The sequence below is a fragment of the Antedon bifida genome, chromosome 4 (assembly GCF_963402885.1).
Source record: "Antedon bifida chromosome 4, ecAntBifi1.1, whole genome shotgun sequence".
In the NCBI taxonomy this organism is placed as follows: Eukaryota; Metazoa; Echinodermata; class Crinoidea; order Comatulida; family Antedonidae; genus Antedon; species Antedon bifida.
Window position 1 is genome coordinate 4137174 of NC_136229.1, and position 265863 is coordinate 4403036.

The 265863-nt window shown below is 33.7% G+C and overlaps 28 protein-coding genes, 1 long non-coding RNA gene and 1 other non-coding gene across 40 annotated transcripts; 10 read left to right on the forward strand and 20 right to left on the reverse strand.

Moving 5' to 3' along the window:
* Positions 1-562: 562 nt before the first annotated feature.
* On the reverse strand, positions 563-19104 carry LOC144839953 (CMP-N-acetylneuraminate-beta-galactosamide-alpha-2,3-sialyltransferase 1-like). Of its 3 annotated transcripts, none has more exons than XM_078695547.1 (8): positions 19048-19104; positions 17916-18475; positions 16432-16603; positions 15274-15433; positions 14253-14361; positions 8157-8263; positions 6961-7076; positions 563-2926 (listed from the first exon to the last, which is right to left on the reverse strand). In XM_078695547.1, exons 2-8 carry the CDS (start codon positions 18405-18407, stop codon positions 2712-2714), a joined length of 1371 nt encoding a protein of 456 aa, XP_078551673.1. In that variant the 5' UTR covers positions 18408-18475; positions 19048-19104; the 3' UTR covers positions 563-2711. The 3 variants fall into 3 exon arrangements, with proteins under 3 accessions (XP_078551673.1, XP_078551672.1, XP_078551674.1); XM_078695546.1 differs by having other exon boundaries at positions 2787-4752; XM_078695548.1 differs by lacking the exons at positions 563-2926; positions 6961-7076; positions 8157-8263 and adding an exon at positions 12645-13115.
* A 1765-nt stretch (positions 19105-20869) lies between these two features.
* LOC144839946 (alpha-N-acetylgalactosaminide alpha-2,6-sialyltransferase 1-like) lies at positions 20870-36457 on the reverse strand. 3 transcript variants are annotated; one of them, XM_078695537.1, is made up of 10 exons: positions 36370-36457; positions 32743-32884; positions 31418-31880; positions 30319-30490; positions 29709-29868; positions 29392-29503; positions 25777-25883; positions 23053-23165; positions 22710-22919; positions 20870-22645 (listed from the first exon to the last, which is right to left on the reverse strand). In XM_078695537.1, the coding sequence occupies exons 2-10, from the start codon at positions 32853-32855 to the stop codon at positions 22500-22502; spliced, it is 1596 nt and encodes a 531-aa protein (XP_078551663.1). In that variant the 5' UTR covers positions 32856-32884; positions 36370-36457; the 3' UTR covers positions 20870-22499. The 3 variants fall into 3 exon arrangements, with proteins under 3 accessions (XP_078551663.1, XP_078551662.1, XP_078551664.1); XM_078695536.1 differs by lacking the exon at positions 25777-25883 and adding an exon at positions 26790-26899; XM_078695538.1 differs by lacking the exons at positions 20870-22645; positions 25777-25883 and adding an exon at positions 26790-26899 and having other exon boundaries at positions 22663-22919.
* A 312-nt stretch (positions 36458-36769) lies between these two features.
* On the forward strand, positions 36770-36843 carry Trnat-agu (transfer RNA threonine (anticodon AGU)). Its single transcript has one exon. It is a non-coding gene; the product is annotated as a tRNA-Thr (tRNA).
* Positions 36844-37128: 285 nt separating this feature from the next.
* On the reverse strand, positions 37129-52938 carry LOC144839931 (116 kDa U5 small nuclear ribonucleoprotein component-like). Its single transcript, XM_078695515.1, has 24 exons — positions 52844-52938; positions 52046-52227; positions 51506-51659; positions 51036-51114; positions 50471-50546; positions 49732-49797; positions 49310-49345; positions 48859-48949; positions 48004-48253; positions 47129-47326; positions 46716-46806; positions 46314-46449; positions 45648-45775; positions 44959-45152; positions 44520-44631; positions 43775-44009; positions 43377-43467; positions 43028-43114; positions 42478-42604; positions 40690-40777; positions 39714-39832; positions 39408-39502; positions 38944-39097; positions 37129-38196 (listed from the first exon to the last, which is right to left on the reverse strand). Exons 2-24 carry the CDS (start codon positions 52157-52159, stop codon positions 37993-37995), a joined length of 2925 nt encoding a protein of 974 aa, XP_078551641.1. The 5' UTR covers positions 52160-52227; positions 52844-52938; the 3' UTR covers positions 37129-37992.
* Positions 52939-53010: 72 nt separating this feature from the next.
* On the forward strand, positions 53011-54767 carry LOC144839963 (uncharacterized). The gene is made up of 2 exons (XM_078695562.1): positions 53011-53107; positions 53548-54767. Exon 2 carries the CDS (start codon positions 53635-53637, stop codon positions 54679-54681), a length of 1047 nt encoding a protein of 348 aa, XP_078551688.1. The 5' UTR covers positions 53011-53107; positions 53548-53634; the 3' UTR covers positions 54682-54767.
* A 786-nt stretch (positions 54768-55553) lies between these two features.
* Positions 55554-61668, forward strand: LOC144839933 (uncharacterized). Its single transcript, XM_078695519.1, has 2 exons — positions 55554-55634; positions 57262-61668. The coding sequence occupies exons 1-2, from the start codon at positions 55608-55610 to the stop codon at positions 59449-59451; spliced, it is 2217 nt and encodes a 738-aa protein (XP_078551645.1). The 5' UTR covers positions 55554-55607; the 3' UTR covers positions 59452-61668.
* On the reverse strand, positions 61642-67603 carry LOC144841430 (uncharacterized). Its single transcript, XM_078697758.1, has 7 exons — positions 67519-67603; positions 66812-66925; positions 65269-65340; positions 64419-64631; positions 64049-64285; positions 63001-63618; positions 61642-62500 (listed from the first exon to the last, which is right to left on the reverse strand). The coding sequence occupies exons 1-7, from the start codon at positions 67601-67603 to the stop codon at positions 62259-62261; spliced, it is 1581 nt and encodes a 526-aa protein (XP_078553884.1). The 3' UTR covers positions 61642-62258.
* A 1695-nt stretch (positions 67604-69298) lies between these two features.
* Positions 69299-81781, forward strand: LOC144839944 (nicotinate phosphoribosyltransferase-like). The gene is made up of 13 exons (XM_078695534.1): positions 69299-69566; positions 69825-70035; positions 70215-70345; positions 70745-70860; positions 71354-71550; positions 71888-72028; positions 72724-72808; positions 76261-76341; positions 77277-77379; positions 79293-79381; positions 80007-80078; positions 80489-80596; positions 80757-81781. Exons 1-13 carry the CDS (start codon positions 69326-69328, stop codon positions 80832-80834), a joined length of 1653 nt encoding a protein of 550 aa, XP_078551660.1. The 5' UTR covers positions 69299-69325; the 3' UTR covers positions 80835-81781.
* A 609-nt stretch (positions 81782-82390) lies between these two features.
* Positions 82391-85294, reverse strand: LOC144839968 (sperm microtubule associated protein 2-like). Its single transcript, XM_078695570.1, has 5 exons — positions 85000-85294; positions 84649-84709; positions 84164-84228; positions 83574-83640; positions 82391-83484 (listed from the first exon to the last, which is right to left on the reverse strand). Exons 1-5 carry the CDS (start codon positions 85016-85018, stop codon positions 82932-82934), a joined length of 765 nt encoding a protein of 254 aa, XP_078551696.1. The 5' UTR covers positions 85019-85294; the 3' UTR covers positions 82391-82931.
* Positions 85295-85409: 115 nt separating this feature from the next.
* On the forward strand, positions 85410-86396 carry LOC144841431 (bombesin receptor subtype-3-like). The gene has a single exon (XM_078697759.1). The coding sequence runs from the start codon at positions 85410-85412 to the stop codon at positions 86394-86396; it is 987 nt and encodes a 328-aa protein (XP_078553885.1).
* A 1911-nt stretch (positions 86397-88307) lies between these two features.
* LOC144839957 (uncharacterized) lies at positions 88308-99129 on the reverse strand. The gene is made up of 14 exons (XM_078695555.1): positions 99071-99129; positions 97939-98085; positions 96198-96324; positions 95598-95705; positions 94852-94924; positions 94094-94165; positions 93554-93684; positions 92981-93106; positions 92279-92352; positions 91720-91882; positions 91393-91466; positions 90967-91026; positions 90153-90206; positions 88308-89661 (listed from the first exon to the last, which is right to left on the reverse strand). The coding sequence occupies exons 2-14, from the start codon at positions 98071-98073 to the stop codon at positions 89605-89607; spliced, it is 1254 nt and encodes a 417-aa protein (XP_078551681.1). The 5' UTR covers positions 98074-98085; positions 99071-99129; the 3' UTR covers positions 88308-89604.
* A 246-nt stretch (positions 99130-99375) lies between these two features.
* Positions 99376-114271, reverse strand: LOC144839938 (integrator complex subunit 9-like). The gene is made up of 19 exons (XM_078695524.1): positions 114132-114271; positions 113496-113623; positions 112394-112451; positions 111344-111406; positions 110456-110539; positions 110244-110299; positions 109278-109485; positions 105744-105833; positions 105036-105192; positions 103984-104164; positions 103634-103737; positions 103001-103129; positions 102779-102903; positions 102277-102357; positions 102043-102129; positions 101541-101639; positions 100885-101022; positions 100372-100428; positions 99376-100028 (listed from the first exon to the last, which is right to left on the reverse strand). The coding sequence occupies exons 1-19, from the start codon at positions 114138-114140 to the stop codon at positions 99909-99911; spliced, it is 1974 nt and encodes a 657-aa protein (XP_078551650.1). The 5' UTR covers positions 114141-114271; the 3' UTR covers positions 99376-99908.
* A 300-nt stretch (positions 114272-114571) lies between these two features.
* Positions 114572-118887, forward strand: LOC144839966 (26S proteasome non-ATPase regulatory subunit 14). Its single transcript, XM_078695567.1, has 8 exons — positions 114572-114615; positions 115172-115296; positions 115585-115704; positions 115834-115904; positions 116093-116243; positions 117368-117550; positions 117971-118096; positions 118640-118887. The coding sequence occupies exons 2-8, from the start codon at positions 115174-115176 to the stop codon at positions 118799-118801; spliced, it is 936 nt and encodes a 311-aa protein (XP_078551693.1). The 5' UTR covers positions 114572-114615; positions 115172-115173; the 3' UTR covers positions 118802-118887.
* Positions 118888-122036: 3149 nt separating this feature from the next.
* LOC144839979 (C-type lectin domain family 4 member E-like) lies at positions 122037-125320 on the reverse strand. The gene is made up of 3 exons (XM_078695587.1): positions 125166-125320; positions 124201-124385; positions 122037-122753 (listed from the first exon to the last, which is right to left on the reverse strand). Exons 2-3 carry the CDS (start codon positions 124362-124364, stop codon positions 122423-122425), a joined length of 495 nt encoding a protein of 164 aa, XP_078551713.1. The 5' UTR covers positions 124365-124385; positions 125166-125320; the 3' UTR covers positions 122037-122422.
* Positions 125321-133475: 8155 nt separating this feature from the next.
* Positions 133476-151915, reverse strand: LOC144839978 (echinoidin-like). Its single transcript, XM_078695586.1, has 3 exons — positions 151882-151915; positions 135629-135813; positions 133476-134206 (listed from the first exon to the last, which is right to left on the reverse strand). Exons 2-3 carry the CDS (start codon positions 135790-135792, stop codon positions 133876-133878), a joined length of 495 nt encoding a protein of 164 aa, XP_078551712.1. The 5' UTR covers positions 135793-135813; positions 151882-151915; the 3' UTR covers positions 133476-133875.
* On the reverse strand, positions 139546-140444 carry LOC144840918 (alpha-N-acetylgalactosamine-specific lectin-like). The gene is made up of 2 exons (XM_078697008.1): positions 140278-140444; positions 139546-139882 (listed from the first exon to the last, which is right to left on the reverse strand). Exons 1-2 carry the CDS (start codon positions 140442-140444, stop codon positions 139546-139548), a joined length of 504 nt encoding a protein of 167 aa, XP_078553134.1.
* Positions 151916-157799: 5884 nt separating the features above from the next.
* On the reverse strand, positions 157800-159928 carry LOC144839976 (C-type lectin BjL-like). The gene is made up of 3 exons (XM_078695583.1): positions 159888-159928; positions 158633-158828; positions 157800-158222 (listed from the first exon to the last, which is right to left on the reverse strand). Exons 2-3 carry the CDS (start codon positions 158806-158808, stop codon positions 157883-157885), a joined length of 516 nt encoding a protein of 171 aa, XP_078551709.1. The 5' UTR covers positions 158809-158828; positions 159888-159928; the 3' UTR covers positions 157800-157882.
* A 3607-nt stretch (positions 159929-163535) lies between these two features.
* On the reverse strand, positions 163536-166177 carry LOC144839974 (perlucin-like protein). Of its 2 annotated transcripts, none has more exons than XM_078695579.1 (3): positions 166137-166177; positions 164572-164767; positions 163536-164110 (listed from the first exon to the last, which is right to left on the reverse strand). In XM_078695579.1, exons 2-3 carry the CDS (start codon positions 164745-164747, stop codon positions 163768-163770), a joined length of 519 nt encoding a protein of 172 aa, XP_078551705.1. In that variant the 5' UTR covers positions 164748-164767; positions 166137-166177; the 3' UTR covers positions 163536-163767. The 2 variants fall into 2 exon arrangements, with proteins under 2 accessions (XP_078551705.1, XP_078551706.1); XM_078695580.1 differs by having other exon boundaries at positions 164572-164764; positions 166137-166155.
* A 3142-nt stretch (positions 166178-169319) lies between these two features.
* On the reverse strand, positions 169320-174910 carry LOC144839975 (echinoidin-like). 2 transcript variants are annotated; one of them, XM_078695582.1, is made up of 3 exons: positions 174788-174910; positions 170565-170757; positions 169320-169763 (listed from the first exon to the last, which is right to left on the reverse strand). In XM_078695582.1, the coding sequence occupies exons 2-3, from the start codon at positions 170738-170740 to the stop codon at positions 169424-169426; spliced, it is 516 nt and encodes a 171-aa protein (XP_078551708.1). In that variant the 5' UTR covers positions 170741-170757; positions 174788-174910; the 3' UTR covers positions 169320-169423. The 2 variants fall into 2 exon arrangements, with proteins under 2 accessions (XP_078551708.1, XP_078551707.1); XM_078695581.1 differs by lacking the exon at positions 174788-174910 and adding an exon at positions 172724-172764.
* A 1118-nt stretch (positions 174911-176028) lies between these two features.
* On the reverse strand, positions 176029-178356 carry LOC144839980 (echinoidin-like). The gene is made up of 2 exons (XM_078695588.1): positions 178178-178356; positions 176029-176759 (listed from the first exon to the last, which is right to left on the reverse strand). The coding sequence occupies exons 1-2, from the start codon at positions 178339-178341 to the stop codon at positions 176429-176431; spliced, it is 495 nt and encodes a 164-aa protein (XP_078551714.1). The 5' UTR covers positions 178342-178356; the 3' UTR covers positions 176029-176428.
* Positions 178357-180230: 1874 nt separating this feature from the next.
* LOC144839973 (C-type lectin lectoxin-Thr1-like) lies at positions 180231-181566 on the reverse strand. Of its 2 annotated transcripts, none has more exons than XM_078695578.1 (3): positions 181536-181566; positions 180976-181177; positions 180231-180616 (listed from the first exon to the last, which is right to left on the reverse strand). In XM_078695578.1, the coding sequence occupies exons 2-3, from the start codon at positions 181137-181139 to the stop codon at positions 180268-180270; spliced, it is 513 nt and encodes a 170-aa protein (XP_078551704.1). In that variant the 5' UTR covers positions 181140-181177; positions 181536-181566; the 3' UTR covers positions 180231-180267. The 2 variants fall into 2 exon arrangements, with proteins under 2 accessions (XP_078551704.1, XP_078551703.1); XM_078695577.1 differs by having other exon boundaries at positions 180976-181149; positions 181536-181544.
* Positions 181567-183038: 1472 nt separating this feature from the next.
* Positions 183039-184212, reverse strand: LOC144839987 (uncharacterized). Its single transcript, XR_013611820.1, has 3 exons — positions 184180-184212; positions 183913-184083; positions 183039-183546 (listed from the first exon to the last, which is right to left on the reverse strand). It is a non-coding gene; the product is annotated as an uncharacterized LOC144839987 (long non-coding RNA).
* Positions 184213-186810: 2598 nt separating this feature from the next.
* Positions 186811-188233, reverse strand: LOC144841432 (C-type lectin lectoxin-Thr1-like). The gene is made up of 2 exons (XM_078697760.1): positions 188058-188233; positions 186811-187807 (listed from the first exon to the last, which is right to left on the reverse strand). Exons 1-2 carry the CDS (start codon positions 188231-188233, stop codon positions 187468-187470), a joined length of 516 nt encoding a protein of 171 aa, XP_078553886.1. The 3' UTR covers positions 186811-187467.
* A 1310-nt stretch (positions 188234-189543) lies between these two features.
* On the reverse strand, positions 189544-191337 carry LOC144839977 (echinoidin-like). Its single transcript, XM_078695585.1, has 3 exons — positions 191189-191337; positions 190727-190903; positions 189544-190141 (listed from the first exon to the last, which is right to left on the reverse strand). Exons 2-3 carry the CDS (start codon positions 190891-190893, stop codon positions 189805-189807), a joined length of 504 nt encoding a protein of 167 aa, XP_078551711.1. The 5' UTR covers positions 190894-190903; positions 191189-191337; the 3' UTR covers positions 189544-189804.
* A 4212-nt stretch (positions 191338-195549) lies between these two features.
* Positions 195550-201327, forward strand: LOC144839986 (echinoidin-like). The gene is made up of 3 exons (XM_078695598.1): positions 195550-195880; positions 197401-197580; positions 199745-201327. Exons 2-3 carry the CDS (start codon positions 197411-197413, stop codon positions 200238-200240), a joined length of 666 nt encoding a protein of 221 aa, XP_078551724.1. The 5' UTR covers positions 195550-195880; positions 197401-197410; the 3' UTR covers positions 200241-201327.
* A 379-nt stretch (positions 201328-201706) lies between these two features.
* Positions 201707-208830, reverse strand: LOC144839959 (chitinase domain-containing protein 1-like). 2 transcript variants are annotated; one of them, XM_078695557.1, is made up of 11 exons: positions 208541-208830; positions 208147-208302; positions 207711-207840; positions 207553-207597; positions 207081-207187; positions 206892-206953; positions 206379-206567; positions 204577-204732; positions 204097-204168; positions 202931-202973; positions 201716-202400 (listed from the first exon to the last, which is right to left on the reverse strand). In XM_078695557.1, the coding sequence occupies exons 1-11, from the start codon at positions 208694-208696 to the stop codon at positions 202302-202304; spliced, it is 1215 nt and encodes a 404-aa protein (XP_078551683.1). In that variant the 5' UTR covers positions 208697-208830; the 3' UTR covers positions 201716-202301. The 2 variants fall into 2 exon arrangements, with proteins under 2 accessions (XP_078551684.1, XP_078551683.1); XM_078695558.1 differs by lacking the exon at positions 207553-207597 and having other exon boundaries at positions 201707-202400.
* Positions 208831-209835: 1005 nt separating this feature from the next.
* On the forward strand, positions 209836-221585 carry LOC144839925 (uncharacterized). 2 transcript variants are annotated; one of them, XM_078695505.1, is made up of 18 exons: positions 209836-209903; positions 210508-210596; positions 211024-211198; positions 211335-211376; positions 211689-211856; positions 212538-212873; positions 212991-213341; positions 213800-213943; positions 214629-214964; positions 215541-215879; positions 216168-216272; positions 216395-216772; positions 218121-218225; positions 218631-218805; positions 219228-219502; positions 220087-220235; positions 220901-221060; positions 221174-221585. In XM_078695505.1, the coding sequence occupies exons 2-18, from the start codon at positions 210516-210518 to the stop codon at positions 221188-221190; spliced, it is 3336 nt and encodes a 1111-aa protein (XP_078551631.1). In that variant the 5' UTR covers positions 209836-209903; positions 210508-210515; the 3' UTR covers positions 221191-221585. The 2 variants fall into 2 exon arrangements, with proteins under 2 accessions (XP_078551631.1, XP_078551632.1); XM_078695506.1 differs by having other exon boundaries at positions 211692-211856.
* Positions 221586-223805: 2220 nt separating this feature from the next.
* Positions 223806-234958, forward strand: LOC144839926 (uncharacterized). 2 transcript variants are annotated; one of them, XM_078695508.1, is made up of 17 exons: positions 223806-223924; positions 224196-224310; positions 224876-225086; positions 226154-226183; positions 227232-227348; positions 227538-227743; positions 228184-228319; positions 228767-229135; positions 229410-229508; positions 229976-230311; positions 230681-231034; positions 231323-231697; positions 231885-231989; positions 232472-232661; positions 233455-233750; positions 233930-234081; positions 234620-234958. In XM_078695508.1, the coding sequence occupies exons 2-17, from the start codon at positions 224254-224256 to the stop codon at positions 234785-234787; spliced, it is 3201 nt and encodes a 1066-aa protein (XP_078551634.1). In that variant the 5' UTR covers positions 223806-223924; positions 224196-224253; the 3' UTR covers positions 234788-234958. The 2 variants fall into 2 exon arrangements, with proteins under 2 accessions (XP_078551634.1, XP_078551633.1); XM_078695507.1 differs by having other exon boundaries at positions 223818-223924; positions 224223-224310.
* Positions 234959-238190: 3232 nt separating this feature from the next.
* LOC144839920 (transmembrane protease serine 9-like) lies at positions 238191-255777 on the forward strand. Its single transcript, XM_078695501.1, has 26 exons — positions 238191-238243; positions 238608-238809; positions 238982-239017; positions 239430-239624; positions 240315-240659; positions 241345-241680; positions 241879-242250; positions 242544-242936; positions 243112-243213; positions 243386-243563; positions 243778-244052; positions 244380-244522; positions 244805-244964; positions 245161-245307; positions 246038-246142; positions 246393-246506; positions 246936-247064; positions 247429-247734; positions 248294-248422; positions 248665-248791; positions 248908-249045; positions 249313-249383; positions 250336-250495; positions 250662-250930; positions 251566-251705; positions 252329-255777. Exons 1-26 carry the CDS (start codon positions 238193-238195, stop codon positions 252512-252514), a joined length of 4809 nt encoding a protein of 1602 aa, XP_078551627.1. The 5' UTR covers positions 238191-238192; the 3' UTR covers positions 252515-255777.
* Positions 255778-260614: 4837 nt separating this feature from the next.
* LOC144841439 (E3 ubiquitin-protein ligase TRIM71-like) lies at positions 260615-262960 on the reverse strand. Its single transcript, XM_078697768.1, has one exon. It carries the CDS (start codon positions 262958-262960, stop codon positions 260699-260701), a length of 2262 nt encoding a protein of 753 aa, XP_078553894.1. The 3' UTR covers positions 260615-260698.
* Between the last annotated feature and the right edge of the window lie 2903 nt (positions 262961-265863).

Genomic DNA, 265863 nt, shown 5'->3' on the forward strand with positions numbered 1-265863 from the left:
TTACTGCTGTCCCGGAAACTATAGAGTTGAATTTGGTAAAATTTATATGACATCGTATTTCAGTATTTTTTTTTATTTCCTTCTCTGCGCAATGTTTTATAATTTAAAATAAAAATAAATGTATTTTTCGTGTGTTTTATTTATTTAGAGTTGAATTTGGTTAAATTTATATGACATCGTATTTAGTAGTATTATGTTTTATATAATTTCCTTCTCTGCGCAATGTTTTGTGATATAAAATATTTAAAAAAATATTTTTTGTGTGTTTTATTTATTTCGTTAAAAAAAAATATAATATGTATATGGCGCTTAACTTCTTAGGCTTTGTTTCCACTAGAGGACGCAATGCCAAGTACATTAGGCGACACAAGTAGTTTGTCCAATCACAAGCGACGGATCATCCGAACTGTCGGTTGTGATTGGTCAAATTACTTGCGTTGGGCGCACATCCTTGCGTTGCATCATAGTTTGTTTTCGATTGTAATTTTTTATATATATATATAGGCCTAATGGTGAAGCGAATTGAAGATTTAACACGTAATAATTAAAACTAAAATTTATTTACATACTTTTTATTAAAAATATTCGTATACAGTGTAGTACTTTGGATTTTTAGTTAAACTTGAGAAAAATAACATTTAAAGTTAGAAAACCTATCGACTTATTTACTAATTCTGTGTTTTACCTAATGCTGAATAATAATATATTAATATTAGCCTTTATCTTACATTCTCCTGCACGTTATAACATTTTTTAAAGCTCTGTCTACACTATCAAACTTTATGTGAAAAAAAATGTGATGTGCCCATATATGGACATGATGATGTCATATCATTACCATATTTATGCATATCACTACCATATTTGGGTACATCACACTTTTTGTCTAGTTGGATAGTGTAGACAGAACATATAAAGAACATCCTTGTGGTGACCAACTGGTTAAAAAGTATAAATGGAATTTCAGTAACTTATTTAATTACAATTTTGTACAATGTATGTTATACTGTATAGGGAGGTTGGTTACAAAAAAAATATTTTAGAATTTTTCTTATATAACCACCACTGAAGTTAATGTTATACCAAACAGTTTCAACTCAGAACAATGTCTTAAAACAACCACAAGTCCTCACTTTAGGCATGGTACTAAAACTTGACTTAATAAAACATAAAATTATACCATTCAATACCATTCAAAAAACATTAGAATAAATCACTTCTCCTGAGTATATATTTCAAATACTTATCTATTGAAAATTATTCTCAGAATATAAAGAATGGGTTAAAAATAGAAAAGGGGTGTTAGATTACAAAAGTGCAAAAGTACGCCTATAACCATGATAGTAGAATTCTATAGAAGAATTTGAGAGGAAAAAAAATCATTTTTTAATTCTATTTTATCTATTGATTATTTTAATTTGTTATGGCTGTATCAAAACGCTAAATGAAGTAATACCAGCATATAAGCATAGTAAGCATTATTTTTCTTCTTTGGTCTTTTTTTCAAGGAGTTTAAAACATAATGCAACATTTCATAGTTGAGGGTGTTTTTGTCAATTCTTTCAGATCAGAAATTCAAACAAATTAATAATTGGTTATGTCAACGTTGCAGTTGGTCACTCTATGCTTACTCTTGCCTTTGTCATGAAATATTTCTTGTCCTCTCAAGTTGTTCTGTATATAAAATGATGCATAGCAAGCTAGCAAAGATTGAAGTGCAATTCCTACCACCAACACTGTGCAAAAGTCAACAAGCAAGGAGGATGACTTACACTGCACCTACACCTATTTCTACACCAAGCCAAATACCCAAAGAGAATGATCATAACATGATGATGACCACCACATTTAAACAAGGCAATCTAACAACAGGATGCTGAGCTCGCCTCGCAAATTTAGGAACTTGTAAAAGTACATATTCTCAGAAGTGTGGTGTCTGTTAGGGGTGTGGAACTGTTCGTGTAGCAGCCACATATAAACCTTTTAATCTACGGAGCTCAGCATCCCGTTGTTAGATTGTCTTGATGTAATGATCACGTCGCCAACACCTTCAGCATCCTGTTCCGTCAGTCATTATACAATCTTCCAATTTAGACCACGATAGAGTTAATTTGAATTATCTTTGTGTATTTGACCTATCCTTTGCAATTGTTTCAGAATGTATTGTACAAAATAAAAATTTCTAATGCAATTGTTTCAGAATGTATTGTACAAAATACAAATTTCTAATGCAATTGTTTCAAAATGTATTGTACAAAATACAAATTTCTAATGCAATTGTTTCAGAATGTATTGTACAAAATACAAATTTCTATATATAATTTCAGGGTTAGTCAACTAATTTCTAATTTAATATATTTTTTGGACAATAAATGCTGTGCAAGCAGTGCATTCATTAATTCATGAAATCAATTATCAATCGAACCTTGCCTCAGAAAACAAAGCATTCACAAAGAACACAAGTATGCTTTTCTCCTATTGTATAATATATTTACTTTAGGTAATACGTAATTGATAGGCAATGGAAAATATTAGTGTTTATTTGGAGAATTATGTGCTTTTAGCAAAATTTGCAAAATGTTTAAACCATTAGCGATATATTATAAAGTATGTTCAAATTGTTTTTGTGTGCAGCATTATTATTCGGATAACAATCCAGATATTATTGACTATTTTTATTATTGGCTATATTTTCTCTCTATCTATCAAATCTAAATGTCCCTCTTAAAGAATCTAATTATGCCTTCGTCGTGTAGCTTCTTCCATAACTCTCGTTCGTTATCCACGTCGTGTAACGCTGTGGATTTGTCAGTGTGGCCAACAAATTGCGTATCGTAATAATGCATGGTGAACCGTGTGTCGTATCCGAAGCCGTATATGTTAACCTCGTCGCAGACTTGGAGAGCAAGGATGACGACAAGTGCGCCTATTGCGAAAGCAGGGGCAAAAAAAGGTGAAGCTTTAAGATAAAGATAACACACACAACAATGGTTGTTAGTAATATTATGTACATTCTGATTAAAGATGTATTGTCCCCCAAAAACATGAAAAATAAAGATTAATAAAATCAGACTTTGAATATATTATTTTGTAGTTTTAACCAAGTTAATCACTTACGTAGGAAAAAAAACCAAAAAAAAAATGTTTTCTCATATAAAATGACAAAATAAATGGTTAAATTCAAACAAAAACCCATTGGCTGGGAGCCAATTTGACTATTTTTTGCTTTAAATTACAGTTTTTTAGGTAAATGCATTTTTGATCAAAGTGGATAACTATGAGGTGACCTTAAAATGGCATATTCAACAAAAAAATAACAAGAATTATTTGTTCAGGTTGACAATACATCTTTAAAGGATAGGTAGAGCATGAACTTCCTGACTGCATTCTTTGCGGTCTATACAAATATAATGGGTGTGCCAATGGTTTGGCAAAAGAACTTCTCACCTAAAAATGTGTTAATCTTTGTATTGCATAGTGCTAAAATGCTAAATGTGAATCTCGCATTACATTACCTAATACTAGGCAGGTGAAATTGAAAACCTCATGATTGCAAAAAATGAGTGGAGACCCAGCTCATTCATAGGTTGTTGTTGGTGGTGAAAGGTGGGGTGGGGGAGGGGGTGTGATATAAGCTCAAGTATGAAGGTTAGGAATCACAGAATCAAACATAAATAAAATGGTAAAAAAATAACATACAAAAATTAACTTTATTTGCATCTACAACTACTGATACAAAATAAATAAAATACATATAAACAGGAGAAGCTAAAAAAAATATTTACAGTATTGCGGAAAGACAAACAGGAAAAGATAAAGTATTAAGGTTAAAGGTTAAAGGAAAATGTCAATTTTAAAATTCAATTTCATTTCATTATTGTTATTTTGTAAAAATGATTAGACAGTGAATCTCTACAATACCAACACAGAAACTATAATGAAGTGTGGTGATGTATGAATAAATACTAAAAATTAAAATTCTAAAGCAAATATTAAAATCAAGTTGTAAGGTGGGGTAAAATGATACAGTCAACAACCCTCCAAAAACTGACAAAAAAATATTTTTAATTGCAGTGTTATCACATTGAAGCCAGGTTTATCAGCAAATATTTCAGAAGCAATTGCTTGTAACAAGGTATTGTTGCAATAAATAATATAACATAAGGTAAATACTTGTATAGTAGTGGGGTGGGGGTGGGGGAAGCTAGGCTTTGTCAAATGGGTTAAGAAATACAACTATTTGACATTTTTGTATTTAGATTTGATACAATCGTACACTTAAGATTTGGTACCTGGCTTATCAACTTTTAGTTGAGGTTTTTATCTTATCAGTAGATTTAAAATAAATAAATTGTCCAGAATTGATTTCCATATTTGGAGAACACTGCATTTGTCTTTTCCATAATGTATTCTGGAAAGTCCAGGTTTTCAAAATAAAAATAAATAGTGTCTGGTTTCTAAGGTGACCAGTTTTGGGAGAGCTGACTGTATGATCTTACATTGAAATGATATTGATTAGTTTTGTTAAAATTCTATTTTACATATCTCGTTTAAAAAATCTAAGAACACCCTCTTCATGCAGTTTCTTCCAAAGAACGCGTTCATTGTCTATGTCATGTGAGGCCGTGGATCTATCGGTGTGAACAACAAATTTCGAGTCGTAGTAATGCATGGTGAATCTAGGGTCATACCCATATCCGTATATATCAACTTCATCGCATAACTGAAGGGCTAAAATCACGATAAGAGCACCTACCGTGATGTAAATGATAAAAATGATATTATTTGTTAAGATAATCAAATAAGTATGTAATGTAAAATATCAAAAATTATGTCAGAGCCTCTGAAGTAATAATTAAATGATAAAAAGGACCAAATATTGGTAATAAAGTAAGTAAAACAATAATTACTAAGAACTTGTTGACATCGACTAACTCGATAAGGAATTAATATCATGAATACTTTACTGTAAGTAAGTCGTTTATTATATAAATGACGTAAATCTGTGTGTATATATGAATTTTGATGGATTATTCGACAGTAAAATTAAATATTGGCACTCGAACAATTTTGTAAAAAATTACTAAAATCACGATGACTGACTGCAGGTGGTGAATGGGATGCTAACAAAATGAATACATATCATACAGTGTAATGGAAGCTTTGTATTGAAATGGGGTGAACATGTGCATACAGTCGTACAGGAATTCATGATGGATTATTTGCTGAAAAGACATATAAGCCTTCAACAGCTGGAATTCTAATCCAGTCTAGCATTACTAATACAGTAGTGTGAATGTTTCTGTATATCATATACTCTTTTTGTTATTTCTGTGAATTGGGTATTAACATGCTATAGTTAATATAAATAACTGTTCTACTTGAGTAAGCAATTTTTGTTATAGTCTATGTTAGTTCCTTTATGAGTACTGTATGTTGTATGTACAGTACCTTGTTGAACCCACAAATGTGAAAACGTATCACCCACAAATGTGAAAACAACCACAAATGTGAAAACGTATCACCCACAAATGTGAAAACAACCACAAATGTGAAAACGCATCACCCACAAATGTGAAAACAGCGCCCACAAATGTGAAAATGACCATCGCCCACAAATGTAAAAAAAAAATCAAATTTAGTGCTAGACTCAAACAATTTTGATCGAGTCAATAATATCATGATTGTATTGAGTTGTTTCAATAATTGTGTATTTACAATACGTCTGTTGTTAGGGTCGTCGTTAACGCATTTGCTGCTCGTGCGCACGATATTTGCATGTTAAGCGTGGTTCCCACTAGGACGCATAGCAAGGACGTAGACGCGACGCAAGCGAGTTGAACAAAGACAAGCCACTGTTCGAATAATCCATGGCTTGTGATTGGTCAAATCACTTACGTTGCGTTACGTCCTTGCGTTGCGTCGACCACGCTTAACTCGTTGGTTTAATGTACGTAATAGTTCAAGACGATATTTGTTATTTGTTAACTACACACTACAAGTAACAATGATATAACATGACCTTCACCTTGAAGTATCGTGCATGCGCAAAAAACAAATATCGTCTTGAACTATACGTACATTAAACCAACGAGTCAACATGCAAATATCGCGCGCACAAGCGGCAAATGGTAATAATCCAACGCGTTAACGACGACCATAACAGACGTATCGTGAACACACAATATTATTGAAACAACTCAATACAATGTACATAAATACATTAACATTAACTCGATCAAAATTGTTTGGGCCTAGCACTAAATTTGATTGGGATTTTTTTTACATTTGTGGGTGAAAAGGTTTTTTTTTTTTTTTACATTTGTGGGCGCTGTTTTCACATTTGTGGGTGATGCGTTTTTACATTTGTGGTTGTTTTCACATTTGTGGGTGATGCGTTTTCACATTTGTGGTTGTTTTCACATTTGTGGGCGTTTTCACATTTGTGGGTTCAACAAGGTACCATACACTTCTATTAAACTTGCTACAGTAGTAATGTTAGTAATAAATGCAAGTGCAGATATTGCCCAACTTAGAAAACTGAAAAACTGGGAGTGTGGCCAAACCATAGAGGAGGGTGGTTTCATTTTTGAAAACACTCCCTACCCCATCTATGCTATTTAAACATTCGTATGCCCGGTGCTTTTGCTGATATTTGCCTATGTTTGTAGTTAACAAAAAGGGCACTATAATTAATAATGTCTGTTCATTTAATGTCTGTTCAAACACAATTATTGGAAGGGCGTTTTCTTACATTGCGTCGCTAGTGGGAACCAAACTTAGAACAGGTCAAAATTGAGAATATACAGTAAAAATATAATCTGCAGTTAACTACAATAATAGAATACAGTACTCTTTGTTGTTAATAAAATATGTTTGTTATTAAAACTGTGTTTTGGTACAGCAACCATAGCTTTTGCAGAAACTACAAATTACTGCAGTATTGATAGATTGTCTTACCTGTAGTTGGTCGGTGTGATTTTTCGTCTAGGTATCGTGTGAAAGTGTAACGAAAGAAGTCAGGATGTATCAATTTCAGCCTGTCATTACTGATGCCAACTGGCCGTCTTATCTTGCTGAAATGAAATAAATTGATCGCAGAATTAACTTACATTAATTCACCAAACTTGTTTGTTAGAAAAATGGCAATTGGGCTACTAAAATGGCAATCGGGATATTAAAATGGCAATCGGGATATTAAAATGGCAATCGGGATATTAAAATGGCAATTGGGATATTAAAATGGTAGTTGCACTACAGAAATTATAACTGGGCTACTAAAATGGCATTTGGGCTACTAAAATGGCATTTAGGCTACGAAAATGGCATTTGGGCTACTAAAATGGTATTTGGGCTACGAAAATGGCATTTGGGCTACTAAAATGGTATTTGGGCTACGAAAATGGCATTTGGGCTACTAAAATGGCAATTTGGTTACTAAATTGGTATTTTATCTACTTAAATAAAATCAGGCTTCTAAAATAACATGTGGTCTAGTAAAAGACACAATAACAAATTTTGCGAGGTAGTCCTGTTGGGCTACTAAAAAACAAGAGATTCGAGAGTGAGTGACGAATGTAGAGTTTTAGATTGCAAACAAGATCAAATATCAATCTTGTTACAGTAGATGGATAATTTATTGGCAAATTGTGAATAATTGACACAGTCTCACCTTCCTTCAACACCTAATGTACGCTGGGAATAGAAAGATAATCAGGCTAACATATCTACAAGTTCTACTAGGCTACGGACTATTTCTTATGCAATACTTGCTTTAGAGCATTTTAGAGTAAAATGTACTGTATTCTCTAATAGAGTTTTCAGTGTACAATCCCTTCCCATCTAATCTTTAAAGCTCTGTCTACACTATCAAACTAGTTTGACAAAAATTGTGTCCAAATACGATAGTGATATGCCCAAATATGGTAGTGATATGACATCATCATGTCCATTTATGGGCAAATCACATTTTTAGTTGTGTGCAAACGCGACTCTACAGCTCAATATGTCGGTCAATTGGTCGGTAACCACTACAGTAACTTAAATTTGAGCACGCAACTGCAGCCATGTATATGGCCTTGTTTTTTGTCAAATAAACTTTGATAGTGTAGACCGAGCTTTAAGCAAAATATGTGTACTTATATTATAACACTTACTATGTCTTCCCCTTTGATACAAAAGGAGGCGGAGCTTCACTATTGATGATGTTTGCGATGTAATTAAAATCATAAGATTTGAAAGTAGCATACATTATTGATACATCCTATAGAAAAGAAAAACATTGTTATTTTAAGGTATAACACAATAACACATGTAATTACAGTAGTATACAAATAGGACAAATGCTAACAATGTCCGAGTCATTTTCTCAGCGAGTCTTTTTACAATTAAAACCTTTTCAAATCAACTCAACTCGAGTGGAGTTGTAGCTTGGTGGTTATGATGCTTGGCTACCACTCCAAGGGTCCTGGAGTCAAGTCCTGTCACATTTCAGGATTTTTTCTAAGGACAAAATTACAACTGCACTCTCAAAGACTTGTAATAAGACTTGTATATATTTGTCTTGTAAACCTCTGAGGGTCCCTAATGATCAGCAATTGCTAGATGGATCACCCTCATTAAATATGGTACCCAAAAAAAAATGTTCCCTTCACACACTAGCCTACTGTAATCACATGTCGTTAACTTGTTAACTACACTAAATTGCAACAACAAGCCTTAAGGTGAAAGGTCATCTTAAAGACCACACCCTCTGCACATTACAACATACTTTAACACTACTCAAAATGGTTGCAAATTAAACCAGTTCAGTTTCTGACTTAGTGCTGTATCATAGGCGAATTCCGTAATACAGCATCTCATGTGTATCACATGTGATGCCTGTATCATGGAAGGTTAAAGAAACTCTCCCAATACCAGACTTTTCTCTAGTTCCAAACCATCTCAAATTTCTTTTATACCTTTAAAATCACATTCCGAATACCAGACTTTAAGAGAAACTATAGACATATTTGGCTAGCCTAAAGGTGTCCGGTATTGGGAGAGTTGACTGTATAGCAAAAATGTGAAAGGAGAGGGTCAGTTGCATGTTAAATTCAACCCCTACTTCCACCTTCTCCCTGTCTACACGCTACAGACAAATTATGTCATCAGTACACGCCATAACGAGAATAACATAAATCGTTGCTATCTACAAGCCACAGATCATTAATCTTTTATCAGATCAATTTATAACATAATATTCACTTTAAAACGACAATGCGTGTACGTATAATTGATTTTTTACATGACAGCAATCGTAACATTTTGTAATCAATACTAAAATATAACAGGTGGCATTAACATAATGGAAAATGATGAAAGAAAGATAAAACTGTGATGAATAAAAGAAAATAATTTGAAAATAGACATGGTACAGGAATGAAAGAGAAAGAAAATATATAATTAATACATGGCCGACAATTTTCTGTTATTTTATTTTCGTTTTGCAAATAAACAGGAAAGAATATCTATTTTTATTTTTTATTAAAAATGCAGTAACTTTGCTAGAAATGTATACTCATGACTACCAGGAAATTTCAATGTGGAATTACAGTAATTTCAACAAAAGACAAAAGTCTCATAATAATATATTACTGAACACACCTGAGTAAAGTAATAGAAGTCAATATAAAAGTATTTAAATGTAACTAAAAATTAAATAGAGTTTTTGTAAAATTTACAAAATTCCACTATTTAAAAACAAATATAAAAATCAATGTAATTGTAAGTAATTGCATGCCATTCATTAGTATTAATATTCAATCTTTCAATTCATAGACATTCTCTCCATCATTCATTATTTGTATAAATCTGATTATAAAAATCAGTTTATTCAAGGCGGTCCAAAAAACAAAACTTGTAATATATACAGTAGTCAGGACACTGTCACACTATATTGATGTGCCTAAATATGGTAGTGATATGCCCAAATATGGTGATATAACATCATCATGTCCATATATGGCCACATAACATTTTTTTTTCACATCAAGTTTGATAGTGTGTAGACAGAGCTTTAGATTCCATTGGAGTATTTAATAAAAGAGGACAATAAAGAAAACAAAATCTTAAATATGCCCAAATATGGTGGTAATATGCCCAAATATGGTAGTGATACGACATCATCATGTCCATATATATGGGCACATAACATTTTTTTTTTGTCAAGTATCAAGTTTGATAGTGTAGACAAGGCTTTAGATTCCATTGGAATACTTTAGAGGACAATGGGCATTCTTTAATTTACTTGTACTGATCTACTGTTTTTTAGAAGAGGAAACTAGTTTGATGTGCCTAAATATGATAGTGCTATGCCCAAATATGGTAATGATATGCCCAAATATGGTAATGATATGCCCAAATATGGTAGTGATATGACATCATCATGTCCATATATGGGCACATCACATTTTTCATATAAATTTTGATAGTGTAGACAGAGCTTTAGATTCCATTAGAGTACTTAATATAGACGACAATAGGCATTCTTTAATTCTACTTGTTGTATTGTACATCTATTGTTGTAGGAGAGAAAAGAATTTGTAACCAGACTACTAGTATTTTTACTACTATAGAAATGCGATACAGTCTTAGCAACCAGTATTTGCAATTATTTTCTTATAGTTATAAATCAACATAATAATTTAAACAGTTTTTTCAGATGGTATTTCAAGACTTGGCAAACTGAGCAATTAAATTTGAAATAGATCTACAATCTCGCCAATTAATTTGATTGAATTCTGACAGTTATTACTCTTGCGAAAGTGACGAATATAACACCATGTTGAAATTAATCAGTTCACTGATACCGACTGCCTCGCTCTGAAATACTTTATTCGTTAAAAGCAGTGTCACTAGTAGTCGCATTGTAAACGAAACAAGCTCTAAAATCGGATATTGCCTGTACATGTTGTGGTTATTATACAAACAATACATTAATAAGTACTGTACTATTACTATAGTAACAATTATTAAAATCTAAACTCAGTGTTTTGATTATCAAAATATGTAATCATTATTCTTTTAATCTCATTTTTTTTTGGTTTATTAATAACAGCCTTGATTGCCAACTAATAATCAATGACGTCAAACATAGATAAACGAATGCATAGTGCAGTTGCAACTTGCCATTTAAAACAAATTTTTTTTAAATTTATTTATTTTTTCATTAAGCTCTGTCTACACTATCAAACTAGTATAATATGCCCAAATATGGTAGTGATGCTTAAATATGGTAGTGATATGATATCATCATGTCCATATATGGGCACATCACATGTTTTGTCACATAATATTTGATAGTGTAGACAGAGCTTTACACTGGCAGTATAACTCTGGATACTCGGGACATTAATGCATAATTTTAGGCTAGTATTGTAATACAAAAGTGTAAATAAACGCAACCGTGTCATTCCTAGGTTATTGGATTAATCAGATGTGCAAAGAAAGTTTATCAAGCCACAAAATGGATTTGTTTTTTTCGCGCCGCTCCTTTAGACAGTTAAATTCAAGAGAATGGAATCATTAGAGCTACCATGCGGTAGCTTATTGTTTACTATGGCTAAAAAAATGGGTATTTCGAAACTCAGACTGGGCATGCTCAAATCACAAATCCAATCATAATCTCCATCCTGAAAACAATTATATATTTAATACCAGATAGTCCCTGCTTTATAATAATGTCATACTATATTTTATGTTACACCTGGGAGTTGTAAACCTATTTGATGAATTAATATTGGATTTTGAAAGATAATATTGTAATATGGATATGATGATGTCATATCACTACCATATTTGGGCATATCAATACTATATTTCACACTTTTTGTGTCAGACTTTGATAGTGTATACAGAGCTTTACACAAGTTCAACAACGAATATCTACTTAATTTTGGTTTTTGAAACCATCAATCACAATAACAAATTCTCATGAGCATTGAATACTGTATATTCTGTAGTAAACAATTTATGCAGTGCATGGTATATCATGCATGTAAATGCATTATTATAGCATGATCACAGCAGTAACCCATTACTGCTTTAACAAAGGTAATTGTTAAACCTATACACTGGTTAACAATATACATTGGATCCATGAAGCGTAGGTCACAATGGATAGTCCCATTACTGATAGGCATGCTATAAAATGCTTGCCACCTGAAATGCCAGAGAGAGTTATATAAATTATTAGACCACATACAGTACCTGTGGGCTTCTAAAGTTCAAATAGGATACATTCATAATTTAGTAAACCACTGCTGCAGTCTTTAAGCTCTGTCTACACTATCAATCTTTATGCGACAAACAAAATACGATGCGCCCATATATGGACATGATGATGTCATATCACTTCTATATTTAAGCATATCACTACCATATTTGGGCACACCACACTTCTTTGTCAAACTAGTTTGGTAGTGTAGACAGAGTACTGCAGGAAATGTTAATACAGTTCTAGAAACCATGTCATATAATTATATAGAATACAACCTATATTCTATACAACAAATGCAATAACTTAAAACTCATGCTATTAAACTCAAAATCACATCACTAATGCATTTCAATTCCAATCAGAACAAAAATAAACCAGTTAATAATTAATAATCGCATGCTTTAATTCACTTTAGATGCCATAGATACAACTTAAGGCATGTCAATGTACAGTAAGTGATAGGCCACCAGCATCACAATATTCAGCATACATGCATTGTTGAGTAAATATACCTTTTAAATAATATGTACTAGTGAAGCACACGTCGATATCCTTTAGATTTATTGCGTTGATTTCTCGTTATTAAGTGCAACTACTATACAGATACTAGATGGCAACAAAATAAATGTACAGTACTTTTATGATGAGACAATCATATTAGTTTGAATTAACAATAAAATTTAGAGGGAATCTCATCTCTGTGCAGTGGCATAATGCAGGAGGCAAGGGCCCTCCAATGCTGGGTAGATGCATTGGGGCAGCTCATACCCTGGGCCCCCCTTAAGCTCTGTAGCCCCTTAAGCTCTGAGGCCCTGGGTTTAGCCAGTGAGCGCTCATAGCTGTTACGCCACTGTCTCTGTGGAAGAGGAAATAAGAACAAATTTAGAAGACGGAAAGTGAGGTAGTGTTGATTATCACATCATGATAAAGCTTCATGCATGTAATCAGTATACTCATACAAAAAATAAATAAAAAAAACAAATAAGAAAAAAAAATTAGTATACTGCTAAAGAAGATCTAAAAAGTCTACATTTTAAAATTCAATATATGGCTATAGGTTACACTTAACAGCGGCACCAAAGATGCCAGTAATTATTATACTCAATTATCACTAACTACAAAATGGAAGCCTTTTTTGCACATTCACAGTGAGGGTCTGAGCGGCTACGACAATGAACGATAATACAATAGCCATGATATAGGCAATAGTTTGATAATCACTGGCTATATTAGAACAAGTCTTGTTTGATGAGGGCTAGTGTTTTTAAAGAACCTAGTTAATCTTACTCCGATATAGTTCACACAGTAAAATTCGATCAAATAAAAAAAATAAAAATTAACAATAAAATTTGAGTAGCGTAATATTAATTTGTAATTTCAGGATTTGCCACCAAATAAAAATTCACAACCCAAGATTTATTAATTTCTGTGATTTAATCAATCTTGTGAATGACCCATCAGTCGAGAGAGCACATAAATGAAAGACAATGAATTAAAGTTTAATGAAAGTACAAACCAATATTAATTGATTGATTCAAAATCATGCATAGATGAAATTTCACATTAAACTAATGAAGAAATTAACTAATGGAGCATGACAAGAATCTGTCCATGCTTTTATATCATTCAGATTTCAGTCGTTTCGTAATAATGGACAAATTGTAACATTGAGGTACCGGTACTTCCGGTATCAGATTGTGTAAGGGCCAACTCAGACAGCGTAGTACAATGAGGCCTGATGTACGAGTCATCTCGTCGGGAGAAAACTAAACATTTTTAAAGTTCTTCCAGCAACCTAAAAACTAAGGCCAATGATATTTCAAAACGACTCGTCAGGATTCAACTCAGACAGCACGGACGAGTCAAGACATTTTGTCGGGCCTCCTCGTACAACGCTGTCTGAGTTGGCCTGGAGGATTTCGCTGAAGATTATTACCCTCTTGTTTTTGTCGGGAACGAAACAAATTGCAATTTAAATAATTTTGTTAAGTACCTTATCCTCAACATCGGCTACATGTTGAGATTCTGGAAAGAAGGTGTAAAAAGTGGTTTTTCTGCCGACATCCTCAGCGAAACGTCCACTTGATTTTGCTCGATTAAGTCTAAAATCAAAGATAAATTATAACATGTGATCTCTGTTGCTTGTTGTATGTCAATAAAAAAACATAGATCTGCATATATTAAGCAAAATATTCAGAATTTCAATCTTTTCAATTACGAATCCAGACTCTCTTTTTCAATTACATTGCATTTGTTTTTCAATTTGCATTTCAATAAGGATAAGCAACAAAAAATAAAATTATTATTAATATAATAAAATTCTGTCATTAAATATCATCTATTTGTTGTGAAGAGTAATAAAATCCTGTTTGTTTTTGTGAAGTGAATGCTTAAACATAAATTATCATATCCAATTTTGAATTAAAACTGTATGAATTATTATTGAATTATTAAGCTCACTGGAAATTGTTTTTGGTTTGATTTATGCGGGTTAAAGAATTTGGAATTATAATTCCTGACTTCAGAGAGGATTTGGACCCACGACTCTGGGTCGTCAGCATATTAATGAATCTCCTGTTTAGGTGTATTCACTTCTTCACCAACTGGAGCCAGGCCTTGACTTTTGAAAATGGTAAGGGTGCTGGTGTGCTGTTTGTATCTTAGTGTGTAGTTTACCAAATTTAAGTGTTGTAAATCACACACCTCAAGGTCATTTTACGAGTGTTAAGTGAGTGATCACACTCAAATGTAGTACATTTTCGAGACGAGTAGGGGGTTACCCTGGTGTACTAGTATACACAGAGCCACTGATCATAACTGGGCCCTTTGGAGACCAGTCTTTGACTGAAGAGGTTATTCAGTAAAAATTAACAAAAAATAACACACCTCCAAAGAAAAAGCATGCACACATATCAAGTGTTTTTACAGTCATGTTAAAAGAATATAAGGAAAAAAATTGGAATTTTGTCGTTTTCAGTGAGTGTAAAGTTTTATTAATCACTACACTTTTTTACCTGAACACCACATCATGACTGTCGATCTCCGCACCTGCCTTCGAGCCATTTAGTATGCCACCACACCCGACGACGGCACATCTTACACACTTCTGTGTGTTGTCTCGTAGTTGTAACAATGGATTGGTGAAATTTGGATTGTTTAGAATATTTCCGAGAACTGCAAGAGATAATTATTATTAAATTCATTCATTTATTCTTTATTTCGTAATCAAATGTACATGTACAGATACAAAGCTCTTTAACTAATATACATAATAAAACAATACAATAAAAATACAAAAGCCCATGGACCTAAATGAAATCTCTCGGAGTAAAAATCCCCAGTTTGCATCCATTTCTGAGCCGTAAAAGGCATTTCTCATAATGCACATAACCAGGATATTATTAAATGAAACAGTCCTGACATAAATACAATCAACAAGTTTATTAGATTACAAACAAAAGTGTGATAATTTGTTTTCTCTACAACAACAACTGGTATGTATGGATGAGCTTGTACAGGGATTATTACACTAGTGAGTAATGTTTTCGGAATTATAGCACAACCTAATATATTAATGTAATTACTCTCATGTCATACTTGTTATGGGTTCAACTTGAATAATTATCTGTACATGATAACACAAGTACAAAGATTAACATTGTTATTAGTACGCTAATTGATAATTTTGATACCAAAAAATCAATTTTGATTTACAAAGTATAAAACGTGTTTAATTGGCGTGAGGGATTACATTGATTATGATGTTTTTTAGTAATTGAAATTATAGTTAAAAACACAATAACCTCTCGCAATCACTGGCTAAACCCTGGGATCCAAGAGCTTAAGGGGTGCTAGATTAGCAGCCCAATGCAATTACCTAGCGTTGGACAGGCCTTGTCTTTTAAAGCGAGTGAGTACGATCACTCACCTAACACACTCCTAAACTGCCCTTGAGGTGTGCGATTAAATTTGGTAAACTTCTACACATCAAATTACAAACAGCACACCTTTCTACAGCATCCCTGAATGTATTGAGGAGTGCAATTTGTAGCACACCTATAATTTTCAAAAGACAAGGCCTGGTTGGAGCGCCCCTTAGAAGAGCTAAACCAGGGACTTTGCTTGCTGTGTTACATCCTGTCTGCCGGAGGTAAAGATTGAAAAATACAAACCTTCTCTCGTAACAGAGCGAAATCCAAATGGAGAACGATAATGCGCCAACTTGTAAAAATTTGTGAAGTCGTTCACATCCTCTGCATCCATAAACAGTTTTATGTCGGGAATAAACCGATCCCGAAACCAACTGGAATATTTTGTAATTTGTAAGACTGTTTTGGGACAAGTCTAAGCAAATAAAAAAAAAACAACATATTAATTATTTTGAAAGTTGTCCCTCTGAAAAAATAATTGCTATATTGATGTCACATATTTATACTTCACTGACCAAAAATTGGATGGGAAAACAAATTATTTACCTGAAAAGAACTACAATTTAAAGCAAAAAATGTTCATATTGTCTGTCAGAGTTTTTGGTTTAAATTTAACTGTTTATTTTGCGATGGAATATTGAAAATGAAATCATATTTTTTTTTTGTTTTTTTTCTATGGAAGTGATTAACTTCATTAAAATTGCAAAATAATCTATTTAAAGTCTGATTTATAAATACTTATTTTTCATGATTTTAGGGGATCTTTAAAATAAATTAATTATAAAAATAAATATAAATAATTGATGTGTATCACAAAATAATAATAACATGTAGTCACAGTTATGCCTATTATTAGTGATTATCCAATATTTGAAAATCAATTCATTTATAATTTGTGTATGTTTGCCTACTTTATACAGTACATAAACAACTGAATGTTTTAATGTATAAATTAAGAATGATAAAAAGAACGGTAAGGATTACGGAAGGACGACAACTGCTTTCTTATGAAAGATTCTGAAAGCAAAAATCTTGTGTCAACAACGAACAATAATATTGGCTGGAAATTGCATTACAAGAAGACAGCAACTTAAAAGAAAATCAATATCAAACAATAATTTGAGATACTGAAAGGAAACTGCAGCAGGCGATATTGATTTTAGCTAATTCATTGCGTCTTCAAACCTATGTTATAAGCAGTAAACACATTTAATTGTAATGTACTGTAATTAAAGGATGGTTGACACAGATATAACATAATTTTGCTATGTGAATTTAGCTAATTAATTCATTGCGTCTTCAAACCTATGTTATAATATAAGCAGTAAACACATTTAATTGTAATGATACTCTACTGTAAGTAAGTACAGTTGGTACAGAATATAATATAATTTTGATATCTTGGGAGAAAAGAATAGTTGCGCGCTATTTTATTACTATGATTGGTCAGTTAATACCAGGGCAATACATGCGCGTGCAGCAAGAACTCGGAACAAAAACACTGGCCTCTTGTTTTTGTGTTTTTCTTCCGAGATTTCACATGGGACTCGGGAGATTTTCCACAAAATTGTCTTCACACTATGCAAACCTGGTTACAACTTGTTACAAGTAGAGTGAAAATATTTCTTTTAACACTACGGCCAACCTAACCAGTAAGGGACATTTTATTGGGTTTCAAAAGTGTCGCTTCTACTGTATTCAATTATGATAAACAAAATGTTACTTACCGACGGAATATAGTTTTTATCTTTTAAAAATGGAAGGAACGAAGCATTCACTTTTGGAAACGGTGGTGGTTGCTCCTTTGGCTCTTCTAAAAGTGCTTTGAGATCAGGTGGCAATTTTTGAATTTCTTTAACTTTATTTGATGCGAAAATGTTAAATTTCTTTACAGTCTTAACAGCTGTATTATTATTATAATTATCCTTAATTGGACTATTATTAGATATTTGCGATTGATTATAAAGATCTTGTATATTTAATCTTTCGTTAATTTTTGCTAAAAGTATGGAGATCTCATTCAGCTGCCCGTCTTGATTCTGACTATTTTTTCTGTATAAAATGTTGGCTTTTTCTGCTTTGTTTGAATGATGTCCAATGGGGAACATGGCAGTCCAATTATTACTTATTAAATTTACAAAAACATACAGAATTATAAAAAATAAAATAATCGCTGGTATCCGTGTCCGAGATCTTGTCAGCATTCGAGAAAACATCATTAAAAAATAGTTTGTCTTCAATTCTTGGAAAACTCATCAACAAAAACTGGAATTCATTATTGCAACTTCTGAAATGACAACAATAACAAAATGGATCACTTTCTATGTCATAACTAAACTGATTACAAAAGTCGATCTCTTGCACCACATATTGATTGCACAGACAGAGGTTTCATACACTTTTAAAGTTGTTTTGTAGAGTAATTTTCTAAAAATATATTATAATCAATTTATTAAACAGATCAATAATTATCAATCAAGAAATTCAAATCCGTTTATTCCAGAAGTAACTACTAGGCTACTAACTACTTAGTTAGGATTCTAGCCCCTGCTAGGGTCAAGCCTTCGCCATGACTAGGCCTAGTCCCTTCCCTCTGTAGGCCTATCCTAGCCTAGATAGTGCACGGGCGGGTACAGTAGTGGTGGAATATAGGCCTAGAGCTGCTACCTAAAGTTAGTAAGTAGGCTAGGCCTAGGCCTAGGCCTGGCTGGGCATGTGGATGAGTCGTGAAAGGTTTAACACAAGAAGTGGTAAAACATTTCCACATACAATAAACAGGAAATAAAGAGAACAATATTATTCTATTAATCAATATATTTTATAAATAAACAACCATATTAAAAAAACAAGAAAACTTACAACAAAACAACAAAATCTTCGAGTTGTTGTTTTGCGACGTGTATGCCATAGAAAAAGTGTATTAATAATTTTACGAATGGCTCCCTCTACCGTCAAAACTATGCAAAAAAGTTTTATTACAGAGTTAGAGTCGAGTAGATACGTATTTATTCGAATAAACGCCCGGGCGTTTATTATATTGTACGTGGAGCAGGGTGTTTAGGGAGGGGGTGGGGGGTGTTTATTCGAGGGAGGCGTTTTTTTTGTGTGTATATGGTAACATGTATAATCAAATAAATACGCCTAGGTATGAAAAAAATACACTAACAATGTTATCACAATTCTTGGTTGTAGTAGAAATCATGTCAATCAATGAATTCTACTACAAATAGAAATGTTGTAGGCCTAATTAATACAATATTCCAATTGGGGCGCGTTTATTCATAGCGGGGCGTTTATTCGAATAAATACGGTAATCTAAAATACTGTACGAGGTTTTACCACGGCGCTACAATCTTTGTTCTTACCGTATTACTGTACCTCCTGTATATTACGTAAACTAAAAATTATAATATCTATGAAAAACCATAAGTATTATAATATAATTACCAATTCCAACTTTTTTATACCACACAACGTGATATTTTGTATTCATAAAAATTGAATTATCAATTTTGTCGATACATTTTTTAATAGTTTCGAACGACAGTTGGATGATCAGCTGTTGTCATCCTATCATCATCAATGTCATCATTTTATAAGCAAACACTTATTTATTAACGCGACGAGTGTGAAATTATTGTGTTGATCATGTGTTGATAATTTACACCGTAAAACAAAATGTTATCGATTAATCGTTATTGTGTTTGATAGTTTGCACCGTAAAACAGAATATTAACATTATCGATTGATAACGGGTTTCACTACAGTAATTTTTCTATAAACCGTACTACCACAAGCAAGTTGGATTATCCGCGAGATGTCGCTTCTTCACAAACTGTGATTAGGCCTAATTATAATACAACTGAAAAAGGATAATGCCGCCCAGCCAGGATGATGCCAATAACCGGCCTTCATCCCGGCATTATGAGCCAATACTATCAATCGGCAAGGGTGGATCTATCCGTGCTTAGGTCAATTACAAATTTTGTTTATTCCTTTTTATGTATTTTCAATTCTTTTATCGTAAATGTACATCGAAGAACGTTTTCCTTGTACAGCGTTTATCTCCGTACCATCGTATCCCCAAACAATAAGTCCCCGGATGTCAATTATAAACCCCCTGCCCTTATATATGAATCCATCAATTTATGCTATCAATTGATAATTAATTAAAGGGAGAGGACAGTTTTGTACACCGTTTATCTCCGTCCCCGACCCCCAATGGCCGTTCCGCCGCGAAAGGTTAAACGATAACAAACAACGGATACTATGAAGATTTCATAATTTCTGCATCGCATACGTACCTACGACGTCGGCAAAAAACACGCCGCGCGATTTTGACGATCAACGTTCCCCAGTGGCGTAACGTAGAGGCATGAGGCCCCTGGTTTAGGAACCCTAAGTGGCCCTCCAACGATGGAGGCCTCGGGCGTTTTTAGTCCTTTTCGACATATTATAATGTCTTTTTCCTCTGGGCACAGCACTATAAGCTCCGGGCACCTGGGTTTAGCCAGTGAGCGCTCATCCATAGCCGTTACGCCACTGCGTTACCCAATTTGAGAATGTATTACAATTATACTGACACACCTTTAAACTATTCGTTATAAAATTTATTTTAAATAAAGAAATTAATTATTTATTAATATAATTCTATTACAATTTTGGAATGTAAAATCGAAAAACTTGTTATAATTAAGGTACTGTTAATCAAGTTTTGCTTAAGTCAAAATAATTAAGTGCTTAAGTTAACAAAAATGACTTTGACTAAAAAGTCTTTTGATCATATTGAATATAGACTTCGTCATCTAAGATCGAAGAAAAATAAGTAAAAAAGGTTATTTTAAAAACTGACTTAAGTAAAAACATTGACTTAACACAAAGATTTTTATTCTTAAGTATGTTTGATAAATCTGACCTGTTTCAATAATTTAAAAAAAAGGTTTAGTAAATCTGAAATTTAACAATGGCTGTGGAATAACATGTTAACTCCGTACATTTAATTGCACATGATATGATTAAAAATTTCCCTAGCAATCTTCACAATATATTGTACATACACTTATTGCACTATTTAACTGATTGATTAATTTTTTCATGTTACCCAAATTCTAAAATATTTAGTCATAACTAAATACCTGGCAAACAAGTAACAATAATTCTATAAAAAAGATAAATAAAACTCTTTGCTGCTTGCATTATCTATTGAAGCAGAAATCATGAATAATTGATGAGATAAATTAGAGCATTATTTAGGACATTTTCTGCAAGGCAATTGTTTCCCAGTGGTATAATATTTAAAGATGTATTTTCCCCCCCCCCCCCCCCAAAAAAAACATGAAAAATGAAGATTAATTAAATCAGATTTTGAACAGGTTATTTTGTAGTTTTAATAAAGGTAATCACTTCCATTGAAGAAAAAACGAAAAAAAAAAAAATTATTTCACTTATAAAATAACATAATAAATGGTTAAATTCAACCAAAAATCCATTGTCTGGCGGCCAATTTGACCTTTTTTTGCTTTAATTAACAGTTTTTTCTGGTAAATACATTTTGTTTAGATCCAAATTTTTGTCAAAGTGGATAACAATTATGTGACAATAAAATGGCATATTCAACAACAACAAAAATTCAAAAATTATTTTTCAGAGGGACAATACATCTTTAAGGTTGTGGATTTGAAGGGTGGGTTGTTCAATTTCTGTTATAATAAGAGATTATTTAGAGGGGTAGGTTTAATTATATCTAAACAATAGTTTGGTTCTCTTATAATTCTTTAACATAGAAAATATTTAGGCTCATATTCATGATTTCTACCTTAATCAGATACAAAAAAATATGTGCTACTTATACACTGAATATTTGTTATAAATCAATAAAATGGTAATATAAATTAGTAATATCAAAATTAAATTAATTGATCAGAAATCTGCATGGCCTTTTTTAAGATTTGAACCTGTGATTCATTTACAGGACGAGCATCTTAACCACTGGACCATAAAGAACCTTGATGAAAGTCAAAAACAGATTTAATACAAGATTGAAATGTGTCCATAGAAGTGTACATGTGTTTATATAGACGTGTACATGTGTTTTTATAGACGTGTACATGAGTTTATATAGACGTGTACATGAGTTTATATAGACCAGTACATTTGTCTATACAGACGTGTTTATGTGTCTATATAGACCAGTACATCTGTCTATACAGACGTGTTTATGTGTCTATATAGACGTGTACATGTGTCTATATAGACGTGTACATGTGTCTATATAAACGTGTACATGTGTCTATATAAACGTGTACATGTGTCTATATAAACGTGTACATGTGTCTATATAGACGTGTACATGTGTCTATATAGACGTGTACATGTGTCCATATAGACGTGTACATGTGTCTATATAGACATGTACATGTGTTTATAGAGACATGTCTGTGTTTAAATAAATGTAAAGGTTAATCATGTGTTCACATAGACATGTCTAGTCTATGTGTTCATATATGTATGTGTTTATACAGATGTTCTATTGAAAAGAGTAATTAAGCCTTCCTCATGTAGTTTCCTCCAAAGAACGCGTTCATTGTCGACATCGTGGGCACTCATCATAGCATCTGTGTGTTCAACGAAACCTGTGTCGTAGTAATGCAATGTGAATCGTTTATCGTAGCCAAAACCATAGATATTGACTTCATCACATAAATGCATCGCAAGGAAGACAACTAGAGCACCTAAAATAACAAAAGAAATTCATTTTTAGGAGTAATTGACTATAACGTTCCAATTATGTATTATAGGATAATAATATATAAAAAATCAAAGCATACAGCGAGTCTCTATAATATCCCATAAAACGCATCTTACCTGTTGTAGGCCTAGCAGATTTTGCATCCAGGTAATGTGTGAATGCGTACCGCAAAAAGTCTGGATGTAGAATACGAAGCTGTTCAACTTTGACCTTTGGCATAGGTGGTTGCCTAGTAGAAGAGCATAAATAACATTATAGAAAGACATTATTCTTTTTACCAAAAATATTGCAATGTGAAAAACAAATGTATATATATTATGCTTTTGACCCACAGGACGAAATGTACTCTATCATAACATATAGTATAAATGAATTATAAAAGACTGATTAAGGCCTTCCTAATAAAAAGAATTGTTATATTTCCAAACACAGGGACAGTCTAGATTATTAAAACAATAAAAAATTCTTCTTTTAGCAGTTTTTGATATCTATTTTTGACATTAATTATTAGCAATCCCACTGTTAAAAAAATCCTGAAAATAAATGTTCAATTGGTCCACCCAAACAGTGATCTTTGGTCTATAATTAGAGAGAGTCTCTAATTGGAGGGATCAGCTAATTATACAAGATAGGCAGCAGCCTTTAACTGGAGGGAAGCCTTTAATTTAAGGGGTTTTTAATTGGAGGGTGACTTTCATTTGCTATGGTACCCATTTTATGATAATAATCAGAATGAATGTTAAGCTCTGTCTACACTATATCAAGCTATAGTTTGACAAAAAAAATGTGATGTGCCCAAGTAGTGATATGACATCATCATGTCCATATATAGCACATCACATTTTTTGACATGAAGTTTGATAGTGTAGACAGACCTTTTAGTGTATCTAAGCAACAGATAAGTTAATTTATGAATGGTCATAAAAGACAATAAGAGTGGATTGAGAATTGTAATGAAACAGATGGCAAAAACTGGACACAACAATAAACCATTGAAACATTTCAATCTGTCTCTTAGCAAAGAAAATTATCAGGTCAAAATTAATCTACTTCAGTTACTGCAGACGTACTTGTATTCTTTTACTGAATTAACGTATGATTTTTGTTCCAATGTAGAAGTTTATGAGTCAGTCAGTGAAACCAACCGTATGTAAGATAACCCAACAACCGCTTGCTAAATAGAACGCAACGCAGCGACGTATTGACGCAAAGTGCTGTATTGCATAATCACAAATGGGAACCGAAGATGCAATAGTGCTGCAAACATCGCAGGTTTGATTTCACGCAGGCGGGGGCAAACACAATGATTGGAACGGCATTTTCTTACGTTGCATAGATTGCGTTACGTTGCGTCGCTAGTGGGAACCAAGCTTTAGTAAAATATAGTTACTGCAGTAACTGCAGTAGATTAATTTAGACATGATCCCTTTACTATTCTACAGTAATTCAAATATTGAAAAAATAGTTAAATATATATATACAGTAAACACAGCAAGAATCATAATATGGATAAAATGGTGTCGGTGTAGAAAATGATGCAAATGCGGTGCTGTAATGTGTACTCATGCAAAAACCATGAAAAAAAAAGAATTAAAAATATTCTTTCCTTTTTTGGAAATAGTTTACAATTATCTAATTACAAATTAATAGATACGTTTCGGAACCATCATGGAACCATTTTCAAGATCAAGTGATCATATTATAAAAAACAACAAACACCAATGGGTGACAGGAAATACTAATTGATTGATGGTTCCGAAACCTCGATCTTCTTGTCTTTTGTCATTAAATTTTATTGTAAAATTATCTAATTATTCAGTAATAATAATAGAAAGTGTATTAATTAATAATAAAAACGTGATTTGAATAACTACTGTAATGCTAAATAGAGTTATTGAAGATTTGTAAAATGTTTTGCCCTACTCGGACATAAATTGTACTTAATAATAAGTACATATTATGAGAAATTGTTAAAAAGTAATTCTCTGGTGGACTTGAAACCACAACCTCCGGATCACTAGCATAAATATGTGGTGATAACCATGTTCTTTAATTCTCCATATTAAATATCACTCAACAATGCATAATTGACTTCACATAGTCTACAGACAGTTAGTGTAAATCAATAGATAGCACAGCTGTTGTATAAGTGCCTGTAAACATACATTACAATACCTTAGTAGCATTACAACATGAACTAGGAAAAATAATAAATAAATAATAAATATTAATAATAATAATATTCGTTTTCTAATAGCGCTTATTGCACAATGCTTCTAAGCGCTTCACATTTTTCCCCCAGTCTTTTTTTTGGACCAAACACGATGGAAACATATACTGTACTCCCATAATGCAGCTAGTAATCAGCGCAAAGTTGTGTCTTGATCTAACCGGGTGGTATGTAGTACGTCCTCGACCCAGTCTCATGGTTGGAGTGGTTATATGGAGAATTAAAGTGTTTTATTTTGATTGATAAACATTAAATTCATGAAAGAGATGTATCTGTCTACACTATTAGACTAGTTTGACAAAAAAAAGTGTGATGTGCACAAATTTGGTAGTGATATGCCCAAATATGGTTGTGATATGACATCATCATGTCCATATATGGGCACATCACATGGAGTTTGATAATGTAGACAGAGCTTTAGCTATGTTTAAATTTTAGGAAACCCTCACCAACATTTAAATACCTGATTTAAAAGACGGGGCACAAAACCGCTTTCTCCGTTATAAAAATAGGTTATTCAACCGTTTACCGTATCACCCTTATGAATATGATAAATTCCCGAAGCAGTGAAGCGTGAAATATGCGCCAATTTATTGGTAAGTATACAAACCAGTATGACGTTCGTGTCTTCATTCTAGGTGGTTTCTGTAAACCTAACATTGCTTTAGCATACTCAACGTCAAACTTCTTAAACATAGAAAATGTGTACCACAAATTCTAGATCATCACAGTGAACCAAAATAAAAAGAATTATTATGATGGAAACAGTACCTTTAATTTTGGAAATAATATACCTGTTTTAATGCTAAAATGTGGGACCTTTTAAAGGGTAGATTTGGGTTTAAAATTTGCAATTGTTTATTTTAAATGATAAAACTTTATAAACAACATTGAACCCCACTTATTTTTGACAGCGGAGAAAACTTTGCAATTTGCTACATTTTCCATGGAGTTTTATGGTTTTCGGAAATACTTTTGTGGACTTTCAGAAGATGCTTTTGAGAGCATCTATTATTGTGCACTTGTATGTAATTCTGTACAGAGTGTGATACTGGTTTAGGTTTTGAAGATTTTTTGGGAGAATTTCATGTAAAATGCTACTACCAAATTGTATGTAATAGTTCTTGAACATGGTGACAGAAATTGTTAATTAAAAGAAATATATAATATCAGATATAGAAAAACAAGATGTCTTAAATAAATTTTTCTTCCTTCCACACCAAACCACCCCCCACCCACCCTCTTCTGCAAAAGGAATCTTAAAAAGTGCTAGAAAACTTGTGATGCAGATATAATGTATGATTAAGTTTATATCGTAAATTCATTTTACAGTTTAAAATGGTATTTTGATCACAAATATGTCATATAAATTTGGCATGTAATGTTTTAAAATTCCTATTATTTTAGTAGAAATTCACAAAAGCCCATCTTGCAAAGAAGACATTTCGAAAAAAAAGCCTATTTCGACAAAAAAGCTTATCTTGAAAAGAAGCTCACACAAGAGTACTAAAAAAGAATGGCCACGGAGCCATAACAGTCATGTTTCATGCCGGATGACAAAATAAACATTGAAGAAGAAAAAAACATGCAATTAAAGTAATTTTGCGGATTTTAAATACTGACCAAGGGTCTCGGTGTGATGATTTATAGAGGGGCGGTGGAATTTCATTCAGAATGTTTCTGCTAAACGCTGTATCATAACTCTTAAACATTGCGTAAAAAAAATCTACAGTCTTTAGGAGAAAAATTGTACATTATTCAAAATAGTTTTCAGTTTCAAAATATACAATGATTATATAATAGAATTCTTTCATTATAATTTAGCTTATTTTATTTGTATTGCCCCCTCCCACCCGTACTAAACTTCAAAGAACACAAAATAAAGTAATTAGATTCACAAAATAAAGTAATTAGATTCATCTTAGGGAAACATAATAGATACCATATCACCAAAGACGATTATACTTTTCTTGGTTTATTAGATGTTAAAACCAGGGCCGAACAAATGACACTACAACACGTACAGACAATATATACAAAAAGTTGTCCAGACTTTATGTTAAATAATTTTAATAGGATAAACCATAACCATGGTACTAGAGGTAAAGATTGTAATTTTATTGTTCCAATGAATAACTATACTGTTAGTAAGACCTTTTTTTTTAATGCAATTAACTGTGGAACAAATTACCAATAGAAATAAAAAATATTTTTACACACAATAGTTTTAAAAGGACTCTTAAGAAATTTTTATTAACAAATATGCAAATTATATAGACCTAAATTATGATTGACTTTTCTTGTAAATAATAGTAGATATTTTTATAATAATAATGATTATCAGAATTCGGCATAAATCAAACATGTAATTAAATTAATTTGTAATACTGTATAAAATAATAATAGATCTATATTTTTGTATAATTATTGTAATATTGTTTTATTATGTTGGGGACCCCTTTGAAAACAAGCCTCTGGACTTAAGGGGCCATCCCCTGCTTTCCATGCTTATTTTTTTGTCTAGTCTTGTATTTTTATATTTAATGTTTCTCTTTTTATTTCATTTACATTATACTGTCTTATATATTTGTACTGTATTTGGAAAGCAATAAATATTACTTACTTACACCCGGTACTGTAATTTGCCTTTGAATTTATATTAATAAATAATTAATTTGAAACTGTCTTTCCTTATAATTTTGATTTTAGCTTTTTGCTTATTTTATTTGTATCTCCATTGAAATGCAGTCACATCATTGTAATTTTTCCTCAGTGATTTACCTTTGAATTTATATCAATAAATAATTTTAATTATTATTTTCAATAACCTATTGTGTTAATGAATATAGACCATGACAAATTAGAGCAATGCTGAGTGAGTCTAGCCGCCCTAACTGATTCTTATTACTAGCCCAACACAGGAAGAAAGATTGGCTTGCCCGAAGTGGATTTGGATACATAGGTTATGAAAACACAATTTTTTTTTGGTTAGCATAAATAAAACATAAATTAAATACCATATATCCTCAGGTATAATTCCACTTTAGGTCTAATCCCACCCCATGCTTTATGTCTGATTTCACAAACAGGCATATCCCCGGGTATAGTCCCAGTATTGACTTTCAATCTGGATGTAGTCCTCATCTAAATTCAGTTCAGATGAGTTTTTACAAGAAATGCCTACCAATAACTTTTCCTGAATCAGGCTTTCTCTGGGTATAGCCCCACCTCCCAAAGTCAGCCAAATTTTGTGTTCTAGGGGGGGGGGGGGGGGGGGGGGTTATACCAGAGGAGATACGGTAAAACATTCATTTCAACACTTATATGCAACACAAACAGTATTACTGTATAATCACATGCTCATATATAATCCCAGTGGGCTTAAAAAAACATGCTTAATTGATGATTATAATTTCTCAGTACATTTTTTGTTCATTTTAGTCTCATGCAAATATTTTATTTTCCTTAAATCATTTAAAAAAAATTAAAACAATATAGGAATTTTTTTATAATATCCCTACTTACTTTTTAAAATTTCTTTAAAAAAAATGTTTTAAATAAATGCATTCATATATATATATATTCAATTCAATTCAATGGTTAGCATATAATATATATAGTCGAGAGACTACAAAAGGCCCGATGGGCCTGTCGCTGTATATATACTCTTGCACTGATGAAGGGCTAGTGTTGCCCGAAAGCTCTGCTAACTTTTCTGGCTGTTTACTTTATCGTTTTGATTTAGCTTTTCGCTTTTTTTTTTTTGTATCTCCATTGAGATCCAGCCACTGATACCCACAGCATTGTCATTTTTTTCAGTAATTTGCCTTTGGATTTATATATATTTTTAATGAAATGTTATTACTATTTTCCATTTTTAACATTGGACACAATAAATTTAATCTTAAATATTGTTTAAATATGAAAAGAAATTTGGCTAAGTAGAAATTTATCATCTATTAACCAGCTTTGACCCTTAAATAATTCACTTTCAGTTATTAGATGATGAGAAACAAAATATATATTTTTAATGAAAAATGTAATTATGTTATTACTATTTTCCATCAAGTAACATTAGAAAAAATAAATTTAATCTTGAATACTGTTAAAAATCAACGGAGAAATTTGGCTAAGTAGAAATTTATCAGATATTAACCGATTTTGACCCTTAAATAATTCACTTTCAGTTATTAGATGAATGACGAAAAACAATTAAATACAATACCTCAGTATCTTCTATCTCTCGTGAGTAATCAGACTCGGGAAAGAACGTGTAAAAACTTGTTCTTTTTCCAACATCATTTGCAAGATGTCCCTTCGTGAGTGCTCTATTTACTCTATATTATAAATGAAAGTTTGAAACGTGGTACGCTAGGCACTTAAATTGTCTGTCAGACAATGGTTTTTGGTTAAAATTAATCGTCTTTTTCTAAGTGAAATAATATTTATAATGTTTTTCGAGGAAGGGGTATATTCAAAGCGTGACGTTTATTTGATAAAAACGGTATACCATTAAAACATAATCTGAAAAATCAATGTTACCTGAAAACGTGGTCATGTGCATCAATTTCAGGGCCCTTTCCAGACCCTTTTAACACACCTCCGCAGCCAATCACAGCACAGCGAGTACATTGCTTATTTGACAAGGTCCCATATGCTGATGTGGATTTGTAGTTTGGGTGGTTTAACACTTCAGCAATTACTACAAACCAAATATAATATATATATTGTTTTTCTTCAAAATCAATAAATACTAATAATATTTACCAGTAGGCTTATATACATTGGACAATGGGTCATAATAGGATGCAAAGTTTAAAGGATGGAGAGAAACATTTGATATGTATCTAGAAGTTTATCTAGGTAGGGTCTTTGGGAACGTTTATTCCTAATGAGCTTTCGATTTCCGACTGCCGAGGAACAAGTTAGGCTGATGTTAATTCCTTGTGCGTATATGATGGGATGAGTTGAGATATGCTTCTCAACTTCTTGCTCTGTTTTGGTGGTTTATATGTGACGATCGACGACACACCAATGCATAGGTCCTACAAACTACTGTAGACCTCAATGCCTCAACTCCCAGCTAGTTAAAGGGGAAATTGCCACTTACACGGTGGGCTAGGGGTAGAATTAAACCAAGCCCTATACTTACATGTTCTGTTTTCTCTTGCAAATCCAAACGGCAAACCATAATGTGACAGCTTGTGGTAGGTGCTGAACACATTTACATCTTCTTTGGAGAGAAACATTTTGACATTTGGAATGTAGCGTTCTCTCAACCATGACGAATGCGCTGCTTTCTGGGTGTATGAATTCGGACATTGCTGAATGAAGAGGCAGAAGAACTAACATAAGTGCTAGGCATGAAATTGGCAAGAAATGCACACTACTGTACTCGCATCAAAAAATTGCAATACTTTGGACATACTGTATAGCCAACAAGATGGAGACAGACAGTCTGGAGAAAATTATTATGTTTGGAAAAGAGGCTACAAATGAACATGTGGACATTTAATCAGAATGAAATGACTAGAACAACATTAGTAAGAGAGAATGTAGTGAGTAAATTTAACATATTTTAATGTGTTGTAGTGAGGCTTAGTATTAGATAGCTTACATGCGCATACATGCCAAATGGAAATGTAAGATACTGTAATCAGATACAGCTTTGTATGGGTTAATCATTAATACAGTGGAGTATGGCTATGAGCTCTCACTGGCTAAACCCAAAGCTTATGAGCAGTGCCCAGAAGATAAAACATTCATTAAACTTTTAAAAGCATGTCGAAAAGGGTTAAAAACGTCCAAAGCATCCAATGTTGGAGGGCCATTTAGGGGGTTCCTAGACCAGGGGCATCAGGCTGGTTAAACATTAATTAAATCTCTGACACTCTCTCTCATGATAATAGTTTTGCTGGTTGTGAGCTCTGAGTCATCCAACTCAAATAAACATTTTTTTTTCAAACGTTCTCAAACATAAGGAGTTGATTAGTCGAGTGGTTAAGACACTTGACTATTATACAGAGAGACCTGGGTTCAATTCCTGACAACTTCCAGTCTACTCAGCTGTAAATGAGTACCTGGTTGAAAATACTACTACTAGGGAGGATAAGGCGGCATGGAAAGGAACTGGCCACCCTACCACATAATGCTGAGGCTCCTAACAGCCCATTACCGTACTGTATGTTCAGAATTTCCTATTCAAAAAAACAAAGATACAGTACATGAATTGAATGAACTAATGAACTCACAGAAGGTTTGTAACTATCATCTCTTATGTATGGTAAATCGTTTGGTTTCACACGTTGAATCTTCGGTGGGTTAGGTGGCGGACGTTCCAGTAGTTTGTTAATACTAAGCACCCGTATCTCAGCAGAATGTTCTTGAATCTTTTGCGTTGTCAAATTGCTGGATGGCTCAACTACACGCGAGTTATTTATGAATAAAAGTTTCATAATATTATTTAATGTCTTTTCTGCAGGAATGTCATTAGTTCCTAAATAATCGTTTATTATCTCTTGAATTCCTTCGAGTTGTTTTCCAGGCAGTTGGTTGGCATGGTGAATAAAGTTGCTCGGTAAGCCTAATATTGATTGGATTTTTTTTATTTTGTCTTTTTCATCCAATTGCAAGTTGCTTTGTTTATTAGATGATTCTGTTAGTATATTGTTTTGCCTATTCACATTGTCAATTTCAGCTTTTCTTTCTATATATCTGAGAAAAAATATGAGAAAAAAGTTTAATGTTGATCTCTCTCTGTCTACACTATCTAACTACAGTAGCTTGACAAAAACAAGTGTGATGTGCCCAAATATGGTAGTGATATGGTCAAATATGGTAGTGATATGACATCATCATATCCATTTTTGGGCACATAATATTGATAGCATAAAGCTTGATAGTGTAGACAAAGCTATTAATTGTATCATCCTATTCATCTTCTGTATTATACATTATATCTTGACTGTTATTGTTACTTACAAAAGAAGATAATCTTACAAAGACTACAGTTCCTTGTTAAAAATAGAACCTTCAAATTTCATTCTTTTAATTCATTTTCATACCAACATTAGATGATAATTTATATTATAATTTTTGTACATTTATTAAAATAAAAAAATATTTCAAAGTCTTCGTCTAGAGTTTACGTAGGGAATTTGATGGATGTAGAAACTGCATTTGAATACTTGTAATGTTTTAGTGGTGCTTCAAACCAAGAAAAAAGGTTAGAAAATGAACTGAAAAATAACCATAAGCGAATTCATTCACTATTCTTAAAGGTGGCAATCCCATTCAAAGACAAACATATACACAAGATGCTCGACAAACAAAGTCTTATTACAAGTCTTTGGAAGTGGAGTTGTAATTTGTCAATTAGAAAAATGCTGACATGTGACGGGACTTGAACCCAGGACGCTTGGATTGGTAGCCGAGCATCTTAACACCAAGCCACAACTCCCTATACAGAAATGGTTCCGAGAGATTTTACTACCCGTAAACATGTTTTTGTATCATACATTTCCACTATTTCATGGAAGAAATTTACAAATAAAACGATAATAAAGACATTTCTTACAAAAATCTTGGTGAGTTGGTACTTCCGAATAATTTTACAGACAAAATGATCATAAAAAAGCAGACAAATATCATTAAAAATGAAACAAGACGGTTGACGCTAACACGAAACATGGTGGCAAATTGGCAAACGTCTTATTAACCTGCAAAAAAGAAAATTTATTATATAAACACTGTTAAAGATGTATTTTCCCTCAAAAACATGAAAAATGAAGATTAATACAATCAGACTATATAATTAAACAGGCCATTTTGCAGTTTTAATAAAGTTATTCACTTCTGCAAAAAAAAACCACAAATAATTATTTCACTTACAAAAAGACAAATAAAAAGGTTAATTTTAACCAAAAACCATTGTCTAACAGACAATTTAAGTATTTGTTGCTTTATATTAAATTGTTTTTAGGTAAATCATTTTTTTCTATCCAGTTTTTGGTCAAAATCAAAGTAAATAACTATTTATTGTAGGCCTACATGACATTAAAATAGCATACAGTATTCAAAAACAAATTTGAAAAAAAAATATTTTTTTAGGGGGACAATACATCTTTAAGGAAATGTATTGCAAAATATAATAGCTATCCAAAGGGCAATAAACATGTTGAAGGGCAGAATGTTGGACTTATTAAAATCCTGCCATCTGTTTCAAATTGACAGATTGCCAGAGACTACATTAACAATTTGGAAATGAAACACCATCAATACAACACATATTGGTAATTGTTCTCTTTGGTAACATATGGTGACTTATAATAAACATAAAGAACTTCTAATATTTGCCTTCTAGAATGACAAATTATATTAATCAATAATAAATAATACTGTTCAAACTAAAACTACCAAAGGGTTAGTAATCTCATGGTCCATGATTTTTCCACATGGCATTATGACATGTACAATTTTAACACATTGACTGCCAAGGCATTTTCCGTAATTTCTGTCCCAGTGCCAAGTCCCGTTTACATATTAAATTACAGTTTGAAAGTGTAACATCTGGTCACAGACTATCATGATGTCATTCAAAATACGATGGCGGGAAAAACCGTTGAGACGTATAAATACGTCACTGGCAATGGTCCAACAATTTTATTGACTTTGCCAGGAACGTAAATATACGTCAGGGATTTTCCGCGCTAAAATCGGTCAAACTGTTCATATACGTCATTGTCCACGCTCATACGTCATTGTCCACGTGCATTATTATTTTTATTTACTATTAGCGCAATTTATGACATGTTTGAGATGATTATATTGAGTGTGAGGGTGCCATCGTATCAACCATATTCAATGCATGAGGGAATAAACACAAACAAACATATGACATTTATTTTTAGATTATCGTTTACGTACATCATTCATAAACTGCCATGCGATAATTCCTGTTCCAATCACCACTGCCAGCGATTCTACATACAATACAAAAGTGCTACGATTTTGACGTAGTATTACGTCTTGGCAAGTAGCGACACGCAATTTTTGACGTATAAATACGCCGTGGCAGTGAACGTGTTAATGAAATCCTTGTGCAATTTGAAATTGCATCCGCATTGCTCATTATTTGTATACAATAATACAAATAATTTACATGAATAATTATTAACATAAGTATACACAAACTAAAATGCCCATATTGTTTTAGCTTTACATATCAATTAGGAATTATTGCTAATAGCAGCAGAGTTGACACGCAAATCAACTCATTCATTTTGATTCGCTTCAACTGTTTTTTTTGTGTCTTTTATGTGTAAACTGACTTTGGGGTTGGGTGTTCACTAGTATGTTGACCCTGGTCTCCCCAATTTCATATTTTTTTGCTATGTATATATTGAAATAGACCGAATAAATAATGAAATGATATGAAAGCAGTTTTTGTGTGGCTGTCTCAGTGGCTCGGAGTGCTTATGATGTCGACTAGGCACAACAGGCTTAAGGCTACTGTGTACGTAATAATATAACCTATGCTATTTCGACTAATTTAAAATTTAGTATAAAATTGTAAGTACCGCGTACCTAAGTACTATCAGCCCACAAGCCCAGTATAGTAATATTTATGCAACCAATTTGATCTAGGTAATTAGGACATATAGTAAATTATTCTTTATTTACTTCATGATTAGGATCTGGATTCTGGTTTATATTAAAAGTTAAACATTTATACTAAAATACTAGGACTAATATATAAATCAGACACCCTTAATTAACAAAACAATATATTTATTTGAAGTGGATCCGGTACGCCTTTGCCAAAGTGGGTACGAGTCGACCTAATATTAAGGTAGGGATGATCAGCACCTAGAGAGGGCAAGGGGCGGATACCTTTAGCTGATTTCGATCCAAGTCGGCCCTAAACCGTCTCGGCCAAAGTCAAGTCGGCCCCAAGTCAAGTCGGCCCCAAGTCAACTCGGCCTCAAGTCAACTCGGCCTCAAGTCAACTCGGCCAAAAAATAATCGGTCAACTCGGCCCCGTTAAAGTATGGAACGCAAAAAGTGTAAAGGAAGGGGATTAATAAAATAATATTTCTTCACATTTTTTTACCTATGAATAATTCTGACTTTTAATGAATATTAATATTTAGACAATACGTTTAGCAAAAAAAAAAATAAGAATGATTTCACTAACTTTCCTTTATTTACGTTTAATAAAATTTCAAATTGGGCATAACAAACAATTGATTAATAAGCATTCATACTATTATTAATGATTACAATGAACATTTGGATAATAAATAGGAACAAATTGTAGGCCCAATAATGATGATGCACGTACGTGGGCGCGTATGTTCGTTCGTGCGTCAAAATTCAATAAACCTGTCCGATATGCGAGGACATTCATTAGGTGTAATAAGATTGTTTGGTTGAATCATTTGAGGTATAAAATAATGTTGACTCCATGGTTGAATCACGCGTAGATTTCTTCAGTGTATGCATTTGATTAGGCGACAATATCTGAAACCAATTCGTAGCTGCGCCTCCCTGCGCCTTTGGCAGCTATTTCGATATCTACAACTGCTACATGTTTTCGCTGACCGGGGAATTCCCCTTTTTTTTAAACGCAAATCATGGACAAAAACGATATGTACGATCATTTTTTCTATGGTCAAATGGTGGAACGTAGACCTACTACTTGCACGTGTTTTTGTAACACGCGGGTACTTCTATTCATATCGGCAATGAGATCATTTTTTATATGAGTATTTTTCTTATTTCTTCATTTTTTTTAAAGCGTGGATAGTAATTTAATCATAAGAATATTAAGCACTTTTTGCGTTCCATACTTTATTGTGGCCGAGTTGACCGATTATTTTTTGGCCGAGTTGACGTGAGGCCGAGTTGACTTGAGGCCGAGTTGACTTGAGGCCGAGTTGACTTGGGGCCGACTTGACGTGGGGCCGACTTGACTTTGGCCGAGACGGTTTGGGGCCGACTTGACCTGCACCCCCTTTAGCTATCTAGACTAGGCCTAATTGAAGTTAAGTTAGTAGTAGTTAGCCTTCCTTATAGCCTAACTAAGGCTTAGGCTATCGACCGTATACGTACTTAACTAAATGTAATTGACGACGAGGCGGTAAACCCACACAGTAATCAAAATAACTTTTCTTAGATAAAATAATAAACATACATCACCTACATCATGAAATAAAAACACTTCTTTTATCTTTGTTTTGTCCAAATATATTTTATCGTGACTGCCGCGTTGTCAGCTAGCTAACTTTTAGTACGTCCACGCACCACAAGATTCAACAAGACTTTTAGCTTCTAGTATAGGTTAGACCTATTTACTAAGGGGGATATTAGTTCACCAACAATAGTTTTGTCCACAAAATTTGCATTTCAAACCTATTTTTTCTATATTTTAACCATTATGTACTAATTATAACCGTGCTAATTATATACTTATTTTCAATTACACAAGTAAATCATTGAATTAAAATTTAATAATTATAGTAAAACATCCTATTTAGAAAATGGAATATTCCAGCTCTTATCAAATTAATATATAACAAAAAATCCACACCGACAAATAACTCGGCGCTGTGGCTTAGTTGGTTAAAGCGCCTGTCTAGTAAACAGGAGATCCCCGGTTCAAATCCGGGCAGTGCCTCTTTTTTTTTTCTTTTATTTCTTTATGTGCTTTTTTTGCTGCCATTTTAGTTTAAAATAAAATGTGTGTTGTTCTCTACTTTTGGGTAAATTCGGATAAGCAACATTATTTTAGAATTGTTCATATTCGGTTTTCAGAAATGCAAAATAATTATACAATGCCTAAACTTAGGTATGATATTGAAGAACCTTTACAGTAAAGGAGTAACTAAAATGAAAAGATGTATCTTGTTGGCGGAGGGGACGGGGTGAGGCAGTGGAGGAGACAAATTCAAACACAACAATATACAAATGATTTGTTTTATTCTCTTAATAAAAAATGTACACAAAATTATTGTTGTTGACCAGTGCAATAAGAATATCATTTCAATGGAATGTCACTTAATTCTAAATTAAAGACAAAACATGATCACATATTAACACTCACATTTTTTGATAAACAGAAGGTATTGTAGCGTTCCCCATTTAAAAATTCCTAGATTGACCCCTGACCATGACGGACCATTGTTTTTATTTATTTCAACTTCTGCCCAGAGAACAATTCCATAAATACAATTGGCCAATTGATCAATTTGGAGTAGTAAACACTGTGTGTTGTATACTGCATTTATGGCTATACTATTTTGATAAATACGTACTGTAGAAGTAAGGTTTGGCTATGCTACGCTGGCACAAAAGTTCCTTTACATTTTAACACCCCTATTCAGACTGTACAGTACTTGTATTAGAACTAACATGTGCTGATTTCCCATAGTTCCAACATTGTATGTGATGTGATAATATTGATTTTTTTTAACATGTAATACAGTATATGGATGATAAAAATGTTATGCCATCATTACATAATTATGGTGATTATTACATTTATTGCTGTTTTTCTCTTGCACTCAATACATAATGAACTGATTCTCTACATGAGCAATTTTAAAGATATACAGTATTGTACTATATCAAAATCATTATTGACACCTGGCCTTTATGAGTGTGTTTATTTAAGCAGAACAAACTATTAATTGGTGAAATTTCACACATACTGAGCATTGTAAACTGGTGATGGTGTTAGAACTGTCTGAACAGGATTTCATTTGGATTGCTCTGTCTGGCACTAATGAATAATGATGTATCACGAAAAGTTGATGATAACTAGTTTTTACATTGGATAATTGAGACCAACATCTTGTCGCGCCAACTCCAACAACATAGGGTCGTCGAAGAACTTGTTGATGCTGACGTCCTCGCTCAAACCCTTTCTTCGTCTCGTTTTGATCATGAATTCGCGGGCTAAATGGGTCGCAGGTTGGGGTTCAAGAGGTCGGATGATAATATTCTTGTCCAATGGATCGCCAGGAACAATCTTAAAAAGTAAAAAATCAAATTAGTTATAAACTATTATTTAGTTTGTAACAAATGTTTTATAGTTTCTTTTAAGTTAAAGTTCTAAAGCTCGGTCTACACGATCAAACTTTATGTGACAAAAAAATGTGATGTGCTCATATATGGGCATGATGATGTCATATCACTACCATATTTGGGCACAACACCAACATATTTGGGCACATCACACTTTTTTTTTTGACAGACTAGTTTGATAGTGTAGACATAGCTTTTTGTTGTACAGTAGTATATAACAGACTTCCTGTCCTGTAGATTTATACTCTTTTAAAAACAATACCTCATTTTTTATCTAAGAAATGATATTTATTGTTGTTACTTATGAAAGAAAGAATAGAAAATGTAATTTTGATTGATTGATACCTTAATCTTAGCACCCCAAGCATATACCTAGTACAGTTACACCATTGGAGATGGAAGGATTATCAAATAAACTTTAAAAATCCATAAAAGTTCATTTTTTTGGTGTCTCCATATCAAACGAAGGATTGTTTGTTTGGTTTCTCCACACTTAATTTAAACATAATAAATAGAGAGTAATGTTGATTGAAAGAAATGTGGAGGGAGATCAAAATAAGCTATAAGCTTGAAGATTTGACCACCCATAAAACAGCACGAGTTATGGTACAAAAGAACAGCAATGCATTAGACCACAATTTAAAAATGAGGAAGAAAAAAAATATATATAAAAATGTAGAAAGAAATGTACCTGCCAATGATGGAAGACTGTTAAACAGAATGCCTGTCCTTGTGTGTGCGTCCTTAAGTCAGTCTCAAAGCCAAATGAATCAATCGCAGGAATGAACGCTTTGATGGTGTACAGTGGAGAACCAGGTACAGGTGCATCTTGGGTAACATGACCTCTGTGAAACACAACAATAAGAATAAACAATTGTAATATAACTCCTTTTAAGGGGGTGAAATTGAGTCACTGAGCTACTGATCTTAGCCAAAAATATATATTATTGTTTGTTTGTTATTATTTATTTATACTGAGCGAGCTTTTCAGTCAAAACTGGTCTCCCAGAGGTCCCAGTTATGATCAGTGGCTGTGATGTACTAGTACACCGGGGTAACAACCTACTTGTCTCAAAAGATGTACTAGGTTCTTTAATGAGCTAGATACACTGGACCTACGGAGACTGTCATATATATATATTGTTGTTGGCCTACCTTCTCCTTGCAAGTACAGTGTACACTGCCGAGACACAATCAGCTGGGGCCTGTACCTCTACAAAGTTGTACGGCTCCATCAGCCTTGGGGTGGCCTAAAAAATAAACATATTTTTGTTGATGCTTTAACTTAGAAACAGTTAGAAACTGTAAAATGTATTGATTACTTCTATTATTTCTATGTTCAAAAAAGCAATATAATATGTCAAAAGATATAAATATTGCCACACAGTTGATGACATGTAGTATTGTAGGAAATGGTGACCCTTGAACCTAAAATTTGCATATTTCAATTTGTATATTTACCATAAGAAAAGCCGAGTAAGCTACACGCCTTGCTGTTGGAATAATTTGTCCTCCTCCTCTGCTGATTGGCTCCGAGGCTATAACAGCATCAAGGATCTTGAACTTTACATTACGAATTGCTATTTAAAGATAGAAATTAATGAGTAAATAGGTCTTCCCACTTAAATTCTACACTATCAATCTTTATGTGACAAAAAAAATGTGATGCGCCCATATATGGACACGATGACATCTTATTACCATATTTATGCACATCACACTTTTTTTCTCAAACTAGTTTAATACTGTAGACAGAGCTTAAAGATATATTGTCCCCCTAAAAAATAATTTAAAAAAATTTTTTTTTTTACTATGCCATTTTATTATCACACAATAGTTATTCACTATGACCAAAAACTTGAACAAAAAAAAAACATTTTCCACCAAAAAAATGTAATTTAAAGCAAAATATACCTAAATTGTCTGGAAGACAATGGTTTTTGGTTGAAATTAACCATTTCTTTTGTCTTTTTATAGGTGAAATAATTATTTTTGATGATTTTTTTTCTACAGAAGTGAATAACTTTATTAAAACTGTGAAATTGCCTATTCAAAATCTGATTTTATTAATCTTTATTTTTTCATGTTTTTGGGGGACAATACATCTTTAAGAAAAAAAAAAAAAATAGACTGCCAATATATACCTCATGAAAAGGTAAAAAATTGAAAAGGTCCAGAATCTATAGCTTGTTTTAATGTGTCATTTGACAGGGGTTTCTTATTTTGGTTGATCAGTATAGAAAAGTATTTTTACCTTGTATATTATTTAAAGAAGGTTAAATAACTGAGTACGTGAACATTAAAAAATAAACTGTTTTGATAAGTAAAAATGGTGCATGATCATTTAAACCATTTAATGTTCCTTCTTGCTTTTCAGTAAGTTTACAATAGAAAAAATTGTGAAGGTGTTAAACAGAAAATGAAAAGGAATATTTACGTTCATCACAGAGTGGTCCTTCTCTGGTCCCCCATTGAAAACCTTGCACGATGCTGTCTTTCACGGAATTCAAAAGCCCTTTATCAACCTAAACAAAAGAGTAAATATATCATACAAATATGTTATATAGCAATTAACAATACATATTTTTTAAATTTTAATTTAGTATAGTATATAGTTTACATTCAATGTTATTACATTTTCAATTATTTTTCTTTATTTAATGAATCTTTCGATTTCTTTATGGGTTTATATACAGTACATGCACTTTTCTCATTTTATTTGCAATAACAAAATATATAATTTTAGTATTAAATGTATTTTAATTGCATTTATTATTTATATAAATCAATAAAAGAAAGCCAATACAATTATTATAATATTCAATAAAACCATGTGTTACATTCTAACCTACATCTGTTTCCATAAAAAATTGTAAAAACATGTAATAAATATGGTAAATTATTGATTTCATGTTTTCAAAAACTAAATCTGTATGTAAAATACCAAAAACATATGTATAATAAAAATTTTACAGCCATATGATATTTCAAAATGATATACTGAAAATTAAATATCGAATCAATATTTATTTTCCCAGAATTGTGGGATTTACAATTTGGACACGCACGCTCGTCCTACGGCCGTTGCTGTCATGCATGGTAAATATATCATACAAATATGTTATATAGCAATTAACAATACATATTTTTTAAATTTTAATTTAGTATAGTATATAGTTTACATTCAATGTTATTACATTTTCAATTATTTTTCTTTATTTAATGAATCTTTCGATTTCTTTATGGGTTTATATACAGTACATGCACTTTTCTCATTTTATTTGCAATAACAAAATATATAATTTTAGTATTAAATGTATTTTAATTGCATTTATTATTTACATAAATCAATAAAAGAAAGCCAATACAATTATTATAATATTTAATAAAACCATGTGTTACATTCTAACCTACACCTGTTTCCATAAAAAATTGTAAAAACATGTAATAAATATGGTAAATTATTTATTTCATGTTTTCAAAAACTAAATCTGTATGTAAAATACCAAAAACATATGTATAATAAAAATTTTACAGCCATATGATATTTCAAAATGATATACTGAAAATTAAATATCGAATCAATATTTATTTTCCCAGAATTGTGGGATTTACAATTTGGACACGCACGCTCGTCCTACGGCCGTTGCTGTCATGCATGGTATGCATAGCAAAATCTACCTCAGAGATAGGTACCGTCACTTCAGTTGCTAATTTGACCTGTATAGGCTTTGCCAAAATATTTAGTCTGTTATTTAAAAAAACCCTTCAATATCCAGATAAGAAAAAGAAACAATAAAAAGTCAACATTTCTATTTTTTACGATTTATTTAAAAAGTATGTTTAATCGTAAATCTCGCAATTGTTATGAAAATAATAAATATGGTTCGATAGATTAAAATATTATTTGATGTTTAGGAAAGGATTTATTTAATTTGCCTTATATACAGTATTTGTATAAAGAAAATAAATTAAAATAATTTTCAGTATATCGTTTTGAAATTTATCACATGCCTGTCAAATTTTTATGTTATATACATATGTTTTTGATATTTTAAAAATAGATTTAGTTACTTTCGAAAACATGAAATCAATAAATTACCGTATTTGAGAAACAGGACACCATTTATTACATGATTTAATACAATAATTTAAGCAAACAGGTGTAGGGTAATTACCATATTCAAAATATGGTCCTTTAATAATAAACACAAACTCATATTACCTCTGATGGCAGAGTATCATCTACTAGAATGTTTGGTCCGGTGGTGTCTGGTCCAAATGCCCAAATGGAACGAGCAGCCAACAAATCCCAGTCGTACTTAGTCTGGAAGAACTCTCCTAACCTCTTCCTGAAGGAATTGAAAACAAATAAAGTTGCTTTTTAAGAAATATTCTATTGTTACAAAATCCTTCAATTCAGTGACCTGCTGATTTTAATATAATAATAATATTATGCGATCTTATATAGCGCTTATTGAACAGCGCTTCACATCATTAGTACCGCGGTCATTGAATCAAACACGCATGGAAACATACTCCCATAATACAGTTAGTAATCAGCGCAGTTGTGTTTTGATCTAATACCAGGTACCCATTTTAAACCTCGGTGGAGGCAAACAAAGTAAAGTGTATTGTCTAAGGGTACAAGCAATGTGGCGAGCATTGGATTTGAACTCCTGATCAATTGATCAGTAGTTCAATGTCCAACACACTGTGCCACATGACCAGTAGTACGAACCTTAGACATTTTAAAGGAGAGTTAAATAGCATACCTATTCCATCCAATCTGAACTACTTCACTCTCAATATCCTCCGCAAGACCTTTCTCCAGGGGCTCTGCTATCATCGTAAGTTTGTTCCTAAAACAAAGTATATTAGGTTTAATAAAAGCCAACTCAGAAAGCGTCGTACAATGAGGTCCAACACACATGTCGTGTCGTCGGGAGAAAATTAAAGTTTAAATTTCTCCAGACGACCTAAAAACTACGTCCGACGCTATTTCAAGACGAATTGTCTTATAGGAATTCAAGTCACTCAGCACCGATGAGTCAAGAAGTTTCGTCGGGTCTCGTCATACGTGGGAATTCAAGAAAAGAAACCAAGTTATTTTAACATTCTTACTTCTTATTTGGTGTTTCAGCAAAACATTTGAGTGACGATGTTTCGACAACAGTCTCACAAAATGACACCACAGGATCTGCTACTTTGATATCTACAATTTAAAAAATTGATTATATTATATGTATTGTTATTTTGCAATTGTTCTTTTTATGAAAATTAAATCAGCATTTGGGTTTTGAGAAAGCGAAGTGTGCAATCACAAAAATTAATTTTACACTCAAATACAGCACTACAAGATGAATTACACAAGTTAATATATATATGAAAATGAACAACAAAAACACAAAAAAGGCAAAATATATAATCTTGCAAAAATTACAAATATAAAAAAAAAATTACAAAAAAGTGATTGATTGAAAAATCATTAAAAAACAACAAAAATACAGAAAATAGTTTACCTATCTCCGAGTACATCTTGCGGAGATCATGCATGACACAGTCCAAGTAAAGCTCACCAGTACCCATGACCACATGCTCACCAGACTCTTCCACTTTAGTTGTGATCAAGGGGTAGCTCTTGTTGATCTTGCGCAGTCCATCCAACATCTTGGGCAACTCTGAAGGATTGACTGGCTCCACTGCAATCTTGATTACCGAGCTGGTGTTGAATTTTAACGGTCGGAAAATATGAGCCTGCAATTGTTAAAAACAAAAGGTTGTTTTTAATTGTTTGTACAGCAGAGTTTATGCGTCAAGGTGTTAAGTAATAGATGTTTGCCTTACTGTGACGTAATTTGTACTTTATACCAAGTACATTGAGAATACTTTCATTTGCATTCGCAAGTAATTTTCGGGTGGGACTCGAATCCACAACCTCCACATCACTAGCCTGGCGTTCATACCTCTAGACCACCGAGTTTGCGCTGATGGCTAGGAGTTATATTCAAGCCCAAGTAAGCATCAGGTACTGCACCAACAGGATTTAATTGTTTATAACTACTGTAGAGTATGTTTGTCAGGGACCTTTTCATGGTACATGGTATATATTAGAGGTAACTGGGTAAAAGGTCCTCAACTTAGCTTTATCATGGGTGAAATTTACCTCACACACTTTTACACCACACAATTAAATCAAATTCATAGAAAATTTATAAGTTTGTAATTTCACTTCATTTTATAAATCAAATATTCAAAATGTCTCACCTCTTCCACACCTTTACATTCAGTAATTGTCGAGGTTTTCACGATCGGTTCATCCACGCCCTCTATTAATACCCAATTACCAGCAGGTACACGATTCACTTCGATTTTATACCTAAAAACGACATGAAACTTAAATGTTTACACTGTAACTAATTGTGGATTTTAGAAGCAAATTAACATAGGCCACACAGGTTTTTGATCCCCAAAGCTCTGTCTCCACTATCAAACTAGTTTGACAAAAAAAGTGTAATGTGCCCAAATATAGTAGTGATATGCCCAGACATGGTAGTGATATGACATCATCATGTCCATATATGGGCACATCACATTTTTTTGTCATTAGGTTCGATAGTGTAGACAAGGCTTAAGAATCTGTAACAAGTTTATACAATTAACCCCCCCTCATCCACCCTTCCTTAAAAATAATTCAATTAAATACCTCGCTTCTGCTATCCAGAGACGTCCCACCAACGTAATACGCGAATCTTCCTCGTCATCCAATGAGTAATTTTCGCCAAGTACTTTTACCTCCTGGTTAGAATGGACTGTTCCGCTCATCACTCGTCCAAACGTATGAAAGCTAACGCCATCTTCGGTACTGTACATCTTGGTTGTGTGCAACATTAATGGTCCCTTTGAAAACAAAAATATTTTGCTTCATTTTTAGAGAAGGCAGTCTCCGGTAAATATTTTTTTTTAGTTTAAAATCCATAATATAAAAACTAATTTGCCTGTTTTTGATTGAAACTATAGGGTTTCGGTGCCTCCAAAATTGTACTACTGCACCTCTTGGTGAATACTACTATTTTAGAGACACCTCTGCCATAATTTCTCACAGAAAAGTATATATTAAATGTTATCCATGGCTGATAATGATGATATCTGGCTTCATTTGTGGGTCGAAAGCTTTTATTTGTAGAGAAATTCTGTCTTATGAAGGCAGTCTTCAGTAAAGATTTTTTTTAGTTTAAATCCACAATATAAAAACTAATTGTTTTTGGTTGAAACTATAGGGTTTCAGTGCCTTCAAAATAGTACTACTGCACTCGTTTTTCAGAGGCACCTCTGCCATAAAATCTCACATAAAAGTGTATTTGTAATTTTATCCATGGCTGATAAGATACTAACCTCTGCGTCACAATCTATCATGGCCTCTGCTAAATCAGAATCAGTTGGTCCTGTATACACATGTTCTACCTTGCTTTTAGCTGCCTCTACTGGGGATGGGATATGCTCAACACACATGTCAACGAATCCTGTAAGAAATAGGTACAGGGGAAATAATTGAAAGAAAGGCTACATAGATAAAAATTGGTTTGAGTTAGATTTCCATCAGCAATCAAGTAATAACTTGGTCGCAAAATTGTGTTGTTCACTAACGCATATCACTGACTGTAGGTATACCTGTGGTTAGCATTTTCCCTATAAGAAACAAGGAATTGTTGATTCTGCTATCGACAACCATTTAAGGTTTATGTATGTGTTTATTCATAATTTTTTTTATATTTTATTCATTCAGGCTGAATAATTTGAATTGGGAGATCTGGTTTTCTAAATGGTTTATAAAATTTGAATTAAAAAAAAGTCAGGTTTCATGAGCAGTCATTGGAACTTCCACTATACTTACATAAAAATGTTTGTAAGTTTATCGTTCTTCCACCACTATTGAGTAACATTAATCAACGCATTTTTTAAAACAGTGCAGAATAAAGTGGGGTTTGGGGAGGCAAAAATCAACCTGTTTTTACATAAAATTGCTTAGCTATGTCTGTAATTAGATTGTTTGCTAGTTACCTGTAAAATCACCAAAGAATTTTGAGCAGATGAGTTTTAAGATAGGTCTGATGTTAAGTTTCATCTCATCCTTGGTCAGATGGATACCGAGTTCATCTAACACACTTGGTAATGTAGTGTCAACATCACCAACCACCTGTGGTAACATGCAAATAATCAGGTCAAAGGTTGATATGTATAACAGTATTAAAAAAATATCTTAATTATTTTCAGAAACTACTCTAACAATATTCTGTTCTTGAAAGGAAAAACATTGATTGAAAATAGAAACAGGAAAACCATATTCTGTAAAAGGATCTTTATGTGTAAGCATTTTTAATCAATTACAGTGTCACTGTCAGAGACTTTAGTACGCAAATGTTATTCTAAATAGTTAGAAACTACACATCTGCTAATACTAACCTGGGCAAATAGTTTGTACATTGGTTCCAAGATAAACTCAACGAAGCTCCGTTGAGATGTACTCGCTGCTGGACGTTTAGTAAACTTGCGTCTAAAGTTGGAAAAAAAAAAACAAACAATAAATATGAGTTTTTTTAAGGTTGGCCAATACTACACCTATTCATTTTCTGACGGACACAACCATTTGACTACAGCGTAAAGCTCTGTCAACACTATCAAACTTTATATGACAAAAAAATGTGATGTGCCCATATATGGACACGATGATGTCATACTGTATTTGGGAATATCACTACTGTATTTGAATACATCAAACTTTTTTTTGTCAAACTACTTCGATAGTGTAGGCAGGGCTTAGAATATTTGCAATTTTTAGAATTGAAAATAGAACCCAATATTAAAAAATTACTTACGTTTTTGGGTTAAAATACATATCTCCCCATAGATGGCGAGCAAATGGTTTGTAATCTATTTCATCGCCGTAACTTTCCGAGTAGATTTTCGCAAAAGACGCCAACGTGAAGCAGATTCCGTACTTGGCACTGGCAAAGCAAACATTCCCGAGTAACGGAGAAACTCGCAAGTCTTTCTCCGAGTCATCTGAATACATACTGATAAAACAACAAAAAAAATATTAAAAAACAATAAGATTTGAGAATGAATTTTTGTTGTTTTTAAACAAAGCAAACACTGTTTCCTTAACTGCTCTTTAAGATAAACAAATATAATATAGTTCATTCTTATATAAGCAAGCTCTCAATGCGCTGCACATTATTGCCCCGGTCATTTTTTGGATCAAATATGTACGGAAACATATTCCCATAACAATGCAGCTAGTAATCAGCGCAATGGTTTGTCTTGATGTAACCGGTACTCATTTATACAACTGGGTGGAGAGAGGCAAATGTAAGTAGTGTGTCTTGCCTAAGGATACAAGCAATGCAGCAAGAGTTGGATTAGAACCACAATCAGTAATCCAACGTCCAACACACTGCGCCACACGCCCTCACACACGACATTATTATTACATTGTTATCTTTCGCGACTGTCTTGACTAGTAAAACAAATAATTTACTATTAAATTATTAGGGAGCTTTCCATTTTCTACAACCAAAGTATGTCATGATAATTCTTTGTGTGCATCCAAGGATATTGTGTCATGTGTCTTCACTCCCCACCTCAACATACTTTTGATGGTTTCTAGGTTCAGGTGACAATCAACAACATTTGACCTGACCTAATCAGGTCATCGCAACTCAAAAGCTGTCTATAATAAACAACAACCCACCTTAATATTCCATTAACTTCATCTATGATATTTCTCAGCTTGTAATACCCATCTGTAGGGGGTAATTTCAATTCAAGGATCAGTCTGTCAATTTTATTGATACAAATTGTAAGTGCCAGATTTTCTTGTATAGCATGCTTGATGAGTCTTTCAGTATTTAACATCACCCCCTCTGCAGCATCAACGAATATGACAACACCATCGGATACCCTGTAGGCGGCTGTTACTTCATCAGAGAAATTCACATGCCCTTAAAACGATTGAACCATAAATAAACATTTTGATAACTGAATTGGAAAATATATTTACAAAAAAAATTCCTTTACTAAAAAAAAAGAGTTAATATACTTTAAGCATGCGTTGTGGTAAAACCACATAATTAATAAAATAAATGTTTTCGGTCAAAGTACAAACACAGTCAAAGCATTTAACTATACACACTCAATAATAAGAACAAAAATTGTTACAAGGTGTACTATATGATAAAGTATTTATATTTGATATTGGTGTTGTAAAAGTATAATATCATTATCAGAATAGGCTTGTACTTGTAGAAGAAATAGAATTACTGAAATATTTTCATTACATATTGTTACAGTGATATATCCAGGAGTTTGTTTCTCTACTCTCAACTTAATCTCTGTCTACACTATCAAAGTGCATGTGACAAAAAAGTGTGATGTGCCCAAATATGGTAGCAATATGACATCATCATGTCCATATATATGCACATCACATTGTTTTGTCACATAAAGTTTGATAGACAGAGCTTTAAAAGTACATTTGTGTCCCCATCAAAAGGATATTTACTCCCCAGAGAGTGAAGCATATAAATATCTGTAAAAGTTAATCTACCTGGCGTATCCATAATGTTCATTAAATAATTCTTTCCCTTTATGTCTGGGGTCAACAAGGTCACTGGTTGACATTTGATGCTCACACCACGCTGTAACAATAGACAACAAATATCAATATTTTATATGATATTACAATATTGTCACATAATTACTGGATTGGATCGAAAAAAAAAATGATTTACCTGTAATCTAAAGCAAAAAATAGTTAAATTGGCTGCCAGCTAATGTGTTTTTGGTTAAAATCAATCATTTATTTTGTCTATTTATAAGTGAAATGATTTTTTTTTCTACAGAAGTGAATAATTTTATTAAAACAGCAAAATGGCCTATTAAAAGTCTTATTTTATTAATCTTCATTTTTCATGTTTTTGGGGGACAATACATCTTTAAGAAGAAATGATGGGAGTTGTTATCGTTTTTCTAATACTAAAATAATTTAACAATTTTACCTCTAGTTCAGTCAACAATGTATCTGTATACCTCAACTGCAAAATAAATAAGAAATAAAGAAAAATAATTTTGAACACAGCAATGCGTTACTTAATTTATCACAGACTCATCATCATCAGTTATTCCTCTCGTCTTGCGACATGACTCTTTCCACTATTTTATGCTATTTTACTGTTATATGGTAGTGGTATGCCCACATATGGTAGTGGTATGCCCAAATTTAGTATTGATATAACACCATCATGTCCATATATAGGCACATCACATATTTTTTGTCACATAAAGTTTGATAGTGTAGAAAAGGCTTAAGAACACAGTATACCTAACAGTAAAATACAATTTATTTTTGCTCAAGGCAGTTTTGCTATTTAAACTTATAAAATTAAATATGGTAAAAGAACTCAGATCGGCCTAAACTTACATCTTTATCTTCATATGATAGCAAATCAGGATGAGTTTGTTCCATCATACAATCAACAAATGTTGTCTATAAAAAAAAAGGTCAATCAAATCAAACTGATGTTTTTTTCAAGGGTTGGGGTTAGGGGTGGATTAATGACCAAAAATCACACATGTATGTTTTGTAAGGAAACTTGAATGAGCCCGTGTTCTATTTTTATAATTTTGTATGCATCCAACAGCGAGCAAATCGCCAATTATAGGATGGACAAACTTTTATATAATTTATCATGCTTATAAACGAGTCTCATTTGAGGCTATAGAAAGTGGAGTTGAAAGTCGTAAGTTACAACCCTGGTACTAGGTCAGGATTGAAACTTTGAACTAGGTCAGGATTGAACACTGGAACTAGGTCAGGATTGAACACTGGAACTAGGTCAGGATTGAACCATGGAATTAGGTCAAGATTGAACCCTGGATCCTGGGATTGGAAGGCAAGTATGTTAAGCACCAAGCTACAGCTCCACTATAGTAACCTCTGTCTTTCATCCTCAACCACTGAACCGAAATCATTGTAAATATTTCTTTACTCCACATTATAAGGTAGTGCCTATATCCAACAAGTAGCATTTGGGAGATACAGTATATATAAATAAAGCCTACACGGTGCATACACGTTAATTATGTATTAAGTTCATGCAATCATCTGAACATTTGAAATGTAGCCTTCTGTTGAGTAAACTGTTTTATGACCTACGAACCTTGCCATGATGAAGATGACCTGCTAAGGTCACATTCCTAATCAATTCAGGGTTATCCATCATATCTGCTAAATATCTAAAAACAAAATAATAATAATCATAAATAACAAAACTGGATTGCATCTAGTTCTACACTGGAGAGAGTTTGCCAAGATTGCTAGTGTAGACCAGTTGAAAAACTGCAGAAAACTACTGTAGTTTGGAGAAGTCTTCACTGACAAACAAGAATAAATTGTGTGCTTTTTTGTTTTGTTATATATACTTAGGCAAATTGACAATGATAACCAAAAGCAAATTCATTAACTATCCTTCTGAAAGGTGACAATCCTCTTCCCATGACAAACATATACACAAGATGCTCTACATAAACAAAATCTTATTACAAGTCTTTGGGAGTGGAGTTTTAATTTGTCATTAGAAAAAATCCTGACATGGCATGAGAACCCAGGACCTTTTGTGCCAAGCATCATAAACACCAAGCCACAATTCAACTCTCTTAGTATAGACTAGGCTTTATATTTATGCTTTAAAGAAAATTCAATTCTAGATTGTATATTTTACTTACTCCATATTGTAAACAGTGGAAGGAAGTTCCTGTTCAGTCATTGTGAACTTTTTCTTCAACACTGGAGCGACAATTGGTTCTGTATACAAACAACAATATAATTACAATAAGCTATAGAATTTATCTATTTTTAAAGATATTTAATACTGTTTGTATGGAAGAAACTTGGTAAAACTAGAGTACAGATGTAGCTATAAAAAGTTTAATTAGTGTGTCCCGAATTTAAGGCTCTGTCTACACTATCAAAACTAGTTTGACAAAAAAAAGTTTGATGTACCCACATATGGTAGTGATGTGCACAAATATGGTAGTGATATGCCCAAATATGGTAGTGATATGACATCATCGTGTTTGATAGTGTAGACAAGGCTTTAAAGATACACAGAAAAATATACAGAACACCTCTGGGACCCAACAAAGTGTCCCCTTAATAGAGGTGTCCGAAAGGAGGGGTTTTACTGTATTTTTACCAGTGAGAGGTTGGGCATCTTCCTCATGTATGAGTGTCTCCACATCAGGTCCGTAAACCTCTTCTGCCGTAGGGTAATACTTCTTGTCCTCGTGTAAAACTACTGCCTGTGTTGGCGCTATTGGCCCTTGGTCCATTTGATCTGCATCATCATCCTACAAAAAAAATATTACAATAAATGCTACTCCAAAAACTAACAACTCATTTATGTGATTTTAGTGAGTGGAGGTAGGCTTGTAAACTTACTGTAGCATTACCCAGCCTAATTTACAGTTTAACAAAACCTTAAGAAGTTCAATTCAATTCATCAATAGTATGAAGTCTTTAGGGCACAAACTTGTTGAGAACTACTGTAAGCACTATAGTATAAGGGTTTTGCTACATAATTAATTATATATAGTAATCTCATATCTAAGTGAATACAATTTAAGGGAACTTTTATTTAATACTTAATATTTAAGGCAAATATCTGATTGGTGAATACAGCTACTGCAAATAAAATTAATTTATATGTAATTAATCCAAATAAATAACTTCTTACTTCATCCATATCATGGTCTGGGAAGGCTTGTTCAATTTCATCATCCTCTTCTGAATCACTTTCAAGTTCAGGCCCAATATAGTTACCAAATTCATCATACAGATCGGCGTCCATCTTTACTGTTTATTTTTTTCTTGTTTGGTGAAAGTTCAGGTTTTTAGCAATGCATGATCTATGTAGACCTATAAATAATAAAAAAAAAGTAGCATACAAATTTAGAATATAGTCTACTAGATCCATCAAAACCAATATCGGTTCTACTCAACTTGTTTAGCTCATCTATGTTATGTCAAGCAAATGAACAACCACATCTCTCTTCTGAGCCATAATCTGACAACAGAACAGGGTACCTCAGCAGCGAGTTACTCTTTCTGGTACCGGGAATTGGCTTTCTCACGCAGTCACTGACCGAGTCTTATTTTATCGTTAGACTTGAGAGTAGTGAGTAAAAACTGTGCATGTTTTATTGTCTAAATTTTAAATTATATGCACAGTACAGTTGACAGTCAGTGCCAATACAAGAAGTAACTGTAATAACAGAGTAATAGAAGTACGTGGACTGTTATTACCTACTGTGCTAATATAGCCTAGGCCGAGAGAGGGCGGTCTAGGTCCTAGCCGGGAGAGCTAAGGCGGCCTACTCATCCTCCTCTAGCTAGGCTAGCTACCTACCGGCCTAGCTTCTACCTAGCCGTCTTTCTCTAATTTATAGCCTAGCCATATATCTATATTTTAATACTGTTTATCGTTGGAAATAAATTGTGTCTAGAAATATTGAGATTTATTGCGCATTCTTACACAGAGTTGAATTATTTCTCTTTCTATCGATTCTCTAGGCCTCCTTCACACGTCTCCACACGGTTAAAAACAACAAGCGCAAAAATCGTTTCACATGCGTTTTTTTGTTCTAGAGTATCAACAGAGGGTGCTTGTCACTTTTTTCGCTCGAGTTACGATGCATGATTGACGCATGCGTCGCGCCTCATAAATACAAAATTGCGAATGCTAAATTTAGCGATCGTTCGTGTTTTTTCGTTGGTTTGATTCTCTATTGTTACGAACGTACGTTATGCAAACTTTTTGTTTACTTAATCAGTATATACTAATAGGCTAGGCCTAACCCTCTAGCTATTTAGTTTGCAATTATGGGATCTGCAATTATAATAATAACCATTTTTGTATAGACCAGGCCTAGCCTAGCTAGGCTAGGCCTATTCAGAATCTCCATCCAGACCACCAGGCAGGCCTAGCCTAAATAAAGGAGGGAGGCGGGTGCTTTGCCCTCTAGAGAGCTAGCTAGGCTAGTGTCACCCTAGGCCTAACTAGCTAAATATAAAGCAAGACAAGACAGGCTACTCAGGTAGTCTACTGTGTGAAGGGAATGTGTATTGTCTTACTACAGCTCTTATTTTTATGAACTACAGCTAATCTAAAACATTTTTGTTAGCACTAAAATCATAAAATGAATAAAAGTAAACACTTTAAAAAAATTTATATTTCAGGCTAATGTGTGTGATGCTGTTCAATTTTCAACAAGTTATCTTCATTATCAAATGAAAGTCCTGAATTTACTTTAATAAAAGAAACAAATGATGGAAAATATAGTAACGGAAGACAATGTCAAACAAACAGACAGCAGAAAGACTTTTCATTGTGAAAAATGTGATAAATCATTTAAACAACCATACCTTCTAAAACGTCACGCAGTCGTACACACTGGTGAAAGGAAGTTTGCTTGTTCAGTCTGTAATAAAACATTCAAATTGCAAAGCACTCTGAATCACCACCACGCCACTCACAAAGAAGAAAAACTGTTTGCTTGCAGTCTTTGCCGGCAACAGTTCTCACGCGCATCGTCGTTGAGAACCCACATGGCGATCCATGCAAAAACTAAGAACTTCAAATGTAAGATATGCAGTAGAGATTTTGTTCAAAAAGGAAACCTGACGAGCCATATGAACGTTCATTCAAACACACGGCCATATAAATGTAATGTTTGCGGCTATGGCTTCAATCAAGGATCTAATTTAAAAATACACATGTTAAAATGTCACTCGGAAAAAACTGATTCTGATACGAAAAAATCATCGAATAGAAGAACAATTAATAAGCACTACTATAATGGTGAGAAATATTCGGCCCTGGAAACGTCAAGTTCGAAAATTGATTCACAGATTATAGGTGGTACTAATCCGTCAGCGGAGATTAAACAAATGATTGAAGATCCTGAAAATGATCTGCAAGATAAGGATCAAAACACAGCAGATGGAGCATCAGCTTTACGAACTTTAAACAACCCTACATTACCGGTTTTAAACGAGGATACACCGCAGTCTGGTTCACTGAGGCTAATTCAGTCTAACACCACATCTGGCTTACTGTTCCTTGTTGATGATGTCACCGGTGAAATCACTTTACCTGTCATTCAACGCGGTCAATTTTTACAGTTGATGGTCAACACAGGTGATCTGGATGCTTTACCAGATCCAACAAATGATAGTAGTTCTACAATTTCTAATCTTTCATTGGATGAAATTTTTGATCCAAGAACTATACAGAGCGGCGAGCCATCTTTAATGTTTAATGAAAGCTTAGAAGAGACTCTTAAATGGTATAACAATATTTGTACTGATTGAATGGACAAACAATAATTAAAAATAAATTATTTTTTTAGACTTTAATAACTAACAATTCCAAATAAATACATGATTGTGTTTCTCAATACTCTGTCTTTGTTTCTGTAAAAATCATTACTGTGTAGGACAAATCTGTCTACACTATCAAACTATTTTGACAAAAAATGTGTGATGTGCCTAAATATGGTACTGATATGACATCACCATGTCCATAGGCGGGCACATTTTTTGTCACATCAAGTTTGATAGTGTAGACAGAGCTTAAGATACTGTAAGAAGTATACAGTTATGAAATCATACTATAATGCACATTTGTCAAAAGCTTTGTGGCCAAAAGTCTTTAAAGAACGTGTCGCAAAAAGTATGCAGATAAACTACTCTTAATGACGTTACGGTCGGGTACTTTTCGCTCATGTACGGTAGCAGTCTATTCACAGCTAATTCAGAATCAAGATTGTGAAGATGAGAAAAAAAGACGCACACACGTACGTGGTGAATTCCCAATTACTGTACTCGAGATTTATGTGGTGCATGGTTATTTCCGTTTAATAATTAATTGGCTTCCTCTAATGTTCCAGCAAAATAGGAGAAATTGATAACTTTATAACCTGAAAAATAAAAAATGTGTAGAAAATTAAGAATTGGTCTTAATAAAATAATCGAGATTTATAATTGTTTAAAATAGCAATGATTATTTTTTAAAACGTTTATTATATTAGGCCTATAGATATTGTAAAGTGACGGTTTGATTTGGTCCATAAACCTCATAAGATAAGCATCGTTTGAAAACTGTTTACAGGCCTATTTTAATCTCCCATGACGTATTGTGTTTGAACTATGATTAGTCGACCGAAAACCACTGTGCGTCCGTATCTGCGTTTAGTCATAAGTCGACGCATAATGGAGATGATGACGTGACGGTGCCCATGGATTGCATGACAGAGAACCTGAAGGTAGGTTTGCTAACAAAATCTGTGACCAAAAAAATAAATAAAAATTGACCAGTAATCACATAGTTTCATGCCAGCAAGTATGATAATTTAAAAATATATACTTCATGCCGGAAACTGCCATCTTAGGCTTGTATTTACAGCTCACATCCATTTGGTTAGGTCTACCCACTATAATTGTACACAATTATTTTTGGATGAAATTGTAAGTAAATTATTGACCTCAACCCTGGACTAAACCCAGGGTAAGCTTTGAGAATAACTTTCTGTAAAAACCCACTTAGGCCTAGGTTTTTAGGTGTGACTCATTATAAAATCATTTTTTTTTAAAGCTATACCGTAATATAGTTTATATTATGTTCCATGAATTACTCAATATTTCAAATTACATATGCCTATTTATAATCATGGTGTACTTTCCAAGTTATTTTCGAACGCTAAAATTTTACTAAATCGTATATAGATCTGTGACGTCATGGGGAAAATCCCCGATAGGACTCGTCCATTAATTTCTAGCTGCTTACGTTTTTGTGGCAACTTATGTTTTCAGTACAGTTAATGCTTATTAGAAAAATTATATTAATAAAAATAAACAACAATAATAATCGTAACCTTCCTTACATTCTATTTATTTTGCCCTGACGATCATAATCTTAATCAGCTTTAAGATGTACATTGTCCCCCCAAAAACAAGAAAATCAGACTTTGAAATAGGTTATTTTGTAGTTTTAATAAAGTTAATCACTTCCGTAAAAAAAACCACGGAAAACGAATTAACAAAAATAAAATGAAAAAATAATTTTTTTTTATTCAACTTGCATAATTTTTGATAAAGTATAGTTTCTTCAGGTAAATCGATTCAATTTTTGGTCAAAAAGAAGCATATTCAACAACAAAAATTGAATTTTTCAGGTGGACAATTATTATATTTACCCAGATAGTACTAAGAATTGCTCAAAATTATCATGTTGGTGACTGTTATAGTCGGACCCTGAAAACAGGATCAGGGCTGCAGGCATGGCATTATCAACATAATATGTTAAAAAAGATAGGAGAAAATTGAATCTACAAAGAACACAAATGATGGGGTTTTAAAAAGGCTTTAATAACCCTTACATAATAAACTAAATAGCATAATAACAAGAATAGTTAATAGATAAGTTTGTATAATGAGTAGGTTTATGCCTTGGGTCTGATATGAGGATTTCGCCATCCGTGATATCGATTTAAGCACAGAACATCTTCTGTCTCGTTTGGAGTCCACAGATAAAAGCAAAGCAACGTAATTTAACGTGGTACAGCGCATAGTTTGGTAATCCATCGTTTTGTGAGTCAAATCTACGTGCCCTTCATCCCGCGAGTTGTATGGAGCAAAGAAAAAACAAACTTTAGCGACTATTACTATCTTGGTTCCCACTCGGACGCAACAATACGTTGCGCACTATACTAGAGTACAGGTTGTCACGTGTGTGCCAATCACGACTCGATGGGGATCAACCGAACTGTCGCTTGTGATCAACTCACTACCTGCGTTGCGCCTCGTAAGTTACGTTGCGCCCAAGCGCTAAACAAAGAAGAAATAAACTTGTTTTCTAAGCGACTTGCTTACTCAATTTTTTTATTTTTGTAGACTTATCTTCAACCAGCATTTGCTATGATAGTCGTTGATTTGTTAATTGCGTACATCGGGTTGATGTGGTTAAAGTTATACTATCAAGGTTACAACATATTGACCATTAGAGTTATGACGTCTGCAGAAGAAAATGTTGAAGCTTCCATTCGAGTCACACTACTACTACTTCTAGATTGTTCCTCCTGCCAATCATATCAACGCGTACAACGCACGTTACCATGTCAACACACAGTGTGCAACAAATGCATCGAGAGGAGTCGGCGTACTGGGGTTCTCACTTGCGCCGATTGTGGTACGCTGCATAAGATACCAAAAGAATGGACTCGTCTGTTTCCGGTTAATCTGCAACTTAAGCAAATTGCTGTATGTGCGGATACGTATTACAGCCCCCAGTCGGCAAGTCCGAAAGAGGACGAGACGGCAGTCTTTTATGGTGGTAGGCCTACAAGTGCTGATGGTGACAATGAAGTTATTAATGAAGATACTGTTATGGCAATGCTCGTTGAACAGCTTAACATTCTTGAAACCTCCGAAGAAATATACCATAATATTCTGAGTAGGATCGAGGGGGATATTAACAATTTAGTTAAAAGTGGTAGAAGGGTAAAATTGGTTATCACGGAAAGAATGGAAGAGTTGCTTTCCTTAGTTAGAAGTAGGCAGGAAAATCTGTTTGAGCAAATAGATACGTTAGAACGTAGCGAGATAGACATTCTAAACACACAGTTTCGCGAGAGTCAGAAAGAAATTAAACAAATCAAAGCGTTTTGTATAGAGGCTAGAAATGTTCTTTCTGAAAGAAAAACAGAAGAAAATATTTCAAAAATGGAAAGATTCATTTCTACGTCGTCTGATTTCATGGAAATGTTTCGAAGAGCGAAAACGTCAAGATCAAGGGTTCCAAAAGTTATTGTGTTTATTGATAGATCCGCTCCTAAGAAAAGGTTAAAAGCTAATATAAATACGTATGGTAAAATAATTGTAGAGCCCGCTAGTACGACAAGTACAGATATTGCGGAAGAGGTCTTATCTGAAGATGTCATACCGTCAGTACCAGAAGTTATTGTGACGTCAGAACCGGCAGAGCAAATAGTAAAGATTCGTACGAATAGAATATTATCACATGTTCCTGCTAATATACACTTACATAATATTCCTAATCTAAGAGTAGAGGGAATTAACTACTTACGACGTCACCCGTCAAGTGATAGTGCTTTGAGTGACAGTGGGGCTAGTGATAGTGGCATATCCTGGACTTCACTCGACAGTCCAGTGGATTCAAAGGAGCCTGCTCAATCTGGTGCTATTAGGAAAACTAGATCACCAATTCATAGAGACCACCTTATACAATCGTCCTTGGCTTATTCTAATGCAGACCTAAAATTGAGAATTGGGACGTTAGGAAAAGGACGGGATGATTTCAACGTACCAAAAGGTGTTACAGCCGTGAAAGACGACATATTTGCAGTAGCAGACTGTGGTAACAACGCAGTTAAATTATTTCAATCGTTCGATGGCAGTGCTTTGGAATGCATAGACTGTGACAGATATATGAAGTTCCCCCTGCCCTCTGTCGTTGACGTGTGCACCTTTGGAGGTACTAGTCTGTTGGTCAGCATTTCTAGAAAGGGTCAACTGATGCACTATACAACCAGAGGAAAATATTTAGGCGTACTTGATGTAACCGGGAAGCAGACATTCTCCGATATCTGGGGAATAACCACAGATTTTAAGAAGAATATTTACATATGTGATCGTGCTAATGGATGTGTTTTGATGTTCGATAAAACAATAACTAAGAAACAGGAATTCCGTTCTGACAATAAAAATTCACGTCCGTTCTACGTAACTATAGGGCCTAGTAATTGCATTTATACCACTGATAGTATGTCAAATACTGTACTTGTTTATACACCTGAAGGTAAAAAAATACAAGAGGTAAAGGGAGAGAATCCGGCTAAGCGATTTGAGGAAGTTGCAGGGCTAACGTTTGATTCTACTGGAAATCTTCTGGTTGTCGATAGAGGTCAGAGAAAAATTATAGTGATGGAACCCAGAATGGAACACAGATACATATTTGGCAATGATGTTGAAGCTAGTATCGGTACTCCAGAAGATATCGCAGTGCTCGCAAATGGAAATGTTGTCGTTTCAGATACTCTGCATCACCAGACGTTAATTTTCTAAAACGTACAAGATTCGATTGCCAACATATTCGCGTCAGTTTTCTTTAACGTACAGAAGATTGCCAACATATTCGCGTCAATTTTCTTTAACGTACAGAAGATTGCCGACATATTCGCGTCAGTTTTCTTTAACGTTCAAAAGATTGCCAACATATTCGCGTCAGTTTTATAAAACGTGCAAAAGATTGCCGACATAATTGGGTTTGAACAAATAATATCCTTATCTTCTAAAAACACTATATATCTAAATAATTCACATAACATTGTGTTAAGTGAATATTGTTATTATACAGAACTGTCAAGTTGAAATGTTTAATTTCCATAAGATCGGCTTTTTTTGGGAGACTGTACGTACGATGTGTAGCTTACAGAAGATCGAGACTTTTGGAAATTTTACATGAGACTTGACAGCTGAATGATTTAATATCACTTATAAGCTGGTGAATTTAATTGATTAACTTAGTGTTTATTAATCGCCTATGTGTAATGATTGAATTTATTGTTTTATAACTGCATGGAATTTACTTTTAAAAACTTTAGAGCTAGATGTTTGATCTATAGACAGGTGGAATTTCTCCTTTACTTCCGCTAAATCGCAAGTGTAGATTTTTAAATATAGATAAGGTGTGTCCTGCTTTTTTTATATAAATAGATTAATAATTGTTCACATTTTTTCTTATCTTTTATTGAGTAGTTGCGTAGTTACCGTATCGATTAAAAAACCAGTGATGGTCAACAAATTGATTAGATTCCTTACTCGCACTTGTCCTAATTATAATGTTTCTCTTATTTCTCTTGAAAATTAATCGGGGAGTTGTTTTTGATATGGTATTTTTAAACAACTCTTTCAATTTTTAAAGTTTACACTTTCTGGGGTTCGCCTCTCTTATTTAAAATTGTTTTTTCACAAACACTGTTAATAGAAAAGAAAAGAGAAATAAATGTTCTGAAATGAAAAAAAAAAATGAAAAAATTCTGTTTTTGATTGTCCTCTTGTTGCTTTGTTTAAGTATACCAATTGGTACTCGTAGCAAGTGTTTGCTTCACGTTCCTTGTGGTCGTGTTGAATGCACAAAACGAGGTATTTTTCAGCAGGTTACATAACACATAATAGTGATCTTGTTACTTGTTTGGATATTGATTTATTTTATAATAGTTCAAATGTATTTAAGGGAAAACTTTTAAATCTCTGTAATGTTCCAATCTAAGTTCATGTTATTGTTGCTAATATGAATATATTATTATAGTTTATTATGTTTAGATTCAACCTGTTAATGACGGTTTCATCGCTGTTGGTTGTGAACTGAATAAAAAATATAAAAAAAATAAAATAACCGAGATCAAAGTTTTTAATATTGGATTAAACACCGGATATAATAAAACATGTCATTAAGTATAATTGGCTTATCTTATTAGCTACAGATAATAAAGACATACAATTATACTTAATGTACTATTGATTTACCTTCAGTATACCATTTATTAGGGTTTTACTGTTGGAAATTGTTATCTACTAATTATATGTATGTATCTTTAATTCGTTAGGCTAACCTTTTCAACCTATCTTGTTCACTTTACTTTTGATTGTATTGCCGTAATATGTATTAAAAGATATTACCGGTTGGCCTAATGTTTGTTAAACCATGGTTAAACATTGTTAGTGTTTGGTGGGGTTTTTTTTGCTTATAGTATTTGATTAAACTAAGCCGATCGCCAAAAAGCACATAGTTAAGTTTGACACAGTTCTAAAACCATGACACATCTGCAACTAAATTAATTTTAAATTTTCAGTTTCTTTTTGTATGCTACTGTACTTTTACAGTAAATTTATGTTTATATTTTTCTAAATCATTAAAATCAATCAATTAGCTGCACAGTAAATTAAAAATATAAAATATGTATAATGTATATTTAAATAATTATTTTATTAACGGTTCTTCTATAGCTTCATCATCTGTATAGATGCTTATCTTTACGTCTTAAGAACATTATAGTATACATCGGGTTAAATTGATTGTAATGTAAAACTTTCATAAATATCTAGTTATGTCATGTTAATGAAAATGAGAAGAAATTACAATAAAGGTGGCTGATTCCCACGAAAGATAAAAAAAAATATTAATAAAAATAAATTATTAACTATAAATAAATATAGAGTCCTATAAAAAAAATGTAATATACCATAAAAAATCACCTTTGTTTGAATAGGATGTCATGAAGTTACACATAGATTCACATTATTTTTATTATGATTGAAATTTGCTATTATAGCTTGCAAAATGTAGAAAGAAATAAAATAATGAAAAATGTATTATTGGTAATATTTTGTTAAAAATATGGATTGAGGAAATTGAAGATACGTTAATGAATATTTGATGTACGCATTTTACGAATTAATATTGAAATTCAATAGTTATATCAGTATTATAAATCTACAACGTCGAGTTCATTACATTGCACAATACGGATTACTAACAAAAATTTGTCTATTGCGTTTTTAGCAAATAACGTCACTTCGACGCGTCAGATCGAAAACTACTGTCTTTTAAGCTCTGTCAAACTTTGTGTGACAAAAACAAAATGATGTGCCCATGGACATGATCATGTCACATCACTACCATATTTAAGCATATCACTACCATATTTGGGTACATCACACTTTTTTGTCACATAAAGTTTGATAGTGTAGACAGAGTTTTACACCACTAGTCTCGTCCACGAGTGCTTTACGATATACAGTATAATATTTTACAATATTTATATTTAAAATTTACTCAATCAATTAAAACAGATCAGTTATTGAAACATTCAAATTCTCTGTTTCCACTGATAAACCTTTCCAGTGATCGACGGATCAACTATTGCACTTTGATAGTGTGAACATGTCCATGTGCTTCTGTTGTGGTGAAAAACAAAACAACTTAGATTGTGGCGACATCTGATGGCACACATTGTGACGGTTGGACTTGAAGAGATGTGTATAAGACGGTCTTTAACATTTTCAGTTTGTGGTGCGACTTCTTGGAATAAACCATCGCATTTTTCAATCTCTGAAAAATAAAATACCGTATCTCTGCTAATAAAACATAAGATTCATAAGCCATTTTTAGGTTCCCACTGAGACAAGGAGGTGCGCGTCGACATAAATAATTTTACCAATCACAAGCGACGAAATTGTATAACTGTCGTATCACTCAAAGCTTGGTCTCCACTTGGACTTAACGCAGTTGACCTCTATCGACAATTGGTTTGTCAAATTACCGCAATGAAGTAGGGTTGTTAGGAACCAAGCTTTATGCGTAACGCATACGTCTTTGCGCTGCGTGTCCGCCTTTAGCTTGGTTCCCACTAGGACGCAACGCAAGCGAGTCGACCAATCACAAGCGAAAATTCAGATAATCCATCGCTTGTGATTGGTTAAATTGCTTACGTCGCGCTTACGTCGTTGCGTTAAAGGGGAAGAACCATGAAGCTTTATGTGTAGCGCATACGTCTTGCGTTCCGTGTGCGCCTTTGGAAACCAAGATTTATATATTATAATTTTACGTACGTTTGTTTTTCGCTGCCTTTACCTCCGCCTCATTTAAAACTCGATCGTACATTTGAAACCACCTTATGTGCGCTACTACTCCATCAAAACTGTTGTCGAACAATCCAAATTGAACGTCGTCAAAGTCCATATCTATACTTGTAAACGCGGTGTTTGCAATTCTTGCAATTTCACCGTCTCGCCAAACCGTCAGAAGCTTATGCTGACCATCAAACGTTATAGCCAGAAACGTCCAAGTCTCTGGAAGCAGCACGTTCGTTCGAAGAACGTCAGAGTTCCCGTATGTAACTATTATATCTGAATTATACAGGTTATATGCACTGTTCGGAACAACCTGCACAATGGTGAACCTTGTATTGGCTGTGTTACCAAATGTTACTATTGGTCCGTTTGAGTGTCTGTAAGGGAACATGTAAAAGGCCAGTGTGAAACTATTCGAACAGGTATGGAACCGTCTGTCGTTCGGTATGCAGGCTATGATGTTCGATGGTACGTTAATTTTGATTGGCTGTTCAGAAGCGCCATAAACTCCTGAAGCAAACTTTGAATCGTCATGCATCAACCAATGAGAAACCCCGTTGCAAGTGTTCAAAGGTTGTAAATTATCTTCATATTTGTCTAAAAAAATGGAATTTAAAAAAAAAAATCTAATTTAAGGGAAAAACACACAACATAATAAATTGTAAATGCATCAATATAATAATAATTGTATTTGGAGAATGGTATTTGTGTAGCATCAATATAACATTAATTTCAACTTTATTTAAATTATAAAATAATGGTTTTTCTTGAAACAGAAGTATCAACAATTGGGCAATATTATAAAAAATAAGCAAAGTTACATAAGTTATGGTAGGTTATGCCTGCATAGTGCTCTGTCTACACTATCAAACTTTATGTGCCAAAAAAATGTGATGTGCCCATACATGGACACGATGATGTCATATCACTACCAAATTGGGGAATATCACTACCATATTTGGGCAAATCACACTTTTATTGTCAAACTAGTTTGATAGTGTAGACAGAGCTTTAGTCTCAGTCTTACCACGCGGACACGTGCTACCGGTTTCTGGGACGTCACACATTCGATACCTGACCGCTGGATCTATTGTATAACACCAAGCCGTATCCCAATCTGAATTACGGCAAAGATTATAATCTCCAAACCGGTACCAGGAGATATGAGGCCAAACTGCGGTCCATTTTTGGCAGATTATACCACTGCTTGTAACATCGACAATTCCATTATAATCACGAGCATAGGGATCCGAAGTGCATTCACCTGCCATTTAACAAAAACCAACATTTGTTATTTTTTATTCACACTCACATCAAACAATTCTATATTATATTAAAAATGTAACCATGCCTCACTCAATGATGTTTTAATAAAAATACAATATTTAGTCACTAACTCTTTTCAATTTCATCACTGTAGACGCGGATTTCACAAATGTGAACGAACTGAAGAAATCCTCCAAATCGTATCCTCACATGCTGACCAGTTACAGGCGGGTTACAGATGACGTCAACGATGGCACTTTCGTTGACCATGCTTTCATTTATAACAGGACCACAAAGATTATTCGATATTTCAACTTGACTACCGATCAAACCTCTTCTGTATTCTATGACAAATCAGAACACCATTGTTAGGATTATAGAAATAGTACAATTATTACACATAATGCACAATCAGAGTGTACCAAGGCAATCTAACAACAGGATACTGAACTCGCCTCGCCAAGATACATAGAAACTCATAACAGTCCTTTGATCTTATGTCTGGCTGCGACAATGCCAACAGTAGGCCTACTGTAGCGATGTACGGCGCGCGGTGTCTGGTTGTGTCGCAGGCAGAAACAGATAAATCTTTTGAATATCCGGAGCTCAGCATCATGTTATTAGATTGCTAACTGACCGATCCTCAAGGCATGCTGTATCTCCATCTATGACAATAATTGTCAAATATCACAGGCATATTCCGTAATAGGCCTACAGCCTCTCATAAGTCTAAATGTGATGCCTGTATCATGGAAGGTTACGTTAAGGTTAATGTATGTGTTTCACATGTGATGGTGTATCACAGAATATGTCTATGATACAGACACATTAAACAGCTCTAACAATACACATGTGACAACAGGAGCAAACCCGACGCTAACCAGTTAACATTTTTAAAGTAGCTTAATTACTTCATGTACGATCGACGCTTGCCCAAATGGCAATAATGTTCATTGAAAAAATTAATAAAAATATATTTACCACCAATATGATTGATAATTGTCACCAATGAAACGCTGTATGACCTTTCCATATCAATTTGCAGTGATAAATCTTATGTATAGAAATAGAAAAAAATGTTTAGATAGATGGATAATGATGCAGTAGTAGCCTTGTAATTCTAAACGTAATGGAGTTGGTCGGAACTGAAAACACAATAAATCGAGTGTACACTGTAAAAAATAATTTGCGTTTAACGCCGCCAGGCCATTGGTTTGAAAATAACGTCACCTAAACTCCAGTTCTGTCTATCTGTCTACATTATCAAACTTTATGTGGCAAAAAAAAAATTCATGTGCCAATATGGACATGATGTCACATCATACCATATTTGAGTATCACTACCATATTTGGGCACACACACACTTTTTTTTGTCAAACTAGTTTGATAGTGTAGACAGAGCTTCACATTGTCATGGATAAGAGTGATGTCACAGCAATTATTATACTTTTACTATAAAACGGCGAAAAAAGAGCAAAAGAAAAAAACCTCCATTATTGCTCATGGATAAAACTTCTATCCAACGCATCGTGAAGAAATGAATTATAAATTCGCTGAAGGAAATATGTCTTTATTTTTTATTTATTCATTTATTTATTCAATTTCCAGGTATACAAACAGAAAGAAACCAACATTAACAAACGAAGTGTGGATGGAGTGTACCCTGAGGATTGCCAACAGTGCAAGCACTATCAAAGTGGCTCTCCAATACTCCAAACCACATACATAAATCACATAAAAATTGAAAACACACATAAACTTTAAAAAATATAAAATACAGATCAAAAGATCATAAATATGAAAACTACAATATGACATAAATTGTAAAAATTCAAAACAAAAAAGGCAAAAACAAATTGAGCAATCAACAATCATCAAAAAAAATAATTGTAATTACACAGAGATAATGTACAATTTAAAGTTCAGTTATAGTTGAATGAAGAGAATTTTTAAATTGTCATAAATGTATTAAATCTAAAACCGCTAATAATATTCAGAAAGACGCAAAACACCCGTTATATAGTAATTATCATAAAATGCGCTCCGAGAGAAATGATCTGATCTATTAGATGTAGAACCGAGAGATATAAAAGATCCTTTGTTCCTTACTCGATCAGGTTGTATAACGCTGAATAATCTAAATTGAATCAATTAGGCCTAAGCATAGTAATATTTTTTATGTTCTTATATGTTGCTTTTAAACATTTGTATCCCTCTGGTTATTCATGTCTTTTTTAAAAATATATTGATTGTTTTAAATAGTATAAATGTTGTATATAGTAATAATTTTATTAATATAGGCCTACATTTTACAATTTTGAAAATGTACTCATATCATCCATTTTATTTTTAATTGGCAAGATAAAATTGAATCTTGAATGGATTGATAATGTTCTTGTGTAATATTCTTGAAAAATATAAGGATACATATATATAAAGACCTATCATTTTAAGGATACGAATTAACATAACTTATCCATATGGGAAAAAAGAACCTCCAAAACACAATACTTCTAGGCCTACCGGTTTGTAAACACACGTCATCACTGCCGTCTGTAACTGCATCAGCACTTGGTGTGAAGAAGAGCAATTTGGAACTTGTTAAAAGTTCAGCTTCCTTCTTGTACGAAACATAGGCTATCACAAATGAAAATATATGAAATGAGTTGTTAAAAAAACAGGGGGTATATAGAGGCTACTTTTGAAATTTAAATACAAGTTTGTGTTCGTTTTTTTCCTAGTTTACCTTTTCCCAAGGCAATCTAACAAGTGGATGCTAAACTCCGGAGATCAAAGGGTTTATCTGTGGCTGTGTAACGCTCCTTATGAGACACCACGCGCCACGGAGATTATGATGTTCATAGTACAGTACTGTTAGCATTTGTCGCAGCCAGACATAAAATCAAAAGACTGTTAAGAGTTCCTATCTTGACAAGGCGAGCTTAGTGTCATGTAGCAACCGAGCACCTGCAAGTCTATGGCCGGCGTGAAACTTTGTTTTACCTATACATTCTTTTTTATTAAAGCCTTGTTTACACTATCACACTTTATGTGTTGTGCCCATATATGGACATGATGATGTCATATAACTACCATATTTAGGAATATCATTACCATATTTGGCACATCACACTTTTGTTTGTCTAACTTGTTTGATAGTGTAGACAGAGCTTAAGCCGGGCAGCAGTCATACGAGATTTTTCCATTTAATTTTTTTTTTTGTTACTTACAACAACTACACGGCTGAAACAGCATACTCAATAATAGAAATATCTTCAGAAATATCCGTTGATGTGAATTATTCAAAAGCGGCATGATGTACAAGTGATCTGCTGTTGAAAAACTATAATGAATACTATAAATTACTTTATACTGTATATGCTTGCATTAATGATTGGGAGAAAAATGGGAGATTACCTATAAAAGAAAACAAGACCAAAGCGCTGTACATTAATCAGAGCAGTATACAAGGACAAATAGAACATCAAAATTATTCCTTATAGGGAAAAGAAAACTTGTTAACAATTGTATAAAACATTGTACACTTGGAGCTATACGCACATTAAGGTAAATTATTCCATAATTTAGGTCCAATGACAGAAAATTATTTATCACCAAATAATAGTCTACTAGTTTTAGGGACAGCAAGACGAGTAATATCTCGTGTAGATCTGGGTCCCTGGCGACCACAGGGTTATACTTCTGAATAATATAGACGGGTGCTGAACCATTGATGCAGAACATCTTGTACCAAGATATTAAATTCAATCCTTTGCTGGATAAAATATTTATAAAATATATTGCACATACCTTGTATAGTGGAGTTTGCTAAGTAAACCATCTAACAAAAGTGACGGCGTTTGGTTCAACCAAGAATTTAAACAGAGATGGCAACTAGATCAAGTAACCATAACAACATTAATAAAAATGTATTTGATTGGTTAATAACACTGTTATATTGCTGAAAGTAAAATTTGTACCCGACAATTAATAATTATAGCCATGTTTACTCATTTTTTACACGCGAGTATAATGGTAATGAATGATGATGAATGACAACGAGTAATTGCACTCTTCAAGAAGTGATTATTATATATTATCAATAAAATACAATTATTTTATTTTCATTATGATTAAAATGGTCAAAATGTCATTTAAATTGTAACTTGTTCGTTTTACAGCAAATGTATTTTGAACTTTATCTGCCTTCAACAATTATGCACAATAAAACGGCTTTGTGTAGTAATAAGTGATGATAAGAAACAATTCTAAAAAGATTATGAACATTATTGTTATCTGTAGCTTTTCATAGTGGGCAGGACAATTGCTATGACTCCTTGGTGGACCCATTGGTCATAGGTCACCTGGAATTTAAATTTAAACATAAAAAAAATACTGGTAAATTTAGGGTGGAAGGACTACTACGGAGATGCGCTGATTCGTGGAGGTCCTATAAACTAACAAATTACGATAGGAATCTCACCAGATACGTCGACAGAAATGGTGGAATTGTCATTACACTGAACAACATTTTCGAGTTACAGATTTAGGTCTAGCCTGCACAGAAGTTTAGTGTTAGTAGCATCTAGACTTATTTTTTCTTGATCCTCACCATACAAATTAGTCTAGGCCTATAAATACTCCAACCCCTTACTATTTTTTTAAATATGCAAATTAGTTCTTAGAGAAGTAATTAGAGACCACAGTTGAAATAAATCCTGATTGGACAATGGGACAAGTCATGAATATTTATTATTATTTTTTACCCTTAGATTAAGTGTTTTCCTTAGGTAAGTTTAAACTTTCTTACTTTTTGTTATTTTAGATTTATGCTTATAACTTTTAATTTTTGTTATTCCCGCCAAGACATAAGTATCCCATTTTGATCATCGATCAGTTTGCAATATTTATTATTTTGAGACAAGTTTTTAATTAAGGTGGATTGCGCCCTCTATTCATTCATGCGTGCGGCAAACACCAACAAAACACTTGAAAATAGGATCAGAGAGAAACCTGTTTGCAACAAAACAAGGGAAAATGGAAACTTCGACTGAATTTTTATCTTCATCAGAAGTTCCAAATGGTGTCGTACAGCCATTATTGACAGACCTTTATCAAATAACAATGGCATACGCGTACTGGAAGTGTGAGAAACGCACTTCCAACGCAGTCTTTGATCTGTATTTTCGAAGAAGTCCATTCGGTGGGGAATTTACCATTTTCGCTGGCCTGGGAGATTGCCTGAAATTCCTCAAGAAATTTAAGTTCTCCGATTCAGGTAGGCTTAGCCTAGGGCCTATATACATTTAGGCCTAGGTATATACCGTTATACTTTTTAGTGTGCACCATTTGTTTTTGTTAGTGCATCCAGTCAAGAAAACTAGGCTATATGTATATATAGACACAAACAATGTTAAATATATTATATACAGTATAATTTAATTATAATATATTACATTTTTTTAAATATTTTTTCTCGATCAATGACCTCCTCTAGCTAGTGCTTACATATGTTCTTAATATTATTTGCTTCCAGACATTACATACCTAAAATCAGTGTTGCCTGCAACGACCGAACCAGAGTTCTTTGATTACCTCCACAACTTGGATGCCTCGAAGATCACACTGTATGCTATCCCAGAAGGCACTGTTGTGTTCCCAAGAATACCGTTATTGCGTGTCGAAGGACCTTTACCCGTGGCTCAGCTCCTAGAGACCACGCTGTTAACGCTGATCAACTATGCCAGGTTAGAGGAACATTGTGACTTATTATTTCGTAGATTCGAACAAAACATTTTAATGAAGTTAACATTCAAAGGATAGAGGAAAGACGGATTGAAATTTAAAATCAGAAGAGATCCAGCTGCAACAACCCCTTGAAAACTAAGCATCTTGTAATATAAATCATACTTTCATTTATTTTCAGTCTTGTAGCTACAAATGCAGCTCGATTCAAGCTGGCTGCAGGGGAAAAGAAGTCCCTTCTTGAGTTTGGGTTGCGAAGAGCACAGGGACCAGATGGGGGTTTGACTGCTTCTAAGTATTGTTACATGGGAGGTAAACACAAACATTGATTAATTGATAGATTGATTGATAAATCACTGCAAAATACGTGATGACAAAGCATTTTTGTTCACATTGAGACCATTGTACCAGCAACAATGCATGCAGTCAAAACCTGTTTTTTTCTTCCAATCAATTATTGAATTTAAACAAAATATTGATTATAAAAGCCTTACTAAAACTCTGTCTACACTATCAAACTAGTTTGACAAAAAAAGTGTGGTGTGCCCAAATATGGTAGTGATATGCCCAAATATGGTAGTGATATGACATCATCATGTCCATATATGGGCACATCACATTTTTTTGTCACATAACGTTTAATAGTGTAGACAGAGCTTTATTGTGATTTTCATGTATTTTAGGTACCTTCTCTGTCTTTTTACATTGTAGGTTTTGATGGATCCAGTAATGTATTGGCTGGCAAACTTTATGGTATACCAGTTCGTGGGACTCACGCTCATGCATTTGTTTCGTCATTTACAAGCTTCGAAGAACTTTCAGGCATTGTATGTTAAATATAGATTTAGAATTTAAAACAATACACTAAAGCTCTGTATACACTATTAAACTAGTTTGACAAAAAAGTGTGATGAGCCCAAATATGGTAGTGATATGCCCAAATGTGGTAGTGATATGACATCATGTCCATATATGGCTACATCACATTTTTTGTCACATAAAGTTTGATAGTGTAGACAGAGCTTTAGTGTATTGTTTTAAATCTGTGTTACCTATATACATCTATTAAGAGCCACAGAAAGCTGTAACACTGTTATAATTTCAAATTATGATGCAAAATCAACATACAATGTTTTCTACTTCAATTTTTCATCACTACTCGTACTCTAGTCACTCTAGAAATAACCCATTTACCCCTGTTAGTGTTGTCCGACTGTAGTATCTAAACCCTACCTGGGCCCCCGCCCCTCCCGTCGGAGAAGATTAACCCTGTCTGGCTTATGGAAATTGTTGAAATAAACTAAAAAATGTATTTTTTAGGATATAAAACCAGCGAATGGTAGCACAGAAAAGAAGAATTTTAAAGAGCTATGCAAACAGTGGTTGTCAAAAGTTTCCAAACATCTTGAGATTGTTGAAGAGCAAACCAAATCCAGTGAACTGGCAGCGTTTATATCATATGCATCGGCATTCCCAACTGGTTTTTTAGCTTTAGTCGATACCTATGATGTATTCAAGTTAGTACCATTTTTTTCTTTAAAAAAACAATGCATTCGAAGAGCAATGTGAATCGAAAAAAGGCCCAGTTAATAATTTTGAATTAAGTACCTTTCCAAACAAACATGTACATAATACCCCTTTCACACCAAGGGTTTGTGACCATTCGAAACGTCGAGAAACTCCGGCGATACCCCATTCACACAAACCTACAGTAGCAACACTGGGGTTTTGAAAATAAAATCGTAAATACCACCCTCTATTTTGTTTGTTTACATAGCAACGATCATTAGAATCATTTTAATTGATAATGTAATACAATATAAAATCTTTGAATTGAATATTCTTTTGTTCTAGGAGTGGTATTCCTAATTTTTGTACAGTCGCCCTCGCATTGAATGACCTTGGCTACCGTTCAATCGGTATACGTTTAGATAGTGGGGATTTAGCCTACCAATCAAAACGTATTCGATCCATATTTCAAAGCATTGGTAAAACGTAAGTAGAGTAATATTTTACTAGATTTTGAATTTGCACTTTAAACCACAAAAATGGAAGTTGTGAGATCTGTGTATTCTTATCTCCTAATATTTATATTTCCTAATATTTATACTGTATATGCAAAGTTCATACAGCCAGTGATTAGATACTAATTGATGGTAATGATAAACTACGAACTGCCCCGCTTCTTTTTAATTTAATTTGTTTAACTATGGAATAATTTACCATATGATTTAAGAATGATCTCATTAAAAAAAATGTTTACAATTAAAGTTAAACATTATTTACTATCCAAATATTGTTCTTTTTTAAATATATATTTATTGAAATGAATTATTTTAAATTCGTATTTATGTATCTTATTAATTTGTATTATTGTAATAGTTTAGAAAGAAAGAAAATAAATGTTTAAGTTGAACTTGAACTTGAAAGTTATTTTTACTATTGATCAGTTCTACTGCTATTCAATGACATTTATTTTATATTTTATGTGTTTTAATTATTATTATTATTTGTATTTATTTATAACTATCTAGTGTCTGTTACTTTGTATTTCATTTACAAGGCCAAATCCAAACAAGCGATAGCTTTTTATTTGGTCTTTTTGTCAAATAAGTTGAGCAATGTTATTATTATTATTATTTTACATTTTGACAATAAAGAGATATGTAATGTAAATTTATTTTTTATAGATTCAACGTGCCATGGTTTGAACAATTAACTATAGTAGCTAGTAATGATATCAATGAAGACACTTTACATTCCCTCAATGAACAGGTATATATCATTGTTTACTACTGAATAAAAAATATAATTATTATTTCTATCATCAAACAATACCATTGTTATGAATATTAACTCTATTGTCACAAATGCTCGATCTCTAAATAATAAAATGGATGAACTGGCTACACGCGTTAGGAAATCTAAACCTGTCGTGATTGCAATTACTGAGACTCACTTAAATCCCGCGTTTCCTGACAAGTTGATAGAGTTAGAGGGATACTCGATGGTGCGACGTGATAGGCAAAATCGCAGCGGTGGAGGTATCATCATGTATGTTCGTGAAGACCTATCTTATCGAGTTTGGTCTGAACTTAATAACGAATCACTGGAAAGTGTGTGGATAACAACCCGGCCAAAACGTTTGCCGCGACAATATTCGAACATCTCCTACGGCCTTATCTATCACCCGGAGAGTTCTGTAAATAATGATTGGGAAATGGCGTCTCACATTACACAGAGTTTAGATTATATTTGTAGTAAACATCCGGAATCAGGAATAATCGTCACAGGAGACTTCAACCGAATGAGAGACAACCTTATTGTTAAGTATCCCTTAAAACAGATAAAGTTTCAACTAGAGATCGCGCATCACTTGATTTAATATATACTAATATGAGCGATGTTTTTAATGCACCTACTAAAGAATCACCTTTAGGACTGTCTGACCACAACGTCATCGTATGCACCCCAATCGTAGGAACATTTAAATCGCCTAACGTCTTCGCTTACCATACAAAGCGTAGCTGTAAACCGGGTGCCAAGGAAAACTTCGAACGCGACATTAATAACATTAGATGGCAAGATTTATATCGAATGGATGGATGCTGTAACCAGTTTGAACTGTATCATAAGAACATTTCTGAACTCTTAAATTTACACTTCCCCCAAGTAACGATTAAAAGACTTCTTAAAGATAAGCCATGGGTAAATAATGCGTTTAAAGGTATCGTTTCTAGACGGCAAGCAGCTTTTGCAATTGACCCCATGTCTGCCGAATATAAGAAACTTAGAAACTTATCTAACCGAATGGCTAAATCTTTGAGAGGTGATTTTTATCGTAATAGTATTGCCCAGTTATTCTCGTCCGATTCTAAATCTTGGTGGAGGGGTATTAAACAATTTCTTAATCTCGGAAAGGGTACTAAGTACTTTAAAACTATGGCTAATGAATTATGTAACGGGAACGTATACGATCTTACCACGAAAATTAGTGGTTTTTTCCAGTCCCTGACTTCTGAGTTCAAACCTCTTGAACCAAAAACCAATGATTGTAACACTGTAGTACCACCCCATTTAATTATCACGCCAGAGACAATTGAGTCTAAGCTTAAACTTGTGAAATGTAATAAAGCCCCAGGCCCGGACGGAATCCCTCCGTGGGTACTACGTGATTTTGCCAATGTCCTTTCCAAGCCAATAAGTGCAATAGTTAACTCCAGTTTAAGGGAAGGGGTTCTCCCCATGCTTTGGAAGTCAGCCGATATAATCCCCATTCCAAAGGTTAACCCACCTAAGGTTCTTGAGAATGACTTGCGTCCTATTTCGCTGACTTCCACCACCATGAAAGTTATTGAAGGGATCGTAGGGGAAATGATTTGGGTCCAAATTAAAGATAAAATCAAGTTGAACCAATTTGGTTGCTCTAAGGGTGTGTCTACCACTGACGCTCTTATACTTTTGTTAAACGAATGCTTTAATGCTACTGACCAAGGAGATGAAATGAGATTATTATTGCTTGATTTCAAAAAGGCTTATGATTTAATTGACCATAATATATTAATTGATAAGTTGTATAATTTAGGGGTCGAAGACCATCTAATCTCTTGGATCTATGCTTTTCTATGTGATAGAAAACAACGTGTTAAACTAGGCGATGAATTGTCCCCTTGGACAGTCGTTAAGGGTGGTATCCCCCAAGGATCCTGGTTGGGGCCCATGTTGTTTATCATCTTTGTCGACGATCTTCTGGATGGGGTGCCGTGCATGAAATACATGGACGACACCTCCATCCATGAACGCGTCGGCAACGATGGGGCAACTGTACTCCAAACCACTCTTGACGAAACTGTCCAGTGGGCTAAGGATAACAATATGTACCTTAATATTAAGAAAACGAAAGAGATGAGAATTAGTTGTAAAAGGTCAAAGACTGCTTTTGAGCCACTCCATGTTGGAGATTGTAATCTGGAACGTGTTGACGAATTTAAACTTCTTGGTGTAATTATTTCTCATAATTTGTCATGGCAACCTCATATTGATCAAATGATTAGTAAATGTAATTCTAGAATGTACTTTCTCAAACAGGTGCGGAGGGCAGGCCTGGATGCCCCCGCACTTGTCCAATTTTATACTAGTATCATTAGACCAATATTAGAATATGCGGCCCCAGTTTGGGGATCAAATATTACGAAGCAACAGAATCAACAACTTGAACAAATTCAGAGAAGGGCCTTTAAATGTATTTTTCCGCATGCTACTTATTCCGATGCCCGCAGCTTCCTTGGTTTTTCTACCTTAGAAGACCGCCGTGTTCGACTGTGCAAGGATTTTTTTGTTAAAATCAAAGACCCCAGTCACAGATTGAATCATTTGTTACCGGAGGCTCCTTCTGCTGCTTATAATCTTAGAAGACTCCGTGAGTTCTGTATCCCTAGAGTTAAAACTAACCGTTCAAAAACGTTTATTATTAATCACGGATTATTCCAAAAATGGTAAACATTTTGTGTTATGTTTCCGCGACCTTCCGTACCTTTGTGTGTAAATATTATTGAAAATTTTTGAAGTTTTTAACATTTTTTAAATTTGTAAACATTTTTAATACTTTTAAATTTTTATCCTGCAGGCCTATGTCTTTAACTATTTGAATTTTATATTTATTGTTTTTATAATAAGTGATTTTTTATTGTAATTTTGTTTTAATTTTTTGATTGTATGTTCTACATTTCTGAATGTCTTTTATATTTGTATATTGCATTTTATTTTTCTGAGTGAAACGCTTTTGTTAAACTTCAATCTTTCGTTTGATTGCAATAAAGTTCTATTCGTATTCGTAAAAGATGTATTGACCCCCTGAAAAAATAATTTTGTAAATTTTTGTTGTTGAATATACAATTTTATTTTTACATAATAGTTATTTACTTTTACTAAATATTGGATAAAAAAAATGTAATTTAAAGCACAAAATGGTCAGCCAATTGGTTTTTGGTTGAAGGCAATTATTTATTTTGTCTTTTTATTAATGAAAACAAATTGTTTTTCCTGTTTTTTTCTACAAAAGTGATTAACTTTAAGCTGCAAAATGGCCTATTCAAAGTCCGATTTTATAATTCTTTCATTTTCCTTGTTTTTGGGAGACAATACATCTTTAATATTTGTTATACAAAAAAAAATATCATTGTTATGATTATTAACTTTATTGTTATTAATATTTTGTATATAATTAGGTTCATCAAATTGACAGTTTTGGTATTGGTACTCACCTAGTAACTTGTCAAAAACAGCCTGCACTTGGATGCGTTTATAAGGTAATATTGGTTCATTATTACTGCAGTTACTCCAGTAATACTAAGAAACATCTCCAATCTCCTTGTAGTGCAAGTGTTGTCTACATCTATAGATATTATAGTACTTTTAATACACAACTATGCGGTAGTATACAAATAATATCAGAGTGCGTTAGTGGGGATGCGGCGCACGCGAGGGTATTTACAATCGACATGAATACCCGATAGTGTATTCTATTAATTCAATTGTAATGTTAATTAAAATGTTATTGAACTTTCATTATTAAAAAAAAACAAATATTTTACCATTACTATTCAAACTATTATATCATAAAATATTATAATACCATATTCAAATACTATATTGTTAATTGTGTTTTGTTAATAATTTAGCTTGTAAATACTGTAGGTAATAATTATTTCTAAATACACTTAAATTCAATTGTAATGTTAAATACATTTTTTATGGGATTTTAATTATTTAAAAAAAACTATTATACAATGTTCAAATTTCTATATTTGTTTAGTGTATTTCAATTCAGTCTTTGATAGTGGATACAATAAATATTAATATAATAGATCAATTATTAATGCAGTAATACCAAGACTGCAGTAACCCAAACATTATTATTACTGCACTAAAATGTTATTATTTTTGATCTCTTATACGTTTAGGAAAATTGCCAATGATAACCATAAGATAATTCATTCACTATCCCTAAAGGTGGCAATGCCACAAGACAAACGTATACACAAGATGCTCTAAATAAACAACATCTTAATACAAGTCTTTGGGAATGGAGTTGTAAATTGTCATTCTGACATATGAACAGGACTGACAGGACTTGAACCCAAGACCCTTGGATTGGTAGCCAAGCATCTTAACCACCAAGCCACAACCCCACTCTGCAGTAAATGTTATATCTTACCTGTTATGATTTGTGTTTTTTTTAAAGCTTGTGGAGGTGGATGGGAAACCCAGGATTAAGCTGAGTCATGAGGTGGAAAAGGTGACAATACCAGGAAGGAAACAGGTCTTTCGGCTCTACAGTCACGATGGTAGGTATTACACAAGAAATGGAAATAATTTAATGTATACTTAATTTAAAGACCCATTGCCTACAATAGTTGATGTTTTGTAAAAACAATGCATATATTACTTTAAAAACATTAAACCAGGTCATTCCTTGTCTTAAATGTACATTTTATGGTAAATTATGATACTAAAAGAGGGAAACAATGCACTACCTAAGTAGGCTTACTGTAGATTTTATGATTTCGATCCAAGTCGGCCCTAAACTGTCTCGGCCAAAGTCAAGTCGGCCCCAGGTCAACTCGGCCCCAAGTCAACTCGGCCCCACGTCAACTCGGCCCCAAGTCAACCCGGCCTCACGTCAACTCGGCCAAAAAATAATCGGTCAACTCGGCCCCATTAAAGTATGGAACGCAAAAAGTGCAAAGGAAGGGGATTGATATTTCTTCACATTTTTTTACCTATGAATCATGAATAATTCTGACTTTTAATGAATATTAATATTTAGACAATGATACATTTAGCAACAAAAATAAGAATGATAAGCAATCATTATTACTTATTACAATGAACATTTGGATAATATTAATAAATAGGAACACATTGTAGGCCCAATAATGATGATGTAGTTGATATGGGGTTTAAAAAGGCATAGCCTAAACTTTCCCATTATAACTAAACTAAACTATGTTCGTTCGTGCGTCAAAATTCATGTCCGATATGCGAGGACATAAACTATTATAGGTGTAGTAATTAGATTGTTTGGTTGAATCATTGAGGTATAAAATATTAATGTTAACTATATGGTTGAATCACGCGTAGATTTTTTTCAGTGTATGCATATCCATTTGATTAGGCGACAACATCTGAAACCAATTCGTAGCTGCGCCTCCCTGTGCCTTTGTTTGGTAGCTATTTCGATATCTACAACTGCTACGTGTTTTCGCTGACCGGGGGATTCCCTTTTTTTAAAAACGCAAATCATGGACAAAAACGAGGCACGCCAAAACGATGTACGATCATGTTTTCTATGGCCAAATGGTGGAACGTAGGCCTACGTCTTCGATTTACTAAAATGCTGTACCTGCACGTGTTTTTGTAACACGCGGGTACTTCTATTCATATCGGCAATGAGATCATTTTTTATATGAGTATTTTTCTTATTTCTTCATTTTTTTTAAAGCGTGGATAGTAATAATCATAATAATATTAAGCACTTTTTGCGTTCCATACTTTATTGTGGCCGAGTTGACCGATTAGTTTTTGGCCGAGTTGATGTGAGGCCGAGTTGACTTGAGGCCGAGTTGACTTGAGGCCGAGTTGACTTGGGGCCGACTTGACGTGGGGCCGATTTGACTTTGGCCGAGACGGTTTGGGGCCGACTTGACCTGCACCCGATTTTATAGGCCAAGCTAAAGAGTGGTAACGTACAAACATCGTACGCTAGCTATAGGCTTAATCTGACATTGTCTAGTTGCTGCATTAATTGTCTTTCTGTTCTTTCACAAAAAGATACCCGCCACAGGATCGGAGACCCATTTTGGATTCCATATTGAATCCAAGATGGAAGATAATTTTTGTAGTGTAGAACATTTCCAGTACAATTCCGGTCATTTTACACCCCATGTGTATGGAATAGCAAACAATTTGTACACACAAATTACAAACACTCTCTAGAGCTCTGTCTACACTATCAAACAAGTTCGACAAAACAAGTGTGATGTGCTCAAATATGGTAGCGATATGCCCAAATATGGTAGTGATATGACATCATCATGTCCATATTATGGGCACATCACAAAAGATTAGAATTATGCTATTTTTACCACCTTTAAATTGATAGCGAGAGCAGGAGAATTGAACCAGTAACTCTTAAACAAGAGGCAGGTTATACACCAGTGCCACTGTTTGGATATAATAGTTGATTTTTCTTTTATAGGAAAAGCCCTGATTGACCTCTTGCAACATGTAACTGCTGAGGCAGAACCAGAGCCGAACAAAAGGGTACTGTGCAGACATCCCTTTAGTGTAAGTTACAGTTACTGTAATTAATATATCAAAGTTCTAAAATAACTTACCTAAAGCTCCGTCCACACTATCAAACTTGATGTGACAGAAAATGTGATGTGCCCATATATGGACATGATGATGTCATATCACTACCATATTTGGGCACATCACACTTTTTTTGTCACATATAGTTTGATAGTGTAGACAGAACTTTAAAATAGGTAAATCCTAAACATATGTATATTATAATATGAGGTGCTGTAAGTAGGATCAAAATCTAGTTGAATATGAACAGACACAACCTAAAGTAAGTGATATCCTAAGGCAACAACAGCCAACTCTGCAGAGTAGCAAAGAACACAGTTGAAAAAAAAGAGGTTACTAACCAAGCTACTGTACATACTGTACTGTATATGTCTGCAACGAAAAGAGAAATGAAAAGAACATTCTCTAGTCTCTAAGGCTCTGTCTACATTATCAAACTAGTTTGACAAAATAGTGTGATGTGCACAAATATGGTAGAGATATACCCAAATATGGTAGTGGTATCATCATGTCCATATATGGGCACATCACACTTTGATTGTAGGCAAACAGATGTGAAATAAAAGTAATTGAATGGAATGATATTTTGGTTTTTCAGGAATCAAAACGAGCTTATGTCAATCCATCAAGAGTAGAAAAATTACATGTCATATTTTGGAAAGATGGTAAGGTAAGTAAACCACTCATAGCACCATGTAGTGATGTCACTCTCTTGAATGAGTTATTTATACTGGGTAACCTCTTCAGTCAAGAGGGCCCAGTTATGATCAGTGTGTGTACTAGTACACCGGGGTAACACCCTACTCGTCTCGAAAGATGTACTAGGTTCTAAGTGCACATGAGCTAGATGTGTACCTACAGTTTATAGTGCTTATCTGAGAAGACTTGTTCTATCACCAGAACCATGGAGCGAGTGAGCCTCAGACCCGATGTTATGGATACATAGTTACGGTTCCACTGTCTTGACCGCTCAACCAACCACTCACTCACTCTCCATGGTCGGTCCATTTCTGTTTGGCCCAAGGCTGTACTGAGTAGCTATTGACCAGAATAAATGTCCAGTTAAACCCTTATTTTCAGATCGTCAGACCTTTGAGGTCACTGCAAGAAGTGCGTGCAGACACCATTGCATCGATCAAGTCCCTGCGAGATGATCACAAGAGAGCACTGAACCCAACACCATATAAAGTAAGTGCTTGGCAACAATTCTGAACGTTTAATTAACCCTGGATGACCCTGCAGAAAGAAAACCTTGTGTCAAAGGTTAACAGAAACATCTACTACTCTACAATAAAACAACTAATTGAAATTGTACAATTTTAAGTTACCACCAAAACATTTTTTACAGGTATCTGTGACAGATGATTTATATCGCTTCCTGCACAAGCTATGGTTGGAAAGCGCCCCCATTGGAGAACTCTCTTAAAAACGCAGAAGAACAAATGAAAGATTAGTACGTAAAAAAATGTTCATTAATTATTTTTATCAAGTACGCTAGGGAGTCATTTTAGATAAAAATAATTTACATACCCCTCCCCCACCCCTCCTCTATTTTCTATTTGACCATGTATACTGTATTTGTTTTGTTTCTTTGTTTTCTAACTTTGAATCCGCCCTAGTAAATTATGAATGCCAAAAGCATGTTGTTGCTGAAAACATAATGATTGTCCATTAAATAAAATTGTTGTAATTTAATCTGTATTCAATGGTTTGTAAAGTCCGTAGAAATTTTATTAGAATATTATAATTATTTTTGTGAAAACAACACAGTGCCTTTAAGTGTTTCATTCTGAAATATTTTATATAATTTAATTTATAATTATAGTTATAAATTCTATGAAGATAAATATGAACCAAACGTATTTCATTATAATTTAATATCAACTGTGCAATATTATTGATTTTAAATCGAAATGAACGGTGCGTTTTGTGTTAAAATTTTGGTTAGGATATTTTACCGTTACTTGAATCAAGTTCTCTGTAACTAACTGTATAAATAATAATTACTGGTAGACTGTGTTTGAATAATCAAACCATGAGAAAATATTATACAAAGTAATTTTTATTTTTTTATTTTCATTCTCTGTCTACAATATCAAACTAGATTGTCACAACAAAAAATGCGATCTGCCCAAATGTGGTAGTGATATGACATCATCATGTCCATATATGGGCACATCACAATTTTTGTTTGTTTGATAGTGTACACAGGTCTTTAAACTATAGCAATATTGATGATGCATAATGATATGCCATATGCATATTCTAAAAATAAATATAATAAATATAAGGGTAGATATAAGTAATAATTTCTTGTATGCAACAGTAACAGTTTGTGATGTAATTATTAAAGTATTAGATTGAATAAATATTTGCGCATCATAAAGATAATAGAATATTTTGATTCATAATTTTTTGATTGTGTATTGAATTGGACACACACCAGTCATTCGAGAAAAAGAAAAACGTTTTGTAGGTTTAATGTCCGAAAAAAGGCAAGTAGGCAAATCGATGCGGGATCTCTTCCTGAATTTCGCAATAATGAAAAAGAGAGATTTGGTTCAGTTCAGCGCCCACTATTTCAAAATGTTCAGTCCGCAACACATGCAATGGCATACTAAGCAAGAATACAGAGCATTTGTGCACATACAAAAACTGATAGTGGCTGTACTCGCTGCGCTGTATATATTAGACTTGCTCTAACTCAAATTTGAGCACGCGACTGCAGCCATGTATATGGCCTTATTTATGTTAGTCCACCAGTCGATGTTTCGTTTTTTGTCTGGAGTTTCAGCTCAAATTGTATACGTATGAAACGCCATATGTGCAAAAATATTTATCCTTTTACTAATATTAAGTCAAAACTCTGCCTGGAACCCCAGACTATGTATATAATCTTTGCCCTCGATAGATAAATGTTTTGAATTGCAAAATAAAATTTTGATTAATAACTTTAAAAAAAACACATTTAAAACAATCGCGTACATATCAAACACATTAGTTTATTCGATCATTAAAAGTTCAATAATAAAATAAGTAATGAAATACTGGATTTTTACAAGTGCATAGATAGTTCTTGCATTCAAGTACATAAGGGAAGCAGAAAATAAAGTGATGATCAAACCTTTGGTTAAATTGGTGTAAAATATGAAATTAAAAATGCATAAAAAAAAGCACCAAATATGTATCTTTGGAATGGAGTATGATTAAGAATGATAATTTATTCTACCTACAGAAATGAATACAAAATTTATTTTTGATAGATCGCCATTACTTATACAGTACAATAAAATAACTACCTACCTAGAATATTGTATACTTTGTGCGTAAATGTTCTACAACTACAGTGCTTTAATTCCTATAATAAATAGTGCTACACTGAATGTATACTAGTCTTTATTTGAATTTTTAAACCATAATGTTACAGCGTTTGATCCCGTTTTTGGATTGGATAGTTTTAAAATAAATGTTTCATTCGTTAAATTATTGCGCATAGTTCCTATGTACAGCACGTTTTTCTAAATTAAAACTTCTTCTGCCGAACCTTTCGTGGAATGGGCATGCAAAGTTCAGCTATACGTGGCGTTGCACGTGCGTTTCGTGCTGAAGGAGAAACTCTATAAGGATCAAAATTATCTAGTTTTCCTCGACTTTTTGGTCGTGCTAGCTGTTGTAATCGTAGAGTCGCGATTGCCTTGAGAGCGGGATCTTCCACGTGCCATTCAACGGAACGAGCATACTGGTACGAAGGGTGCGTTTGCCGTGACTCTGCGAGCCGTTCAACCCAAGGACTGGCTTGCGCTTTCTTAGCTCCTTTAGAGATTTCTGGATCCCATTGATAACAATCAAACTCCCAACTTTCTTTTATCTTCAGAGGTAAATAACTTTTTTCTCGTGCAAGTTGTTCTATCCGTGCACTAGGCTCCGCCTTCTGTGCAGCTGATGTCACTCGTGTCATTACTGCTCGCTCTGGTACGTAATCTCGGTGAACTGATTTTGGAAAACTTAGTTTTTCAATTCTACCGGTCGCTTCATATTGCTTAGCAGATTCCTTTACTGGCCATATTGGATAAGACCTAAAAAAAAACATTTATTAACATCAGTACAATAATTGTTTTAAAAATAATTTAGTGAATGATAGTGAATATAAAAAAGCATACCCTACCTATCAAACTGGTAGCCTGGGTTTGCCACTTTATGTCCACACAGTTGCTCTTGTCTAGGAGTAAGTACTGTGTAGAAAAAAAAAGTAGTAAAATCTAAATAATTTAAAAAAAAATCTTTTTCTTTATTGTCGAGCAAATAGAGACATCGTTTAGTTGCGCTATATAAATCTATCTATTATTATTATTATTGCTGTAATACAGTTAGGGGAAAATGGCAAAATCAGCACTGTGGTCATGTTACAATAGTTATCTAAACAATATAGATTATCTGATAAAACTCCTAGAAAGTAGGAAGCCCCTTGTCATTTTTCCCGTCACTGTATAAAACTAAACGAGTGAGTGGGTGGACCGCATGATAGTGCAGCGCGACCTTTGTGACCTTAATGCAGTTTTTCCTGATCATTATCATTATTAATGTTATGCATCGTTGAAAGATCATGACAGTTTTAATGCTGACTATTATAAGAATTTATTTGTAACTTTTACAAATAAACTCTTGTCTGAGTTTAAACGACTGCAATTGTTTGTGTTTTACTGTTTTTTTTGCAGAATTTTTTAGAGAATATTGTTTAAGAAAAATGGAAATTACCAAAAACTGTAGTTCCATCAGGTCCAGGCTTTAGTGGCAAACTATCACGCCAGTAAACAGAGCGTCTGTAAAAAAACAAATAAATAATGAATTGCTCAATGTAAACAGTAGACCTTATGTCAATTCAATGCCAGCCAGCTTTATCTCAGTGTTAAAAATGTGTGGTTTGTGCGACCAATGACTGAGAAAAAACATATTTATGCACTAGTCCTATATCAAGAGTATTTATTATATACCGGTAGGCGTGCATTAACACTGAACAAATGTACACTAGAGCTTCCTCCTGTTTGTCTGTCTGACCATGTCTGACGACTTATTTATATAGAATAAAATGGGCTTCTACTTTTTTTTTTCAGAATAATTTAGGACTAAAATGGCATAAAATAAAAATCAAATAAAATACAGAACAATAGGCCCAACAAGGCAGTATAAAAAAAGATAAATAAAATCGAAAAGTTATTAATTAATGTCTTTGTTAATATTACCTGTCTTCTTGATAAGTTACTGGCAGCTGCTTTGGTCTGGAAAGAACATCAGTTCTTCTTTCTGTGTGAGTGATAACAAAAAATGTTACACAGTAGCCAGGTCTAGACTAGGCCTAGTCTACCTCTAGGCTAAAAGTAAACAACTTTTTCACCCACCAACAACTCATAGGTCTCGTCATACTTAACCATACTTTCAGGACTCAGCTCAGTGCATGAATGGGGATGGGCTTGTTTTTATTTCGGATTCTCATCATGTCTTACTGATTTCTAAATTATTATCTGTTTATTTTATTAATTTTATTCTCCAGTATGCTTAACATATTTTAGCAAAAACAAACAAATTATACAAACCTCTGGCTACTGTCGCCATGTATCCTTTTCTTAAATCTTTGTATTTGCACAATTCATTATCCACATGCAACAGCAGCAGCTGGCCATTCAATGTTTACACTCGTCGCACGTTGCGATGCACTTGAATGAATGGTTGCTAAGAACGCGCAATACCTACTTCCGCATTATTTTAGTCTTGTTGTGAACAGCGCCCTCAATATTTGATTAATCTTGAACTTTGAGTTTGGTCTCGTGTGTGTGCGTCGTGCACAAGATTAATATTCAAAAGATATTTTTATTGTCATTTATATTTCCTTATTTAATTAACTTTCCGGATGTCAATATTGCGATCTGCCTTATTGACAACAAGTCATCATTAGAGTTTCTAACGTCGGAAAGAGAACAACATATTTCAAAGCTAAAATTAAGCAATGACTCTGCAATGGGCTTGGGACAGCCCAGAGAGAACAGAAGACGCTCATATCTGGTTTTGTATTTACATTGTGATTGGTATTAGCGGCATCTTAGCAAACATTTTAGTTCTTATTGTCTTCTATCATGTTAAAACTAATACAAACGATCGAAATAATGTCACAACTTCTCTGATAATACACCAGTCAGTCATAGACCTAACGTCCAGCGTTTTGTTCATGTTTTTTTACGCCATTCCCGAAGGATGGCTTATCACCACAGGCGGTACAATATTTTGCAAAATTCGTTGCACTTTTTGGATACTTGCCGGAGCTTCAACCGTGAACATTGTTTTCATTGCCCTTGAGCGGTACATCGCCATTGTACATCCGATTAAATACCACGTACGTTTTAAAGGGAAACGAACTGTTTACCTCGTTTTGCCTTTGGCTTACATCTACGGAATCGTGAACCTCGGACACATCGGATTCATTGCCGATATCAATGAACACTACTATTGCGATTACTACTGGAACAATGACGTCATACAGATGATTTGTGGGATACAAGTGTTTCTGACGTTCATGGTAATACCGACAATAATCATTATATTTACTTATGGTAGTATTATTCATACATTTTACAGAAGAAAAGAGAGGTTTCCCAGGTGTTACAACAATCACCGGTATGCTGTCCAGAAAAACATTATAGTAACATTTGTCATCGTTTCCATCGCATACTTCATCTGCTGGTTCCCGGATTTAACCGTGTACCTGATTCACAATGTGACTGGTGGTGAAAAGCCCAGTATGACAAATGGTAATTTACATAGGGTCACTGTGCTCCTATGCGCTAGTAACATGCTCATTAATCCGTTCATATACGCGGCAAAATGCAGGCAATTTAGGAAAGGTTTCGTGCGTATTTATAAAAAACACATGGCAAAAAGTAGGCCTAGGTCTGCAAACGGAACCATTGAATCAGGAATAATCTCAACTAAGATGTGAAGGGAAGCAGCGTTCATAGGGGACACGACCAGCAGACGTAAAAATACTAGTAACTGCCAGCAGACGTAAACATAGTACTGACAACAGCCGTAAAAATACGAACCAATATTTTGCATCATCATCAAAAGCAAAAATACCGGGCGTTTTGAATGGTGTGCGCCCCAGCGATGGTTTCTGCAAACAAAGTTTTGCTACTACTAATTAACGACGTGAAAGTGGTAGATTAATAGAATACGCCTATCAATGTGTTGCTGTTATAAGTGGATTGGCCTATTATAATATAATTATCATGGACTTTAATCAGCGAGTTGTTGGTATTTGGCATTTCAATCTCCATCTTTCTTCGATTACGTGTACACAACAACTGATGAGTAGCAAAAATAAAGTGTGAAAATGAGTTAATAAAAATGTGAATGCATGTGCGATTTTCAATTGACCAATCAAATTGCGTTCATTCTGCCGAAACAATTATACACGGCGATAAAGTTTCTATACGCATAGTCTTGTTAAAATGGAAGTAGATTTTATAATATTGTAAGGTATAGTTTGGAAATAAAACATAAAACTAACACTAGTGGTCAAGAGATATTCAAGTAGAATTTAGTAAATGAAGTCTTACCGTGGTATAGCATGATCATAGTGAATCCTGTACCCCATAACCGGCGTAAATATCAACCGGCCTTACTAACTTCAATTTAACACAAATAAATGTGTGAAAAGGAAATGCATAATTATGCACACCTGCATAATTATGCAAATTACCTAAAGTGAGACACGGTTTACTCGAATCCTAACCATAGTACCATGGAATGCGTGTAAAACGCAAAATTATACTATTTTCTGTGTTGGTAATTTCAGTAGATCTGAGAGTGAGATTCCTTCCGGTCTCGACATTAAAGATGTATTGTCCTCTTCAAAATAATTTTTACAATTATTTGTTGTTGAATATGCCATTTTAATGAAAACAAAATTTATTTTTTAAAATTTAAAACAAAAATGGTCAAATTGGCCGCCAGCCAATGGATTTTTGGTTGAATTTAACTATTTATTATGTTATTTTATAAGTGAAAAACATAATTTTGTTTGGTTTTTTTTTACCGAAAGTGATCTTTATTAAACTACAAAATAACCTATTCAAAGTCTGATTTAATTAATCTTCATATTGCATGTTATTTGGGGACAACACGTCATCTTTAATTAATACCTACCGATTAGCAGCAATCTCCGTGTTGTTAACCGATATTGAATAAACATTGTTAGTTATCAAATCAATAATTTACACCGAATACATAACTTCTGAAGTACAAACGAAAATCCAATTATCTCTTACAAGGCAGCAGGCCTCTTTCCGTACCATTTTGCTTTTATATATTACAGTATATATACTTTTTCTCTTCTTACTAAATTTTAAAATCATGTTTGTTTATAAAATAAAAGTTTCTACATTAATAATTAATAAAGACAAAAAAAACACATGCGTTATCACTAAATTATCTTTCACTATACTACATGGGATGATGGTTTCTGTTCTGCCTACACGGTTTGCTCCCACATGGAATTGCGTCGAGATTCACGTCACAAGCTGTGATCGTGTCACAAGCTATGATCGCGACGAGTTTCGCATCACAAGCTGTGATCGTGTCGAGATTCGCGTCACAAGCTGTGATTGCGTCGAGATTCGCATCACAAGCTGTGATCGTGTCGAGATTCGCGTCACAAGTTGTGATCGCGTTGAGATTCGCGTCACAAGCTGTGATTGCGTTTAACTACGATACGATGGTAAATCTAGAAAACCACCAATCAGTGTACATTAATAATGATACCATTATCTTCTTTCAATACTCTCTTAAAAGAGATTTGATATCTATTTTCAATTACATAAAAATCAGGAACAATAAAATCCAAAACATATTTAAAATGACATACACTGTTTAATCACAATTATATATAAGTACGAAATTTTGGCAAAAACGTAAAATGTAAGAATGAAAAAAGTACTATTCAAATGTTAAATCTTTTTAAATAATATAATATAACATAATATACATGCTACGGTAGGTATAACTTAACTAGGCCTACTTACTATATCATGAAATAACAAGGTCTAAAAATTGATTTGTTAGCCAAGCATGATCAAATTTTTTAGAAATATTTTTTTTTATATACACCCACCCGAAATGGTACAGTAGATAGATACCAGGACGTATGGCTGCATGCTGTAACTTTTCTAAAAAATCGAAAATGACACTAATTGCTTGGGTAACTTATCATTGGCCTAAAAAACATCAAAGTTCTTTAATATTAATATACTTCCCTGATTAGAACAATTTTGTTTGTTTTTTTCGCCATTTTTTTACACCTTTTAAACAACAACATTATAAATCAACATATTTTATCTTTAAAGGCAAGAAAAAGATTCATTTATTTGTACATGGTATAAAATTAAAACATTTTCTCTCCATTCATTGATTTTATTATCATAAAATAAAGGCTAAACGATCAAAAAACTTCTTTTTAACATGAAACTAAGCTATTTAAATAAGGTACAGACAAAACAGTTGAAGATTGAATATTGGTGCTTTAGCAAGTGCGAACATGGCCAGCTTTCTTTGGCACCTGCAATACCTCTTCACATCATATGACATAAGGCTAGTTGAATTGAAATAACATCACAATGCAGATATAATACTGTATACATTATAGAGTTATAGAACATGAGAAACAATTTAAAATGAAACATGTAAATTACTCTTATAAAATGTGTATGTATTATTTGTAATAAAATATGTGTAAGTCTTAAAGATGTATTGTCCCCCTGAAAAAATAATGTTTAAAATTTTTTTTGTTGAATATGCCATTTTAATGTCACATAATAGTTATTCACTTTGACCAAAAATTGGGCAAACAATTTTTTTATTTACCTGAAAAAAACTGTAATTTAAAAAAAATTAGTCAAATTGGCTGCCAGCCAATGGGTTTTTGGTTAAATTTAATCGTTTATTTTGTCATTTTATAAGTGAAAACATTATTAAAAGTTCTGATTTTATTAATGTTCATTTTTCATGTTTTTGGGGGACAATACATCTTTAAGCTTGTTGACTTAATTATCAATCGTCATCAACATAATCATGAACAATTTCACTTAAAACCGACAACACAGATGAGATGTTGTTGCTTTCATATATTGCCACTACGTTCAACCGTGTCCTTACGTCAGCTGGTTGAGTAGATTCACTACTTCGGATTTCTTCCCAATTTTCACTTCCTGTAAAAAAGATGAGAGGGTGTATTTGTCAACAGACGAATAGCTGACGAGAAAGTTGACAACAATTTTGCGAGTGAGTTAAGACAGTGGAACGCGAGCATTACGTAGCCATAACATCGGTATCAGTAGCGCTCAGAAATTGCAGTAATTAAATGCAATGAGAATTAGCTAATGAATAAGCATATGAAGCAGTAAACGGGCTAGAAGTACAGTACATCGAAACAAAGTCTCTAAATAATAATTTATCTCTCACTATTTGAAATGGGTTTATACCATGTATATTTTATCTATTTGATTTCTTTCAGCAAAACTATGAAGCTCTACACTATCAAACTTCATGTGACAAAAAACATGGACATGATGATGTCATCACTACCATATTTAAGCATATCACCACCATATTTAAGCATATCACCACCATATTTGGCCACATCACTTTTTTGTCAAACTAGTTTGATAGTGTAGACAGAGCTTAAATGTTAAGATTTTACCTCCTCCTCCGTGAGTTCTTTGCCATCTTCTTTTTTCTTTTCAAGATTTTGTATCTAAAATACACACATAATAAAATTATAAATCATTATACCAGGATTATACAATGAAATATAATTGCAATTTACTATAGTATAGTGTTCTTTATGATGCAGCATATAGGAAAACACAATCAGAATTCTTTGTTGGTTTGCTTGTTTTTTTTTCATATTCAACAGCGAGTATACTCGCCATTTATAGAATGGATAAACTATTTTATAATTTATCTTGCTTATAAACTAAGTCTCATTTTAGGCTTAGGGAGTGCAGTTGAAAAAGTTCCAACCCTGACACCAAGTCAGGATTGAACACTGGGATTGGAAGGCAAGCATGTTAACCACCAAGCTACAGCTCTAGTACTTGGCCTTGACTGGTCCTAGTACAAAGTCTAATAGATAGGCCTACTACATATTCGTTTCGTCTCTACATCCTGGTTCATTAAAATGACTGGTGCATTCTTCAGTTAATACTTTGAATCAACAAAACAAAGATAGAAACAGCAAATATTCTCCATCTGTACGCATGCTTTATTCAGGTGATTTTAATGCCATAAAAGCTCAAAAAGAAGCCCATGGGCTTCTTTTTAAGGATTCTTGGGTGGTACTTTATGATGATTTTGACAAAATAGCTTGGCCATACTCTAATGTAATTCTACAATACATAACAATGACTTGGTGCAGTACACAATGCATACTACGGCCCAGTGTTCTAGATGTACGAATGCCAGACTGGAGGTCATAGGTTGGAGTCCTACTCAAATTTTAATACTTTACTTACCCCATTAAGTTTCTTTGTTAGCTTCCTTATCAACTTTTTCCTTATGACATCTTCTGATTCCTGTATAAAAAATAATTTGCTATGTTAAAAAGGTATATAATTTCTCAGAATTATTATTATATTATTTACACTATGCCCAGCCCCTACTAAGAAACCATTGGTGCAATCGACATAATCAGCAGACCCTCAAAATCCTCACTCTTTTTAAATGAAAGAGAGAGTAGGTCACTGGGAGGTGTTTGAGAATGACCAGTTGTATACGCTTATAGATTGAAAACAAGTATCTTTATTTGGAGTAATCGGTTTATAATTAATTTTGCATTTTTGTTTATTCCTATTTAATGAAAAGAGAACTGCACTGTATTCATGTTACAAGAATATAGATTATCTGATAAAAATCCTGACTGTAATAGTAAATTAACTCACATCTTGAGAGGAGTCGTCGATGGACAATGGTGGGCTGACCTTTTCTTCTTTTTCTGTTTTAATATCTTTATTTTCTGTTTTAATAAAAAAAAAAACTAAATTAAATTGGTGTGGCATAATGCAATGAATAACATCATATACATGGTAGTGATATGTTTAAATATGGTAATGATATGACATCATCATGTCCATATATGACATCACATTTTTTTGTCACAATGCATACTGTATGTACGTATATCTATCCAATGAATATTTTACATGCCAATTACGTTTACAATGTGACAGTCCAACACACAATACAGTATAATTCAAAAGCACACTTACCAATAACCTTTTTACTTTTGTTTGTCGCTTCAGGAATACAAGCGTCATCACCATTTTGTGCATGTTGTTCAGCTAGGCCTCCAACAGATGGAACGGCTTTCTTATTTCGCAACTGAGGTGTGCCTCCTCGCCCTCGGCCAACCATTCTAATATACATTTTGGCCTAGAAAAATAAAATTGTCAAAACATTTTTTTGTTTTCTTATTTCCAAGATCTTGATAGGAATAGGGTAAATCTCGTCACATTTCTCCGAAACCTTGAAATACCGGAATGGTGTCCGACGGGGCTTAGTTTTTTACCAACCCTGAAACCAGTTCTAGAAATACCGGGATGGTGTCCGGCGGGGGATAGTTTCACCATGTAGTTTAAGTTCTTTTTATTTGTTGTTAGCCGAAACCGTTCAAATTCATTTCAATGTAAATGTTTTTTATATGTTTACAAAATAATGACAATAAATTTACTTGACTTGATTTATATGACCTGTGGAATTTCAAACTCTTTTCCAAAGATGACCTCAACTTGATTTACTCTCAAATTTATATTTAAATAGATAACCTACCTCTGAAGCATCTGTTTGGCCATTTGTCTGATTTGATGCGTTGCCAAAATTTGCTGCCATGCCACGACCAAAACCTAAAAACAGTTTAGAAAGCATTTCAGTGTTGCAATAAAACTAGGAAAAATACAATAAATGAAGATTATTGCGACAAAACTGTAGAAAAAACATGCAAATAAAATAAGAAATTTCTGATAGAAACAAACAAGTGACCAAACACAAGAAGCTCTAGTTCCTTAAGATACATTATACAAGAAAGTTTATTGTCTTCGTAAAAAACAAAGAAATGTCGGTTATCAGCAAATCCGATTAAAAATACATATACATAAAACGGACAAAAAAATGACAAGAAATGTAAAAATATAAAACAGAAAATTAAGAATCTTTAAAAGGTTAAAATCGTATAGTTACAAATTACATTCTAGAGACACCAGTGTAATATGAATAGCGTTTGGCACAACATAATTTCTAAAACGACATCGCACATTACGTGGTGGACAAAGTCTACTACCAAACCTATTTATTTAATTTATTTTTTTTTTTATTTATTCAATTTCCTGACATATACAATACAAAGAGGACAAAACAAATATAAAAGGCAAGGAAATACCAATGCTAGTAGGTTATAACAACAATGTAATAGCTGCATCAGGTCGTTCATTAATTTTACTTGCTTGATAGATTGTGTATGTGGATTGTTTTTACCTTGAGGCGATGGTGAACGTTTGCCAGCCTTCTTTGCTTCCTCAGCTTGAATCTGGCTTACCATCTTTATCTGTTTGTTCATTAGCATTCCTCTACCAAGACCAATTAGACCAAGTTGCTGGCCACCTACAAAAGACAAAAATAACTGTTTAAATAATCACTATGTTCACATTGATACGAAATGATGAACCCTTGTGACCTCAGTGTGAAGTGATTCCTGTGATCTCTCATGTGAACAGGACTGTTTTGCATGGTAAATCATTCAGAGCTTAATAACTTAATAAAACTAAAGATGTGGACAAATTTCTTAACTCTGTCCACATTAATACAATATGATGAACCCTCAAGAGTGGTGACCTCACTGTACAGTGATTCTTGTGATCTCTTGTGTGAACAGGACTGTTTGGCATGGTAAATTTGGTATTACATCATTCAGAGCTTAATAACTTAATAAAACTAAAGAGGTGGACACATTTCTTATGATGAATCCTCAAGAGTAGTGATTCTTGTGATCTCTCGTGGGAACAGGACTGTTTGGCAAGGTAAATTTTAAGAGGCGGACACATTTCTTACCAATAGCAGTTTGACTAACTTGTTGGTATGTCTTTGGGGGTTCTCGAGGCAACCTCAAAGGACCTTGCTTTGAGGCCGGTATTAATGCTGGTGGTCTGGAGTCACTGCTAAACCTCTCTGGCTCTGGTGGTCTTAAGGAATATAAAATAATATACATAATAAATATACTATAATCATAAAGCAATACAACAACATAATTCAGTTGAAAATGAAAGCAAAAAATGTCATGACAGGCACAAAAATTGGAATGCATATAAAAAATAATAGTATGAAGGGCTAGTGTTACCCAAAAGCTCTGATAATTTTTCTGACTGTTTTAATTATCGTTTTGATTTAGCTGTTTGCTTATTTTATTTTGTATCTCCACTGAGATACAGCCAGTTATACCCACAGCATTGTCATTTTTCAGTAATTTGCCATGGATTTAAAAATATAGTACATGTATACAGTAGTAATCAATCACAGTTTTTTTCAGAATCAAGCATCATACTGTAGTACTATTTAAAGTGAATTATTATTATTATAAATTCATTGACTTACAATCCCGCTTTTCTTCGTTCTTCTTGTCGTATCAGGTATTCTCTGTGGGCACGCTTTTCAGAAGGAGTCATTCTATTGGCACGTAGAAAAATCACGAACCAATGAATATGAATTTATTGAACTGTTTTACATGACCGGTTAAAACCACTACTACTCAGGGGAAACCTCTATTAATGGGACACTTTACCATGAAATGAACAAGAGAATATTCTATATGTTACTGTAACACTAAAAAACCCTGCTACTAAATGGACACCACTATTAGGATCAGTGGCGTAACGCAGAGGCCCGAGGCCCCTGGTTTAGGAAACCTAAGTGGTTCTGCAAGTTCCAACGCTAAAGGCCTCGGGCCTTTTTTTTTAGCCTTTTCGGCATATTTTAATGCCTGTTTTTTCCTCCGGGCACTGCTCATGGGCCCCTATAAGCTACGGGGCTCCTGAGTTTAGCCAGTGAGCGCTCATAGTCGTTATGCCACTGATTAGGAGACACTTGTGTTAAGTTCTTTACTGTATTACACCGAATAACACAGCTAACAAAGTAGAGTAAAATAAAAGAACCACTAAACCTTTATCAAGTCATTGTATTTAGGCTCTGTCTACATTATCAAACTAGTTTGACAAAAAAGTGTGATGTGCCCAAATATGGTAGTGATATGCTTAAATATGGTAGTGATATAACATCATCATGTCCAAATATGGGCACATTTTTTTCTCACAAAAAGTTTGATAGTGTAGACAAAGCTATAAGCTCTAACTTACCCACTAGTGTTGCGATAGATCTGTGACAAACGTTCAGGAGGATCGTAATCAAATGTGCGTTCGTTTTGTACATCTTTAAAGAAAAGAAACGTTAATTAGATGGAGCAAGGAATTGAAACTGTTTTAGTTTATGAATTATGCATAGAGATATTGTACTGGATTTGGGCTGTGTTTCTCCTGCAACAGTTTAATATACCATATACAGTCTGGTGACCTATTCTGCTGAAATGTACTATTATTAGGATGGTGCTTGTAAAATTGTATTACCTAAAAAATATATATTTTTTTTTTAAAGTTATGACGAATAGAGTTCTACACTTCATGATTTAGAATGACCCAATTAACCTCAAACTGTATTATTGGTAAAAAAATATGCAGATACTTGCATTAAATATGAAATATACAGTATTACATAACATATACTGAAGAAGAGCTAGTGTTGCCCAAAAGCTCTGCAATTGTTTCTGGCTGTTTCACTTTATTGTTTTGTAATAGCTTTTTGCTTATTTTGTATCTCCATTGAGATCCAGCCACTGATACACACAGCATTGTCATTTTTTCAGTGCTTATTTAATTTTGTATCTCCATTGAGATCCAGCCACTGATACACACAGCGTTGTCATTTTTTCAGTGCTTATTTTATTTTGTATCTCCATTGAGATCCAGTCACTGATACCCACAGCATTGTCAATATTTCAGTAATTTGCCTTTGGATTTATATAATAAATAATATACACTATAGTTACCTTCTTCCCAGTTCTCGGAGCATGGCGGTGGTTGGTAAGTATTGGTATAGGACGGTACATCTGTACACCCTTTATAATTGGATGCATCACCCTTTTGTTTCAGGGAGTCTTAACAAAAAATACAAATAAACATCCAATAAAACAAACGCTTTGTTATACGAATTTCAATTTATATTTCTGGATTATTAGAACCCATCTATTAAGGTCGCTCACGATCGGCATAGTGCTTCTGGGGGACAAACAGGGTTCATCCTGTTTTTTTTGTCCTTTTATACCTCACCTGTGGTGGTCACTTTGAATAGTGGTGGTCACTATTAAAGTAGAGGGTAATCTTCCCTTCCCGACCGGTCGTGGGCGACCAATGCTTTTTTTTACTTTTTTTGTACATAATTTTTGTTTGTAATAATTGAAATTGTATATTGTAATTGTGAATAATTCAATTCAAGTTATAGTAAAAAGGTGACACCAAAAAATATGTCTGACTCTTAGTCTTAATAGGGTGTCTCCTGAACGGGGTTGGAATAATATTGTTTTTACATATTTGGGTCTTGGAAATGTCTCCTTATACTGTCAATATATAATGTATACACACAACATTACCATACAAAATGTCTTGTTCAATAACTCGCCTATCAGGGCAAATTGTTACATGGTAATTTAATTTCGGTCGGGGAAATAAATGTCGTTCGTTAAATGGACATGTAGCCATATCTACCGTTGGGTGATTCTGAAATGAAATAAGAAACAATACTTTTTAAAATAGTTAAAAGCTGCTAGTTATAACGTGAGCATTTTAAAGATCCATTTCCTACATTTTTTAGATCTAATTTAAGGTCACAAACTAAAAAAAAATAAAAATAAATAGTACATTGTCCTATTGCGATAAATTGGTAAAATGTGAAAATTAAGTTGATTCTAATAATATAAGCAGCCCGATATAAATGCCAACATGCATTGCGCGCGGATTGATATTTTCGTTTTTCCTCTGTGATTCATCCACTTTCGATCAAATCGTGAAAGCCAAAACAAATGGAAGTAACATAACTTTTCAGCGAAGTGAAAATACCAGGTTTCCCCCATTTTGTATTAACGGATTCTGGCAAAAACAGAAAGACAACTAATGCAGCAACTAGACAATGTCAGGCAAGGCTTATAGCTTGAGTACTGTACAATGTTTATATGTTACTACTGTTTACCAGCTAGGCCTACAAACTAAGCCTGCTAGGTATTGCGTTGTTTCTCTCTTCTTATCAATTGACCATAAAACATACATTTAAGACAAGGAATGACCTAGTTTAATATTTTTAAAGTATTATATATGGATTATTTATTTTAAAAAAAGGCAACAATTGAAGGGAATGAGTCTTTAAAACACTAATAAAGCATTATATTACATAGCCTATGTAAATATGTGAACGTGATTGGTTGAAACTGCATCACATGGCTACCGCTGCGAGGATCGTAAATCGTATATATCCTCGAGTACGATGATATTGACTGAGTAATTTTCGCGTAATTATCGTGTCTCTGTCATTAAACACATAAAATCCAGCCAATTTTCGAGTACAATGATATCGACTGTGTAATTTTTGTGTGGCAACACTCGTGTTTGGCGATAAATAAACAAAAGTCATCTACTACTGCCATGGGTCTTGAACTCGCGATGAAATTGTCACTCCATCACAAGACAACGCTGCACCACGGAACTTTGTTGAAGAAATTAATCAACTAAACTATTTAAACTATGCATACATAGCGCCCTCATTTGTTATTAGTCCTCTCTAGATGTGACGAAAGACCGTTTGTGATTGGTTAATACTCACAGTAGTAACCGGTACGCGCGCGACGCACTGCACATCCGGTGATTCGGCTCGAAGAAGGCGATTTATTATTTATTCGGCCTACCTGATAATATTATTATTATTAATGTAGGCTTATTGGTGGAAATTCTTCTGTTATAATTTAAATGACCTACTGTAGGCTAGTGAATATTTTATTGCCAAGGAATCATTAATTAGTAATTATCTGTATATTATTCTTCGCAAGGTAAGGTGTCTAGGCAGCTTGTTTACATACAATACAAAAAGGAGGCCTAGCCTAGCTACCCGACCCAGCAGATATTCTGCTTGTTGTTGGCTATGTAATATAACAGATATCGCCTTTTATATCGGTAAAATATAAGATTTAACATCCCCTCGGGATATTATGTTCTCGAGGAATTATATATTTCCCTCAGCTGCGCTTCGGGAAATATATATTCCCTCGAGCATAATATCATTCCCTTGGGAATGTCAAATCTTATATTTCACCTCTAAGCAGGCAATATCTGTATAATATTTACCTTGCGACAGATACTGATATGATATGGGTAGCGCATCGCTGATATTTTGTGGTTTTTATCATACGGACAGGTCAGTAGTGCTTTTGAATCATCGTTTGTTGAGCTTGGGGTTCTGTATGCATTTGGTTTACTCATGTTGCTACTTTACTGAAAAAAAAAAAATTGTTATGCACAATTGGAATGATTTGCGCAATAAAAAAAGAAAATCCTTGCCGTCTAATTTATCGTCTTCCTTATAAAAACATATGCCTACAGTAGGTAGGCCTAAATCGTTTATTTTATATTTATAATAATTTATTCTCTTAAGTTATTAATAAATAATTATTATTCTTGCATTATTCATCAATATTGGCCTAGGATATTAAGATTATTGATCTTTGGTTTTATCAAATAATAATACTGAAAAATATTATGTAATTGTAATTACGTATTTTCATTCAAATTGTGCCTAGCCTAGGCCCTAGTAGATAAATTTCTAAAAATAAAATATAGTTGAGTTATATAATTATGATATTGAATTGTTATTAATAACAATGTCAACGATTATTGTGGTACATTTAATTTAAATTAATTTATTATATAGGCCTTATGTATATAATATCAATTTAATTGTGACATTGTCCAATAAAAACGCGTTACATATCACAGTTGACGCAAATTTGAAATATCTTCTTTTGTCATTGAGGCGCAACATCCAATTTCGACCTAGCCTAGGCCTACTATAATAGTTACCCATATTCTGGGCTTTTAGTCTTCCTAGACAACAAGGAAGGCCTCTAATAATAATAATATACTGTATACTATATATATGCCTCTTCCGGCCTCTATATATAGCAGTCCCTCTCTCTCCTCTCGGTTAGGCCATGGAGGTAGAATATACGTACCTCCATGGTAAGGCCTACCACCATTCCGTCGTGCGCGTGGAAAATGTACTAGCATCTAGGGCCAGGCCTAGCTAGGCGGCTAGAGTAGGCCTAGCTAGGCCCTAACTAGGTCGGACGGAACAGGCCTAGCTTAGATATATTTCTATTATAAAAACAAGTATTTGATTAAATGCATCTTCATCGGCGCTACTGTAAATTTCTTAACAATAAAGCTGTCAGAAAGTTACATTTAGTACACATTTACTTACTGTTTTCAATTCGGACGAAGCTGTATGTCCCTCCTCATGGATGGATGCGTAATTTGAGAGATGTTGTGACGTATGCGCCTCCCACTAACTACTGAGCATGCTCAAACAACAACGCGTGACAAAGACCACCACAGATCTTTACTTATTTTACTTAGATAATAGAAACAATACAAAACAAGTATTTACACAAAAAATATACTGTTCAAAGTACAGTTATTAGAAATTTTATTATACAAAGCTACAAACGTTTTTAACATTTAAAGTTCACTGATTATAATGACCATCTACAAAAAGGGATTTTGTTATATTGTATAAATGGGAAAAAATGTACTTTTACAATTGTTACAATCACTTATTGTTTGTTCAGCCTAATTTTTATTATTTTAAGGCACACTAAATCAAATTCCTGGATCCTCCACCACTGTTATCCTTCTTCAGTAGCTTTACATAATATGATGCAAATCATGTCTTGAAGTTTGCTTAAAATTAAGTTCTATACTATTCTTGGTAGGGGGACGATTTGGCCCGGGACGAATGCACGAAATAAACAAAGTTTTCGAAGTAATAAATTGAATATAAAATTACGTTTATTTAGTAATTTATTTTATATATTATATCAACATTGTCAATATCAATAAGATACGGATTTTGAAACACCTTTAAAAACTTGATAAATACCAAAAAAAATGAATGTGAATTTGGTCTAAAGTGAGACGTTTCGGCTCACAAAATGGGATGTTTCCACCAAAAGTGGGCCGAATCATCCCACCAAAAGTGGGCCGAATCATCCTGGGCCTGATCGTCTCAGGGCGGAATCATCCCGGATTCACATTCTTCATCAGAAGCTTGGCAGTGATTTTATTAAAATATCTCTTAGTTTCCGCCTCAGTGCTTCATTGCCTTCACTTACAATGTGCGTAGAACTTTCTTCTAATTGAATAATAGTATCTTCTTCTTGCTAAAAAAAAGTTTATAATTGTATTGTATTAATACGCTGTATCATGAACAGCTGGTACTGTAAGTATGGTAAGCATGCTGTATAAATTTAATTAATTCCTACGCATCCAACAGCGAGCACAAACTCGCCAATTACAGGATGGATGAACTATTTTATATTTTATCGTGCTTATAAACCTATCAGTCTCATTTGAGGCTTAGGGAATGGAGTTGAAAGAGTCGTGAGTTACAACCCTGGTACTAAGTCAGGATTGAACCCTGGTACTAAGTCAGGATTGAACCCTGGACCTTGGGATTGGAAGGCAAGCATGTTAACCACTAAGCTATAGCTCCACAATATTTACCAAATGAATTATATGACCTCTTGGCGATTCTTCAACTTTGACATCGGAAATACCAGCCTATTAATAAGAAATATTACAGAGCTGTACATAAAAATAAAATTTCATCAACTTGATGAGCATTCCCTCATTTATTTATTTATACTGTGTAACCTCTTCAGTCAAAGACTGGTCTCCCAGAGGGCCCAGTTATGATCAGTAGCTGTGTGTGTACTAGTACACAAGGGTAACTAGGTTCTTTAAAGTGCACATGTGCTAGATGTGTACACTGGACCTAGACGGTTTATTTGAGAAGCCTTGTTCTACCACTAGAACCATGGAATGATGCTTGCCGATGTTATGGCTACATAATTACACTGTCTTTAAATTGCATTTTTTTTAGGTAAATCATTTTTTTATCAAGTTTTTAGTCAAAGTGAATAACGTGACATTAAAATGGCATACTCAACAAAAAAATAAAAAAAAATTTTAGGGGGAACAATATATCTTGTTTCAGATGCAATTTTTATCCCATACCTTATCCAAACTTTGGACAAATTCATCAACATTGATGCATCCATAAATATAATGTTTTGGTTTTTTCGGTACTTCTTCTTCTCTTCTCCTTTTTCTTGATACTTGTATATCAACTGGAGGGTTTGAAGGTGGCACATTCTGAAAAAAAAAATCCTTTTAATTGCTTTATTAGTGAAGCCTTTAATAATTTGAAAGAAATTGTACTCATCAACAATGGATAGCAGTTAATTTAGAATAGTCTGAGCAAGTTGCAGACCTCCCAAGTTTCCAGATATTTAAAGTGATCTCCCGGGGGCGTTTATTCGGGGGAGGCATTTATTTTGTTTGGGTGTGAAATGGTAACATGTATAATCAAATAAATACGGATATGGAAAAATATACAAGACAAATATCGAAAGTGATAAAATACAGTAAAAATCAAAATGCTTGGTAAATTGTGGATCATGTCAATCAATGAATTCTACTACAAATAGAAATTGTGTATATATGCATGTGTTTATTCGAGGAAATAAATAAAGGCCTTGGGGCGTTTATTCGAGAGGGTGGGGGAGGGCGTTTACTCAAAATGATGTTCTATGGGGTCGTTCATTTGAGGTTGGCGTTTATTCAAAGCAGGGCGTTTATTCAAATAAATACGGTATAAAGTATGTTCTCACTTGTAATACGTATTGATTGTCTTTCACCACCAGAACACCTGTAACAGCAGACACCAGCACACCTGGCCGCACTTCAGTTGGAGTAAGATCATCTGAAATCTAAAACAAGTACCATTTATACATCAGTCACTTATACGCTGCATTTTGACTAAATGATATATTTAGCTTAAAAAACAATGGAAGTAACATATACATCAACACTTTTAAAACACGACTAAAAACCCATTTTTACACAGAGGCATTTCCTGCTTAACTTTGTCAAGCGCCTTTGAACATTATTATGGATACTGGCGCTATATAAATCTGATTGATTGATTGATTGATTGATACTGATGAACTAAAGTGTCCATATAAAGCTCAACAACAAAAATAAAATTATAATTATTAAAAACTTTAAAAAGTTATGTTACTTGTTGTACAAAGTCATAAGAAATCTTAAGCATTATATTAATTCTTTTTTAAAGGAGATGGTGTGTTGGGGAGAGTATTAATATTGTCTCACTTGTTCAGATATTTCAATCTTCTCAAATTTTCTTTTGACAGGAACGTCTAGAACTTCTCCTCGTGTAAAAGTTACAGGCGATGGGTCCTACATGTTTAAAGAAACGTATTGAAAATAGACGATAGCTTCAATCAATGGTACACTAAACAAAACATGAAACATTTGACAATAGTAGGTAGCTTTCATTATAATGATATACATTTATGTAGATTTTAACTTAATAACATACTGTACCGATTCAATCTGGAGATCTGTCTTGTGCGGTAAGGATGCCGGTGGACCAGAGTAGCCTGCAGGTATGACCAAATGACCAGGCTAAGAATACAAAACAATGAGTGTTAAAGATCTATCTACACCATCAAACTAGATTGACAAAAGAAGTGTGATGTGATCAAATTTGGTAGTGATATGCCCAAATATGGCATTTCATTTCATTTCATTTCAAAAGACATTTATTTTCCTCCATAGCAATACAGTACAAAATAATAAACAAAAATGGTAAGGAATATAAAAAATGAAATAGATGTTTGTTGGATAAAACAACAGAAAAGTGAATTTAAGAAAATTGGCTATGGAGGAAGGCATAATCCCGAGAAGATGAGGAAATCTTGTGCTGGGTATGCCTATGCAAATAAAATGGATAATTGAATAAGAGTGGTATGGTCCATAAATTATATGGGCACATCACATTTGTTTTTCACATAAACTTTGATAGTGTAGACAGAGCTTTAGATACCTTGAGGTCTTTAATCATTTTGTTGGCCTGGGAAAAACCCATAGCGGGATCAATGGGACAATAGCATGCCTTCATTGATAGAGGTTGAAAAGGTGCTAGGGCGTCCAAGTATGGAAAATCCGGCTCTGCAAAAAAAAAATTGAAAAAAGGTAGTTACATTAATACAATCTGAAGATAAACAGCAAGAAAATAATTTTTTGATTAATTGAACGAAAAATTCACCTGTAAATAGAACAGTGTTTAGACTTGATTTCCCCCACATCTCCATAAAATGTACAGCATCGCCAAACCTCAATGATGGATGACCGGTGAAAACCACACAAGGTGTCTTGAACTGATTGCTAAATTCACCTAAAAATTACCATAATAAAAAAAATGTAAAGCTCTGTCTACACTATCAAACTAATTTGACAGAAATAGTGTGATGTACCCAAATATGGTAGTGATATTCCTAAATAATAATGGTAGCTGACAGTACAAGTACAAAGAAAATATCAAAATCATTATCACTGAAAAAGCTTATTTGATACTGTAGTAACATACATTTAAATTTTTTTATGACTTTTTAATGAATTTTAACATTTTGTAAATTTTTTGAATTTTAACATTTTTAATCTGTTTGAGAATTTTAAATTTATGAATTCTCTTGTATCTCTATGTTTGAATGTCGTCTGTATATTTTTTTATTGTTTTTAAGATGGCCTCTTCAAGTCAGCTGTACTGCTGTAGTACAGCTGTTAGAGCTACCCTAGTAAAAAAAGTTGAATAAATAAATAATAAATGAGAGTGTAAAGCCTTCTACTACTGTTACCGCAGTACAGTAGGTTAATACTGCAGTAAAGAATGGTTGCTTACCATGAATTGATGAGTAATGTTTAAGCCTATTGTTCTTGATAAGATCAGCATGTGGAAAAGGTGGTTCAGGAAGGTATACCTTTGAATGTTTAGCGCTACAAAGCCTGTAAAACAAAGAAAATCCTCAAGTACTCACATTCTAGAGACTTCATACAATTTATTTTTTATTTTTTTGTTTTTATATTTAATACTTATTTGTTCTCAAATTAGATTCTCCTTTCCAAAACATAGTGCTATTATTTTTATTCTGTTTACAAACTAAAAGTAAACAAGATCTGTATTAAGAACATATTTCATAAGTTTTGTATCATTCGCGAAATAATTCAATTAAACATTTTTGACAGACTTACCATTCTGAAAATATTTGTGAGTATGCAAGGGAACAGTCCGCAACTGGAGAGATGAAGTAAATAGGAACCTGGGATAATCCCATATTATCCATGTAGCCCCATAAGCATTCAAACAGATCGAATAGGACACCAGACGGATAACATGGCACCAAAACATTGCCACCATTCTTGACTGTAACAGCTGAAATCAGAAATTCTTTAAAATGTCAGTATATGTCATCCAAACTTTCAAATTCAACAAACATTTATTTGTTTCAATTATAAATTATTTATAATTATGGTAAACAACAACAATACATTATAACCTTGAATAGCCATAATGCCCTGACACTTGTGTTGGTAGCACCGTTACACCGTTTTTTTTTGTGTGAAAATCTGATATTGTGGTAGATTCATAGAGCTACACAACTAGGGTCAACTCCAACACAATCACAGCTCAAAAAGCTGAACGCATCAACTTGAGCATATTCTTATAAAAAAAATCCTTGTATGTAAAAATATATGACCAAAAGGTTATTCAATTCAATAACATTAACAACAGTATAATTAATTTATAAAAACTCTGTGGTTCTTCATAATATTTTTAGTAAATATTTTTATATACGTCAGCCATTTTGAAGACTCCCTGTCAACGCATCACTTCACACCTAGATTTTAATTTGTGTAATAGCTCTATAGAATATTTAAAGCCATGGCCCTCTGGGATTAGTGGTTAATTAACAGCACACTACACAAAAAGTTGGAATGGCAGTGATAATATTATTTTAATAATTATTTAAACATTATTGATGGGGTGGGGGTTACACATATTAGCATTGTATGGTACTGCATGGATGGTAAAGGAGATTTGAAGCTCTGTCTACACTATCAAAGTTTATGTGACAAAAAAATGTGATGTGCCCATATACTGTATGGTCATGATCACTACCATATTTGGGCATATCACCACCATATTTGGGCACATCACACTTTTTGTCAAACTAGTTTGATAGTGTAGACATAGCTTTAAGAGGTTTCTGTGAGGTAATAGAAAATGATTAGTGAGTACTGACCTAGATTACTGCAAAACTCGCCCAACATGGTGTCTGGGTTGTGTCCAGGAGTTTGCGTTACCCCTGTAATGATCATGACATCACTATCTTTCATTGGCTGTTGGTTGATAGGCGCAGCATGAGTGGTGAGGAAGGATGAGCCAGCAACGTAAGATACCTGTACAAATAATAATATCTCCAAGTCAAGACAAAGGTAAATATAGTATAGCAGAAACAGATTACTGGTTTCATGTGACTTCTCATAACATGTACAAAACACTATTAATCCCATCATGTCCTACCAAAACTAGCATAATATTATACCACTAACACTTCCAACACCACTAACACTACCAATTAGTGCTACCAATAACACTACCAAAAACCTGGAGCTGTAGCTTGATGGTTAACTTGCTTGCCTTCCAATCCCAAGCTCCGTGGTTCAATCCTGACCTAGTGTCAGGGTTGTAACTCTTTCAACTCCACTTACTGTGCCTCAAATGAGACTTATAAGCAGGGTAAATTATAAAAAATTTATCCATCCTGTAATTGGCGAGTTTGTGCTCACTGTTGGATGCGTAGGATAAAAAAAATAAATGCAAACCCAAATAAAATTTCACCACTAACGTCACCGCCAAAACTACAAATACTGGTACCACAAGCACACTCAGAGCTACCAATACCAAAACCACAGCATCACAACCACATAATTGTACATATACATATTACCTTTTCAAAATCAGATTGAATCATCCAATTGCACCCACCAAGACAGTAACCCGAACTCAGTGGCACAACGGTTACAGCACCAAATAGATTCTACATTAAGATGAAAATATATTGTATAAACTGTAATAAAGGTTAAAATGCATTCGTAAATTTAATAAATAAACAAACAATATACAGTAATTTGTAATGTATAATAGGTAACACATTTTTTTTTTTTTTTTTTTTTTTTTATTTATTAAGGTATAAAAACATCAAATTCCAACCAGCAGCAAGAGCTGAAAAGGTTGGATTACAATCATAAACCGAGAAATAAAATACATCAAAGAAGATCTAAACTAAACATTAAACTGAAAGGATTCGTGCTAAGTGTGGAATAGTAGACCGCCTATATCTTTCAGTGCGACATCTGCAAGAATCCAACTTTGAACTAGTATTGCTCCTTAACGATCTTGAATGCCTATCAGATTTATATGCTGGTAACATATTTCTAAATTTGGTAGATTCTAAAAGACTCTTGCCAAAACTGAGAAGAATCTGCTCTCTACGGGACTTTAAAGAAGGCAAACCTACTTGCTCTAAGGCTAATTCATAGCTAACATAATGTGGGCTCAAAATTATGCGCAAAGCCCGTTTTTGAATTTTTTCTATTAAATTAGATTGCTGAACAGTTAATGATGAATGCCAAACCTGGCAGGCATATTCCAGCACAGGTCTGATATATGATGTAAATACTGTAACCAGGTCACTGACTGGTGCACTAGACCTTTTCAGGATACATAGTGAAAATAGTCTACGTGAGGCCCTTGATGTTATATCATTAACATTTGAACCCCATTTGAGGTCATTTTGGATTATTACACCAAGCAGTTTTAACTTACTAACTATTGGAAGATTAAAGTTATCAATAGTGTAAACTAAATTAAGCTGCCGTTGCTTTAAAAAGTTAAATTCAATTACTTGGCATTTAGCTGGTTTTGGTAGAACATCATTAGATGCACACCACTCACTGACACTATTAAGGACACTTTGTAAGTTAGAGGAAGCACCACATTTGGTTACTTCCCCTAGAGTCAGGTCATCCACAAATTTCCAACGTCTACAACTTTCAATGGCAGCATCATTTACTAGAACCAAAAAAAGTATAGGTCCCAGTTTGGTTCCCTGTGGTACTCCACAAGAGATTGATTTGGTGGAAGAAATGTGCGTGCCAAGTTTGGTAGTATGAGTTCTTTCACACAGAAAGCTGCAGACGATGGAAACAATGGATGACCTAACTCCAAGTTTAATTAATTTATCTATAATAATTGTATGATTGACTCTATCAAATGCCTTAGTAAAATCAATTGTACAGAGTTCAACTGATTGTTTGGGCTTGTCAAGACTTTGATAAACATAATTTAACATATCCACAAGATAATGTATAGTAGATGAACCTTTTGTATTACCATACTGCTTAGTGTCTAATTTATTATCAATATCCTCAATAATCCATTTGGCAATAAATGCCTCAAAAATCTTAGCAAAGACCGGCGTCAATGATATTGGACGAAGATCATCAAAAGAGCGGATCTTGTTTTGTTTTGGAACTGGAACTATAGAAGCAGTTTTCCACTGACGTGGAAAGTGTCCCTCATTGAGACACGTATTAAATAATTTAGTTAGCGGGTTAGCAAGTTCAATAGCAAATTCCTTAATTATTTTAATTGGTAAGTCTGATGGGTGGCTTGATTTATTACAGTTCACTTTAGTCAAAGCCTTACGAACTTCCCATTCATGTATAACTGGTGGTTCACTTGCTGGGAGGAAGGCTGGTAGCTTGTTGATATTCAAAGCCGGAAGCTGATTACATACAAGTGCAAAATGGCTATTGATGCATTCAACGGTGTTTATAGGGTCAACATCAGAGCCAGGAATACGACTTGATTTCTTCCTCATATTACAGAGCTTCTGGACACTGCGGTGCCATTTTCCAGGTTGGTTCCCTTTCAAGGTAGCAATAGACTTTTCATAGAATGAAGCCTTCGCTCGTTTGACTTCCTGCTGTACCTTACAACGTAAGATTTTCCACTGGATATCCTGTCCATTTCGGTAAGCCACCTGGCGTTTCAAAATTAATTTTCTTAATTTAGTTGTAAACCAGGGCTTGTCATTCAATCTCTTGTTAGTGAAAATTTGAGGAAAATGCTCTTCAAAAGCACTGTTGAGCTCCTGATTAAAAATTTCCAAAAAATCTGAAGAGTTTTCATAAGCACTAAGATGATTCCAATCATGCAAAGTCATCCATTGTCCAAATGATCTGATCGAGGAGTCTCTTAGTGGACGAAACAGCAAATGTGCTGGCTTGTGATTTACATCTGCAAGATTGGTTGATGGTTCCAACAAAATACAACAATGGTCACTTCGACCAACTGGTGGTAGTTCCATAGGTTCAGTAAAGATATTAGGAATGTTAACAAATATCTTATCGAGGTGCGCATTTTGTCTAGTAGGAAAGTTAACCACCTGTTTCAAAAACAACTTAGACTCTAATTCTGAAGTATTGAGATCATTGAAATCACCACATACCATAATTCCTGCTGAAAAATCACTAGTTCTAATGCTATCAACGGTACTCGTAATGTGACTGAGAAGCTCAGTGGCATTAGCCGAATTGGGAGGGTAATAAATGACGCCAACGCACATAGTTTTAATTGCTACACCAACACTACGAAAGTCAAATTTTTTCCACAAACATTCAAATTCACAATTATCATGGATATCCATAGAGACATCACTTACTTTAATATTAACTTCATTATGTGTATAAAAGGCTACACCACCACCTCGCCGTCCATTATCAGATCTGCATTTGGCGTGCATGGTGTAATCAGATAAATTCGCACCTTGAAGGCTATTAGGATTCAGCCAAGTTTCAGTTACAGCAGCTATGCTAATTTTGTTGGTGCTCAATACAGCATGGAACTCATCCATTTTGTTATTTAGTGACCTCGCATTAGTTAATAATATTCTGGGTAAAGCATGAGAGATGGACTTACAAGGAATATTTATTAGGTTCTTTTCTCTAAGTTTTTGTTTACATTGTTTAAATCTACCAGATATGATTGAAATTATTTTCCTTTTAATGCGGCTACCCGCTCGGCGGCTACGATTTGGTTTCCATATTTTAAGGGTTTTTAATAAAGATACTAACAAAGAACTAACATCTCCATTGGCCCGCTTGTTCCGTAACTGAAATAATATATGTCTATTATACACTAATTTGTTCATCTAAAGGTCTAGGCCTAAAAATATTTTGAATAAAATTTATTTACAATTGAACACTGAATGTGACTATACTTATAGTAGAGAGTATTATAATTACTTGTGTTGGACTGGGAGATGGAACTTGGAGATGGGACTGGGAGATGGGACAGTTTCATACACTTGGGATAATAAATGAATGAAAAAAGAATAAATTTTTTCAATAACCAGTCACTTTTCAGTCAGGAGTCCACCCTCCAGCCAATCTTTAATACATCAATGGTAAAAACTTACCGTTTTTTCAGCAAATGACACTAGTTTGACCTTTGCCAATGAGCTGTTCACATCTTGCTGCGTATAACAATTTCTCCATGATGGTATGTTGAGGGCAGATTTTAATGGTGCTGGTAATTTCTTTAAAATATCAGGCTGCTTCCAACGACTGGCTACGATCCGTTTACCAACTCGTCCCATAAATTCCACTAATTCATCCATATACAATCTGGGTGTAAATGTTACTGTAATAATGAATTACCTTTATACTGCAGTAATATGATTATACTGCAGTATTATGATTATACTGTAGTAATATGTTTATGATCCAAAAAAATGATCGGGGTAACAATGTGCAGCGCATGTATTATACTGCAGTATTATGATTATACTACAGTAATAAATTTATGATCCAAAAAATGACCGGGGTAATAATGTGCAGCGCATTGAGAGCTTGGTTATAGAATGAACTATTATTATTATCATTATATTTTTGTAACTTTATCTTTAAACCTTGGTTCCCACTAGCGATGTAACAAAACACAACCTACGCAACGTAAGAAAATGCCCTTCCAATAATTGTGTCTGCGTGAAATCAAACCTGCTATGTTTGCAGCACTGTTGCGTCGTCAGTTCCCACTTGTGATTACACAATACAGCACTTTCGTCAATGCGTCGCTGCATTGCGTTCTAGTGGGAACCATGCTTTAGAGGCCTTTGAAACATCACAATTGCATAACCAATTCTCAGTCACTAAACAGATTGACTTATAGTAATAGTCTTTGGCTGGAGCATAGAGATATTATATAAATATCTCTATGGTTGGAGGTACACACCTAATTGGTGACAGTGGCTTACTGCTTTTGTGCTTTCCTGGCGACTACTGACTATTATATATTATCTCCTTACGTCGTATTTGTTTAATTTGTATCATATTTTGTAAAATGTATCTTTTGCCTGAATAAATAATAATACAAAATGACTTACTTTCCAAATTGCACTGTGGGTTCTGTGGCATATATTGTTCCCTTGAAACCAGTATACTAAAATTTAAAAAATAATTAGGTAAAACAGAGGAGAATCTACCTCCCTCTCTGCATTTTTTGCTATACCATCCCATCCATCATACTTTTTCTGTACTGCACTGGCGAAAATGTGCCCTGTATATGTATAACAGAAAAAAAATAAACATGACTCACCTCGGTTATAAATGGAAGTGCCAACATGCAGTGATAATTTGAGATTAGAATGGCATCAATGTTAGATATATTAAACATATCAAACTACAAAAGAAAATAGTTACAGTACTATTAACATGTTATATAAATTTTTCAACAAATGAATCATGTGGGTATTAGGCCCCGTTTCTGCTGCCAAGAATATACCGTATATACGGGATTGGGGGGATTATTGTGCCTAGCTATCCCTCCCCCAATCCATACCTCGAAATGCATTTTGGGTAATGAAAGCTGTTTAACAGCCTCCCACAAAGTAGTTTGTGGGAGGCAGCAGAAGCGGGTCATCGAATTATATATATTGATATTATTACAGAATTTTTATACCGTATATTGATGATATGCAGCAGAAAAAAGGGCCTTAGTTGGCCTACCCAGAACATTTTGGTTGAAAAAAAAGTGCCTACAAATGTTAGGCTACTACAGGCTACTACATATGTATCCAAGAAGAATTTGCATTATGTTCCTAACAAAAAATGTTTCTAAAAAAAAACATGTATAAAAAAGTAACCAGGATTGATGTAATTACTGAACTTCCAACTACTGCAATTATTGCAGTAATAATTGTCATTTTCAGCAGAAACTTTGTAAATAAATTAGATTTTATTTTATTTTTAAATTAGATTCAGTAAATTACTGCAGAAATTACAGCTCATTATATGTTTACAGAAAAGTCCTTAAGCTCTGTCTACACTATCAAACTTTACAGTATGCGACAAAAGAATGTGATGGACATGATATCATATCACTACTATATTTGGGCATATCACTACCATACAGTATTTGGACACATCACACTTTTTTTGTCAAACTAGTTTGATAGTGAATCAGAGCTTTAAAATATCAACTGACCTCTGGTAGGCAGACTTCAGGACAACTATCAATAAGGACTCTTCCACCACATTCTTTCAGCTCCTGTGCAAAATAAAAGAACCAGAAAAATGATTTTTATACGTTGAACGTATCTAGACTTCTGGATAGTTGTCAGTCCAGAAAGCAATCCAACGTCCATGGTTAGTTTTCGTAGAACCATAAATGTATAATGTATTGAATAGTAATTGAGCGGTACTGTAGCTTGGTGGTTAACATGCTTGCCTTCCAATCACAAGGTCCAGGGTTCAATCCTGACCTAGTGCCAGGGGTGTAACTTACAACTCTTTCAACTCCCTAAGCCTCAAATGAGACTTAGTTTGCATGATAAATTATAAAATAGTTTATCCATCCTGTAATTATTGGCAAGTTTGAGTATGAAATAAAAAAGTAAATGAATCTATTTTGTCAATGTCAATGTTTGTAAATAATCCATATTTTTTTATTAAAGATGTATTGTCCCTTGAAACACAAAAAAATGAAGGTCAAAATATTCTAAATTTAAATTGGCCATATCAAAGTAATATTAAAGTTATTCACTTTAAGTCGAAAATTCGAGCCAAAAACAACAAGTATACGTAATTAACAGGTAAATTAGTTTGATTACATTTCGTCTGGAAAATCGTCGCGAGCGAAAGTAAACAAAGATTTCAAACCATGAGTACACATTATGCATATGCTAATTAGGATTGTTTACAACTCGTCACGGTTGAGAAGGTATTTTCACACAGATCGTGAGGAAGTTTTATGATTATGCATACAGAGTAGCCAAACAAGCGCGTTTCATTATGGGATATGTTTTGATCGAAAACTTTGACTGGAAGTCAAAGTTATTTTTTAAACAAAAAAACGTCTGTATTTCAGTTAAATGATTTTTTTTTTCGACAAATTTTTGGTGATAGTTAATAACTATTATGATACTTCAAAATGACCCACCTTTTTTCGAAATCTTTTATTTTTTATTTTTTTGGAATTAGTCAAAGGGACAATACATCTTTAAAGAAATGGTATTGTCTTGATAAATCAACTTACATTACACAGATCTTTTTCTCCATTACATTTCCATGTTGATAGTTTGTCAAGTCGTGTGCTGAATGATTGAACAATTTCAAAATTAAAATATACAAATACGCACAAAAGACACCTTCCCTACGTTTTTTAGATCTAATTTAAGATCACAAACTATATTTAATGTAAAAATATTACTATATGGTCCTATTGTGATAACTTTTTTCGTCTTTAAATGGTTAAAAATGTGAAAAATAAGTCGATTCTAATAATTATAGCGCCCCGCTATAAATCCCAAAATGTATTGCGCGCGGATTGATATTTTTGTTTTTCTTCTGTAATTCACCCACTTTTCGATCAATCGTGAGGCCAAAACAAATGGAAGACTCCTAACTTTTCAGCGAAAATACCGGGTTTTCCCCATTTTGTATCAACGGAGTCTGGCAAAAATAGAAAGACAATTAATGCAGCAACTATACAACGTCAGGCTAGGTATATAGCTAGCGTACGATGTTCGTACGTTACCGATGTTTACCAGCTAGGCCTACAAAACTAAGCCTAGCTGGGCTAGGCCTAAAGACCGTCCACGAGAGGTCATTCGACGCGAGCTACTTAGGTAGTGCATTGTTTCTCTCACTTTTTATCATAACTTACCATAAAACGTACATTTAAGACAAGGAATGACCTGGTTTAATGTTTTTAAAGTAATATATATGTATTATTTTTACAAAACGTCACAAATTGTAGGGAAGGTGTCACTTAACATAGAAACATATTCAATTATGTAAAAGCATTAATTTCATACAATATGGCATTTCATTTATATATTAGATACAGTACAAAATTGAGTTGATGTTAGATGTAACCATAATATTTCCTCCATGGATATACTGTACAAATTTGAAATTAAATTTTATAACCCATCAGGTGTTTTTATTTATGATCAAGATAGATGCAGAAATGCAGAAAGAGATGGATTAAAAAAGTTTCTATTCTACGCCCTAAAAATAGGAAGCCAATAGTCTTTAAAAAAAAAATCCAGTTCATTCTTTGAAATATTTGTCGGTTTTTAAATTGGTTGGAATGTATTTAAGTCAAGGAAGATGTATGCAATGTATAAACTCACCTGGGAACTAGCGTGAGTGGTATGAAATGCTGTAGTGACTGGAGATCAAGACTGCAGTCCAACATCAGGGTTGTACCCTTGAATGTTACAACTATGCAGGGGGCATTTGGCTTTTCAGACAGGCAATACTGAGAAAAATACAGTAGTACAAATGCATTATTGCTTGCATTTGCATAGAAATTATTATCAAATAAAGATTCCCACTAAATGGAAATGCTTAATTAACAGTTGACTGTGTATAAGGTTTTCTATCAACGACCAAGGTTGCTGTGTTGACAGAATTTTTTATTCACTTTAATTATGGAGGTATAAACCTCCATGCTTTAATTAAGTTAACTTTGGGTTGTCGCAATTGATAATTATTTGATTTGAATTGTGCAAGGAAATTCTTTCGGATTTTCTATTGTGTGCAAATTGCTAGTTACTAGTAGTAGTAGTATCACCCACAAAATAGAATACTATAGGGGCTGGGCCTATACATATTATAGGGCTACACATTAGAAATTACTCTAGAGCATATATTATAGAGAGGCCCACCCTACCCCCCTCTCTCTCTCTGTCCTGGTGGACTAGCTAAAAAGGAGGAGTGAGTAGCCTAGTAGGCCTAGTAAGTAAGTTAAAATTTTAGACACATACAAGTTTCATTGTTATAAATTACAATTCAGAAGCAAACAGGAAACGTTCAGAAAATACTAGTGATTCTCATAACATATGATTAATATACATATTATGAAAACAAATATAAAGTAGGCCTAGCCTAGGCCACGATCCTACAATTCGTCGATCAACAACAACATCGCACAACTGACTATCCATGTGTTTTCATTTGATGGACGAGTTCATTTATAATTTGGGGTTTAAAATCTATCTATGCTGCTATTATAGTGAAATAAAGATATGTCCATGTACTCTTGTTGAATACGTTTATAATTTAATCAAATATCATAACAAAATTAAATCTATATTTTATATACATGGCTATTTAAAATTGTAAAGTTATAAATATAGAATTAAATGAGTTGTTTCCTTAATAAATGGAACAAACTACATTTACTGGAAACTTAAATTTCAAACAAACACATCCGAAAAATCTGAAAAGTCATCTCAGCAGAAAAATAAAGTAAGTTAAGATTAAAAATTAAAAGTTTATATTATAGTTTTAAATGGACTATTCGTGGTATTTAGTTTATACCACAAAGTAATTACTTAATTAAGTCCTAGTCCTAATTGTAAGATCATCAAGTGATAGCCTAATTAACCAGAAAAGTAAGCTAAAAGGGTAGGCCTAGGCTAGGCATACTACTACTCTACTAGGGCCAGGCTACTAGGCTTAGCTAGGCCTAGGCTAGGCTACTACTACTACTAGGCTAGAGGCCGGTCGGTGTGCTGCATGATCAGTGATGGCGGGACTGACCACCGGTGCATGGCGGGGTGAGTAGTGTAGGCCTAGGCTATATAGAAGTAATAATATTAATTATTGTTCACTAGCCTAGGCCTAGCTAGTTAGGCCTAGACTTTGTTTGCCATAACTAGCCTACTCAACCTCAAATTGTTTAATTACACAGTCAAGTGTATGGAATACAAAATAGATTTCACACACACACAGTCACACAATTGTCATTGAGTGAAATATTTGAGCATAGGATAGTTACTTATCCTAGTATTTTAATTTGCAGATATGGATCGTTTACTTCGTCTTGGTGGAGGAATGTCTGGCCTAGGAGGTGGTGCCACAACAAGTGATGCTCCAATGGTGGATACTGCGGAGCAGGTATACATATCATCACTGGCCCTCTTAAAGGTACGCAGTTAATTACAAAGTTATTGTAGTCACCTAAAGAAAGTGAATCATACGTAAACCTACATACAGTGAATAATGTAAATTTTTTATTTTTTTATTTCTTGCACAAAATATAATAATAATAATTAATAATTTACAGTATCTGTCGTACATAATACATAGACTTACCCTAGTCTTAAAAAACACTATAAATAGTGATTGATTGTACATAACAGCATGATGAAAAATCTGCTCTCCTTAGCCCAAACCATTACAACCTATATAATTGTAGTATTTTCATTTGTATAGATGTTGAAACATGGCCGTGCAGGTGTTCCAATGGAAGTCATGGGCTTGATGCTGGGTGAATTTGTTGATGACTACACTGTTCGTGTTATTGATGTTTTTGCTATGCCGCAATCAGGAACAGTAAGTTTGAAATATTAATGGTTTAGTACAGTATATAATGAATGCAGTTACTGCAGAATATTAAAATAGTCTCTTTGCCAGTACTAACATTGATCTCCATTTTCTGATATGTTTTTTGCATCAACTTAGGGTGTGAGTGTTGAGGCCGTGGATCCCGTTTTTCAAGCCAAGATGTTGGATATGTTAAGACAAACTGGACGGTAAGGAACAGCAGAGGAAAATATCACTGATTCTAAATTGTAGCAATGCTATTTGGCATAAACTGTTGATGAAAGAACTATGTATGGAAAAACTCAGCCAATAGAGAATAGCCTAATAGCCAGTTTCATTTTTGTTTGTTGTTACTAAATTTCCATTGCAATAATTTGTTTTTTTCTCTTTATCCTAGGCCTGAAATGGTGGTGGGATGGTACCATTCCCATCCTGGCTTTGGCTGTTGGCTGTCAGGTGTGGACATTAACACGCAGCAAAGTTTCGAAGCACTGTCAGATAGGGCAGTAGCCGTAGTCGTCGACCCTATTCAAAGTGTTAAAGGAAAAGTAAGATTTGAATTTTTATTTTCATTAATTTTACCAAAAATGTTACTGTACCTTACTAATTTGGTTGTAAATCTTCCAATCTGTGATGAGTTTAAATTACGAGCAAATATACCCATTTGAGATTTGACCTAATGAACGCAAACTCGTTCTTTCTTATACCCACCCAAGTTTGAAGGCACGCAGAGATTTGTTGAACTATTGGTCATGTTTCCACAGTCAAAAATCAGTCAAAAAAAAAACCAATATAAATTAACAGATAAAACCGGTATAAATTAACCGATAAAAATTAACCGATAAACTTCCTGAGGAAACGAGGTTTAACCCATTCCACTCAAGAAAAATTAACCAATAATTATCTCATTCAAATCAGATAATTATCGGATAAATGTGATAATTATTAACCTTTGACCTGAAGGACAATTTGTTGCAATGTGATTGGACATCTGGTTGTTTGGAAATGACTGATCATTATTATATATTATACACCTGGGTGGAGAGAGGCAAACGTAAGTAAAGTATCTTGCCTAAGGATACAAGCAATGCAGCGAGAGTTGGATTCGAACTTCGATCTCACGATCAGTAGTCCAACACACTGCTCCACACGCCCTCACGATATACTCCCTATTGTTTGTAGTATTGTGGTGTGAGAAATTTTCACCCACAGCATGTAAAACTGTATTATTTATACATACCATTTTGTTGTATAATATAGGTGTCCATTACATCACTTTAACTTTAAGCAAAGAACTTATAACACAAGAATCTCCTGTTCTTCAATTTGCATTCAAAACACAGTATCGGAAATACAGGGTTAAAAGGTCAAACTGGGCGACGCCATTTCACAGCATGGAGCAGCGCCCTCTCCAAACTAGGAAGTCAAAACTATTAATTCCTATAGAGGGCTCAGTCAATTACTCTATCCTCCTATAGTATAGCAGATCCCCTCTATAGATTTTGACTTTCTAATTTGATGAGGGTGCGCTACTCCATGGCTCACAATGGCGCCACCCATTAGCTCTATTCTATCCTACAATGCCTTTCGAAATCGTTACACGTTTTGAACGAACAGGAGATTCTTGTGTTATAAGTTATTTGCTTTACGTTGTTTATTGTTTATTTGACAGGTAGTGATTGATGCCTTCAGGCTAATCAATCCTAACATGATGGTGCTAGGACAGGAACCACGACAGACCACTTCTAACTTGGGTCATCTTCACAAACCATCAATACAAGCCCTTATTCATGGACTCAATAGACATTATTATTCTATAGCAATCAATTACAGGAAAAATGAGCTTGAACAAAAGGTATGGACCGGGTTCTAACAGTTGTGCCGGGGGGTGGGGGATGTTATGGATGAAGGGCGATATGGTAATTTGTGAAAAACGCAAAGGATAAGTACTTAATTTTAATTTTAGATCTGGCACTGCGTTGGATGTATAACTCTAAACTTGGTCAAATCACAATGGATCTTATATATATCATGCAGCGCTTGCCTGATATATCTATCTATCTTGTCTAAGTACCTTCACTTGCGCTGATGAAGGGCTAGTGTTGCCCGAAAGCTCTGCTAACTTTTCTGGCTGTTTTACTTTATCGTTTTGATTTAACTTTTCTCTTTTTTTTTTGCTATTTCCATTGAGATCCAGCCACTGATACCCACAGCATTGTCATTTTTTCAGTATTTTGCCTTTGGATTTATATATATATTTCATGTTATGTTTCAGATGTTGTTAAATTTACATAAAAAGAGTTGGACTGATGGCTTGATGCTGACAGATTACAGTGAGCATTGTAGTGTTAATGAGAAAACAGTCAAGGAAATGCTGGAACTCGCCAAAAACTATAATAAGGTATGAATCATCATGTATAATAATAAGGGAGTACTTTTTTTAAATCATACATATAATATACCCTGCCTTATAAGGAAATAATTCTTTTTTAAAACAATATGTACAATATATCCTGCCATATAAGGAAATAATTCCTTATTTAAAACATCATGTACAATATATCCTGCCTTATAGGGAAATTACCTTTTTTTAAATCATAATGTACAATATATCATGCCTTATAAGGAAATAATCCCTTTTAAAAACAATTAGACTACAATAAAGACTCATTTGCCAAACATGGTATGGAGAGCTACAGTACAGTGTTCTGTTTGGTAAAATTTATGTATATCAATGCTTTGCTGTGATATTAAAGGCAAAACCATTAGATCTTAAAATGATAAATTCATTTATTTATTTGCCCTTCCATTGCACTGCATTTTACTACATGTTCGAAAGCAGCCATTGTACCATGTATTTTTAATAAGCAAAACACATTGAATATCTAATATTGAATTATGAATTGAATTATGTAAAGTTTATGCATTTCTTTTTGTGTATTAGTCCGTTGAAGAAGAAGATACGATGACAGCAGAACAATTGGCAGTGAAAAACGTTGGCAAACTGGATCCAAAGCGACATTTAGAAGAGCACGTTGAAGTACTGATGACCGCAAATATTGTACAATGCTTAGGGTCTATGTTAAATACTGTAGTCTTCAAATAAACCATTAAATGTAGCTATTAACATTCAATAACTTATAATTAAACTATATGGAACTAACTGTACAAATGAGCACACAATTCAACTAAGCTTCACGTTTTCATGTCGTTTTGTTTTTATGGTAGAAATAAAGCATCATGTTTCTAAAAACTTCGTTTTGATAGAGTATAACTCGGCTTTTGGGAAACCTCTATTCATGTGACACCCATTAAGGGGACACTTTTATCATGTAACAAACGAGGGTTAATATAATAAGATTAACCAAGCCCTATTCAGCTGTCGTTTTGTTTTTATGGTAGAAATAAAGCATCATGTCTCCAAAAACTTCGTTTTGATAGAGTATAACTCGGCTTTTGGGAAACCTCTATTCATGTGACACCCATTAAGGGGACACTTTTATCATGTAACAAACGAGGGTTAATATAATAAGATTAACCAAGCCCTATTCAGCTGTCGTTTTGTTTTTATGGTAGAAATAAAGCATCATGTCTCCAAAAACTTCGTTTTGATAGAGTATAACTCGGCTTTTGGGAAACCTCTATTCATGTGACACCCATTATACACTTTATCATGTAACAAACGAGGGTTAATATAATAAGATTAACCAAGCCCTATTCAGCTGCTTTCTTGTAATCGGTCGCGTGTGTTTGTTAGCAGGATTACTCAAAAAGTAATTACAAGATCTTTCCCAAAATGAAAATACAGATAGATATGTGGTCAAGGACCACTCCATTAAATTTTGGAGGCTATCCGAACCACGGTCCCAATTCTGGACCAATTTGTGATTTGTAATTTTAAAACATAATTAGATTTAATGTACAAGTTTTTTCATGCGAGTAGTTTAAAAACCCTATTTCTTTTCAAATTCACTCGTTTGTTTTTCGCGTTCATTCTGTTCTATATTGTTAGTCGGCTGAAACTATTGTTAGTTGAAAGGCGGGTTACATAACTTTTACACCAAACTCGCATAGACATGCTTTTAGTGAAATTAGCCTAAATCACACACAGCATTAAGACACACACTTTCCGGTGACTAAATCTGATGTAGAAGAATTTTACAGTAGGCGGAGGTATGCACTCTCGGAGTGGCTTTCTAGTTTTATATCTAATTGATGGAGATAACAAACAGCAATCATGAAATATGTCATGCTGTTGAACAATGTGTTCTGTAACGCGTGGTTCCCACTAGAACGTAACGCATAGACGTTTGGACACAAAGTGTTGTATTACGTAATCACAAGGGGTAACCGACGATACAATAGTGCTGCAAACATCGCTGGTTTGATTCCACGCAGGCGGGGGCAAACACAACTATTGGAAGGGCATTTTCTTACGTTGCGTTGAACCAATCTTAAAGCTTGGTTCCCACTAGAACGTAACGCAAGGACGTAAACGCAACGCAAGCATTTTAACCAATGACAAGCGAAGTTATAGACTGTTAGCAATCACAAGCGAATAAGCCATCGCTTGTGATTGGTCAATTCACTTGCGTTGCGTTACGTCCTTGCGTTGCGTCGCTAGTGGGAACCACGCTTAAACAACACAATGTACCAATGTATGAGTGGGACCATTCATTTATTGTTTAGACCAACATAGGCTATTTTACAGTATCAAAGGTTTATAAATGTAAATCTATTTGAGTTTATAAAACAAAACCCAAATATATGATTTTATGACTATCATTTGAAAATTAATTTTCTTCAAAAACAGTTTCCATAACGTAAGCGTGGTTCCCACTGACGACGTAACGCAAGACAATGACGTATTGACGCAAAGTGCTGTATTTCGTGACGTAATCACAAGTGATCACGACGCAACAGTGCTGCAAACATCTCAGGTTTGATTTCACGCAGGTGGGGGCAAACACAATTATTGGAAGGGCATTTTCTTGCGTTACGTCGCCAGTGGGAACCAAGCTTTAATTTAAAGATGATTGATCAAAAAACGCCGCGCACAAAGGTGAATTTGAAAACTAAGCGTCGCTATCGAATACATGTGACGACTAGGCTCCTGAATTAGGAACCCAAAGTAGTTCTGACATAGGCGAGCACAATGGAAAAACTTCGGGAAAGATCTCCGCCTTGGATACCTACCTCATCTAACTCAGATGTACTGCGAAACGTAGATTTGATAACATTAGTTCTCACTATTACGATATTGTTCCATATTTCTCTATAAATAGGGAGATATGGAGGGTTTTAAAGCGAAATGTTGGGTTTCATCGGTAGATTTTTAAGCGTCGGCGGTAAAGTTAGTTCCGGGTTCACGGTGAGTCATCACCTTGGAACTTCCTGGTTTTAACTAAGTTGTCCGTTGGTGGCGATAGCCAATTTAGTTTTTTGTTTATTTTCGTACCGCGCGTGTGAAGGTACAGTTTGCAAAATAAAAATTATGCTGCAAATTAATGAAGATCAAAATAAAAATATTCATAAAGAGTTGTTGAGTAAGCTGGCAGGACTGTATAACTGTGCGGCGCTATCTGTATCCCGTTAGGACCCAGACATACTTCCTGCCAATGTTGTAGGCCTAAGCCGTCTAAAAGTTTCCTTCTTAGGCCGAAACGGCCCATTGTGTCGCGGAAGTCAGTTTCAAAATAATGTATTAATTATACCAATTAGGATGGTATTTATTTGAATAAACACCACCCCAATAAAACATCACATAGAATAAGTCTATTAAACACCCATCCATATTTATACACACAATATTGTTTTATATTTATAACACAATTATACTATTTGTAGAAGTAGAATTCATCGAACTGTTATCTACAATTTACCAAGCTTTTGTTATTCTTTTTTACAACTTTCCATATCTACTAGAGGATTTTATTTGATTATAAATGATACCATAATTATTATCAAAACTAAAAAATAAAACCCTCGAATAAGCACCATGCTCCCTCAAATGAACTCCACCCTATAAGGGCCCCTAAACAATATACTTTAAAACGTTATTAATCATTTAAGACACTGTGAAACAGAGTAGGGTTAGTTTTACGAGTATCAAGCGACCGAAAATGTCCAGACCAGAACGTCTTTCTAAAGCCTTTTTACCCGAGTCATTATTTAACATTCCGAGAACCGTAGACACGATGTCTACTGACTATTTTGTTTAGGCTTTAGTTTTCTTTGACAATCCTAGTGCCATCACTGAAACAAACTTTTAGACTCAAGAAATGTCGAGGTTCCAATGCCGTCCCTCCTATCCTACTGACAAGGACTACAAAACACACACATGCTATGCATATTTATTTATTAGGCTACTTCGTTAGTAAATCATAGAGAATGTATAGGTGATAATGTAGCATTAAATATTGTCTAGTTAGAGTTGTGTAACTGTGGGTCTACACGTTTTAAAAGTATCAATCAATTAATAATATTCACAAAAAACCATAAATGATCCATATACCTGCATTTTGTTAGTAGGCCAAAGGCAATCTTGCTAGATTACCTTGGTAGGCCTAAGCCTAATTTTAAAATAAATAAATTAGGCTTGCATGAATAATCTGCACGCACACGTTAATTGTAAAAGTATTATAAATTTATGAAAAAGAAAACCATCTTTAATTCCTATAATTTTTCAAATGTTCTAAAATCTATGATGTTAAGCCTATTTTATATTTTACTGTGAAACTTCGCAAATATAACCATGGCGATGCGAACATGGAATATCGTTCCACCTCTCCTGGGAATTATTGTTGTCCCATACTGTTGCACAGTCTTCTCTGCCTCCTCCGTTGTTTGGTTCACCTCTATCCCAGTTTACATAAATTGGGAAACTGTTGCTGTCACTCCATAGCCATCTACCCTCGTGTCTTGCGTCGGTTAAACCGATCCAGTAGCTGGTACGTGAATCGGTGGTTGTCAATCCATGAGTTGCTGTATTCCAAAGTCTTGAAACAAAATGGTTTTCATCCGTGTTCCGGATGGACACGAGATGTGCGTTACGAGCCCTTTGATTAATAAAAAAAAAAAAGTATATTTTTAAGTTTTGGGATTTGTATCCAGAGGCCTAGAAATGAGTACAAATGTAGACGGTTTCTATTATGCCCCTACCATTATTATAAATGTTGAGACCTAATGATTGTTGAAGTTAAAAACACTAAATTGAGAGTGCAGAAATGACACGGTGCAATTCCAAACCTCTTTTCTTCGTAAAAAGTTATTTTATATTAATTTCCCAACCAACAGTAAACTCAAGGTTCACTACTTATAGACAAAAATCTTACATAAAACAAATAAATATTCTACTACAGTAGAATTTGTAATGTTACAAAATGTACGAACATTATTGAAAAACTCCAGATTTTGTAAAGGATTAGTTTCAATTGGTTTTCACAGGCGCCTTGAGCACTTTGGTGGATAAGCGTCTAACAAATCTTATTATTGGTTATCACTTTTTTTTTTATCCCCATTGCAATCAGAACTAAGTCGTTCAACTAGTATCAAGAATATGTACATACCAACCCAGTGAAGAGATATTAATCTGGAACCCATGCCTATGATTTTCTAAACACTAGCATGTGCACCAAAACGGCATAGTCATTGCTATCATTAAATACATTCTAAATTAATGAGATTTCTCTTCCAGACATTATTTTGTGAAGATGTTGTCATTGCCTAGTTCTACAAAAGAATTGTGGTCTGTCTGTGTAGTGAGTTTTGGGTTCCAGTTTTTATTAGCCAAATGTAAAAACCTAAAGCATTATTGACTAAGATTATAGATCTAAGTCAATTTGTCGTCAACTAGGGAAACACCATTCTCTTAAGCATGGTTCACACTAGAACGCAACGCAGCGACGTATCGACGCAAAGTGCTGTATTGCGTAATCACAAGTGAGAACCGACGACGCAATAGTGCTGCAAGCATCGCAGGTTTGATTTCACGCAGGCGGGGGCAAACACAATGATTGGAAGGGCATTTTCTTACGTTGCGTAGATTGCGTTACGTTGCGTTCCTAGTGAGAACCAAGCTATTTTCAAAAGGGAAAGCAATCCTGGTGATCCCTTATGAAAGGTAATCAAAACATACAGTATTTGCAGAATTTTACAACGAAAAAACATTGCTTTTTTCCTCTCTACGATTTTTTTATAAGGTGATATTTATAATACATTGTTATAATGGATGGAAATTTGAGTGGTGATTCCCCCCCCCCCCCCCACTCCTACCACCGGACTATAAGTGTGATTGTCATTCGTTTAATAAATTTATTTTAACCTTTCTTGCATCATCGGCAAATATTAAAGCATCTGCAGTGGGTAAAAATGATGGGAACAGAATATCATTAACAAAGATTGTGTCGACCAAATTTCAAACACCGTTGTTTTACTTGTGCATCCTCTCTACTCTACTTATATAGAATTCAGAGTTCTAATAGTAACAAACAAATAAATACCCACCAGTTTTGGCATTTTCTCTCGGCTTCACCCCAGGTTACTTTTTCAGCAAAGATTCGGTAGCAACTGTTTATGTAAGGAACCCAGTATTTAGGACAACCACAAGTCGCCTGCATAGTAGGCACTATTAGTGCTGCGATAAACACAATATACAGCATCATCTTCATTATGAGTGTCGGTATGTATGCCTATAAAATTCACAATATTTACGATAAACTATATAAAAAAAACTCTATAAATGAGGATATCCGTACTCACTTTTAACTGCAGATACATCACCGTGTATGTAAATTTAGATTTTTCTCATCCCATCCGCAAGGGAAACGAAAACAGATAACTCGAAATAAGGGACCTCAACTGTAAATGGTGAAAGTGGTGTATATGCTTATAGGGGTTTGAGAGACCCCATCACAAATTCTGAACAGCACGTTATAAGTTATATAAGTTCTACGTTTTAGCGGAAGTCTCTGTTTCGGGTTTCGAAAACAGAAAACGTATATTAAGAACCTGAAAAACTTAAATTGGGTTAAAAACCATTAACTTATCCAGTGTTTTTATTTTAAAAAAAGGATTCAGGGTTGATTAAAATCTATGACATAATCAACTTTAGCAAATTGAAAACTTCTAATAACGGTGTGCAAAAACTCTTTGATACTATATTTATTATTGACAAGCATTGACGAGAATTGAAGGCATAGCAATGGATTAAAACAATACGATGAAGATGTTAGATTAAATTGTAATTTACTAGTGGTTCTGTATACGAAGCCCGTTCGGGTCACTTGTGAACTACAATTTAAAGGTAGTAAGTGGCAAAACTATAGAAAATCATAAAATAATTGAACCATGGACTTTCGAATTTATAGGTCCATGATGAAAACAGTACGGTAAAAGTAAAATAATAAATGTTTAAAATAATCGGTAAAATTAAAAACAATAAAAAATGATTGCAATTATAGAATACTCACTGCTTCTTCAAAGAAAATGTTGCTGATGAGTTTAAATGTTTCTAATGAAATTAATCATTAATGAATTACTTATATATCTTCTCATTACAATAGGGGCATTGTTATTCTCTTTAAGGGTGAGGTGTGCAAATATTCCTGTTTGGATTAATGTATTAGCCGCATGCCCTCCCTGTGCAGATTACATTAATAATGGATCACTGTATTGCATGTAATAATTTAGTGTTGTGTACTTATAACCATGGAGAAATAAGTTATCTTATAACTTATTTCTCCATGTTATAACCTAGCCCCGGAAAAGGCAAGGTAGGTCTATGACTTACGGTACCAAGAAATCGAATTTAGCATGAATAAGCTCTTAACATTACTGTAGACATTTTTCACTCTTTTTTTTATTTGATTTTATTGAAGAAGAAGAAGAACAACAATTAGCGGTGAAAAACGATACAAAACGGTGTGCAAAAACTCTTTGATACTATTTATACGTCACTTATTATTGACAATTTAGCATTTAAGGCATAGCAATGGATTAAACAAATACGATGAAGATGTTATATTACATTAAATTATAATTTACTAGTGGCCCTGTATACGAAGCACGTTCGGGTCACTTGTGAACTACAATTTAAAGGTAAATATATATATAAACACATTAGGCAAAGAACATTAATTCTAAACCGCCCGGTGATATACTGAAATTTAATTAATTAATTTGAAACGATAAAGATGAGGAAATCTGTGAGAATGAGAAAAAGTCGCCCAAACCGAGACTCGAACACGGACCGCCTGCTTGATATGCAGATGTCCTAAGATTACTGGGGCTTTCATGGTATTGTTAAAACTCGATTGGATAGCGACTCTTTAACATTCTCGGCGTGGTACGGCGGAACAGCACTAGTCCCTCAGTTGTACGCACGCGCACCAGAGATCAAATTGATACGCCCTCATCTTTCAGTATTTTTATTCACGAAGCGGGATCTCCGAAGAGATACTTTTATATATATAAACACATTAGGCAAAGAACAAGAATATATGGCTGCAGTCGCGTTCTCAAATTTAAGTATGCAAATGTATAGGTCCATGATTATGTTACGTCAGGACAAAACAGTAGGGTAAAAGTAAAAGAAATGTTTTAAATAATCGGTAAAATTAAAAACAATAAAAAATGATTGCAATTATAAAATATACTCACTGCTTCTTCAAAGAAAATGTTGCTGATGAGTTTAAATGTTTCTAATGAAATTAATCAATAATGAATTACTTATGTATCTTATCATTGGAGGTCATTGTTATTCTCTTTAGGGGTGAGGTGTGCATAATATTCCTATTTGGATTCATGTATTAGCCGCAAGTCCGGGTGCACTTTACATTCATAATGAATTAGCACTGCATGCAATAATTGAGTTCAAATGCTGTGTACTGATAAAATAACCTAGCCCCGGAAAAGGCATGGTAGGTCTATGACTTATGACTAAGGCATTCGATACCATTGATCACACTATTTTTACTGTCAAAACTCTTTAACTATGGTATCCGTGGCATTACTCTTGACCTTTTTAAAGATTATCTGTCCAATCGACTTCAATGCACCTATATCAACAATGTTTTTTCCGATTTCAAACCTATTGTTTGTGGTGTTCCTCAAGGGTCTTTATTAGGCCCTCTTCTTTTTTATTGTATATCAATGATTTACCAAATGCATCTGACATTCTTTCGTTTTATCTTTATGCTGATGACACAACCATTTTTTATTCACACACTAATTTTGATTTCATTTTCAATACTTTTAATAGGGAATTGAAGAACGTGAACGATTATTTCAATGCAAACAAACTTTCAAAAATATTAACAAATGCCATTTTATGCCTTTTTTTAAAGATTTGATTAACGACACTCATAATGTTTACCTTGCTGCCCACAAAATTCCTCTTGTTAAGCATACCAAATTTCTTGGAGAAGAAATAGACAAAGAACTAAACTTCAAACACCACATTAATGAAATCGAAACTAAAATTTCGAAAAATATTGGAATTTTATATCGTTTTCTGAAGAAGAACAATTGGCGGTGAAAAACGTTTACAAACTGGATCCAAAGCGACATTTAGAAGAGCATGTTGAAGTACATACGACCGAAAATAATATTGTACAATGCGTGGTGTCTATGTTAAATAAACCGTTACATGTAGATAACATGCAATAACTTATAATTAAACTATATGGAACTAATTGTACAATTTAAAGCTTCACATTTCATATTTGGTTTTATGGTAGAATAAAATCATCTAAACTATCTATCAAAACTTTGTTTTACTACAGTTTATAACACCTACAACTCAACTGTTGGAAAGAAAGGGGAACAAATTTTAATATATGTCATTAATTGATGCTATTCAAAAAAGCTGCAAAGCTATTAGTAGGCCTAGTTGAGAAACCCAATTGTTTTATGTATTTTTTATTTTATTTTTTTTTTTTGTATTTAAAAAAGGTAGGATTTTTAAATTTCAACATGCTGCATGAAATTATACCCACTAAATGTTCATCAAATTTGAGTTTTTAATAAACATTGAAACAAAAGTAAAAAAAATTGAAGTTGGAGATATGGACCTTTTACAAATTTGGCAAAGTATAGAATTGATGTTGGTGATATTTAGTTTAAATGTAATGCAACCAACCACTGTTAAAAGATTGAATAATTTCTTTGGGTAAAAGGAAGGCATGCTAGAAAAATGATGATTTACTACAGGTGAACTGTAACTTCTCTTTGTCATTTTTCAATTAGTTCATTTAAATTATTTATATCTACTCGAAGGAGACAGTAATTATAAAGTATGTTATACTGTAGAACACTACGTTATGTAAATACCCAACGCATCAGTATGAATATTTTTTTTTCATACTTTACATTATCAAAGGTTACTTACTAAAAACAAATGTAACATTTATTTACTTCAATCATCGAGAATAAAGTTTATAAACAAAACTAAAAATCTGAAATATGATTTTATGTCTGTCATTTAAAATATTATTTCTTCAAAACTACGTAAGTTGTCATAATGTTGCCTGGTCAATGCTGTTATGAACGTAACACAGGAATTATGCCTCAACATTTGTCATTGCCTAAAGAATAAAAAATACACACACAAATAAGCACCAATCAAATAGGTGATGTGCTGTACTCGAGTTTGCGCACTTTGCTTTTGAGTGGAAAATATAAAATTGCAAAAGGCTTTCCCACATTGTTTGTTAAATTCAGTTTATTCAGGATTGCACTCACAAGTGAAGAGTACAAACAACGGAACAACGAGATAATAACAGATAATAATCTTGCCTAAGGATACAAGCAATGCGGCGAGAGTTGGATTCGAGTATAAACGCTTACTTCAAAGTCGCTCAAATCAAATTGAAGTTTTTTTTTTATAAGTTTATGGAAAATTAAATTAAGTACAGTACACACATATCCTGGATAGCATGGTAAATCTGATCGTATTATATAAAATAATTATAGTTATAGATCTTTGATGTAATTATCTGAGTTTCTATGTGTTTTTGATTCAAATCGTAATTCATTCATTCATTCAATCTTCAATTTAATTAAAAACTGTTCTAATTACTACTCCTCATCTCAGGATGGCATGGCACCTGGAGAGCATCTTTGACTTATATAAGACGTTGCCTATAATCGTCAAGACTTAAACATTTGCACTTGAATTGAGTCTACACATCAGGCCATATCGATTTTCTTAAAAAATTCATAAAAAGAATGAATTCTACATTCCGTAAACATGAGGCTGGTACTACAATGTCGAGGCCTTTGCAACAGCTTTATTTACCAATTATTGTTACTGGAGAGATTATAGTTGCACCATAGTGTAGCACAATACATATTATATTATATTTTAAATAAAACACATTTCACATCTAAAGAACACATACTACAATTTCTGACCAATGAGTTGGCTCTGATACACAAAGATGTGTATTGTCGTTTCATATCTAAATAATCACCTAGATCCAAAGAGATAACATGACCAGATATATTGGTTGAGTCAACATATATTCTAAGCTGTTGCCATTGGATGGTAATAATAGGTTTAAATTAATTCCTACGTGACTTAGGGCAGACTATCATACAAGATGATTTCTTAGCATTGTAGACTATCTCATTTTTGGCTTCAAAGCATTCAGAAATATCAATGTTGCAAACATAAAGCTGAAAATGTTGTATACGAAAGGTTGTTAATAATATTGACATTTGTAATATATTATTTTTATTATACAAACATTGATTTAACCTATAACCAAGGACAAAAACACAAAAAACAGTTATCATTCTATCGTATCCATTTATTGTGAAATATAGGCCTATAAATAGGTGAAATGCACTAACTATTTTTAGTAAGTATCTTTTATTTATAATAAATCAACATTTTAGTAATTATTCTGTGGAAGTTTGCACACATATCCTTCTGCGCCCTGGCAATTGCTATCGTCCCATTTCGTCTGTAAACCATTTCGATTCCATACTGTAGCACAGTCTTGGTTGCCTTTTTGATTGTCAGGTTGACTTTTATCCCAGTTTGTATAAGTTGCCAACTGATTGGTGTCGCTCCATCTCCATTTACCCTCGTCTTTTGCATCGGTCAAACCGATCCAGTAGGTAGCCGATCCACGAGTTACCAATCCGTCAGTAGCTGAATTCCAAAGTCTTGAAACAAATTCGTTTTCTTCCTCACTCCGGATGGACACCAGATGTCCTTTTGCAATCCTTTGATTAAAAAGGTACTTTGCTGCAGTTTTATACATTAATAAACATTAACTAATAGATGTACTCATTTTGTATATAAAACTAAACTTAAGATTTATAATATCGAAACGTTGATGACTACAATCTCTTTATTGAGTAAGTTTTAGAGTAATTATTATTCATAAGTTGCCTTTCTCCCCATTCGAATTTAAGGAAAGAAGTAATTAAGTTAAGTAACCATGTCTTCACATACGATCTAATGATAGCGATATCGTGTATTAAAAGTACTTAATACGGTCAGATAGGTCTCTGGTAGACTGTCGACAGTCTTCCACACTGAGTTTACTAACAGCTACAGAATCGGGTGGGCGAGGCATAATTGTAGCCCTGATTTTACCGATAATAAATAAATTATTTATACAAACCAGGTTGTGTAGCTTTGGCATTTGTTCTCAGCTCCTGACCAAGTTAATGTTTCCGCAAATATTCGGTAACAATTGCCTTGGTATGGAACCCAAAATATAGGACATGGTTGACACGATTCTACAGTAGACAGTGCAGCGATGAGCACGAACAAAACAATCACTTTCATTTTGCGTTTGTAGAAGTCTATATAGAAAAACCCCACAAAAGGATTTTAAGAAATTCAATATAATATTGTGTTTACTAAAACAAAGCGTAAAACATATATAATAGCAATTTATTTGTGGTTTTTTTTGTGGATAACCCAGGGATTCGATATTCAAAAATCTGTATAAATCTATAACATCATTGTGCCTTATTGTGTGACCTACGGATCATGAGAAGACTTTTGACTTTAAACGTGGGATATCTTGGTCACAAAGCTAACTGTACCAAGAAAGAGCCAACATTGTAATATCAATAATGATAATGTTAATAATAAATATAGCATGCAAATACTCACTTTGTTTGGCTTCAGAAAATGTTTTCAATAAAATTGAATGAATGATAGATTGCGTTGTTTCACACGTACTTTTATACTGTTCTTTGTACAACGTTCGTTGACATTCTCTTTAGGTGTAAACAGTTTAAAATAATCTTTTTCCTGTAATGTGTACATAACGACTTACATTTTCCTTCGGTTGACACTTAATCTTCACATGAAGTACAGCAAAGTGGCGACAATATTATTTACACAGTAATTTAGTTCTGTCATGTAAGTCTGTAGTCTAAATAAACCTGATCATCTAACGACAAACACATTTGCTATAACAAAAACCACGGTTTACTTTACGGATTAAAAGTTTGTTAGGTCTACACGAATCATTCAATTGTAAAGTAACTTATGTGATTGTGTATGTCATGTCATGTCATCTTTGTTATAATTTCTTTTGTTTTCTGTATTAATTATGCCACTTTACACAAAAGATTTACACAGATTTTGTCATGTAATTCTGCAGTCCAATTAAACCTAATGACAAACACGGTTTACTTTAAGGATTAAAATTATGTTTGCCCTACACGAATCATTCAATTGTAAAGTAACTTACGTAATTGTGTATGTCAATTACAAATGAAATAATAGGTGTAAGTCATCAAATTGTTTTTTTTATTGAAATCTATTTTTGCTACATCACTAATAGAAAGTGATAATGTTTGTCACATTTTTTATCATATTTAACATAATAAAAATTTACGTATCAACGCTTTGCTGTGAAAAAGGCAAAACCATTATTTGATCTTAAAATGATAATTTAATTTATTTATTTGCATTTTCTTTGCACTGCATTTTACTACATGTTCGAAAGCAGCCACTGTGCCATGTATTTTTAATAAGCAAAACATATCATTGAATATCTAACGTCAATGACGTATTGACGCAAAGTGCTGTATTTCGTAATCACAAGTGATCACGACGCAACAGTGCTGCAAATATCTCAGGTTTGATTTCACGCAGGTGGGGGCAAACACAATTATTGGAAGGGCATTTTCTTGCGTTACGCGACCAGTGGGAACCAAGCTTTAATTTAAAGATGATTGATCAAAAAACGCCGTGCACCAAGGTGAATTTGAAAACTAAGCGTCGCTATCGAATACATGTGACGACTAGGCCCCTGAATTAGGAACCCTAAGTAGTTCTGACATAGGCGAGCACAATGGAAAAACTTCGGGAAAGATCTCCGCCTTGGATACCTACCTAATCTAACTCAGATGTACTGCGAAACGTAGATTTGATAACATTAGTTCTCACAGGATTGTAATTGTAGTTTTGCGTCAGGGAGTTGAGTAATTAGATGTTTTGTCCTACCCTGACGTTCAGAGCGCAAGCTCGGTGGTCTAGAGGTATGAACGCCAGGCTAGTGATCTGGAGGTCGTGGGTTTGAGTCCCACCCGAGAACTATTCTCAAATGTACTTAGTATAAACGCCAGAGTAGGGCACAACATCTAATTAAGTATTAGTTCTCACTATTACGATATTGTTTCATATTTCTCTATAGGAAGATATTATGGAGGGTTTTAAAGCGAAAAGGTGGGTTTCATCGGTAAAGTTGTTGTAAAGTAGTTCCGGGTTCACGGTGAGTCATCACCTTGCAACTTCCTGGTTTCAACTAAGTTGGCCGTTGGTGGCGATAGCCAATTTACTCTTTTTTATTTTCGTACCGCGCGTGTGAATAAAAATTATACTGCAAATTAATAAAGATCAAAATAAAAATATTCATTGTTGTTGTTGAGTAAGCTGGTAGGACTGTATAACTGTGCGCTATCTATGTCCCGTTAGGACCCAGGCATACTTATGTTGTAGGCCTAGCCGCCTAAGTCTTCCTTCTTAGGCCGAAACGGCCCATTGTGTCGCGTAAGTTAGTTTCAAAAGAAGTTTAAACTACATAATGTATTAATTATACCAATTAGGATGGTATTTATTTGAATAAATACCACCTAAATAGAACATCACTTAGAATAAGTCTATTAAACGCCCATCCACATTATACACACAATTGTATTATATTAATTTATAACACAATTATACTATTTGTAGTAGAATTCATCGGACTGTTATCTACAATTTACCAAGCATTTGTTATTCTTTTTTACCACTTTGCATATACTACTAGAGAATTGTATTTGATTATAAATGTTACCATATTATCAAAACTAAAAAAATAAAACCCTCGAAGCACCTCCCTGAAATGAACTCCGCCTCCCCACACCTCCACCCTATAAGGGCCCTACCAAACACTATACTTTACCACTTTTTTAATAATCTAAGACACTGTGAAACAGAGTAGGGTTAGTTTTACAAATATCAAGCATTTCAATAATGTTAACCGACCGAAAATGTCCAGGCCAGAACGTCTTGCTTTCTAAAGCCTTTTTACCCGAGTCATTTTAACATTCTGAGAACCATCGTCTACACTTCCTAGAGAGGGGAGCGAGCGAAGCGAGCTCACCCTAGTGAATATAATTTATGACGTTGACTATCTTGTTTAGGCTTTAGTTTTCTTTGACGCGTATATCGGGACAATCCTAGTGCCATCACTGAAACAAACTTTCAGACTTAAGAAATGTTGACGTTCCAACCTACTGACAAGGACTACAAAACACACACATGCTATGCATATTTATTTATTAGGCTACTTCGTTAGTAAATCAAAGAGAATGTATTAATAGGTGATATATAGCATGAACTATTGTCTTGTTAGAATTGTGTAACTGTGGGTCTACACGTTTTCAAAGTATCAATCAATTAATAATACTCACAAAATCTTGAACCATATTATGATTCATATACCTCCATTTTGTTAGTAGGCCAAAGGCAATGATGTTAGATTGCCTTGGTGTAGGCCTAAGCCTAATTTTAAATTAAATAAATTAGGCTTACGTGAATAATCTGCACGCACACGTTAATTGTGAAAGTGATATAAATTTATGAAAAGGAAAACAATCTTTAACCTATAAATTGTCAAAATCAAAAGTTCTAAAATCTATGATGTTAAGCCTATTTTATATTTACTGTGAAACTTTGCAAACATAACCATGGCGGTGTGAACATGGGATATCGTTCCACTTCTCCTGGGAATTATTTTTGTCCCATACTGATGCACAGTCTTCTCGGCCTTTGTAGTTGTTTGGTTCACCTCTATCCCAGTTTGTATAAGTTGGAGACCTGTTGCCGTCACTCCATAAAAATCTACCCTCGTGTGTTGAGTCGGTCAAACCGATCCAGTAGCTGGTAACTGAATCGGTGGTTGTCAATCCATGAGTTGCTGTATTCCAAAGTCTTGAAACAAAATGGTTTTCATCCGTGTTCCGGATGCACACGAGATGTGCGTTACGAGCCCTTTGATTAATAAAAAAAGAGTATATTTTTAAGTTTTGGGATTTGTATCCAGAGGCCTAGAAATGAGTACAAATGTAGACGGTTTCTATTATGCCCCTACCATTATTTTAAATGTTGAGACCTAATGATTGTTGAAGTTAAAAACACTAAATTGAGAGTGCAGAAATGACACGGTGCAATTCCAAACCTCTTTTCTTCGTAAAAAGTTATTTTATTTTAATTTCCCAACCAACAGTAAACACAAGGTACACTACTTATAGACAAAAATCTTACATAAAACAAATAAATATTCTACTACAGTAATGTTAGGAAATGTACGAACATTATCGAAAAACTCCAGATTTTGTAAAGGATTAGTTTCAATTGGTTTTCACAGGCGTCTTGAGCACTTTGGTGGATAAGCGTCTAACAAATCTTATTATTGGTTATCACTTTTTTTTTTTATCCCCATTGCAATCAGAACTTAGCAGTTCAACTAGTATCAAGAATATGTACATACCAACCCAGTGAAGAGATATTAATCTGGAACCCATGCCTATGATTTTCTAGACACTAGCATGTGCACCAAAACGGCATATTCATTGCTATCATTAAATACATTCTAAGTTAATGAGATTTCTCTTCCAGACATTATTTTGTGAAGATATTTGTCATTGCCTAGTTCTACAAAAGAATTGTGGTCTGTCTGTGTAGTGAGTTTTGGGTTCCAGTTTTTATTAGCCAAATATAAAAACCTAAAGCATTATTGACTAAGATTATAGATCTAAGTCAATTTGTCGTCAACTAGGGAAACAGGCAATTTTCTCTTAAGCATGGTTCACACTAGAACGGAACGCAGCGACGTATCGAGGCAAAGTTCTGTATTGCGTAATCACAAGTGAGAACCGACGACGCAATAATAGTGCTGCAAGCATCGCAGGTTTGATTTCACGCAGGCGGGGGCAAACACAATGATTGGAAGGGCATTTTCTTACGTTGCGTAGATTGCGTTACGTTGCGTCCCTAGTGAGAACCAAGCTATTTTCAAAAGGGAAAGCAATCCTGGTGGTCCCTTATGAAAGGTAATCAAAACATACAGTATTTGCAGAATTTTACAACGAAAAAAACGAAAAGGTGATATTTATAATACATTGTTATAATGGATGGAAATTTGAGTGGTGATTCCCCTCCCCCCACCCCCCCCCCCCCTCCTACCACCGGAATATAAGTGTGATTGTCATTCGTTTAATAAATTTATTTTAACCTTTCTTGCATCATCGACAAACATTAAAGCATCTGCTGTGGGTAAAAATGATGGGAACAGAATATCATTAACAAAGAATGTGTCGACCAAATTTCAAACACCGTTGTTTTACTTGTGCATCCTCTCTACTCTACTATAGAATTCAGAGTTCTAATAGTAACAAACACATAAATACCCACCAGTTTTGGCATTTTCTCTCGGCTTCACCCCAGGTTACTTTTTCAGCAAAGATTCGGTAGCAACTGTTTATGTAAGGAACCCAGTATTTAGGACAACCACAAGTCGCCTGCATAGTAGGCACTATTAGTGCTGCGATAAACACAATATACAGCATCATCTTCATTATGAGTGTCGATATGTATGCCTATAAAATTCACAATATTTACGATAAACTATATAAAAAAACTCTATAAATGAGGATATCCCATTCGCAAGGGAAACGAAAACAGATAACTCGAAATAAGGGACCTCAACTGAAAATGGTGAAAGCGGTGTATATGCCTATAGCAGTAGCAATGGATTAAAACAATACGATGAAGATGTTAGATTAAATTATAATTTACTAGTGGTTCTGTATACGAAGCCCGTTCGGGTCACCTGTGAACTACAATTTAAAGGTAGTAAGTGGCAGAACTATAGAAAATCATAAAATAATTGAACCATGGACTTTCGAATTTATAGGTCCATAATGATGTTACGTCAGGACAAAACAGTACGGTAAAAGTAAAATAATAAATGTTTAAAATAATCGGTAAAATTAAAATCAATAAAAAATGATTGCAATTATAGAATACTCACTGCTTCTTCAAAGAAAATGTTGCTGATGAGTTGAGAAAAATGTTTCTAATGAAATTAATCATTAATGAATTACTTATGTATCTTATCATTGGAGGTCATTGTTATTCTCTTTAGGGGTGAGGTGTGCATAATATTCCTGTTTGGATTTATGTATTAGCCGCATGTCCGGGTTCACCTTACATTAACAATGGATTAGCACTGTATTGTATGTAATAATTGAGTTCAAGTGTTGTGTACTTATAACATAACCTAGTACCGGAAAAAGGCAAAGTAGGTCTATAACTTACGGTACAAAGAAATCGAATTGAGCAAGAATACGTTCTTAACATTACTGTAGACATTTGGCCTCTTTTATTTTATTTGAGTTTGTTGAAGAAGAAGAAGAACAATTGGCGGTGAAAAACGTTTACAAACTGGATCCCAAGCGACATTTAGATGAGCATGTTGAAGTACATACGACCGAAAATAATACCCCTTTTACACCGCCGAGCTTATAACAAACCCGGGTCGTGTCCGGATAAATTTCCATTTCACACCTGATTCATTAACCCGGGAATGACACGGGTTTCGTGTATTTACACTGCAAAATACCAACCCGTGTAAATGTTCTAGATCATTCGAAATATCGCCCTCTCACGCACGAAGAGAGACCCTAGTAACGGTCTGCTCATTATACCTCCTACAATTTTGTTTTATGGCAATACACACAAAAATTGAGTCTACTCGTGAAGAATAATATCTTGAAATAAAAATGAATAACAAATAATCATAAGTTTAATTTATTGAATAAGCGAATAAACAAAATCAATCTTATCCTAATTTTATGTAAATTAAATACTATAGTGAGCGAGGATAGTAAACAAACGGGTAAAGATACGCTGAGCGTTTTACACCGCAAACACGGGTTCATCCCGGGTGCGTCCCGGGTTGACTTGACGCTGAATACATTCCGCATCATACCCCTTTTACACCGCCGAGCTTATAACAAACCCGGGTCGTGGTGTCTATGTTAAATAAACCGTTACATGTAGATAACACGCAATAACTAATAATTAAACTATATGGAACTAACTGTACAATTCAAGTAAGCTTCACATTTCATATTTGGTTTTATGGTAGAATAAAATCATCTAAACTATCTATCAAAACTTTGTTTTACTACAGTTTATAACACCTACAACTCAACTGTTGGAAAGAATAGGGAACAAATTTTAATATATGTCATTAATTGATGCTATTCAAAAAAGCTGCAAAGCTATTAGTAGGCCTAGTTGAGAAACCCAATTGTTTTATGTATTTTTTATTTTTTTATTTTTTTTTGTATTTAAAAAAGTGGGATTCTTAAATTTCAACCTGCCGCATGAAATTATACCCACTAAATGTTCATCAAATTTGAGTTTTTAATAAACATTGAAACAAAAGTCAAAAAAATTGAAGTTGGAGATATGGACCTTTTACAAATTTGGCAAAGTATAGAATTGATGTTGGTGATATTTAGTTTAAATGTAGGCCTAATGCAACCAACCATTGTTAAAAGATTGAATAATTTCTTTGGGTAAAAGGAAGGCATGCTAGAAAAACTGTTTTACTACAGACGAACTGTAACTTCTCTGTTTCATTTTTCAATTAGTTCATTTAAATTATTTATATCTACTCGATGGAGACAGTAATCATAAAGTATGTTATACTGTAGAACACTACGTTATGTAAATACCCAACGCATCAGTATGAATATTTCTTTTTCATACTTCACATTATCAAAGGTTACTTACTAACAACAAATGTAACATTTATTTACTTCAATCATCGAGAATAAAGTTTATAAACAAAACTAAAAATCTGAAATATGATTTTATGTCTGTCTTTTCAAATAATATTTCTTTAAAACTACGTAAGTTGTCATAATGTTGCCTGGTCAATGCTGTTATGAACGTAACACAGGAATTATGCCTGAACATTAATTTGTCATTGCCTAAAGAATAAAAAATACACACACAAATAAGCACCAATCAAATAGGTGCTGTGCTGAACTTGAGTTTGCGCACTTTGCTTTTGAGTGGAAAATATAAAAAAAGGCTTTCCCACATTGTTTGTTAAATTCAGTTCATTCGGGATTGCACTCACAAGTGAAGAGTACAAACAACGGAACAACGAGATAATAACAGATAATAATCTTGCCTAAGGATACAAGCAATGCGGCGAGAGTTGGATTCGAACCTCGATCTCACGATAATTAGTAGAAACGCTTACTTCAAAGTCACTCAAATCAAATTGAAGTTTTTTTTAATAAGTTTATGGAAAATTAAATTAAGTAAAGTACACACATATCCTGGATAGCATGGTGAATCTGATCGTATTATATAAAATAATTGTAGTTATAGATCTTTGATGTAATTATCTGAGTTTCTATGTGTTTTTGATTCAAATCGTAATTCATTCATTTATTCAATCTTCAATTTAATTTAAAACTGTTCTAATTACTACTACTCATCTCAAGATGGCATTCCACCTGGAGAGCAGCTTTGACGTATATAAGACGTTGCCTATAATCGTCGAGACTTAAACATTTGCACTTGAATTGAGTCTACACATCAGGCCATATCGATTTTCTTAAAAAATTCATAAAAAGAATGAATTCTACATTCCGTAAACATGAGGCTGGTACTACAATGTCGAGGCTTTTGCAACAGCTTTATTTACCCATTATTGTTACTGGAGAGATTATAGTTGCACCATAGTGTAGCACAATACATATTATATTATATTTTAAATAAAACACATTTTACATCGAAAGAACACATACTACAATTTCTGACCAATGAGTTGGCTCTGATACACAAAGATGTGTATTGTCGTTTCATATCTAAATAATCACCTAGATCCAAAGAGATAACATGACCAGATATATTGGTTGAGTCAACATATATTCTAAGCTGTTGCCATTGGATGGTAATAATAGGTTTAAATTAATTCCTACGTGACTTAGTGCAGACTATCATACAAGATGATTTCTTAGCATTGTAGACTATCTCATTTTTGGCTTCAAAGCATTCAGAAATATCAATGTTGCAAACCTGATGCTGAAAATGCTGTATACGAAAGGTTGTTAATAATATTGACATTTGTAATATATTATTTTTATTATACAAACATTGATTTAACCTATAACCAAGGACAAAAACACAAAAAACAGTTATCATTCTATCGTATCCATTTATTGTGAAATATAGGCCTATAAATAGGTGAAATGCACTAACTATTTTTAGTAAGTATCTTTTATTTATAATAAATCAACATTTTAGTAATTATTCTGTGGAAGTTTGCACACATATCCTTGCTTAACGGTGCAAGCTACATCGTCCCATTTCGTCTGTAAACCATTTCGATTCCATACTGTAGCACAGTCTTGGTTACCACTTCCATTGTCAGGTTGATTTTTATCCCAGTTTGTATAAGTTGCCAACTGATTAGTGTCGCTCCATCTCCATTTACCCTCGTCGTTTGCATCGGTTAAACCGATCCAGTAGGTAGCCGATCCACGAGTTACCAATCCGTCAGTAGCTGAATTCCAAAGTCTTGAAACAAATTCGTTTTCTTCCTCACTCCGGATGGACACCAGATGTCCTTTTGCAATCCTTTGATTAAAAAGGTACTTTGCTGTAGTTTTATACATTAATACACATTAACTAATAGATGTTTTTGTATATAAAACTAAACTTAAGATTTATAATATCGAAACGTTTCTGACTACAATCTCTTTATTGAGTAAGTTTTAGAGTAATTATTATTCATAAGTTGCCTTTCTCCCCATTCGAATTTAAGGAAAGAAGTAATTAAGTTAAGTAACCATGTCTTCACATACGATCTAATGATAGCGATATCGTGTATTAAAAGTACTTAATACAGTCAGATAGGTCTCTGGTAGACTGTCGACAGTCTTCCACACTGTACTAACAGCTACAGAATCGGGTGGGCGAGGCATAATTGTAGCCCTAATTTTACCGATAATAAATAAATTATTTATACAAACCAGGTTGTGTAGCTTTGACAGTTGTTCTCAGCTTCTGACCAAGTTATTGTTTCCGCAAATATTCGGTAACAATTGCCTTGGTATTGAACCCAAAATATAGGACATGGTTGACACGATTCTACAGTAGACAGTGCAGCGATGAGCACGAACAAAACAATCATTTCCATTATACTTATGTTACATATCAAAGTTACCCAATGAGGTCATTGTAGATGATTTTAAGGTTGTGAAAGTGAAATAAGTGTTACATTTGCATCTTGATGCAGAATATCTGAATATAGAATGTGATTTGGTCATAGATTATCAGGTAGCCTAGGAGAGTGGCGCCTGCGGCCTGCGGCCTAGCTGTGTATTTTTTGGTAACATACCGCTACTTCTCAAAATGATTGTTTATAAGTTATAGTTTTGTTAATGTTTGTAATCGATGTTAATGATTACATAGGCCCAAGGTTGAAATTAAACTAGGCACAGTTCGTTAATGGTTAAATCAGTTGCTAGATTTATTGTGAAATAATAATCATATTAAAGATGATGATGATACATGTGCGAGTTGATAGTCGCCGGTGCTCGTTCCGCTTGAGCGAGTTTGGGTATATAGACGATGCGTTCCATTTACGTACACGGAAATCGTCTTTAATGTGTATGGTGTTTTACAAACACGATGAACAATCATTTTCAATTGAAGTTAATTATGGATGTTATTTTGTTCTTATATGACAGGGATACAGTATATCTCGATATTAAGATGTCTATGAGTTTTGTGAGGGCAGATGTCCACTAGTCTGTAAGTTGGCTGTCTGCTGAGGAATATTGTTACTGTACTTTATTGTATGATTTATCAGACTTAAAATTATAATGCCGTATGACGTCATATTGATAATATGCATTGAGTTAATGAAGTATAATAGTTGTTTTTTCTCTTGTTATGATTTGCAGTTTCACTCGTTGGTATGGTAATTGGAATAATAAATTGATGTAGACGTATAGTTCGCTTGTTGTTCATTTGTTTGCCTGCCACGAGTTTACCTAATGAATAGAGGGCGCCGTTTGTACCCTTGAGACCAGTACAATACCTTTGTTTCACAACAAACAAACTTGACGGTTTGTTTGTTGATATATATTTACTCCATTGCGTTGGTTTCAGGAGTGTTTCCCTTTCGCACCTGCATTGTATTTTGACTCCAAATTAATTCAACAAACTTTATAATATCCTGAATACCACACCTTAGAATTAGGCCTCAAAAGTACTTTTATGAAAGAGATTCACATAAAAAGTAACAAATAAATACTTGGTATTATTTATAAATAAAAATTGGTGATTTTACAGACGTGTTTCTTGCACACTCTTTCGCATACTCAACTTCCAATATTTTGTTTCTATGGAGCGCCAAAAGAGCAACAGTAATAGAGGGCTAAAAACTAGATGGAATGAGTCTACATTTAATGTATTTATTTGTGAAATACACGTTTAATTAAAATATATTTTGTAAATTTGTCAATAAAAATGCTGTAATATGTTACTGATACTTTTCTATTTTCAAAGAATATAAATCGATCTTAAAATCAGCATCACTACCTTACCCTAGGCCTAGTCATAAGGGCGACCTAAGGGGATATGATGAATTTGTCGATTATATTCTAATATAAGTTGACGAAACCGTATCAAATAAGTATCAACAGTAACATTTTATTTGTATTGAAAGTGACACAATATATTAAATTGAACAAAAAAAAAAGAGTAAAATAGATGGATTCCACATAGTTTTTAGTCCTCTATTAATGTTGCTCTTTTGGCGTTCCATAGAAAACCAAATATTGAACATAGAGTATGCGAAATTCCAGGGGTGGATTAAGTGGGGATGGGTGGGCCAGTGTGTGTTGGTTATTTTGGTTCTGTATTCTTTATTGTTGGAAAGACAATTTGTTTTGTGTTTTTGTTCAGTACCGGTAAAGATTCCAGGAAATGGCAACCAACATATAATTACTACTGTATAAACAATAAACACAAAATAAAGACAAAATAATCCACATTGTATGTAGGCCGCGCCTATTTCAGTATCGAATATCATACGTGAAGTCTGGCGAGCGCTTGAATCACCATACCTAAACATGCCACGCAATGAAAATGATTGGAGAACAATTGCAATAGATTTTGAACAGCAGTGGAATTTTCCAAACTGTGTTGGATGGTTGAACGGAAAACACATCATGATTGAAAAAACCCAACGTAGCTTTTTCAACTACAAAGGCTATTGTAGTACGGTTCTGATGGCATTATGTGATTCGAATTATGCATTCATTTGGGTAAGTTTGGGGGCTAAAGGCCATGAGAATGATGCCTCCATATTCAACAGGTCAGTTTTGAGTAGGCGAATGGATGATGGCACAATGAAAATTCCACCGCCTTCAGAGGTGAATGGATTTTTATTGCCGCACACATTTGTTGGAGATGCCATCTTCCCCCTAAAGACATGGCTGATGAAGCCCTATGGTAAAAGTAACCTGACCTATAAAAAGAAAATCCATGACTATCAAGACGGTGCATCGAAAACGCATTTGGGGTGATGAGTGCTAAGTGGCGGATTCTAAGAACTGTCATAAAAGCAGGTATGGAAACAGTTTAATCGTTGATGCAATTGTGAAAGCATGCGTGATCCTGCACAACTACATGATACAGACCGAAAATGCACATTACATACCAGCAGGATTTGTGGATTCTGAATGCAATGGTGATTTTAGGAGTGGAGAGTGGCGTAGCATCACCATGGATGATGATGGCATGAGCAGGTTCCAGCGCCAAGGATCGCCCAACTATTCACTTAACGCAAAGGAAACAATAGATCACTTCTGTGATTTCTTCAATTCAGATGAAGGATCAATTCCATGGCAAGATAAGATGGTTCAGGATCGTAAGTAAGTTCGTAATGTTGTTCATTAAATTGACACTGTAATGTTAAATTTAAGCCAAGAAAACTTAATTAAATTACAAATTCATATATATGAGTCATTCCTTGCCAACAAAACAGATGTCACCAATAGTCATAGTCAGGTGGCTTAACAACAAAAAATGAGGAAATCGTCACACGGTGGACAAAAGCGCCAAATTTGGCATGGAGCTTCGTTGGGAACTACTAATTGATTTTTGCCTAGGAGCCACTCTGGTCGTAATTTATTTTTCAAGATGGCCAAAATCCAAAATGGTCGCCAATAAATTGGAAAATCACATTTCATTTGTTGCAGAAGTCACATATAGGCAAATGAACTATCAAAACATAAGTATTCATGTTCATTGAAACATATTTTAGACATGTTGCATGACATGGGTCATTCGTTGTTAAGATGGTGGCAAAAATCCAACATGGCTGCCAGTAGCCTAAATTGGAATATCATTCTGGTTGCAGAAATCGCATATAGGTATCAAACGAAGTTGGAAAACATGGAGTAGGCCTAATCATGGTCATTGAAACATACTTTAGACATGGTACATAATATAGGTCACGCGTTGCAAAGATGGTGGAAAAATCCAAAATGACTGCCAGTAAACTAAGAAATCACATACAGTATCTGTGGACGGCAGAAGTAATATGTAATGAAGTAGCTGTAGTAAATGGTAGAGGTGGTATGTAAATTGCAAGTAACTGTAAAAAAAATCTATAAAAAAAAGTTATAACCAGTTCAGTCTCTGAAACCACATAAAATGTGGTATTTTTGGGAAAATAAAGATTGAGGGCGCTGTTCACATAAGTAAAAGTACACTTTTTTACCTGTAACTAAGTTTTTGTCAGAATATTTTTTAAATGGTCTTATTTGATAGATAATTACATTTTCTTTATATTAAAAAAAAACAAATTTTACATTAAATATTCATAGTTCAGATAAATTTACGTTAAGAGCCTAAAATCAGCAAATATAGCACATTTTAATACATAACAAATACTATTGGATGTTAACAAATTACAAATTTAGTTATCATAAATAGGATTCTTTTACATTTTCATAGAAACTGTTTTATTATAAAACATATAAATATATATTTTTCTAACAATTTCTCATAAAAAAACTTTTACGACCACTAGTTTTCGAGATATAGAAATGTGTACTTCCAGTACAAGTCAAAGGTCAATAACAAGAATCTGGGTCATTTTCTTGGAAAAGTTTGTATTAGACTGAATAGAAACATCCATCTTCTGATTAATTTGAGACCTATTTAAAATTTGTCCAATTGTTAGTTACCAAGTTATATGACATGTAGGTCAAAGGTCAATAATACAAAAAATCATACTTCGGGCCATTTTTTGACAAATGTTTCCAGTAGGACGAATATTAATATGCATCTTCCAAATAATTTGACTTAAAAATTATTTTATTTAATGTAAGCATTGCGGAGATATGGTTATTTTGTTTTCAATTGGATTAAAATATTCAAATTGAGGTCAAAGGTCAAGGAAAAACTTTAGAAATTTGATAACATGGGTTTTCACGCTGCTGCTCTAGCCCGCTACGTCACGTACAAGAGATAAATCATTCAGATATAAAGCATAGCAGCAGTTATAGTACTAGACACTGACATTTTTGCGAAAAATGATTCTCGACTATAATTTATAGGTACCACCTGTTGAATCCAAAAAACGTCTGGGAAAAGAGTCTAACGACAAATCCCAAAGCATTTCTGGTATTTATGAGTCCCATGATATTACTATAATTCGCTGTCAGATAATCATTGAATTATTATCAAAACAGTCCATTGAAGTTTTTGTTTGTAATAGGATACTTGAAGTATCTAGGCGTGATGAAGTGACCCCCAGACTTGACCTTAGCAATAACAATAAGCGAGCAGCGTTTTTTGTAAGAAATATTCTTGTTATGACTAGCATGGTTAAAAAATTCATAAAATGCAATGCTTGCACTTTTCTTCTGATTTGCAGATTAAAATACATTAGGAATGGACTATTTGTGACTTTGTATACGATTATATGTATTTTAATTTCAATGGCTACCATTTTTATTTTTGGGCGCCATCTTGGAACTCACTTTATATAATATTTCCTGAATCGGTTTTACCGACCTCAGAAATTCGTGATTCAGTACATTATTTGTCTATTTGTAACTTTTACAGCCAGAGATATAATTATGATATACCAATTTACTGGCAGACATTTTGGATTTTGGCCGCCATCTTGGAAAATCGGAAGCTGATCGGGTGGCTCCTAGGCAAAAATCAATTAGTACGTCTAAAAGAAGCCTCATGCCAAATTTGGTGCTTTTGTCCACCGTGTAACATTTTAGTCGCTAAGCCACCTGACTATCATGAATATTTGAGGGCCTATTTCCAAACCATATTTATTATTATTAAATTATTGTTAATTAAGACAAATTGCTCTTTTATGGTGAAATTGATCATCAGTAATTATAAATCATAGCATGCACATTATTGTTTATTTGCAAAATATTCATAACCATTGGTGACATGTAATTGTTTTGTAGGCATGGAATGACTCTTTTTCAAAAAAGTTATTCCTCAAAAATTAACGCAGTAATGTCCTTCATCACAGTTTTTTGTCGTGCTTCTTCCTTTTCTCTTAATTCCTCTTCCAGCCACCTACAGAATTTGGCAATTCTGTTTGGCTCTGGCTCTTTAACAAAGTCAAGAATGGCTTGCTCAATATGCTGTCAAAGCTCTTCAGGATCAAAGGTGACCCCCAATTTTTTTAACTTATTATGTAAGAAGATAAATTTTAGATATGAATTCATGCAGAATTTTTACCTCTCGGATATTATGACGTCATCGTATGGCCACACGAATGTAAAGTATAGGATTTTTGTCTCTTTTGTTATTGCTCATCATATTCAACAGAGCGCATCTCGCTTATACGTATTCCATTTCCCCCCAGATGTTAATATTGTCTACGTTAATCAGCTATCTTTCGCATGAGTTAAAAATATTTAAATTTGTATGACGTCATCATGTCTAAAAATGTGAATAACGTGGGCCACATATTTTCATCTTTACAGTAAATTTCAATCTGTTATAGCTCATCAGAATAAAAAGTGATAATCATGATTAAAATGTTTTCTGGAAGCTATTGGATTGTAGATACGAATTCATGTGAATATTTTGCCAATCAGATATTGTGACGTCATCATATGGCCGGTTGAATAAAAAAAAAGGTGTATTTTCATTTTTTGCGTCATAGTTCATCACATTTAAAAGAGCGCGCATCTATATTTTACGTATTCAAATGTCTTCTACACGTTAATATGTTGTTGCTGAGATCATTTCCTTCCGAAATTACTATCTTAGTATTTCATTTTGATACCTTCGCCATGTTAAAAATTGGAATAAATGGCGAGTCCCGTAATTTCACATATTTCACTATATGTAATATGTATACACATTATACTCTGTATACTGTATATACTATATGACACATAGACAGAACTAACAACACATATTCTTCATTCCAGGTCATAATGCCATAATCTTGTCTGTGTGCAACATTCCTTCCTGTTCATTCAATATTAAAGTGAATTGCACTGGTTGCAATGATTTCTTTCAGTAAAACCAGACAAGAGTCCATTTATTAACTTATTAAGGTTATTATTTACATTCCACAAAAGCAACTTTTAGCTTTTTTTATACATTTGTTTAAAAACCTCAAGTTTTGATCAATAGTATCAAAGACCAGACAGTTCTGAATAATATACAAAGATGTAGAGATTAGGTGAGATTTTAATGGAAATTGGAGTGATATTTATCACTTTGTTGTTGTTACTGCAGCCGACGTTTTTACTTAGTAAAAACATTTTTCTCTAGTTTCTTCGATTTATTCAGATATAGTTCATTAATTGTAAACCATTAATTCATTAATTTAGTTTACGTGTCAAGATAGTTTCGTCAAGCTTTCAGCTAGACTTTGTCAGTTGTGTGTTGTTACGATGCCATGTTACAATTGCTAATGTAGAAAACGCCAGTTAATGTCGAAACAGCAACCGTTATTGTAGAACAATCCACCGCTAATGTAGAAACACCAACGGCTTATGTAGTAAATAAAAACACCAGTTTGTTTGTTTTTACATAGGGTTTTATTTTTGTTGTTAACAAATATACCTAGAAAGGTTACAATAGTCTTGAACATTCAACAATCGGGTGCATGTAATTATACCTTAATTTCTTTATTATTCAGGTTGGAAGAAAGTATAAGCCTACCAGGTAGATTTCAATAAAATAGCCAATTTAATTTATAGAGTCGTATAAAATAAAAGAAACCATTTTAAATAGTGTATTCATTACCATTGAGAATGCACATAATTATATATTTGTGCTGAACTGAAAGTGTGATCATTTGTCTACAATTTTTTTTTTGTGGAGATGCTGAAAATTAGTGGTAGAAGTAGAACTTAATAAAGTGAACACCTTCGGGACCCTAATACAAGTATACCAAAATGAACATTAATTTACTGAAAACTGTCAAGCCAGAGATAACCATTATGGTATTCATGTTTGTATTAATAACGATAAATGAATATTTATAATTATTTGGTTGTTTTTGTGAAGGGAAAACAAATATTATCTCTTTATATAGGGGTAAAGTCAACCAATTGGCACACTCCAACCCGATTAGGGAGGGGTTCCACTGTAACTACAACACATCTCAAACTATTATATAATACTATAATAAGGCATCTAATCGGAGATCTGAAAGCTTGTCTACGTGACACATTGGTTGTGTTAGGATCAGATACGATTTTCCGGTCTCAACAAAATCCTGTAAGAAAAATAAATTATGCCAATTAAACGAATTTTTAAAACTTTAAACTGTAAATTATACAACATAGGATATATTTAGAGTATTAGAATTGCATTTTAGAGCGACTTTGTCACTTTGTAGTAAAATCTAAGTTTCAATATTCGCGTCAACATTGTATTTTCATTTGTCATATGTCAACGCAAACATACTTGTTGACGCAATACAGACAGGTAATCAATCATCAGTTATATTATGAATATGTAATTAGTTTATTTTTAACATTTATTGTTTGTGAAAGATATTTTTGTATAGTTAACAATGAAGTTTTTAGACAATTCTGTACTCATTAATATGACACTCATTCAATGCATACAGTTGTGAACTACTTAAACTACATCATACCAATATATCGCCCTCATGGGCTCCAGCATTGTCTTGCTAATGAAACTTGTTTATTTTTTATTGATAGAAGAACACACTTTGCATGTGTTTTTACAATATTCAGCCCATGGGGCACAGGAGCACGTGTTAAGCGCAATGGCATAAGCGCAGACGTATGGGTCTATATAGTCAGCACATGCTAAGAGAACAAAAAGTATATTATTAATCTCATGATAGTGGATGATATAGTTTCTTAAATACATTTGCTTATTGATTAGGTCCTAATTTGAAAATTCAGCTCACAGATCAAATTTCCTTTATTAAAACAACCTACAGTGTAAAAATAGTGTTTAGATTTCCACACATCTAGCTTTTAAACACGTAGTTACATGTTTAGCATGTTTAAAAAAATGTTGTTTTCTTCCGCTCGTTTAGCAGTCAACATGACACTATTATGTTCAGTTAACGTGTTTAGCGACGTGTTAAGCATTGCGTGCATATGATTTTACTTTGCCGGAAAAAAGCTCCACACATAAGCTCCACACAAGGCAAATTAAACACGTTTAAACCTAAACGTGTCTTTATTATTGCTCCACATGTTTAACCATCAACACGTCACTGATGTGTTGAGTTGAAACAGACTACATGTTTAGAATGTATTTAGAACCTAAACATGTTCATATCTAAACATGTTTAAGGCTAAATGTGTGGAATAGTGGGTACAAAATAGATGTTTAAGATCTAAACACTATTTTTACAGTGTATAAGGACATATACTAGGGGTTTTTAGCACGAAAAACAGGTCGATCGTTCACTTTTTGATAAAGGCACCAAATTAGGTAGACATGTCCTATGACATGAACTAAATGAAATAAGAAGCAGTCCCTTTCTTTAAACATGTTCATATCTAAACATGTTTAAGGCTAAATATGTGAAAAAAAGTGGGTACAAAATAGATGTTTAAGATCTAAACACTATTTTTACAGTGTATAAGGGTATATACTAGGTGTTCTTAGCACGAAAAACAGGTCGATCGTTCACTTTTTGATAAAGGCACCAAATTTGGTAGACATGTCCTATGACATGAAATAAAAGAAATAACCACATTTCACTCTAACTGGCCGCCATAAGTATCAGGTTATTGTAAATTTTAAAGTGTTAATACTTAGCTGGATTTGTAATATTTTACACCTGTAGAATAATTGATATTTTCAAATTGGCAGCCAATATAAAAAAGTATTTATTGATTGTAGAGTATATTATTATTAATTAGCATTTTAGCCAAGGGTCCTAACATTGCTACAATGATAGTGTATACAGAGCTTTATTGATTCACTTCTTTGTGGTATCTTATCTTCGTGTGTCCCAGCGTAGGTTGGCTTACTGAACGCTACTCCAATGCAGATAGCGACACAAAACAATACCAGACTAGTTCGAACCATTTTACCGTTGATCTTGAAAAATAAAACCAGGTAAAAGGTTATAGAATCTATTTTTGTGGAATTTCTGGAGATTTTAATGATAGTTATGTTATTTTTTGTTGGATTGGTGCTAGCTGGTTCATGGAATCTACATGTTTGAAGCGAAAGCTTAATGATAACTTTGTTTAAATATTCATTCGCCGTTTTTATTTATTAGAGAGTGGTGGAATAAAAACATTGACACACTAAATAGTGCAAATCCAAAAATAAATCAATTAAAAGAACAATAAATGTAGGCCTACTTTTACATACGGTACTACTTTAAATATATATTTTTCGCTGGTTAACAATTACAAGTTTTTAAAACTAGAAAAAAAGAATTAAAGATGGTAAAAAAAGAGTATTGTGCTCTTTCTGACAATCAGGAAGCTAGATGCATTATTATAAATACTAGATTTGAACTCGTCACGGTGACGAGTTAGGCTATCGCCCAACGCATCCGATTGTAACAGCTGGAATAGATCAAAATCGTTCAATAAGCGTCAACAGTTGACGGTATCTGAACTGTAAACGGTTTAGTTGACGGTTAGTTTTGATTTTATACCACGCATGTTTATTTGATTGTTTGAATATGATGACCTATTCAAATTTTAAATAAAAGTTCATAAGTCTAAAGTGGAATTTTTTAGTAATAGAATATTAGAAAATTGATAACGTTTACGCGGTATGCGCTCTATTGAATGTGACGAACTGTGTCGAAAGAAACAAAATTCCTATATTTTACATTTGTGTGGCCATACGATGACGCCAACAATTCTGCATGAATTCATATCTACAACATAATTATCTGCTTACATATTAATTAAAAAAAATCGGGGGTCACCAGCCATCGCGGAGAGCTATAATCGATTAAAAAAGGGCATATTTTTACACAAATTTGCAAAAAATTACCAATTTTCAAGCGCACGCATTTTAAAGTTTGACGTGCACGTGTGTCATTACTTTGCATACATAATTCATCAAATATGAAAGAAATATATCATAAAACTAAAAAAAAAAACAATAATCAAGCGCAAAAACGGGCTTTCTAGGCTATGTGCGCAAAAGCGCGCGCGCAACGCACATTTTTTTGAAAAATGTGAAATGCCTAAAATTTCCTGAAACGTAGAAAGTTGATTAGAAATCGATTTTGAGCATTTTTAACTTTCAAAGCGCGCGTACTCGAAAAAGCCTAATCTTCAAAATGTTGCTGATGATACAGGATGATGACCCTTTTGAAAGTGCATACTTTTAAGTTTTATATATTAACATGTGAAGAAAAAAGATAAACGTTATGTTTATTGTTTTGATCTTTGAAAATGTTATTATATTTAATATGCAAATAATGTAGCCTTCAAACACGTTTTAACATTTAACACTATAATAAATCAGACCTATGATTCATACATTGCAAGAAAATAGAATAAAAAATGGGGGTAACCTTGCATTCTGATGAACTGTTTCATTTTAAAAAGTAGACATATTTTGCAACATTTTCAAAATTGTTAACGTTTTACGTGCGCAACCAGTCATGTTTAACGTGCTCGTAGAACGCCATTTCAAGTTGAATAGTGAATAAAGTAAGATAAAATTGTTAACCGAAGTTTGGAAAACACAAACCGTGCAAAAGAAATCCTCATACGTGTTGCCTGCGCCGTGCGCGCGTAAAAATGTGCGCACCAGTGGGAATTTTTTAAACGCTTAAAATGACCTGAAACGTGCTCTAATCAGAAATTGATTTGAAGCATTTTAAAATTTCAAACGCCATTTACGCGCGCACTTCCAATGTTACAAAATTCGGTAGTGTTCGGGTCACTTCGGTGAACTACAATTTAAAGGTAATGAGTGACAAAACTATAGAAAATCATAAAAGAATTGAACCATGGACTTTCGAATGTATAGGTCCATGATTATGTTACGTCAGGACAAAACAGTACGGTAAAAGTAAAATAAATGTTTAAAATAATCGGTAAAATTAAAAACAATAAAAATGATTGCAATTAAAGAATACTCACTGCTTCTTCAAAGAAAATGTTGCTGATGAGTTGAGCAAAATGTTTCTACTGAAATGAATTATTGATGAATTACTTATATATCTTATCATTGGAGGTCATTGTTAATCTCTTTAGGGGTGAGGTGTATAATATAATATTCCTGTTTGGATTAATGTATTAGCCATATGTATTAGTTATATTAATAATGGATTAGCACTGTATTGCATGTAATAATTGAGTTCAAGTGTTGTGTACTTATAAAATAACCTAGCCCCGGAAAATGCAAGGTAGGTCTATGACCAAGAAATCGAATTCAGCATTTTTCACTATTTTTTTATTTGAATTTGTTGAAGAAGAAGAACAATTGGCGGTGAAAAACGTTGAAAAATTGGATCCAAAGCCATATTTAGAAGAGCATGTTGAAGTACATACGACCGAAAATAATATTGTACAATGCGTAGTGTCGATGTTAAATAAACTGTTACATGTAGATAACACTCAATAACTTATAATTAAACTATATGGAACTAACTGTACAATTCAAGTAAGCTTCACATTTCATGTTGTTTTGGTTTTATGGTAGAATAAAATCATGTCTCCCGAAACTTTGTTTTACTACAGTTTAAACACCTACAACTCAACTGTTGGAAAAAAGGGGAACGCATTTTAATATATATGTTATTAATTGATGCTATTCCAAAAAGCTGCAAAGCTATTAGTAGTTGAGAAACTCGATTGTTTTATATATATTTTTTTTGTATTTAAAAAAAGTGGCATTTTTAAATTTCAACCTGCTACATGAAATTATACCCACTAAAATGTTCATAAAATTTGAGTTTTTAATAAACAAACAAAAGGCCAAAAAATTAGGTCAGATATGGACTTTACAAATTTGGCAAAGTATAGAATTGATGTTGGTGATATTTAGTTTAAGGTAATGCAACCAACCATTGTTAAAAGATTGAATCATTTCTTTCTTGGCTGTCTGAGTTGGCCTATAGAGACGCAGCGCAATGATGTAAGCGAAACGTAGTAAAAGTAGTAGTAAAAAGAGACTGTGTAATGTGCCCAAATATGGTAGTTATATGACATCATCATGTCCATATAATATGGGCACATCACTTTTTTTATCATATAAAGTTTGATAATGTAGACAAAGTTTTATACAAGTTACATTTATTTCACAGATTACTGTTTTAAGTTTAACGGAAGATGTTTTAATCAAGTATGTCCTGGACTGACGGGATTATGTCCCAGACCCGGGGAAATGAATCTGATAAAAGTACTATGAAAGAAAGCATTTTAGTTCCAAATCGTTGGTGTATGTATTCCATACGAGTACACACGTTTCGATTCAAATGGATACTGTGTAAACACACCTTTATATAAACCTATAACCAATATTAGGTTCATATTCAAACGTATTTCATCCCACCTACTGAAAAGGACAAACACAAACAAAACAAAGTATGATAGCACAGTTATCATGCAATCGTATCCATTTATTACTTATTTTTAACAGGTGAAATGAACTAAATATTTGTCAATACCATGAACTAAAATATAATTTTATATTCATATATTAATAATTAAAACGCAACACCATTCCAAACTGTTATCATGCAATCGTAATCATTTATTACTTTATATTTGTAACAGGAAAAATTCACGCAATATATGTCAATATCATGAACTAATTTCTAATTTTATATTCATATTTTAATAATTATTCTGTCGAAGTTTGCACACATATCCTTGCTTAACGGTGCAAGCTACATCATTCCATGTCGTCTTCAAACCACCTCGATTCCATACTGTAGCACAGTCTTCGTTACCATGGTTGTTTGGTTCATTTTTATACCAGTTTGTATAAGCTGCCAACCTATTGTTGTTGTTCCATCTCCATTTACCCTCTTGGTATTTACCCTTATCGGTCATAGTAAGTGGCATACTGTCCACGAGTTACCAAACTGTCAGTAGCTGAATTCCAAAGTATTGAAACAAATTTGTTTTCTCTCCTACTCCGGATGGACACCAGGTGTCCCCTTGCAAACCTGATGGAAATTTTTATTTTGCTTTAGTTGTAGACATTTATACACATTTTGATGTCATCATTTTGTATATAAAACTTACTCAAATAGGTAAGTCACGAATCAACGTTTCAATGACTTCAATCATAATCCTGATAATGATCCAATAAAGATCAATTCGTTGAATTTTGAATAATTTTTATATTATTAAATATTAATATTTCCTTGTTTAAAATGAGTAAAGCGTGATATGCCTCCTTCGCCTCATTTATAATAAGATCGAATTTTAAGGAAAATTAAGTAATTGTTAGGAAGAAAAAAAAATGACACTAGTATTTTGTTTTTACAAATATTAAATTATGTATTATTAGTGTATTTGCATCTAAAATTACGTCCAAGATATCAAAATGTGAAAAACAATTATTTAAGAACCTTTGTTGGGCAAGGCCTGATTTCATGGGAAAAAGAATTATACTAACCAGGTTCCGAAGCGTTGGCATTTGTTCTCAGCTTCTTGCCAATTTACTTTTTCCGCAAAGATTCGGTAACAATTGCCTTGGTAAGGAACCCAAAAGATAGGACATGGTTGACACGACTCTGAAGTAGGCAGTGCTGCAGCGATGAGCACGAACATAACGACAAGCGTGACCTTCATTTTGAGATTGTAAAAGTCTACTGTATACATAAAAAAAAACAAAAAAATATAAAAAAAACTGAAATATAAGGATTTGTAGAAAAAGCGAAATCAATATAATGTTGTTCACATTTACTAAACGATTTACTAAAAATAATATTTATTTCCACAAATAATAAAGCAAAATACAGAGTAGCATAATACTGTAAATATACAACTGATAATGAACATAAATAATATAGATTCAGAGTTGATTAAAATCTATGACATAATAAATTTTAACACATTTAAAACTTCTTATGAAATCCAAAAAACTGTAAGTAAAAACTTATAGATTGTACTTCTGTAAGCTAAACAAGGCCATATACATGGCTGGCCCAGTCGCGTGCGCAAATTTGAGTTAGTGTTTTTACTGACCGACCGACTAACCGACATAGTGAACTATAGAGTCGCGTTTGCATGCGACTAAAAACAAAGCATATGGCCTACATACTATACTCTTTTTTTTTATTAAACCAAAATGTATTTTAGACAAAATGGAATATTGAAAACATAAATTGGAGTGATGTTTGAATAAAGAAGGTGAACAATTGGGAAAAAAACCTAAAACTGTTTTTACTAATTACAGCTTTATAAGTGGAAGGTAAAAAATAATAATGAATGTGATATATTGTACAACTGTCTGAGGTGTTTTTGAAAACGAATTTAATATTAAACCGGTGTGCAAAAACTCTTGTATACTATATACCTCAATTATTGTTGACACTTTAACATTTAGGGCATATCAATGAATTAAACAAATAAAAATGAAGATGTTAGATTAAATTATAACTTATTCGTGGCCCGGGTACTGTATACGAAGCCAGTTCGGTAAATTGTGAATTATAAACTAAAGGTGGTAAAACTATAGAAAATGATAAAATAATTTAACCATGAACTTTTTACATTTATAGGTCCATGATTATGATAGTGCTGTCTTCCGTTACGTCAAGACAAAACAAAAGTTACGGCAAAGGTAAAAGAAAATGTTTAAAATAATCTATAAAATTAAAAACAATAACAAATTATTGCAATTATAGAAAATACTCACTGCTTCTTCAAAGAAAATGTTGCTGATGAGTTGAGCAAAATGTTGCTACTGAAATAATTCATTAATAATGAATTACTTATATATCTTCTCAGTACAATGAGGGCATTGTTATTTTCTTTAGGAGACAGGTGTGCAACAAAAATTACTGTTTGGATTAATTTTGTAGAAAATTACATGAATAATGGAATAGCAGAATATTGCATGTAATAATTTATTTCAGGTGTCGTGTACTGATACAATAACATAATCACGAAAAAGTGCCATCCACGTGGCGGTTTGTCAAGATAATATTATCTTGTCAAGTTGACATAGTATTTATATTTTTGTCGACAGAGTAACCATTTATGTCGACATGACGAGATAGATTATCTTGCCAAAGTTAAAAGAGTGTATGTTGACATAACGAGATCGATTCTCTTGCCAGAAATAAACCCCCAAAAATAATGTTTTCACTATAAATGGTTAAATTCAACCAACAACCCATTGGCTGGCAGCCAATTTGACTATTTAAACAAATTTAAATTACAGTTTTTAGGTAAAATATATATATTTATTCCATCCAATTTTTGATCGATGTGGATAACTATTATGTCTATGGTGTACTTGCTACCCGAAATATAATATGAAACAAGAGAATATATTTTTCGATTTTCTGATGATGATATTGGTGAGGTAAAACGTAACTTCTGCGGTGAACCTCCCAACAAGTACGGATCGGCTCTCCGGTGTTTGCTGCTGGACTTGCTGAACTCATTGGAAATGATATTGATAATTAATATTACCATGCTAAATTCTTTTGAAGAAAGTACACAACTGTTAGTTCAATTTGGACGTGGATTTTATATGGTATATTTTTGTTTTCATTGCGGTACAAAATCAGAATATTTTTTTTAAAATTAAATAATTATTTAACAGACGCTAGATAGTTATTAAATGAATATAGCATAAATAAATAAATACAAATCATAATAAATAAATAGAAATAAAAGATGTCATTGAAAAGCAATTGAACTTTTTTTCCACACCTGGCTTTTAAAATTAAATTCAATGAAACACATGCTAATGTCCTACGGAAACTGCTAATTTGGAATAGAAAAAGATGGATGTATTTTTAGTAAAGTGAACTTGGCAAAATAATCTATCTCTTCATGTCGACATGCAAGAAATCGAACTTAACAACAAAACGTTCTTAAAACTAGTGTAGAAATTCTCTGTTTTTTCTTTACAGTATGTTGAAGAGGTACGGTGACAGCAGAACAATTGGCGATGGAAAACGTTGGCAAAATGGATCCAAGGCGACATTTAGAAAAGCAAGTACTGATGACCGCAAATATTGTACAATGCTAATAGTCTATGTTAAATACTGTAGTCTCTAAATAACCGTTAAAAGTAACTATATAGAACAACTGTACAAAATAGCTTCAAATTTCATTATGGTAGAATCAATTATCATCGTGTCTCCCAAAAAAGAAGGCAGTCATATAGTTCCCTTCACACTGATCTGATGCGTTGGGTATTTACATAACGCAGTGTTCTACAGTATAATATACTTCATGATTACTGTCTCCATCGAGTAGATATAAATAGTTTAAATAAACTAATTGAAAAATGAAACAGAGAAGTTACAGTTCACCTGAAGTAACTCATCGTTCTTCTGCATGCATTCCTTTTACATATAGTAGCATTTTAAAGCTCTGTCTACACTATCAAACTAGTTTGACAAAAATTGTGCGATGTGCCCAAATATGGTAGTGATATATCTAAATATGGTAGTAACATGACATCATCGTCACCATATGAGAACATCACATTTGTTGTCAAATAAAATGTGATAGTGTAGACAGAGCTTTGTATAAGTTAAATTTTTTTTCACAGATTACTTTTTTAAGTTTAACGGAAATATTTTCAATAAGTATGGCTTGGACACACAGGAATAATTCCGAGACCCTGGAGAATCTTTTAAACGTACTTCAAAAGAAAGCATTAGTTTTAGATCTTTGGTCTATGAATTCCATACGAGTACACGAGTTTTAGTTCAAATGAGTTTAATGTGCAAACAGACCTTTAGGCCTATTAAACCTATGACTAGGTTCATATTCACACAATTCCATCTGAAACCCACTGAAAAGAATACAAACACGAACAAAAATATATGATAGTACAGTTATCATGCAATCGTATCCATTTATTACTTTTTATTTCTAACAGGTGAAATTCACTAAATATTTGTAAAAATCATGAACTACAATCTAATTTTATATTCATGTTCTAATAATTATTCTGTGGAAGTTTGCAAACATAACCTTGTACAGCGTTGCATTGTTTATCATCCCATATCGTCTGTAAACCACCTCGGTTCCATACTGTAACGCAGTCTTGGTTACCACTATGATTGTCAGGTTGATTTCGATCCCAGTTTGTATAAGTTGCCAACTGATTAGTGTCACTCCATCTCCATGTACCCTCGTATCTTGCATCGGTCAAACCAATCCAGTAGGTAGCATACGGTTTACGGGTTACCAATCCGTCAGTAGCTGAATTCCAAAGTATTGAAACAAATTTGTTTTCTCCTCTACTCCGGATGGACACCAGGTGTCCCCTTGTAAACCTGATGGAAATGGTTATTTTGCTTTATTTGTAGACATTTATACACATTTTGTATATAAAACTTACTCCAAATAGGTAATTCACGAATCAACGTTTCAATGACTTCGATCATAATCCTGATAATGATCCAATAAAGATCAATTCATTGAATAAGTATTTAAAATAGGTTTTATTAAACATTAATATTCACTACTTATAAATGTGTGAAGCTTGCTATGCCTCCTTCGCCTCATTTATAATAAAATCGAATTTAAGGAAAATTACGTAATTAAGAAGTAAAAAAAAATGACACTAGTATTTGCATCTAAAATTACGTCCAAGATATCAAAATGTGAAACACAATTATTTACGAACCTTTGTTGGGCGAGGCATAGACCTGATTTCATTGAAAAATAAATTAGTTATACTAACCAGTTTCTGTAGCGTTGGCATTTGTTCTCAGCTTGTTTCCAAGTTAACTTTTCCGCAAAGATTCGGTAACAATTGCCTTGGTAAGGAACCCAAAAGATAGGACATGGTTGACACGACTCTGAAGTAGGCAGTGCTGCAGCGATGAGCACGAACATAACGACAAGCGTGACCTTCATTTTGAGATTGTAAAAGTCTACTGTATACATTAAAAAAAACAAAAAAATATAAAAAAAACTGAAATATAAGGATTTGTAGAAAAAGCGAAATCAATATAATGTTGTTCACATTTACTAAACGAAAGCGTAAACATATAATAATAATTTTTTTTGATAACTCAGTGACTAGATATTTGAAAATCTATGAAATCATGTGTACTTTGAACGGAACGTTGTCCTCATCATGAGAAGACTTTTGTTCTAAACTGCAGCTGAGACTTTAAAAAATCATAGTTGTTTTCAGATGAGATATGTTGTTCACACAGCTACCATGAAAAAGTCAACTTTGTTAAAGAGGCAGCCAACTGCAAGCTAAAAACAAATCATATGGCCTATAATACTACTCATTCTATATATATATATTTTGATTACTTCTAAGGTTTCAGGCAATTTTAATGATAATAATAATAATAATATTTATTTCCACAAATAATAAAGCAAAATACAGAGTAGCATAATACTGTAAATATACAACTGATAATGAACATAAATAATATAGATTCAGAGTTGATTAAAATCTATGACATAATAAATGTTAACACATTTAAAACTTCTTATGAAATCCAAAAAACTGTAAGTAAAAACTTTATAAGTGGAAGGTCAAAAATAATAATGAATGTAATATATTGTACAACTGTCTGTGGTGTTTTTGAAAACGAATTTAATATTAAACCGGTGTGCAAAAACTCTTGTATACTATATACCTCAATTATTGTTGACACTTTAACATTTAGGGCATATCAATGAATTAAACAAATAAAAATGAAGATGTTAGATTAAATTATAACTTATTCGTGGCCCGAGTACTGTATACGAAGCCAGTTCGGTAAATTGTAAATTATAAATTAAAGGCGGTAAAACTATAGAAAGTGATAAAATAATTATTTTAACCATGGACTTTTTACATTTATAGGTCCATGATTATGATAGTGCTGTCTTCCGTTACGTCAAGACAAAACACAAGTTACGGTAAAGATAAAAGAATAATGTTTAAAATAATCTATAGAATGATAAAAACAACAATTATAGAAAATACTCACTGCTTCTTCAAAGAAAATGTTGCTGATGAGTTGAGCAAAATGTTGCTACTGAAATAATTCATTAATAATGAATTACTTATATATCTTCTGAGTACAATGAGGGCATTGTTATTTTCTTTAGGGGACAGGTGTGCAACAAAAATTACTGTTTGGATTAATTTTGTAGCAAATTACATGAATAATGGAATAGCAGAATATTGCATGTAATAATTTATTTCAGGTGTCGTGTACTGATACAATAACCTAATCACGAAAAAGTGCCATCCACGTGGCGGTTTGTCAAGATAATATATCTTGTCAAGTCAGCATAGTATTCATATTTTTGTCGACAGAGTAACCATTTATGTCGACATGACGAGATAGATCATCTTGCCAAAGTTAAAAGAGTGTATGTTGACATAACGAGATCGATTCTCTTGCCAGAAATAAACCCCTAAAAATAATGTTTTCACTATAAATGGTTAAATTCAACCAACAACCCATTGGCTGGCAGCCAATTTGACTATTTAAAAAAATTTAAATTACAGTTTTAGGTAAAATATATATATTTATTCCATCCAATTTTTTATCGATGTGGATAACTATTATGTGTTTGTCTATGGTGTACTTGCTACCCGAAATATAATATGAAACAAGAGAATATAAATTTCGATTTTCTGATGATGATATTGGTGAGGTAAAACGTAACTACTGCGGTGAACCTCCCAACAAGTACGGATCTGCTCTCCGGTGTTTGCTGTTGAACTCATTGGAAATGATATTGATAATTAATAATACCATGCTAAATTCTTTTGAAGAAAGTACACAACTGTTAGTTCAATTTGGACGTGGATTTTATATAGTATAATTTTGTTTTCATTGCGGTACAAAATCAGAATTTTTTTTTTTTAATTAAATAATTATTTAACAGACGCTAGATAGTTATTAAATGAATATAGCATATAAATAAATACAAATCCTAATAATTAAAACACATAAAATACAAAATAAATACAAATAAAAAAATGTCACTGAATAGCGATAGAAATTCTTGCCGCATCTGGCCTTAAATTCAACGAATGAAGCATATGTACGAAATAGGTCTATAATTATTTAGAATCCATTCATTATTTATGTATTTATTTATTTATCCATTATTTATTATCGGTTATTTTTAGCAGACGCTAGATAGTTATTAAATAAATATAGCATTTATAGCAAATAATAATTAAAACACATAAAATACAAAATAAATAGGCCTACAAATAAAAGATGTCATTGAAAAGCAATATAACTTTTTGCCACACCTGGCCTTGAATTCGAATTAGGCCTGTAATTATTTAGAATCCATCTATTATTTATAAACACGGCATCTAGTCGATTTTCTTTCAAGTTATATTGCTAATGGTTTATAGTGAGTTTTGTATCGTATAAATAAATACAAATCATAATAATTAAAACACATAAAATACAAAATAAATACAAATAAAAGATGTCATTAAAAAGCAATAGAACTTTTTTTCCACACCTGGCTTTTAAAATTAAATTCAATAAAACAAATGCTAATGTCCTTCGAAACTGCGAAGTTGGAATAGAAAAAATAGATGTACTTTTTAGTGAAGTGAACTTGGCAATATAATCTATCTCTTCATGTCGACATGCAAGCAATCGAACTTAGCAAGAAAATGTTCTTAACTAGTGTAGACATTTGCCTCTCTGTTTTCTAGAAGAAGTACGATGACAGCAGAAACAATTAGCGGTGGAAAACGTTGGCAAACTGGATCCAAAGTGACGTACATTTAGAGCATGTTGAAGTACTGATGACCGCAAATATTGTACAATGCTTGGAGTCTATGTTACTATAGTCTCCAAATAAACCGTTAAAAGTAGCTAAAACTCTCAACAAATTAAATTATATAGAACAACTGTACAAAATAGAAGTAAGCTTTAAATTTCATTATGGTAGAATCAATTATCATCATGTCTCCCAAAACTTCGTTTTATTAGAGTATAACTCCGTTTTTTGAGAAACCCCTATTCGTAGGACACCCTTATTAGGAGAAGATATTCCAATAAAACAAAAAATGGTTACCGTACTATAAAAAGTTTAACATTAAATCCAAGCCCTATTGAGGTGTTCTCTTAAGCTAAGTCTACACTACCAAACTTTAATATGTGACAACAAAATGTGATGTGTCCATATATGTAAATGATAATTACTACCATATTTAGGCATATCATTACCATATTGGGCACATCATCACACTTCTTTTTGTCAAACTAGCTTGATAGTGTAGACAGAGCTTTGAAATGTTACTGTATGTAAAGGGAAGGCATGCTGAAAACGATGATTTACTACAGGTGAACTGTAACTTCTCTGTTTCATTTTTCAATTAGTTCATTTAAATTACTTATATCTACTCGATGGAGACAGTATTCATGAAGTATGTTATACTGTAGAACACTACGTTATGTAAATACCCAACGCATCAGTATGAATGGAACTATGACTGCCATCAACATATTTTACAACGTCAAAGTTTACTTGTTGACAAAGAATGTAAAATATATTTACGTCGGTCATCAATAATAAAGTTTATAAAATAAAACTAAAAAAAAACCCCGATTTTATGTTTATCATTTAGAAATAAATTTTCTTCAAAATAAACGACGTAAATTATTTGTTAGGCCTAAAGACGTTACTTGGTGAATACTGCTATGAAAGCAATCTGAAAATTTAGCATTGCCTAAATATTCAAATTATGATAATGATAACGAACATCAAAGCAATATTAAGCACCGCAGTGATCAGGTAGATGCTGCACTCGAACCTCCACTCCAGTAACAGTCAAATGAGCAAATATGTAAATATGATAGGGATGAGGTGTAAATGTGGTGTTGGATTATGCTTGGTTCTTGACTTTCTGAATTGGCCTTTAGAGAGGCAGAGCAAGAATGTAAGCGCAACGTAGTAAATGATTTGATCAATTCCAAGTATACTGTCGCTGTCATTGTCAAACGTTCTTGCGTTGCGTCTCTAGTGTGAACAACGATTCTGTCTACGGCAATAAAAGCAATGTGCACAATTCCTGATTATTCAATTCCAGATTCCATTAACAAATGAACAGTACAACAGAAATGATACAAAAAATGTCTTCCGGAATTTTTTGAAAATAATATAAAGTAAATTGGTGAAAACCGAGTTACGCAATTTCAACATTTTTTTCTAAAGCTATGTCTACATTATCAAACTAGTTTGACAAAAAGGTGTGATGTGCCCAAATATGGTAGTGACACACCTAATGATCTCAAATCATCATGTCCATATATGAGCACATCACATTTGTTTGTCATATAAAGTTTGACAGTGTAGATAGAGCTTTATACAAGTTACATTTCTTTCACAGATTACTGTTTTAAGTTTAACGGAAAATGTTTTAAATTAAGTATGTCCTGGGCTGACGGGATTATGTCCCAGACCCGGGGAAATGAATCTAATAAAAGTACTATGAAAGAAATTCCATTACACACATTTCGATTAAAATGGATACTGTTCACCTTTATATATACCTATAACCAATATTAGGTTCATATTCAAACGTATTTCATCCCTCCTACTGAAAAGGACTACAAACACAAACAAAACAAAGTATGATAGCACAGTTATCATGCAATAGTATCCATTTATTACTTATTTTTAACAGGTGAAATGAACTAAATATTTGTGAATATCATAAACTAAAATATCATTTTATATTCATATTTTAATAATTAAAACGCAAAACCATTTCAAAATGTTATCATGCAATCGTATTCATTTATTACTTTATATTTTGAACAGGAAACATTTACGCAATATATGAAAATATCATGAACTAATTTCTAATTTTATATTCATATTTTAATAATTATTCTGTCGAAGTTTGCACACATATCCTTGCTTAACGGTGCAAGCTTCATCATTCCATGTCGTCTTCAAACCACCTCGATTCCATACTGTAGCACAGTCTTCGTTACCATGGTTGTTTGGTTCATTTTTATACCAGTTTGTATAAGCTGCCAACCTATTGTTGTTGCTCCATCTCCATTTACCCTCTTGGTATTTACCCTTATCGGTCAAACCAATCCAGTAAGTGGCATACTGTCCACGAGTTACCAAACTGTCAGTAGCTGAATTCCAAAGTATTGAAACAAATTTGTTTTCTCTCCTACTCCGGATGGACACCAGGTGTCCCCTTGCAAACCTGATGGAAATTTTTATTTTGCTTTAGTTGTAGACATTTATACACATTTTGATGTCATCATTTTGTATATAAAACTTACTCAAATAGGTAAGTCACGAATCAACGTTTCAATGACTTCAATCATAATCCTGATAATGATCCAATAAAGATCAATTCGTTGAATTTTGAGTAATTTTTATATTATTAAATATTAATATTTCCTTGTTTAAAATGAGTAAACCGTGATATGCCTCCTTCGCCTCATTTATAATAAGATCGAATTTTAAGGAAAATTAAGTAATTGTTAGGAAGAAAAAAAAAATGACACTAGTATTTTGTTTTTACAAATATTAAATTATGTATTATTAGTGTATTTGCATCTAAAATTACGTCCAAGATATCAAAATGTAAAAAACAATTATTTAAGAACCTTTGTTGGCAAGGCATAGGCCTGATTTCATGGGAAAAAGAATTATACTAACCAGGTTCCGAAGCGTTTGCATTTGTTCTCAGCTTCTTGCCAATTTACTTTTTCCGCAAAGATTCGGTAACAATTGCCTTGGTAAGGAACCCAAAAGATAGGACATGGTTGACACGACTCTGAAGTAGGCAGTGCTGCAGCGATGAGCACGAACATAACGACAAGCGTGACCTTCATTTTGAGATTGTAAAAGTCTACTGTATACATAAAAAAAAACCAAAAAATATAAAAAAAACTGAAATATAAGGATTTGTAGAAAAAGCGAAATCAATATAATGTTGTTCACATTTACTAAACGAAAGCGTAAACATATAATAATTATTTTTTTGATAACTCAGTGACTAGATATTTGAAAATCTATGAAATCATGTGTACGTTGAACGGAACGTTGTCCTCATCATGAGAAGACTTTTGTTCTAAACTGCAGCTGAGACTTTAAAAAATCATAGTTGTTTTCAGATGAGATATGTTTTTCACATAGCTACCATGAAAAAGTCAACTTTGTTAAAGAGGCAGCCAACTGCAAGCTAAAAACAAATCATATGGCCTATAATACTTACTCATTCTATATATATATTTTTTGATTACTTCTAAGGTTTCAGGCAATTTTAATGATAATAACAATAATAATAATAATAATATTTATTTCCACAAATAATAAAGCAAAATACAGAGTAGCATAATACTGTAAATATACAACTGATAATGAACATAAATAATATAGATTCAGAGTTGATTAAAATCTATGACATAATAAATTTTAACACATTTAAAACTTCTTATGAAATCCAAAAAAACTGTAAGTAAAAACTTACAGATTGTACTTCTGTAAGCTAAACAAGGCCATATACATGGCTGGCACAGTCGCATGCGCAAATTTGAGTTAGTGTTTTTACTGACCGACTGACTAACCGACATAGTGAACTATAGAGTCGCGTTTGCATGCAACTAAAAACAAAGCATATGGCCTACATACTATACTCTTTTTTTTATTAAACCAAAATGTATTTTAGACAAAATGGAATATTGAAAACATAAATTGGAGTGATGTTTGAATAAAGAAGGTGAACAATTGGGAAAAAAACCTAAAACTGTTTTTACTAATTACAGCTTTATAAGTGGAAGGTCAAAAATAATAATGAATGTGATATATTGTACAACTGTCTGTGGTGTTTTTGAAAACGAATTTAATATTAAACCGGTGTGCAAAAACTCTTGTATACTATATACCTCAATTATTGTTGACACTTTAACATTTAGGGCATATCAATGAATTAAACAAATAAAAATGAAGATGTTAGATTAAATTATAACTTATTCGTGGCCCGAGTACTGTATACGAAGCCAGTTCGGTAAATTGTAAATTATAAATTAAAGGCGGTAAAACTATAGAAAGTGATAAAATAATTATTTTAACCATGGACTTTTTACATTTATAGGTCCATGATTATGATAGTGCTGTCTTCCGTTACGTCAAGACAAAACACAAGTTACGGTAAAGATAAAAGAATAATGTTTAAAATAATCTATAGAATGATAAAAACAACAATTATAGAAAATACTCACTGCTTCTTCAAAGAAAATGTTGCTGATGAGTTGAGCAAAATGTTGCTACTGAAATAATTAATTAATAATGAATTACTTATATATCTTCTCAGTACAATGAGGGCATTGTTATTTTCTTTAGGGGACAGGTGTGCAACAAAAATTACTGTTTGGATTAATTTTGTAGCAAATTACATGAATAATGGAATAGCAGAATATTGCATGTAATAATTTATTTCAGGTGTCGTGTACTGATACAATAACCTAACCACGAAAAAGTGCCATCCACGTGGCGGTTTGTCAAAAAAATATATATTGTCAAGTCAACATAATATTCATATTTTTGTCGACAGAGTAACCATTTATGTCGACATGACGAGATAGATTATCTTGCCAAAGTTGAAAGAATGTATGTTGACATAACGAGATCGATTCTCTTGCCAGAAAAAACCCCTAAAATAATGTTTTCACTATAAATGGTTAAATTCAACCAATTTGAGTATTTAAAAAAAAATTTAAATTACAGTTTTCAGGTAAAATATACATATTTATTCCATCCAATTTTTGATTGATGTGGATAAATATTATGTGTTTGTCTATGCTGTACTTGTTACCCGAATTATATGAAACAAGAGAATATATTTTTCGATTTTCTGATGATGATATTGGTGAGGTAAAACGTAACTACTGCGATGAACCTCCCAAAAAGTACGGATCTGCTCTCCGGTGTTTGCTGCTGAACTTCCTGAACTCATTGGAAATGATATTGATGATTAATTATACAATGCTAAATTCTTTTGAAGAAAGTACACAACTGTTAGTTCAATTTGGACGATGTGAATTTTATATGGTAGATTTTTTTTGATTGCGGTACAAAATCAGAATTTTTTTTTTTTTAATTAAATAATTATTTAACAGACGCTAGATAGTTATTAAATGAATATAGCATATAAATAAATACAAATCCTAATAATTAAAACACATAAAATACAAAATAAATACAAATAAAAAATGTCACTGAATAGCGATAGAAATTCTTGCCGCATCTGGCCTTAAATTCAACGAATGAAGCATATGTACGAAATAGGTCTATAATTATTTAGAATCCATTCATTCATTATTTATTTATTTATCCATTATTTATTATCGGTTATTTTTAGCAGACGCTAGATAGTTATTAAATAAATATAGCATTTATAGCAAATAATAATTAAAACACATAAAATACAAAATGAATACAAATAAAAGATGTCATTGAAAAGCAATATAACTTTTTGCCACACCTGGCCTTAAATTCGAATTAGGCCTATAATTATTTAGAATCCATCTATTATTTATAAACACGGCATCTAGTCGATTTTCTTTCAAGTTATATTGCTAATGCTTTCTAGTGAGTTTTGTATCGTATAAATAAATACAAATCATAATAATTAAAACACATAAAATACAAAATAAATACAAATAAAAGATGTCATTAAAAAGCAATAGAACTTTTTTTCCACACCTGGCTTTTAAAATTAAATTCAATAAAACAAATGCTAATATCCTACGGAAATTGCGAAGTTGGAATAGAAAAAATGGATGTACTTTTTAGTGAAGTGAACTTGGCAAAATAATCTATCTCTTCATGTCAACATGCAAGCAATCGAACTTAGCAAGAAAACGTTCTTAACATTAGTGTAGACATTTGCCTCTCTGTTTTCTAGAAGAAGTACGATGACAGCAGAAACAATTAGCGGTGGAAAACGTTGGCAAACTGGATCCAAAGTGACGTACATTTAGAGCATGTTGAAGTACTGATGACCGCAAATATTGTACAATGCTTAGGGTCTATGTTACTGTAGTCTCCAAATAAACCGTTAAAAGTAGCTAACACTAACAACAATTTAAACTATATAGAACTAACTGTACAAAATGGAAGTAAGCTTCGAATTTAATTTTTATGGTAGAATCAATTATCATCATGTCTCCCAAAACTTCGTTTTACTAGAGTATAACTCCGTTTTTAAAGAAACCTTTATACATAGGAATAAAACAAACAATGGTTACTATAAAAAGTTTAACATTAAAGCCAAGCCCTATTGAGATGTTCTCTTAAGCTCTGTCTACACTACCAAACCTTAATATGTGACAACAAAATGTGTTGTGCCCATATATGGAAATAATGATCACTACCATATTTAGCCATATCACTATCATATTTGGGCACATCATCACACCTTTTTTTGTCAAACTAGCTTGATAGTGTAGACAGATCTTTGAAATGTTACTGTATGTAAAGGGAAGGCATGCTGAAAACGATGATTTACTACAGGTGAACTGTAACTTCTCTGTTTCATTTTTCAATTAGTTTATTTAAACTATTTATATCTACTCGATGGAGACAGTATTCATGAAGTATGTTATACTGTAGAACACTACGTTATGTAAATACCCAACGCATCAGTATAAAGGGAACTATGACTGCCATCACAGGTCCGAGTAAGCCGGCAAATAAATTACATTACACAAAAATGTACATTTTTTAATCTCGAGGGTCTAATCTTTCCATCTCTTGTGGTAATATACAGTCATGCTTATGTAAAGTTTCCTTTGAGTACATACATACTTATTTATCAATGTACTGTTTAATAATGAAATAGAATTAAAAAATTAACATTACACAAATGATATACATTCTTTATTCTCGTAGGTCTAGTATTTCCATCTCATGTGTTCATATACGCAACAGATGTGTAACAGCAACCGTTCTTCTTTTGAACGAACAGGCAGGGGAGCGAGAGAGAGAGAGCTAGTTAAGGCCTAGGAGTACAGTGTATATGCATGGTAGATGCAGGTGGTGGTGGTGTGTGAAGAAGAATACGCGAAGGCAATCACGTGAATTGTGAACAACTAATGAATTATTCATGTTAATTTGGTGACGTTACATAAGGGATCCCCAACTTATGTACGAAAAAAAAAAATCGCGGCCTGGACTCACGGGATTAATTCCGAGACCCTGGAGAATCTTATAAACGTACCACAAAATAAATCATTAGTTTTAGATCTTTGGTCTATGCATTCCATACGAGTACACGAGTTTTAGTTCAAATGAATTTAATGTGCAAACAGACCTTTAGGGCTATAAACCTATGACTAGGTTCATATTCACACAATTCCATCTGAAACCCACTGAAAAGAATACAAACACGTATGATAGAACAGTTATCATGCAATCGTATCCTTTTATTACTTTTTATTTTTAACAGGTGAAATTCACTTAATATTTGTAAAAATCATGAACTACAATCTAATTTTATATTCATGTTCTAATAATTATTCTGTGGAAGTTTGCAAACATAACCTTGTACAGCGCTACATTGTTTATCATCCCATATCGTCTGTAAACCACTTCGGTTCCATACTGTAACGCAGTCTTGGTTACCACTATGATTGTCAGGTTGATTTCGATCCCAGTTTGTATAAGTTGCCAACTGATTAGTGTCGCTCCATCTCCATGTACCCTCGTATCTTGCATCGGTCAAACCAATCCAGTAGGTGGCATACGGTTCACGGGTTACCAATCCGTCAGTAGCTGAATTCCAAAGTCTTGAAACAAATTCGTTTTCTTCCTTACTTCGAATGGACACAAGATGCCCCTTTGCAATCCTTTGATTAAAAAGGTAATTTTACTTTATTTGTAGACATTAATACAAATTAACCAATAAATGTATCCATTTTGTATGTAAACCTTATTCCGTTTGGACTTCGATCACCATCCTGAAAATGGTTCATTAAAGATCGAAACGTTGAATCAGGACGTTCCTACTGTATTTAGAGTATGTTTATACTATTTTATTAAACATTAATATTCACTTTGTTTGTCTTGTGTGAGTTTACGTTTATATAAATTCTCAGTTAGGAATACATTGTATACAGTATATATGTACATTTGTGACAATTAAAGTAAGTGTTTAAAGTAGTTAAAATACATGTATAATAATAATAATAATATGATAATAATAATAATAAGATACTTGAATTCAGTATTAAACATATTTGTTTTCATTTGAAACTTTAGATACGATGTTAATTAAAATGTAAAAATGAAAGATGGCGGTAAAATAAATACATTAATATTCACTAGTCAAAAATGAGGCTTTGTATTCATCCACCTTATTTATAAGATTGAATTTAAGAACAACTATGTAATTGTTAAAAAGTAAAGTATAATAATAAAGAACTCCAAAATAACTGAGAATATTAGTGTTTTGTGACAGTCACGAGCAAAGTTATGTCCATTGATAAAGTATATTTATAAATAAATATTAAATCATGTATTATTAGTGTATTTCCATCTAAAGTTGCGTCCAAGATATTAACATTTTAAACATAATTATTTAAGAAGCCTTTGTTGGGCGAGGCATAATTGTAGGCCTGATTTTATCGAAATAATTTTGTTATACTAACCAGGTTGTGAAACTTTGGCATTTGTTCTCAGCTTCTGTCCAAGTTAATGTTTCCGCAAAGATTCGGTAGCAATTGCCTTGGTAAGGAACCCAAAAAATAGGACATGGTTGACACGACTCTGCAGTAGGCAGTGCTGCAGCGATGAGCACAGACATAGCAATAATCGTTACTTTCATTTTAAGTGTGTGAAAGCCTATACATAAAAAAAAAAAAAAAAATCCAGATATAATTATTTGATAAAGATTTATAGATCTTATTTTACGTTAAAAAGAAGAAATTCAATTAACAATTACAATATTTATTTGATGGAAAACTCAATGACTAGATATTCGAAAATCTATGAAATCATTTTTACATTACTGTGTACGCTGAAAAGATGAGTTTTATTGGTCACACAACCACTAAGAAAGAGCCAATTTCATAAAAGAAGCAAGCCATCGCCAAACATAGAGCCTATACTACTCCTTCTTTATTAAAGCAACATGTACTAATTCTTAGATTTTAGGCAAAATAGAATATTGCATTCAATACTCAAAACATAAAATTGGAGTGATGTTGGATTAAAGAAGGTGAAAATAAAAAAAATTGGTTAAAAATGTTGAAAAACGGCGAGAAATATTTAAAAATGGTGAGAAACGGTGATAAAATGTGAAAAATAATTTAAATAAAAAACATTGATAGATGTTAAAAATTGCTGAAAATGTTTAAACATTTATATTTGCCTCCAAGAAGTAATAATATCCAGTGTCAAAATAACGAAAAATATGAATGTGAGTTAGTGTTTACCGACCGACCAACTGACCGAAATTGCTGAAAATGTTGAAAAATTTGTAAAAAGATTTATATTTGTCTCCAAGTATTAATAGCCACTGTTAAAATAACGAAAAACTATGAATATGAGTGTTTACCGACTGACCGACCGACCGAAATTGCCGAAAATGTAAAAAAAAAATGTTGAAGCATAAAAAAAGCCTCCAAGTATTAATATCCATTGTCAAAATGACGAAAAAATAATAATTTAAGTTAGTGTTTACCGAAATTTAGTGTTTACCGACCGACCGACATAGTAAGCTATAGAGTCTAAAAATGGGGATTATATGTCATAGAAATGGATTACAAAAATAAGGTGAAGATGTTAGATTAAATTATAATGTATTAGTTTCACAAGTTCTGTATATGAAGCACGTTCGGGTCGCGATATTTCTTTTCGGACCCGTCATGAAACGTCACAAAATAAACATTCATATCCATAAGGTGTGACGTAAGAATTGAGCTAACTACAATTCGCTAATGCAAACAATTTCTTTCGAGCCGTCTGTGTAGTCGAGTCGATAAGACTATGGCCTTTATATGTCGATGTACGGGGTTCGACTCCCATGAGCTACTTCTTTTACTTTATAGTTAGAGAGATTATTTTGAGGGTTAGGTTTAGTTATATTTAGGAAGTAGTTCGGCTATCTTTCACATGGGGTCCCCAACTTATGTACGAAAAAAATCGCGTTCGGGTCACTTGTGAACTACAAGGTGTATATATATATATATAGGCAAAGAACATTAATTCTAAACCGCCCGGTGATATACTGAAATTTAATTAATTAATTTGAAACGATAAAGATGAGGAAATCTGTGAGAATGAGAAAAAGTCGCCCCAACCGAGACTCGAACTCGGACCGCCTGCTTGATATGCAGATGTCCTAACCATTAGACCACTGGGGCTTTCATGGTATTGTTCAAACTCGATTGGATAGCAACTCTTTAACATTCTCGGCGTGGTACATATATATATATATATATAAACAAATATATATATATATATAAATCATACTGTAAATTATAGAAACAGTGCTCATATTCGGAATCAATGATGTTGCTACGCAACATTATTGATTTATATATATATATATATATATATATGGCTGCAGTTGCGTTCTCAAATTTAAGTTAGTGTTTACCGACGGACAAACCGACTCACATAATGATAAAACATAGTGGTAAAACTATAGAAAATCATAAAAGAATTGATCCATGGACTTTCGAATGTATAGGTCCATGATTATGTTACGTCAGGACAAAACAGTACGGTAAAAGTCAAATAAATGTTTAAAATAATCTATAAAATTAAAAACAATAAAAAATGATTGCAATTTTAGAATACTCACTGCTTCTTCAAAGAAAATGTTGCTGATGAGTTAAGAAAATTGTTTCTAATGAAATTAATCATTAATGAATTACTTATATATCTTATCATTGGAGGTCATTGTTAATCTCTTTAGGGGTGAGGTGTGTATAATATTCCTGTTTGGATTAATGTATTAGCCGCATGCCCTGGTGCACATTCAATTAATAATGTAATAATGTAGTTCAAGTGTTGTGTACTTATAAAATAACTTAGCCCCGGCAAAGTAGGTCTATAACTTACGGTACCAAGAAATCGAATTAAGCAAGAATACGTTCTTAACATTATTGTAGACATTTGGCCTCTTTTATTTTATTTGAGTTTGTTGAAGAAGAAGAACAATTGGCGGTGAAAAACGTTTACAAACTGGATCCAAAGTCACATTTAGAAGAGCATGTTGAAGTACATACGACCGAAAATAATATTGTACAATGCGTAGTGTCTATGTTAAATAAACCGTTACATGTAGATAACACGCAATAACTTATATTAAACTGGTACTGGTACTGGTTCAAATAACCGTCTCACAGAGACATCTGGTAGCCATTGACTTAAAGTTGGCATTTGGATGTGTTACTTTTAAATGTACAGTACGAGAGTGACTATATGGAACTAACTTTACAAATGAGCACACCATTCAAGTAAGCTTCACATTTCATGATTGTGTTGTTTTACACGTACTTTTATACTGTTCTTAGTACAACGTTCGTTGACATTCTCTTTAGGTGTAAACAGTTTAAAATAATCTTTTTCCTGTAATGTGTACATAACGACTTACATTTTCCTTAGGTTGATACTTAATCTTCACACGAAGTACAGCAAAATGGCTCAAATATTATTTACACCGACAGACACATTTGCTACAGCGATAACCAAGGTTTACGTTACGGATTAAAAAGTATGTTAGGCCTACACAAATCATTTAATTGTAAAGTAACTTATGTGATTGTGTATGTCATGCAAATGGAATTGTATGAGTCGACTATCATTGTTATCTTTCCTTTTTTTAAATTATGCCACTTTACACAAAATATTTACACAAGTTCTGTCATGTAAGTCTGTAGTCTATATAAACCTGATCATCTAACGACAGACACATTTGCTACAGCGATAACCACGGTTTACGTTACGGATTAAAAAGTATGTTAGGCCTACACGAATCATTCAGTTGTAAAGTAACTTATGTGATTGTGTATGTCATGCAAATGGAATTGTATGAGTCGACTATCATTGCTATCTTTCCTTTTTTCTGTATTAATTATGCCACTTTACACAAAATATTTACACAGGTTTTGTCATGTAATTCTGCAGTCTAATTAAACCTAATGACAAACACATTTGCTACAGCGATAACCACGGTTTACTTTACGGATTAAAATTATGTTAGCCCTACACGAATCATTCAATTGTAAAGTAACTTACGTAATTGTGTATGTCAATTACAAATGAAATAATTGTTGTAAGTAATTTTTTATTGAAATCTATTTTTGCTACATCACTAATATAGAAAGTACTAATGTTTGCCACATTTTTTATCATATTTAACATAATAACAATTGACGTATCAACGCTTTGCTGTGAAAAAGGAAAAACCATTATTTGATAATTTCATTTATTTATTTGCATTTTCTTTGCACTGCATTTTACTACATGTTCGAAAGCAGCCACTGTGCCATGTATTTATTAAGCTAAACATATCATTGAATATCTAACGTCAATGACGTATTGACGCAAAGTGCTGTATTTCGTAATCAAAGTTATCACGACGCAACAGTGCTGCAAATATCTCAGGTTTGATTCCACGCAGGTGGGGGCAAACAAAATTATTGGAAGGGCATTTTCTTGCGTTACGCGACCAGTGGGAACCAAGCTTTAATTTAAAGATGATTGATCAAAAAACGCCGCGCACAAAGGTGAATTTGAAAACTAAGCGTCGCTATCGAATACATGTGACGACTAGGCCCCTGAATTAGGAACCCTAAGTAGTTCTGACATAGGCGAGCACAATGGAAAAACTTCGGGAAAGATCTCCGCCTTGGATACCTACCTCATCTAACTCAGATGTACTGCGAAACGTAGATTTGATAACATTAGTTCTTACTATTACGATATTGTTCCATATTTCTCTATAGGACGATATTATGGAGGGTTTTAAAGCGAAAAGGTGGGTTTCATCGGTAGATGTTTAAGCCTCGGCGGTAAAGTTGTTCAATTAGTTCCGGGTTCACGGTGAGTCATCACCTTGCAACTTCCTGGTTTCAACTAAGTTGGCCGTTGGCGGCGATAGCCAATTTACTCTTTTTTATTTTCGTACCGCGCGTGTGAAGGTACAGTAGTTAGCAAAATAAAAATTATAGGCTGCAAATTAATAAAGATCAAAATAAAAATATTCATTGTTGTTGTTGAGTAAGCTGGTAGGACTGTATAACTGTGCGCTATCTATGTCCCGTTAGGACCCAGGCATACTTCTGCCAATGTTGTAGGCCTAGCCGTCTAAGTCTTCCTTCTTAGGCCGAAACGGCCCATTGTGTCGCGTAAGTTAGTTTCAAAAGAAGTTTAAACTACATAATGTATTAATTATACCAATTAGGATGGTATTTATTTGAATAAATACCACCTAAATAGAACATCACTTAGAATAAGTCTATTAAACGCCCACCCACATTATACACACAATTGTATTATATTAATTTATAACACAATTATACTATTTGTAGTAGAATTCATCGGACTGTTATCTATAATTTACCAAGCATTTGTTATTCTTTTTTACCACTTTGCATATACTACTAGAGAATTTTATTTGATTATAAATGTTACCATATTATCAAAACTAAAAAAATAAAACCCTCGAAGCACCTCCCTGAAATGAACTCCGCCTCCCCACACCTCCACCCTATAAGGGCCCTACCAAATACTATACTTTACCACTTTTTTAATAATCTAAGACACTGTGAAACAGAGTAGGGTTAGTTTTACAAATATCAAGCATTTCAATAATGTTAACCGACCGAAAATGTCCAGGCCAGAACGTCTTGCTTTCTAAAGCCTTTTTACCCGAGTCATTTTAACATTCCGAGAACCATCGTCTACACTTCCTAGAGAGGGGAGCGAGCGAAGCGAGCTCACCCTAGTGAATATAATTTATGACGTTGACTATCTTGTTTAGGCTTTAGTTTTCTTTGACGCGTATATCGGGACAATCCTAGTGCCATCACTGAAACAAACTTTCAGACTCAAGAAATGTCGAGGTTCCAACCTACTGACAAGGACTACAAAACACACACATGCTATGCATATTTATTTATTAGGCTACTTCGTTAGTAAATCAAAGAGAATGTATTAATAGGTGATATATAGCATGAACTATTGTCTTGTTAGAATTGTGTAACTGTGGGTCTACACGTTTTCAAAGTATCAATCAATTAATAATACTCACAAAATCTTGAACCATATTATGATTCATATACCTCCATTTTGTTAGTAGGCCAAAGGCAATGATGTTAGATTGCCTTGGTGTAGGCCTAAGCCTAATTTTAAATTAAATAAATTAGGCTTACGTGAATAATCTGCACGCACACGTTAATTGTGAAAGTGATATAAATTTATGAAAAGGAAAACAATCTTTAACCTATAAATTGTCAAAATCAAAAGTTCTAAAATCTATGATGTTAAGCCTATTTTATATTTACTGTGAAACTTTGCAAACATAACCATGGCGTTCTGAACATGGGATATCGTTCCACTTCTCCTGGGAATTATTTTTGTCCCATACTGATGCACAGTCTTCTTGGCCTTTGTAGTTGTTTGGTTCACCTCTATCCCAATTTGTATAAGTTGGAGACCTGTTGCCGTCACTCCATAAAAATCTACCCTCGTGTGTTGAGTCGGTCAAACCGATCCAGTAGCTGGTAACTGAATCGGTGGTTGTCAATCCATGAGTTGCTGTATTCCAAAGTCTTGAAACAAAATGGTTTTCATCCGTGTTCCGGATGCACACGAGATGTGCGTTACGAGCCCTTAGATTAATAAAAAAAAGAGTATATTTTTAAGTTTTGGGATTTGTATCCAGAGGCCTAGAAATGAGTACAAATGTAGACGGTTTCTATTATGCCCCTACCATTATTTTTAATGTTGAGACCTAATGATTGTTTAAGTTAAAAATACTAAATTGAGAGTGCAGAAATGACACGGTGCAATTCCAAACCTCCTTTCTTCGTAAAAAGTTATTTTATTTTAATTTCCCAACCAACAGTAAACTCAAGGTTCACTACTTATAGACAAAAATCTTACATAAAACAAATAAATATTCTACTACAGTAATGTTACAAAATGTACGAACATTATTGAAAAACTCCAGATTTTGTAAAGGATTAGTTTCAATTGGTTTTCACAGGCGTCTTGAGCACTTTGGTGGATAAGCGTCTAACAAATCTTATTATATGTTATCACTTTTTTTTTATCCCCATTGCAATCAGAACTTAGTAGTTCAACTAGTATCAAGAATATGTACATACCAACCCAGTGAAGAGATATTAATCTGGAACCCATGCCTATGATTTTCTAGACACTAGCATGTGCACCAAAACGGCACATTCATTGCTATCATTAAATACATTCTAAATTATTGAGATTTCTCTTCCAGACATTATTTTGTGAAAATATTTGTCATTGCCTAGTTCTACAAAAGAATTGTGGTCTGTCTGTGTAGTGAGTTTTGGGTTCCAGTTTGTATTAGCCAAATGTAAAAACCTAAAGCATTATTGACTAAGATTATAGATCTAAGTCAATTTGTCGTCAACTAGGGAAACAGGCAATTTTCTCTTAAGCATGGTTCACACTAGAACGGAACGCAGCGACGTATCGACGCAAAGTTCTGTATTGCGTAATCACAAGTGAGAACCGACGACGCAATAGTGCTGCAAGCATCGCAGGTTTTGATTTCACGCAGGCAGGGGCAAACACAATGATTGGAAGGGCATTTTCTTACGTTGCGTAGATTGCGTTACGTTGCGTCCCTAGTGAGAACCAAGCTATTTTCAAAAAGGAAAGCAATCCTGGTGGTCCCTTATGAAAGGTAATCAAAACTTATAGTATTTGCAGAATTTTACAACGAAAAAAACATTGCTTTTTTCTTCTCTACGATTTTTTTTATAAGGTGATATTTATAATACATTGTTATAATGGATGGAAATTTGAGTGGTGATTCCCCTCCCCCTCCTACCACCGGACTATAAGTGTGATTGTCATTCGTTTAATACATTCATTTTAACCTTTCTTGCATCATCGGCAAATATTAAAGCATCTGCAGTGGGTAAAAATGATGGGAACAGAATATCATTAACAAAGATTGTGTCGACCAAATTTCAAACACCGTTGTTTTACTTGTGCAGCCTCTCTACTCTACTATAGAATTCTAATAGTAACAAATACCCACCAGTTTTGGCATTTTCTCTCGGCTTCACCCCAGGTTACTTTTTCAGCAAAGATTCGGTAGCAACTGTTTATGTAAGGAACCCAGTATTTAGGACAACCACAAGTCGCCTGCATAGTAGGCACTATTAGTGCTGCGATAAACACAATATACAGCATCATCTTCATTATGAGTGTCGATATGTATGCCTATAAAATTCACAATATTTACGATAAACTATATAAAAAAACTCTATAAATGAGGATAGCCCATTCGCAAGGGAAACGAAAACAGACATTTTTACTGAAATATCCTGATAGTTTGCTTAAACAGAAATCTAAATCCTAGAATTGCATACACTGTTCGAAACATACACAAATCTAGGGCCTTGGCCTCCTAGTTTAACCCAGGTCTATAATAATGTTCACCAATCACGAGCGAGTTCCATTGTTTGGTTGGGCCTACGACTCGACTCTGGTTGCCGGCGGACAATTTCACATTAGATGAATGAAGTTTTACAGTAGTACAGTACTGGGACATGCAACAGTGACACATGCGTGATATGGATGGGCCTGTTATGGTCGCTTGACATGAAACAGCGCAGCAGTTTCTTGTCGTTAGACATGAACCGTACGAGAATCGGGTGATAATATAATGTTGTACACACAACGATGAGCACGAACATAACAATCACTTTCATTTTGAGTTTGTAGAGATATATATAGAAAAACAAAGACATTCAATAATATAATGTTGTACACATTTTACTAAAATAAAGAGTAAATATATATAATAGCAATTTTGTTGTGTTTTTTGTGGATACAGATAATTTTTGATAGATATTCGAAATAAGCATAAAATCTATGAAATTATTATAGGCCTACATTAGTTTGTACGCTAAACCTACGATCCGTTAAAAAATTAAAATTGTTTCCAGGTGGTATATCTTGTACCAAGAAAGTGTCAACTTTGTAAAAGAGACAGTCAACCTCGAAGCATACTATTTCTGTTAATGCTTCTTGTGAACTTTATTCAATCATAATACTTATTTCAAGTCATAATAATGATACCATGATAACGTGTAGTACAGTGATTTGTTTCGAGAGAAAAATGTATAGATTTATAAAGATATAATACACTGATTATTACAATAATGATAACAAGTATAGAATGCAAATACTCACTTTGTTTTTTCGACGAAATTTACCAGTTGGTTTCAGCAAAATCTTGTCAATAAAATTGAATGAATGAATGATGTTGTTGTTTTACACCTACTTTTATACTGTTCTTAGTACAACGTTCATTGACATTCTCTTTAGTTTAAAATAATCTTTTTCCTGTAATGTGTACATAACGACTTTAATTTTCCTTAGGTTGACACTTATTTTCCACATGAAGTACAGCAAAATGGCTCCAATATTAATTACACCGACAGACAAATTTTCTACAGCGATAACCAAGGTTTACGTTACGGATTAAAAAGTATGTTAGGCCTACACGAATCATTAAATTGTAAAGTAACTTATGTGATTGTGTATGTCATGCAAATGGAATTGTATTAATCGACTATCATTGTTATCTTTCCTTTTTTTTAAATTATACCACTTTACACAAAAGATTTACACAAGTTTTGTCATGTAAGTCTGTAGTCTAAATACACCTGAGCATCTAACGACAAACACATTTGCTACAGCGATAACCACAGTTTACTTTACGGATTAAAGAGTATGTTAGGCCTACACGAATCATTCAATTGTAAAGTAACTTACGTAATTGTGTATGTCAATTACAAATGAAATAATTGGTGTAAGTCATTAAATTGTTTTTTTATTGGAATCTATTTTTGCTACATCACTAATAGAAAGTACTTAGAAATGTTTGTAACATTTTTATCATATTTAACATAATAAAAATCCACATAATCATTAATATCATAATTAGCAAAAAGACAAATGGTTTACAATTAACAATAATTATACAAACAGAGGTTATTACAGCAGGTCTATTTGGATTCTTTAACATATTTGGTGGTATTTCTGCACAAAAGAATTGATTTTTCATAATCTTTTTTGGTGGAAACAACTAAAAGTTTAGTTGCTGTTATTCAAATCATTTTAATATGTATTCTGTAGAAGTTTGCACACATACCCTAATGCATTACAACATTTGAGATCGTTCCATTTGGTTTGTAGGCCTAAACCATGTCGGTTGTTCCAAACGGATACGCAGGTTTGGTTGCCTTTCCAATTGTTTGGTTGATCGGAATCCCAGTTTGTATAGTTTGTCAACTTATTGGTGTCGCGCCATCTCCATTTACGCTTTTCGTTTTTATCGGTCAAACCAATCCAGTAGGTGTGGTATTCTCTCATGGTTACCAATCCGTCAGTAGCTGAATTCCAAAGTCTTGAAACAAACTCGTTTTCTTCCCAACTTCGAATGGACACAAGGTGCCCATTTGCATTCCTGTGATTAATAGAAAATTGTTTTGTGGTAAAAATATTTAAGAGACTTTAAAAGGAATAAATGATGTAGATGCAGCACATGAAAGGGTATATCATGCCTCGTATCACCTTGGGGGAAAGTCTCAGCTTTTGGAAAATAATTATTGTAAATATATTTAAACCATTCGATTATGAGTTCGAGTTCTTAGAAAAATCTGTGAATTTAAAAAAAAAAACATTGTATTTAACAGTTTTGGTTAGGTTAGGTGGTATGATTTTTACTTTCTTGACGAAAAATATACCTTAAGATCAGATTTCAGCCCGGATCAAATAGTAGACTTGCTGTGCCAATTATGCATTGTATTATCATAGCCTACTAACCTGGTTGTGTAGCTTTGGCATTTGTTCTCGGCCTCTGACCAAGTTAATGTTTCCGCAAAGATTCGGTAGCAATTGCTAGGAACCCAAAATATAGGACATGCTTGACACGACTCTGCAGTAGCTGCAGTAATGAGCACAGACATAACAGCAATCGTGGCCTTCATTTTGAATAGTCTGTGTGTACGATTGAAAATGATTAGGCCTGTCATAAAATATTACAAATAAAAATAAATAAATAGCTACGTAAATAAAGGTAATGGTTTCAATGTACGCTCTGAGTCATCTCTACGAGGTACAGTATTAATTCATATTTCGGTATGGTACAATTACATTATTAGTAGTCGAACGTAAAGCGTTGTACCACAAAACCAGTTTAATTGAATAATCTCGAAATCGTAGGCCTTTGAATGTTTCAAAGTTGGTCGGTTTGATCCTGCTGAATCCTATGGAATACCAAGCTGACATAACTCTGGAACAAAGGAAACCATTCTACAAGTTGAAGGAGCATGCATAAGGAGAAGTAGAATATCAATAATATAAATATAATTGGAAATACTTACTGATGCATGTGTTTCACCAAAACGTTTTTTTACTGAAATTGAAAGAATGATACTGATGGAGATATTGTACAGTACTTCCTTGTTTTATTTTTGCAATAACACTAATTATTGGAAATTCCACAACAACCAATTTCCTGTATTGTGGAATAATAAATTTAGTTCTAAAAAAAGAGTATAACGTAAACGTTTCTGTAAAGAACAGACAATGAATTACCGTACACGAATCGGTTGAAGAATTAAGATGAACAATACATTATCATGTATCCCTGCTGAGGTGTTAAAATATAAATTGCCCTTTAATAGTTTTACAGGACAGTGACGCCTTAATAGAGGGGGTCCAAAAAGAGGGTTTCCACTGTATTATTTGCACTATAAAAGCAAATAATTGTCATTATCGTGTGCTTCTCTTTTTATGTACACCTTCTCGTATACAATTTAACGTGCAAGTGTAGAGTAGGCCTACAACGATGCAACATAGCTAACTCTAAAAAAAGCCATATACATGGTTGCAGTCGCGTGCTCAAGTTAGTATTTACCGATCAATCGACCGGCCAATCGACCGACCGATCGACCGACCGACCGACCAACTAACCAACATAGTGAGCTGTAGAGTCGCGTTGCAATCGACTAAAAACCCACTTTTTCATTTAATTAATTACAACTAACAGCCTTATATTATATTCCTCATAAGGAAATGATACCTCCTAGATGTTTCCACCGTCCCCATTAGTTCTCCATCAACACAATCAGATTAAGAACAAGTCATCATATTTTTTATTGCTTCATGCAAAATGTATTAATAGTATAATAATAAAATTTAATAAGTAAAAATAGAGAAAGATTAAATTACTGAAAATGATATTTTGCACACATAACCTTTAGAACTAGATAACACTCAATAATTAAACTGTATGGAACTAACTGTACAAAGTCAACATAATGCATGCACCAATGTGTTTTTCTTTTTTACCAACACTTTGCAATAGCAAAGCTTGTTCACTGACAATTCACATTTTTTCAGCAATATACATTGTTATATACAACATTGCAGGGATCTTACAGAGAATGGTTTATTTTATGTAGTAGTAAGAACCTTTGAACCTATGGTTAATATTTTTTCTTAAATTTATGTTGATTATTATTATTATTATTATTGTAGGCATAATCGATAATAGGTTTATAAAATATAATTTTATGGTTCATTTATTTTCTTTAACACCATGTTTTATAACTATAACGTAAAGTGATTTGTATCCGTTTACTACTGTGATATGCATTAACTATTGTTTCTTTTATTGTTGATCCTATTATTAATATATTTTTCACTTTCCACCCCAACTCCGATCTTTAGAATTGCTTTATGATTTATTTTATTATGAAATTATTATCTTTAATCACTGTTTATGAACTATTAAAAACAAATTTTAATTGCTTTTATTTTATATTTAATACTTTGTTTGTGGAACTTTACACATATAACCCTGAAGATCGTCGTTTAAGTTCCTTACAGTTACGCAGTCCTGGTTGTTGCCGTAATCGTTTGGTTCATAGACCTTGAGGAATCTGTTATGGCACTCTAATGTTATTTATATGCAATGTATTGCACAAAAAGAAAAAACACAAAGTAATAAAGTAAGTTTCATTTGCATTCATTTATATATCAAATATTTTAATAATTATTCTGTGGAATTTTGCACATATATCCTAGTTCCAAGTGGCAATGTGCATCGTCCCATTTCGTCTGTAAACCATTTCGGTTCCATACTGTAACGCAGTCTTGGTTGCCTCTTTCATTGTCTGGTTGATAAATATCCCAGTTTGTATAGTTTGTCTTCTGATTGGTGTCGCTCCATAACCATCTATCCTCTTTTTTTCATCTGTCAAACCAATCCAGTAGGTGGAACCGGAATCATCACGGGATACCAATCCGTCAGTAGCTGAATTCCAAAGTCTTGAAACAAATTCGTTTTCTTCCTTACTCCGGATGGACACCAGGTGTCCCTTTGCAATCCTTTGATTGAAAAAAGAGTAAATTTTCATAGTTTTAAATTATACCAAACATTAATACTGACAAATCACAAATGAGCAGGTTCACAGTAATTGAGGTTATGCAAATAACAAATAATATAAAACTTTATGAGACAACAAGCACAATGTAAACTTTCTTTGTAATACAGTTTGTTATGTTATGTTTAATCGATTGTTTAGAAAGAATTGTGTCGGTCAATAAACTGGCATCCAAAATTGATCGTCTGAATTTGTTTCCGAACTTAATTTGAAAGACATTTATTTAACTGGAGTATTATTGGGTGACCGAGGCCTAGTAATAGTAATTTTACGAAAGAAAACAATACACATTATCTACTATCATACTAACCGAGTTCTGTAACTTCTGCATTTTTTCTCGGCTTCTGACCAAGTTAATTTGTCCGCAAAGATTCGGTAGCAATAATTGCCTTGATAAGGAACCCAAAAGATAGGACATAGTTAACACGACTCTGCAGTAGCTACTGCGATAAGCACGAACATAACAATCGTTTTGAAACACCTGTTCGTACAATAAAAATAGACATATTTACGAATATTTCTAATCAAAGTATTTGGCTATCTAGCGATTACTAAGGGTGCAGTGGGTGACACCTACCTCATGCTCAAAGCTTTAGTCCTGTGCGTAATAGGGAGGTTTCGCAACCTTACGAAAACGATAACGAAAACGGATACGTCGCACATTTGTGAAACTTTTGAGCTGATCCCCATTTCATATTCGTAAAGCGTATTCGTGTTGACGAATATCACCAGTCATATTCGTAACTACAAAACGAGTATAGTTTTTGATCTATTTTTCACATTTTGCATTTGAATCAGGAATGATTCATGATTATAATATAATTATAGATTTATTGAAAGTAATTTACTGAAGTAATTTACTAAAATGCCAGGTAAATTTGATAAATAGCAGTTTTTAAAGTCCTCACTCGCTTTGATGTTACGCTAGGCCTAGGCAGCCAAGCAACACGTACCTGCGCTTCGCTCAAATTTACCGCAGTCACGTTTTGGACGGCGCCCTCAATATTTCGTTGCCATGCGAAACAGATTTTTACTGGCTTACGAAAAACGAATACGTGTGCGTGACGTATCCGTTTTCGTTATCGTATTCGTAAGATTGCGAAACCTCTCTAATACCACCAGATAACTTGAATGGAAATAGAACCCTTCAAAACAATTCAAACCCACCAGCGTTGAATGTCGTGCCCTACTATGCTACCACTGTTTGCAAGACAGACACAACTCAATTGAATAAACAATCAACCTGCAAATTAGCATGGAATAAGGAGAAGAAATTAAGAAGAAAAAATAAATAAATTGGTAATTAAGATAATAAACGTAATTGCAAAAAAACTCACTGATTCTTTGAACAAAATGGTTTCAGTGAAACGAAATTGAAGGAATGATGAAATAACAAAAACTTCCTTGTTTTTATGTTTTTTTTTAAGTTCCGTAATAAGACTCATTTTTGTGCAAACTGAAAAAACAATTCCTTTTTATGTATTGTGGACTATAGTCGGTTCATTCAAAAACGAAAGAAGTACAATGTTACGTTTCACACAGATAAAGAATTACCTACCAAGAATCGGTTGCAAGGCAGGGGAGGAGGGGGGGGGGGGGGGGTTGATCCAAAGGTGGAGTCTACTGTATTATGTTCACTATAAAAGCGAATAACTGTCATTTTCATATCTTGTTTTTCTAGCTTGTTTATTGTTTTTATTTCGAATCTATAGGCCTACTGTACAAACAAAAACACAAAATAAAGAAAAAATAACACTGTCGAAACAAATTGTTATTGAAATGTGGTTTTCCGAATACCGTTGGCGTTCGATCGTATGTGTAGATTGTGGTATATTGTGGTAATTGTTGTAAAGGTGCGTCTGATGTATCCGGCATCATAGGCCCGACTGCGATATTTCTTTTCGTACATAAGTTGGGGACCCTCGTGAAACGTCACAAAATAAACATGAATATTCATTACTCATATCCATAAGGTGTGACGTAAGAATTTAGCTAAATACAATTCGCTAATGCAAACGATTTCTGTCGAGCCGTCTGTGTAGTCGAGTGGATAAGACTATAGACTTTACATGTCGATGTATGGGTTTGACTACTTCTTTTACTTTATAGTGAGAGAGAAATTATTTAGAGGGTTAGGTTTAGTTATATTTAGGAAGTAGTTCGGCTATCTTTCACATGGGGTCCCCAACTTATGTACGAAAAAAAAGTCGCGGCCCGGCTGGCATTATTTTTATTCTATGAGGCTAAGGCAAAAATCATTAATAATTCATGAGATTAATCATAACATCAAAGGGGTCACTATATATTTGCATAGACAGAGATCAAATACTTTGTGTAAACCAGATTTGCAATGTCAAATAGTTGGTCAATAGGGATAGGCCTCAGACTAAAGATATGGCGCTCTGAGGGTTTGATGCTCAACAACGTCATCCGTACTTTTTTTATTAGTTGAGACGTTTGAGACTAAACGATATTTAGAACGTTTTGAAGTTTATATGACCGCAATGCACAATTTTTCAATAATCATCGTTATGAATAGAATTTTTTTTTTCAAAAAAAAATGTTTGTTTCTGCTCACCAATTATCGAGTACGTGCGGTGATAATAAAAATGATGTACTTAATTGGTTGTAATCTGTGTAGTAGCTGTGCATCAGGGAGTTGAGTAATTGGTCAGATGTTTTGCCCTACTCTGACGTAATTTGTGTGAAATATGAAGTACAAATTTCATCAGAGTAGGGCAAATCTGACCGATGTACTTATTGTTACGATTTAAAAATCAACATTTATTACGGAAAGTAAATATTGTTCAAAAATGTAAATTATAACTACTGACATTCACGATCAAAATAACCATGGAAGCAACTTGACACTGCTTCCTACCATCCCATATAATTTGCCTACACAAAAAGGTTATGATCAGGCACAGTTTATTATTCATATTCTTTTATTACTTATATGCAAAATGTATATTAGTATAGTAATCAAATCTAATATGTAATAATAATAATAATAAGAGAAAATCTTCTTTAATTACCTCATACTTATTTATTTATTTATTTAACAATATCTTTATACAGGATTACACAATCAGGTAAAAGAAAACCTGTTTTGCATTGTGGTCCTGCATTGAATACAAAAAAATCAGGAAAAAAAGTTTAGTTTTGTGAAAAAAAAGAGATCTACAGTAATCTAATAATTACTGCTTCGTTCCCATGCGTAACCCTTCGTAGCCCACGCGTGGGGCATTGTTGAACCTACTATGTATTGTCTTTTGATCGCGATCCCACGCGATCCCACGCGCTCCCACGAAGGCCATTGTTTTTTGGTCGCGATTCTAGGAGAGGTATTTCTTGATCGCGTTTCCACGCGCACCCACGAACGTGTTTTTGGGGTGAAGATTCTATTGTGCGTGTCATGGTGTAGATGGCTAGGCGAGGAGATCTGTATACAACGTACGTACTGCAGGATACCTTTATGTAGCCTATGCCGGACGATCAGGCATTGACCTCGTGTCGTATAGTTTGTTTTTGAAATTAGCTAATGAGTATATTTGAACGTAGTTGCAATTAAAAATTACGGGCATTATGCTACAAATACAGTATATTTAGGCCTGCACGTTTCTCAAAATGTCGTGGTCATTTTTTTATTTGGTAAAAATGCTTCGATCAAAGAATGCAGAAAGTCCAAAAAATGAATTCCTGGACTTGCTGCATTCGATCACTATTAAAACTGATCGAAACGTCGAGAAACCCAACAGTTCTTTTTAGACCTATATATACGTGGTGTACCGCAAACTTTATATCAACATATAATGTGTTGTCAAAAACTAAAATATTATTAAAATTTTTTTTTGTTTTTTAGAATTTAATCATTATTCCGTGACAATTCGCAGACATGACCACGTTTAAGATGGCATTGTTCATCGTCCCATTTCGTCTGTAAACCATGTCGATTCCATACTGTAACACAGTCTTGTTTATAGCCCTTAAAATTGTTCGGTTCATTTACATCCCAGTTTGTATAAGTTGCCAACTGATTGTTGTCAGTCCATAACCAGCTTCTCGTAAAGTTCACATAGGCCAAACCAATCCAGTAGGTGCCATACGATCCGGTTACCAATCCGTCAGTAGCTGAATTCCAAAGTACTGAAACAAACTTGTTTTCTTCATCACTCCTAATGGCCACGAGATGTCCTTTTGCATTACTTTAAAGAAAGATACATTCGTACAATGTATATGTCAAGCATTAAGAAAAAGTGAGTAAATGGTAGGCGTAGATGGCCATATCTACTTTGAGAAAGTATCAAAACGTATTGATTGTTACAGTTAAAAATAAATGTTACTGTATTAAAAGTAATTTAAACCTCTTTTTTAAATACTCATTTCAATATGGTGACAAAGTCATCCGGTTTCGTCTCCAGATCAAATAGACCACCAATAAATTATCATACTAACCTGGTTGTGTAGCTGTTACATTTCTTCTCGGCTTCTAACCAAGTTAATGTATCCGTAAATATTTGGTAGCAATTACCTTGGTAAGGAACCCAAAAAATAGGACATGGTTGACACGACTCTAAATTAGGCATGAGTGTTGCTGCGATGAACACGAACTTCATAATCGCAACCTTCATTTTGAAAATTCTGGGGCACGATTCAAAATATAATATTACAAGTACATAAATAAATCGTTACGTAAATGCTGCAAATTTCACGGTAGCTAAACATACCTAGGCCTACTATGCTACCAAGCTGGCAAGAGACCACTTTGGATCCTTCAAATTAGAAGGATCGTCCCATGAAAAGTAAAATATCAAAACTAATCTTCGGTAAGTAAAAATAATAAACATAATTGCAAATACTTACTGATACTTTTGAAAAATGTATGTGTTTCACCAAAACGTTTTTTTTTACTGAAATTGAAGGAACGATACTGATGGAGATATTGTACAACACTTCCTTATTAGTGCAATAACACTAAAGTGTGGACATTCCAGAACAATCCTTTTCCTGTATTGTATATAAACAGTTCTAAGAAAGGACTATTATGAACGTTTCTGTTCAAAATTATTTTACACAGGCAAGGAATACAAGAGTACAATAATCGGTTGCAGGGCATGAATATAAATAATTATAGTTATGTCGAAATTTCGACATAGCAAACAATATTAAAAAAAATACTTTGTCGAAATTTCGACAAATGATACGTAGGCTATGTCAAAATCTCGTATGTATGGGGCCATCAATGTTTAATAAGAGTGTTTTAAAAAGGGAATTAACAATCGTATGATTGTCAAATTCAAATAAAAGGTTGTGTAGCATTCCTAAACCAGTATGCCTAGACTTAGTAGGCCAGCCTCTAGTCCTCTAATCTCAACTGCTCGCTTCCGTCTCCACCAGATCACGTGGCGTGCGTAAACAAGGCAATTAGGATTAACTTCGTTTAGCTAGCCGAGGCTAGAGCTAAACTATTATTTTGAATTTAACAAACAGGAGTTAATAAATCTAATTCATTTTTAGATACTAATATAAGAGACTTGGACTTTAGGCTTTCCACACTTGGCGACCGAAATGAACGGTGTCCAATGTGCATGTACTGTATTTTTGTTTTGCTATGTCGAGTAGAAATTGCCTTATTTCTTTTTACTAATAAATTGTTTACAAAAAAAATGTTTGTTTCTGCTCACCAATTATCGAGTACGTGCGGTGATGATGAAAATGACGTACTTATTGTTACTATTTAACAATCAATGAAATTTAATAATTTAATACCAAAAGTATAAAACATTGTCAAAAATGTAAATTCTGACCACACTATCAAAATAACCATGGAAGCAACTTGACACTGCTTCCTACCATCCCATATAATTTGCATACACAAAAAGGTTATGATCAGGCACAGTTTATTATTCATATTCTTTTATTACTTATATGCAAAATGTATATTAGTAAAGTAATCAAATCTAATATGTAATAATAAGAGAAAATCTTCTTTAATTACCTCATATTTATTTATTTATTTAACAACATCTTTATACAAGATTACACAATCAGATAAAAGAAAACCTGTTTTGCATCGTGGTCCTGCATTGATTACACAAAAATCAGGAAAAAAGGTGTAGTTTTATGGGAAAAAAAGAGATCTATATCACCTCATAGGCCTGTCACAAACTAAGATCTAATTTTAGTTTCCATTATTTTATTTTTAATCATACTGCAATGAGATTTTGCAAACATAACCTTGTTGATCGTAACAAGATGTATCGTCCCATTTTGTCTGTAAACCATCTCGGTTCCACACTGTTGCGCAGTGTTGAAAACCACCGTAATTGTCTGGTTGGTTTAAATCCCAGCTTGTATAGTTGGCTTCTCCATTGTTGTCGCTCCACAACCATCCATTACTTTCTGTATTGGTCAATCCAATCCAGTAGGTAGCCAATGACCCACGGGTTACCAATCCGTCAGTAGCCGAATTCCAAAGTACTGAAACAAACTCGTTTTCTGCCTGACTTTGGATGGACACGAGATGTCCAATCGCACTCCTTTAATTGAATAAAGTATATTTACGAAAGTGTTAGAGTAATAAGTATTAATACAAATGATGTAATAGTGTTCTTATTTATTCTAGTTGGCAATTAAGTATAAGAACACAGAAATTTAAAAGTACAAATGTTATTTTTTAATGTTATTATTATTATTTTACTGCGGTTCGTAAACAAAACACTTTAAAAGAGAATAAAGCAATGATATATTCACTTATACAAAAATTGTATAGATGTTTTATAAAAATTCAACATCTCTCCATAATGTTAACTTTTCCACAGAAATTTGGTAGCAAGGAACACAAGAATGTAGGGCGGGGTTGAGTCTGTTGGACTAGGCTACGATGAAAAACAAACATGATGGTCTAATATTCCCCCACTCTATGCCTCACAACCATATAATTATACTCTTCAATGGTAGGATCGACTTTTGACAAATACTGAAAAAGTAGCCTAACAGAGACATCGTAATTGTGGCTCTTAAATTGAAAGGTAATGCAGTTAGCTATAACCTAATAGCGGCCAAAAGATCGTCCGATGTGGTTTTTTTTTTATAAGTCACTAACAATTATTTATCTTACGAACCTGGCTGTGTAGTTTTTGCATTTGATTTCGGCTTCTGACCAAGTTAATCTGTCAGCAAAGATTCGGTAGCAATTGCCTTCGTAAGATACCCAAAATGTAGGACATGGTTGACACGACTCTGCAGAAGCTGCTGCGATGAGGACGAACATAACAAAAATCACCTCCATTTATGTAGGCCTACGATTCAAAAGACAGACATTTATGGAAAATGTATTTGCGTATAGTCTATTTTAAATGGAGGCTAGCTCTACATAAAACAAAGTCGATGATACATACTGGCAAAGGAGAGTTTGAATAAGCTCATTACTAATTCTCCTCATGAAACTATAAAATAACTATTGAAAATGAAAAACAATTTAAACAATAAAATGGGTTAATTTATTTGATGCATTGTGAAATAAAACGAACGAAGACAAAGAATCAGTAAGTAAAAATAATAGAATATCATTTGCAAATACTCACTGGTTCTTCAAAGAAAATTACAAAACAAAATTTGTTTTTCTACTGTTACAAGAATGATTGGTAGACAAATAACTTTCTTCTAAACTGTACAAAAAAGAAGTGAAATTTTCTTTTTCCTGTTTTGTGTGATGTTATACTTGAGTAGTTTATCAAGGTAATGGATTCCACTCCCTATTGAACCCGTATGTAATCCCCTTCGGTTCTACCTTAGTTCTCTTACTAGAGCAAGGTTTGTATTAGGTAGGCCTGTATAGATTATTATTGTGTGGAAGAAGTTATCGAATATAATACGAAAAAATGTCTTTAATATATTTAAACATAACAAAGTGCATTTCATTTAAATTATAAATAAATTTTATAAATGTTATTTTAAATAAACATTCCTTAAATAAAAAATATAATTCTGTGAGACTTGCTTTGAAGTAAAACAAGGCCATATACATGGCCGTAGTCGCGTGCTCAAGTTAGTGTTTAACGACCAACTGACCGACCGACCAACCGACCGACCGACATAGTGAGCTGTAGAGTCGCGTTAATTAAAATACTTTGTGTTACTAAACATTTGTGAAAAGTTTCATCTAGATTTCTGTATAGTATTCATAACGTTTTTCTTTTGGATCATTCAAAGAAAAAAAATATGAATTCGAGTTACTGTATGGCCAAAAATAATAATAGTACCGCACCATGTCTCTCGAGTCTGTATTTTGTAGTGTTTGTAGGTTCCGAGCGCTTGATTTATTACGTCATTTATTTCGTCATTAGTTTATGTTTTTGTTCTAAAAGGAGGGTATTCATTTACTTTCTTCTCTTTGAACCTTTGCACAGGTATAAGCGTGGAGAATTAAGTTATGAATTATTGTCCATGATAGACGGAAGGAAAGACAAGGTGCGTCTGATTTGTGTGTACGAAAAATAATCTATATCTTCCCGGATAAGGAAGCAATATAGGCTTACCGTACTCAAGCAATTGAAGATAAGTGGGTTTTTTTTAATACTTTGTTATAATTTATTGGCCTATTTATTTTTGCAATACTCATCTAAAAAGGATAGACATATTAAAACCTATTATTTAACATAGATGAAACGTTGTGTTTGATTTGTATGGGGTAGTCGTATCAAAAGGTTTATTAGAATGTGTAGCACGCTGCTCTAGGACATTTTGCAGATGGTCAATTTCTTACATGTTTTTATCCGTCTGTTTTGGCTTGACCAACTATCAACTTTTGGTCTTTTCTTGCCTTTTAGGTCTACATTTATTTTGTAATTAGCAGGAATATGAATAGAAATATTAAAAAACTAATAAATAAAGTACATGATTTAACACTGATCTATACTTTAAATAAGTGTGTGTTATTTTTATCGGACATCCGGTAAACGCTTGACCCTTTAAGCCTACTTTTCCAGGCCACATTATTGGACGGAGAACAGAGTTTGTAAATAACCCAGGATTAACGTCATCGTCGCAACAAAACACCGCGCCCTAAAAAACACCGAGGTCACGTATTGACCAGACTGTAACCATGATTCACAGTTTACTTGAGAAAGCACACAGAATTTACGAAACGTTGTTGTAAGTACCATTTTCAGAAATTCAGTACTCTTCATTTACGGTATTTGTGAAAATACAGCACTGAGAACCGCGTACAACAAGCCCTCTGTTAAAGACACAAGTTGAGCTTGAATTTGCACCCGGCCATTTGACCACCAGGATTTGCATGGTATGTTCAAATCTAAATAGATCGCAGGTTTTACATTTGAGTTTAAGCGTTTGATTGATAATAATTTATTTTCTTTTTTTTAAACAGAAAATTGAAAAATGAAGATAGTTATTATGTTTGCGCTCATCGCAGTAGCACTGTCTACAAGCGAGTCATGCCGCCAATTATGTCCTGCATTTTGGGTTCCTTTTCAAAGTAACTGCTATCGCATATTTGGGTTCAAGTTAACCTAGTCACAAGCAGAGGAGAGCTGCAATAGTCACTTTAAAGGGTTCGTTAGTTTTGATTTTGAATTACAGTACCGTTACATTTTTTTTAATGTATACAATCTAACGGCCGGGTTACTGATTAGGCTAGTTCTAGACTGTATTTCGACTAAATATTGGTAACAAGATTTTACCGCATCTGGCGTTACTTGAGCATGAAACAAAATCAAAACGCCGACTGGTTGACTAACATAAATAAGAAAATAACTACAGACTTGAGGCAAGTCTGTAACAAAAACTTATCTTAGTCATAAACTGTTGAGAGTTGTCTCCAAAGACAACCTCGCGCAGTTGATGAGTGGTGGATTCACATAGATAGGCCTACTAAACACCAAATGTACAAATAACACTAATACTAAAACATTTTAGTAGGCATAGGATTTAATAAATTGTATAAAAAGTTTAAAAAATGCGATTATATTGTGGTAGAATAAAAATAATTTAAAAGAACAAATCCGCCATTCTAGTGACAAGTGAAACCTCAATTAAAGATATGTATATGATTTTGTTATTAGAGTTGCGATGGGGCATTTGGTGTCCATTCGGTCGGAGGATGAAAACAGATTTGTCTCGAAGCTTTTGAATTCAGCTACGGGAGGTATGGCAGCCGTTTCAGATTACACCTATTGGATTGGATTGACCGATAGCGAGACGGAATCTACTTGGTTATGATCCGACAATAATCATCCGGCAGTTTATACAAACTGGCACAGCAATCAACCTGATAACGCTGGTAATAATGAAGACTGTGTTCACCTGTGGAACCGGGATACCGCGAACGTGACATGGAACGATTCTCCATGTTCCGTGAAATTATTCTATGTATGTGAACTACCACAGAATATATAGCAAAATAGGAAATGTTGAGCAGCATACTGGTAAATCAATGTACTGTTCTCTTTTTTTTCATATGCTTGTCATCTATATAATGTACATTTTTCAAAATAATTAGTTAAGGTGTTGCGTTTTTATATTGTGTTTCAAATGTATTGTATCTATTGTTTCCAAGCTCAGGAAAAAAAAATGTCATGTATGTAATATTATGTGACAATACATTGAATCTTGAATCTATTCAGAATTCATTTGTACGGATACAGGCGTGGTAAACACGTCATGGTGCATTATCTTTTTATTGATAATTCGAAACACAACTTTTACTCAAACTCTGTGGCATCACAGGTCCCCCTTATTTAATTGGTTTGAAAGTTGACGGTCTTGACGGTAGACTGTAGAGCGCTGTCGTCGATAGTACAACATCAAATCCTCTACTGGATCACTCTGGCGTACCTTAAGGTTCCATTCTCGCACCCTTATTATTTAATTTGTTTGTAAACGAAATTACTAATATTTTTCAAATGTCCAACTTCCTTATGTTCGATGATACCTATAATATTAGTGAGTATAAAATTATTATCAACATCGAGGATTCACTTGGCAAAACATTGTCTTGTTTAAAGACCAACAGCTCGTCAAACATAATATGACGCGCATACTCGCGATCAGTTCTCTGTTACATAGATCAATTGAAAACATTCATTGGATCCGAGTTCTCTAATCAAACTAGTTGGACAAAAAAGTGTGATGTGTCCAAATTTGGTAGTGATATGCCAGTATGTCCATATATGGGCACATCAATTTTGATGGTCACATAAAGTTTGATAGTGTAGACAGAGTATAACTCGATTAACATAATTGAGAGAAGGTGTGGAGGTCATTTCCCACTCCGCTATTACCGGTATTCTAAAAATAATGGTAAAAAAAAATATCTCTTTTAAAGAAAGAATAATTGTTTGCTTGATAAGCATATCGTTATCCGACGTAGGCGCACCTTTCCTTACACTTGGTCTTGATTTTGATTGGTTAACTTTATACAGATACATGTTCCTTTTATTATCCAATATAATGGAAATTACAGTGCTCATATCTTGGCTTGCCTTGAAAAATATAAAGAAAAAAGAACTATTGTACAAATACATGCACGTATGATAAATCAAAGATCAAACGGATCTAGGAAAGAAGCTAATCTAAGCCTACACCCTGTTGAAATTAACATTACGAACGGTACATTATTCTAAAGTTTACAGTGCTTTAACAACAACAAAAACTATAATAAAAATGCCAAAAATAAAAACAAATACAAAATGTGGCATTACTCATATACTGCGATAACAGTAGCTCTATATACCACTAGTCAACATCTAAACAGACACATTTTAATTTGAATCAATTATTGTTCAATTCAAACATCAACTTTATTATGATATAAGTAGTTCTTTGATAGTAAACCAATAAAACCTACGTTGGCAAAGAACTACTTATATCATTATACGAATCGAAACTAGAAGAAATGTTTTCATTATCAACTTTATTGTATATTCCATTTCACTATCCTCTTTTCTCATTAAAATATAATATATAAATAGGGTCTATGTTTTTCCATTATTTGTAGTTTCTATTGCTGATCTGTTGACAATATGTTTGTAAAAGAGAAACAAATAATCCATTGTTAGTTATTTGTTCATTGTTTTTGTAAGATAACATCAATGAATGAAAAATAATGTGGGGTACGGTTGCACACCTTACATAATTATAAATGCACTCGTTGTACTAAGAACAGTATAACAAATTTTGTGTTGTACATCATAGTATCATTTAGAAGAAAAACGTTTTGCTGAAACCGGCATTGGCAGTTTTTCTTCGACGAATCCGTGAGTATTTTCAATAATCTAATAATTTGTTTATGTAAAAATCCGAAGAAGAACGTTCTTTATAAAAGCAGAATTTGGTTTTATTATTTTACATTCTTCCTCGCCATTGATGTTTTATTGCAGTAACTTTTGAGTTAATGATTTGAGTTTTCGTGCTTCTCTTCTCTAGCCTCTTGCTCTTTATTCATTTCTCCGGAGCCTCTTTGGAATTTCTGCCACTTTCATTCAATTTCTTCGATTCAAATCTTAGGGCAGGAGGCGCCTGAGTTCGGGATGACCGAGACACAACTGGTGCTGACCGGGGTTTAATTAGATCGATCCCTGGTTAGCGCCGAGGACGTATCCCCCACTTCGGTTTTGGGGGGAGCGGGATATTGGCATGGTTGGAATCCCTTTTATCGTATTAGTTTATGTACAGCGCTTAGAGATTTCACAACATTAGGCGCTATATAAATCCAGGATATTATCTCCAAAGACAACCCCAGGCCTTTGATAGGATAGCGGAGGTGGATGAAGAAGGTTTAGGTATGAACACCAAATACTGTATATACATAACACATTCACTAACATAATTACTTCAAAGAACATTTATTATTCAAAAGTGAGACGTTTCGGCCCACAAAGTGGGATGTTTCGGTCCAAAAGTGGGCCGAATCGTTCTGGATTCGTGGTTAACACCTATCCTAATTCCACCAAACCTTTCAAAGCCTATCTGTACACTTAACTTTTGTTTTTGTCTTGTTATTAAAAAAGACATTTTTATTACAACTGTGCGTAATATGTCGGTGAGTACATATAGTATTATTTTTGCATATAATAAAATATACATACAGTATCAACTAAAATGTGTGTCTGTTTGTATTCGTTGGATGACTGAAATAGACGATATTTACAAATACAAATATGAGTTATGTTTATTATACATCGTTGGCGTGGGAGCATTTACGATATGAGATATCGATTTAAATGTGTGATACATTCAATAAACACCTCTTCACATCTTCCCTCACCCATGTTATGTTAACCGAGTATAAGCCTGTTTTCCTGTCGATGTTATTCGACGCTATCGTCGTTGATCGTTAACAGTTCAACGACGATCGTAAATGTGGTATGTTTCACGACAAGGGATACATATAGGCCCATTTGCAGACTATTAATATAAACGTTTCCATTTTCTTTGTTGCGGGGGTGGGGTGTAATTTTCCAAATAAAATGAAGATACACTTAAATAAACTTTAAGTTATGGTCTTTTATTTAATAAAAATAAATGAGCCATTATTCGTCCTGTCTTTTGACCACCAGGACTTGTGGTATGTTCATGGAGCTGTAATATTATAACTCTATGGTGTGTTCAAATTCGGTTGTACCATTTTTCCCGCTTAAGCATATTTATTATTATTATATAGGCCTAACTGTCTTTTTTGTTTACAGTATAGAATATTATACATTGGTATATATAAAATATATGTATATATAAGTATATGTACAATATTTTAGGCCTAACTATCTTTGCTTTTTAGAAACACCAACATGAAGATAGTCATCGTGGTTGCGCTCATCGCAGTAGCACTGTCTACAAGCGAGTCATGTCAATTATGTCCTGCATTTTGGGTTCCTTTTCAAAGTAATTGCTATCGCATATTTGGGTTCAAGTTAACCTGGTCACAAGCAGAGGAAAGATGCAATACTTACATTAATGGGTTCGTTAGTTTTACTTGTAATACACTTACAATACCACCAAATTAACACGAAAGAAAAATTATCTTAAGAATCTTACGTCAGTACTGTTAAAAAAATACCTTTATGTTTAGATTTGTAATCAACATCATTTAACGGGTTACTGACTACGCTAGTAACAAAAACTGATCTTATTTAAAAAAAAATAATAATAAAATTTATTTCCACAAATAATAGAACAAAATACAGAGTGACATAATAAATATACAACCGATAATGAACATAATTAATATTAATGCAAGACTAGACATGAAACTCGTCACTTTGACGAGTTAGTTATCCGCACCACGACAAACGCCACGTGCACGTCATACGTTGGAATATTGCACACAGATAAAGATTATGGCATTATGACAAGAACTGAAGAATATGACATGCTGTTAGTGCTGAATTTTGTGTCATATAGTATATACATGCAAACAGTATAAGCTGTATACATATTACATACAGTGTAGAATAGGTGAAATTACGGGACCCGCCATTTATTCCAATTTTTAACATGGCGACGGTATCAAAATGAAACACTTAGATAGCAATTTCAGAAGGAAATTATCTCAGGAACAACATATTAACGTGTAGAAGAAATTTGAATACGTAAAATATAGATGCGCACCCTTTTAAATGTGATGAACTATTACGCAAAATATGAAAATACGACTTTTTTTATTCAACTGGCCATATGATGACGTCACAACATCCGATTGGCAAAATGTTTACATGAATTCGTATCTACAATCCAATAGCTTCCAGAAAACGTTTTAATCGTGATTATCACATTTTATTCTTACGAGCTATTACAGATTAAAATTTACTGTAAAGATGAAATTAATGACCCACGTAATTAAAATTTTTAGGCATGATGACGTCATAAAAATTAAAATATTTTTATCTCATGCTAAAGAAAGTTGATTGACCTACACAATATATAAATGTAGGAGAAAAAGGAATACAGATAAGCGCGATGCGCTCCATTGAATGTGATGAGCAATAACGAAAGAGACAAAAATCCTATATTTTACATTCGTGTGGCCATACGATGACGTCACAATGTTTTTTTAGCCTTATTGATGCATGATCCGATATCTACAACTCATCAACTTCTAGATTTTGTAATAAAAATAAACGGTTAACGGTTTACTTTAGAAACTATGACTGTTTAAAAAAAGACATAATTTTGACGATTTTTTAAGCTTTTTCATAAAAAACGCGCACGAATTGTCTAATTCAACGTGTTCGTATGGCGTTATTTAAACTGGAAAAGGTCTAAATTGTTTTCAAAATCACTGGGAAAGGCTTGAAAAATATTATAATTCAAGAGAAAAAAATATGTTTTTAACGCTATGTGCGCACCGCGCGCATAAAAAATTGCGCGCCCGTGGGAATTTTTGACATGCTCAAAATGACAAGAAACGCGTAAAAAGTTGATTAGAAATTAATTTTGCGCATTTTGAAATTTTAAATGCGCGTGCGCGCGTAACTTCTTGTCAAACATGCCATTTTTAATCCGTAGAAAGTTTGCCCCTGATATGACTTAAATTTTGTCAAAGTGTCAATACTAAATGACTTTTGGTTTTTAATCTATGATCAATCATTGAAATTCATAAAATTGCGCATAAGTCACGTTGCGCAACTATGACGTCATTCAAAAATAGGAGGTGCACAACTTCACGTAAATGCCCATATGTTGTCAAAGTTATGAAATGTTATGTTTACACATTTTAGAGGAACACGACTCACAAAAAGGAAGGAAGGAAAGAAGAATAATACAGAAAAAAAATATTGATCTCATACAATTACAAGGAGTTATCCGCTTGGTATACCAAGCGGATAACTAAAAAAGAAATATAAGTGAAAAAGGGACGCCATGTCAAGCAAGCTGTTGGGCGCCCCTCACAATAGTTAATGTTGAGACTGTGAGTTGTCTCCAAAAACCTCAGGCCTTTAATAGGATAGCGGGGTGGATAAAGAAGGTTTAGGTATAAAAACCAAATATTATACATAACACATTTACTAACATAATTATTTGAAGAACATTTATTATTCAGAATTTAATCAATTGTGTGGAAAGTTTATAATCTATGGTCAGATAAAAACAATTTAAAAGATTGTTTTCATTTTCAACTAAAGGTTTGCGATGGGGCATTTGGTTTCCATTCGGTCGGAGGATGAAAACCGATTTGTCTCCAAACTTTGGAATTCAGCTACGGGTGGTATGGTAGCTGTTGCAGATTACACCTATTGGATTGAATTGACGGATAGCGAGACCGAAGGTACTTGGCTATGGTCTGACGATGGTCCGGTAGATTATACAAACTGGCATGGCAACCAACCTGACAACCACAGCGGTAATGAAGACTGTGTTCACCTGTGGAACCGGGATACCGCGAACGTGACATGGAACGATGCTTCTTGTTCCCTGAAACTATTTTATGCATGTGAACTACCACAGAATAGCAGGGGTGGCGCCAGGATCTTCCCGACGCGGGGGCTACATTCCCCGACGAGGGGGCTATGCGAGCGAAGCGAGCATCACAAGGCTGGGGGCCAGGGGGCCGCCAAGGGCCCCCGGCGGGGGTCCAGGGGGCGAAGCCCCCGGAAGCAACGCGTTCTAGCGTCATTTTAATCAGATTTAGGGTAGCCATTTTTTCCATTTTTTATAATGCATAAATAAAATACTGCGTGCAAAAAAACAATGCGCGATGACTGTTTAAATCCATATTTTTCAATTTAAAAAATAAAAGTTAAAAAAAAAAATTAGAAAAATAGAGTTGGAGGTCCTGGAAATTGGACTTATTATACTTCAAAACATGAAACAAAATATATAAGTCCCTATCATGGTTGTGACTGAGCTAAGAAATGTTTGAAAAATAGAGATGTTAGGTCCCGGAAAATGCACTTCTTGTACTTCGAAATATGACCATCTTTATTGTTGAGGCTGAGCTAAGAAAATGTTTAAAACTAGAGCTGCAGGTCTTCAAAAAATTGCATTTCATACTTTGGAAACATCAGGCCCAGAGGCTTAAGAAACGCAAGCGTAGACCTTTTTCAGTCGGGGAAGTTTATTCCTCCCAAGTGTATGCCTGCGTACCATCTGGACTTCCGGGTGGTGAGAAATTCATGACATACAGGACATTAAAAATTTAATAACTTAGCTATAATAAGATGTTGGCTAAGCGAAAATGGCATGTTTTTTTGTTTAGTAATGGATGAAATATTTATTTTAGGTGCCCCACGGTACAGAAGGTTACTTGTAAATTAAAAAATTGGTGAACATACGAACAATTAACATAATTCGTTTTTGCTGTAGTGTAGCGTACGTCGACACAGTACACGACGTAACCGTCGGTAAACTTCGCCTGGAAAATAACTACAGTACACATTTTGGTCCCTGGATGGAACATGATATCACGACCCAACGTTGAACGATTCGTACAAAGGGATACCGCAAAACAAGTGCGTACTAGCTATTGTTTAGTAGTTAGATCTCTGGCAATAATGAATGCATAAAAGTGCATAATAGCCCTCTGACGTACTCTCACGGTCAATGGAACGTCGTGGTTTTCTAGGCGCTGAAGCTATATGAAGTGAACGCGAACGTTTTTTACTGTATATTATATTCCCCGACAAAAAGTACCCGTGTTCCCCGACGGGGGGGCTAGGCTCCCCGACGAGGGGGCTAGCGCCCCCGTAGCCCCCCCCCCCCCCCCCGCTGGCGCCACCACTGCAGAATAGACAGTAAAATATAAAAGGTAGAGCAGCATTATACCTGCTAAATCAATGCATATATACGTCCTTTAAAAAATGTAGGTAATTGGTACAGTACGCGAGTACTGATTGAGATGAAATATATATTTACTGAAAGTATAATTATATTTTAAACAACATATAATGTTATAGTACCGGTGGGTGGTGGGGATAGATAAGTCATGGTGTGAAAAAATTTATATTAACAATCATTGGTTTGGACTAAAGTGAGACGTTTCGGCCCACAAAGTGAGATGTTTCGGTCCAAAAGTGGGCCGAATCGTCCTGGATTCGTGGTTAACACCTATCCTAATTCCACCAAACCTTTCAAAGCCCATCTGTACACTTAACTTTTGTTTTTGTCTTGTTATTAAAAAAGACATTTTATTACAACTGTGCGTATTATGTCAGTTAGTACATATAGTATTATTTCTGCATATAATAAAATATACATACAGTATCAACAAAAATGTGTGTCTGTTTGTATTCGTTGGATGACTGAAATAGACGATATTTAGATACAAGCCTGTTTTCCTGTCGACGTTATTCGATGCTATCGTTAACAATAGTCAATGAGCTGAAATATGAAAACCCTCTTGAATAGGTGTTCCCAATGATATGCAATTGAGCTGCGAGTCACTATTTTAGCAGAATACAAATTGTCTATACTATCAAACTAGTTTGACAAAAAAAATATGGTAGTGATATGACATCATCGTGTCCTTATGGCCACATCACATAATGTTTGATATGTAGACATAACTTAAGTAGGTAGCCTAGACGTTCAGTTATGTTGGGTTTTTTTTTTCTTAAATGAAAATCCACTCAAAATGTTAAGTCTACATAATTTTGAGGTGGGACATTATTGGATAAGCATCTAAAAGTCCGTATTGAATAATAGCGCTGTTATTTGGTATATTTAATGAAAATCCACTTAAGTCTACAGCAAATCATAGAAATAGTCCAAGCCTTGACCAATCTCCCAGATAGAAATACCAGTGCCAAGATCTTCTGCTAACTCAAGACGCATTTTGATTGACTGTAATAAAAATTATAAAATACTTTATCCATCATGTAATTGGCGAGTTTGTGCTCGCTGTTGGATGTGAATAAAAAAAAAATAAATAAAAAAAGGAGTCAGTTCTAAATTAAAGATGTATTGTCCACCAAAAACATGAAAAATGAAGATGAATTAAATCAGACTTTGAGTAGGTTATTTTGTAGTTTTAATAAAGTTAATCACTTCTGTAGAAAAAAAAAGACAAAATAAATGGTTCAATTCAACTCAAAACCCATTGGCTGGCAGCCAATTTGGCTATTTTTTGCTTTAAATTACATTTTTTCAGGTAAATACATTTGTTTTCAATTTTTTTTTTCCAAAATGGATTACTATTATGGGCAAAATGGTAAGAATTTTAAGAATTATTTTTTCAGGGGGACAATACATCTTTAATTGAATGAACTCTGTGCAGTATGTCTCAGCAAATGTAGTGTATACATGTGAAAAATCCAGCATGTACTAGACAAGCAACAATAAAATATAAGAAATTATTGCAAAATAGATATTACCTTAAGTGTAGGAAAATACACCTGGTGGACTCTAGAATTTTCTCTAAAAATGAATGGAAACAAGTATATGTATAAAAAAAAATTAGCTTCATATTATACAAACATAACATGATTCTATAACATCCATTGGTTTCGCTATTTTTAGTGTTGAATTGATAATACATGGCTCATCGCTACATTTTATTTAAATAACTATATACATAGTTACTACAGTGGTGTACAGTTTTTGAACCTTTTTAAATTATTTTTGTACCTTTTTTACGTGAAGGTATTTTGTATGTACCATGTTTCACAGCTTTTTTTGATTTTTTATTGTACTTTTACTTTTGAGTTTAATCATTTTAATGTAAATTTTTATGTAAATATCTTGTGATTCAGCTTTAGCTGCAAAGACGATATAGAACAAACGAAAATCCTCCCTCTCCTTCATCCAGAGAGCAACATAACAGAAATGTAGTAGAAAGTTGTCTCAAAGAGTTTTCTAGAACAGCTTGTTATAAAAAAAGTTCTTCAAAATCAGTTATAGATATTTGGTAATGGAACTTCTTTTACCTAATGTTTAGCACAATGTAGGGGGCAGTAGACCCACAAAAAAGAAAATTTCATTGACAAAAAACAGAAGAAAAAACACATAAAAACCAAACTAATGAGGGTGCTTTTACAAAAAAAAATTTAAGGCGGGAAGGGCGAAAAATGTGTACAGATTTTTGCATATAGGTAACAAAGGCTATGTAGTAGAGAAAGAAGAAACAATACATGTATACATTATTGGGATGTTTTTTTTTTCATTATACTAACCAATCGGGGAAATTGTACCTTAAGCCTGGTTTCCATAAAATCGCTACACCGTTTCCATTGAAATCGCTACACGCGCAGATGTAGCCGACGCGCATCGGGGAGGTCTCCCCGATTTATCGCAGACAGATCGGCAAAGTTCAACCATGTTCAACTTTGCCGATGTTGTCTGCGATGAATCGTATACGCGTGTACCAAAAAATGTTTAGCGCTCGCGTACTAGATCCCCGATAAATTCTAGCGTTTCCATAGAATCGCTACGCTCTGTCGGGGACAGCAGTCGGCGACACGGTGTAGCGATTTTATGAAAACCAGGCTTTAGCAGGAAACAGGAGCCTGAATCAAACTATTTGCTAATATGTTTTACTTACTTGTATTCAAATACATGCTCTGCTACATCTGAAAGCCATTTCAATTTCTGTTTTTTGAGTAATTGAATATATCTTTAAAAAAAAGAAGAATTAATATTGTTTTCAAAATTTAATAGTTGAATTAAAATAGATTTTGTTATACAGAGGATTTAGTCGGTTAAAATCTGTTTCGAAGGGTTTGTTTGTTTGTTTTACTGATTTTCCACACACAAATAAATACAATAAATCACATAAATAATATAATATAGTATACGATAACTGAAATAACAAAATTAGGATAAAGTGGTGTGTGGATGGAGGCCAAAATAAGTTTGTTAAACAAACTTTAATTCATGGCCACCGGTTAAAATTAAAATTCAAATAAGTTTAAATGGGTCATTTCGGTCATTACTGGAATCGAACCCTACAAATCTTGCTGACATCTTATGACGTTGAAGCAATAACACCATAAAACAGGACTTGAACAAAGCATTTACTTACCTGTGCCCTACTACCGGTTCTGCTCCGGCTGCCGTTCCATACATGTATCCATAAAAATTAAGGCCCAGTAAAATTTTCTTGCGACGAGAATCTTTTTCTGGTGATATTGCTTGTACACACTTTTTGACCCAATCTATGGGGGAGTTTGGACCAGGTCTAATTGACGGGAAAATATAAATGAACATATTTAGTCATTCACAGTCGGACAGCTATTAAAGGGACAGAATAGGGGATACCTTCAAAATAGGGGACACCTTTAAATAGGGGTGTCTACTGAATAAGGGAACACCTTCAGAATAGGGGTGTCCCCTGAATAGGGGTGTCTACTGAATAGGGGATACCTTCAGAATAGGGGTGTCTACTGAATAGGGGATACCATCAGAATAGGAGATACCTTCAAATAGGGGTGGGGGATGAAGAAAAAGGGATTGAGAAAGGACAGTTGAAGAAAGAAATAGAAAATCGGAAAGAAAAATGTAGTGAAAATCTAATGTAATTGTCACAGTAACCTGACAAGTTTAAATCTGGCTAACTACTAATGATACAAGCATGCTATGTTGTTCTACCCCCTCCAATGAAACATAATCTTGGACTTAATGAGAGATAAAGTTATCCTATCTTGGGAGTTTTTTAACAACATGATCCAAATGTAATATCATAAACATACATTGTCCATAATCATGAATCTCGGATGATTGACGGGGACAATTTGGCAAAAATAAAGCAACCATCTGTTTATCAATTTGAAAATAACAGTATAATTAAACTAAAACCTGACAACAAAATATACTAGTGAGTCGAATATTACTAGGTGACAGAAGTCTAAACTTAATATTCCATGTCAAGGAAGGGTCAACATATTTGCATACAATAGAAAATTTGATTCTAGATTTAAAGTAGAACGCCACTTATCCGAGAGTGCATTCCTCCGCCTACTGTAAAATTCTCCTACATATGATTTCATTGGGAAAAAAATTTTTTTGGTGAAACAGGTTTTTTAAAACTACTCGTACCAAAAAATATGTACATTAAATCAAATAAATTTACAAATGCCAAATTATAACTCTTGGCTCTTGTACAAGAAGTTTTTTTGAGTAGTAGTAGTAGTAGTAGTAGTTCTCGAGAAAATTTAATTTTTGTTTACTTGTTACGTTAAGACTGCTCGCCGGCTTTTGAAAATTCTCTCATATCTTTTAACACTAGCAGGTCTGAAAATAATACTAAAAAGTGGTCCAGAATTGGGACCGTGGTTAACCACATCTGTATATTCATTTTGGTAAAGATCTTGCAATAACTTTTTGAGTAATCCTGCTAACAAACAAACAGACTGACAAACAGACAGACAGACACACGCACTTGACTACATATACCTTCTTGGCGGAGGTAAATAAGGCAGCAGGCCTTGTCTTTTAAGGCGAGTGAGTGCGATTACTCACCTAACACACTCCTAAACTGCCCTTGAGGAGTGCGATTTACCACACGCTTAAATTTGGTAAACTTCTACACACGAAAATACAAAGTGTACACCTACAGCACTCCTGAATGTATTGAGGAGTGCAATTTGTAGCACACCTATGATTTTCAAAAGACAAGGCCTGAGGCAGATATCACACATTCTTTTTAACTTGTAAACAAGAGTGAATATCTTATGCAGTCAACTATCTCAACAACAAAACTGATAATAAAAGAAAAAAAAAAACAGAATTGATCAAAACAAATCTAATTATTCTAGTGTCTTGTCTTGTTTGAGAGTCTTGTAGGTATGGTGAGTTTTGGGAAGAAAATATGAACGAATGAAATACCTTCCACCATTGGCGTAGTCGTACGTCATGAGGCTGAAACCGTCTACGACTGGTTCAAGAGCTTCAAAGTCATCCTTGCTAAACATACTGCTTCCCTGCGGCATGATAGGGGGCGGTATAACAAGGATGCATTTCAGTTGCTGCTTGTGGAATGTTTCGCATATATGCACAATTACATGTGCGAGGTCACTAAGTATGAACACAAGAATAAATACAATCAGTGATAATAATAAAGATCATAGAACAGATTGTGATGTCACAATGATAATGACATCGTGATGATGCTAATGATGATATTAATGACAAAAATTATACTAGTTATTGATTGATTATAACATTGGAGACAGTGATGTGACAAAAACAATGTGATGTTCCTATATATGGACATGATGATGTTATGTCACTACCATGTTTGGGCGTATCACTACCACCAAATTTGGGCATATCAAACTTTTTTTGTCAAACTAGTTTGATAGTGTAGACAGAGCTCTAGAGATGTTAATTTTGATTAACCTTCTTCTCTGTCCACCCAGCTGTGACCAAACTTCTAGAACGACACCATCAAACTTGTATTTCTAAAAATAGGAACGATATAGTAACTGCAAATACTGCTGTAAACATACAGAATGCTCTCTATTTGACTTGATTTTAAATTTTATTTTATCGTTAAAACTAAAGAGTATAAAAATGATATTAACAAACCTGATAAAAATCTAATATAGTTCTTGAAAGCTTCTGTATAGCATTTTCATTGCTAAAAATATATTGATAGTCTCTGCCAGCCCAGCCATCAAATAATAATCGTGGCACTATATTATAGACCAAAAAAAAAAGAAGAAGAAAACAACTGTTTGAGAAGTAGACGAACTTTGATATGAATAACACAATGTATGTTGCAGTACTGTATTTGTTTGTTTCTATTACCATAGTCAAATGCAGTATACAGAATCTCATGTGAATCACATGTGATGCCTGTATCATATCATCAACATAACCTTTTATGATACAGGCACCATATGTGAGTGATACATATGTATGTGACACTGTACTGTATTACATAATTTGACTATGATCATACTGCACATGTCATATGTGGAGTGATTATAGTTGGAATGTATTATTTGTTGCGGAGAATCATGATATTAACATCCCCTCAAAATGAATAATTACTTACTTAATTTTACTTTTCGTTGTTGTTTTTTGACATCATTCATCCAGCCTAATTTAAAAAAAAAAATAAATAAATGAAATTGATTTAATATTACTCAATTATATTATTCAATTTTGTTTATGATATACATTTTAATTTTTCAGAACATGTCTTCAACTAACCTTTATCAATGTCATGGCCACCTTCCACTCTGAAGCCACTTCCACTTCTTTTTACTTGAAGCCAGACAGGTGACACCATTGAAAATTTTCCACCAAAAAGTTTAGCAATATCATATCCATGGCTATTCCACTAAGAAATAATTGAATAATTAATGATACAAAAAATACTCCAATAAACATAACATAATGTATATGTAATTTTATGAGAAATTGCAACTGGGAAAAATATTATACAGTGGTATTTTAAATTGTAAATTATAAAAATGAACTTAATAAAACTTTTATTTATATTATTATACCAACTAAAATAAATTAAATTACAGTACTGCATAATCAAATAACAATTTTAAGTACAGTTCATTCCTCAATTGGAACACAGAGTGACTTAACACATTTAACAAATTCAATACAATTTAAAAAAAAACCATATTTTTACCGGTGTTACATAGCCCAAAATCTCACCACGAAAATTCTGCTCCTCAGTTTTGAAGCAGTAATTCTGGTGTTCCTTGATAATGGTTTTGCTTTTAGGGGTTTCTTCCACTAACCCTCTATCAATGACATTCAAGTCTGACAATTTCACTTCTGGTACCTAGAAAAAGCACACAAGAGTTTTATTTAGTTTTAATAAACGCCTAGCTAGGCCTAGCCTAGAGGATCGGAAAGATTGTATGCTTTGTTTTTGTAAACACACTTACTACCTAGGCTACTAATACTACCAGTACCACAGTTGGGCGCGCAGGGGCGTACATTAAGCATCTCCTTGGTATAAGCTATTTGGTTTTAGAACATAAAATACGTAGCGCTAGCCTAGGCCCTAGGTAGCCCACCTTGGTTTCCCCTTTTTTGTCACTTGTTTGGCTCTTCGACTTTGTTTTCTTTGGTGGCCCAGCAGCGTCAGCCACCCTCGGCACCGCAGTTAAACATAGGCTGAAAATAATACACACAGACAAAGACACGCAACAAAATGTCATCGATAAATTCATGTTGTACACTCATTTGTTATAATTAAACTCATAACAAATTAAAACTTATTTGAAAAAAGTAATATTTAAAGCCTTTTAGCGAGTTTGCTAGGTCTGGTCGTTTCATCTGATGGAGGCTGCCATTACAAAATGCCAATAAAATTAGTGAAAAGCACCCAAAGAACAAAACATATCTACAGCTGATAAACGGTCCCCAAAACATGAACAATATAATACTATTAGGCCTAGATCCAATAAATCATAGACCATTTTGTAAAAAAAATAAAAAAAAAATTATAAATCAAAATATATTATATTAAAGATGTATAATTGTCTCCAATAACATGAAAAACGAAAATTAATAAAATCAGACTTTGAAAGGTCATTTTTTAGTTTTAACAAGTTAATCAATTCTGTAGAAAAAAAACCCCAAAAAATAATGTTTTCACTTTCATAAAATGACGAAATAAAACGGTTTTAAAAATTTTACCAAAACCGAAGTGACATATATTATATACTTATATTACAGTTTTCAGGTAAATATTTTTTTCATCCAATTTTTGGTCGAGTGAATCCCTTTTATGTGACATTAAAATGGCATATTCAACAATAAAAATACACATTTTTCTTTAAGATTTAAAAAAAGAAGACATTATAATTATGTATATATATATAATTCTGTTTCAATCTACGTACCTGGTCAAGGTGAATAACTGTATAATATTCAAATGACATATTTCGACAAAATGATTATTTTATTATTTTTATTTTTTAGGGTGGGGAAATATTATATCTTTAACCGTAAAAATTTGGTCACGGAGGCTGTCACATTCGTAATTCAACCGAACAACCGAAGCAGCTGCCGAAATACTGTATTGAAAATCATCATCTGTGTGAAACAAGGTTCTATAGGAGATTATGTTATATTGTCTGGAAAAGAAGTTAGCTGGTATCAGATGTGTTCCCCTCCTAATCCGTATGTGTGATATTCGAGGGTTTGGTTGAAATAGGCCCTGTAAAAGTATGTTTAATAACTTAACGAAAGTTTATCTGAAGAATTAGGTTCGTGTCAAACAATTGTAGGCCTATATACTCTCTGGAAGACCAGCTGATCGGTTTTGGAAATGAGATTAATAACCTAAATCGCATTCTTCAGTAGTGTCATTTTCAAATTCAAGGTAGCTAGGAGAGTACTTTTGCGCTTTGCAAAAGGTAAATCCAAAACAAGGTAGGTGTGATTGCATTAGTTAAATTTTAATAATTAAATCATTAAAAATAAACTTATACATATGTTTTAACACATACAAACGAGCACATAATGTACGAATAGTTTTGTAGAGGCAGTCAAATTATTGTAATGTAACATTAACAATCCGGTTTAGTACATACTTTTCAGTTTCAAATTAAATTTCTCAGGATTTTAATGTTGGTTTTTAATGAGAGACGGCTTTACAAATGATGCCCCATGAACTTTGACTGTTGCTGATGGCAACACCCGGGGTCTTTACTCCATCAGAGTCATTTGTGGAAATGATGTAAATGCAATGCAGCGTCTGGGAATAGGTTTTTACTCGTAAAAACTGCCCATAACGAGATATTATTTGGAATAGAAGAAAAGTGGATTGAGGAAAACTTTACAAACTATAGATAACTTTGGAATTTATAAAAAATGGAAACTCCTTCCTTCATTTATTTTGCACAATGAGGCATACATACGCTGACTGATTCCAAATTGGAATTATTCCTGGGTTTTTTCTGTAGGCTTGCAATATCTGTATTTGTTTTACCTTAAATGTATGCTATTTGTACTTCACTATTTCCAAATCGTTTAGGCTTGAAAATGGCCCAAGTTGAAGGGAAAACGATCAAAGGACACATCAACCCAGTGGATTACATTAGGCAACCTGGTATCAATGAGGAGGTAAGGGTTAGACCTAACTGTATTTTGAAGTAATACATCCTTGATATTGCTCTCTCGGGTGAGGTGGCCGTTTGGGTGTGTCATCAATCGAAGCAGGAACAGTCGGTAGAAAATGAATAAATAAATAATAATATGAATTGGGAAATGAATACTGGGGAGGAGCACATATAAATCTGATCATACAACATTCGATTCAAGCTTTTTGTAAAGCTCTGTCTAGACTATAAAACTAGTGTGAGTTGCCCAAATATGGTAGTGATGTGCTTAAATATGGTAGTGATATGACATCATCATGTCCATATATGGGTACATCACATTTCTCTGACACATACAGTTTGATAGTGTAGACAGAGCTCAAGAAACTCTTAACTCGATTTTACAGTCATTAGAAATCTCAACCTCTGTCATTTAATTACATTTTAAACAGAGCAGTGATGTAATCTTTGTTAGACCCGGATACAGTATTCATTCTACATCATCGTCAGCTTCATCGGTTTCAAAAAAGTACAACAGACGAAGAAAGTTTATTTACCTTTTTGGCGGGTTTGCTGTGTCCACGTGCTGTGCTGCTGTTGCGTTTGCTGTTCTATGGATGGTTGTTGGTAAGTACTTTACTTTTTTTGTTTGTTTTTTAAGCATTATTGTTATTACTACAGTGTTGAAAAATGACTAAATACAATACATGGGCGAGTATAAACCTTACGTTGATATTTATTCTTATGTTTTCTTTTCTGTTAGTGCTCAAACAACCTGATGTTGCAACAGTTAACCTTTTAGCGGGTAAGTTATGGATGTATTGCCAACATTTGAAATCTTTTATACATATTATTCTATATTAATTAAGAAACTTGGAAGCATGATTTAATTGCATTAAAGATTTATAAAATAGAAGATAGTAAATCCATTTAATGTCCTTTGAGAAAAATTGCAACTTAGGTAGGATTCTATAATCATCGGTGTAACTAGCCACTATTTATTCTATTTCTATCAGTCGTATGATTCACCTGTATTTAATCATCATAGTCAATTTATATGACATCATCACAAGGTATATTAATTGGTAATGAACACGATAACGTTTAATTGTTTTAGCAGAACCAGGGAGCTTCGACAAATTTCATCATGAATTGGCTAGCCACAGTAGGAATAAAATGAAAGATATGACGTGTATCGATGCATTCTCCCATCGTGCAAGTGCTCGAGCTAAGTACGCAGCTGTCCAGAACTTCAATGAACAAGTTGAAAAGAAGCTAACACCAGGTTAGATGAAATATTGATTAAAATGGAGGACTTCTCGTGTGTGACACGTTTAGGCCATTAGTTTGAACACATTTTGGATATAAAGTAGTATAACGTATACATCGGTTGCTATACATTTACACGAGAATATTCATAGGTCAGTTGTAACTTACTTAAATATACTATAGTGTTTATCTTGATCAAAACCATTCCTCTCATAGGTCACTTGTAACTTACTTAAATATAATATAGTGTTTATCTTGATCAAAACCATTCCTTCCTCCATTGTTTTCGTTCTTGGCCATGTTTGCCATCAGTGTAAGATATTGCAGTTTTTCGGAATGTTAGTACTACACGAGGCTTGTTCTTATTAAGATATTTTTAGCCTATGCCTGTCTTGTAATAGATTGTTATTCGTGAAATTATGTTCAACTGATGTTAACCATGTGACTGGGCCTCCTATATTTGTATTCATTAATTTATTTTGTTTTTACCTGAATGCGTTTGTTGGAAATTGTGTTTTCGTAAATGATGTGATGTTGACAATTTGGTGTATAATTATTATTTCTACAAGTCAGCTTTTTGGGCTGCAATATTAATAATATTTGTTTTAATTTAATTATGATATGTTAAATGAAATATACTGAAATATTTTAAACTATATAGTCAATAACTAACTAACTTGTTTTTATGTATGTACAGTGTGCTGTGTGGATATTCCAAAAGACAGGTGTGACGGCATCCTGCCTTACGTAAAAACGTTCTTTCCAAATAAGGTAGTAAGTTCTCTTGAAAGTGCCACAACGTATCTGAAGAGTGTTGAGAACTTTATGGACTGTGATAAACATGCCCTTTACGTATTTTGTGCAATGGTGTACCCACCGTGCATTAAAGACACTCGGCAAGTCATGCCCTGTAAAACAGTATGTGAGGGCGTGTTAAACGGTTGCCAGAATGTTAATTCAAGTATTTCTATTGATTCCAAACTGTCATGTGATCATTACCCAGTCGGAGAAGATGACGAAATAGTTTGTCGAAGTAAGTAACATATCACAACGATTGTCTTTACTACTACTAATTCTGCCACAACTGTTTCTAAGTATACTAAATAAACCGTAAGTAACATTGTATTTGACGATATATATATCGTTCTAGGTACTTCATATGCAATTAATTTGGATGTTAGTGAAGAATTTGAGTTTTCATCTCCAAACTACCCCAATGCGTTTCCAGAAAATTCAAGCGTTGTTTGGTCGATTACATCGCCAGAACACACCAGAATTCAGATTGAAATTACAGATGTAAATATCGAGAAGGCACTGAATCAGGAGCTTACAATAAAATTTGGCCAGAATCCATATGGCAGTACCTTATACAGACAGCGCATTACGAAAGAACGAGTGGTGCTTACGCATATCAATTTTGCTTCAGTTACGTTCCAAAGTAAAGAAATAACCAATGGTTACTCTGGATTTACAGCGAAGGCCACCGTAGTACACGCAAAAGGTAACTAGGGAAGAATGAATTACAAAACTAATTGTATTAAATGGAACATCATCATCATCATCACTATCACAACATTATCATACATCGTCACTGACGTCATTCAGATATTTTACGACGACCAGGATAAGTAATTACGTCATTATAGTTTCGGAACAATTTTTGTTGCTTGCTGTTCATGTGATTTCCGCAATTGATATCATCTCATTTGTATAACATGCTCTGATCGTCACAAACCATGTACGTATCCTCGTATATGAACGCCATCATCGTAATCAATATTCAATTCTTAAGCCCTGTCTACACTATCAAACTAGTTTGACAAAAAAATGTGATGTGCCCATTTGGACAAGATGATGTCATATCACTACCACATTTGGGCATATCAGCACCATATTTGGCCACATCACACTTTTTTTGTCAAACTAGTTTACTCTATCATGATTTCAATCCTTATTTAGACACATTGATATGTGAGACTAGTGCAAAGCCTATACAAGAAGAAGACCTGTGTGATGGCGTCTACGACTGCGTTGAATGTGACGGAGAAGCTGAGTGCACAGTCTGTACTGGAGTCACCGAATGTTTTGATGAAGCCAAATGCCGTAAGTGTCTAAAGCACTCTCACTCACGCTTAAGTTTTGTTCACACCAGAGACGCAACGCAAGGACGTAGAAGCTGACCAATGACAAGCAACTGTTCGAATAATCCATCGCTTGTGATTGGTCGAATCACTTACGTTGCGTTACGTTCCTGTGTTGCGTCTCTAGTGGAAACCAAGCATTACCTTTGATAGCGTAGCTGCAGTTTTTGTCTGCTTTTCATTCCATCAACAGATATAATGTAAGATTAATTTGCTGCTGTAGGCCTACATTACAGATTTACAAACAATAATACAAGCATTTCTGGAGACATTAGCATACGTCATTCTTAAGCTATGTCTACACTATCACAACTAATGACAAACACATGTGATGTGCCTGGACATGATGGTGTCATATCACTACCATATTTTAGCATATCTCTGCCATATTTGGGTACATATTACACTATTTTTGTCAAACTAGTTTGATAGTGTAGACAGAGCTTAAATGGTATCTCGCTTTCATTCATGCAGATCTAGATCCTTCAGTTAGCAAGAAAAATAGCTATTTACCCGAGTAAATTGGGTTCATCATAGAACCATGAATCGCTTAGTGGATAGGTTACCAACTGAACTGGTAAACTAAGCACATGTCTCTCGGTAATCTCGTTATATTATTACCTTCACCTGTTTACCATTTTTTCCAGGACCTTCGTGCGGATACCACATCCTTATGGCTACAGAAAAAGCTAGTGAGGTGCTATCATCTCCGCCATATTCTGGACATTATGAAGACTGTATAATCAGTTTCGAAACACCCAAAAGGTTTAGACTCAGAGTCGAATTCCTTGATCACACTGGACTTGTCAGCGGCTGTAACTTCAAATACGGTTATGGTCAAAATCCGTTCAACAAAGATAGCGAATATAACGGTGTTCCTGAGATATCAAAACCGATAGATTTTCCTAATGAACAAGGATGGATTTGGCTTGCGTCGAGCTCACCAAATACTACCTTCACAATCCAGCTCAGTGCTTTTTCAGGTAAGGTATACAAAGGTATAATTCATCACATTTTGTGTTGTTAAATTTGTAAATTATTTTTAGTGTATTCTAACATATTTTTATAATGATCTCTTAGATTGTAAGTTGCGCTTTTTGTAATTTTATTCTTGTGTATTTTAACATATTTTATTGATATTTGTCTACCACGACAAAACGAATGTCCCAGCAGTGTGGTATAATAAAGTGTTATTGAATCGATAAGATTTCCTATAGGTTCTAATAAAAGATACATGTAGGCATAATAAAAGCAAAGTAATGACGTAACGTAAAACGCGTAAGTGATTTGACCAATCACAAGCAATTGATTATTTGAACAGTCGCTTGTCATTGGTCAACTCGCTTGCTTTGCGTCTACGTCTTTGCGTTGCGTCCAGTGGGATCCAAGCTTAATGAAGTAGGACTAAACCTGTTGAGTAATACTCTCAACTGTTAATGAACGCAGTACACTCTGCGAAAAAGAGTAGGGGGGTCATCCCCCGATGAACTAGCAACACCAACAATAACAACAACAATTTAATATGGTTTTGTTCATCTTGAATTGTGTTGTGTTTTCAGATGATCTAGTCATAAACGTAGGCGCCGACGAGACATTCACCTTAAATACAACAAGCATGTCCACAGAAGTTGCCAACGCACTTGAACGAGGTTCTATAACGTTCAAAGCCCCGCCTGGATACCACTTTAACTTTAGTTGCATCGAAGACATCTTTGACATTCGACTAAACAACATGTTTGTCGGCATTGGAAATGAGCCTATGGTGAATAACGCTTATGCTTTATACGGGTATTTCGATGATGTTCTTGAGTTCTTTACCGATGCAATGTGGATAAAGATGTATGGAAAAGGACCGTATGTGCTTGGCTTCTTGGTGTCAGCAGTGCCGTCAGTAAGAGGTAACAGGATTTTAGTACCAGGGCCAGGCTGTGAATGTGCCACTTGGTAAAACGAATCCTCTTGTTTACTGCAAAACCATAACCCCAGATAAACGGATCGGTGTTGTTGTATTCTACTATTATATTTATACTTACAACTTATTATTTGAAGTTACATTTATGCGGTCTGGGGACAAAAAAATCTAAATTGTTAAGTCATCCAGTAGGCATATGTATAATCAGAAATTAAGTTATGTGGTCGTTTATTTTGCATAATGTTTAAGAGTTAGGTTGCTTTGTTAATTCCAGGTGAACGACACAGTGTTCTTGTAGACGAAACTGCAATCATATTGTTCCCTCATCCAAAACTGCACTCTCCAGAAGATTGTGTTGAAAATGGGGTTGTTGAAATCGGTAAAAAAAAATATTTATCTTAATATTAAAATACAAGTATGATCAACAAACACAAAATTCATGTAATTGGAAGACTGTAACTTATGTAGAGAATACAGTGAAACCGCTATAACTTTTTTCAGATAAGGAAATGAATGACGTTATGACAACCACGGACATTGTTGAGAATGGTAACGAAGAAATGGCAGACGATGACGAAGCTGGACCCAATGTCATCTCGCATACATGGATAGTGACATCTGTACGTCACTCAGCTATTGGTGTAAAATTCCTCTATTTTAACTCGTCCTCTACAAAATTTAACTTCATCACAATTGGGCATGGACTTAACCCAGACGACTCGTCAACAATTCTGTTTAGTGAGGTAGTGACAAATTTCAAGCAGAAGGTACCAGACGATTTTATAGTGAAATATTCCACGTTCTGGGTTCGACACACATCGTTTAGTGACGTGACTGATACTATGCTCTCTGTGGAATTAAATGGAGTCGCAAATATTGGTATGAATACATAATTTTCTGATGAACAATTGATGATGTCAATTCCATAAATAAGAACTATTGTAGGCCTAGATGTATTTATGTGTATGTTATGTGTATGTTATGTGTATGTTATGTGTATGTTATGTGTATGTTATGTGTATGTTATGTGTATGTTATGTGTATGTTATGTGTATGTTATGTGTATGTTATGTGTATGTTATGTGTATGTTATGTGTATGTTATGTGTATGTTATGTGTATGTTATGTGTATGTTATGTGTATGTTATGTGTATGTTATGTGTATGTTATGTGTATGTTATGTGTATGTTATGTGTATGTTATGTGTATGTTATGTGTATGTTATGTGTATGTTATGTGTATGTTATGTGTATGTTATGTGTATGTTATGTGTATGTTATGTTATGTGTATGTTATGTGTATGTTATGTGTATGTTATGTGTATGTTATGTGTATGTTATGTGTATGTTATGTGTATGTTATGTGTATGTTATGTGTATGTTATGTGTATGTTATGTTATGTGTATGTTATGTGTATGTTTTAATTAATTTTAGACAAACTATAGTATCTATGCTCGACACGGGATAAAATGTGTTGCGTAGTGAGAAAGGTGTAACAGTTGGTCTTTACATGCACTTAAACATAGATACTCGAGTGTGTGTATTTCGAGTGACATTCGTGGGCTATTCTTGACTACTTTTTGGACCTTACAAATGTGCGCGAAAACCGGTAACGGTAAAGAATGTTTTAACACTTGTGCTTTTTATAAAATAATAATAATAATTTATTTGGTGTTTACACTTTTGCAACCGAGGTACTCAGTAAGAACGGACAACAAAATAATTGTACAAAAAAAAAACATGATATAGTAAACAAAAATAAAAAGTTGATGTAGGTCAACACATGGTTTCTAGGGATCATGTCAAAACAATTCGACTATAGTAACTGCAATGCCATTGATAATTAAGGTAAAGGTAAACAATGTAGACCTAACACTATAATGCGATAGGTATCAATCATTTGGTTAATTGATATTTTCATTTCATTTATTTATTTCACTTTACAAATATATAAATATAAAGTGGAGGAGCCTAAAAGAAAGCAAAGCTTGTGGTGAATAGGCTCCTCAAACAAAAAAAATAAAATATAAATAATATAACACAATTAGAAACTCCAAAAAAACAACAATTTAACTAATATCTTTTCTCTAACACATAAGTTTAACATGTTTAAAACTAAAAAAAAAACAAGTAAAAAATAGATTATATAAATTATTTAAGAAATATCCAAATATATCAATAATAAAAGAATTATCGTTTCGTTAATAGTATGCATATTTTGTTCTAGATGATCTGGTGTGCCCCTTGAAATTCGGCGTAACCAAAGAGGATATTTGTGATGACGAATATGACTGTCCAGATTTCAGTGATGAGGCTAACTGTGAAGACAATTGTTAGTTGGTTTTACACCATTCTGCAGCTGTCACTGGATACTATCTAATTGACTATCTAAAGTCAGTTAGATACAAGTCCAAGTGTATCAAATCCGTTTAATACATGTTATCTAACCGACTTTCGATAGTCAGTTAGATAGTATCCAGTTAGTGATAGCTACAGGAACGGATGTGGCTTGTGTGTTTACATTTACCTCATTTAATATTATTACGCGTGTGCACTCTTTGTTACGCACGTTGAAATAAAACGAGTACAACTGGATACCATCAACAGTTGCTGTATTACAATACCACTAAAACCATAAGGCTTAACAAGTCATACAATTTGACTTCATATTATCTCCGATACATGACTTAACTTTCCCGAATTAATTTACATCGGACATACAATTTTATTTCTCTAGTTGAATGCGGAAAAAGACCTTTGTATCAGAATCGACAGAAGCGAGTAATAGGTGGGAACGAGGCTAAGCTCGGGCAGTACCCATGGCATGGACTGGTGATGGTAGGCGGGTATTCCCACTGTGGCTCCACATTGCTGACAAATGAGTTTGCTATAACAGCTTCTCATTGTCTTATGTATGTATGATTAAATTACAGCATAGCACACTAACTATATGCTATTACTACTATACAAAACTAACTATAGGACTACTAAATAACAGTACAATAATACGATAATTGATATAGATAAAAAAAATTGAGGCATTATACAGGACTTTTAAAATGTTATAGAATTGTAAATTCATTTAAAAAAATAATTTTATTAGAAATAGTTACCCGGTTACCGGTTTTAGGTCATTAAAATTCGGTAACATTTCTATATAATTATAGTATTATAAAAAATTCATCTAAAGCGGCGGGTGGCTTATTGCACGACATTTACCGCTGACGCGTTAAGGTGTTCACAGATGTCGTCATATATCTCTACCATATTTAGACACATTTTTGGATAGTGTAGACAGAACTTTAAATACCCTTTTTTCTCTTTGAATACTTAGACAAAATACAAACAGTGTAACGAAATTGGAGATACTGTTCGCCAGTATATCCAATAAAGTGTTTTCAGAGAAGCATCTGGTCGTGGAAGTATCTGTACTCTTTTTATTTCCACAAGACGACAGTCTGGCAAATCCATTGGACCATGATATTGCTCTCATCAAGTTGAAAAAACCGATTCCTTTTACTAATTATGTTCGACCCGCTTGCCTCCTTATTAATGAGACGCAGTTTCAGCCTGGTCATACGTGTTACATATCTGGCTTTGGTAGACAAGGTTCGTAGGCGTACTAAGTTTTAGCGCAAATAGCGTGACGCATGATGCGAAGGAAATAAGGGCACACGTCACGTACGCACCCACACCACAGAGCCATATATTATTACATTGCTCTGACCAAGGCAACCTAAAGCCTGGTTCCCACTAGCGACGCAACGTAACGCAATCTACGCAACGAAAGAAAATGCCCTTTCGATAATTGTGTTTGACCCCGCCTTTGAAATCAAACCTGCGATGTGTTCAGCACTTTGTGTCAATACGTCGTAGCGTTGCGTTACGTTGCGTCTATAGTGGGAACCACGCATAACACAAGGATGCTGAGCTCCGGAGATCAAAGAGTATATCTCTGGCTGCACAAATGTGTTCTTTATGATTTTTTGTAATAACACTTTATTTAATTACATAGGCCTACACTTGTATTAAGTTATTCAGACTTGCCCCAAGTCTGTTGTTATTGTATATCTTATGTTAGACCACCAGTCGACGTTTCGATTAGTATGAAACGCCATATCTTTTTACTAATATTAAGTCAAAACTCTATGAACCTATTATAGACTATACAAGTTATTATGCATCTTTTTCAGTTATATATCAACTAGCAGATACATTGCATGGCGTGTCAATGACTTTATATAGCAATGAAAAATGCATGGATTTCCAGTCTAGCATGTTTCAAATCACGGATAACATAGTGTGTGCAGGCGAACGAGATGGTGGTCACGGAACGTGTTACGTACGTATACATGGTTAGGCCTAGCTAGCTTAGTTCCCACTAGAGACGCAAAGCAAGAATTAACGCAAGGGAGTTGACGAATCACAAGCGACAGTTCGGATAATCCATCGCGTGTGATTGGTCAAATCATCTTGTTACACTTACATTCTTACGTTGTGTTTCTATAGGATTGATTAAGCATTAATTATTATTGTGCGTATCGTTAATGTTAAGGATTATCTTTTCACGGATCACCTAACTTTATGGTCAAATCAGATAATACGATCATTTTTAACCTTTGACACATTGTTGCGATGTGATTGGGCATCTGTTTCTGCATTCATGTTTCCATCTACCGAATCCTTCTCTACGCATGCGTATAAGCTGACGCTTTCGATTCGCGTGAATAAGTTCGCCTTGTGGAAAATCGGCTTTACTAAAATCCTCCTGTTGTACTGTAATGTAGAACACCACAAGTGTTCTTGCTTGCTCCAAGTCTGTATTCATTGTCTCTTTTTTTTATTTATTTCGATTTTTGTCTGAAAATATCCAAACTCAAGTAGTATACGTATGAAACGCCATATGTGCCAAAATATTTATCTTTTTAATAATATTAAAACAAAACACCGTCTGGAACCCAGACTAACCACAAATACTAGTTCATATAAAATCTAAATCATTTACAGGGTGACAGTGGAGGACCTCTTGTCTGCCCTGATGACGATAATACTTTTTATCTGAGGGGCCTCACGAGCTTTGGATACACATGCGCAAACATGTACAGGCCTGGGGGATTCACGAGGATTGGCCGATATTCAGAATTCATTGATATGGTTATGGATTCAGGTACACTTTTGTCATTGTCAATTATTACTATGTCACAAAAAATACAGACTTAAGTCTTTTCGACATATATCTACTTAGAGACATTGGCTAACCTTCTTCTTTTCTTCTTTCAGTGAAAACTCACCACTAAAGTGTACTCTGGATATTGTATTACGTATGGTGTGCAAATGTATAGCAGTATGGAAAATAGAGGGATATAACAATTCGTTTTTACTAGAATAATACTGTAATAAGTAAATGAATTCGACTGATAATTACTGAAAGGATAAACAATAGAACGATATAATGTACAGAAGTCAGTATAAAGCTCTGTCTACACTATTAATAAGTTTCACAAAAAGGATGCGATGTTCCCAAATATGATAGCGATATAGCCAAATATGGTAGCGATATGACATCATCATGTCCATTTTATATGTCAAGTTTGATCAGGGAGTTGTACAACTTCCTTGTTTGATAGTGTAGACAGTGCTTTTGTGACTTAATGTGATAAGAAAAATAAAATATTCTACAAAAATAATAGTGGATTTTTATGAATATTCTGTTTTTTCGTTGCAAGCAGTTGTACTTCATATGCCTAAATATATATATATTATAATCCTCGCACAAATCTGATAAACTATTATCTATTGATAATTTATTGGCACTGCACTTTTTTTTTATCAGTAGCACATTTCAACTTGTGAAGGTGCGTCCAAAGAAACAAAATATAAAAACAAAGACAAATACAAAAATGAGAATATACATTTACTATTGTTGATGGCGCTCTTGACCAAAGAAGATCAGAGCCATATATATATATATATGGCTCTGAAGAAGATATGTGTGAACATTCTGTAAAGAGAAGAATTTTGAATCTAAATTTATAATTGCGCCAAAAGACGATAGCAATGGAATCAGAAAGACAGACCGCCGACTTACAAACAACGGTTGCAATAGGAAACAATTTCTATATTATGTGACTAAAAATGCATAATATCGTCTACATTTTACAAAAGATCATTACAATCGATTCACAGGCTTTCTAACCGATTACAACTGTTTAAGACTCACTATAACGGCCGATTTACACAGCAAACGGTAACGGTAAGCGGAAACCGCGTAGCTTGTCCCACACGTAGAATATGTATCTATCCTGGACGGGAACCGCCCGTCCGCTCCGCAGTGTGTGTAAATGATCATACGGAATAAGATTCTATATTTTTATTACTGTTAACGCTCGGTTGTGTAAATTGGCCTTACAGCGAACCTATTACGTTATTGATATACGTTGTCAATCCGTTTACTATTTAATTACTCTACAGTATATAAAACCTATTTTATATACAAATGATGATATTAAAAAGGTAATGTGTACAATAATTATGTATAATAATATTATAATATAAACATCCAATTCCTAACTACCACAATTCCAATACACAAAATGATTGTTAAACAAGCGGATTGGAAGTAACGAATATAATCGATATAACAGTTATATCAGGGAAGAGTTAAATTTGTAATTTAACTCTTCCCTGGATATATGCACGTTTGATTGCGTAAATATTACAGATATTGCTATTACTATCACTTCGTAAACAATTAATTGATTTCAAATGCATAAGGAATAAAAAGATACAAATGTTACCTCTTCCCGATTCAGCTTTCATAGATAGTTAATAGCCAGGGAAGATGGACACTTCCTACACAGCAAGACTTACTTTAAAAGACTTACGATAGTCCGTTAGGCTCTATCAAAATGACAGCCGCATAATCAGGTGCTGCTACATACTGTACATAAGCTTGATAAGAGAAATTCTAGTTTCTAACATACAGTATTTGTTTTCTAAATTATGGGCGCAATCGGTTTGTACAATATGAATCAGAGTTGCGTTAATTCTGTGCAACCAATAAGTAAATATTAATAGAAAAGTGTCACGTTACTATTTATTTCTTCCCGAATAAAATGTTAAAAAGAGAATGTGCGCAGAGAGAAAGTAAAGCGTCTTAAAAGGCTATACAACGCTTACCGTCTCAGCGTGAACCCTGCCATAACAGTGTGCTGTTGCTTCAATTTTTTTAAAGACTTTGAAATCATCAACCTTGCTAAGCGCTAGGCCTATATTTTATTTAGTTTCTAACCATTTGTTTAAAACGAAGTGTGCTAAACAACATGTCCGTTAACTTTTTGTCTAATTATAGTGCCATTAACAAATAAATAATAAATTAATATAATATTGATAACTCTTCTTTAGAGAATAACCAAAACAAAATGTTGAGATATTTAGTTAGAAGGCTCCAACAACAAATATACATTTTTAGAACTAGTATTTTTTTTGTTTTAAGAGATAACAGATGATTAGAAATATTAAACTCATTCAAAAAAATTATAAACATTTTGTTTTTAAATCTGAGAAATTAAATCTGTAAATTTAGCTTAAAATAGAAATGTTATGAAATACCCCACGCCGGTGGTGTATTAAAGGGATTTTGACAAATGACATGGAGTGTATCACTTTGTTGTGAGTTTTACATCTATTTCGCATTTTAAACAGCATGTCTATTTAAAAAACAGACTTTATTCCCTTGGTTGTGATTCAACATCAAATTAGATCAAAAAGGTTAGATGAAACATGCAATAACATGTCTTGAACTTATCGACTTACCGTCACGGCAGGCCGGCATACAGAAATAAGTATTGGCAAAGGTCAAAGGTCAAGACATAAAAAGACCAAAAATGGTTTATTTTCTACTACTAAACGAAACAAACTCATAATTGATTTAGCACATCAATAAGCCTAATATTATCTTAACAGTTTCATTCATTTACTACTGCGTTTTGAAATTAGTCAACGCAAGCTTTTATCAACTAAATAGTACCGGTAAGTAGTTTTTTAACAGTTTCTTTTACTAATATAAAGAGTAAATTTCGGCTTATAGTGTAACCCCTATTAGATTAGATTACATACAAAAATACACTCTAGGCCGCCCAGTGATAAATTGGAAATTAATGAATTTAATTAATTTAAAAAACGCAAAGATGAAGAATTTGTGATATTAAAATAATATTATTAATTCGTTATTGAAACCACACAGTAACTTCGACGCTATAGTATACAATAATGATCATATTATAATATTATACAATACTAGATACATTCGTAGAATCGTACTTCACAGATTTATTTTGGAAACGTACCGTAAGCTAAAGATGGCGAAGCCAATACAACTAAATGGATTAGACAACATGGGCAATACAGTTAATAAGGTAAACCTCTTTGGAATTATTTATAACAGAATTCAGAAAATGTATGCAGGAGAAAGGATTTGAAATATTGATATAAAACTCAAAATGGATGATTATGAGTAAGGAGGAGATTGTATGGGTTTAAAGATTGACATTCAACTCATAAACATTCATTATATGTTTTAAAGCACACCTACTGAAAATAATTTCACCGACATGGGCCTAGGCCTACAATTTTTGTGTGTGGAAGGCAAGCTTACTGGAAAAAATCGCGAGCGAAATTGATCTATATTGATAACGCCTTTCGAATTTATATTCAACATGAGAATACATTCGGCCTGTGGTTTTTTTTCCGTACGCGGTATATTTATTTTTACAAAAAGATGAACGTTCCTTAAGGCGGTTCATCATCAACATTAAAAATATCAATGTTTCGCGCACGTGATGCGTAATAACCAATCAGGATCCACTCAGGTGTGTTATAACATACACATAATGGATGCTGAGTAGAATAAATGAATATTTCATGAGTTGACAATAGTACGTGCTGACTGTATGTGTTGATTATTTTCAATTATACCTTTAGAATGATGGTACGTCTTCTGAAAAGTCGTCAGTGATTGATGATGTTTCTGGCAGGATCTCAGGAAGTAGAGATGTTTTACAAACTACATTATCTACTTTATCTAATAACCATGGCGTAAGGCAGCGAAGTCGATTCACTTATTTAGCGATGATAATAACAATAGCATCGTCTGTAGCTTTTATTCTATCTGCTGCAATCATTCTGTATGTAGGTGGGTATACATGTAATTATAATATTCAGGAGGCTAATAATTACATCTACAGCGTGGTTCCCACTAGAACGTAACGCAGCGACGTATCGACGCAAAGTGCTGTATTGCGTAATCACAAGTGGGAACCGACGACGCAATTAGTGATGCAAACATCGCAGGTTTGATTTCACGCAGGCGGGGGCAAACGCAATGAGTTGAAGGGCATTTGCTTACGTTGCGTAGATTGCGTTACGTTGCGTCGCTAGTGGGAACCACGCAGTAAGTTTGGTTCTCCTTAGCAACCCAACGTAACGCAATCTACGCAACGTAACAGGATGCCCTTCCAACCATTTTGTTTGCCCCCGCCTGCATGACAAACCTGCGATTTTTGCAGCACTGTTGCGTCGTCGGTTCCCACTTGTGATTACGCAATACAGCACTTGGCGTTGCGTTCTAGTGGGAACCACGCTTAATATAACAATTAGATTCACGAATTGAGTTTACAGCAATGAGTTTAGCTTCGAGGAAAGGTGAGGTGCGTTCTCTGTGAACACACCCTCACACCGAAGCAAACTGTTGAATGGATGCATCGTGATGTGTAACCATACGGTGAAGTAATTTACTCGAGATTCAGTATAATATATAATAATGTTTAATAGATTAAGATCCACTAAACAAATTTAAAGCCACATGAAGAAATTGTATTTCCACAAAAACAGCATAGGAATTTAAATGTGGCATTACGTCACAACCAGCTGTGGAGTTGTTAAGATTGTCGTACAGCTCATTCTCTAAGTCGGAGTCTAACTAATGTAACACCAGTTAAAAATAATTGAGTAGCATATGCCGCATTAAATGCAAGAGGCATAATCGTTAATATTGCCTGCCAAATTTGTGTTGTGCACTATTATGCCTAAGTTGTGTATACTAAAGTATATTTACGGAATGCATGCGTAGGCCATGTTACGGTATTCCGTTGCAAGGTCAACGTTTAATTATGTTTTCTTAACGATCTTTTTTAAAAATTCAAATAGTATGTTACAGTTTTTTTAGATTTGTTACCGTGTTTCTTGTTTGTTCATTTTCAGTGTTACATACGGATAGCACGAAACGTGAAGGTAAGAGTAGTTTTCCCGCTTGAAAAATTTTTATTTTTTGACGCTCAGGCAGAAATCATGAATAATTCACGGTGCAGCATCATAACCGTTTAAGCTTGGTTCCGACTACAGGACACGCAACGAAATCAAACCTCATGTTCGCAGCACTATTGCGTCGTCGGTTCCCATTTGTAATTATGCAATACAGCACTTTGTGTCACCACGCTTAAAGCCCCTTTCCCTACGTTTTTTAGATCTAATTTAAGATCACAAACTATATTTAATGTAAAAATAATACTATATGGTCCTATTGCGATAACTTTTTTCGTCTTTAAACGGTTAAAAATGTGAAAAATAAGTTGATTCTAATAATTATAGCGGCCCGCTATAAATCCCAAAATGCATTGCGCGCGGATTGATATTTTTGTTTTTCACCTGTAATTCGCCCACTTTTCGATCGATCGTGAGGCCAAAACAAATCGAAGACTCCTAACTTTTCAGCGAAAATACCGGGTTTTCCCCAATTTGTATCAACGGAGTCTGGCAAAAATAGAAAGACAATTAATGCAGCAACTATACAACGTCAGGCTAGGTATATAGCTAGCTTACGATGTTCGTACGTTACCGATGTTTACCAGCTAGGCCTACAAAACTAAGCCTAGCTAGGCTAGGCCTAAGACCGTCCACGAGAGGTCGATCGCCGCGAGCTACTTAGGTAGTGCATTGTTTCTCACTTTTTATCATAATTTACCATAAAACGTACATTTAAGACAAGGAATGACATAGTTTAATGTTTTTAAAGTTATATATATGTATTATTTTCCAAAAAACGTCTAAAATTGCATGGAAGGGGTCTTTAAGCTACACAAGCAATCGTATAACGTACGGGATGAGAAAAAATGGAGTCAAATCAGAGAGGCCTCCCTGCAGTGTGTTGAAAATGGCTATCAATGATGAACAAGTAGGCCTTACAATCTTCATTGTGATCTCCACTCTGTTTCACTCTCACACAACCATAATGATTGTTCTGTATAATTTTCATTTTAATCATCATTTTTCTGTTGTATAGACACTGAGATACCAACCGGTTTAAGGTGTACAAATAATTCGCTATTGCGAGTGAGAGCAAGAGAAAAGCTGCTTACATCTTTCGAAAACGATATGATAGGCAGCCACATACAACATGGTAAGGCAGTTTTATTTATTCATCTGAAGTAAAAATAGAAGTAACATTAGGATATAAAACTGTACCGTACAAAAAGAAATAATACTATTCCACCGAAATTAGCCTAGCTTCTTCCTCCACAGTTCCGGTACCAGAATATCCGCCTGAATATCTGTCTGGTTTTAATTTTCAACTTGTTTCCCTCTCCAGCATGTTGTGTTGATGTACCAACGTACGGTAAATGTGCAAATATCTTGCCTTACCTAAAAACCTTCTTTCCAAACCAATATTTTCCTTCGATGAAGCTTGCAGAACATTACATGGAAAAAATTCCCAGTTCGTTAGATTGTGATAAACATGCGCTGTATGTCATATGCTCTACGCTTTTCCCACAATGCATCACTGACGATAATCAGGTAAGTAAAGCTCTGTGTACACTATCAAAATAGTTTAACAAAAACAGAGTGACGTGTCCAAATATAGTAGTTATATGTTTTAAATATGGTAGTGATATGACTACATCACATTTATTGTCACATAAAGTTTGATAGTGCAGACAGAGCTGAAGGACATTAATTTATAAGATGACATGAATTTCCACAGCTATTGATCCACAAAATTAGCAACATTTAAAATCAATGTGACGACAAAAAAGGACAAACACGTTTAAAGGAAGGAATTTTAGAAAATATAGTCATAAAACCACACATTTGTTCCGTTTCACTGAACGGAAAGCGGCGCCGTTCAATTCAGATGGGTTTCCCTTATTTAACAAAGTACCGTCTTCCGTTTCGTTATTGTGAACGTAGCTTAATGTTGGCACCACATTACTAGAAATAACTATTTTACAATACAGGTACAGCCTTGTAAAAGTGTTTGCGAGGGCGTTGTGAATAACTGCCAGAATACTCTTGGAAGCATATCTGACATTGGATCGAAGATTTCATGTGAACACTTTCCAATAGGAACAGCGACTGAAGTAGTATGCGAAAGTATGTAGCATACATGCATAAAGTAATTCAATGAAATTGGTATATACTAATCGAACAAAACAGATTGGACAACGGTGTGATTCATTAAGAGGACGAGTCTTTTATTTTCCTTTTAATCATTTTGATCACAATGCTTATAGATTAATTTTACTCCTCAAATTTTATAATTTTGTTTTGATTAAATATCATTTAATGTCACATAATAGTATTATTAACTTTGGCCAAAAATTATAAAAAAATTGACAAGAGAGTAATTTTAAAATTTTAAAAATACCTTTAATTTCGTTGATTATTTAATTTAAAACCGTTTAATTTCTCTTTTTATAAGCGAAATCATTATTTTGGGAATTTTCGGGTTTATTTTTCATTTTATATATCTTAGAATGTTTTCACATCAATGAAGGTTCAATACCTCCACTATTGCTGGCTACTTGTTATTATTCACAGGTTGTTCACATATCGTAGAATTGAGCACCGGTAATGTTATCCAAATAAAGCCTTCCAATAGTCTGATGCATCAACAGACACCATGCGTCTGGTTATTGACATCTCCGCCGGGGACACGAATCAAAATAAACTTCACCACCGTCAACATAGATGCAGAATATAACCAGAATCTCATGGTGAGTTTTACTCAGAATCCATATTCCCAACCACATTCTCAGCTACAATTCTACTTCAAGGGCGTTCCTTCAAACATCCTGACAGACCAAACGATTGTTACGTTAAAAAATATGGCAACTGTGGTCTTTGACAGAGGAAGTGGTGGAATTAGCAGTGGATTCGTTGCAGAAGTATCGGCAATCAAGAAAGAAGGTGAGTTTATAGTTAAGGAACTGTTTAGAATATATAACGTTTGATATAATCTACTACATTTTTCTCTGTTCTTTTCCTTGCTATTCTTTTATAATGTTTCCCTTTTCTATCTTTTTCATTATTTTTTCCTTGTTTTTTTGTTTCTCATTTTTTTGTGTCTGTAGTCCTTATTTCATATCTTCTTCTCCGCCCCTATCCCATCCCACCCCCAAACAAGTACCGTTTGCAAAAAACTATAAAAATAACAAATGCGTAAGTTTGCTTCATTGTTTAGATGCTCTATCTTGTCGATATCACTTCAAAGGTATACGCGAAGAAGATATATGCGATGGTAAAGAGGACTGTTTATGGAAAAAAGATGAAACTATGTGCCGTAAGTAGGCCTATGCCATCCTCGATAATCATGTAAAATTGCTAAAGATTGGTTTCCACTAGACACGCAACGTAAGAACGTAGACTCAACGCAAGAGAGTTGACCAATCACAAGCGACCGTTCGAATAATCGATCGCTTATGATTGGTCAAATCACTTTCATTGCGCTTACGTCCTTGCAAAAAAAGGCGTACCATACACTTGCCAACCTTGGGCTTTTCATTAATTTGATTAATATTTATAAAGTAATTTAAACTTCACAACATTGTAAGTTGATGAGATTGATTCTACCCAATTCACTCCTTAACTTCTTAAAAATATGTATTCTGTATGATCTTCCAATGGCGCCAATGAACGATTTAATTTGACCCTCAAATACAAATTATACCCGACAAAATCCTGCTAAAACGAGTTATGAGTTGGTAAATTTGTTGGGTAGCAAGTTCCTAACATAATATTGTTTTTCAGGAACCAACTGCGGCTACAGTGTGACGTTAGTTCATGAAAACAAAGTAGAGATTGTGTATTCTCTCCCTGTTGAAATCCTGTCGGATGACTGCATATACACGTTCACAGGGCCGTCGCGAACACGATTAAGGCTACAATTCATAAGTTTATCCGGTGTAATTGAAGGATGCAACTTTAAAATGGGTGCTGGCACAAATCCGTTGAACAGCTCCAGTGAATTACCAAACGTTCCTCAGATTTTAACTGAAATCGACTTCCCCGATAACACGGCTTGGATATGGTTTGTACAAAACTTACAGAATTCAAGCTTTGCAGTTCAAATGAGTTGTTTTTCAGGTAATAGTTGATTGCACTACTTCGCTCTTTAGATGCGTTCACATGATGACATATTTTTTCACATTGAAGGCATGATTACGTTCGTTTGAAGTGACCATACCTTAAGCTCTGTCTACACTATCTAACTGGTTTGACAAAGCTTAAGATAGCCTACTGTCGTATTAATATAATACCATAAGTATTATACTCAGAAAACTGATAACGAAATCACGTACCAATAAAGCAAATTATTATTAGTATATGTGAATCAAACAACTGTTTCACATAGAGCATCATGCAAAACAGTACCCGGAAAATATCCACTCCAAAAAAAAAAGCCCTGCGTTATTGTAATAGGAATTCTAACAGTAGGCCATTTTTTCTTCACAGATAAAAAGGTAGTTGAACTTAAACAAAATGAGTCATTCGTAATAAAAACTGCAGACAATACAAACTCAATTACTTCGTGGCTTGAACATGGTAGTTTAGTTTTTACATCTCCGCATGGATACTATATCAGTCTAACGTCACTGAAAAATACCATGTCTCTCAAATTGAACAATTTAGCGGTTGGTCTAGGATCAGATCCATCGAAGTACCATGTATTGTTGTTGGATGATCATCAAGACGATATTCCTAATACGGCAACTTTTTACACTGATAAGGTCTGGTTGAAATTAAATGGAATGGGTGATTATAATATATCAGGCCTTACTGTTTCTACAGTTGAAAAAGAAGAGGATGGTAAGTTGTGGACTGATAGAAATGGAACGTTTAGGACATAAATTCATTTTGTTACAATGTAATGTAAATAATATTTTGAAATCACCAGATAAGGGAAATAATAGATAAGTGTGAACATGTTCGTATAATTAATGTTTGTAAGATATGACAAATGGTGGTAAGAAGTCTGTTGCGTGGCATCAACCGTTTCATTCCACTCTTCTTCATCAAGAAAATACGGGTTGACGTTAATTTCGTTAAAAACTGTGATTGTTCTGTCTCTAAAAAACAATGTTTCATTTCTTGCAGATGCTAGAATCTTTACACACGTTGAAGACGTTGCAACAATATCATTCAACTCTTCTGAAAACAGAACTTACGACGGCAGCTCTGAAGATGTCATCACCACCTTATGGATAGTTGCGTCTTCAACACATCCGGCGGTGGCGGTACAATTTCTTTCTTTCTCGTCTGAAAACAATAAATTAAATTTTCTCTCTATTGGCCATGGTGTTGATGCCACGGATTCATCTAGTATAGTGTATAGAGGTCTTGCTGCAGATTTTAAAAGAACTCTTCCTAATGACGTCATTGTAGCTGAGTTGACTTTCTGGATTCGACATACCTCATACAACAAAGGCACGACTCAGTTTACACTAATGCTTAAAGGTATCAGAAATACAGGTAAATTATTTCTGTTATATAACATTCAGTAGGACCAAGCATCCGACTTACACATAATTTACTATAGAAGAAAATGTTAGACAAGACTTTACCAAATTGGTTAAATCACTTACTGTTGTGTATTGCGTTCTAGTTGGAACAAAACTTTAAGATCTTTTCAAACAAATTAAATGTTCTATACTTTTAGCTAATTTGAGATGTCAAAGTTCACCACATGTTACTGAAGAGGACATATGTGATGATGAGTTTGACTGTTCTGACCTTAGTGACGAAGTGGGTTGCCATGATTCAAGTAATTCAAAAACATTTGACACTTAAATGTAGTATTGTAATTTCTGCCTTTTCAGTAGGTATCTTTTGCTCGTCACAATGCAAGCAAAACGTGGGTGGTGACACTGTTATCTTCTTTCAAGTTCGAATAAGTACAATAACTATGAAGCTAGACTATACCTACCTATATAATGTTCTCAATATGTACTTTGTATCAAGTACAAAATACGTCAGTGGGGCAAACATCTGACCAATGTCTTAACTTCCTGACGTAAAGCTACTCCATGGTAGATATAAACTTACGACCGTGAGATTATAACAACACAAAAGAAAAATGGCTCCCATTGCCTGTTTGAACATTTAGTAATCATGGTATATAATAATAATACTGTAGGCCTAAAACATATAAATTCCTACAGTGAATTTGTTTTGTATGAATATTATTCCAATAATAGTTACTCTTCGAAGACTGTTTTCAGCAACCTTGATCTTTTCTTTTTAAAGCCATTCCATGTGGCAGACCTCTTCACCCAGAGAAGCCGCGACGTGCCAAACGTGTAATCGGTGGTTCTGAGCCTCTTCCTGGTAGCTGGCCCTGGCAAGGTCTGATTATGAAAAATGGTGAAGGAGATTGCGGCTGCACCTTAATTAATGACCAGTGGGCAATATCAGCTTCACATTGCATTTCGCATCTGTAAGTTAGATCTATAAGACTTAAAGGCCCACTTACACTAAGACGATAACGATCGATGATAAATAATATAAGCATGCATTTTGTTTACATAACAACAGAAACTAGAAATGTTTTGTTCTAGAACTATAGGCTAATCATTTATGCTTTCTTTGATAAAAATAATATTTTAAAAATTCCAATAAAATGATAAATAAAAAATAACATCTTTGTATTGTCACAACATTATTATTGCTCTTGCTAATCATGACGTCATTTGATTGGACGTGTGAAATGTAATTTTTATCAAAGGAAGCATAGATGGTTATTCTATAGTTCTAGAATGAAAGTTTTTACATTTCTTTTGTTTTATGTATGAAAAATGCATATTTGTCTATTTATCGTCGATCGTTATCGTCCTAGTGTAAACGGGCCTTTTGCTCCTATTGTTATAGAACATTCGCAAGTTTATTAGCGATTTATGAAAAATTACCAGATTTACATGGACCTATAGTAATAGAAATACCTTGTCTATGTGTCATACTGTATTTCGGATTCATACATACATTATTAAAGTCAAGTTAGCTAGGTTAAAGTTAGTTACTTTACTACTTTAGTCGTGATCTAATCGATTTACTGGAAGAATCGTAGAGTATTGTAAATTTCCCGGATACTGATCTGGAGACTATACGTTCACAGGCAAATCAGAAACATCTTCCCATGCATAATAATTTAGGCCTACTCCGCACGTTATTACTGATAATTAAACAACTCCTTTTTGTCTGCTATTCTAATTCCTGGTGCTCTGTTTCTTCAGACAAATCGATCACCCGTCTCCGCACACCTTCAACAGTGTTCAGGATTTGAGTATTATGTTTGGAAGCAACACCAATCAAAAGTTTTCTGCAAATCACGTCGTCGTACAAGTGTCATTGATTTTTCTTCACCCAGAGTCTACAGACGTGAACAATGTAGACGACCATGATTTCATGCTGATGAAACTAGCTAGGCCAATACCATTTACGAAATACATTCGTCCAGCATGTATTTCAAACAGTTATAATCAGTTTTCTAGCAACGATTTATGCTTTGTTACCGGATATGGTGCACAAAGTAGGTATAATATTTTACACAATCCAAAGAGTCCGTCAAATCCACTATACTTTGAAAATCATAACGTTTTACATATTATACATTACTTTTTTAAATTTTACTAAACTAGGAAAAATAAGTTAAGCAAAGTTGTAAGTGTATACCTATTCATGTTTGTTTTTTTTTACATATACACCAAGACATCGTGAATCGTACAACCGATGTAATGCACGAAGCTCCTGTAACGATCTATAGCAACACAAAATGTCGGGAATTTCAAAGAACACATGCTATAATTACAGATAATCAAATATGTGCTGGAGAACTAGAGGGTGGAGTCGACACTTGTCAGGTAAGTTTTTTTTGTCTTTATCATCAATTTCTCTTTATTCATTTTATAAACAAACACAACACATAACAAAAAAGGAGTAAAAACATTTTAAAAAGATGGATGGGACCTCCCGGAAAGCCCAAGGGGCTTGTGATAGGAACCCACTAACAGTTAGTTACATTAACTGTAAAAAACGTTCTGGGCTTTGTGCATTCTCATACGATATCAAATTTAGCGGCAAATAACGTCATGGAGTCTCAAGTCCACAATATTAGTGAATAACTGTCAATAGTGACTTTTATATTTCTGCTACCCTATTACCTATTACCCTATTACGACTTGTTCAGTGGCATTTTGACGTTCGCTCTCTAACATGAGTATGACTTTCAACCCTGTTAATGGTGATGCTGAAATAAAATAAAAAAATAATAAAACAAATAAAATACAAAAAATATTATTATCTGAGTGCCATGAATCATATTTAAAAATGTACAATATTTCCATTCCTATATATATGTTGTATGTAGTCAATACTAATTTTAGTTTTTTTCCTTTAAAGGGAGATAGTGGTGGGCCACTTGTTTGTCTCGGCTCAGACGATAAGTGGTATTTAGTCGGAGCCACAAGCTTTGGCTACGGATGTGCCATCAGGTTTCGACCTGGAATTTACACTAGAGTTTTTCCATACAAGAAGTTTGTTAATAACATTGTGCAAGGTGGAAGATGAGCCTATTTAAGTGCCTTATTTGTGAACACATTCTTTAATGCTCGATCCATCTGAAATATGACGCATGAACGCGTATGGATTGTAAATTCATATTTAGATATATTTTTTAATTTTCAAATTGTACATACCTTATTAACACTGTGTCATTATTAGTATTATTATTATATAGTAGGAACAATATTTTTAAAGCAGAATAAGCATTTATTATTAAATAATCTGCGTTGGTCCTAAAAAATAAAGTATACTATAAATTATAAAATTCCTGTAATAAATTGTTATTTTTTTTATTTTATTGATTTATTTATTTGGCAGCCAGTGCGTGTGACGTCATTCAATTGCTTTTTATAGTAATAGAAATATTTATATAGTATATAAAATGAAAAAAAACCAAACATATTATTGTTTTATATTATGGTCAAAATAAATTTGAAATGACAACTAATTAAAATATTAAATGTGTTGAAAGAATAAATATTTTTTTGTAGCAAACAAAAAATCAATTTTGTCCTCATGGGCGGTAACGGAGAGAGAGAGGCTCGTTAAACTCGCCACATACCAACGGGTACCAATGTGAAGTATCAGTTATCAGGGAGCACGACACGAATAAATTGTGTATGACATTGTTATTATTATAGAAAAATTATAAGAAGCGTGTGTACCAGCAGCCGATGTCGGGATAAAATCTGTTCCTCATGGTGTATCTAAATACAAGTTTTAGGTTACTGCGAACAAATCATCCGACACAGTCGCAATAATATTGTAGGGCCTAGGTGTAAACTTCGTACCGTTAGATGATCTCGATTTTTATTTGTTTTCACTGGTAGCAAACTATAGGTTAACACTTCCGTATGTTGATGAAAGATTTGGAGTATTGCTGTGTACTAGGCCTTGGTTTCTTATAGTGTACTAGGAGGCCTACAGCTATTACTGGACGCAATCCCAACCGAAAATATCGTCTACCGTACCTTCAGCCTGTCTGGGTGGAGGTTTTGATACTTGCAGGTATCTGTAGGCCTATATATATTTTTGCAAATTGTAAACATTACAATTTTACGTCCGTGAAGCGACCCGACCTCGTGGTTTTATCCTACTGTCTGAACGGAATTTTAAACTGATTTACACCGACGGAAATATTGTTTTCAATACACTAATAGACAGGTAAGAACATATTTGAGTTTGGTTTCAAGTACGTAGGCCTAAATAAGTTTTTAAGATATTAACGTCCCGGCATTAGAAGGACAAAAACAATGTCGCTATATCTAATGAATAGGTCTAAAAAAACAAAAACAACAAAACAGTTCGGTAACATTTTAGCTTTTAAGTAAGTTTGATTATTTCTGTATTACCTGTACTGTTAATTTTTTTCGTTCATGGCTTCTGTTTTAACATGATATTACACATAGATAAAGATGTTTCGCTTTCTTTCGTTGCTTCCTCTTTTGATATAATTGAATGGATGGTTATCAAATGACAAAGCAATAGGGTGACGTGTCCGAAACATTGATATACAATACATATTATTTATTAGAGATATATTTTTAGGTGATCATTTAGAATAAAATGATCACCTATTGTTATTGTATGAAATCTTTATTGTTATTATTATTCTTCTTCTTTCTGTACACTTTTGTTTAGCAATTATCTCAAAAAGTTGAATAACAATGATCACAAAAATTTCACAATGTCTTTCAAATACTTTAACTTAGCCATAATAAGCTTTTCAGCGTGATCACTCAACCGTGACGTCATTAATACGCGATTTTGTGAAATCACACTATCAATCATATCTCCATAACTCTTTATCACATATCAATAAAATTCACTATACGTAAACTTCAGGTGAAGGGTAAAAATATTGACAAATAAAAACTTACATTTTTCAAGGTCATGCACGTGAAATTGCGCGTTAAAAATTTAAAAAGCTCCAAATTAAGTTTTGATCAATTTAGAGCATGAGTTAGGCCATTTGCGTGTTTCAAAAAATTACTGCGCAAAAATGCGTTTTTGCGTGCGCAATTCTTAAAATGCGTAAAAAATATGATTTTTTTTTACAAATCGTATTCTACTCACCATCCTTAGTACATTCACCAAATTTGAGTCTGTTCCGACTTAAAATAACGCTATACGAGCAGGTTAAAAATGACAAAATGCGCACATTAATTGTACAAAAGTGCTAAAAATGGTAAAAAATAAGGCCTTTTTAAAATTAATATAACTCTTCAGAATGCACGATGACCCCCAATTTTTTTAACTTATTCTGGAAGCCAATGAGTTGTAGATATAAATGTATATACACATTAGACGTACAAAATGGTATGACGTCATAATTTGGCCACATGAATTTTTAAAATAGGGTTTTTTCCCCTTTTGTAATGGACCACCATATTCAACAGAGCGCAACTCGCTTATCTGTGATCGATTTTCTTAAAATTTTTAATATATTCTACCTCAACCAATTATGTTACTTATGAATTGCCAATATTTTCATTTGGATGATGTCATCACGTCTTAAAATTTAAATAACGGTGGTTACGTAATTTCACCTACAAGGTATACTTGAATACCTTACAGCTCTTCTGAATTAAAGTTGACCTTGATGTTTATAACTTATTATGAGAGCTGGTGAAATGTAGATATGAATTATTATAGAAATTAAGCCTATCGGATGTTGTGACGTTATCATATGGCCAGTTGAAGTTAAAAAGTAGTTTTTTCATCTCTTTCGTCAAAGTTATACAATTTTTAAAGAGCGCGCACCGCCCTTCTACGTGCCAAATTTTCTTCCAATTGTTATATTTTATTGCTCAATTCATTATCTTTCGATATTGTTATCCACAAGTTTATTTTGATAATGTCATCAGTGCCGAAAAATTAGAACATGATGTGTGTCCGTAATTTCACCAATGCTACACTGTATATAGATATACAGTATATACTGTACATAATGTATATGGCATATAATGGGCACAGCACTATAGTATAACCGTATAATAGGATGGCATACATCAACATTTTCTGATTGTATTTTAAAATACGTGCATGTTTAAAAAATATTAATGTCAATAAAATTATAAAAATGATCACCTATAATTCGTCAAAGTGACGAATTAAATTCTAGTTTACCTATATTTTTATACGTACACTTTTTTTTTATTTTCATAATGATTTTTGTTAAACTTCAATTTTAAATGTTTTATTTGAGATTACAATACATTTTATTCGTATCGTGTTATTAAATGTTATTCAAGATTCAATTTATTGTCACATAATATTACATACATAAAATTTGTTTGTCTGAGCTTAGAACCATAGATACAATACAATTTTATTTATACTCAGTAGCCTAGTGCGAATATAGTTTTTTTCATATAAAAATATCTTTTTATTTTATATCTGTAGGAAAAGATGATAATGGAAGATACAGTTGAAAAAGATAACCATGGATATTCTATTGAAGTAAGTATTTAGTTGTATAATATTGGTTCCTACTGGGAAGCGCCGCGAGTTGTTGACCGATAATCACGACGCGGTGCTGTGACTCGAACTGTCACTTGTAACTCACTTGCATCGCGATTACGTCAACCAAATGAACTGTTCGTCAGCACCTACGGATATAATTCATAAACATACCATGAATACATAGGCCTACATTAGCAGTTAGCTAAATTCTAGTTGAGCTATATTAGACAGATAAATGCACGTAAGTGTATTCAGCAATTCTAGCCCTCGAAATTTACTCGAAATACGCAAATATTTAGGGTGTATCAAAATTACTTGCTGTGTAAGATACATTAAATTACTATATTTTTTTATCCACAAGGTTATTGAAATGTTATTAACATCATCTGATGGTAGCAATGTTTCTGAAATTGATAGAGAAACGACATCCGTGGATACCTGTCATAAAGACCCTAAAGACACTTCTGTGAATAGTAAGCCAATCAAAAAGCACAGATGGAGTTGCGTAATAATCGCAGTTACGACTTTGTTTTTCTTGATTGTATTCAGTTTAGCTGTTGGAGGTTAGGATAAATATTTATTTTATTAACAATAAACAACAAATGAACTTTTTTAAAGAATAAAAAACAAATAATCATAAATTGTAATAATATAGAAGATCCACTGACTAATTTCAGATAAAATAATGCCAATGTAAAAATTTTTCAAAATGTGTTCTGTTTCTTTTGATTTCAGTTTTCTTTTTAAACCAATCAGTTCCGGTCATTCAGGGTAAGTTAGTATAGTTTGTATTAAATCCGATTTAAGTAAAAAATTATTATTTTTTTCTTTTTTCCTCCTGTCTTCTTTCGCTTACGTCTTTTCTTTTGCTTCATTCTCTTCTCTTCATTGGCATTACTTCATTTTACTTAGAAACCATTCACATTACAATTAATGTGTGTTTTTTTTTATCAAACTGAATTTATTCTAATTGTTTTATGTTGTCGGAAGTTCGGAAACATTATTCACGACATCACCTTAAACAATTCGGTGTCAATCAAGGACTTATGAAAGTTGGAAAAGCTCTCGGAAAAAAATCCGTAAAAGCAGAGGCTGGTATAGGCCTAAACTACTTAATAAATTGTAAAACATTCGGCGTACATTTCCCACATGTATTCTGTTTACATTGTGTTTACATTTTCAGTACAACATGAGGCCAAACCAGACGATCCCGGAAGTTCAGCAAATTCTTCCTTAGGATCAACTAGTCAGAACAAAATTGCTGGAAATGTTGCTCGAGAACAAAGCGTCAACAATTTTACAAGGTTACCAACTGAACGTGGATCAAGACCAAAGATTAAAAATAGTTTTCGATTCTCTGATGCCAATCACAATTCAGGTTCGTCGTTGCAGTGGTTGTATAACATATGTTACTACTCGAAATACAACATAGGGGCCTATATACATATTATAGTTACATAGATTCGAGTTAAAATATCTGCCTAGATACATTTTAAACCCATAGTTGCGTAGAATAATATATTCTACGCAACTATGGGTTTAAAATGTAATTAGGCAGACATTTTAACTCGAATTTATGTAACTATAGAGGGCGCTAAAACAGTAATAAAACCGTAGAGGGGGCTATATAACTTACAGAGGCATGTGTAGAAATTACAACGAATAAAATGATTATAAACCGATATTACTATATCTTATCTATATCTAGAGTAGTAGAAACTACTACGCATATCGAGATATTATTTTATTCAAAGTAGGGAGATTGTATTTTAGTGGGAGAACGGAAGATGAATCGAAATTTCGGGAGACTCCTGTCATTATCGGAAAAGTTGGAAGGTCTGTTCTAGGTCCAAACGACCAATGACACAAACATTCGTCCTGATGGTCTAAGGTCGTCTAATATCCTGAAGCTCTGTCTACACTCTCAAACTTTGTGACAAAAAAATGTGCTGTGTCCATATATCAGCATGATGAAGTCATACTACAACCATATTTGGGCACATCACACTCTTTTCAAACATGGTTTGATAGTGTAGACAGAGCCTAATGTTTCAATATTTGGTTTCAGATTGCTATGAGACTGTGTCTCTCGTCGTTTCTAACGATTTCCGTGTGCTGACGTCACCAAATTATCCGAATGACTATGCAGCGAATTCCGATTGTCTCTGGCAATTTACATCACCTCCATCCACCACAATATTAATCGAAGTCATCGATCTAGCCATCGAAACAAATATAGATACGCTTGAAATCGGTTTTGGAGATTCTTCGGATTCTGAAACCTCAATTGTTTTAAATGCTTTACATATAAACGAAAGCATTATGACCGTAGCGAATAAACTTTGGGTGCATTTTTCATCTGATAATTCGATTCAATACAGAGGGTTTAACATGCACATTAGAGTTGTGGAACGTAAGCATAGTCAATTATTTATTTCTTGAATAAAAACGTCTTTCAATCTGTTTCCACTAGACGGATTCAGTCACCTAGAGTTAAAGCTTGTTTCCCACTAGGACGCAACGCAAGTACGTAGACGCAACGCAAGCGAGTTGACCAATCACACGCGAGTGTTCGAATAATCCATCGCTTGAGATTGGTCAAATCACTTTGCGTTGCGTTACGTCCTGGCGTTGCGTTCTAGTGGGAACCAAGCTTTAATCACTGATTTTCATTTCCATTGCGTGTCGGCTGAGCTATTTGAGTGTGACAAATCATTTATTGAGCACTGATTGGTTGCGAAATGTTGATTACTTTACAAAAAGAAAAGCTAACAAAACAGGGAATAGTGATTTACTCTTTTCCGAGCTTCTTATTTTGCTGAAGTCATAACGCCAAAAAAATAAATAGATAAATAAATTAAAAAAAATTAAAAAAATTAGAATTCGTGGAGATATACATAATATGTATGTGCATGATGCTTCTAATTCACAGAAAGAAATTAACATAGTGGGAAACGGGCTTTCTTAAACAGTACACTCAATCAAGTAAAGTACATATCTGAAACAACAAATGTATTGTATTTTTTTTTATTAGATAAATTATAACTTTATGTTAATGATAAAATGTGATTTTACCACTATCATTTGTTGTTATATAGCTCCAGAATGCGTAGTCCGTATGTACACCTCGCTTGGTCAGAGTGGAACACTGTCATCACTGAATTGCTCAACCGATTATCAATACTGTATTTACTTTTTTACAACTCCACTGTTCACAACAGCACGATTAGAATTTAAACATTTTTATAATCCGTATGGCTTTTACTTCAAATTTGGGATTGGTTCTAATCCGTTTTCTAAAAAATCAACAATAAACAGCATCCCGGCATCAGGTGATGTGTTTAATCTTGAGTCGAATGAAGGGTGGATGCTGTTCACAGCAGACAATACAATCAGCAGTGGAAGTTTTACTGTCCAAATCTCGCAAATTACAGGTATTTGATAAACGAAATAATGATGATATATTGAAATATTACTTTAAGTTTACATAACAAACTAATCATATTAATAATTAACATTAATCGATAATTTGAGATTTTCCACATTCTTTGTTCCATTTTCCTCACACCGTGTTTAATGTACATACCAGTAAATCATAATTTACCATTAACCTATACATAATCTTTATTTAGAAACCATATTTGTTGAGTTAGATGAATATACGAGCTACAATTTAGATTCAAGGAACGAAAACGCTCTAAAAGAAAGTGGAATACGTTTTGCCAATGCGGAAATGACGTGGGAGTTTTCAACATCTCACAGAATGCAATTCAATATAACATTTCCTGATGGATTTGAAAACTTAATATCCAATAGCATTGAAATCGGCATCGGAAACAGCCCATCTAGAGATTCGACTAAACTGTTCACGTACAGTTGGTTGTCCAATGTTCCCAAATCGATTTTGGTCGCTGATCATTTTATGTGGATAAAGTATAAAGGTGAAATAGGTCAAGATGTTATGAGCTTTCAGATGACAATATCAACAGTTCAAAAAATGAATGGTAGGCATAAACGTTTCTATTATAGTTGACAGTTTTAGTTGTTTTGTTTTAATTAGTTAGGTAGTAACGCGTGTTAAAGTTGTTTCGAACAAATGTTTCTTCCTTGATCTGAATCGTTTTTTGCTGTTAGACCCCAATGGCTTTAAAACTAGATTTAAGTACATTGGTACCCTTGTTTTCAAAGAGGCCTATTCCAGAAACAATTAAAACGATTATAGATAGTAATTCTTAAGACAAATTATCTTTAAAGAATAGATATTTATGATTTAAATCTTTGGATTTATTAATTTCAGAAATTTTGGACGTAGTAACCTTAGTAGATTTAGATGAAATTCATACCGTCACAAACATTGTCACGCAAACAGAAAACACAAATAACCTCTGGATTGTTGGAAGCGATTCTTTAGATGGCCAAACTACTATGTCTGTTGACTGTTTGTCAATTTCGAAACTATTAGGCAATCATATTTGTGACGATATTCAAATACTTTCGAGTTATTTGCTTATTGGGAGTGGCCAGGATCCTTCAGATTCATCGACGATTGAAAAAGTACTGCGACCGTCTCCGAATGCTGATTGTCCGAATGACTTCATTGTCCCTGATGCACATGTTTGGATAAAGTTAATAGAAAGCGAGAAAGGAGTGACTGAGTTTTCTTTAGCTGTCAGATCTGTTTATTATCAAGGTTAGTATATATTTCCCTGGGCAGTATCATAATATATTGCCTTTTTCAATATCGTAATATATTGCCCTGGCTAATAATATATTGCACTTGATATGAATACATCTTTAGGAACAAGTGTTACTGCTAGTTTGAAGCTCAATCGCTCGGTAATGACGTCATTATGGTTACTTCACAGATTTGACTTGCAGTGCAAAAGCAAGTGTGACGTCAGAGGATGTCTGTAATAACAAAATTGATTGTCCTGACTTCACTGATGAGGTGGGATGTACTGATTCAGGTTAGCTTGAGTACCAGTCATGTATCATTACTATATCAGTATTACTTTGTAGGCCCTACATTTGTACGCAAACGTTGTACACAAATATTATACCGTACACGGTAGAATCGTTTGGCAGAGTATATTACATTCTCCTGCACAAAATTACATCCAAAATGTATTCCTTCTGTAGAAGTAAGCTTATGTGGTACCCGCCCAGCAATGCGTCCAGCACCCCGTATTGTAGGGGGATCGCCTGCTGCACCAGGCAGCTGGCCATGTATGGGATCATTACAACTTTCTTCAGGAGATCACAGATGTGGCTGCACATTGATTGATGAGTATTGGGCTATAACAGCTGCACACTGTACGTAAGTTATTAAATCATGCAGTCCAAGTAGCTAGAAGTATGAAAGTTAAACCTCAATGGTTGCAGATCCGACTCAGTGTATTTGGTGAATGCTATGAAAAACATGTTTTGATCTCTGACAGTCAATATCTAACTCTGACGTTCAGAGTACACATTTTGTATGTTGCACATTGATGTCAATGTAAATACTAATCACAATGTGTTTTTTTTTTTAGTCTAAGGCATCGGCAAAATGACCTTCAAATATTGTTTGGAAGTAATTCTTTGAAGAGTACATCAGATTATAGTCTGACCGTAAAAGTGTCAATGGTTTTTACTCACCCAGACTATTCCGATTCAACAATGGACAACGACATCGCTTTATTGAGACTTGAACAAGCTGTAGTTTTTACAGATTACATCAGACCAGTCTGTCTGTCAGACGATGACGAACCTCCGTATCAAGAAGGTCAACGGTGCTATATATCTGGATGGGGATTTGACGGAACAGGTAGGTTCGTTTTCGTTACAAGGTGGCAGCTAAGGTGATCGTAACTTTTTTAATCTGTTTTGACTCAAACACACATTAAAGCTTAGTTCCCACTTGCGACGCAACGTAACGCAACCTACGCAACGTAAGACAATGCCCTTCTAATAATTGTGTTTGCCTCCGTCTGCGTGAAATCAAACCTGCGATGTTTGCAGCACAGTTGCGTCGTCGGTTATCACTTGTGGTTACGTAGCGTTGCGTTACGTTGCGTTCTAGTGACCTAGGTCTTGTACATATCTGTTTAACTTTGTTTTTTTGTGTTTTTAATATACATAATATTGATAACAGAGTATAAGAAGGATGAATTACAGGAAGCAGTCGTACCTATCATGTCCAATGAAAACTGCAATAAACTTCAGGGATCTGTACACAACGTCACTGACAAAAAGTTATGCGCAGGATATCCCGAGGGTGGCGTGGACGCCTGCCAGGTATGTGCTGTATAACTGACCACTGATGAATTGACACGCATGGTTCAGGTGTCTCTTTATATATAAAACATTATGCAGAATGGACATTTTAAAGAAATATGTGACGGAGAAGCAATTAGGCGAGGAGCACTGACAAAGAAAGAGCAAAAAAGAACATAGATTTTGAACTTACATTTGCTCATCAACAGCACTGTACAATTAACATGATTTCTAAGTTCATTTTTGTATATAATAATGTGTTAAATGAATTTGTTGAATGGAATCCATTTTTTGTCTTATTAGGGTGATAGTGGAGGTCCACTGGTTTGTTTAGATGAAGCTGGGAAATGGCAACTCACGGGTATCACAAGTTACGGCTTTGGGTGTGCTCTGGAATCTAGGCCAGGGGTATACACTAGGGTATCAACATTTACGGACTTCATTGATATAATCACAGGTTTATGTAAGTGTTTTGTTATAGTTATTACAATTATAATCAAATTTCAGTAGGCCTATTAACTGATTTTCGTATATTATATTGACTTCAGAATGTATTCATAGTAGGCCTATTCAGTATTTGTATAATATTCAAACTCATATAAATTAGAAAATGAGCAATACGTTTTAACTTACAATCGACATTATTGAACATTTTATAGTTTCCCGGCGAAACGTTTTTCAATGCCCGAGTGGTTTTTGTTTAATACGGGACTATGTCTGTGATGGTGAGAGTGATTGTTTTGATGGTGAAGACGAAGAAGGTTGTGATGGCGTACCAATCACCACTGAGTCTTACACTGGAGAAGGTACCGTGATACATTTATTGCAAAAGTTGATTGTCCTATACCTTAAAAAGCGGCGCTGATCTCGTCAAGCAAAACATATTGAATTGTGTAGGGCAGGCTTAACGAAGAGTTTCGTTACCGAGTCACACAAGTCACCGCATTAAGACAATGGTAATATTTACCACGTTGAAACACCGGTTCTCGTCAGATCACTGAAGTTAAGCAACGTTGGGTCTGGTTAGCGCTTGGATTGGAGACCATCTGGGTATATCGGGTGTTGTATATGGAGCTGGGGTCCCGTTAGGCATTTGAAATAAGCACTGTTGACTCTTATGGCAGCCCCTGCATCTAGTATCTGCCTCAGACGTATTGGTCATGCCTTTTCTCTGGTGAAGGCGAGCACTAGACGAGATAAGGCCTTGATCTATGTTAGGACCAATCAAGGTGCTTTAAACTGACCTGGCTTAGTCATCATTCAGATGAATGTAAGACTGAAATGACACTGTCGTTCATGACAGACGTCTATTAAGACTGACGCAGGCCAAAAAAGGACCATTTTTTTTTTCTTTTTCTACACCTTTAAATTGTTCTGTTCCAAATACGTATGTCAGACTTGTTATCTTTTCCAAAGTCAAAATGGTGCTGTACTAAACCTCAACAATAGATAGTTCAATTCTCATTCTGAATTATTTGATATTTCATATTAACAACTATACTGTATATTTTATATAATATTTGTTTGCCCGATTAGCATGTACATCAAATCAATTTGACTGTGGCGGTAGTTGCATAAGCATAAATTACCAATGTGATGGTTACGATGACTGCATAGATGGTATCGACGAATTAAAATGCTGTAAGTTACCACAATCGCATTTATGTTTTGTTCAAAACCAATAAAACAACTATTTTATAATGTGATGTGCCCATATATGGACATGATGATGTCATATCACTACCGTATTTGGGAATATCACTACCTTATTTGGGCACATGAAACTTGTTTTTGTCAAACTAGATTGATAGTGTAGACAGAGCTTTAAAAACGAAAACTTTGAAAGCATATGATTATTTTGTATTTCATTAAATATTCCTTGATTTTAAAGCTTGTAAAAATTGGGAGACAGAGTGTACCGATGGATCATGTATAGGGTATTGGCAGGAATGTGATGGTATACCGGATTGCAGTGATGGATCTGATGAACAGAACTGCGTATACAGTAAGTGGATTTAAACTGTCACGTGTCTATACGTATTAAAGCGTGGTTCCCACTAGCGACGCAACGTAACGCAACTCTACGACGTATTGAGTAATCACAAGTGGGAACCGACGGAACTGTGCTTGCAAACATCGCAGGTTTGATTTCACGCAGGCGGGGGAAAGCACGATTATTGGAAGGGAATTTTCTTACGGTGCGTCGCTAGTGTGAACCAAGCCAAGAGAATTGTCTATCAACATCCGGATTTCTGAAATACTTTCAATGAATTCCACAGCTTGTGTTGGATGTAAATAACTCGACTGTTACCATAACGTGTCCCTCGTTATGCAGATGTCTATCAATGGCGGAAGATGTGTAATGTGATTATATTGTAAACATATAACAGAAAAGGTATTATTACTGTGAAATGTGTTTTACTTCTTTCAATAGGCTGCACATCCGAAACTGAACGATTATTTACATGTTCCAACGGCGCATGTCTCTTTGAGACCGTTCAATGTAACCAGTTCAGTGAGTGTGGTGATAATAGTGACGAGATAGGTTGTGCACCAGAATATGGTAGGTACTGCCTTTGATGAAAGTGATGTATACGTCCAATCAAATGACGTCATAATTAGTAAGAGCAATACTATCGTGACAATACAACGATATTTTTTTCCGTTGTCAACGTCATTATCACTGCTGATTTGACGATAGATAATAAATCATACGATTTTCAGAAAACACATGGTTTCCTGATCCATCGCTACGAATTTCGTATGTACCACTGAAACCCATTTTCCACGATATTTTTCTCGGGGCACCGGACCGAATCCGAGCACGATGTGAAAGCAGCTATACAGTGTAAGCCCATCTAATATAGTGCGAGGTTATTGCTGAAAATGCCATAACAACTATACTATTCATTCATTTCTTCTCTCAGATTTATCGAAACTACGGCTCATTGGTCCAAATACATCACATTCTGTTGTAGAAGTATTTGAGTTTGGTGAATGGCAGCACGTACACATCACAAATATCAAGATCGCGAACGTTGTCTGCCGTCAATTGGGTTTTGCCGGTGCGTCGTCCTTTTTGGAGGATTTTAGCAATCATGGTTTCTGGGATCATAGTTTGTGCACGAGGGTTTTTTTGGACTGTCGTGGGGATGAACAGAGTCTCACTGAATGCCTACTGAATTTGTACTACCAGAATTGTGAAAGCATGACGTCAGTACTCTGCTCAAATGGTAAGATGTAATAAACATAATAATATTTCAGAACATTTTAATAACTACTAATTTTGTATACTGTGAATTCGAAAAAAGTCTAAAGCCTTGTCTACACTATCAAACTTTATGTGACAACAAAAATGTGATGTGCCCATATGGTTAATGTCATATTACTACCATCTTTGGGCATACCACTACCATATTTAAACACATCACACTTTTTTTGTCACGTAACGTTTAATAGTGTAGACAGGGCATTATATACCAAATAAATAGAAAAAAAAATTAAGATTGGTTCCCACTATGACGTAACAAAAAGGACCTAAGCGCAAAGCAAAAGTAATTTGATCAATTACAAGCAATGTATTATTCAAACTATCGCTTAGTGAACTCGCTAACCGTTGCAATTAACGTATTTGCGTTGCGCGTCCTAGCTTTGACTGTAATTTTGTAATTGTATACAAAATAAGAACCATAACCTCCCAAATAAGTCATTTGAACTACCAAATAAGGGATTTGAACTACCAAATAAGGAATGTTTTCATCCTACACTTGCAGCTTAGCTTTTACCTTTCAGAATGTAGTGAAGACAGCATTAACTGTGAAGGCAAAACGTCTCCCTACCAGTGCATACCTAAATACTCAGTTTGTGATGGAGTTACAGATTGTAATGCTGAAGACGAATTCACAGATGAAAGCGGATGTTGTAAGTTTTAAAATCTTTAAATAACGGTAGATAAAAAGATAAATGTTTAGGCACATATGGCGTTTTATACGTATACTTTTCAGACAAAAATCGAAACGTCGACTGGTGGTGGACTAACATAAACAAGAATGTACATGTAACATTTTGTTATTTCATGGCGAACGCACTAAAGAAGAATAAGCTACTACAGTAAACTTGAGATATATTTTGAATAATAAGTCAATCAATTTTCTTTATTGTAGTCGATGTCAACAACAATTCTGACATCGTCACCGTATTAAAAAATGAAGTTTGGTCCAAAATCTGCGTACAGTCAAATCTTTGGAAACCAATTTATAACAAAAACATCTGTTATCAACTTCACAAAGGGTATGTTAAGGAAAATACTTACAAAAAAAATCATTATTATAAAAGTCCTATATCTATTATTATAATATGAAACTGCGCGAGATATGTAAATTGACCTAGACAGTTTTTTTTTACAGAACACCAACCGCATCCGAGTTTGTAAGCGATGACGGCACTGGTGAATCTTATGTGATATTACAAGCAAATAGCCTAAATAGTTTTGTATATGAGCAAGACTACAAGCGAGTAAATGTACTGAGCATTTTTCAGCAGAGGTAAATGCAGTAGTAGGGCCACCTCTCAAATAAATCACACTGAGAGTTCGTGGTATTTGGTAGTTTTTTGAGAAACACTCCTAGTTCGATCCTATTTTGAACTTAATGGTAACTTTTAAAGAGCAAAGAGATGAATCCACTATATATTATACTGTATAAGAGGCATATGTTTATCCGAGCATGCTCACTAACAAGTAAACGTTGTGATACTTCGTGTGTTTCGAGTTAACTGTATTTGCATTTACTTTCTATTTTTTTTATTACCAGTACAACTTGTGATTCTGGTCAAATTCTTCGATTAATATGCTCCGATCAAGAATTCGAAAATGAAATTCAAGGTAACAAACATTAAAGCAATATTAGCAATATCATGATACCGAATAATTACGTGTAAGTGATTAACATTTGTAAATGTACCCTTTCCATTTCATATACAGTATAACAAAATATATTTTAAACTTCAGAATATGTATATTTCAAATATCTTAAAATGTTTGTGATTAAATTGTACCTTATTTTTGGCAGCCCCAAGTTTTCGTTTCTGGGTTTCGCCGCGCTTATTTATATTTTTTTCACAAACTCTGTACATAGAAAAGAAATAAATGTTCTGAAATAAAAAATTTAAAAAAATAAAAAGAAATAAATATTTATTTTTTTATCCAAAAAATATAAATAAAATGCATAAAAATTAATAAAAAATACATGAGTAGGACAGACAAACTGAGGAAGTTCCTATAACCTTAAAGGTTTTGACTGCCCTCAGAAAAGACAATACAAATTATAATAATGAAATTAGAAATTAAATTAAACTTTAAAGTTTATCAATTCAATTTTTATTTACGGTAGTTGCTGAAAGAAATGTATAGGTTGCTAATTTAAATTGATTTAATGATGGTGAGTTACGAATGTGGATTGGGAGATTGTTCCAAATGGCAGGGATGGCGTTAAAAAAAGAAAGTTGCAACGGGCAAAAGGAATACAGAACGTAGTGAAATCTCTTCTTTGATTTATTACAAAAGAAAAGAGGATTCCAGTAGGATTGTAAGCATTGGAGTGGAGTTGTGGCTTGGTGGTTATGATGCTTGGCTACCACTCTATGGCTACCACTCCTGTGTTCAAGTCCCGTCACATGAACTCCACTCCCAAAGACTTGTAATAAGACTTTGCTTATGTAGAGCATCTTGTGTATAATGTTTGTCTTGTGAACCTCTGAGGGTCCCTAATGATCAGCAATTATTGGATGGATGACCCTCATATGGTAAAAAAATGTGTTGTGTTTATTTTAACCAGATTGTGGAGTTTCTACAGAACCGGTAGCACGTATTGTTGGTGGAGACGAGGCATATATCGGGAGATGGCCATGGCAGGTGTCATTGCAGTATCTCGGAGAACATTGGTGTGGAGGATCTCTTATAAACCACCAATGGGTGGTTACAGCAGCACATTGTGTGTAAGTCAAATATACGTGTGTGTCAATCAAATGGAGTGAGAACCATAAGTGACTTTTCTTACTATCTTGATACGTTTTAATCAAATGTTTTAAATATTTGTTATATTCAACTATGAAATACAAAATAATAATAAAATATTTTACAGTATTACTTTTTTCGTTTTAGTTCAGGTTTAAGAAAGTCGGACTTTGAAATATGGCTTGGTTCGATTAACTCTGTCACTATTAACTCGGATACAGTGAGACGTAATATAAGTAAAATAATCCTCCATCCAAATTATGAATTCATACTAAGCGATTTCGCTCTTTTGAAGTTGAGTGAAAAAGTGACATTTTCGAACGTCATCAAACCGGTTTGTTTACCAACCTCTAGCATGAAGTTTGAACCAGGTTCATATGGCTATACAACAGGATGGGGAACACTTGAAATGTATGGTAAGTGGTTGCCGTCGTTATATTTGATAATATGATATGATATGACATTTATGATGAATTTTTGAACAAATATTTTGGTCATTAGTGTCAACACTATCAAACTAGTTTGACAAAAGCAGTGTGATGTGCCAAAATGTGGTAGTGATATACCTATATGGTAGTGATGACATCATCATATCCATATATGTGCACATCACATTTGTGACAGAGCTTAACGCTTCTTGTGTTTTTGAAGTCTAAAAGAATCGAGGTCGAAGGCCACATAACATGACACATCCTAGCAAGCCTCGTTGGGTTGTGTTTTTGGTGACCATGAAATTGGTTTACGATGTGGTTAAAATATAATACAAATGCAATTCGTAAAGAATTGAGTCTTGATGTCGGTTGGTGTCATGTCTAACTTACAATATCACTACTACCATTGGGTGATCATTTATTCCTGAAGCTTTGAGAACAATCATAACCCAATCCTTGATAACAATTAGCAATGATCTGCACATTTTCCTTGAAGCCAAGAAACATGGACCACGTGACTTTAGAAAGAACACATCATCTTTATTGTTCATTTGGTCTAATGTTTACACCCTGATCATTGATGAGTCATCCGATTTCTTTCACAAAATATTGCTTTGTAGGTGACAGTCCTGTTCTACTACAAGAAGTTCGGGTACCAATGGTTAGCCTTGAATACTGTCGTCGTCAAGTTCATTTTCATTGGATTTCAGATGATATGATATGTTTAAAGACAAAACTAGGAGGACAAGGCAGCTGTCACGTAAGTATCAAGAATATTTCCATACCATCTAACTAAAATAAACCGTACTGACTAAGGCTGTGTTTCCGCAGACAAAACAAAATTATCGGTTAATTGTTTAACCAATAAAGTGCGCATGATCAACAACCAGATGCCCAATCACATCGCATCAATTTTTCCTTCAGGTCAAAGGTTAAAAATTATCGAATTTTCTGATAATGATCTGATTTAAATGAGATAATAATCGGTAAGTTTTTCTCGAGTGGAATCGATTAAACCCCGTTTCCACAGGCAGTTTATCAATTAATTTTTATCGGATAATTGTTGGCTGCGGAAACACGGTATAAATGTCCTCTTATCTCAGGATGGTACTCCACCTGGTGAGTATTTTATGTGCTATAGATTGCATTAATTTATTAATTGTCTTGAAAATAATCAATTAGATGATGGAAACGTCGAACGCATGTATATTCGATTTTACGTGATCCGCACACTCGGGATTCATCATCATCATCATCGATTATAATCTTTAGTATTTGTACAAATGTCGGATAGATCGTGGCAATATATTCAATGCATGGAAGTCAGTGAATAATTTCGAATGTAGATTTATGCTAGTTCATCTTGTATTTATTTCTCAACAGGGAGACAGCGGCGGTCCATTTGTTTTAAATCGTGATGGGCGATGGTACCTTGTAGGGATCGTGAATGGCGGGCAGTCTTGTGGTGGAATAGACGACCCTACCATATACGCTCGTGTCTCAAGCTTTCTTGATTTTATTTACTATACAATGTGGCAAAATGCTGAAAGCTATGCAGTGGCGGATTAAATTTAAGCAATAATATTACTAACCATTATATTGGTATCCGACGTCAAAGTTAAATTACTGATCTTAGATATAGATGCTTAACATTAATAAATGATTGATTTATTGGCCGCCTTGGGATTTACCTTAGGACTTATACCCCATTACATATTACTATTAAAAACTTTTACTCACCGAAAATATTATTTAGGATACAAAATGTCAAATCATAGTAGTAACACATACATCAAATCGGTTTAGGATGCAAGAAATACAATTGTTTGTTCACACTGGCTATCTTTATACTCAATCGAATTAAATAACTTTAAATGTAAGTATTCGCTATTCAATGAATTACAATTATAACAATTTTCTTAATATTCATTTGTAAGCAATAAGTATTTATCTTACAGTACAATTTAATAATTAAATATCTTAACTGTGTTGCTATCGATCACTGCAACTCTGCGTGGGTAATATGATAAGAGCGCTAATCCCTGTGTATTTGTTAAGTCGCTGTTTTTACTAATGTCTTTAATTAATCTTTCATTGTAACTATTAATTAGCTGTAGTTGATAACTATTAGCTATAACGATATGGTCAGCATCATCAGCTTATATTCCACTTGCAGTGAACAAACTATGACGACGACCGAATTTTGTTTCTAAGATTTCCCCCTCAATATTACATACATATACATCAGAGCCTCCAAGTAGAAGTATATATATTTTTCGGCTAACGGGTAAGACACAGATCGGTGACTGCTTTTTTAGTGTCAACATATACTTCTGAAATGGTTTTGCCACTTTTAACATCAAACATAACCAAATGCCGGTCATTACATACATACACAATATTTGTTTCTTCATCCACAAGGATACCACATGGATTAGTCACCTTGGTCTCACCAACTGATTTAACGATGTAACCATCCATCGTACATATCTTAATGCTCTTAGTTTTACCACAGTCACTGAATGCTACGTTACCATTCTTCATTTTGAACATTCTATTAGCTTTTACATCGCTTGGTAGTGTAACCTTATTAACATAATCTCCAGATTGCTTGAATCTATGAAGTATATTACTTTGACATGAAACAAGCATGCAATCATCATCATCTTTGACTACATCTACGAAATCTCCATCTACTGGTATTTGTACAGTTTTTATCAAACCTAGTTTCTCTACTTTGATTGTTATTGGTGACTTCTTAATGTAGTTACCATCGACACTAACATCGACTTGGCAAATTCCCACAGTTGATCTACTTACAAAACGGTTTTCCAATCTGTTGTATGGTTTTTTTTCAACCTCAATTCTACCCGAGGGCATTGTCCAAGTTGCTTCCAGATCCTGTACATCAACTAGATCACATTCATCAGTTTTAATGATTTTAACCGCAATTACTTGATCTTTTGTCACACACTCGGGTCCATCTAATTCAAGGGATACTGCTGCTTCTGATGTTTGTATTACCATTCCAATATCCTCTTGCAATGAAGCCTCCTGCTGTTTGTTTTCAACAAAGTTTATTTCTGAATTAAAACCATTAGGCATTGGTGTTGGTGGATTTGTTATTCTATTCTCCAGTGCTCTGATTATACCAGATGATAAAGCTTTTGCTCTGTTGCTCTCTCCGAGGTCATGCAGTGAACAAATATCTGTATTTATATCAGATAATGCTGTTTTCAGTTCCACTATTTGTACATCTATTACTTCCTTTTTAGTGGTAAATACTGTCCTTACTTCCTTTTTAAGTGTTTCTTCACTTTCTTTTATTCTTACTACCATTTTTTCTACATGGTTTTCGATGCCCTTCAAACTCTTTTCCTTCTTTTCTTCTAATGTTGTATAAAGGTCCAAAAGTACTTGAAGATCAGCTTTCATTTTATTTGCACAGTCGGTTGCTGATATTTCCAGTTCCGCCGATCTTTCCTTCAGGGTTTTCAAGTCATCTGATAAGTTTACTAACGGTGTATGTTTTTCAATTCCTTCCCATTCTTTGTGGTTCGTAATTGAACAGTGAATGCAAATGGAAATATTACATATTTTGCAAAATGAACTTAACGGTTCATTGTGGATGGAACAAAGAGGTGGATACGTTGCAATGATGTCTTTTACACTCATACATCTGACATCTTCCACTGAAACCATGTAGAAGTGGTTTAAGGTCCACCTTTTTTTACCAGGCTTAATGTTACACGTATACCACCTTATAGACTATATCAAAATTATGGAATGATTACCAATAATATTCGCTGCAAATCACAACATTACATCTCCCTGTTTAATTGTCTTGCTTGGTACATCTGTGGGCGACATGGACTGCTGATGTTTCGCCATTTTTACTCTACAACTCACTATGTCGGTCGGTTGGTCGGTCGATTGATCGTTAAACACTAACTTGATCACGCGATTGCAGCCATGTATATGGCCTAGTAGTCTGTCCCTTTTAGTTTGCTGTTTTGATGGATTTTTGATGTACAATATTTTGTAAGTATCAAAGCACTTTATTAAAAAAAAAAGAATTTTCGATACAGTGTATGCATGAGCATGTGTAGTACTATAGATTATTAACAATCGTTCCTACTAGTTCTCTGAATCATAACAAAATGTAACTACAGTACGTATGTGTTTGTTATATATTTTATTCACTACTGTATAAACATAAACCATGGTAGATACTTTAACTTAAACAGTCCTAAAATGTAAATTAAACACAATCAACAGACGTTGACGTTTGAGACAATGGGAGACCAACTGGCTCATTATTTTGTTAGTATTTGGTTACATTAGGAGAGTTTACCGTATAAATAAAAGATGAAAACTACGTTATCTACGAAAATAGCCATATATACACTAATAATACGAAGATTCACGGCGGCGACAGTTTTCAACTTCATTATACGTCATCACTAATTAGTCTGGTGTAATTACACGTCCACATTTATATCAATATAATTGAAAGCATTAGTATTAACATTATTATACTACTACTACTACTAAAAAAAATTTAAAATACTGTATAATCAAGAAATGTTACTTGAGTTACTTTATAAAACCCAAAGTTGTCACAAGTCTGGTGTCTCAGACCATTACTTAAAAGAACGCAGTACGATTTAAAATGTCCATTAATTATGTTACAGTACTAATATATTACAAAAAAAACCACATCAACGTTGAAAATAATACTATAACTCCAGAAAACCAATGAGAAATCATTGAAAACTTACAAAAGAGCTATAGAACACGTTTACAAAATGGATGATAAAAGAACCAATAAAGTAAATCGAATTAAAAAGATATTTTCATGCGGGATACTAACTACTACCTCAGTTTACAACACCAACGTATTTATCACCTTTTCTAACAAACAAATTCCTATACAAGTCATAATACAATAGTTACAATTTACACTAATATTTTAAACACGATTGTAGGAGCTTCTCTTTTACCATGGAGGAATAAAATAATATGCCTTGTATTGTATACATTATGCTTTGACTAATGAATGTTTATTATTGTTTACAGCAATTTTACATTGAAATTCTTCACAATATATTATTAACTACAGTAGACCTATTATAATACAAATATAGGTCTAATAATAATGCTTTTATGAAATATTTAAACATTATGAAGTTTTTATTCTACACGTGTTATTTGTAGTTTATCCTTCAATATGTTTGTCTCATCAATAATTAAATATTTGAACTGTATTGCCATTTAACAATGCAACTCTCCGTGGATAAGTTGATATGATGGATAATCCACGTGGCTGACTGCACTGACTGACTACTACAGCCTGAGATACTGCTGCACCGAAACTAAAACCTCCACCAAAACTACTCATTTTAGGATATACTGGCTGCTTTTCAAAGAATTCTAAATTATTATCGATTCTTTTAATAAATTCTCCAGATTTACTGAATAACTGTAGTTTATTTTCACTAGCAACTATGATATTGTCATTATCATCAACCTCTACTCCATTTGGATTCTTCACCTGACTATCACCAGAACCAGCAACGATAATGAATTTACTAGACTGCCCCTTATCATAAAGTAGTTGTATGCCGTCGTTATTCAACAAAAGAATATTTTTTTGTCTTGTAATAGCAAGATCACAACCACTACTCTGTAGTTCTGCAATGGTCTCGCCACTTTCAATATTAAACATGATCATACATTTGCCATTACATACATACACGATATTTGTTTCTTCATCCACATGAATACCACATGGATCATTCACCTTGTTCTCACCAACTGATTTAACGATCTCACCATCCATCGTGAATATTTTAATGCTCTTAGTTTGACCACAATCCGTGAATGCTATGTTACCATTCTTCATTTTAAACATTCTGTTAACTTTCACATGTCCTGGTAATACAATTGTACCAGCATACCCTCCTGATTGCTTGTATTTATGAATTGTATTGCTACGGCATGATACAAGCAAGCAATCATTATTATCTTTGACTAAATCTGTGAAAGTAATAACACTATTTTCAGGCATTTGTACTGTTTGGATCAATCCTGATTTCTCTACTTGGATGGTCATTGGTGACTTCCTAATGGGTTTACCATCAACAGTAACATCGATTTGACAACCTCCTGCAGTTTTACACTTTCTTCTCACAATATAATAGTCTCCTTTGTCCTCTTCTATTTGATCGGTGTTAATTTCGCCTGAAGGTTGTGTCCATGTTACTTCCAGTTCATTTGCATTTAGATGACATTCAGCAGTTTTAATGATTTTAACATCAATTACTTGATCTGTTGTCACAAACTTTAGTACATCTAATTCAAGGGATACTGCTGCTTCTGATGTTTGTATTACCATTCCAATATCTTCCTGCAATGATACAATTTGTTCTTTGTTTTTAACAAAGGTTATTTCTACATTAGCATCCTCTGGCGTTGTTGTTGGTGCCTCTTTGATTGTATTACCAAGTGCTCTGATTATACTCTGACCAGTTGATATGGCTGCTGCTCCGTCACTCTCTTTTAGGTGATGAAGCAAACACATGTACGTATTGATATCTGAAAACGCTGCTGTTCGTTCCACTATTTGGAAATCTTTCATTTTCTTGTTGTATATTTTCTCTACTTCCCTTTTAAATGTTTCTCCATTTTCTTTTATTCTTACTGTCAATTCTTCTACATGATTGTCAATGTCCTTCAAACTTTTTGCCTTGTTTTCTTCTAATTTCTTATGGAGATCTAAAACCACTTTATCCTTCATTTTTTCTATACATTGATTGGCAAGCTTTTCCAGTTCTGTTGATGCTTCTTTGAGGGCTTTAAACTCATCTGATAAGTTTACTAACGGTGTGTGTTTTTCAATTCCTTCCCATTCTTTGTGGTTCGTAATTGAACAGTGAAAGCAAATGGGAATATTACATATTTTGCAAAATGAACTTAAAGGTTCATTGTGGATAGAACAAAAAGGTGGATACGTTGCAATGATATCTTTTACACTCATAGATCGGACATCTTCCACTGGTTGCAGATTGTGATTTCTACATGATCGAATGTTCTTATGATGATTACTACAATTGAGACACAAAAATTCTCTGCAATCCCGACAGTAACTCTCAGGATGACCTTCTTTTCCACAAGTGACACATTTCATCTGATCTGCATGTGTGAATTGTTCAATTGTTTCCAACAAATTAGCCAACGAAGTGTTTTGCGGTAGCCCCTGTAGACCCTCTTCTGGAATTGAACACGATTTGGAGCAAGTTTGGCAGGATAATAATTCACCATTTTTGTTCACCCAGTCTTCGAGACATTTTAAACAGAACGTATGATGACAGCTAAGGTATTTAGGATTGCTAAGTCTTCCTTCACATATGGCGCACTCAAGAACCTTCTCATCAATAATAGGCCTACTACTAGTATGCTCAATATCATCTACGAGAAGCGTATCAAGCTGTTCCGAAGCCATTTTCTATGTTCTGTGAATAGTAATCAATACTAATTTAATGAAAAGTTTTTCTTGCATTATTGGGACTATCTAGTCATGAGTAAGCTAGCCACAAGGGCAACCGCAGGCTTACCTTTAGCCATATAGGCCTATACAAATATGTCACACCTACGACATTTATAATAGCTTTAGCTGTTTTTTTTCTTATTATTATACACTCTAGACCTACTACTAAACACACACAACTCACCCTAGCTATTAGTTCCTCTTCTTAAATGTATGTACGTGTGTTGAACAATGAACAACATAAATTAATATAGGCCTAACGACAGGTATTATATTTTACTCGCGGAACAATATATAATAGTGTGGAAATTACATGTAGTTTATCTATTTTATTTATTTGAGACGCTTCACCTTTGGAACGTTGCACTCGTGATGCTGTCTACAAAAACAACCCAATAACCTTAGACAATGTTTGGACATTGGACCTCGAAAGGAACACTGTTTTATTATTGCCCGGATACTGTTTTAGATTTCAGACCACTGTATATAAAATAAAGGCACTTTACTTTTATTGATATGCTTATAAAAAAACTGTAGGCCTATTTTATATGTACTGGCATTTATTGACGTTAGGTATCATAGTGCTTCCTCAAACGCGTTTCTAATATTATAGTACTGGCCTAAGGTAGAGGTTTATCTGTGTATAAAATAATAAGGCACGATATTATGAGGTTTAAACCATGTAGGAGTGGTTTAAGGTCCACCTTTTTTTACCAGGCTTAATGTTACACGTATACCACCTTATAGACTATATCAAAATTATGGAATGATTACCAATAATATTCGCAAATCACAACATTACATCTCCCTGTTTAATTGTCTTGCTTGGTACATATGTGGGCGACATGGAATACTGATGTTTCGCCGTTTTTAGTCGCGTGCAACGCAACTCTACAGCTCACTATGTCGGTCGGTTGGTCGGTCGATTGATCGGTAAACACTAACTTGGCGATTGCAGCCATGTATATGGCCTAGTTGTCTGTCCCTTTTAGTTTGCTGTTTTGATGGATTTTTTATGTACAATATTTTGTAAGTATCAAAGCACTTTATTAAAAAAAAAAGAATTTTCGATACAGTGTATGCATGAGCATGTGTAGTACTCTATAGATTATTAACAATCGTTCCAACTAGTTCTCTGCATCATAAAAAATGTAACTGCAGTACGTATGTGTTTGTTATATATTTTATTCACTACTGTAAAAACATATCGTAAACCATAGTAGATACTTTAACTTAAACAGTCCTAAAATGTAAATTAAACACAATCAACAGATGTTGACGTTTGAGACAATGGGAGACCAACTGGCTCATTGTTTTGTTAGTATTTGGTTGTATTAGGAGAGTTCATGCTATAAATAGAAGATGAAAACTACGTTATCTACGAATATAGCAATATATACACTAATAATACGGAAATTCATGGCTACGACAGTTTTCAACTTCATTATGCGTCATCACTAATAGCCTGGTGCAATTAAACCTCTACATACATACAATTGGAAGAATTAGGCCTAGTATTAACATTATTATACTACTTACAAAACCTACATGATCAAGAAATGTTACTTAAATTAACTTAAAACACAAATTTGTCACAACAATCTAGATACAATCTATAATGTCTCAGACTTAAGGTCAGTACAATTTAAAATGTATATCACAGTACTAATAGATTACAAATAAAACACAAAGTTGAAAATAATAATTAAATTAATTAAAGTCCAGAAAACAAAATGAAAAATCATTGACAATTTACTGAAGACCGTCTATTATATTACGTTTACAATATTGATAAATGAATACAGAGAGTAAATCAAAACACATTTCACGCAAAACATCAACTACCGTACTACCTCGTGTTTGGTTTCCGCCCTCTTAGCACACCAATTTATTCATCTTTCATTTTTTTCATAAAATAAAAATAAATCAGTCACAATACAGTATTTGAAATTTACACTGAGTACAATAAGATTGTAGAAGCTTCTCTTTGTGTATTTTTATTATTATTGATTTGACATTAAATTTTGTGTTCACAGTTTATCATTAACTATTCTATTAATAAAAATTGAAAATTAAATAATTAATGAATTATGCAGTTATATGACGTAGTATATCAATCATTGAAAAATATATTTTCTCAATAATTTGGAAAGTTTTTAATCTATAATTATTATTTGTATTTATCCTCAAATACGTTTGCCTCATCAATAATTAAATATTTGAACTGTATTGCCATTTAACACTGCAACTCTACGTGGATAACGTGATATGATGCATAGTCCCCGTGGCTCATTGAAGTGACTTACTGCTACAGGTTGTACGAAAGAAAATCCTGAATTACTACTAGGCCTACAACTACTGATTTCAGGAAATGTTGGATAGTTTTCCAAGAAATTCTTAGGCCTATCAATTTTTTTTAAAAATTCTCCAGATTTACTGAATAGTTGTATTTCATGTTTACTAGCAACTATGATATTGTCATTATCATCAACTTCTACTCCATGTGGATTCGTCACTTCACTATCACCAGAACCAGTATTGATAATTACTTTACTGGACTGCCCCTTACTATTAAGAAGTTGTATACCGTTGTTTGTCAATAAAAGAATTTGTTTTTGTCTTGTAAGAGCAAGATCACAACCACCAGTTTTTTGTGTTAAAATAGTCTTGCCACTTTCAATATTAATCATGATCATACTTATGTCGTTACATGCATACACAATATGTGTTTCTTCATCCACATGGATACCACATAGATTTTTCACCTTGTTCTCACAAACTGATTTAACGATCTCACCACCCGTCGTGCATATTTTAATGCTCTCAGTTTGACCACAGTCAGTTAATGCTATATTACCATTCTTCATTTTAAACATTCTGTTAACTTTCACATGTCCTGGTAATACAATTGTACCAACATATCCTCCTGATTGCTTGTATTTATGGATTGTATTGCTGCGGCATGACAGAAGCAAGCAGTCATTATCATCTTTGACTACATCTGTGAAAATACTGTCACTATTTTTTGGCATTCGTACTGTTTGGATCAACTTTGCTTCTTCTACTTTGACTGTCATTGGGGACTTTAAAATATGTCTACCATCAACACTAACATCGATTTGACAAACTCCTGCAGTTTTACATTTTCTTCTCACAATATAATGGTCTCCGTTGTCATCTTCTATTTGATCGATGTTAATTTCGCCTGAAGGTTGTGTCCAAGTTGCTTCCAGATCATTCACATCTAGATCACATTTGGCAGTTTTAGTTATTTTAACATCGATTACTTGATCTGTTGTCACAAACTCTGGTACATCTAACTCAAGGGATACTGCTGCTTCTGATGTTTGTATTACCATTCCAATATCTTCCTGCAATGATACAATTTGTGTTTTGTTTTTAACAAAGGTTATTTCTACATTAGTATCCTCTGGCGTTGTTGTTGGTGCATCTTTGATAGTATTACCCAGTGCTCTGATTATACTCTGACCAGTTGATATGGCTGCTGCTCCGTCACTCTCTTGTAGGTGATGAAGCAAACACATGTACGTATTGATATCTGAAAATGCTGCTGCTCGTTCCACTATTTGGAAATCTTTCATTTTCTTGTTGTATATTTTCTCTACTTCCATTTTAAATGTTTCTCCATTTTCTTTTATTCTTACTGTCAATTCTTCTACATGATTGTCAATGTCCTTCAAACTCTTTGCCTTATATTCTTCTAATTTCTTATGGAGATCTAAAACCACTTTATCCTTCATTTTATCTATACATTGATTGGCAAGTTTTTCTAGTTCTGCTGATGTTGCTTTGAGGGCTTTAAACTCATCTGATAAGTTTACTAACGGTGTGTGTTTTTCAATTCCTTCCCATTCTTTGTGGTTCGTAATTGAACAGTGAATGCAAATGAGAATATTACATATTTTGCAAAATGATTTTAAAGGTTCATTGTGGATGGAACAAAGAGGTGGATGGATGGCAATGATGTCTTTTACACTCATAGATCGAACATCTTCCACTGGTTGCAGCTTGTGATTTTTACAGGATCGAATGTTCTTATGGTGATTACTGCAATTGAGGCACAAAAATTCTCTGCAATCCCGACAGTAACTCTCAGGGTGACCTTCTTTTCCACAAGTGACACACTTCATCTGATCTGCATGTGTGAATTGTTCAATTGTTTCCAACAAATTAGCCAACGAAGTGTTTGGTGGTAGCCCCTGTAGACCCTCTTCTGGAATTGAACAAGATTTGGAGCAAGTTGGGCAGGATAATAATTCACCATTTCTGTTCACCCAGTCTTCGAGACATTTTAAACAGAACGTATGATGACAGCTAAGGTATTTAGGATTGTTAAGTCTTCCTTCGCATATGGTACACTGAAGAACTTTCTCATCAATAATAGGGCTACTACTAGTATGTTCAATATCATCTTCGAGAAATGTATCCAGCTGTTCTAAAGCCATTTTATATCAGTGTTCTGTGAATAATAAATTTAATCAATAATAGATGGCTAAAATCTTGGTTATTTTATTGATTCTTTCTTCATAAAAGTAGTAATTCTAAGGTGTGGTATTCGGAATAAAGTTGGTTAACACATTTAGAGTTAAAATACAAGGCAGGTGCGAAAGGGAACTATTGGCAATCTAAGGTTTGGGTCTTAGGTTTTGTGATCTTATTTAGGTCTTAGGGGGTCTTAGGGAATCTGAGGTTTCGTGACAACCTGTGCCGCACCTACGCCACCAGGAAGTTATACTAAATAATGTTTTACTTGAGGCCTAGTAGGCCTACACTACTTGTGTTATTGCTTTTTTCTTAATCTTAGCATTAACACAACAATATATTATTATTATAAAAATAGTTTATTAATAACTAGTATTAAATACGAAATCAACATAGGCCTACCGTGGTTTAAACACTTTATTCGACAAAACTAAAAAGAAGATATGAAATTTCCAAAAAATATTTTATAATGGTTTTGGAAATTCCAATAATAGGCTTAGTTTGTTTGTTATTTAATTTGATGCTTAAACATGATTCCAACGTAAGCGGCGTATGTGATTTGCACGAGCGAAAATTAATGTTCCGTATCATTGAATGGATAGAATTTCATTCGATCAAAGATTGACTACTATATTAAATTAAACTAGGCTGGCTTCACTCCACCTCGTCAATTTTTCAACCCATGAAATATTCTCAGCCTCCATTCTTTCACATTCATTATTTGTATACGAAATTATAATTTGTATGCCATTTTGAATTATTTGTGTTAAAATAATGATAATAAATTAATTATATAGGTCTATCAGTGACGGATACAGTGGGCGGCGCACTCTCCGCACGCCCCCTATAAATATGGAAAATCATTGCCGTTGCTGTCTGTAAATTTCTAAGAGTTGCGAAATGAATTGCCTATTTTCACCTGAAAAATAAACGCATTTTTGGTCCCTGGGTGTAACATGATGTAACACTCGCCTCCCCTAAAAAAAATCGAATTGAAAAAAACAGAAATCAACCAAATGTACGCGTAGAAGGTTGTTTGCTTTTATTTTATTAACTTTTCTATCAAAATAAACCAAACATGATTCTATTCTTGTATCTAGAAAAAACATACTACAATCAACAGGCTCAACAACAGACATAATTACACACTGGATTTCATGAATAAAGCTCTGTCTACACTATCAAACTATATTGACATAAAAAGTATGGTGTGCCCAAATATGGTGGTGATATGACATTATCATGTCCATATATGGGCACATCGCATGTTTTTGTCACATAAAGTTTGATACTGTAGACAGAACTTACGACTTTCAAGACCGTACAGAAAGGTCGATACGAAGTTATCTACTAATACAGTATAACTCCCATACCATAAACCAAAATAATGAAAATTAACGGCCATTGTACTTTTGTACTATCGTACACTGTACTCTGTAGAATAATTTAATTATTTAAAGGTTCAACAAAATTCAACTAAATTTAACAAATGCGTCAATTTTCTTGCGCCACATACGAGTATACCATGATTAATATGTGGCGCCAATCATCCAACTACTGCTTCGGCGCATATGTATTAATCATGTTCATTATAAATCATGTTTATTTGAACACTTAGTATTAGTATTCGTTTTTATGTTAGTACAGTATATATTACATTTATCCTATATCAATATTAAGCCTCTACACCATTCAAAGAACGCATTGTATAGTTCACAAATCTATTATATTAAAGTAGTAATACAGTAGTAGTTTACAATAAAACAAGTTGAAATGCTACTTTAGAAATAGAAAAAAAAACAGAAATTGAGGAATAAGTAAAAACATTAGATAAATGGGCACCATTGTACTTTTTAGTTCATCAAATCAAATATTTTATATTATACAATGTTCAAGATTTGTACAAACGAATGATTAACCAATACCTTGTGACGTCAATGATAAAACAATAGGTCTACATTATTATAGTAAATCGATGTTTACATTCATTTACGTCTTTAAAAGGAGCTTGGTTGCTATACTTCTCTTTCCCCTTACTTTTTGATTATTTAATTGTCGTTTTAAATGACACCATAATTGAAAGTATTACAATGTAAACGGTGTTTATTAGACGTTAAGAGAACCTCTTTGACGATAAGCTTCCAACAGTATTAAAAGAATACCTATATTATTGTGGTATAACATAACTTTATTCAGCAATTAGGAAAGCTGGTATGTTTGTATTATAATTTAAGACAGACAATGTGGTTTCATTTATTTTAATAATTAAATATTTTTACCGTGTGTCCACTTACCACTGCAACTCTTCGTGGATAATAAGATATAATGGACAATCCCTGTGGATTTTTTAATTTGTCTTTATGATTGTCAATTCTTTTAATGAATTTTCCAGAGTTGCTGAAGAGCTGTAGTTTATGTTTACTAGCTACTATGATATTGTCGTCTTCATCGACTTCTACTCCCGTTGGATTGTTCACCCGACCATCATTACAACCCTCATTGATAATACCGACTTTAGTTTTCAAATTTCCCTCATTAAGTGTGTTTATAACATTATTCACAACAATTATATTTCTTTGTTTTGTAAGAGCAACGTCAGTAGTAGAAAAAAAACAAAAACCGGAACTGCATTCTTCTGATGAAATTGTCTTTCCACTTTCAATATTAAACATAGTCATATGTCGGCCATTACATACATACACAATATTTGTTTCTACATTCACGTGGATACCACATGGATTAGTCACCTTGGTCTCACCTACTGATTTAACAACTTCACCATCCATCGTGCATATTTTGATGCTCATTATCTTACCACAGTCGCTGAATGCTATGTTATCATTCTTCATTTTGAACATTCTGTTAA

Bases quoted from the DNA above. Each gene is read 5' to 3' on its own strand.
- LOC144839953 (XM_078695547.1), bottom strand. From the start codon at position 18,407: ATGATGTTTTCTCGAATGCTGACAAGATCTCGGACACGGATACCAGCG. The intron at 14,362-15,273 runs GTAAAAAAGTGT...CTTTGATTTTAG, and splicing joins AGTCATGATGTGGTGTTCAG to ACTTAATCGAGCAAAATCAA. The intron at 8,264-14,252 runs GTACTTAACAAA...TCTTTTCTATAG, and splicing joins TAGCCGATGTTGAGGATAAG to GATGTATCAATAATGTATGC.
- LOC144839946 (XM_078695536.1), bottom strand. From the start codon at position 32,855: ATGTTTCGTGTTAGCGTCAACCGTCTTGTTTCATTTTTAATGATATTT. The intron at 23,166-26,789 runs GTCAGTATTTAA...CTCTTCTACTAG, and splicing joins TCATCACACCGAGACCCTTG to GCAACCACCTATGCCAAAGG. The intron at 22,646-22,709 runs CTGTATAAACAC...CACATGATTAAC, and splicing joins TACTCTTTTCAATAGAACAT to CTTTACATTTATTTAAACAC.
- LOC144839931 (XM_078695515.1), bottom strand. From the start codon at position 52,159: ATGGACGCCGATCTGTATGATGAATTTGGTAACTATATTGGGCCTGAA. The intron at 49,798-50,470 runs GTTCGTAGGTCA...TTTTTTTTATAG, and splicing joins GTCATCTTCATCATGGCAAG to ACAACATTTGTTGATTGTAT. The intron at 45,153-45,647 runs GTTAGTATCTTA...TTGTTTTCAAAG, and splicing joins TGATAGATTGTGACGCAGAG to GGACCATTAATGTTGCACAC.
- LOC144839963 (XM_078695562.1), top strand. From the start codon at position 53,635: ATGATGGAAAATATAGTAACGGAAGACAATGTCAAACAAACAGACAGC.
- LOC144839933 (XM_078695519.1), top strand. From the start codon at position 55,608: ATGGATTGCATGACAGAGAACCTGAAG. The intron at 55,635-57,261 runs GTAGGTTTGCTA...TTATTTTTGTAG, and splicing joins GCATGACAGAGAACCTGAAG to ACTTATCTTCAACCAGCATT.
- LOC144841430 (XM_078697758.1), bottom strand. From the start codon at position 67,603: ATGCCGCTTTTGAATAATTCACATCAACGGATATTTCTGAAGATATTT. The intron at 66,926-67,518 runs GTAAGTAACAAA...CATTTGTGATAG, and splicing joins GTTTCAGCCGTGTAGTTGTT to CCTATGTTTCGTACAAGAAG. The intron at 64,632-65,268 runs GTAAATATATTT...GATTTGTCATAG, and splicing joins AATTATCAATCATATTGGTG to AATACAGAAGAGGTTTGATC.
- LOC144839944 (XM_078695534.1), top strand. From the start codon at position 69,326: ATGGAAACTTCGACTGAATTTTTATCTTCATCAGAAGTTCCAAATGGT. The intron at 71,551-71,887 runs GTTAGTACCATT...CTTTTGTTCTAG, and splicing joins GATACCTATGATGTATTCAA to GAGTGGTATTCCTAATTTTT. The intron at 77,380-79,292 runs GTAGGTATTACA...TTTCTTTTATAG, and splicing joins TCGGCTCTACAGTCACGATG to GAAAAGCCCTGATTGACCTC.
- LOC144839968 (XM_078695570.1), bottom strand. The intron at 83,641-84,163 runs GTAATTTCCATT...TTTTCTACACAG, and splicing joins TGATGGAACTACAGTTTTTG to TACTTACTCCTAGACAAGAG. The intron at 83,485-83,573 runs GTAGGGTATGCT...GTTTTTTTTTAG, and splicing joins CCAGGCTACCAGTTTGATAG to GTCTTATCCAATATGGCCAG.
- LOC144841431 (XM_078697759.1), top strand. From the start codon at position 85,410: ATGACTCTGCAATGGGCTTGGGACAGCCCAGAGAGAACAGAAGACGCT.
- LOC144839957 (XM_078695555.1), bottom strand. From the start codon at position 98,073: ATGAGTAAACCAAATGCATACAGAACCCCAAGCTCAACAAACGATGAT. The intron at 93,107-93,553 runs GTAAGAAATGTG...TGTCTTTTGTAG, and splicing joins AGTTAGTCAAACTGCTATTG to GTGGCCAGCAACTTGGTCTA. The intron at 89,662-90,152 runs GTAAAATCTTAA...TCTTTTTTACAG, and splicing joins AAGAACTCACGGAGGAGGAG to GAAGTGAAAATTGGGAAGAA.
- LOC144839938 (XM_078695524.1), bottom strand. The intron at 103,738-103,983 runs GTAAGTCTGTCA...TTTGTTTTACAG, and splicing joins TCACAAATATTTTCAGAATG to GCTTTGTAGCGCTAAACATT. The intron at 100,029-100,371 runs GTAAATATTGTG...ACTTTTTTTTAG, and splicing joins GAGGTCATATAATTCATTTG to CAAGAAGAAGATACTATTAT.
- LOC144839966 (XM_078695567.1), top strand. From the start codon at position 115,174: ATGGATCGTTTACTTCGTCTTGGTGGAGGAATGTCTGGCCTAGGAGGT. The intron at 115,297-115,584 runs GTACGCAGTTAA...TCATTTGTATAG, and splicing joins CATCACTGGCCCTCTTAAAG to ATGTTGAAACATGGCCGTGC. The intron at 118,097-118,639 runs GTATGAATCATC...TTTGTGTATTAG, and splicing joins TCGCCAAAAACTATAATAAG to TCCGTTGAAGAAGAAGATAC.
- LOC144839979 (XM_078695587.1), bottom strand. From the start codon at position 124,364: ATGAAGATGATGCTGTATATTGTGTTTATCGCAGCACTAATAGTGCCT. The intron at 122,754-124,200 runs GTGGGTATTTAT...TATTAATCAAAG, and splicing joins GAGAGAAAATGCCAAAACTG to GGCTCGTAACGCACATCTCG.
- LOC144839978 (XM_078695586.1), bottom strand. From the start codon at position 135,792: ATGAAGATGATGCTGTATATTGTGTTTATCGCAGCACTAATAGTGCCT. The intron at 134,207-135,628 runs GTGGGTATTTAT...TATTAATCAAAG, and splicing joins GAGAGAAAATGCCAAAACTG to GGCTCGTAACGCACATCTCG.
- LOC144840918 (XM_078697008.1), bottom strand. From the start codon at position 140,444: ATGGAAATGATTGTTTTGTTCGTGCTCATCGCTGCACTGTCTACTGTA. The intron at 139,883-140,277 runs GTTTGTATAAAT...TTTTAATCAAAG, and splicing joins TGTCAAAGCTACACAACCTG to GATTGCAAAAGGACATCTGG.
- LOC144839976 (XM_078695583.1), bottom strand. From the start codon at position 158,808: ATGAAGGTCACGCTTGTCGTTATGTTCGTGCTCATCGCTGCAGCACTG. The intron at 158,223-158,632 runs GTTAGTATAACT...CATTTCCATCAG, and splicing joins TGCCAACGCTACAGAAACTG to GTTTACAAGGGGACACCTGG.
- LOC144839974 (XM_078695579.1), bottom strand. From the start codon at position 164,747: ATGAAGGTCACGCTTGTCGTTATGTTCGTGCTCATCGCTGCAGCACTG. The intron at 164,111-164,571 runs GTTAGTATAATT...AATTTCCATCAG, and splicing joins TGCAAACGCTTCGGAACCTG to GTTTGCAAGGGGACACCTGG.
- LOC144839975 (XM_078695582.1), bottom strand. From the start codon at position 170,740: ATGAAAGTAACGATTATTGCTATGTCTGTGCTCATCGCTGCAGCACTG. The intron at 169,764-170,564 runs GTTAGTATAACA...TTTTAATCAAAG, and splicing joins TGCCAAAGTTTCACAACCTG to GATTGCAAAGGGGCATCTTG.
- LOC144839980 (XM_078695588.1), bottom strand. From the start codon at position 178,341: ATGAAGATGATGCTGTATATTGTGTTTATCGCAGCACTAATAGTGCCT. The intron at 176,760-178,177 runs GTGGGTATTTGT...TATTAATCTAAG, and splicing joins GAGAGAAAATGCCAAAACTG to GGCTCGTAACGCACATCTCG.
- LOC144839973 (XM_078695577.1), bottom strand. The intron at 180,617-180,975 runs GTTAGTAGGCTA...TATTAATCACAG, and splicing joins TGCCAAAGCTACACAACCAG to GAATGCAAATGGGCACCTTG.
- LOC144841432 (XM_078697760.1), bottom strand. From the start codon at position 188,233: ATGAAGGTTGCGATTATGAAGTTCGTGTTCATCGCAGCAACACTCATG. The intron at 187,808-188,057 runs GTTAGTATGATA...CTTTCTTTAAAG, and splicing joins TGTAACAGCTACACAACCAG to TAATGCAAAAGGACATCTCG.
- LOC144839977 (XM_078695585.1), bottom strand. From the start codon at position 190,893: ATGGAGGTGATTTTTGTTATGTTCGTCCTCATCGCAGCAGCTTCTGCA. The intron at 190,142-190,726 runs GTTCGTAAGATA...ATTCAATTAAAG, and splicing joins TGCAAAAACTACACAGCCAG to GAGTGCGATTGGACATCTCG.
- LOC144839986 (XM_078695598.1), top strand. From the start codon at position 197,411: ATGAAGATAGTCATCGTGGTTGCGCTCATCGCAGTAGCACTGTCTACA. The intron at 197,581-199,744 runs GTTCGTTAGTTT...TTTCAACTAAAG, and splicing joins TGCAATACTTACATTAATGG to GTTTGCGATGGGGCATTTGG.
- LOC144839959 (XM_078695557.1), bottom strand. From the start codon at position 208,696: ATGAATTTATCGATGACATTTTGTTGCGTGTCTTTGTCTGTGTGTATT. The intron at 206,954-207,080 runs GTTTGTTAATAT...TCCTATTTTTAG, and splicing joins CTATATTAGATTTTTATCAG to AAATACAAGTTTGATGGTGT. The intron at 202,401-202,930 runs GTAATATCTATT...TTTTTATTACAG, and splicing joins TGTATTTTCCTACACTTAAG to TCAATCAAAATGCGTCTTGA.
- LOC144839925 (XM_078695505.1), top strand. From the start codon at position 210,516: ATGGCCCAAGTTGAAGGGAAAACGATCAAAGGACACATCAACCCAGTG. The intron at 214,965-215,540 runs GTAAGGTATACA...TTGTGTTTTCAG, and splicing joins CCAGCTCAGTGCTTTTTCAG to ATGATCTAGTCATAAACGTA. The intron at 220,236-220,900 runs GTACGTATACAT...AATCATTTACAG, and splicing joins GTGGTCACGGAACGTGTTAC to GGTGACAGTGGAGGACCTCT.
- LOC144839926 (XM_078695508.1), top strand. From the start codon at position 224,254: ATGGCGAAGCCAATACAACTAAATGGATTAGACAACATGGGCAATACA. The intron at 229,509-229,975 runs GTAAGTAGGCCT...ATTGTTTTTCAG, and splicing joins AAAAGATGAAACTATGTGCC to GAACCAACTGCGGCTACAGT. The intron at 234,082-234,619 runs GTAAGTTTTTTT...TTTCCTTTAAAG, and splicing joins GTGGAGTCGACACTTGTCAG to GGAGATAGTGGTGGGCCACT.
- LOC144839920 (XM_078695501.1), top strand. From the start codon at position 238,193: ATGATAATGGAAGATACAGTTGAAAAAGATAACCATGGATATTCTATT. The intron at 239,625-240,314 runs GTTCGTCGTTGC...ATTTGGTTTCAG, and splicing joins TGATGCCAATCACAATTCAG to ATTGCTATGAGACTGTGTCT. The intron at 247,065-247,428 runs GTAGGTACTGCC...TTCTTCTCTCAG, and splicing joins AGGTTGTGCACCAGAATATG to ATTTATCGAAACTACGGCTC.
- LOC144841439 (XM_078697768.1), bottom strand. From the start codon at position 262,960: ATGGCTTTAGAACAGCTGGATACATTTCTCGAAGATGATATTGAACAT.